Source organism: Cavia porcellus, unplaced genomic scaffold, assembly GCF_034190915.1.
Source record: "Cavia porcellus strain 051 isolate PalLab524CR breed Dunkin Hartley unplaced genomic scaffold, mCavPor4.1 scaffold_19, whole genome shotgun sequence".
NCBI lineage: Eukaryota > Metazoa > Chordata > Mammalia > Rodentia > Caviidae > Cavia > Cavia porcellus.
Window position 1 is genome coordinate 37,709,802 of NW_026947502.1, and position 288,358 is coordinate 37,998,159.

At 36.1% G+C, this 288,358-nt stretch overlaps 2 protein-coding genes and 1 pseudogene across 6 annotated transcripts; 2 read left to right on the forward strand and 1 right to left on the reverse strand.

Annotated features, from left to right (window-relative positions):
- Positions 1 to 608: 608 nt before the first annotated feature.
- LOC100713575 (eukaryotic translation initiation factor 4E-like) lies at positions 609 to 1,109 on the reverse strand (annotated as a pseudogene).
- Positions 1,110 to 5,981: 4,872 nt separating this feature from the next.
- On the forward strand, positions 5,982 to 34,184 carry Arl14epl (ADP ribosylation factor like GTPase 14 effector protein like). Its single transcript, XM_023566507.2, has 4 exons — positions 5,982 to 7,303; positions 26,252 to 26,356; positions 28,029 to 28,168; positions 31,959 to 34,184. Exons 2-4 carry the CDS (start codon positions 26,261 to 26,263, stop codon positions 32,179 to 32,181), a joined length of 459 nt encoding a protein of 152 aa, XP_023422275.1. The 5' UTR covers positions 5,982 to 7,303; positions 26,252 to 26,260; the 3' UTR covers positions 32,182 to 34,184.
- Positions 34,185 to 55,746: 21,562 nt separating this feature from the next.
- On the forward strand, positions 55,747 to 228,613 carry Commd10 (COMM domain containing 10). 5 transcript variants are annotated; one of them, XR_010041153.1, is made up of 8 exons: positions 55,748 to 55,868; positions 57,350 to 57,440; positions 60,832 to 60,942; positions 62,316 to 62,471; positions 76,302 to 76,412; positions 109,404 to 109,500; positions 226,984 to 227,043; positions 227,788 to 227,974. XR_010041153.1 is itself a non-coding variant. In XM_013156237.3 (7 exons), the coding sequence occupies exons 1-7, from the start codon at positions 55,828 to 55,830 to the stop codon at positions 227,879 to 227,881; spliced, it is 660 nt and encodes a 219-aa protein (XP_013011691.1). In that variant the 5' UTR covers positions 55,748 to 55,827; the 3' UTR covers positions 227,882 to 228,613. The 5 variants fall into 5 exon arrangements, 4 of the variants coding, with proteins under 4 accessions (XP_063087030.1, XP_063087029.1, XP_013011691.1 ...); XM_013156237.3 differs by lacking the exon at positions 109,404 to 109,500 and having other exon boundaries at positions 227,792 to 228,613; XM_003473187.5 differs by lacking the exon at positions 109,404 to 109,500 and having other exon boundaries at positions 55,749 to 55,868; positions 227,788 to 228,613.
- The last annotated feature ends 59,745 nt before the right edge of the window (positions 228,614 to 288,358 follow it).

A 288,358-nucleotide genomic window follows, 5' to 3' on the forward strand; every position in this document is an offset into this window, starting at 1 on the left:
TTATAAAAACATTACCAAAGGATGCACAAAATTAATATTTATTCCACACTTGTGTCATATTCTTGGGTCCTTTACCAATTGTATGTGTGGAAAAAACAAATGAAAACTCTTCACCATCACTAATGTTTTTGAGTAGGGAAACAAAATCCAGTAGCCATTAGCAAGAGTACAACACAGATAATGCTGTAAAAAAGATATAGAGATAATTTCTAGAAAATTGTATGCGTTACCCTCTTTTAAATCAGCAACATAGGCTCATGCATACAATGGAACATAACAAGTTTTTCCTGTTGGGGTACAGAAATTGAACTGTCTTTGAATATTGTGAATGGGTAAAACATGTTTGTAGTAGTAATTCTGCTAATCTATTAGAGTGGACCAGGAACACATTTATGGATTCTGGGGGTGCTGTGCATTGTACTGTAACTCTCTGACTGGGACAGTGGACACTTTAGCAAAAATTAAAAAAAAAAACTGAAGTAAAAAACTCTCATAAATTTACAACATTCAGATGGGATCAAATTTAAATGCAGTCTACTCTGCTTTTGAAGAGACTTTGGTTCAGCTCCCAAATCTCGATTGCTTGACGCAGTCTCCTGTGAGAAGACTCAAAAAGTGCCTTCTTGCACAACAAACCTGTTTTTAGGGATGGAGTCCCTCTCAGTATCTGTGTCAGATGGAACTGGTAACTAATCACCGTCTGTGGAGGAAGCTCTAACCTTTCCTTGTACACTCTAAGTGTTGAAGAGCCTCTCTGTCCTCACATTCCGCCCTTCATACCGCTATCTTGTTACCTTTAGCTCTAACATTAGCAGCGGCTCCTCACACATCATTCTGGAATCCCCAGGATATTCTCCCACGAGGCACCGCAGTGTCTGCAGGCAGAAGCAACTCAGGTCACTTTGTCTCTGCTCTTGTTCAGTGTGATTAGCCATTGTCCTCCCGTTTGTCTTTCTTGTCTTCCCACATGGGCTCAATACTATGCCTAAAGAGTGAGGGGTCACAGCTGCGAATTACATTACAGACAACTGGATAGGGCTGTGCGGAGCTCAGAAATCTTCAGCAGTGTCAAGCTTACAGATTAGTCGAAGGTTTGCTTCCCAAGTTTTATTTTAATTTTTATTCTTTTTTAAGTTCAGAGCACTTATATCTGTTCTGTGGACAGTTTTTAACAGTGTTCTGAGATAGCAACCTCCTGCTTTCATTCTGTTTTGTCCTCTTCTGCAGGGAATTAGGAGGAGGGGTGATTCTCCTATCCCACAGTTACCATTTTAGATCCTAATAGAAATTATTTTTAATTGATTAAGGATATTAGTATATCTCAGATATAGAGAATGATCACATTCATTATAGAGAATGTGCACCTGTACATGATAATAATTGATTCTTTTTTCCCATTCCCGTCCTCCCTTCAACTCCTCTTTCCATCCTTAGTTGAAAAAGCTTGTTTCCATTATTTCCTTCTTTCTCATCATATTTTTTCCTTTCCCTTCCTTCCTTTCCCTCAACCCACCCACCCAGGTGTCATCATTGAATTTTTTTCCTATTTCACAATATCTATTATACATTTTCATACTTATTTACATCTTCTTGACATTAGCCATTCTCTCTGCGATGAGATGGAATCTAAGTTTTTTTTTTTTAATTTGTTTTTCTCAAATGACCAGCGATGCTGAATATTTTCTATATATTTGTTTGCTGGTTCTACTTCTTCATCTGAGAAGTGTGTGTTCATTTTAGATGTCCACTTTTGGATTGGGTCTTTAAATTTGAGAGATACGATTTTTTTGAATTCTCTATAAATTCTAGATATTAGTCCTTTATCTGAGGAATAGCTGGCAAATTTTTTACCACTTTGTGGGTTGTATCTTCACTCTGTTAGTGTCTTCTATTGTGTTCAAAAGCTTTTTAATAACATGAGATCCCAGTTATTGATTCTTTGTAGTAGTTCCTTTGCAATTTGGGGTTTTGTTCACAAGTTTTTGCCTATACCAAAGTCTTCAAAGGTTTCATTTATTCTATTTTCCAGAAGATTTAGTGTTTCTGTTTTAATATTTAGTTTTTTGATCCATTTCGATTTTAGTTTAGTGCATGGTGAGAGATAGGTCTCTAGTTTTGATCTTCAGTGTATGGGAAGCCAGTTTTTCCAGTACCATTTATTAAAGAGGCTATCTTTCTTCCAGTGAACATGTTTGGCACCTTATCAAAGATAAGGTAACAGTATATGCTTGCAGTTATTTTAGCATCTTCTAATTTGTTCCATTGATCATTGGGTCTGGGTTTTTGGTTGTTTGTTTGATTGTTTTTGCCAGTACCATGCTGGGGTTTTTTTGTTTTTTTGTTTTTTTTGTCCCGGGGATTGAACTTATGACCTTGCACTTAGCAAACAAACACTTGAATTACTGAGCTAAATCCCTGACCCTACCATGCTGCTTTTATCACATTAGCTTTGCAGTATAATTTCAAGCCAGGGTTGTGATCTCCCCTGCCTTTTCTTTATAGCTTAAATTTGTCTGTTGAATTCTGGTTCTCTTCTGGTTCCAAATTAAGTTTTGTTTTCTCTGATTCTGTGAGATATGCTATTGAAATTTTGTTTGACATTGCATTAAATCCATATAGCAATTTTAGAAGTATGGCCATTTTCACTATATTGTTCTTCCTATCCAAGATCAAGTAATATCTTTCCATTCTCTGATATCCTCTTCAATCTCCTTTTTTAGGATATTGTAATTTTCAATGTAAAGATCTTTTAATTCCTTCATTAGATTCATTACTAAGTATTTCATTTGGATGCTATTTTGAAAGGTGTGGTTTCCCTAATTTCTCTCTCAGTGAACCTGTTGCTAGTATATAGGAATGCCATTGATTTTTGAGTATTGACTTTGTATCCAGCTATGCTACTGAATTTGCTTATTAAACCTAAAAGCCTTTTAGTGGAATTCTGGAATCTTCAATGTAGAATACCGTGTCATCTGCAAATAGTGACAATTTAACTTTTTCCATTTTTATCATTAATCCTTTTATTTCTTTCTCTTGTCTAATTGCTCTAGATAATGTTCTAGAACTGTATTGAATAATTTTCATCTTTGTCTTGTTCTTGATATTAATGTGAAAGCATTCAATTTTTGTCCATTTAATATGATAATGGCTGTTGGTTTGTCAAAGATGACTCTCATCAAGCTGAGACAAAGAGCATCTATTTCAATTTTCTGTAAAGTTTTATCATGAATTGGTGTCAAACTTTGTCAAACACTGTCTCTACATCTATTGCGATGATCATATGGTTTTTCTCCTTGGTTCTGTTACTATGGTGCATTACATTTACTGATTTGCAAATGTTGAACCATTTCTGAATCCCTGAGATAAATCCTACTTGGCCATAATGTATAATCTTCTTAATGATTTGATGCATTTTTGTTTGCAGTATCTTACTGAGAATTTCTGTCTCTATGTTCATTAGGGAGATTGGCCAATAGTTCTCTTCTTGGTTAGATCTTTCTCTGATTTTGGAATCAGGGTAATGCTTACTTCCAGGAATAAATTTGAGAGTACTGCTTCCCTTTAAATTTTATTAAACTGTTTGAGAAATAGCAGTGTTAGGTCTTGTCTTGGTTACTTTTTTCTCATTGTTTAAACAAAATACCTGACACCCAAAATTAGGGAAGTGGTTTATTTCTTAGAATTTGGAGGTTTCAGTCCATACTCAGCTGGCTCTAAGGCAAGGTGGCATAGTGAGGCTGGCATTCATGGTCCCTGCAAAACAGCAAGAGTGAACCATGCAAAAGAGAAAAAGACACACCTTCTTTCTGCCCTTACAATGTATTTTGGCTCTGCACCTGGGTAGATGTAACACTCACACCACCAAACCCAGTACTAGGCAATGAACCAATCATGAGTGCTGGATTCAGCCATGTCCATGATTGCATGAGGCTTGGGGTGGGGTATCTGAACACATAACAGGTCTTCTCTAAATTTCTTGTAGAATTCATCAATGAATCTGTCAGGGCCTAGTCTTTTGGTGGGGGGTAGGTTTTAATTTATATTTTCAGTTTCATTAACTGATACTGATTTATTTATGCAATTTCAACCATTTTATTCCTAATTACATGGATTTGAATTTTTTCTTCCCTTTTTTCATAAGGATTGATAAGGGATTTTCAATTTTATTTAGTCTATCAAAGAATCAACTATTCAATTCATTGATTTTTTGTATTGTTTTCTTAGCCTCCATTGTATTAATTTCTGCTTTGAGCTTTATAATCCCCACCCCCAAATAAACTTTGGGCTTCACTTGCTCTTCTTTTTTTAAATAAGCTTGAGGTTTCAGCATTAAATTACTTATTTGAACTCATTCACTCTGTTTTCCTAATATGAGTATTCATAGCTATAAATTTCCCTTGTAGGACTGCTTTCATTATGTCCCATGAGTTCCATTATATAGCATTATATTAGCATTATGATTTAATTGTAGAAAGTGTCTAATTTCTTCTTTAATTCTATTTGTAACCCATTGATGTTCAGGAGAGTGTTATTTAATTTCCATGTGTTTATGAAGTTCTTGTGGTTTATTTGTCATTAATTTCCAACTTCATTGCACTATGATCTGATAATACTTATGGGATAATTTCAATTCCTTTGTGTTACTTAAGCATGTTCTATGAGCCAGTATATGGTCTATATTAAAAATGTTCTGTGTGCAGCTGAGAAAAATGTGTATTCTGATGTTGTAGGGTGCAACACTCTGTAGAAATCTACGAAGTCCACTTGTTCAAAAGATTGGTTCAGTTCTAATATTTCATAGTTAATTTTTTGTCTAGTTGATCTATTTGTGATGGGGTATTGAGGTGCCCCATCATAATTGTATTAGTGCTTATTAGATTTTTCATGTCCATTAATATTTGTTTTATATACTTGGATGCACTGGTGTTTGTTGCATATATATTTATGATTATTATCTCTTCTTCTTAGATTGTTGTCTTTAACAAGGATGTAGTGATCATTTTTGTCTCCCTTAATCAGTCTTGGCTGGAAATCTACTTTGTGTGTAAATAGCATATCCTCTAGTTGGCTCCTTTTCCCCCCATCTGTTTAATTGCCCTGCCTGTTAGATTCATTCTATTGGGGTTTTAATTCTTATTATCTCTTTCTATAATATACTTCAGAATGTTTTGTAGTACTGGTTTAGTGTTCATGAATTTTCTCAAGTTTTTCATTTTGTTTTGTTTTGTTTGTACCGGGAATCAAACTCATGAATGCGCACTTGCAAGGCAGGTGCTTATGCTGCTGAGCTAATCCCCAGACTCCTCAGGTGTTATTTATCATGGAATTCTCTCTCTCTTTTTTAAGAGTTCTTATTTCTCCATAAATTTTGAAAGATACTTTTGCAGGGTACATCAATCTGGGTTGAAAGTTGTTTTGTTCTATGTCTTGCAATACTTCACACTAAGATATTCTTGACTTCAGGGTTTGTGTTGCTAAGTCTGCCTTGATTTTGAGATGGGCTTTCCTTTATAGGTGACTTATTCCTTTTGTTTAACAGCATTTAATATTCTATTCTTATGTTGAATTTCTGGAATCTTATTATGATATGCCTGGCTGTAGATTTGTTTTGATCATGGCTAACTGGAATTCTTTATGTCTCAATTATCTGTGTGCCAAATTCTTTTTCCACCAGGGAAATTTTATGTCATGACATATGTGAAAACTGTTTTTTTTTTTTACATCTTTATGCCATCTCTTGCATTTTCATTGACTTCAGTTCACCTTATGTTAGTTTCTTTTTATCATCTAGCAGCTGCTGCATTAATTTCTCATGGTCCCTTGCTTTTCAAAAGAAATCTTTCTTTTCATGATTGTTAACCACAACCCTGTCTTGTGCATCTGAGATTCTGTCCTCACACTGGCTCATTCTGCAACATCTTCTTTCAATGGAATTTTTAATATTCTGGTATCTATTTGAATCCATTCTATGGATTCCATTTCTTTCCTACATTGAGCATTCGTGAATTCCATTGTTTTCCTAATCTCTTCTCTTTTTTATAATCTATATCTCCTTTAGTGTCACTAAGCATGTCTTTCATTATGTTACCATCTCTGTAGTTATCTGAGAAATTATTTATGACTTCTTTGTTCTCTTGTTTGTTCACTTGTTGCTTCTACTGTTACCACTTCAGAGAGTCCAGGTGGATGGCTTCCGTATTTCTCTACCTCATTGTTCCCTGGGTTTGCATTTGGTAAACTGGACGTCTGGGGCTGTGTCTTGCTTAGGTGTATTCTCATTTTCTATTTTTATTTTTAGTTTAATTTCTGGGTTGATATTTGTAAACTGCCTATAGCGAATAGCTTTATTGTTAGTAATTAGAACCCTCAGGAAATGACTACTTCTCAGTGGTGTCTTCCAGGTGCAGTTGATTTTTGGGTTTTGGGTCTGTTTCACATCCTACTTTTTCAATTTATTGGGAATGAGAAGTTGCCACATACTTGACCCAGCCCCTGTTTCTTTGGCACTGACCTATATGATTTTTTATGACCCTCTGTGAATCTCATTGTCGATATACCAGGAAGACAGCTCATTTGAACTATAATATCACTTTGTCTAAAGAGATACAATCAGAAGTAAGAGTAGCATCCAGCACAGTCTAGAAAATGACAAACTGAGGTAACTACTTAGTTGACACCTTTAACTGTATGAACTGGATTTGTGGTTATATAATCTCAAATAAACCAGACTATCATAAACAGTAAATAAGCTCTCAATATGCCAATTTTGTCTTAAGGGAAAAAAATTTTAAATGGGCTAGGGGCAAAAATAGAAAGAAGAAAAGAAGGAGATTGGGAGCTAGCCTGGGCAACAAAAGCAGATCACACAAGCTTTGGGAAACTGGTGCAGAAGGCAGGAAGGGCACAGAGAAGGAAGATATAAAGACAAGAAAAGAACAGAACAACAACAACAAAACTAGAAACCATGTTCACATTTATATTTAAAAAACTAAAAAAATAAAGAAAGAAAATAAAAAATGAAAAAAGTCCATTTCATATTGTATCTCTGCTACCACTGCTAGGCAATGTGAGCAGAGTGCTTGAAGGTGATTAGGAGCCACTAGGTGGAGCCAGCGGCTACCCAGAGTCCCCAGCTTACCTGGCCTCTCTCCAAGAGGGCTCTCGCCAATTGCCCTCTGCTGCAGGACATCTCACCAGCTGCTGCAGTCACTGCTCTGCTCCGCTGGTGCTGTTCCCTGTGGAGGCCTCTCGGGTCACCAGCAGTTGCCGTGTGTCTGCAGGTTCAAGCTGCCCCTCCCACGCCGTGAGTCCCTGAAGAAAGCACCGCGGGCACCTCGTTCTTCTTTATTGAAATCTCTTTTTTCTCTCCCTATGGGCTTCAATTCTCACTTCAGATCCTTCCTGGGCCCCCAGACCCACTTCCTTCCTTCTTCACTTTCTCACATTGCTAGATTTCAGTGTCTAGACACCAAATCTCAGAGAAGCAGTTTCTCTGCTGCTCACTACTCTGCCGTGTTCCTGGAAGTCTTTTCCCTAACAGATTTTAATGTTAAGGATTTGTTATACAAATATTAGAGCAATGCACCAGTAAAAGAAGAACTACAAATTATAGCCTAGGAAATAGGTTTCCTGCCTAGGAGTAGAGAAATATGGGCAAAGATTGGAGTAAATAGAATGTAGACAGCAGAATTGAGGGAGTACAAGATTTTCTCTTTTGTTTGATTTCATGTTAGGATCCTTCTCTTTCCTGACAAAAGGCCTCATTCTCACAGAAGGTACTTGGCAAGGCTGTGATATCAACTAGTATTGTAATGATGTATCCTGGAGAGCGGCTTCAAGAATTCAGGGGTTTGTTTAGATTAATTGCCTTCGAAGTTTTCTGGCTCTCTAGTCTTGTCTTAATCTGTTTTTGTTGCTATTTCTAAACACCCAAGGCTGAATAGTTTTATAAAGAAATGAAACAAACGTCAGTTGAGTTGCATCTGGTGACAGGCTTTATAAGTGGCAAGTGAGTTGATGTACTTCAACTTTACAATTCCATCTGGAGGCAGCCTTTAAGTCAGAACACAACACTTAACTTCGGTCAGCCCTTGGATGCAGAACACACATGTTTTCTCTTATACACAGAAACGAGATGGCTTTCTAAATGTGGATCACTGGCCAGAGTTTTTGAGCTATGAAAGTTGCTGAAGAGATTTATTTTAAAAAAACAGTCACTGCTGACAGCACAAGTCAATGACACAGTGGGTCAAAAACTTGCTTACTCATGTGACACATTCAGTCTGCTCAACAAACTCAATCTGTTCAGTCTGCAAGGAGAGAATGATAACTCTGTTCAGGTTGGCAGGGAAAGCAGCTGTATTCCAGGCGAGCGGGGAGAATGAGGAAATGAAAGAACACTGGAACTTGTTTCAAGCATTAGCAGATGGTTAGAAGAGACAGAGCTAGGGCCTTCTTTCTCGTAACTGATACATAATCACTTCTCTCAGGTTTCAAAAGAATTTGGGCATTATTTCTCAACCACAGGTCTCCTAAAATGGGAAGTAATGGGACTATGACAAATTTGGAATACGCCAGGTAAATCAATTTTGCCTGTGTTACAAGAAGATTACAGATTATGGAAGCCTTAACAGTATGTTTGAGACAACTTCAAATCTCAGTGTGTTCTGATCAAAGTGAGGCAGGATATCTTGAGATTGCCACAAAAGCACTGAAGAGCCTGGTTCCATTTCCAATATTCTATCCTTGTGACGCAGCATTTTCTATAGTGACAACAACCAAAAGGAGACTATAAATATGGGGAAAAGAAAGAAGGGAAAAGATTGTGTCTCTCTATATATATCCATATACTATTGTTAGTTATCAAAAAGATCAGTTTGTGCTTTCATTGTTCAGTTGATCATTTTTATGCCTAAATCTTGTCATCTGAACAACTACTTTGAAGATAATAATATGCAATATATTAACCAATGTTAATCTCTTATTGTTTTGAAATTCTGTATCATTGTTTTTATTCTTTTTTATTTTTAAAATTTAAAAAAGCAGCACACTTTGGGTGTCATTCTCTCCCATCACTCCCAGATATAGTTGTAAGAAAACATGCTTTCTTTGGATTCTGTATTATGCTGAGTTATATAATTACTTTGTTATATTACAATGTAATAATAGAAAAAAAGTGCACAATAAATAAAACACACTTGAATCATACCAAAACTATTACCCTACATTTGGTCCATGGGAAAACTGTTTCCCATAAAAATTGCTTCCTCTGTCAAAATGTTGGAGACTGCTGCCCTATAGAATAGTGTATATAATAATTACTGTGTTTACACATTGTTCACATCAGATTAATGTAATAGGTAATCTAGAAGTTACTTAAAGTATATGGGAGGTATGCATAGATATGTAAACACTATCCTATTCTACATAAGGGACTTGAACATTAAGATTTTGGTATCCATGAGTATTCTAAAATGGATTCCCCACAGAAAACAGAGTATGACTTTCTCTAACCAACCACAGCTGATCACTGATTAATGATGCCCTAGGAAGCAGCACTCTGTTTAAGACTAAAAGAATGATACAGCCTAAACTCAGAATCTTCCCCTGAGAACATATTTCCTGAGATTCTCTAGTATCAGTCAGAGTACAAACAGGAAATCAGAAAGGATTGACTTTTTTGACTAATAGAATTTAACATTAGGAACGAGCAATGGAGAACTAACAAAGAATAACCCTGAGATAACACCGAGATAGGAACAGAAAAAAAACAGCTAGCACTTGTTGGACAGACTCAGGGAAGATATAGGGGTAATTAGAACCTACAGGTTTGGTGCCTCAGTAGTTTAAGGGCTTACCAAGGATGGGGTCCAGATTTTGAGCAGCAAGTTGGCTTCACTGGGCCTCAGAAACCAAAAGATAGCCTGGGAGATGGACTCAGAGCTGAGGAGGGAGCTCTGACCACTGGTGCCATGTATCCTCAGGAGCCACGCTACCTTGGTCTGGTAGACCAAAAGGACAGTCTTGGGAACTGGCCACTGCCTCCCCCTTCCTGTCCTTGCTCCACAGCACCCCCTGTTGGCAGAGCTGGCAAAGCCAAAATGGGATTTTAGAATCCCTATCCTAACTTCACAAAGTAGAGGGTAAAAAGTGGATTTGAAGCTGACAGAAAATGGCTTCATAGCCAACTCAGGTCAGTATAATTGTCCTTCTTATAACAAGAGGGGAACAATCGTTTAAGATCATAGTGTTAGCAGAAGCAGAAGCAAGAAAATTCCTTCTGTCTATAAGTACTAATTACCTTTGGGTTTTTATTTAGTCTTTTACCATGCAGTCCAGGTGGAGCCTCATCTAAAAGCTTTAATCCACTTGCATCTGTAGACAAGAAATATAGGGGACCAAGCAGGAAGCTGCTAGAAATAATAAGCAATATTTTGCATAGATGTGAGTATTCAAACAAAGGGCAAAAAGAATACTTAAATTTAGACTTGTACTGGAAAAACTTCAGGTAAATACATTTAAATAAGTTATTACATCTATTTTGAAAGCATTATTTTAGTAAGTAATGTTTTATTTTGATAAGTAGATTTTGGCAGATTTTTATGGAATTTCAGAAGTTCTAAAATTACTAGTTTTATGCTATCAAATCACTATTCAGTATGCTTCATAATTGCATTTAAAATCACACACTACGAGCCATGTGTGGAGGTACAAATGTAATTCCAGCACTTTGAGAGTCTGTGGCACAAGGAGGCCAAACATAAGCCCAGCCTAGCCTAGGCAACTGGAGGTTGGGATTTAGCTTTGTGTGAAGAGTCTGGGCTCCATGCTGAGAACCACAAGAGACAACTATACAGTATAAAAGAAATATCCTGTATATAAAGCATAAGGATATTTTACTGTGGTTTATTATATATATATATATATATATATATCCTAGGAATATATTTATATTACTCATAAAAGCTACCTGTAGCTGAAATGCTGTTTCCTTTGTTTCTATAAATTGTGTACAGCCACAGGATGAATTTTAGTGAATCTGAATTTACACATATCAGAAACTTTAATACACTAGCAATTCAAATTTCTGATTTCAGGTGTGTGTAAAGGATTAATTTTGGGTTTTTCAGTACCTTTCAAATATTCTTATTGATGGGTTTCTTTAAAAGGAGCTAATGAATCTTTTTGGCTTTGTATGTTTTCCAATTTTTAACATGCACCTCTCCTCAGAACATTGATTTCTCAGTAGTAAAATGAAATCAATGCACTGTATTAGTGGTTTTCTCTGGAGACCTGTTGGAAGTATTTTAGGGACCCCATGAATGTTAAGCGTAGCCAGTCCTTGATTATGTCAGCCTGAAGAGGGTTAGATCAAAAAGGGCTCACGTGGACCGCATTCCCAACTCCCACTTTAGTTAGGATAGCTTCAATTTTCGTGGATTTCATGTACAAAGACTACTTACGGAAAAGTACTTTAAACAGTATTTGAAGGCTCTTGAACTATATGTGGTATCCAAAGCCTTTTCAGGTGTGACATAACATCATCCCTTCCTTGGAAATCTTCTCCACAGATGCCTTTACTCTGCAGCCTCTTTAGCTACAAAAGAGGTAAACAAATCCTACTTACAGGAGATTGTCCTTCTAAAACCCATGTTCTTTGACTGGCTCCTGGTCACAAACATGCCCTGTGTAATGTGTAACATGCCCTTGAATTAGTAATTACTGAGTTATTTTTGTTTTCCTCAAAGCTGTTCTAGTTCTGGATTAGAGTTTTGCGCCATCTGCTGGACAGATTTATTTTGCACATATAAAAGCTGTAATATGCATTATTCTCATAAGTATTTTTAAAAGTTTTACCAATTCCTTAAAATATTAAAAATTGTGAATTCCATAGTTTTTATAAGAATGTGTGAATGCAGATAGAAAGTAAGTGTAAACACAAATTTAGAGACATCTGCTAATATGTAGCACTTTTCTAACATGGACTTGAAGGGATATATTTTCATTTTTTGTTTTTAAATGAACATTTGATATCACTACATTTATTCAGGTTATGGAAATGTAAGAAGGAAATATGAGGTTCATGTAGAGGGACTGTTCTGCATCACTATCGTTTTTGTTTCTTAAGGCTTGCTTTTGTTTCATGGAAAACAGGAATCTTACGCTCTGATTTAACAGGATAGGGTTAGGGGAGAGACAAAGGGTTGAGTCCTGGAAAAAAGCACCTTGATTTCTCAGAATCACTGCACTGACCAGCAAGCTACTATTCCTGTGGAAAATGTGTTGTTTATCCTTTCTCTTAGTGAACATACATGAGGACACATGTGCTCGCAGCTGTGGCACATGCCACAGAGTCACGCGGGTCCTGCTTTGAACTGTCAGAAGTCTGATACGGAAGCAAAGGATGTAAAGAGAAATAGTAATCCCTTCTTATCAGAGGCGGACACATTCCATGATTCCCTGAAACCTCTGATAGTACCAATCCCTGTGTTATGGGAACGTAAGCACATGATGCCTCCACAGTTGATCTGACACTAGAGATATCTACTAAGTGACGAACAGGTGGGTCACATTACTGCATTAATATGCTGGACAGAGGAGCAATTCATGTCCTGGACATGACCAGGACAGAGAAGGATGGCATGAGATTTCATCATACTACTCAGACTGGCGTGCAATTTAGAACTTATGAATTATTTCTGTACATTTTCTATTATATTATCAATGAGAGTAACAGCAATCAGCTCTTCAGGTATTGGTCTTGATGAATAATAGGACTAGAGACATTCAAACTTAGTTGTAGTCAGGATTTGCAAGGGAATAGATTTAGTATAGGACACACAAATTATAAAATTATTTTATAATATTCAAATGCAGAAGAATTCAAGAGCTCTGTCCTAAAAAGTCAAATGCAGAAGAATTCAAGAGCTCTGTCCATGTACTAGAGACCCAAAGAATCCAGTTGCAGGCCTGGAACCCATGGCAATATCCTGCATGAGCCCAGCTGAAGACATAGAGCCCATGGCAATGTCCTCCAAGAAAAAGAAGACCTAGACCCAAGCGCCTCCAGTGATAAGAATAGCTAAGTTCATATCAGGAAAACCAATGTGACAAGCTTCTCCAGGAGAATCAACAGCACACTGCCTTCTCCCGTTCTCCTTCTATGCTGTTGGCAATGGTCCTCAGGTGGGCTTTCTGCACCCAGAACCAAGCCAGTTCAGTTCAGCTAAGTGTTACAAGTTTACCATTAGTTCATCTACGTCATCAGTTGTGCACCAGGAGAGTGAAGCAGAGGAGAAGGCTTATGCCCTGAACAGGGGTTGGTGGGAAGTCACCCAAACTCAGTCCAGACTGATTACTCTCACGGGTTCACCCACTCCTGACCCGAAGCCCTTTTCTCATCATCTTCCAATAAGCATCTGCGTGTTCTAGGAAAAAAGGCTCCACGGCCAAGATCACAGAGTCAGAAAGGATTAAAATGGGCCCAGTGCCAAGGTCCTGAGAAAAACAGTTAACTGATAAGGGACACGTGGGAGAAAAAAATACACCACCAAGGAGAAGAAAATAGAGAACAGGTTGGTTAATGGAACAAAAATTAAGAAAACACTTCTCTTTTGAAGCACAAGGTCAAATCAGTGATAGAGATAGATATTGTAGGATAGAAATAAGCTGGGTTGGCAGAGACAGAATCTAATGATGTTTATATTACTTATTTATTTATTTATTGAGACAAGGTCTTGCTATGCAGTTCAAACTGGGCTTGAACTCACTTTGAAGCCCAGGCTGGTCTCAAATTTCCAATGATCCTTTTGCCTCAGCCTCCCAAGTGCTGGGATTACAGGTGTGCACCACCATGCCTGGCAAGCTCATATTTTTAAATGCTTATTTTAGGGTAAAGAAAGAATGAAAGTTAATGAGCTCCATATATGTTTTAAGACAATCCAATGTCAACATGTTGCCAAGAATATAAAATATGCTAAAAATTTTTAGAAAGAGAGTAAAGAGAAAATACAAGTACAAAAGAAGAAGAATGCTATAAGTTTTTTGATAAGATGAGAAGGTCCTGGGAGCATTTATGAACTTAATGTTGGGGAAAGTCAACATGTTCTGAAATAAAATGTAACTATGGATTCTATAGATATAAATGACAGCATAATGATAGAATGAACATATTCATGTCAGTAAGTGTGAAAATTTGAAAGAAATGGCTAAATTCCTAGAAAAGCATGATTAACCAAAAGGCCTCACTAAGCAAGTTTAGCACATTCACAATGGAGCCATAATTCATGTATCTTACTGCCAGATGGCTCTGAACCACCAGTGACAGATGCATGACTGTCCTATCCGCAGCCTGGGACGGTTCCATGGGGTGGTACAGCGCGTGTACCCCTGGTGGTTTAAGCCACTGGGAACATGTTAAAACCCTCTACATCCTCATATTTGCTTTCTTATCAATAAAGTGTATGAAACTTTCTTTCTGTAAATAAATACATTTCTACAGTATCACTGTTACTTATCTGATAATGTTCTAGCTAAATTTTACACCTTCAATTTAGCAATTCTACAACCTAAAAATTAGTCCAGATTTAGTTTTGTAGCTAACTTTTTGTGGACATCTTTATCTTTCTCTACAAAAATTCCCCAAAGGAAAGTTACAAAGTCAGAGATGCGAATTCTAAAACTCATTGCATAGTTTTCCTTAAAGAAACTACAGAAGGCATTCCTGGACGACAGAATAATAGGAGCAAATTTGTGCAAAGCAAGTACAAAATGTTTTCTGAGAATGGGAAATATTCTAGGAAATGGGAAGTATACAGTTACATTAGTGAGTCAAATTAGTAACACGATATTAACATAATAGATATATTAATAATAGTAAATATATAATAATAGAAAGTAATAATAGAAATAATATAAAATAATAGAATAGTAAAATAATCTGATTTTGCCATAAAACTATTAGCTTTGTATCATACTCACACTACTCTGTGTTCAGGTTAGAAATTATGTGAAATCACTTGAATGATTGTCTAGAATGGAGCTGCTGAAGATCTTCAAGGTAGCTCCGCCTGTTCTCTTCCCTGATGTCTTATCTGCCCTCCAGCCACTTTCCTCAGTCCCTGGCAGTGACACTCTAGAGCTCCAGTTATCACACAGTGACTACTGTAGTGCGCACTTGGGTTCGGCCCCCTTGCAGCCAGAACCATTTCCCGCACCCTCAGTAGACCCTTGTGAAACACGTGGACATGTTCTTCCGTGGAGTTCTGGATCAGAGTAGTGCCCCGACCTACAAGGCTTTTTCCAGTCCCCCTTTCTCTGGATTTTCCCCTGTGTACTTTGCAAGATTCTTTTTTGGACGTCATTCTTCTCGGGGAAAGATTGTCTGTCTCTTTACACCTTCTACTGGCCCAGCAGTACTGCGAACACTTGTGATAACCAGTGTAACTAATTTAATTCCACATCTCCTAGTGCTAGACTTGCGAGCTCTGGAAGAGAAGAGCGGTGTTTTAGTTGTCTTTATATGTTTGCCAGGTGACGTCCATTTGAAGGGTAACAGTGATGATACCCTTGGAGGACTCCGGTGACACAGCTGCCAGTGCTGGCATCTGGATCTTCACAGTGATTCCCACTACAGAACGTGGTTTTTCAAATGTGTGACATTACAGTGTCACAGCAGAACAGCACCTTAGTCAAACCAACACCACTGTGACCTTAACTAAGGTCTTACTGGGGTCTTCCTGTTAGAGGGTTGGATAAGTCCAGGGAGAGCCTGTTCAATGGCTGCTGAATAAGATGTTGAAATGTTTAGCATGGTAAAACTAGAAAAGATCATACTGTAGTGCTGCTTTAGATGCTTACAGCACTCAAAGCCATGGGTTTTTATTACTTTGCAACAAAAAGACCTATTGAATCACACTGAATTTATTAAATTCATACACACTACTTCAAGGCAAAAATCACATTGAATTTACTAAAATTGTTTGATCAGGAATTTTCTTCTTGCCTCTTCTTATATGAGGGCTCTATACAGACAACCCTGGCTTACGATGGTTCAGTTGATGACTTGTTTTGACCTCAAGTTTTACTTGTGTTTTCCCACGCTGGCCACATGCAGTGATACTCTTGTGATGCTGGACCGTGGCATCCAGGCCCAGCTGTCAGTCAGCCCTGCCCTTGCCACAGGGAAAAAACTGATGCTCTGTAGTGGACTGTTTCCTAAGAGAGAATAGTCACCAGGTTAAACGTTCTTTTTATTCCTCCTGGGGCCTGAACCCAGGGCCTTATGCATGCTAAGCAAATGCTCCGACCCTGAGGTGAATCCCGGCATACACACTTCTTTTGGGTAGTAATGGTGATTGGACCCAGAGCCTTTGCACTGAACTCCATTCTCATCTTTTCTGCTTTTTATTTTGAGATAGAGTCTTACTGAGTCACCAGCTTGCCAAGGGAGGACTCAAATATGTTTTCCTCTTGCCTAAACCCGGGATTACAGATGTTCAGCACCACATACATGCATTTTGGCCTCATACATGCATTTTAAGTTATGATATTTTAAACTTACAGTGGGTTTATGGGATATGACTTCATCATAAGTTGAGGAAATATACTTTTATACTGTTTTATAATTAAATTTTTTTGAAATCACATTCTATCACTTCATAGGAATCTTTCTTATTCTTTTTTACAGTTGCATTGTATCCCAATTTACCATACATTATGTGCTATGACTTATTTAACCACTCTCCTGTGTATGGGTATTTCAATATTTTGCAATTATAATTAATACTACTATACAATTAATAAACTCCTGAATTATACTGTAAGTACAGATTATACTGAAAATTAATATGCAGATAGCTACAAACTGATAAATTAATAAACTGTAAAGAGTTTTATTCTGAGAATTAATAGGTAAGTTTAGAGAAGGTAGACTAATGGAGAAGAGGAAGGGGCTGGGACCAAAGAGAGATGATAAGGGTAACAGAGGATAATGGGATGGAAGATATGGTCAAAGTATACTGTATCCATGCATGGAAATGTCACACGAAACCCATTGCGTGCAATCAATATACACTAAAGAAAAGACACATAATTCATTGGACACCCAAAATGTATAAGTTACTAAACATAATATGTAAGGTTAAAATTTCTCATTTATGCCACAGATTATTATTTAAGCACACATTATTAAACAGCATTCAATGTTCTTATTCTGTCCTGCATTGATTATATGTTTGAGATCTATGACCTCCATACATTACAAATCTGTTATAATTTTTTGCTTGAAATAGGATTAGAAACAAAGAAGAAAATAGAAAATAGACAAACTGAAGAGTGCTTTAGCCTGTGACTCCTTCATTGAAAAAAAAACAACCAATTTTACATTACATGCACCTTATTCTCTAACAAATCTGACAGTATCTGAAGAGACAGAAAAGTCTTTTCTTAGCAAGAGTCATGTCAAAAGTACAATCAGTTCTAGTCTAGCAAATTTAGTAAGATATTATCCTTGAAAAAAAACTCCTCCATCTTTTAAAATTAAATTGTAATCTTTAAGGGAGGTGCTGAATACTTCTTGGAAGACCTACTAGTTGATCATTCAAACAGTATGTTAGGTTACGCTCTTAAGCATAAGATTTGTAAATAATGCAGGATAATCATTTTGTATATTTAAATTGAAGAAATATGAGGAAGTAACATCTTTCAATACTGTGGTACATTGTTATTTCTTAACAGCTTAAATTTTTAAGAGTTTTTCATTGGTACTTTACTTGGTTGGTTATCATTTAGAAGATTTCTTACACCTACTTTTAAGAGCTTTACTGTCTTTCCACTTAGCCTTTGCTGTTCTTTGTCAATGTTATTGTACCATCTTGTACGTAAAGCACCAGAAGGTGCCTTCTCCTGCTGACTGTCAGCATGAAGCCAAACCTTGGCCAAAGAATGTGTTTATAGGTTCTGACTGATTGTGGAAATGTCTGGCGAGATTTTTTTAACCTACTTTGAGTTTTATCAGTCTATAACTAGAAACATTGAACATTTGTGATTATGTAAAATTTACTTGAAATATAGCAGTGACTTAACAAATGTAAGGTTGAGATCAAATATACTTCATTCCAGAATCATCTGAACCTTTTTCATCATTGCCAGATGGATTGCTAGCTCCTTTTATGATTTCGTTTCCTTTCCTTCTTCTTTGTAATAAGAGTAATTAGAAATGAAATGGTGGTTTTTACCCTGTAATTCATGAATAAACAGAGCTGGTATTAACCTGCCAGTGAAGTGGTTTTAATGACTCACAGTATAATATCTGAATCTTGGTGGCAGAGGACAGTGTTAGAGAGCTATAATTTAGAGATTAATACATTTCTTAGACACATGGTTTCTTATAAACATGGTTTAGTTTAAACATTTCTTATAAACATGGTTTAGTTTCTTCTTGGGACAACACAGTCTTTTTTTAAGTTTTAGCCAAAAACAATATGTATACAATATGCTATTTACAGAGACATGTAAAAATAGCCAATGGGCAATTTGTCGTTAATATTAGTTGAACATTTAAAGTTGAGATAAGATATGGAGCAGCAGCCTAAACTCTGGATCAGTTGCTTTTTTTGAATGAGATATGGGAGAGAAGATCAATTGTCACTGAGTTCATAGGATTTTAGAAATTAGCCCATAGTGGAAGAGGGGGTTAATGCTTACATCCACTCCTCCCCCATTCCCACTTCTCCTCCTCCTCCCAGCCATTATTATAAAAGCACTGAATTAAAGAAACACCTTTGAGACCTCAGGATTTTTCCCTTGAGGGTTCTATGGTTTCTCAGCAAAACAAAGAAAACAAAGGAGTACAGTTTCTCTTTCTTTCCATCCAACTTAAAGGTATGTGTACTTTCTCTTTAGCACCCTACAATGTAGGCTTCAGTGGGCGACTGCCTTGAGGGAGGCAGAAATAGCAATGTGGCATTTGGTTTGAAAGGCGTCGCTTCACAAAGGATGCATGTCTCAGACTTAGGGCCCTCGCTGGTGGAGAGAGCACAGGCGGAAACAAGCCACAGGGGCTGACTCTATGTTGCTATGCTGACGTGTTGTCCTTGAGAGTGGAAGACGATTAGAGTTGCTTCTTTGCAGTGCAGACTTAAATAAAAGTGAAAATGAAGAAACAGCATGAAAGGATTGAAGGGAAATGGGAGAAAGAAACTTCACCTTAAACTATGGGAGATGAGTGTTTTAAAATTACACTTATCAGATAATGCTGAATATGGTCCAGGCTTCTGTTTCACAAAAGTTTCCTTCTTTTGTAGTCTATCTGCGCCAATGGTGCAGGACAAAGGGACAGGTTCCTGTTTTTCATTATCCTGTAAATTGCAAAGAATAATTTGAATATATAATCCAAGAGCTTTGCATTGTAAGTAACATGTATTTAGAGTGGCACTGGTTGACACTGACCCATAGCTGACCCGGATGTGCACTTTAGAGGGATTGGTTTCAAAGTGATAGCAGACAGACGGATGCAATTACGGCATTAGTAATAGCAATTGTATGGTCGCATTGCGTTCTTCAGATAATCAAATTCTCTCTTCCATGCACATTCACATTACTTTAAATATACCATATGTGTTTTCCAAAATATTTTGTACTGAAAGATATAGTGTGTGTGGTATGGGAACATAAGCTTTAGAAATATCTCTGGAATACCCATAGATACTATAATGTTATTTCTAAAGCACTAACATTGTTGATCAAATGACAGTCTCAGAAACATTGGTCAAAATTAATTCTGATGGACAAATGACAATAGAGTTTCTTTTAGAGGTTATCAGGCAGTTTTGTGGTTTGAAAAGAAGTGACTCAATCCACAGGGAGTAGCAAAGGAATAATTTAATTGATCCCTGCACAGTGTAATTTCTGTCTTCCAAATCTGTCCCTTATGGGATTTGATACACCTGTCAGTTATCTCAGTGACCTATTATTTTTTCAGCAAGTATGGGAACTAATACCAGAGACAGAATGAAAGTAAAATAGCTTAACTCTTTTGCCTTGCATAAATAATTTTGTCCATATGTGAGTACCAGGGACTGAATTGTACCTGCTCTTGAGATAACTAATGGTTGGAAGCTCTAATTCCACTATGACTATATTGGGGAAGACGGGCTTTATGGAGAAAGGTGAAATGAAGTCATAGGGATAGGGCCCTTGTTTGGGAGGACAGTGGCCTTTAAGAAGAGCAAGACGAACAGACTTATCCTTGTCCCCACAGTATCATATACCAAGAAAAGGCCGTGAGAGGACTTGGTAGGAAGGGGCATGCTTCGAACCAGGAAGAGAGCCTTGAAAAAAATCAAGTCAGTTAGTACCTTGATCTTGAGAAGTAAATGTCTGCAGTTTAAGCACCCACTTCATGGTATTTTGTTATGGCAACTCAGGGAGGCGGATGCAGTGGCTTTCTTCTATGCCAACTTTGGAACTCAGTCCTGAAGTCAAATGTGGCCTGAGATGAGAGCCTTTAACCAGCATAGGCAGCAGGCTATGTGCTGCTGTAGAACTGAATAAGCCAAACTTGAGGTGACTTAAGGGCCTCACATCCTCCTCATCCCTTCCCAAGTTTCTTTGTGCAAAGGCTCTTGTGGCTGACGTCAAATGCACCCCCTTCCTCAGCAATATCCTATGCAGATATCTTATAATCGGAAAAACTTAAAACACTGTGTCTGAGTTACATTTCTTGTTGCTGAGACAAAATACCTGATATCAAACGTTAAAGGAGGAAAGGTTTATTATAGCTCACAGTTTGTAGAGTCCATCGTTGGCTGGCTCCAACCAACCAAGAGGGTGGCGTGGCAGAGGGTCATCTCAGGAGAAATAGTTCTTGGCAGGCTAAAGGCTTCAAAGGAGCAAGGTAGCAAAGAAGCAAAAATCAAAAAGCAACAATGCTCTTTCTGTCATATATTCTGCCCAGAGTGGAGTACCTTTAATTCTACTCAGAACTGTGCCAAACCAATCAGTGTACTGATTTAGTAATCATACATCTTTGATTCCAGCATCATTCACTCTAGATCAGCCACCTCGGAAAAGCTGACCTATGGCCTCAAGAGGCTTTGGGTAGACATCTAGACACAAGCCAGAACACAGTATAACATCCTGAAAATGGCATGGGAGTTGAAGTCAGACAGATGAGGATTCAAAAATGCAATGTACTGATTACTATGTTTCTGATAACCATGTACTGATAGCTGTTATGTTGCAATGTACTATAACTATGTCTATAAGTTCCTTCATTTGTAAAGTAGAAAACTAATATGTAGTCCACACTGTTGACAATTCAATAAAAGAATATAAGTGTAATATTTAGCATATAACAGATGCCATAAGTGCAAGATTTATAAGACATTTATTGAACATTGTCTACTAAATAGTTCTGGGCTTCCTGGGAGTAAGAAAAAAAAGTGTAAGAAGGGTAAACTAGTGCATAGGAAGATGAGGGGTGACACACCACAGTGAAATCCATTACTCTGAATAATTAGTATGCATTAATAAAAAAGTGAAAGACTGTTCCAAGCAAGAAAGAAGCCCCAAAGGAATTTGCATGCAAAAATTGGAATTTCACCAAAAATTGAAAAACAGGAAGATGTTGAATGTTAACACCAACATGCTCGTAGAGTGAATGGTGAATAAAGGAGCTTGTGTTGGAAGGTGCATCAGTGAGCCATTCCTCCAGGAAAGCAGTCTTTTTATGAAGAAAAGGCAGCTAGACTACACAGTGCGCGTTATGGACCAGGTGATTTCTATTCTGGCCAAACGTGTTCCTTTTCCCCAGGCTCATACCAAACATTTACTCCATCTTTGATCATTCTTAGAATAACTGTTCTGTAAGTCAAGGTTGAGAGTCTGGAGTCTCTTTTCTTTGTTTTGGATCATAATTTGGACCTTTCATAGGCAGTTGGCACAACATTAAGACAAGATACTTTGGTAAATGATTTCATATTCTTTCTCTCTCATAACACACAGTTGTGAGGGTATGCTGTGGTCACAGCCCTATGCCTGATGATGAGTAAGTACGTCCTACCATCCGGATGATCCTGAGGAGCTGCCACGTCATTATCAGGAACAATGGAGATGGTGGCAATTGGTTCCCCACACCTGTTTCCAGGGGCTCTTAATCTCATTGCTTTTGTGTGTCATGGACCTTTTTGGCAGACAGTGGCATGCATGGACTATTTTTCAGAAGGAGTTTTTTAATCTTAGAAATGAAATCCATAACATTTCAAAGGGAACTAGACTAAGACACACTTATCAAAATGTTTTGAGAGTTACATATCTGCTTATTTATTAACACATCAAACAATAGGATCTATTGGCAGGTTCAAGAACTAGCGTCATTTGGAAGAGGCACGTGCAAATAAATGTTGACAATAACCCTAATGGGTTATTAAAATTTATGTTTTCATGTCAGTGAAGTCAGATACTACTGACACTCCTGAGGCCTGGTGATTATACTATAATTGAGGGAAATACCAGAATTGCAGTTAGAAGTTAGTGAAAATAAACATGTATTTTCTATTCGTCCAAGTTCAAGGACCCCCTGCACTGTCTGGTTAAGAGCCTCTGCCTTAAGAATACCAAACAAAGGGCAAGAAAATTCTGAGCCTTTTGATGCTTTTCCTGGAACAGATATTTTGAGTTTACAACAAAATCTTGTAATTTCAGTGCCTCATGAAATGCCTTTATAATTTCTTTTTTGCTTTATTTGAAATAACAGAGAGCAAATTTTTCTCTACTCTATTGGTGCAGACTTATCGCTCATGAAGGACAGAAAATTTCCTGAAGGAGAGGATTTGCATAAGTTATTTATTCCTCTCAGTGACTCAAATCCCATCCCATTTCAAGAAAAGCTCTTGCTTGCAGAGATATTCATAGCTGTCCTACGAGGAAGAAATTTTGTTATATAAAGAACTCCTCGGAGGTTGGGGCCAAAGCTCAAAGTTGAAAGATTCTTTTAAGTACAGAGTAGGAGGGGCCTGAATGGGAACAGTGAGACCAGGTCCCTTCTGCTCAAATGTAGATACACCAGGAGAGAAGCTTGAGTCAGTCGGTGTGGTGGACAGCTGTGATGGACTTTCCATAATGTGCCAGGGCTGTGGGGTATTGTTGGCAGAGAGGAACCATTGATACTTTTTAATAGAAATGGAATACATTTGTGAGTTAGGATATTAACATGGTCAGAATATTATTTCATAAAATGAGAGAAGAAGAAAGTGTGAGCACTTGTTTCAGGGTCAGCCAACAAGACTGGATGGAGAGACTGATAACTACCTTTTCTATCCTACTGTTTCCTATAATTGTGTGGATTATAAATATACAGCTTACCCAGATTCCATCTTGCAGATTATAACTTTAGTACATCTGGGATTAAACCAATATTCTGATTTTATAGCAGCCCACATAGTTTTATCTTCATACAAGTTGAAAAACAGTCCACAGGAACTTTTGTTTGATCTCATCTAAATTTACACATGAAAGGGTTAAAGTTAAAATTGTTCTGGACAAAGTACAATTTTTAAGGAAACATGGAAGCCCATTCAGAGCTATTCCAATGAAGGACAGAGGCCAGATCGTAGCCTGAACTTAATGCCACTGAACTGCAGCAGAGCAAGTTCTGGAGGGCTGGGGTGAATTAGGAGAACTGCACTGGACGATGTGAGGGGCGGTCCATGGGAAGTGTGGAGCACATTGATTCTCTTTTACAAATATCTTTCTCTGGGATAAGACCCTTTGTGTTTCCTAATTGGTACTTAATCAAAGTCAGCCTCCTATCCTCTGATAGGAATTCTGTCTTCCTTGCTGATTTCAAAAGGATGGCTCCTGGTCCTTGAGAAGAATAGTTTGGAGTTGCAACATGACAGGAGCATGGGAGAGAATTTACATCTATTTAAAGGGACTAAAAAAAAGGTTTATAATTGCAAGTTGTCTACAGAAATACTCTAAGGAAAGGGACGTCAAGGTCTTATTGTCAGGAAGAAACTTGTCTGTACTTTAGTCAACCTGAGGTCATGTTGGTCAAAGGTACTACTAATATTCCCATGGCTACTACTATAACCAAGACTACTATATATAATTGTGGCAGACCACTCAATAGAGAGCACAAGAGAAAATAAATGTTAGGACTATCAGAAACTAAAAATCAGTTTCCTAATTCAAGGCTGGGAATTAGAAAGGAGATGCAGAAGTAGGGAGCAAAGGACTGAGATTCCATCTCACTCCAGAAAGAATGGCCAAGATCAAGAAAACTACCAACAACAAATGCTGGAGAGGCTGTGGGGAAAAAGGAACTCTCCTGCACTGTTGGTGGGAGTATAGACTGGTGCAACCATTGTGGAGGTCAGTCTGGAAATTTCTCAAAAAGCTGGGATTGGAAGTCCCATTTGACCCAGCTATTCCACTTCTAGGCATATTCCCTAAGAACTGAAAACATCATACCACAGTGATATATGTGCACCCATGTTTATAGCAGCACAATTTGTAATAGCCAGATCTTGGAAACTACCTAAGTGTCCAACAACTCAGGAATGGATAAAAAAAATTGTGGTATTTTTATGCAATGGAGTATTACTCAGCTATAAAGAATGATCACATTGAGATATTTATAAATAAATGGAAGCAACTTGAGACCATACTCATAAGCGAAATAAATCAAACTTACATGTATAAATACTGTATAATCTTCCTAGTGTAAGAAATAGTAAGAATACATAAGAGTTTATGGTAATCATGATTCCCCATTACATTGCTTTGAAGCCTTATAATGTTTCCATTCATTAGTTGAAATGGTTTTATCCTGGGTTGTTTGATTTTATTATCTATGATGGTATGAACAGCTATTTTGAAGAAAACAAAACATTATAATAGCCAGTGCTGATTTAATATCATCTTGTTTTGAAGTCCTACCATACTTTTGTTCTTCTGTTTCCCTTGGTTCTATTATGTTGTATCTTACTGGAGTTTATTATATTTGGTAGTATAAACAATTTTTTATGGACAATGAGATAATATAGTAGCCATTGTTCATTCTCTGTTAGTTGGTTCTGAATGCTCTGTAACACTATAATTCTCTTGAATGGTTTTATACTCTTTTGCTATATTTGATACTATTGTGCATGAAGGTATGCTCAACTATTTCAAAGAAAGAGACATTATGGTAGCTACTGTTATATCAGGTTGCCTTGTGGTGAAATATTTTGTTCCTTATATTGTTCTGTTCTGATATGCTTTGTTATGTCCTCTTTTATCTTAATCTCTTTAAAATAAATTTTTTTTTTAAAAAAAGGACTTGAACTCAGATGTTGGGAAAATGGAGATCCACTGACAGACATGGCATTTCCAAGGGGCTGGATGGAAGCTGGTGCGGAATAACCAAGTCGACTTGAACCTAACTCTTAGGCCCCTTTGGAGGAACGGTTCCCTGTAGGCAGCACTGGTGGTGGATGGGCGTTAGGGAAGGCAGCAGCCCCTGGGGATAGTTCCCCTGTGTGGTCTTTAATAGAGCTCTGCAGACCAGCTCTGCCTTGCCCACTTATGATCAGTGACTATGCCTTCACCTCAGCGCACACACACACACACACACACACATACACACACACACTCCAATCACCCCTAGGTGTGCTGCAGTATATGGGAATAAGTTATAGTTATTTTTTAAACTCAGTGTTAATGGAAAAGATAATGATATCTTTCTTTTAGCCCAAGTTGCATTAGAAATGTGTCAGAAAACTTGAGTGGGGATGGGGGGCAAAGCTTTCAGAGGTAGCTGAGGAATAATAACTGAAGAAGTAGCAGCTGGAGCCATGGGGGTAGATGAGACTTTTCATTCAGTTCCTGGAGATACGTGACATCGACATATCTTACTTTGTTTTCTGAAGAGAATAAGCATAAAAGGGGGTGAAAGATGGAAGGAAAAATATAAATTCATAGTCTTATTAAGCAAGAGAGAATGTTCCAGTGTTGGCTGTTCCAGAGAGGTCTATGGTGCTAAGAGTCGTAAGATACAGTCAGTTTGCTCATGGAACACTCACTAGGGGAGAAGGTCAGTCAGTAGTGTTCTGGGGGAGTTACACACAGCGAGACAGAGCAGCCAGGAGTGCAGGAGGCTGTTTCAGGAAGTCTGATCTTAAAGGAAAATAAAGGAGAGCAGACAAGAATTATAAAATTACTGGAGGCCTGTGATATTAATGTGCTTTCTTTCCCATTGCTTTTTTAGTGATCAGAAATGAGTGACTGGGCAGATAAAAACAATTCCATTCAAGAGGGACACTCAGATCAAAGTTCTTCAGAGAAAACCTGTCAAATTGGGCAGAAGCAACTGGTACGGCACATGGATTTTATGACTCCATAGTATTTACCGAGCTCCCAACTTGGAAATTTCTGGTACTCGTGGGTTTGGTGAAAGACAGGCTGTGTCAGGACTCCACAGGAAGGACCTTTACTCTAGGGCTGATAGATTTCCTCTTTGCCACTCCTCATGTTTCTTGATTTGCTCACTATTGTGTGTGTGTGTGTATGTGTGCTTTTTTGAAGCAAGGTCTCACTATGTAATCTAGGCTGGTCTTGAACCCACTGTATAGTAGCCCTGGTTGGCCTCAAACCCAAAGTGGTCCTCTTGCCTTGGCCTTCTGAGTTCTGGAATTACAGGCATATGCCACTATCCCCAGCATTTATAGATTTTTTGCAATAAAATTTTATCACCAGGTGAAATATTTGAAAACAATCTATTCAAATGTTTTTATGTACCTTACTGCTACTTTGTGCTTATTATGCCATAGTTTCAAACTTTGTATGTATTAATTCATATAAAAATTACAAGATATTATTGTTAGCCCCATTTAGAATGAGAAATTGGAGGTTTAGAAAAATAAGAACTTGGTCAAGGGACACCATTAACAAGTGGTAGATACAAAACTCAATACCTTTCTTTACCTTAATGTTTCTGTCTTTAATTTCTTACTATGAAGCTGAGAGTAATAATATACCAGGTGGCAGGCTTTGCTTATTTCATACCTAAATGCAGAGCTGTTTCACAAGATTAAGTTAGTAAAACAAATTCATGTACACACATCACAATGAAATTTCAAAGACACATATGATTTTATACTGCGTAGATCTATTAAACTAAATAAACTGAGACAAGCCTAGGAGATTCTGTTATAATTTGTTACATTGAAAGCGTCCCTTCTCCAGGTATATCATCTTCACATCTGTCAACCTGTGCTTTCAGGCTACACAGATAATTTTCTTCTAAAATCCTTCAAAAAAATTCTCTTGCCTTGTGACTTATGTGCTACATTTTTTAAAAAAATCATCCGTATTTGACAAAGCGATTTTTGCTCATCTATCCGTGAGGCCCCGTTTAATGTCTAAATACTGTATAAAACTCCCCAAAGATGTTTGAAAACTTATCCCAATACTCTAGAAAGTCATTCTAGCAGGATTATTCCTGTTCAAATCTGGTTTTGATTTGTAAGTAGACCCTTCAGGGATTGTGTTCTGAACTGACGCTCCAGTGACATCTGCACTGCCAGGATAGAGAATGACTGGAAGCTGTCCTAGAGCTCTTGAGAGCAGGGCCCTGTGGACTTTGGATTCTCCCCGTGATCACAGACACTACAGCTAACAGCTGAGGGAGGGCGTTTATTCCCTTGTCCTAACCACCAGAAAAGTACTGTTTCTAATGTTAATTTTGGTCAGATTTGAAAAGCCTACTGGTGTTTTGAAGCTAGAAAGAAGTCTTCTATTCCCCCTTCTTTTTTATATTTTTATTATTAAGTTTAAGACTATGAATTTCTTTATTTACTAAGAATTGCTTAATTTGAAAATATTTACATTGCCTTTTGAAAGTTAATTGGATTAAGCCATTTATTTCTCTGTGTGAAACAAATCTCAGGCTACCATGATGGCAACGACAGAGTTCATTTTACGACAGTGTAAAATGAACAAAATTATTTTTCTCTCACTGGTAAAACATTTTGTTTGTTTCACAGCAACAAATAGAGCGGCAGCTAAAATGCTTGGCATTTCAAAACCCTGGACCACAGGTAGCAGACTTCAATCCTGAAACCAGACAGCAGAAAAAGAAAGCACGGATGTCAAAAATGAATGAATATTTCTCTGTGAAGTACAAGTAAGGACATGATTCAATGCATTTAATGTGTGGGGTTATAAATTCTACCTGTAGAGCAAAATAAGTTCCTCTTTTATCATTTAAAATATCTTTTCCAATTTACAGCAGCACTTCTTAAATGAGGGATAATCCAACAACTGGGAAGTGTAGCTCAAGGGGAGAGCACTTGGCTAGCAGAGGAGAGATCCTCGGTCCTCCTTAGCGTTGCAAAAAACCAAATAAAACAGCTAAACTAAGCAGCCCCGAGAGAACATGTCAGTAAATCGAACCACGATAATACTAATATAAGCTTATTAAAATATGTTTTTAAGTAGTGAAAGACATTACAAAGTCAGAGAAGTAACTTATAAGAAATCAGGATCCAAAAGTTCTAAAGAATCTTACAAGTAAATAAGATAAATGTAATTCAAGAATGAAGAAAATAATGAATAAACATTTTATAGAATAAAAAGCTAATAAACATTCAGAATCTTGAGCCTCCTTAGTGTATTACAAGCAAGTGCCACACTTCTCAGAGGTGTCAAAGCTGATGAAGGCAGGGATGTGTATTGAATTTAAAATGCTAAAACCGCCGTTTAAGAGCAGCCTGCATCCTATGTGTCCTGTTTCTTCCCATCTTCTTTGTCCGTTTAAGAGCAGCCTGCATCCTATGTGTCCTGTTTCTTCCCATCTTCTTTGTATATACTGAAAAGGTTCATATGTACAGTAGTGAAATGAAGAGACATTCAAGAAGTTTCATAATAGTACAGCAATGGCTAAGAAAATCAAGTGCTAATGGAAAAATAACTTGAATATAGAGAGTGGAAGATACATCAAAGTGAACATAATCAAAAGCAACTAAATATATTAACATGGAAGACTCTCAAATCAAGACTCTCAAAAATTACAGAAGAAAATAGTATAATCCCAAATAATGAATATTATTTTTTGTTTTTGCTTTTGTTTTGGTACCAGGGATTGAATTTACGACCTTGCACTTGCCAGGTGGGCATTTATGCCACTGAGCTAAACCCCTGGTCCCAGTAATAAGCATTGTAATCCCCTTTTCAATCTTCCTCACGATTCAGAAAATTATATTTGTAACCCCATTGAGACATTATTGGAATCCTGGCAAATTAATTCCAACCTACCACCTCCAGTGCAACTCAGGGCAAGAGTAAAGACACCAAGACATATTGCAAGTTAAGGGCAGTCACGGGGTCCTAAGCCCCATTCAAGTGAGGATGTGTGGACAAAGGCCCAGTTTGAACCAAGGCCCTCCCAGAATTTATTGTCTTGTGAAGAAGGGGTGACTCAAGCATAAATGACAGTGAGAACGGTGAGTAACTTGAGCTAGCTAGCTAGGTGGAGAGAAAAGCATCTTTGCAATACTCAAGGAGATAAGCAGAAAGACCAGTCTTCATAGCTTGCCTGAGCTAGCATATGAAAGAATTTAGGAGGCTGTTGCTTCCGGGTCTGAAATGCAAACTTTTGTACCTCGGAAACGTATAGCCTTTTATTTTGAGGCTTGTACCCACTTGACATTCCCAGAGCTGATGGCTCTACTGTCCTGCTGCTCTTGGATCTTTACAGAGAACACTATGAGAGGAAACAGGAGACTGTCAGACTGACTTTAAAGATTATTATTAGTACATCAGCTGGCCTTATTTGCATTGCTTAGAGCCAACTGAAGAGAGAAGGAAATACCAGAGCCAGCTCTGTATATATCCTAGATGGAAATAGGACTCCATTTAGCTAATGTTGTTGCAATTGTCCTGCATTCAGGGAGGGGCGCCCACCTCGGCTTTTACATCTCTCCCTTGCTTCTCTTCTTGTAGCTCCAGCAGGCCTAGTCATGGCTGCGTGGCCTCCAGTCGCCTCCAGGTTATAAAGCCTCTATGACAGACTTTAATGAGAAAAACTACAAGGAATAGAATGAGCACTAATTCTATTATAAAAACCAAAAGTGAGCCTTGAGAAGTTGCAGTATCAAAAGAAAAAAAAAAAAAAAAGACTAAGATACCCAGTGCTAATTCTGTAGTGTTATGAAATAAAATCTAGCAATACCATTATTCTCTGTTCAGAGTGATATTAGTCTGTTTTCTTTTGTTTAATTTCAACATGAAGATATGGACAGCTATTTTGAAGAGGAGAGACACTATGGCAACCATTGTTGTTTCCCTATTGTCTGGTCTTGAAGACCTAAAATGCCTTCATCATCCTGTTCTGATTAGTTTAGTACTATATTGTTCAGTATGTATTCACTGTGTGTGAAGATGTGGATAATTATTTGGAAAAAACAAGAGACAATACGATAGACAGTGAAGATCTCCAGTGGTCTTGCTTTGAAATCTGTGTTTCTTAAATTGTTTTCTTATAAACTGTTTTGTTCTGTTTAATTTTATCCTCTTTAAAATAAAAAAAAAATTTAAAAAAGAAAATCACAATATTCACATACATGATATAACTGGAAGTAACACAACAGTGTGGTTTTTATAATATCAAGGTACACAGTTCCTTCTGGAGGGGGGAGATGGATGTGAGTGAGAAGTGGACTTCAAAGGTGTGAGTCTTCTTTATACTTGTGATATGTAGATTTTACTCAGAATTTCACAATGATAGCATCACATATGAAGGAAATCGTACACTCTGCATCTGGATGTCTGCGTTGAGGCAGGACAGCATCTAGGTTCAGGCAAAGAGCGAAAGTACAAAATCTGGTCTGTGTTCCCCCTCTTTTCAAGAACAACCATGCCCATCATTCTAAGAATTTAATTTGAATTTTTTCCACAGAATTTCCAGGGGGTGGGGGTTTGAGAAAGACATAGTCTTCAGATGAAGTAGTCTAAAAGTAAATCTTTGTTAGAAGGCATTTCTGCTGAGGTCTGATGCTCAGGTACACATGGTGACTGCTTCTCACCTTTCCCTGCTTTGGTGGAAATCTCACTACTTAGCTGAATAGAAAAGGAAAAAAACAAGATAGAGCGGGTGTAGAGCCTGACCACACTAGGAGAGGGCTAGTCCTTTGGACTTCAACTTGCAGTACTGGACACAAACTGTACACAGATGCTTGTGTTATCTAAATCTTACAAGAGCTCAGTTTTGAAAGATGTGTTTTGCTTTAAGGAGTGGTGCAATGCTTAGGAACGTCTCTTCCCTTTGCACAAGTTATCCAGGCTAACAGAGCCAGTGGGGGAAGCCAGGGTATGGTCTAGACTCTGGGGCTTTCTTCTGCTTTTCCATCTTGCCTTCACTGACAACTGATGATAAGATCCAGGTATTTTATCCCCCGTATCTCCAGTTACCCTGTAAACAACAGAATCAGAAGGAAACAGAAGAAATGGTGCCTGTAGTCTGTTACCAAAACAGTGGGGCTTTGCTTTTTATTTTTCTTAATTTGGTCTTTAAATGGTTGTGGTATAGTAATATGGTTCTCATCTTGAGCCATTGAAAATGTAGTTGAGCTCAGTATGGTACTTTGAGGGAAAAAGAATGGCCATGTTTTAAGGAAATAACTGTAGCCTTTCCAGGAGAAAGCTCTCAGTCATCTCAGGTGCATTATTACACTGTCCAGCGACGCTGGAAACATGAAGTTGCTGTCCATGGCAAGCCTGGTTACGCTGGAAATGGTTTGATTACAGGCTGGCTGACTCTCCCATGACATCACCGCCACACAGTATTCTAGGCGTTGCGGGTCATCTTGAGGTGCTCTCTCAAAGCAGAAGAGCGTGTGAATGAGGTTGCTTCGCAGTATCCTGCTCTCAGCACTGAATTCTCCTGTGCTAGCTTCATGCTGTTCTTCCCTTTGCAGAGTCGTGAAGAAATACGACAAAAGTGGCAGGCTAGTTTGCAACGACGTGGACCTGTGTGACTGCCTGGAGAAGAACTGCCTGGGCTGCTTCTACCCCTGCCCCAAGTGCAACTCCAACAAGTGTGGGCCCGAGTGCCGCTGCAACCGGAGGTGGGTTTACGATGCCATTGTCACCGAGTCTGGAGATGTGATCAGCTCGCTGCCATTTAACGTTCCGGACTAGAAGCTGATAGGAATGGATCCATTTGTTTCTTCTCTCTATCCATTAAGTTAACCATTTTCTGCTGGGAAAGTTTAGGGTTTGGACAAAATATTGGAAAAATCTACTCTGAATTTCACTTCTTTGAAGCTTCAGAATGTTGTAGAATTGGCAGTAATTCTACAAACTTCTGTATCTTCTCAAATTCCTTAACTATTACTAAAGGATGTGATGGTGAATGGATCATCTTCGCCCCTCAGCACCACCATCTCAACTCTGCCATCGTATTAAAAATCTGTCCCCTTTTGGCTGGTGTCTGAAAATACATAGTTTTAAGATTTTCGGAAGTCTGTAGCTGAGAGCTTTTCTTAACTGGAACTGGTGGCATGCCCCTGTAATCCCAGCACTCAGGAGGCTGAGGAAGGAGGATCTCTATGAGTTTGAGGCCAACCTGGTTATGCAGTGAACCCAAATTCAACCTGAATTACCTAGTAAGACTCTGTCTTAAAAAAAAAAAGATTACTATAGATCTCTAGTTCCAAATCATGATTATCATTTGAATGAAAAGTAATCCTTGTATCTTTGTGCTGTATAACATTAGCCTCATTTTTTGTTTGTGTTTTAATGGCATTAAAATTAAATTTGTTAATATATTATTTCATCATTAAAAATTTGTATTTTTCATATAAAATTGAGAAACTATTCCAAAAGCCATTGGTTTACATTTTTAATTCCAGGATAGGTATTTCAGGATTTGATTTCAATAGGCAAAAACTTTAGTAAATAATCAAAAATGATTTACTGACAAATATATTGATAAGTGGTTGAAACTAGGTGTAGCTTTCCCAGCTCTGATACACTGTTAGAAGTGCAGAGAAAGTTGAATTCAGCCTTCTTGAGTTTCTTTTTTTATGACAATCTTGTAGGTGATTCTTATAGTTGAATGTGTATCAGAATCACCTAGAAAACCTTAATGCATAGTTTCTAGCTCACATAGATTTCTAGCTCACAAAACTCAAGAATGTGCATTTCTGGAACCACGTTAGGGAAAATGGGAAAGGAAGGAAGGGAAAAAGGAAAAAAATACAAGTTAGTTGTGTTACTAATGTCTCTTAGTTCTTTAAAAAGGAAGGTTCCTGTTAATATCAATTGGGGAATTTTTATGCCCATATCTTGTACTCTGAGTAACTTTTTTTTTTGTACCGGGGATTGAACTCATAACCACATGCTTGCAAGGCAGGAGCTTATGCCACTGAGCTAAATCCCCAGCCCCCTGAGTAACTTCTTTAAACATAACAACATACAGTGTATTCACTATTATTTCCTTAGTATTACATTATGAAATTTTGTTTTACTTTTTTTCCATAAATAAAAAATAATAATTTGCTTTTGTAACAGTTCCCAGGTGATGCTGATGTCAGTGTGGAAACCACACTTTAAGAATTACTTCCCTAACTTACAGTAGATAGATAATATAAGGAAATATTTACATAATATAATTTAATAAATTTAAAAAGTAAATAAGAGCATTTAGTTTCACAACAAATTTGGAATGTTGTAGCCTTTTCAGGGTTTATTGTTCCAACATAAGAACACTTGTTTCTACACAAGCTACTAGTGCCAGGGAAGCTTTTGACAATGCTGACTTGTGTTTCTTGACCATATGTTTTAAGAGGAAAGTAACAAAAATCCTAAGAAACCCATGCTGTGAGCATAAAACTCCTATCCCATGTAGCAAGAGACCTTAGAGTATTTTGCGTTGTATTTCCACAGATTTCAGTGGATTTTCTAGATTCAGCTCACTGTCACGAGCATCCACTGTGAACCAGTGTGTGCTCCATGCTAGTTTTAATCACCGCAGCCCTGTGAGGACAATGTGACATGAAATTACTCAAGTCACAGCCTTTTCAATGCTTAGGAGTATTCAGATCGGAGACCAGAAAAAAGGAAGGAGAGACTTTTTCTGTTGTTATTTGGAGAATATTATTATTTTGTGAATGCATTGCTTTTTAACTTATTTACTTTGAAATCTAATAAAAACCAAGAGCAACCTCACAGTGCATCTTTCCATTTAGTCAACCCTTGCTAATGTGACGCGGCCCTGTGCCAGGTCCCAGGCTAGGCGCAGTGAAGAGTTCCCCCGAGGAAATCCACCTGCTTCTGGTCCATAGGGGTTTATGGACTAAAACCAAATTATTTTATTATTGTTGCTTTGATTTTGCTGTAACAATTGAGGGAATTTAGATCCTGTGAGTAAAATGTCTTCTGAGGACCTGGAAAATCTGGTAACTCTAGTGCTTTGAACAGTAAGACTAGGTGAGTATTCTTTTCATGATACTACAAATTTCCTCCACTGACCTGACCCTAAAATACATCTGGGCTCTTTTGACATTACACATTCCGGAGCCTCCTCCTACACTTTAGGAATCCAGGCCTCCAGGACTGAGATCTCAGCATTCATGTTCTTAAACAAGTGTTCTAGGTAAGTTTCATGATCAGATAAGTTTGAGAAACACTACTTTATATGATCTTTCATCGTTTTTATACTAAAAGACTATTCCTGGGCTATTTTGCATTAAAGTCTCCTTCTTTTCTTTCTCCTCGGTTCTAAGCATTAAAGTAAATCTGGTTTAAGGTGACCTGGTTTAAAAAATATATTAGTAAATTATGTTAGTAAGTTTTTCAAGAAAAATGAAAGAGAGAACAAAAGGAAATTGCATGATTACTAAGCAGACACCACTTATTGCTATGTGGAAGCCTCATAAAACTTATGAAGTGAACTTTTAGAAATCAAGTTGTTTTCATTTTGATCTAATACCAATCCAATGCATTTTTACAAGTCCTCTCACATTAAATGATTATTATAAAATTAAGTTTGTATCAACTGTCAGAAATTTATCAAGGCTAGTGATGCAGCTCAATGGCACAGCACCTGCCTGACAATTGCAAGGTCCTGAATTGAATTCCTGGTAAAAAAAAAAAAAAAAAGAAATTTATTTTGCAGGTGTCTAGATTTTAATGCTGAATGAATAAAGTTCTTTAGCTATTTGAACTAAATTCTAACAAGAAATGCAGCTGTACCATCTGATTACATTAACTGAGGAAATTGTCAGTGTAATAAGATTTTTTTTTCTACCTGGCTATCTTTCAATGCCAATGATGTGTCTTCATGAATGTGTGCAGAAATTGTAAGGAAAGTAACTTTACAGGACAGTTAGATATAAACTAGTGCATACTAGGGTTTGTACTGAAGGACCCTGGGCCACACTATGCAAGGATGTTGAGCTGGAACACTGTATCACATCAGTTTTCATGACAACTTTGTCTAGACTATAAGAGTTGAAGAATATCTGTAATGGATCCAGTACAATCCATTTGTGCTCCCTTTCTCACTCCACCCACAATATAACTATGTGGATGCACTGCTTGTACAAATCTTGAGGTGCTAATTCATAAAAAAAATCACTTAATATTTTCCTTTTAGGAATTTATTTACTTGTCTTGAAAGTAAGCAGTGTTTACTTGGTTATTTTGTGGATGTCACAGATTGCAGTTCTATAATGCTTTGGAAACTTTCAAACATTCACATGTGCAAGGCTTTAGTGCTTGGCCAGACAGGTTATTTGTTACTTAATGCAAACAGTGCAATTTCATGTGTGGATTCCTCGATTGTCCAACAGTAGCTGATACCTGCTATGTGCTACCCTTAGTTCATATTCTTATGTTTTTATACCTTTCTTGTCTACTTTCTCTTCTATTAGGCTCCATGTTATCTATAATAGCAGAAGATAGTTCTGAAGTTACTTGGAACAGAAATATATATTCATGATCCAGCCCATACAACTTTCCAACTTGTTTCTTCCAGCTTAATATTCTAATCCAGCATAGAAAATTCCTTTTCATATTCTCATATTTCCTAAAATTCTTCTTCCACAGTATTTTTCTACCATCTGTGCAGAGAAAATGACTATTTCATCATCACTGTCTATGCCTGATACACGACATAGATTTTACTACTCAAGCTGCCTCCTGCTTAATTAAAAAAACTTTATTTAGTGTTTAGAGTTTGTTGCTGCAGCAAATTAGTCTCCCTTCACTATTATACGATTGTTCCTATCCTTTTTAAATTGTCTGGAGCTTGGTCGATGTAGTAAATTCAGAGAGATCACAGGAAGAGTTTTTTGGCAAAGAACATGTTCAAAGATCTGAGTAAGGAAAGATAACACACTCTGGACAGCAGAAGAAGCCCACTGGGTGGAAAGCAGAGCGTAAAGAACTTCCCTAGAGCAGATGGTCAGACCATGTCAGGATTTTAGTCACATTACAGAATTTATTCTGTGTCCTAAAAATCATAGGAAACCAGTGAACTGCCGTAAGCCATGCTTGTAGTTTTGAAAAACCACACAGGCTGCAGTGAGGAAAATAGATAGGAGAACTTTGTAATGGAAGAGATGTGTAGAGAAAGGGAGACAGAAGAGCCAAGACAGCTCCAAGTTTTCTGTTGGTCTTGATTGAAAAATGGGATGGAGCGTCACTGAGCTATGGAGAGCTGGGAAAGAACCAGGCTTGCAGATACGGTTGCTGGGTCATATAGTTGTTTAATGTTTAGGGTTTTAAAAAAATTTTTCTTTTATTATTTTGAAGGCGGTAAAATACAACAGAACAAGGCAGAACAAAGCCAGTTGAGACAGTACAGTGAAATTGGTACAGAATGTCACAGCAGGTTACCGGGTTAACAGTAATAGGTACCATAGTATATCTTGTTATCTTCATAGTGTTGTTCTTTCAATCAGGTATAGCAAAATCCAATGAAATACAGAACATTGTAGAACTTATCAAACAGAATATGAAATAGAGTAATACAATTAATCAGAACAAAGCAAAACAGTGATAACAATATTTGCCTTCAAAGAGATGGTAGAAGGAAATCCCTCCTATTTGCTATATTGCATATGGTCAACCTCCCAAGAGATGCTCAGACCTCTGGTTCCATTTGCTAACGGGGGAGGGGAGAAGGTGGGATGTTTGAGTCTCAGCTGCTTACCAGGGAGGCGAGCGGGTTGCTTTCTTTCCCGGAGACCCAAGTTCAAACATGGCACAGATCTCGGGAGATGCTGGCTGGTTCTCTCCCTGCGGCACCTGCTGCTCACTCGAGCCATGGCTGCTTACCAGGGAGGGTATGTTCAGTTTCGTAAGAAACAGTTAGAGTGTTTTCCAGAGTGGCTGTATTATTTCGCATTCAGCAAGTTATGAGGGATCTGGTTCTTTATAACCTCACTAGCATTTTGAATATCTTTGAAATTGTTTTCAATTATTCTGATAGGTATATAGTGATGTCTCATTTTGGCACTAATTTGCATTTCCCTAAGGGTTGATGACGTTAAGCATCTTTTCATGTGTTTATCAGTCATCTGTATGTCAGCCTCTGTGAACTGTCTCTTCATATCTTTGCTCCGTTTTCTAAGTGGGTCATTTGATGTTTGGTACTGTTTTGTTCTGAGAGTTCTCTATTCTCCTATGAGTTCTTGATCAGATGCGTGCTCCATAAATATTATCCTCTCAGTCTTTAGGAGTTTTTTCATCTTTCTAATAAGATCTTTCACCTAGACAAAAATTTTATTTCTGAAGAATCTCAGCTTATAAATTTTTATCTTTTATGGATCATGCTTTTAATTTCACCCCTAAAACCCTTATCTAATCCCTTTGTCCCAGAATTTACTCCTAGGTTGCCTTCTAAAAGGTGTATGTGGTCCATCTTAAGTTAATTTTAATAAAAGATGAGTTGTAAAATTAGAGGTTTATATTTTATTTATTTATTGCCTATTTGTTGTTTCAGCACCACTTGTTGAAAGGACTTTTCTGCTGCTTTATAGCTGTATTTTTGTTAAAACTCAGCTGGCCATGCTTGTACATGGCCACACCTGTTTCTGGATCCTCTACTGTGTGACACTGATCTATGTGTGTGTCCCTCTCCAGTACCACACAGTTCTAATTGTAGGTGTGTAATGTCTTTCAATTAGGTGGAATTATTCCTCCCATTTTATTTTTCTTTTTAAAAATTATTTTTAACTGGTCTAGTTTTTTTGACTTTCCATATTCATTTTAAAATGATCTTGTTTGTATCTACAAAACAAACATCTTGCTCAAATTTAATTGGAATTGTGTTAAATCAGTATAACAAATTTAAAGAGACATTCTGGGAGCAAACAACCTTCCTTTTTTCTTGATTATAGGCAGGAAGCAGTCAGTGTCCCTTAAGTAAGATTTGACTGTTTTCTTTAGGCTTGATAGAGAGAAATTCTTTTTAGTTTGTTTTCCTCTGAGAATGTCTTGATTCCCCTGCATTTCTTTGCTGATATAGAATTCTGAATTGCCTTTTCTTTTCTCTTATCATTTAAAATGTCTTGCCATATCCTTCTAATCTGTATTTTATGAAGAGAAACAAGCTGTTATTTGAATTGTTCCATCACCTCACCCTCCTGTCTCACAGGGATTATGCTCTTCCTCTCTAGTTGTTTTAAGCTTCATTTCCTTTCCCTTAAGCTTTCAGAAGCTGAGTTATGATGTCCTGGTGTAGTTTTATCCTATTTAGGAGGGGACCTTGTTACAACCCAGCCAGCACAGAGCTCAGGGTATCAGCTGGGCTTTGGTGGCTGAGGCTGAGGACAGCCTTTTCTGAGGCCCTTGGCTAGAATATAAAAGCTATGGCTAGACATTTTCTGTCTTTAGTCTGCCCTTTTTAGTCCTTTGATTAGACCAGGATTTTGAAGATGCTGCATCTTTGCCCACAGGCATTTCTGAGTTGCCATCTGCATTATTCAATTTGCAAATACCCAGAAAATCCCAGGTACTTAGTCCTGCGCCACCCTGCATGTTTACGGTCCCTGGCCAGTTTACCTTCTTCTCTCCACCTTTCAGGGCATCTTGTATCTACTTTATTTATTACATCTGTGATGTTTAGCTGTACTTAGTGAAAAGAATAAAAAAAAAAGTGTGTCTACCCCATCTTTCCTGAAACGGAAGTCTCCTGTTAGGCTTTGATGTCAAGGTAAGCCTAGCTTCGTAAAAGGAGTTCGGTCACTTTTTTTTTCTCTTCTGTAGAAGACTCCATTTCAGATGGAATTTTTCAGTCTTAAATCTTTGTGGGAGCTTGTCAGTGAAACATTAAAACTTAGAGTCTTTGTTGTTTGTTGGGTTTTCTTGCCTTTTTTTTAATACAAAGGTTTTTAATAATAAATCCATTTAAAATAGTTACATTCAATTTTCTTTTATTCTTATGAAATTTTGGACAGATTGTTCTAGGAAGTAAATATTTGTCCTAAATTTTTACGAAGCATGTTTAAATTTATGAACATACAGTTGTACAATTTTTTTTATCTTTATCAACTATTTTCCAAAATGTTTAATTACAAGTTATTGAAAGGATAATATAAACCATTGATTTCAATATATTCCCCCTTAAGCTGGTTGGAGTTGGATTCTCTTGCCTATAAGCGAGATCCTCTAACTAGTGCAAGTGTCCCCCAAAAATGCAGAGACATGTAGGTGTAGTTGCAGCAAATCAATTTGCAACGAATTTCCATGAGAAGCATGCTCCTTCTCCTTCTTGACATAAACCTGCAGTGTGATTTAACAGTAGGTGTTAAAGTACTCCTGCATCTTTTGAAGGCATCTGTAATAAGCTTTCATAGGATTCATAGAATGGTTCAACTGAAATAGATAAGTTATCTGGCTTTTGAGGAGTTACTAAAAGAGTCCCAGAGAGAAGAAAGAGATGGAAGTGCAGAGAGAGTGAGGGACGAGGGAATGTTTTTCTTGCATTGGTTCAGAGTCAGACCCTCATTCTCGTGCCTTGTGGCATTTGCTTAATATGGGGGTCACATTTACAGAATCCCATGCTGGCTTTACAGTTTTATTACAGTTTTACTTGGCAGTCCAGTGACGTTAAATAATATCACTTATGTGCTTTTTATTTTTATTCATTTTTTTTTTGTTACCAGGGATCAAACTCATGACCTCGTGCTTGGCCAGCTAGATGCTTATGCTGCTGAGCCAAATCCCCAGACCCATTTATGTGCTTTTATATAAATTCTTGAAAAATGAGAGTCTTTTGCATTTTGAAAATTCTAGTAATCCAAGTTCCAAAAAAACTATGTTGAAAAGAAAAATAAAACACATGCATGGTTTTGGCTCCCTCTGCTGGTCATTTGTATGTAGTTTACGTTTTACTCAGGACAAAACCAAAACAGCTGCTTTTTTAGATAGATTTTTTAAAAAAGATTGCTTGGAGTTGATTACGAGATTGTTTTCTCTTATTGGAATAAAATATTTTCTTAAAATTTTATTTGCATGTTAATGTTTTCAAATTTATGACAAACTAATTTTGAAATTAAAACGTAAAGAAACATTTCGCATAATAGAAAATATCTCAAGTTAAAAGCTTTAAGTTAGCTAGGTGGGTGGCACATGCACGATAACCCCATCTCTCTGGGAGACTGAGTCAGGAGGGTACAAATCTGAGCTCAGCCTGGTAAGAAACCTGGTGAGATTCTCCCTCTGTCATGAGTTTAGCTGAACTGGGAGAGAGCTGAGCTGGCAGGTGTCAGTCTGGCCAGCGCACAAACGGAGGGAGCCAGCCTTCAGTCATCTCAGAGGTGCAGTCCGGAGGTGAAAACCGAGGCACTGTTCTTCCTAGTCTACCTTTTTCACTGAACTGCATGCCAGTCAAGAGTCACGTGAATCAGCATATACGGGGACCATCTTACCGTTAAGAAACAGGCTCCAGAGGTTTTCTGCCCCTGTGGTGGGGCAGGGGGAAAAGACGGTCGGGGAGGGTCGGCGAGGGGAGCTAGGAATCCTGGGTACTCAGTCAGTGTATGGAAAAGTTTCTTTGGGGGTTCCTTAAGAAGGACTCAGCAGGGCTGCTGGAAAAGACCTCTGCCCAGGGCCACAGACACTGGGAGGCAGAATGCATCCACTGGGAAGATGAATGCCAAGAATCTGAGCAGGAGGCCCTGAGTCCTTCCTTGAGCTGCCTTCAGAGGCCGCAAGACCCTGGCTGTATACAGAGGCTGGTGCGGGGAAGTAGAGGCCCCACCAAGTTCTGCCAGGTAAAGGTTTTGTAAAGTCTAAGGTCAAGCCTGAAAAATCACACAGGCATTTAGCCAGAAGCCAGATTCCACCATCATTGGAGTGATTCAGCTGTGCCCTGTTTGTTTGGTTTTTGCTTTTTGTTTTGTTTTGGTACTAGTTTTAGTCGCTCAGATTTTAAAGTCCCTGGAGAGAGGGTTGGATGGTCTTGGATAGGTCAGAAACCCACATAGACTCTTGGTCAGACAGCAGAGACTGAGTGAGGGAAAATTCTCCAGATAACATCTGCGGCTGTTCCAAACAACAATGGAGAAGAGAAGCTGGGCAGGTGAACAGAGCATTTATATATTGCCCGTAGTCTCCTTTCTTAAGAAAGCCTAGCACAAGCAGGTTGTAGGAAAAATGCTTTCTTTGATGTGTTTCTATTGCTGCCCCTGCCTTCTTCATAGCCAGGCTTCTAGAAGAAATAACTCATTGTTTCCCTTTCTTAGGCAACTACTATGCATTCATTTCTCAACTGCCTTGAGCTGGTCTGGGCTCTTTTACCTCCAGCTTAACTAAATTGCTTCCCAACTGTTGTGGTTACTTTTCTCTGGTTGCTGAGACAAAATACCTGACTCCCAAAATTAGGGAAGGAAGGGTTTGTTTAGCTTACAGTTTGGGGGGGTTTCAGTCCGTAATCAGCTGACTCCAAGGCAGTGTGATGTGGCTAAGGGGCAGCTATTTGTGGCAGCCACAAGACAGTTTTGATCTGCTTCTGTTGAACAAGGTAAAGAAAGTGGGGGGAGCACACCTCCTTCCCTCTCTTATATCCTGTGCCTGCTCCCCACCCCTGGGCAGGTGCAGCACTCACACCATCAATCTCAGCACTAGACAGTGAACCGATCACAAACACTAGACTCAACTGCCCTAGAAGGGGCCACCTCTCATGACTGCATGAGACTTTAGGGGAGGGGACATTTAGATAAAACACACCACCAGTCAAGCTTCATTGTAAAATGACTTGAATTAGTTTTTATAGTACTTGTCAATTACTAGCATGATATTGGGTATTATAAGATTTCGCAAGAAGTATTAGGATGGTCCTATGCCTGTATGACAGTTGGTTAGTTCAATCGTGGGATACACTGTGTCAATTTGAAAAGTTTAGAAGTTCAACTCCAGGATTCAGTAGGGGCCAAGGTCCTTAGTTAAATACCCTGAGCCTGTGCAAAAGGAAGGCAAGGAGATTTTGTGATTGCTACACTGGCTGGGGGGGGGGGCGGTGTGTGTGCTGGTAGCCTGCTTACAATACAGGGAGAAGAAGAAATTTGCTCTTTCCTCCTTTTGCACTTGTTGCTTTTGCTGTCTTTTGCCACCTTGTGACGCTGTCCCTGCACCATGCCACCTTGCCTTGGAGCCAGCTTGCTTATGGACTGAAACCTCTGCAAGCTTCCAGATAAACAAACCTTTCCTTCCTTAATTTAGGGTGTTGGATATTTTGTTCTGGCAACAAGAGAAAAGAAACTAAGACAGCTATCAATGAAACATAATCATATGTGATTCTTTGTAAAAAATATGCTTCATATGATAAACTCTTTAACTAGAGAAGAGAGTGACCATGTGGTTGAGATAGAGAAGTGTGAACTGAGTTGTCCTGTGAAATCTTGAAGGTTTAATTATCTACATAGTTGCTTTTGAAAGCATTGTGTGAGGCTGTGATTCCTGAATATTTGTAAATCGGTAGTGTTCCTAAGACATTCTCATAACCCGAGTACCCTTACATAATCCTTCTGGATTGTTGAGACCCATTTGGAGAGTACATCACAAAGGATAAATTATAAGACCAGATACAGACTAGAGAATGGGCACACCACACTGGAACAGCAGGAGGTTGGGTAGAGATAGGGGAATCCTGTGTAGTTACCTGTAGCTGTCATAGGCAGATAAAGACCTCTCTGGCTGTTTGGCTTGTTGGAAGTACCACTTAGTTTTAATAGTGCTCTACTGATCATGAAGGGCAGTCAGTTCTCTGTCTCATAATTTACTAACCTAAGCAAACAGCAAAGAAAAAGCCTTTTAAAATCTTGTATAAATAAAAGATGAGTAGTTATATTGAAAAGATATGTTTGCACTCATTTAAAATGCAGTAGTATTAGTAATTTACTTTGGACCTTTCTTTACTTTATTACAAGGAGATCTTAAGTGAATTTTTAAAATGTTTAATGAATTACTGTTAATTAAAAATTACTAAAGAAGATTGCCAATATTTAAGTCTTCCAAAGTATTTGTATGGTTAACTCTATTGTATGTAGGAATGCATGCATGCATATGTACACGTGCACACATACACACAAGCACACATACACATTCCTTTGTGTCATGGTTTATGTATGTGTCCCCCAGACCTCATGAGTTTAAATTGTGCATTTGTTATTCGTTCATTGTCTGTGCTTGGATTGATGGTGTCAGTGCTCCACCCACATAGGGGTGGAGCCAAGATGTGATGTATTGTCAGGAAGAAGGTGTGTCTTGCTCTTTGCTGGTTCCTGTTTGCTGTTTGCAGCCACCATGAACTGTGGCCCAGCCATGCCCGCCTGCCTTGGAGCCAACTGAGTATGGACTCAAACCTCCAAAAACTGTAAAAAATAAACCTTTCCTTTCCCAACTTGGGCTTCAGGTATTTTGTCTCAGCAACAAATAAAAAGTAACTAAGAAACTTTGTTTCTATTATTTTTGAATAATGACCTTCTGTTTTCATAAAAATAATTCATTCCTAAGATTGGAAATTCAAGTTGTACAGAAAAGCACAAAACAGAAACAGAAAGTTACAGAAAAATTCACTGAACAGAAATAATATTATGAACATTAACCAAACCTAATTCTAGCAATCACTTCATGAATCTAGTATTCCCTTCATGAATATATATCTAAATCTCAACCTATGTGCCATATGTGTGACCTAAGTGGGGTAAAGAAATGATTTTATTGAAATGGATGAAAGAAGGAGATAAACTGAAGAAAATGCTATAATACAGAGTATTATTTCTTTAATAAAAAGATATTAGGCCCAATAATATTCTTCTAATGCAGGGACACATACTCAAATATCTCTGAAAGGAATGATGATTCATGAAGGATGAAATATATGTTAAATCATTCATATTATTTGCAAAATAAAAATTTTCCTGGCTACATTGTCTGTGTCAACACTAAGGAGGTTAAACAAAGTGAGCAAATAAAATATTTCCATAGTCAATGAGCCATATAAAGACTGTTGTTCTCCGAGAACTACCTTTGCAAACTTTAAAAGAAGATTATAAAAAATTTAAGAAGTTGCAGTCATCTTATTAGGAGATATACTTTGCTTTTGATATTTATTTTTCTATTATGAAAGAAAACTATTTGTACTCTTAAATTTTATAACATTTATTTTGTCCATTTTAAAATTAGTTTCTGATTGGCCTGGGGCCACAGCAACTGTCAGGAAGAGAATGCTAGATGGGCTCCTGCTTCCTCCATTATGGGACTCGGGGACAGGAGACCAGTAGAAAAGCCACCGATGCCTGGAGCACACACGATAGAGGGACTAGTGGTGCAGAAAAGTCCAAAGCTGCAGGAGCAGTAGGAGCCTGCAGTGGTAAGTGAAGTGAACCAACTTTGTGCTTGCAGACAAAGACACGGAGAATAGAAGTGGGTGCGTGGGTGGGTAGAACCACCTTCCTTTATTTTCCTTTTCCTTTCATTTTCTTTTCCTTATTTTTTCTCTTTTTCTTTTCTCTCCTTTCCTTTTGCTTTTTAAGTGGCTGGGAGAGCTCCAGCTACAGAAAACTAATCCCATCCCCCAACCCAGAGACAAAGATCAGACCCAAACCCAGCACAAAGCCACCTGCAATCTATCACAGAACTGTAGACACTAGGGAAATCACACTTTTATTGTTCTCTGTCTGATGAGTTTATGTCTTAGTATTCTGCTGGTTTTGCATGTTTTGTTTTTTATTGTTCTGCTGCTGTTATTTTTTGTTTGTGTTTTTTTCCTTTTCCCTGTTTTGTTTTGCCCTAGTTTGTTGTTCTCTCTGTGTATTTGCTTTTTTTTCATGTGTTGGGTTATTTTTGTTTCCTGTTTTTTGCTTTTCCTTCTCTTTTTTATTTTAACCTTCTTTTCCCTTTCACTGATAGTATAGATTTCTAAACTTTCCCTTTGTCCTCCATTTGTCCTCTTCCCTCTCTTTCATTGACTATATCACTTGATTTTATGAGACTTTCATGGGGGTAAACATTGTCTCTTCCCTCTCTGGTTCACTTCAATATTCCAGTCGGCTCCAACCCCTCACTCTTGTATCCTACGATTACCCAAAACTTGGTCATCCTATAGCCATCGAATTTGCCCCTATTATATTTATAAAAAATAATCTCTAAGGTACAAAAAGAAATGACACTCAAAATGAAAGAAATTAAAGCAGACACATTAAAAAATTAGATCATCTTAGGAAAAAGATGAAAACTATGAATGTCCAACATAGACAAGACAAGAAATCAGTGAAACAAATCCAAACAGAAATCCAGGAGGTTAAACACTCCATTGAAAGGATAAGCAACAAACTGAATGAAGACCAGGGTAGACTATCAGACCTAGAAGACAGGAATGTGACTAGCAACCAGGAAAAGAAAAATACCTTAAAAATAGCAAGGGCAATGAAAACTAAATACAACAGTTACAAGATGAATCAAGGAAGAGCAACATAAGATTTATTGGAGTCAGTAAAAAAAAAAAGCTGGATCCAGCAAAAAGTCATTAAAAACCTTTTCACAGAAATAATGGCTAAAAATGTCCCAGGCACGTGTAAAGGATTTGACATATAAATAAATGAAGCAAATAGAATTCTACCTAGCCAAGATCAAAATAAATCTATAACAAGACATATAATAATCAAGATTCCAGAAATTCAACAGAAAAACTAGATATTAAAAGCAGCTAGAGAAAAGAAACAAAACACTTATAAAAGAAAGCCCTTCAGAATCACAACAGATTTCTCAACACAAATCTTCAAATTAAGGAGAGCCTAAAAACCCTCAAGCCCTAAAACCAAACAGTCTTCAGCCCAAATTGATGTACTGTGGAAAATTATTTTTCAAAATGGATGGAGAAATAAAATTCTTCCATGACAAATAACAACTGAAGATATTTATGACCACCAAACCAGCTGTACAGAATGCTCTGAAGGATATATTAGAAAGAGATAACAAGGACCACAAGTACATGAACACCAATAGAAAGAAACCATCAAGTAGGACAAGCAGTTAAACAGAGGACAAAGACAGGGAATTAACAACTGGATAATAACATGAAAAAGACAAGCTAATACATATCAGTTATAACCATCAATGTAAATGGTCTTAACTCACCAATCAATAAAACCAGACTGGCAGAATGGATCAAGAAACAAGATGCAACAATATATTGCATTCAAGAAATACATTTAACCCAAGAGGAATTTCATAGACTAAAAGTCAAAGGATGGAAAACAATTCTCCATCAGGAACTTGGAAAAAGGCAAAAGTTTCGCCTATTTGCAGATGGTGTAAACTTTAAGCCAAAACTGATCAAAAGAAACAGAGGCCATTACATACTTGTTATGGGAAATCTCCAAAAAGAAGTGATAACAGTCATAAATATTTACACACCAAACACCAGTGCATATAACTACATAAAACAAATATTAGTAGACATGAAAAACCAAATAAGCACTAGCACAACTGTAGTGGAGGACCTTAACACTACACTCTCACAAATAGATAGATCAATTGGACAAAAAATCAATAAGGAAATATCATAATTAAACCAAGCCTGTGAACACATGGACTTGGTAGATGTCTACAGAGAGTTCCACCCCAGAACATCAGAATACATATTTTCCCAGCTACGCATGGATGTTCTCCAAAATAGACCACATACTAGCCCACAAAAAATATTTAAGTAAATGCAGAAAAATTGAAAGCATCCCTTGTACTCTCTGACCATAGCAGAATGAAACTGGGAATCAATGACAAAAGAAATCACAAAACTATACAAACACATGGAAATTAAACAAGATACTCCTGAACAACTAATAGCTTGCAGAAGAAACAAACACAAAATTACAAAGTGTATGAGATTAAACAACAATGCCATTATAAATATCAAAACTTATGGTACCAAATGAAATCAGTCCTAAGAGGGACATTTATAGCAATAAAGTCTCACATCAGGAAAACAGAGTGAGCTCAAATGAATAACCTTATGTCAAGCCTCAAACTTCTAGAAAAAGAAGAACAAATCAAACTCAGAGCTCATACAAGACAGGAAAGTATAAAGATAAGAAGAGAATTTAATGCAACTGAGACTAAGAAAACAATATAAAGAATCAATGAACAGAAAAGTTGGTTCTTTGAAAGAATTAATAAAATTGACAATCCATTAGCCTTTTGGGGCACAGTTATAATGTAGAAACACATTCATGAGATGGTACACTTATAGATATTTCATGATCAATTAGAGGTCTCTGCCAAGTTGCTGTTCTGCCGTTTCTGCTGAATTCAATTGACCCTGACAGTGTCTACAGTCCAGCTGCAGATGGGCACTAAGTCAGAGTAATTGTCTATACCTTAATGCTCCCTAGGCTGATTTGTGTCCATTTAATAAAGGCCCTCTCTCCTGAACACTTCTATGTTATGGTAACTTAACATATGTTAACTTAACTATGTTATGGTAAGTTATAGAACTGTGCTCATTTTGTAAGAGTCCCCTCCCCTGGTTCCTGGAGTGTTTCTATAGTTTCAAGACTAGCCTGTCTGTCAACATATAATTCAATGTATGTGACCAATCATGTAATGTTTGGTCACTTGCTTTGTATCTCCCACTTCTAATTCTTTATAGACTAAGCCCTTTCTTGATTCATGGCAGTTGCTTTGTAGGTATTATCCTTGCAACAGTCCACTGGCATGAAATCTAACAGTCCACTGTTGTAAAGATTAAATGCTTCCTTCTTATCTCCTCTGTGCAAAAGTCTTCCTTTTGGTTTGGTTCAATTTGGCTTGGCTTGGGAAATGTCCCACAATAAGCCAACCTCATCAAAAAAAGGAAAGAAAAAAACAGAAATTCAAGCAATTAGGAATGAAAGGGGGAAATCAAAACAGATCCTTCAGAAACCCAGAATATCATCAGAACCTACTAGGAGAACCTATATTCTAATAAAATGGAAGGCATAGACAAAATGGACAGATTCTTAGACACAATCCAATTGCCAAAACTAAATTAAGAAGATATAAAAATTCTAAATAACCTGATATCAGGTGTCAGACTAGAAGTGTCATGGGGGTGGAATCACAACAAGATTGCTTCAGATGCTGAGCATGGAACTCCAGGACTTAATGTTTGCCCTGTTGGATTTTGGACTTGCTTTTGTCCCAATCACTTATACCCTCCTGTTTGTAACTTTTGGAGTGGTAATGTTTATCTTGTGCCTTTGCATGTTGGAAGTGTTTAGCTCTGTTTTCACTCATACAGAGGTATACAGCTGCGTTTGCCTTCCATCTTGGAGGAGACTTGGGACTTGGACTTTTCAGCAATGCTGAAACTGTTAGGACTGTGACAACTCTTGGAGATGGGGGTGCAGGGGTGGAACTTCATAGTTTATGTCAGTGGCCCCCCATCAAAGATGTGGCTGAATCTAGCATTTGTGATTGGTTTGTTGTTTAATGCTCAGATTGGTGGTGTTAGTGTTACATTCACCTAGGGATGGAGCCAGTTTACAGTGTAACAGCGAGAAGAAGGTGTGTCTCTCTCTTTTGCTATTTACCCTTGCTATTTTTGGCCAGCCTTGAACCCCTGCCCCTCAGCTATGCCACCCTGCCTTGAAGCAAACTGATCAGGGATTGAAACCTCCAACCTGTAAGAAATAAACCTTTCCTTCCTACATTTTCACGACGAATAGCCCTTCCCCTTTGTCAACAATTCCATTTAAAATTGTGTCTACTTTATTTCTTGGAGTGTCTAATTTACATAATAGGAAATGGTGAATTTCCAAGTCCTTACCCCTTTTTCTGTGTTAATTGTGTTGTCTTATGAGGTCGCCTTTAGCTCCTGATCCTATGGTTTAATTATCTTATTACGTTCTATCTGGAGTACTTAGAAGGAAGTTCATCTGGTTTCTGCACTGCTGCATACGTTAATACTGTATTTTTCTCTAGGATAACTGTGCAGTTGCCGTGCCGTTTCTTCCCATTTCACTTGGGCTCAGTGTGAACAGCTCTGCCTGGAGTGCTGCCAAACTCATCTCAGTTCTTTTGCTTACTAATGTGAAAGCTGCTTGTGGTTCCATTTAGAATGCCAGCTTACTGCCTCAATGTTGTGTTCTATCTACTTTTCAGCAAATGTTTATGAGGAGTCTGGGGCTTATGGTAGCATTTGTTACTGGATTTAGCTTTCACTTTTTTGGTTTGGGGATTTTCGTAACAGTCCTGTCTGGGATTCACTCCACTTCGCAGGGGTATGTCCAATCTATGAGGGGCACCCCAGACTTCAGATCGGTCCTGTAATTGGGAAGCCTCATTGTCTCTGTTTCCTCCCAAATCAGCCCTGGTTGCTCACTTCCTTATTTCATTCTTTCATTTCTGCTTAGCACAGTGAAAGGATTAGGGTTCCTGTGGGTTTTAGGCAGTTTTAACGATGAGGTGGAGAGGTTGAGGAAAGGCTATTTTCACTGTGCTTTCAATGTAATTGCTTTTACTGGTTCTCTGCCTCAGAGAATCTTTTCTTCTTATTTTCTCTATCTTCAAAGTTTGTAGATTGCTACTTATGGGGGGATAATTCAGTGTAATTTGGCTTTTTGCCTTACTCCTCTGTTTTTTCCCCTTTCAGAGCTATTAAAAGTAAGATCCTTGGTACCCCCTCTCCCTCTCCCAGGTCTTGTGTTAGCTTCGCTGTTTGCCTCCAATTCTGCTCCTCTTGAAGTCACGGTATATATAAAGAGAAATTTTCATGGTTTGAGAACACCTTCTTTTCCTAGCACTGTTTCAGCAGGTTGGGGAGCACCTTTAGGATCCAGACTAGCCAAGCAGAAACTGTTTCTCTTTCAAATGTATATTGTTATGCTTTTTTCCTTGTTCATTTACTGCTAATTTATTTTTTCTGGAGTTTGTGTGCTATTTTTATTTCTTTTGTTATCTGTTGGGGAAGAGGCAGCAGCCTGTAGTCTTGCTTCACTCTCACATGTCTGTATGGGAAGCACCATCTAATTCTTTTCAAATGGTGTTCACAGGGTGAAAATTACTGAAGAAACGATTTGGTCCTTCACACATACTATGTGTGATTCTAAGTCCTATATATGGCACAGACCTCTGGGAGATAGAATGCAGGATGCCAGGTGCAAATGAAAATGGAGGGGTGATAATTTGAAATTATTTTCCACTTTAAGCTTGAGAAAAGAATAGGAAGAGATTTGTCATGTATCACGAAGTGTATATTTTCTTCATTTTAATAAAACTTTCCCTCCCACCCCTCATCCTCCCTTCCCTGTGGCAAAGAGTGAACAAATAAACAAAAACACTACTGTTGTTTTTTAATGGGCAAATGTGGCCTGCAATCTTGATCCTATTCTTTTTTATCCTAAGCTTTGTGCTTCTTTTCCACGTCACAGCCTCCTATGCAAATACACAGAAAACAGGGTATATTCAAGCATTTTTTATTCCTCATGTATCTCACATTAAGTGGGAACATTTATATTACCAGCTTGCAAACAAAAATGTGTAATTTTAAAACTTCTTTCCCCTGGGAATCTGTGGAAGGAATTATTACGCATTTACCACTTAGAAGGGTGTTCTCACACTTCATTGATGCCTTCACACCTATGAGGCAGATGCGGACTACAGAACTAAAAACAGGGCCCAAAACTGTGCCTGAAGCATCTGTGTGTGTGGGAGAGGGTTGGAGTTTGGGTGGGGAAGGGGAAAACTGGGTCAATACCTCCTGCAAGCGAAAATGACAAAGCAGAAAAATATGAAGTTTGTATTTCATAGTCATCAAGGGGTATGGCCCAGGGCACAGGCAGTTATGGACTTCTGCTCCATGTTACTCTTTGGCCAATGCATCTGATGGCCAGGATGGGTTGTAGGACTAGAGATTCCCCTCACCCCAGCCCTGGGGACTGGACACAAGGCCTCTGCCCTTGTTTTAATTATTTCCCAGGCTGGGCTTGAACTTGGGATCTTTCTGCCTCACACTCCCAGAGTGCTAGCATTACAGGCATGCTCCACGATGTCACCTTCCATAATGTTCCTTAACCGGAAAATGAGCCAACCTACTGTCAGGATGGTCTGGGGTACAAAATGAAATAAAATGCCTGCACCCCAATTTGACAATATGTAATGATACCTCAGTTGTCAAACAGCTCCAAGCTTGAACCATGCTATTTGAACAGCAAAGTTTGAAACAAATTTGCCTGGTGTTTGTAAGTTTGCACAATATTGGAACCAAACACCTGACTTGAAAAAACCTGTACTGCCTGACAGTGAGCCACGTGCTCCATCATGCCACAGACACAAAGGGGTTGTTACAGTTCAATGAGCCCAAAATAGTCCACATTCTTGCCTACCCTGAGCCAAGTGTACCCACTGTAGAAAGTAGCTATATTTATTGAAAACCATTGGATGGTTGGAACAGGCAAAAGGCCAAAAACAAGGAAAAGGAGGAAGAAGAGGTACACAAATGCTTGGTGATTCAGGTTTCCAGTATTTAAAGTTTTGGACACCTCTGACTCCAGCGCCTCCCACTGTCTCTCATTGGTGTCTGTGACCTACTGACTTGGGCACCGAGACTCCTAAGGTTAAACATGGATAATCATTAGGGTAGTGTTGTGTTCATAGCTCAGTAAGGGGAAGGGAGTGGCTTCCTCAAGTCCCCTGACTTTCTGACTGTACTAAGGTGATGCTTCAGTCTGAGAGCTGCTCACACCAGACAACATATTGTGCTTGTATTAATGCATTAAAATAATCATCATAGTGCTTTATTTTTGGTGTGATTTATTTGGGTTAAATATTGAAACCATAGCTCCAAATAAAGTTATTGACACCAGCAGTAAAGCTAAAAAGAAAATTGAGAACTATGAAAAAGAAAGAAATCACTATAAATTTTGTTAGAGTCCTGGAAAATGGAACTTCTAAGTATAATTTTTGGGCCTCAGAACCAATTGTTTGGATTCCATTTCTTACGGGAAAAATCTGTCCAGTTCTTGAACTTTTTGGTGTTTCCATGAATTTGGAAGGAGTTCAATAACTGAGTTGTCATTGAATGAGGAAAGGTTGCTTGAAAGGTCACTTCACTGGTTTCCTAGGGCTCAGATACTGTGCTGGTGGGGAAGTGTCTTACAAAGACAAATGCTTGCTTTCGGGGCTTGGATCTGGGTGTGGCATGTTAGCATGTCTGCAGTTCATCTAGGGTTTGAAGGGACATATGGGATGGAAAAGGCACAGAAATTTCTCTGCTACAGTGGATGTCAAAAATACACTTCTTGCCTAGTGGGGAAAGGGTGAGTTCACAGTAAGGCTGTAGGCAGATACTTCAGATGGGTATCAGATACTCAAAAGGGCATTGAGAAAGATCCCATTAAAAGGCAGGAGCTCCACAATAGCTGCTACCCATGGGAGGCAAATTAGAGGTTTCTCTAAGTAGGGATTGAGCCATGAGTTCCTACTGTTCTCCTGTACTCAGGTCCTATTCTACAAGACCCACAGAGTCTGGATTATTTAGTGGAACTGCTTAGAGGCATTAGGGTATATGGCAGACCCCAAAGTACAGGCATGGGATGAGCTTAGAACAGATTTACACCAAAAAAGAGAACGTTTTTGAAGTGCTTACAGGCAAATTTCTTTCCTTTGCATCCACATTCCTAATCTGTTCTAAGAAATGGCTCTACATAGAGTCTATTTCTACATGGAGGAAATAATGACTCTACATAGTCTTTCTGGAAATATCCTACTGAGAAATAAGGTAGGTTTTGAAGCTGTAGCCAGTTAGCTAACATGCCACCTTGTACTTGCTTTTCTTCTAGCCATCCTTACTTTCCTTTTCCTTTCATCTTTATTTGCCTGCACTTACACCTAAATGAGTCACTAGCATATAATTCAGGTTGTTTTTTTAGAGAGCCCATGTTGGCATAAATGTAAAAAAATGGTCAACTTCATAAAAGTTTGCAATTAAGGTAGGAATATGGGAAAAACTTCGAGGTGTTCTGCATGGCTTAGTATCCACAATAGATTAGGGGCAGCAGATCTGGGCTCTGGATCCAGCACAAAGAGAGGGCTGATGATGTTTGGAGGGTAAAGAGTGGTTATAGATTTCTTCCACTAGAAGTCATAGTTCCTGTTCTATGGCAGTTGGCAACAAGTAGATAACTAAAAGATCTCTTCATGAACATGTATAGTTATATTCTAGAGAATGCAGAAATATGTTGGATAAGTAATATGTTACTCAATTGGGTAACATTTATTCACAATATCAAGCTTGTATAGCAGTAGATGACGATAGGAAGTAATCAACCCATCGCTGCAAATGGAATTAGAGAATTAACAATTCTTGTGAAAACTTGTCTAGTCTGTGCTTGGTTTTCTAAGAAAGGTATGGGTTTCTTGTGGGTATCATTACTTAATTCTTCCTATAGTCTAGGGGAGCAGACATTAAACTCATCCTTATATTCAGATCAGGAATGGGAAGATGAATGAATTCAAGTACTTTGTCTGCGGTTACATAGATTAGAATTTAAACCACCTTGAGGCTGTTTTGTTCAAAATCCCAGGTGTTTGTCAAGGCAAACAAGGACAAGATGAGGTTCATTACAGATCTTAAACAGTGTCGTTGGCTAGTGACTTTACTTCAGGCAATGAATCAAGACAAAAGGGAAATGATTAAAAGACTGAGGGAAGGGGAACCACTTTAAAGTTGTGCCAGGTAGGGCAATTTGTGTTTGGATCAGAGACCTATAATTTATGTGGAATCACATACATCTTTTTCAGATATGCATAAATTGGAGGAGTGTGTGGAGTGTTGTGTAACTCAATGTATTTATGTGTTCAACACACTGTATAATTGATTCAATTATCCATGTGGGCATTAGTCACTTTTAATTTGCAATCTGGCTTCTTTCAGTTAAAATGTTTTTTGGGTTGCTCCAGGAATGCCAACTAATTTAAATAATAATTTAAGTAAAACATAATTAGGAAGGAAAATTAAATTCAATCTTTGGCCAACTCTTGAAGATTGTGCTTCTGAAATGTAACTCTGGTCTATCTATTGTCTTTTCATTTTCCAGGGCCTGTTTAGTATCACAGAATTTTATTGCTTTCCATAAATTACTGCGATAGTAATGTATGTAGCTTTTCTGCTTACTGCTTTCCAATCCAATTGTTATTACTGTCTGGAGAATGACGACAAAAAAGAGCACCTATCACAAAATTTCTTTATTTGAAAACATTTAATGCGTAAGAAACAATAAAAATAAAACCCCAAACCTCCAAACACAAGACCCCAGCATTTATTTAATGACTACCCATTTCTTTCTAGATTAGGTGCACATGCCAAAACCTGCTGTCATTTAAGCGTCTTGTAGCCTTAGTTCCCAATTGTTCAAACTCTATGCAAGCTAACCTTCTACTCCCCAGCCTTTGTTTCCTTGCCTAGAATACCTCCTCCTCTCCCTGGCCTTCTGTCCAAGGTTTCCTAGTCCTACTGCTTGCAACCCCCTCTTGCATCCTTTCAATGCCTCCAGGTTTTCTTCAAGGCCCACTCAGGTATTTGTGGTCATGTGTCCTCACTCCTGTGACGCTCCTGTGAGATAATAGGGGTCTCTGTGGTGATTCATCCTCTCTATCTTGCTCAACAACTAAGCAAGCCCCTGAGGGCCAGAGTTACCAGCCAAGTGCAGTGCTTCGCTCATAGTGGGCGCTCAGGGACGCCCTCACTGGAGCTACCTTCCTGGTAAAGAACTTACTGGCATTCCTCACTGCGAGACTCCTCGCTGGAGGAGCTCACTGGAGGGGCCCTCAATGGAAGAGATCTCACTGGAGCAGACAGCACGGAGCCGCACACCCCGACCCGCGCCGCCGTTGGAGCTCTGTAGGTGCTTCGGGAGAGGTGCAGCCGCCGAGGAGCTGAGGGAACTGCGTCCAGCTTCCCGAGGGCAGCTGCCCCGGCGCTGGTTGCAGCCCGTCCCACCGAAAGAGCAAACTGAACTGCTGTGCATTCTCTACACTTGGGGGTACATACATGTGACAGCCGTGTTATGTCTACACATACATACACTAAAGACTGACAGACGCAGACACCTAGTCAGGTATGCAGGTATGTAAATAAATATAAACGCCCAGTCTTGACTCTGACTCGGCCCCGGGGCTCCAAGGATCCACCTTCCGGGCCGTTGGGCTAAGTTGCGCTGGCTTCCCGGGGCCTCCCGCCGCAGCGCAAGCGCAGGACCGCGGCGCGGTATGGCCCTCCCGGCTTTCCGTCCGCAGGACGTCATTGGTTGCGCCCCGCGCAGCTGACAGGCTGTGGCTGGCGAGGGCGTTTTGAGGATGGCGGCGTCCGCGGTGCTGATCTTGCCCAACAGCCCCAGGTAACCTGGCCGATCACTTGCTGTGGCTGAGCCACTGTGGCACGCACAGGGCCTATGCAACGATGGTCTTGCTGCCTGTAGCCTTTGCGCTGCCCAGATCTGGGCTGGGTCGGGGTGGGCTTGGGCGGGGTCGCTGGCGGCCCGGGGTCGGAGCGGAGCGCGGGACCCTGTGGCGCCTGTGTCTCCTCCCAGCGCGCTGACCCTCTGTGAGTCGCTGGGGGCCCGGCAGTCTTTGGCCCGGGGAGGCGTGGCTTCTGTCACTTCGTAGCGCGGTGTCTGAAGTTCTCGGTTCTGAGTTCTGCGCACTTCCATTGAGCGGTGTCCTGTCTCTGCTTCGGTCTTTCCAGACCCTGTGCTACTGAGAAAGGCTTCCTCGGAGGGTGCAGGAGGGTGTTTAGTACGCGTTAGACAGTATCGGACAGGCCTCTGGCCAGTTCTCTGTTGGCAAGTGTCTAGCCATACTTTGGCTATATTACTTTGGTTTCCATTTTATTTATGTTTTAGTTAATTTCTCTGGAGCAAGGTAGGGTCACCTGTCCTTGGTGGTGAAATGAGGCCTCCTTTTTGTTTTGAAATGAGACCTCTCTACCTGGAGTATTTTTCCAGGTCGATCTCGAACTTGTGGGCTCGAGATCCTTACTCATCAACCTCCCCAGTAACTGGGAAATGAGACACCTGCCACGACATCCACCGTAAAGTCGCCTTTTAAAATAAAATTACTTAAATAAAAATGACTCAATTTAACGAGTATAATGAAGCAATTAGTGCAGGTGGTGGGTGGATGCAAGGATACCGAAGTATATAGACAGATAACTGAAGTTGGAGAAAAACATTGTGCCTGAATTGGGTAGAAATTGATATTTTAAAGTTTTTCTTTTATCCTTGATTCCTTTATCCTCATAGCCAGGCCTTTTCTCCCAAACAGGTGTAGTGGGGGAACGTGGTTTCCATCAGTAAATCTTATCCAGTAGGGTGCAGAATTGTTCCTATCACAATTTTTGAAGTTGATTATTACAGGTGAAACAGATTTAAAACCATTGTGTGTGTAGCAACTTAACATGATTTTGTTTGCAGTGTTTTCCTGCTATTATTTGCATGCAAGAGACATGCAGTGTCTCTTGTTTTTAGTGTAGTTGCCCAGGTTGCCACTTCCCTTTTCTCACTCTTTTCAGTTTCCTCTTGGATTAAGTGGTTACATGAGGACTTACTGTTAAATTATTGCCATACCTCGACAAACTATATGTTTCTCCTAAAAAGTTTCCTTGTCCCAAAACAAGAGGAAATTTACTGAGTGGATCTCTTCAACCGAATGATTTTGGAAAGACATGTTTTTGGAAATGTTCAGATAGCCTGATTCTTTGATGGTCGCTGTCATATTTTACTCAGACTAACCATGTAGCAATCAAAATTATTGAATTTGTAGACAACTAGGGCAAGTCCATTTTAAAACGTTTTAAAATTTGTTTTACAAATTTATTTAGCATGAAAAAAGCAGTGTTGCTGATAAACGCGCTAGATACAGGAAGATTTCCAAGGTTGCTTACCCGAATTCTTCAAAAACTTCACCTGAAGGTTTGTATTTTTGTATTTTTATAGCTTATTAAACTTCTTTCTGATTCTACTGAGATTCTGTTGTTATTTGAAGAGTGTTTTTGTATGTATGTGAAATACAATGTTCTCAGGAACACTGGTTCTGAGGAAGATTTGATAATATTCCGTGGTCATCCATTTGGGAAATTCAGTATTCAATAAAATTATGGAAATTTGCGGAGTATTTTATATATTAGTGTTGTGATAAATATTTAATAGTGTATACAGTGTATAACATTTTAAAAATGTATTTGACCTGGAACTGTTACTATGGTATATATTTTGGGGCTAATATATTCTGGAATATGCTTTGGAAAAATTCTGATTTCATTTTTCCTCTTAAAAATATTTCTGTAGTACCTGCTGTCTTATTTACTTTTGTCTCTCTTCTACTTTTATTTAGAGGGTGTGATTATTTTAGACACACATTTATTTGTTCATTCTACTTGGTCATCAGTCTTAATTTCTTTTTCAGCTCGTAAGGATTTAATTCAATCAAATACATGTTTAAGGAGCAGCCATTAACGTATCTGCCTGCTGTCAGGCATCAGCATTCAGTGAAAAGGAGACTTAGTCTTCTGTTTCTTGGCTGGAAAGCAGCCACCGGGCCTTGCTCTACTTCCTCTCAAATCTCAGTTTTCATAGTCTAGTTCAGGTCCTTTCCCTTGTCTAAGAGCACTTGCTTTCAAGCCTATATCTGTGCCTGTAGCCTCCTTTCTATTGCTTTTTCATAGTACAATTCCACTACTCTTTCTAAATGTTATTCTCTTAAAAAAAGATGGATCATGATTTTATATGTTCAGAGTGATTATCCACTGTTGCGGGGTTGAAAGTTCCAACTCCTTGACACCTTCTACTGTATTTAGTCCATGTGAACATGGTCGCAGCCTTCCTTTTCCCACTTTGCAAGTGTTCCAGTCACACTGAGCAGTACTTTTCTCTTTACTGTACCGTGAACTTTTTCAGCTATGTGTCTGTGGTATCATTCTTTGGTATCATTCTAACTGTTCTTCCTCCCTTCTTCTGAGAAAACTTTCAATGATTTTGTGGGCTCACTCAGCATTTTTTTTTCCTATTCTTCTAAGTCTCTGGCTCATTCTTACCTTTCAGACTTTGTCATAAGTATTTGTTTCATGACTAGAAAATAACTAAATGCATAAATCTTTTTGGTCTACCTGCTTATGCCCTTAAATATCTTTACTTTTATTTTTTTGTGCTGGGAATTGAACTCACCACCTCATGCTTGCCAGGAAGGCACTTATGTCGTTGAGCTAAGTCCCCGTGTGCCCTTAAAACCCTGAGGGGCAGGTCTTACTAATCTTTATACTCATATCCAGTGCATTCTTTCTTACACCGTTGGCATTCAATATAAATTCCTGAAATTCTTTTCTTTGCCATAGGAAACAAAATGGATACAGGTCCTCTCAGCACTTGCCTATAATGTATTTGTATTTAGATGGAGAAACAGGAAGAACAGGATAAGAGCCATGTTCTACTGCATTTACTATTCATAAACAGTTATACCATTTTCTATGTGATTGGCACTGTTTTAATGGCTTTGTATTATTAACTCATCTAATCTTTAGAGCAATGTGGAGAAGTGGGTATTGTTGTCATCCTTATCTTAATCTCTAAGCAAACAGAGAGAATCCAGTTAAGAAATATGCCCAAAGTCACCCAGGTAGCTGACAGTTTTGTCTGGCTCCAGAGTCTATCCCTTTAACTTATTTCACTAAACACAGGAAAGAGAAGGAAATCAACCCAAAAGTGAATGGTGCAGGCAGTAAATATAGTTCTTTTTATTTTGTGAGATGGAGGCTTTCTTCTTACACATATAAAATAATATGGGACAAGAAACTTATGTGTATCTTTGTTCTTAGTATTGGGAAGGATGGAGCATTTGCAGGAAAAATGGTGATGTTTGGTTTGCCTTTGATCCTTTGGTCACCTTTGAAGTTGACAATAAGTGAATAGCTGTCTTTGAGTGAACTGAGTAACAGGGACACTCCACAGAGGCACTGAACGCTGTGTCATCAGAGCTAGAGGGAAGTAGATGAGAACGTGAGATCTGAAGTAGCTGAGGATAGAAACATGAATGTAAATATTTGTCTGCCAAGAAAACATCAGGAAAGGTGTAAAAATTTTTTCTTGTATGGTTTCAATTGATGGTCTTCCAGAAGGGCTCCACTTGTGATAAGGATTCTTAAAGTTTGTGGCAAATGTTAGGGTCTTCCACCTTATTTTTATGTATTTTAGATATGGAAACTTGGCTTTTACCTTGAGGTAAGTAGAGCCCTTAGAACAGTGGAACCAGAGGCAGGTAGATGGTGAAGAGGTTTAGGGATTTTGTTGCCACTCTAAATGTGGTCAGCTTGGTAATTTTCTTTTACTAAATTTTACCTGGTTATAGGTAGAAAATGTCTGTTTTGTCCAGACTGGTTCCTTGGAATCCCTACTAGATAGCAACCTAAAAAACAAAAGAAACCTGAGGCAGCTTAGGTATAGAATATGGGCATGTCTGACACAGCTCTGGAAGCCCTGGCTATCTCCCTGGCTCATCCTTGCACATACAAATGGGTTTTTATTTTGTGAATTTTTTTTTTTTTGGTGGGGGCAGTGTCATAATGTGTAAAGGCTGGCATTTGTGTACTAGAATTTTAAGTATCTTTAATGTCTTATCAGAGTGCTGGCTGTCCATATTCAGGAACACTGAAAGATGTTGGATGTCCTTCTATTGTTGATAACTTAGAAATAAATATTTGTGGCCTCTGAGCTTTCAAGTTGGTGCTGTAACTCATGTGATTAAGAAGCAAAACAAAAGAAAACAAAAATACTTCAGTATTTCACTTTGAAGAAGAGATTTTAAGCCATTATGGAAATGGCTTAAAATGATGTAACTATGATCCGTATCTAGTTCTAACAAGTCAGCCGTGAAACAGTAAGCTGAGAAACAAAGATGGTACTACACTGGGATGAATGAGCACCTTTAAGATATGATGCTGAGCATGAGATGAAATGAAATAGAAGAACTATGAAAAATCAAACACAAAAATGTCAAAGCACGGAAGTCTGAGGCTTTTTAAACTGAAATGAAAATCATCTTGTTCTCAGCATTTCTTTGAGAGACTTTAGCACAGAATGCCAGTGCTTATAATTATGAACTGAGTCATCACAAGAAGTTAGTATACCCAACTTATTATTTTTAGAAGTGTCTAGAAGTACGAATCATACTTTTAAAAATTTATAAGCCCATCAGTTTCCTTTCACCACAAATTCACTTTGAGTTCTCATCACATGTATGAATAAATGAATCTTCTTTTTATTTTAAGGCCAGCAGTGTATCATATGCTAATAGATTGTTATTTGTTCATAGGCTGAGAGCAGTTTCAATGAAGATGAAGAGGAAAAACTTCAAGCTGCATTTTCACTAGAGAAGCAAGAGCTTCACCTAGTTCTTGAAACAATATCATTTATTTTAGAACAGGTACTTTTATTGTGTCAAATTTCCTATGGTTTGTTTACTGCGTATTTGTATTGCTGTGTTATCTATGAAATTCCAATTTTTTAAAAAATGTATGCAAGATGAAAGCTGTGAATAAATTTTAATCAAGAATTTTTTGAGTTTTATTCTATAAAAAATGTTGAGTTGTATTAATAAAGATTTGACAGTAAATTGAAACTATTGATTTGAGACAGCTATGAAAGATTTGAATTCATTGTTACTTGGCATAATAATTTGGAAAAATGAAGGCATTAAAAAAGTTTAACAGATGATTTGGGGTATATTTGACTAGAATGATAAATACTTTTAGAAAAGTATGTGGTAATATTGTTTCCTATTAGCTTCTCTTCTACTTCATTCTTCTGGATCCTCCCTTGAGTTCATGGTTTTAATACATGTTCAGTCATCTTTCTTTTTGCTTCAGCCCTGACCCTTGCATGTGTATTCTTCCCTTATTTGGATTTCTTTTATCCTTGGCTCATCACAGTAGAGCATATTGTCAGTCTTTCATTATTGCATGTGTGAGTTATGTTACCTTCACAGGATTTTGAATATATTTGGGGCCAGCGTCACATTTTATGTACATTGTATTTAAGCCTAGCACATTGTTAGGCTTAAAATAGTGATGAATAAATTTCTGTTGGTTGACTAGAATAGTTGTCAGATAAAAGATTAGGTAGTACTGTGGCTTTGTGCGTATTCCAGTAAATGGATACTCCTGGAAGATAAGCTGCCAAGCCTTTACAACCGTCTATAGACTGTAGATCCTAAAGATGATTGTACATCTTACTCTTAGTGAGCCTTCAGTAAAAGTGAGGGATAATTTAATAAGACAGCATAGCATACTGCTTATGAGACAATTGTTGCAGAATATTATAAGAAACAGAATAGATACTGCTGTGAAACATTTGTGACAATTTTTAAAAAATTATTCATTACCTAGGAAGCTGGTAGATGAGGATAGTTTTGAGAACTGCTTCTTTGAAAAAAAAATTGTTGAGAAAGAAAACCATGTAAGTGTCAAATAATTAGTGAAATAAATGAAATGAAATTTTTAATTAGGGTACCGCTTGGATAGTCAGAGCAAAGAAGAAGGTGTTTTGGTGATTTAGTGAATTTAGGATTTTTTTAAATCACAGGCAAAAATGAAATGATTTAGGCCTTTTAATCCTGAATTATTTAGCCTTGCTTGTGTATTTTATTATTTGTAATATACACAACCAAAAATGTCTGATTATGATACGAATGGGAAGTATTCTTTTGGTTTAAAAAACTTAAAAGTAATTTTACAATGATTGAAGTCAAGGTCTCTGTATAAACATAAAGAGTAAATGTAACTTTTTTCTGTTTAATAGGCAGTGTATCACAATGTGAAGCCAGCAGCTTTGCAGCAGCAATTAGAGAATATTCATCTTGAGCAAGACAAAGCAGAAGCGTTTGTCAATGTTTGGTCTTCAATGGGTCAAGAGACAGTTGAAAAATTCAGGCAGAGGGTTCTGGCTCCCCACAAGGTATAGGATATTCTAATCCAAATATATTTTTCAGTAATCTGCAGCAAAATTGTTGTATCTGGAGAGTTTGTTTTTGTTTCTTGTCTTTTTTATTTTGGAGACAGGGTCTTGCTGTGGGCTGTCATTATACTCATTATGTCATCCAGGCTGGCCTGGAACTTGTGGCAGTCCTCCTGCCTTAGCCTCTCGAGTGCTGGGACTATAGGCGTGTGCCACTAACCTGGCATATGTGAGAGGTTTAAAAGTGATATTATTTTGTTGAGAGGTGGAGTCAAATAAAATGTATACATAATATTCGTGTAAAATTTTCTCTGCATATAGCATTATTGCTGCCATGGTATGATTTAATTTTATCTGACAGTTTAAAATATGCCTTCATAATTTAAGAATGGGAATGTCTTTAAACAGTTACTATTCCTTTATCTGGGTCTCTGTGTGTAAGACTTACTTTAACTTTTACTATATCATATATTTATTTGTTTTTGTGTATTTACATTAGTGCTTAGCAGACACTCAGCAAATAGTAAATATTTGTTAACTTCAGTAGTAAATAAAATGAATAGTGGAAAAAATAGAAAATAATCATGGTATCACAAAGCTCCTTTACCATAGCAACCTTCAGTTCACTTCTTAATAGAGCTTGAGATGTTCATACAATTTTTGTCATTTTTCTATTAATATGTGGTATTACATTAACTGTCAGATGTTTAGTCAACTTTATATTCCTGAGAGAAATCTGATGTCATTGTTTATAATCCTTTTTATATCTTGCTGGATATGATTTGCTGATATTTGATTGAGAGTTTTTCCATCTGTGTTTTTGAAGGATATTGATCTGTAGTCCTCTTACGATATCTTTGGCTTTCATATTAGGGCAATACTGGCCTCAGAAAATGAATTGAGAAGTCTTTCCCTCTCTATTTTCTGAAGAATTTGTGAAGGATCAGTATTTTGCATTTCATCAACAATATACAAGAGTTTCAGTAATTCCAAATTATTGTCAGTACAGAAGTTAATATTGTCAGTGGTTTTTATTAAAGTCATTTCATTAGGTTTGAGATGATGTCATGTTAATTTGCATTTCCCTAACATAGCAACACTCTTTATGTGCCTACTTGTCATATGTGTATCTTCTGTGGTGGCCTGCCTGTTAGACTTTTTGCCTAAATATATTCCCACATTGTGACAAAGAAGTCTCTTTATATTAATATAAAGAACACTTACAGATATAATTCATAGCCTATAGAAATACATGGGTATTTGTTCTTGTTACAATCTATAGAAGGTATTTATTTTTTCTTGAATTGGTGAGTTCTTTGGGAATTCTACATATGAAGCTTTTGTCAGAAGTGTGACTTGACAATATTTTTGTCTACTTACACTCCAATTCTTTTAATAGTGTTTTTCACAGGGCAAACCGTTTTAATTCTGATAAGGTTTAATGTATTGATTTTTTTCTTGACCCTAATTTTGGTTTTGTATATAGCCTCATCCAGTATTATAAAGATTTTTCTTTTTTGTTTCCCTTTAAGTGTTCCATATATTTATATTTTACTTTTAGATTTAGGTCTAAGCTCCATCTTGAGTGGTGTTGTTTAAAGGTAAGGTCACAAGTCATCTCAGACATGGTTGCCCTTTGTTTCATGATTAATCATGGATAACATTTTCCTTTTGTAAGTGAATTTCCTTGTCCCCTTGTCACAGATTTTTAACATGTTTGTGTGAGTCTTTCTGGATTCTCTTTGATTCCACTGATCATTTTTGCACCTTATGACAGCATTCTAACTGTTGAGGGCTTCAGGTGCCCGTGGACTACAGGTTGGATATGCCTGATGTAGACTGCAGCAGTGAAATTTACTGTGTCGGGCATTATGCAGAGTGATTGATATGGATTTGTGTCTATGTATGTGTGTTTTATATCTTTTAAGAGTAAGGAAATAAAACTTTACAGAGTAACTTCACCATGGTATTGCAGTAGATCCACATGAAGTGTAACACAGTTTTTGTCATAAAGTCCTGTAACATGGGTGTGTCCAAGCCACATTTATTCTTTAGACAATTTCTATTGATGAACTATTAATTTTATGAGTTTTATTATATTAAACAATGAGTGCTTAACAGGAAAAAAATCACAAATGTATTGCATTTTTAATATTTATTGTGTATAAAAAAGTATCAGAATTTCAACATTGACTGATTTTTGGTATTCAAAGTCTAAAAAAGACTAACGAAAATAAATTCCTATTGAATTACAATGAAAATACCAGTAGCACTTTACAAAAAAAAGTCTTTACTTAAGTTATCACATCTAAGACAACCTTTACACATGGCAATAGCACATTGCCTACACACATATCACTTACTCGGACAGCACATGTGTTTTGCTTTCCTTTTTGAAGAACATACTTAACGTCTTGCTAGTCTTGCTGTTTAGCCAGGAGGTTCTTATTGTATTATGTAATATGTAGTGAACAGGAGCATAAAAATCAGTACAGAAAGATTTCGTTCTTAATATGTATGTGCGTTTAGCATAAACATCATCATTTCCACATCAGCTGTGTACTTGCTTGCAAAACCTAAGAGAGAACATCAGACACAAGTTCTTCTGTGAACTACAGTGTAATCACAAACAAAAGTCTACTACAGAAATAATCTCTGTTTCAGCTGTCATACCCATAGCAGTCTTCACATATGATACCTCCATGTTCCATATACACAAATCGCTTACACTGACAGCATACATGCTTAGCTTTCCTTTCTGTGGGCAGGCCATTCTTGTCAGCTTTCTTCCTTCTTTGTCAGGTATTTCCTACTATGTTGTATAGCATACATTTAGTAAGAAACTAAGATATCAGTAAAATAAAATACCAATTGTGTAATGAGTACGTAGAACGGACATTAACATTCTCTTATCAGCTGTGTACTTGCTTACAAAACCCAAGAGTTAATATCAGAAATAAAAACTCCTATGAACTACAAAATAAACACAAACAAAAGTCTACCACAAATATAGTCTTCACTTTAACTGTCGGGGCTGGGGTTTTAGCTCAGCAGCATAAACGCCTGCCTTGCAAGCAGGCAGTCCTGAGTTTGATCCCCGGTACCGATAAAAAGGAAAAAGACAAAAAACAAAACAAAGCAAAACAAAACACAGCACACCACTTTAACTGTCACACTCAAGGCAGTCTTCATACATGACAACTTCATGTTCCACACACACATATCACTTACACTGAGGCCACATGTGCCTAGCTTTCCTTTCCTATATGGCAGGCCATTCTTTTCACTACTGTTCTTGTTTTGTCCAGAGCGTCCTACTGTATTGTACAATGTGTATTCAGTAGGGAAATAAGATAGTAAAATAAATAGCAAATGTGTAATGAGTACTTAGAATAAATGCCAGCCTTTTCACATCAACTATTCACTTGCTTACAAAGCATAAGAGGTAGCTTAAAAAAAAATCTGTGTCAACTACAATGAAAATAACTATAGAACTCTACAACAAAATAATCATTGCTTCAACTGTCACATCCAAGGCAGTCTTCACACTTGACAACTTTATGTTCCATACTTAAGCATTGCTTACACTATAGCACATGTGTTTTCTTTTCCTGTTGTTGTAGTACATCTTTGGGTTGCTGTTCCTGTTTGCTATTCACTTGTGAGCTTGCCAGTGTGATCCGTAATTTTTTTGTGTAGTTCCCAGGGCAGAAACATTTGATTTTTCCTCTGCTGTAAGTGATCTCTTATGACTTCCAGTCTCAGTGCTCTAAGAAAATTTTGCATTTGTTATTTTCTTTGTAAAGTGTCAAACTATTTATGCCACACATGTTTAGGATTAAGTAAAACACCGTCCTTAGCCTTGCTTTGTGTTTTGAGTGACATCATAGTTGCTACAGAAATCAACAACAACTACTCTGCCTTTGGTCTTGTAGAAAGTTTCTATCTTAGTTTTCCATTTTGTCAAGGTTTCCCTATTAATATTTCTGTTGTGGTGCAATGTTGATATCAGCAGTACCAGTTTGGTTTTCCTTGCCAAGTATGAGGCCATTGTAAATCTTTCTGAAATCCAAAGATTGTACTATACAATTCTGCTTTGAAATTGCAACATTTCATTTGGAATTTCTGCTTTCTTCCTGTGTACAGTTTTTTTTTTTTTTTTTTTGTGGTACCAAGGATCAAACTCATGACCTTACACTTGCCAGGCAGGTGCTTTTGCCACTGAGCTAAATCCATGGCCCTGTGTACAGTTCTTGTGCTGGTCAACTTGTGTTCTGTTAGCAAGTGTAATATCAATTGGAAACTATTAATCCAGTTGTTAAATAGAGCTGGGAGCAAAAAGTCTGTTCAAAACATCACAACAATTTATTACTATATGAGTAAGGACTTGATTGGCTGAATTTCAGGATAAATTCTAAACTGAAAGCATAATATGTCTTTGGATTTACAAGGGCATACATTTTTATGCCATATTTTGACCCATCGCTTTTCCATAGTCTTTGTCTATGGAAGTAGTCCTGTGATTACTGTGAAAAATTCCTGCCTAAGTACAGCAGCTGTGAATGCTTTCAGTTCAGCCAGTGGGGTGTATGGTTTTGAATATGGCTCTTGGTGTATACAGAGCATTTTACTTGTGTCTAAGCATTTGTGTATTTTACATCATCTTGTAGCATTTCGTCTGTTATAATTTCTAGTATTGAATGGCAGTAATACTTGATAAAGTAATAAGTTAAGTGTTAGGTCTTTCCTGTAATTCCAGCATTCTGAGAGTCCTAGGTAGGAGGATTACAAGTTTGAGTCCAATCTGAGCACCTTGTCAACAAAATGCTGTTTCAAAAAAAAAAAGAAAAAAAAGGCTGGAGATGTAGGTTAGTGGTACAGCATTCCTGAGTTTGATACTCCCAGGTCTGCCAAAAAATTTTAAAGATGTTTTATTAATGCAGTTTTTAAAAACAAACTTTTAAAAAAGATATTTAAAAGCTATCCAATTGGCAAATATCAAGTAAATTATGCTGTACTATTAACTTTTATTCTTATGCTGTATACTGGATTCCTAGGACTAACCAAGTAACTAAAAGTTTGTGCCTCTAGACAGATTTCCCCGTTTCTTCCACACCTCAGCCTTTGGCAACAGGTATTCTGTTTTCTGCATTCATGATTTGATTTTCTTTTCTGAAATCCACATGAGACCATAAAGTACTTGTCTTTCTATATATGGTTTATTTCACATAACATAATGTCCTCCAACTTCGTGTTATGGTAGATAGCAGTATATTTTTTATTATGGCCAAGTATTATTCTATTGTGTGTGCATACTATATTTTCTTTATCTGTCCATCTTTTGACAACACTTAAGTGTTTGATCGCTTGATCATTGTGAGTAATGCTGTAGTCAACATGGTTGTACGGAATCTGTTCAACATACTGATTCATTTCCTTTGGATGTGTATATTCAGCAAGGGATTTCCAGGTCAAATAGTAGTTCTGGTTTTTATTTCTGAGGAACCTCTGTACTGTTTGCAATCACCAACAATGTACGGGTTCCTTTTTGTACACTCTGTTGCCAGCACTTGTTGCTCATGTTTTTGATATAGTAATAGCCATCCTGATATATATGGTTAGTATTTCACTATGGCTTTGATTTGCATGTTCCTGAAGATGAGTATTATTGGACACCTTATTATCTACCCATTGGCCTTTTGTTTGTTTGTTTGGTTTTTTGTGTTTTGAAACAGGATCTCACTATGTAGTTTAGACTGGTCGCGAACTCACTGTATAGTCCAGGCTGGCCTCAAATTTATGGTGATCCTCCTGTCTTAGACTCCTGAATGCTGGGGTTACAGTTGTACACCATCATGCCCAGCCCACTGGCCATTTTTATGTCTTTTTTGGAAAATGCCTTTTCAGGTACTTCATATATCTCCATCTATCTATCTGACTATCTATCTATCTATCTATCTATCTATCTATCTATCTATTTATCTTTCCCAGAATTGTGTGGATTCTTTATATATTTTGGCTATTAACACCTTGTCAGAGATATATCCTACAAATATCTTCTCACATTATATCTTTTGCTTTTTCATTTTTTGATTGTTTTTTCTGCTGTATAGAAGCTTTTAGTCCAATATAGTCCCACTTATTTTTGCTTTTGTTGCCCATGCTTTTAATTCTAATGCAAAAATCATTGTTAAGATCAGTGTTAGGGAGCTTTTATCTTATGCTTTCTTCTGGGAATTTTACAGTTTCATGTCTTACATTTAAGTCTAATCCATTTTGAGTTAATTTTTGTATGTAGTGTTAAGGGCCCTGTTTTATCCTTTGCAAGTGGTCTGTTTTCCCAATATCATTTGTTGTGTAGACTTTTTCCCTTGTATATTTTTTACATTCTTCTCAAAGGCTAGTTTAAAGATGTCTCTTTGTCTTTTATTATTTAGATCTAAAAATGGCATGTAAAAATGATAAAATTTTTCCAGAATATGATTGAAAAGATCTTAAAATTTTGTCTTCTCTTGCTTTTTTGTTTTTTTTTAAATGCCTTATCTAAATTTCTTGGGAGACTTGAGACTAAAATATTACCACCACTTACTAGGATCTTTATTTTTCCTTCCTTTGTCAGTGTTGACTGCCAAGCAGTATTCTTTAAAGGGATTTCTACTTGATTTTTCTTATAATGCTTGTATACTATTGATTAGATTATGAATCCCTTTTCAGATAGAAATTGAATATTTGGCCTTATTTCTGAGATTCTTTTTAGAGTTCTGCATATATTTCCATTGTAGACATGTGTTTTCATTTGTATGCTAAATTTAAAACCTGACTTGTCAAATACTTTTTACAGCAATGTTTTTTTTTTACTGAAACCTTTTCTTTTGCAACAGTCTTGAGCTTTTCTTTACATAGTTCTTCCTAAAGTATCTTTACAAATAAGATTATGAGAAATATACAGAAGGCATTTGAACCATTTCTAGAGTAGCTTGCTTTTTAAAGGATATATACGGTGAGTCCTTTTCTTGAAAGGCATTTATAAGATTTCTGAAGGAATTTTTAAAATATAAATTTTACTGTCACATCTGTTTTGAATTTTTAAAATGAATTCAATATTAATATTTTCTCTTAGTAAAAGTGTTCTTAACTTTATCAAATGCATGGCAGATTTATTCATAATATAAACTCATTTCTTTACATAAAGTAAATTTCATTATCTTTTTGTAGATTCTTGAGAAATCTACATTTAAAAATAGATGACCAGATTTCCTAAGATAATAATGTTTTCTATATCATTAAAAAATTCCCTATAAGCCACTCTAAGATTTACCTTATTGTTAATTATAATTCCTAGTCTTTATTTTGTTAATCATTAAATGAATTATAAGAAATTAGAAAGTAACATTTAAAAATTTATGTTCTTTCTATTATGTTTAATAGTTTCATTTCTTTTGGACTAAGGATAAATAATGGCTTTATTATAAAGAGCAGAAAGCGTATTTCATGAATCTAAATTTTGAAATATATTGTATAACTGTAATACAAATTGGAGTTTCTTTGAATTTTAATTGCATGTCATCATTATATTCCTTTGTAGGAAGGATATTTTGTTGCATTATATCCACATATCACTCAAATCTATTTTCTTTAGTTGTTGGCATATTTTCAAGTGAAAGGCATGAGCTTTCTATGTGCTTGTATTAAGTGAATATAGAGGCTTCTGAAGTTTAGATGCTATGATTTTTTTTTTTAACTAGGGATTCAACTTACAGCCTGTACATTCTAGACAAGCACTCTACCACTGAGCTACATCCCCAACCCAATGCTGTGAATTTTTTAAGTTCTGAGAATATATTTATCTGTAGAAAAATGCAGAAATTCTGAAGTCTTCAGTTCGATGGGTTTCAGAAACGATATGCAGCCATTGAGTCATTATCTGTAACAAAACATAGAATATTTTCATTATCCAGAAAGCGCTCAGTTTCAGTTATTTCCCTTCACTCTCATCCTCACTTTTTCATATTTTACAGAAATGTGAGCTTTTGTTACTGGAATTATTATAAATCAGCTTATAAAGTACGTATCTGACTAATGTCAGTTAAATTAGTTTTTGAGTTATTTGTATTATGTGTTAGAATTTATTTCTTGCTGAGTAGTATTTCATTACAGTTTGTTTATCCATAGTCCTATTTATAGATATTTGAATTGTTTGTGGTTCCTTGCAATTATGAATAATACTGGTCTGAACATTAGTGTACATGTCTTTTTATGGACATATTTTAATTCCCTTGAATAAATATCTGGGAATGGAATTACTGACTCCTTATGTCCAAAAGTCTGAGGCTCTTTTTAGAGTTTTAGCTGCACCATGGAAAAGTCATAATCATATAACCCCCTCACCTGGTATGGCCTCTCCTTTTAAGAGTCAGATTTCTTTTATTTTTTTTACATCAAGTCCCTGTAACTTTTGCTTGCTTTTAGTCATTCTCCAGTACTTTCAAAATTAAAATACTTTGTGTGACAGTTATATTTTTTATTTTAAGAAAGTTGGTGTGATATAAGCTTCTTTTAACCACTACTGTTGCTAGATTAAGAACACCAAAGTTGATTCTATGAAACTATAAATCTTGTTCTGTTCTCTTTTCTCCTGCAAATCCACTAATGGCTTTCCATGTTGTTTATGATGGAAACAAAATCTTAAAATTGACTGTATGAGTTGTGACCCCTTTTAGTCCACACTCTTTCTCGTTGGCCTCCTGCTGGCTCACTGTGAACCACTTCAATCTCTTCACCTCAGAATTTCTTCTGGATGTCCATATAGTGGCTTCCTTACCTTCATCAGTTCTTCACTTAAGGTAACCTTTGTCAGTGAATCTTTCCTTGGTCACTCTAGTTAGAAGTACCCTTGTCCGTTTTACTTTCTTATCTCATTCTGCTCTGTAATAATTATCATTGTCAGTCTGCTCTGTATTTTACCTTATACTTTCTATTGACTGTCACTGTATAAGCTCTGCAAGGCATTTTTGTCTGTTTCGTTCACTACTGTGTTTTCACTTCTTTACTGGCTGGTAGAAGACAGTGGATTCTCAATAAATAGTTGTTACATGAACTATATCCCTGCTTTATAGATTTTGAAGTTTAGTCTTTTTGATTTTCTGATGAAAAATAATATTTTTCATTAATTGATGGAGAAAAAAAGTAAAGGGAGGAGAGTATGAATTATATTTTGTATTTCTTATTTTTGTTTTTGGCTGTATTTTAAGGTTTTTTGTGCTTCATTTATTTTATTCTCTAGAATTTTGCTGGAAAACTAAAGTCTAGTCATTTACAAATTTTCTTCTTTAAAAGGGAGACTAGAAAATATTAATTTAGCTTTAAACAAATGGAAATTCTCTAGGAATAAAGTATGATGAATTTAGCTGTTGATGCAGCAATCAATTGAAAGAGCTTCAGATCTAAGAGACCCTTAATCAGTCTTATTTGAAAGAGAAATGTGTTCCCTACTTCATAAGTAATTGACTGAAACCAGAACCATTAACAAATTGAATAAAGATTTTGCTAATGCCAAGTAACTGTGCTGTTAGCAAAATTACTCTTATTATGTCATAGTATTCAAAGATGCACACTTGCTAAATAGAGTTGATGCACTTTTTCAGAGTGTTGCCAATTGTGGGCGCATTAGATGAATGACATTTCACTGCCCTCAAACTTGTCCTACTATCTTCATATATTCTTGGCTTATAGAGATGGCAAGCAATTTAGAAGATTTATTAATGCTTCCTCTGAACTCCTTACAACTTGGTTAGGAAGACCAATCTCAGGATTAGGTTCATTGGCCAAGTCTGCAGGTCAAGAAGTATTCTTTGTCATCTAGCAGTGAGGTGAGGCTGACTTTTGTGGAGTCTAAACCTGAAGGTAAGGCTTGAGTGTACCTAAATTGTGTAACAAAGCTGTTCTGCTTCTTTATATGATCTGATGTGGCAGCATCATTAAAAGCACAGTGTACTGAAAGGAAAACACTGGCCTAGTCGTTTCTGGACTTTGGTAGAGGGTAGTGAATACTGGTGACTCCTGCAGACTGTTTCCTGGGTGCAGAATACTTTGTGAACGTGTTCAGTCACTGGATGCTGGGTAACTTGACCATAAATTCAGGGGGTTGCTCGCGTTGTGTAATGCATTGCATTTATGCAACACAGATACCATGTTGTTTACCAGTTACCTCTGAGGTCTGGTTCTGTTTGTTGTCACAGTAAATGCGTCTTCTTTTGTGAGGAAAGCAGTGATGTGCTTCTTGCCTCCCATTGTTGCCATGGACTAGAAGATGGCAAAGAGGGTGACTGGTTTCAGATAGCTAAAAGTTCTCTCTCTTTTCATCTATGCACTGCTTGTTACAACTTTTAGTACATTGTATCTTTTAAAAAGTGTTTTAAAATTATATTTTCCATAAAGTGTAGTCTTTTAAATTGGCTCATGAGTTTTATAATGTATACTCCTAATTTCTCATAATACTCATCAGTATTAACCAAGATCCAAAAGTTTTTTTTGACCTTCTAAAGTTTTCTCATGACCTTTTTCAGTTCTTTTTTCCTCTAACCTGCTCTGAAGCTACCAGTGATCTGCTTTCAGGCACCATCAGTGGCATTTTGTATAAATGAAATCCTGTGAATATACTTTGTGTCTGTTTCTTCTTCTATATAATTTTAAGGTTTATCCATTGTTTTGCATGTTCTTGTAGTTCTTTTTATTGTAGAATAGTATTCTATTTTATAGAAACAACACAATCTGTTTACCCACTCACCAGTTAATGGACATCTAGGCTATTGCTAGGTATGGGCTGGATTATTGGGTAGGTGTAGGTTTATGTTTATAAAAATTTACTTCTTTTCCTAAGTGGTTATACCCTTTTATGCCAATCTGTAGTTGCTCTATATTCTGGCAAGACTTGATACTGTCAGTCTTTTTCTTTTTAACCATTCTAATAGGTAGATTGTGGTATATTATAATTTTCATTTTTTACTAAGGATGCTGAATGTTTATGTTTACTAGCTGCTTGTGTAGCTTTTGTGGGTTATCTGTTCAAATTTTTAAATATTTTTCTATAGATTTCTTGGTCTTACTATTGAGTAATAAGAATTCTTTATATATTTTGGTTGTAAATCTTTGTCAAACCCAGTGGTGGTACAGTGGATTAACACTGGTGCTTATACAGTGCCCCAGAGTACTAGATTATTGGTCTTGGAGAATTTTAAGAAACCAAATGAGATGACAGGGTGGATTAGATAGATTACAAATAGCTCAGTTACAAGATTATTTTATGCTAATCTGAGAAGAGATGGATAATGAGGATCTGAATTAGGGTCATTAATTTTGGAAATTATTTGAAAAATATTTAGCTGTACTCTGGGAGGCTAAGGCAGGGAGGTTACAGATTGGATCTCAAATACATAATTGTGTAATATAAATATGCTTTTAGGAGGAGTGTTTACCTGAAAATGAATGGTACGAAGAGATATAGTTACTAGATTTGACACCCAAATCACAATTTTAAAGAAAAAATTGGTAAAGTAGTTCTTAACAAGCTGAAAAATTTTGCTCTTGCAAATGATCCTGCGAAGAAGACAAGTCAGGCTATTGACCAGAAGAAATATTCACAAACTACATATCTGGCAAAAGAAAGGTTAAGTCACAGATATATTTGTGTATATGTATACATATACTTATATACATTACATTCAAATTGTAGAAAAATTATATATTGTAGAAAAAAATTAGATGATCAAAATATCCTCTATTTATAATGCTTTGAAGTTTCAAAAATACTTTGATTATGCATTTTTTGTTTTGATGCTACCAGTAACTCAGAAAGTGAGTTAGTTATTTTGTACACGAGGAAACTGACATTTTGAAAGGTCACAGTGTAGCTAGGAACACATACAGTGAGTGACAGCTGAAGTACAAATAATAATCTTTTAATTCTTGCTTATTTATTTATTGTAGTTCTGGAGTTTAAACCAGGGTATCTGCACAGAGCTAAATTTCTAGCTCAATTTTATTTTTTATTTTGAGACAAGAGTTTTGTTTAGCTGCCCAGTCTGTGGTGGAATCTTTAATTTTCCTGCTGCAGCCTCTCAGAGTGCTAAGGTTATAGGCATGTGTCAGCACAGTGCTAGCTCTAGTTCCTCTACACCAGCTTTACTGTGTTTAAGCATACATTAATACATGGCAAGACCTGACTGCAATGAGCCATGTTTTAATTTATTTACTTAATATTTATCTTCATAAATTAAATTCAGTGCCTGAGTTCAGGGATAGGATCAATTAAATAAGCTCAGTACAAGTCCATGTGAATACCTATAAGGTGTTTCCAGTTAAGACAATGTGTCAAAATATTTCTCATTAATGACAGTGGGAATTACATGTTGGTGCATCTGGTGCCTGTGACTGTTGAAAATAGTGGCTTCTGATATCAGAGATTGTGTTTACTGTAATCAGTGTTAAAGATCAGTGCATTTAGGACCCTTAACATGCACCATTAAATTGATTTTTCCCTTACTAGAAATTATGGATTGTGTCCCCCTTTTACTCGTAACCTCTGAAAGTGCCATGAATAGCTAAACTGTATCTTTATTTTCTCATCACATCCTCTCTCACATAGATGATACTTTCATTGCTCTTTTCTGCTTGGCTTTGAGTCACTGCTGTTAGTGTAGCTGTTGAACAGTCTTTCAAGTTAAGTGATTAGTATTCTGGTCAAGTAACAATCATTGTGAGGTTGGCACTCTTACCAGTTTAGCTAAGGTAGTTTTGCTAAATCCATGATTAGGGTCTTGTTTTCAGAGGTGTATAACAATTGCATTTCTTAAAACTTCCCTTAATATTGATAATGTGCAATTTATTGGAATTCAGCCTCTGAGACTGGAGGAACCAATAATGAAGATCCATAAAGGCACAGTTGTGCTGCTTAATATTTTAAAAAGATAAGAAACTGCCATAGTCTTTCTTTTGTATTTTTGTCTTACCTTATTAGATTGTGCTATTGTGTTAATAAGTTCAAAGGAAGTGTAATTAGTTTTCATCACAACTGGGAATTGATTAAGGTGCTTCAGAAAGTATGATAATGATGTATTGGGTATCACTTGCTATCTAGTAGTTACCAATTTGTCCGACTTTATTTCTCTCTTACTGTTTATAAAGGCGCGAGCCTCTTACTGTCTGGCACTTGAGTTTCTCTCTGAGGGAAAGAGTGGAAGGTGAGGAGAGAAAGATTTCTATCTAATATAAAGGTGCAAAGTTTTTTTTAAGATTATGGGATGTCAATAAAGTACTTTTGCTAATATAGTATATGCTATATGCTATTTATTAGCTGAAATTTTTAACCACTTAAAAATATTAGTTTTTAAAAATCCTATTTTTAGCTGGGTGTGATAGATCACATTTGTAATTCCAGCACTCAGGAAGCTGAGGTAGGGGAACTGATGTGCATTTAAGGCAAGCCTGTACTACATAGTGAGACCCTGTCTCAAATCCCCCTCCCCCTCACCAAAATTCTGTTTTTAAAATCACTGGCTCTTTCTGTGTACTTCATTGCTGAGGGTTTTTATTTTTAGATAGAGTACTTAATGATCACTTTTACTGTTGAATTTGACAAGCATGGCAAAAGGCCAATCTACTGAACTCAAGAGGAAAATTTACAGCGTGCAAGTTAAAGGAGCCCTGACATTGACTTTGCATGAAGTCTAGGCTACCTGTGTTCAGTCTTGCTAAGTAGAAATTTGCTTAAAGTTGACGCTTGTTCCTCTGTACAGTGTGATTCCAATCTTCGCTTGTCTTTTATATACAAAGCTGGAGACAGTTGGATGGCAGCTTAACCTTCAAATGGCTCACTCTGCTCAAGCAAAACTAAAATCTCCTCAAGTCGTGTTACAACTAGGAGTGAACAGTGAAGATTCAAAGGTAAGAAATGATGTTAAAATGAAATGATATACTTCAGTAGCTCTTATACTTTGTTTTGAGACAGGGTCTTGCTGTGTAGTTCAAGGTGGTCTTCAACTCACAGTGATTCTTGTGCCTCAGCCTCTGGTCTTACACTTTTATTGAGACCAGAGTATTTGCTCTGTGGATTTAACATTTAAATATATATTAGAATTAAGTAAAGATTAATTAATTGACAGATCTTTATGACCAGTTTTGATGTCACTGTTATTTATCTGAAGAAAAAGCTGATCTTGTACCTTTTTAATAAGGACATTTCATGTCTTGATTTCTGCAAAGGAAAACTTTGGTGATGACCATATAAAATTATGATTTTAATGTTGTAGATATTTGTGAATATCCACTGCTGTTTTGTGTGTTAAGCTGCATACAGGTGGTAGGACTGTTGTTTGTTGTCTGTGATGCTGTCTAGAATTGTGTTTGTTTGTGTGTAGTGTTGTGTGTGCATATGTTTAAATTCCAGCTTTTGCAGGACAGAATTTGAGATTAGTTTTCACATGGTGATTTCCTTTTTGGTACTAATTTTGCAGCAACATGATTCTCAAAGATTCAAGACATATTATGGAATAGTTTTTCTTACTATGGCACATATACTAATATATATTTCAGACGTAATGAGAACTACTTATCATATTTTATACTTCAATTGATTTTTTTAAGAGATGAAGGGGAGAATGAGTTTTCTCCTATACTGAAGAATATTTATCTCATTTTAGGACAAATAAAATATAGTTGAGAATGAGGTACTATAGAAGATCTAAGAAAGGAAATATTGGTTGAATGTGATCAGGGAATAATGGCATTTATAATGGATATTCATGGATGGAAATTACTAAATCATGTATGTTTGTCTTTTTAAAGAACTAGGGTCTGTGGCTATCCTAAATCATGTGATTATAAAATCTTATGGAATTTAGGTCTTTACTGGTTTATTAGTGTTTCAAAATCATTTCATTTCACACATTTTCACTGGAAGATAATAGTAACTCAGTGGTTAAGAGTTGCACTGATTGGTATATTATGTAACCATACAAATTAGTAGTGATGTAATCTTGGGCGTGGCACTTAGTCTTTCTGGGTCTCAGTTTCTTGTTTGTAAAGTGGAAGTAATAGTATCAATCTCATAGATTTTTGTGAAGACTAAATACTTAGTACATATAAAGTGCTTAGTCCAGTGCTTGCTATTATGGTAAGTGTTTGCTGAGTGCTGGCTGCTGCTATCATCATCAGTAAAACTTTTGGGAACTTAACTAAATAAATAGACCCTTTGTTTTAGACCAATGTTTTCACTAAATTTATATCCTAATAGATAATTTTTCCTTTTCGTTTTCTTTATCTCTTTTTTTGATTGTGTTTTTATATTTATGCTTGTTAGAAGTTGAGGGAAAAATAGTTTGGATAGTCCTGTTTTTCCCATAAAGCAGAGAAAATATTCCTTTGGCCTTAGGATGAATGGTGTGGACAAATCACTGATCATGTGGGACTTTTTCCTGAGTGAAAATACATACATAAATACTCCTGTAACTGTATGTCTTGTCTGTTGTATTTCATATGAATATTGTATTTTTTACTTAATTAAGTTTATTGGTACAGTTTAGGTGTATCATCATAGGGAATTTGTACCTGTACATGATACACCTTCATTTGTGTTTTTCTCCTCCCATTTGCCATGTCCTCTTCCCCGCCTTATTTACAAAGCTTTGTTTCCATTTTATCTTTCTCTTTCCATTTTTCTTTTCCCTTTCTGTCTTTTCTTCTCCTCCTCCCTTGTTCCTCTTTCCTGTTGAACAGTTTCTTCCCATTTCACCATATCTCTTATGCAGCTTGGTTCTTATTTATCTTATTTACATTTTCAATTTCTCTCCAGTGAGGCAATGCGGTATTTACACATGTATGCCCAATTTATTTCACTAAGAATATGGTCTCAGGTTCTATCCATTTAGCAATAAATGTCTGAAGTTTATCTTTATGGCAGAGTAGTACTCCGTTATATTTAAAAATCTTTTTTTATCCATGAATACTATATTCTGAGGAATCAGGAGCAGTTTGGTTGTAAGTTGAAAAGATACTATTTTGATCATATTTTGAACACACTTTAAGCATCACAACTTGAACAGTACTTGACTTTTGTAATGTCAAGTCTATTCAGCTCTTTTATTGCAGTTTCAAAATTTGCCTGTGTATTTCTTGTAGTTTTAGGTAGTGGAAATGAATAATTCTAGTAAAACAGTCATGTTTTACATTCCTGTTATTCAGGAAGCTAATACATATATGAAATTTGATTCATTTGACATAAGTGCTAGAGTACATTTATGTTTTTATCCATTAGTGTTTTAAATTAGGGATTGATATTGTTATATATACATAGACCGTTAACCTTATAACTTGCAGAGCTAGACCACTGTTTTCATTAACAGACAAAGGAAGAGGAGCCGCAATCCCAAATGTAAAGGATGTGCCTTTCTCTTGTACGCAGGCTTAAGTGACTTCTTCTGTGATGGCGCTGTGTGGATTTGGTCCCCATTTCCTGTATCTCTAAACAATTATCAAAGTAAAATGTAGAAAACCACTGTTAAGGTGGACAGAAACATGCCCTCTCCCAGTGGTACTTTGGGCCCTGTCTGTGAAGGGAATAGGTAATTACTGTGCCCTTTTTCCTCAGCATACTGCTGCCTGGAATTGTTACTTTTTTGTTTATATTCTCCTGTTTTTATGATCTAGTGCTCTATCCTTTTCACTTTACTTTATTAATAAGGCCCATAAGCTAGTTTTCCCCCCAAATGATAGCTGTGTTCTGAAATACAGATTCAAAATCTATTGATGAGTTGGAATGTTAAGTAAAAGGAGTGTGTTTTTAAAACTAAGTTTGTTAAAGGGAGAGCTTTTATGAAAAGAAAGATTGGTTTATAAGCTAAGTCCCATAAAGTACCAACTTGTTATACTTAGGAAAAAGAAAATTGTTTTTACCATGAGGTAAAATTCTTTTAAATTTGTATTTTGTAGAGTAGTTATCCCACATGTTTACAAACATTAAAAAACTTCTAAGAGGATTAGACATAAATTTTGAGACTGGTTTGGTGGTTTTAATTTGGAGCCGTTGAACTAAAAACTCAGGGTACTTTACTATAGTTTCTAGGAGTTCGTTTGCTTTTTCATTGCCAGAATACACATGAAAAATGTGTTCTGTGTAAAGTTGAAATTTTATCACACTAGATAACATTGTTTGACTGTGGTCTCCTTTCTCTTAGAACTTTTTTTCCTCAAGGCTTTCCTGTTTTGCTACTAATTTTATCACAAGAACCTGGGGGATTATAGTTTCCTACAGTATTTTGGTATATATTCTGGTTGTTTCAATTCATTATCTTGGTGTTGTGTACTGCCTTTTGCAAAGGAAAATTATTTTTCTGTTCCACAGATACTTCAAAATGAGTTTTCTGAGGATTTTTGTTCTGTTTTTGATTTATTTCATTAGGGGGCAGTAGAGCACTTTGCTTAGTCCAATCTTTTCTGGCGTTCACAATGTTATTTAAAATAACAGTCAAAATAATTGTGAAGTCAGTAGTTGTGGGAAATGCTAAGTGTTTACATTTCTATTTTGTATGTAACAATAGAGTTCCTTTGTTTCCATTAACAAAATTAATGCCTATTAATCAGATACATATAGAACAAATAAATGAAATCATTATGATTCAGTTTTTGTGAACTTATGATTATTTGCCAAAATAAAATTTATTAAAAGGCCTTATACTATACACTGTTGGCTTTTAAAATACATTCTATCATTTATATTTATTTTTTATTAGAGAAGGAATAAAATAATCCCCAAGATAATTGAGTGACTCTACCAGGTTATAGTTTAACTATTTCCAGGTCATTTATAGTCATTTATTTATTTATTTATTTATTTTCATATTTGGAGAGTGGCAATGTCATATGTACCAATGTTAGTAATTTTGAATGACATCAATGATTTAACTTTGAATATTCCCAAAACACTAAAATAATTACATTTTGCTTAGTCTAACTACACTTTTCCTGTCAATTTTTTATTCAAGCCAGTCATATTTTAAAATAGGAATAAGAAACATTTTGTGTATTTTTAAAAGAAAGAATCTGGGATATCACTCTTCTTTTGCAACAACTAGAATGAAAGTACCTTGATTTAAAAAAAAATTCTTCATAATTTCACTGGATCTTACTTAGATGCTGCTTTATAGATAGATAATCATGATTTTAAGTGAACTAGAATTGTTTAATATTAGTTTCTCAAGTAGAGATCTTCATTCTTACTCATAGTGATAAAAAGGAAAGAGACCATTTAAATCTGTTTACTGTGTACTATGGTATGATATTACCTTCCTTGATACTTAAAATATCTCTTCCATGCATGAAATACTAATTTTATCTTATTGATAGAAAGATAGAAGTATTGATCTTAATTTTCTTAAGTAATAAAACTAGTAAACTAGGATTTGAAATCAGATGATTTCATTTCAACAATAGTGCTGTTGCAACAAATACTGGAAGAAACAGCACTGAGGAGGTTAGGGAGGCAGTTTACTACACCACTGGCTTCTGATCAGGGTCTCTCCCAAAGAGCCAGCGCCCGCTGGCAGGGCTTGAGGACTTTTAAAGGGAAGAGGAGCACGGAGGTACACAGACAGACTTGCTGCAGAAGATTGGAGAGCTGGGTGACATCATGGGTTACTTACGGAGTTTCAGCATTTCATGATTACATAGTAAGGCTATCTGTTATGCAGAGCCTGGGTTGTACAAAGGAAGGAATGAGCCGTTACATCCCGTGTTACATTGTAGGGCCATCAGTTACACAAGGGCAACAGAGAGGGGTTTACAACAAAGGAAGAAGCTTCTGTTATGGGCCTGTGGGACATGTTTGCTTGTCTTAATGAGCATCCTGGGCAGGCTTTTATTTAATTTTTTTTTTATTTTAAAAAAAGATTAAAATAAAAGAGGACATAACAAAACATGTCAGAACAGAACAATTTAAGCAACATAGTGTTTCACCACAATACAACCTGACATAACAGTAGCTACCATAGTGTCTCTTTCCTTGAAATATTTGAGTATAACTTCATACACTATAGTATCAAACATAACAAGACAGTGTAAAACCATTCAAGAGAATGAAAGTATTATAGGGTATTCAGAACCAACTAACAGAAAACGCACAGTGGTTACTATATTATCTCCTTGTCCAGAAAAAAATTTTGTTTATACTATCAAATCTAATAAAATCCAATAAGATACAACATGATAAAACCGATGGAGACAAGAACAAAAGCTTGGTGGAACTTCAAAACAAGATAATATTAAATCAGCACTAGCTATTATAATGTCTTGTTTTCTTCAAATTAGCTGTTCATACAATCACAGACAATAAAATCAAACAACCCAGAATAAAACCATTCCAACTAATCAATTAAAACATTATAAGGCTTCAAAGCAATATAAGGGGAATCATGATTACCACATACTTGTATGTATTCTTACTATTTCTTACTCTAGGGAAACTATTTGGTATTTATGCATGTGACTTTGATTTATTTCGCTTATGAGTATGTTATCAAGCTGCGTCCATTTATTTATAAATATCTCAATGAGATCATTCTTTATAGCTGAGTAGTATTCCATTTTATAAAAATACCACATCTTTTATCCATTCCTCAGTTGATGGGCACTTCGGTTGTTTCCAAGATCTGGCTATTACATATTGTGCTGCTATAAACATTGGTGCATGTATATCACTGTGGTATGATGTTTTCAGTTCTCCTGGGAATATGCATAGAAGTGGAGTAGCTGGAACAAATGGGACTTCCAATCCCAGCTTTTTGAGAAATCTCCAGACTGACCTCTACAGTGGTTGCACCTACCAACTCCTACCAACAGTGCAGTTCCTTTTTCCCCACAGCCTCTCCAGCATTTATTGTTGGTAGTTTTCTTGATCCTGGCCATTCATTCAGGAGTGAGATGGAATCTCAGTGTGGTTTTAATTTGCTTTTCTTTAATGAGTAGTGATAATGAACATTTTTTCATGTATTTATCTGCCATTTGTATTTCTTCATCTGAGAACTGTGTCTTCATTTCAGATGCCTATTTTTGGATTGGATCTTTGAATTTTGGAGGTCTGATTTTTTTTAATTCTTTATGTGTTTTAGACAGAAGTCCTTTGTCTGAGAGACAGTTCACTAAGATTTTTTTTTCCCAGTTTGTGAGTTTTCTTTTCACTATGCTGGAGATTTCTTTTGACGTGCAGAAACTTTTTAATAAGATATGATCCCAGTTACTGATTCTGGGAAGTATATCTGGTGAGGTTTGATTCCTGTTCATGTATTGTCTACCTACCCCTATGTCTTCAAGGTTTTTACCCAATTTGTCTTCCAATAGATTTAGTGTTTCTGTTTTAATATTCAGATCTTTGATCCATTTAGATTTTAATTTAGTACATCATCATGTACTAAACTAGGCATGGGTCTAGTTTTAGTTTTTGGCAAATGGAGAGCCAGTTTTTCCAACACCATTTATTAAAGAGACTGTCCTTCCAGTGAACATGATTGGCCCCTTTATCAAAGGATAAGGTGGTTGAGTGTGTTTGTAGTTGTGGTTGTATCTTCTAATCTATTCCATTGATCTTCAGCTCTGTTTTCATTCCTTTCCCATGTTGATTTTATTACTTCAAGTCAAGGATTGTGATACCTCCTGCCTTGCCTTTGCTGCTTAGAACTGTCTTTGCTATTGTAGGTCTCTTCTGTTTCCAGATGAATTTTAGGAATGATTTCTCTAGATCTATGAGGTATGTTGATGGTATTTTTATTGGGATTGCATTGAATCTGTATAAGAGTTTTGAGAGAACGGCCATTTTACAATATTTATTCTTCCTATCCATGAGCAAGGAATATCTTTCCATTTTCTGAGATCCTCTTCAATTTCTTTTTTCAGTGCCTTATATTTTTCCCTATATAGATCTTTCACTTCTTTCATGAGAGTAATTCCTAAATATTTCATTTTTTTGGTTGCTAGTGTAAAGGGTGTGGCTTCTCTTATTTCTCTTCTGTGATTTTGTTGTTAGTTTATAGGAATGCTATTGATTTTTGAGTATTGATTTTGTATCCAGCTACATTGCTGAATTTATTATATCTACGAGTCTTTCAGTGGAGTTTTGAGGGTCTTTTATGAAGAGTATCATGTCATCTGCAAATAATGATAGCTTCCTCTTTTCCTATCTTTACCCCTTTTATTTCTAGCTCTTGTCTAATTGCTCTGGCTAGTATTTCCAGTAGTTGTATTAAATAAATAGCACCGATAAGGGACATCCTTGTTTTGTGCCTGATTTTAAGGTAAAAGCCTTCAGTTTTTGGCCATTTAATATGATACAGGCTGTTGGTTTGTCATAGATGGCCTTTATTATATTGAGGTAAAGACCATCTATTCCAATTTTCTGTGAAGTTCTTATCATGAATGAATATTGGACCTTATCAAAAGCTTTTTCTGCATCTATAGAAATGATCATGTGATTCTTTCTTTTGGCTTTATTGATGTGGTGGATTACATTTATTGATTTATATTTGTTGAACCATCCCATCCCTGCATGCCTGGGATGAATACCACTTGGTCATGGTGTATAATCTTCTTGATGATTTGCTGCATCCTATTTGCCTATATTTTATTGAGGATTTTTGCATCTGTGTTCATTAGGGAGATTGGCCTGTAATTCTTTTTTTAGTTGGGTCTTTCTCAGGTTTTGGTACTAGAGTAATATTTGCTTCCAAGGATTGCTTCTTTTTTGATTTCATTTGAGGTGTATCAGCATTAAGTCTTCTTTGTATTTCTTGTAGAATTCCGCAGTGAATTCATCTGGGCCTAGGCTCTTCTTTGTAGGTAAGGACTTAATTACATTTTCAATTTCATTCATAGAAAATGGGTTATTCAGCAGTTTTACATCCTCTTGATCTAGCTTTGGTACTTCACATGTTTCTAGGAATCTGTCTATTTCTTCTGTGTTATCAAACCTTTGAGAGTAGAGGTTTTTAAAATAGGTGTTGATGATCTTCTATATTTGTACGGAGTCTGTAGTGATTTCACCTTTTTCATTTCTTGCATGAATTTGAGCTTTTTCTTCCCTTTTTTAAACAAGATTGGCTAGGGGCTTATCAACTTTATTTATTCTTTCAAAGAACCAACTCCTTGATTCATTGATTCTTTGGATTGTTTTCTTAGTGTCTATTGCATTAATTTCTGCTCTTATTTTTGTAATTTCCTCCCTTCTTTTGGCTTTGGGCTTGAGTTGCTCTTCTTTTTCTAGCTGTTTGAGGTGTAGCATCAGGTTATTTATTTATATTCGTTCTGTTTTCCTGATGTCAGAATACAGTGTAATAAATTTTTCTCTGAGGACAGCTTTCATAGTATCCCACAGATTCCGGTAAGTTGTATTTGTATTTCGTTTGCTTGTAGATATTGTTTAATTTCTTCTTTAATTTCCCTTGTGACCCACTGATTGCTCAAGAGTGTGTTATTTAGTTTCCATGTGTTTGTGGTATTTTTGCAGTATTTTTTGTCATTAATTTCTAGTTTCATGGGGCTATGACCCAATAACGTGCATGGGATAATTTCAACTCTTTTGCATTTATTTAAATACGTTCTGTGAGCTAATATATGGTCTATTTTAGAGAATCACCCATGTACTGCTGAGAAGAATGTGTATTCTGATGTTGTTGGATGGACCATTCTGTATATGTCTATCAAGTCCATTTGTTCAGAGGTGTGATTGAGTTCTGTTATTTCTTCGCTGATTTTCTGTTCGGTTGATCTGTCCCTTGGTGTCAATAGTATGTTAAGGTCTCCTGTTATAATTGTGCTATTGCTAATTTGGTTTTTCATTTCTTTTAATACTTGCCTTATATAACTGGTGCTCTGGAATTTGGTGCATATAAATTTAAGATTGTTATCTCTTCTTCTTGAAGTTTTCCCCTTACCCACTAATGAGAGGCGTTCTAGTTCTTCAGTACTAACAGACTGACTGACTGGAGCATCCCTAGGGCTTCACTTTATCCAAAGGTCCTACCCAACTACATCCTTTCCCTATCTTTGGGTCTGATTGGAGCTGTTAGTATCAAGCAGGGGCCTCCATTCCTGGCCTTGCAAGGGGGACACCAAGAGGTCTGGAGGGCTCACTTTCCTTTTAGGAGCCTGGACAGGATCCCTGCTTTCATGCTATGCCTCAGCCGGTGACCTAAATGTTTGACACAGTCTTTCCAGTCAGGGAGCCAAGAAATGTTGCAGAAAACAGGCCAAACATGGGAGGAAGTTTGTTTTACCAGTTAGGCTTCTGACCAGGATCCCTCCCAAAGAGCCAGTGTGCCACCTGGCTTTTCAGGACCATACTTTTGATAAACTGTGTTCTCATTTTTGCTCATTCCCAGTGTTTCCATTTTCCTGATATTATTGATTTCAAGTTTCAGGTTGTTGAAAGAGATACTTTATGTGATGCTGATCTTTGTTAATCTGTTGAGATTTGTCCTAGGGAATATTCTTTGTATTCTTTAGATTGTTTTCTACTATTGGGTAAAAGTTCTTTATAGTCTGTTAATATTTGGTCATTAGTTTTGTTCAAGGCTGCTGTTAACACAGTATGTTTTTCCAAAGGCATATTATTGGAGTGTGTAACACCCACATTTATTTGGGGATTATTTCTATTGATGAATTATTAATTCTAATTTTATGAATTTTATTATATTAAACAATGTATACTTAAGAAAATAAGATGTCAATGCAACAAAGTAGTAAATTTTTAATAGATAAATGTGTAGAATAAAGATGAACATTTTCAACATCAACGATTTACCTGCTTAAAAGATTTAAAACAACACCAGAAGTAAATTCCTATGTAAACCACAATGAAAATCCAAACAAAACTCTATTATAGAAATAATTTTTACTTCAATTATTGCACCAGCAGCAGTCTTCACACATGATAATAGCATGTTGCATACACAAGTTTCTGACAGCACTTGTGCTTAGCTTTTCTTTTTGGTTTGGCCGCACTTGTCGCCTCTCTTGTCTTCCTGTTTTGTCAGGAGCTGCCTATTGTTTTATACAGTGTGCACTTACCAGGAAAATGAACTACCAAAAAATAAAATATCAAATATAAATGAATATTTAGAATAAACATCAACATTTTCTACGCCAACCATTTGTTTGCTGGGTAAATCTGAAAAGTAACAACAGAAATAAATTCATATGTGAAATACAAGAAGAATACAAATAAAAGTTTGTCACAGAAATAGTCTTTATTTCAGTAATCATGCCCACTGCACTTTTCACACAGAAGGGCAGCATGTTCCACACACAAGTATCACTAACTTACCCTGGTAGCACATGTGTTTATTTTCCTGTCTTCTTTGGTAGGACATACTTGACATCTTGCTGGTCTTCCTGTTTTCTTAGGAGGTTTTTGTGGTGTTTCTCATGTCTGTTTACCAGGTTGCTCCAGGATTGATTTGAGGAGTTCTTTGTGAAAATACGTACTGTTTTTCCTGTGTTGTAATGGATCATTTATCAATTCCAGACCCACTCCTCTAAGAAAATTTCTCTGTGTTGTTTTGTGCATGTTGTTTTCTTTGTAAACTATGAACAATACAGAATCATTGCCCAGTGCTTTGTGTTTTGAATAATATAGTTTGCTGCATAATTTGTCAACATCTACTCTGCCTTTCATTTTGTTGTAAAATGTGACAATTTCTCGCTTCATTTTGTGTTTAGAATTCATTTTCAATCTTCTTTTTGTATGTGTATTTTTGTCTTTTGAGATAAGGTATTGCTGCATAGCCCAGGCTAGCCTTATATGTGCTATTCAGCGCTGGCTGACATGAACTCACAGTATCCTCTGGCCTCAGCCCTTCAAATGTTGGGATTACAGGCATGCACTACCATGCCTAGCTTTACTATCAGTATTATCATCATGGTATAATATTGATAGCATCAGTACTACTTTGCTTTCCTTCACCATGTATGACCAGTGTCATATCTTTCTAAAATGCAAAGGTTGTAGTATACGACATTTGTCAAATGTGAAATTTGGGTTACTTTTTGAAATAGATAAAAGTCTCTTCACATCATCATGTGGTTTATTACTGCATAAATAAAGATCTGGTGGCTGAGTTCCTGGATAAATTTCTTAATTCATTATATAAAATGTCTTCCCATATATCAGGGCATTTGTTTTTATATCATATCTGGAAGGCTTATTTGGCATTTATTGCTGAAACCTTCAACAACTACAAAATGATGCAAGCTGTTTGTTAGTTGTCAAATAATCAAACAAAGCTTTCAAAAAATGAATGAAGTTGGTAGTTCCTCAAAAATGTATGCATAGACCATTCAATTATAATTTTAGGTGTATATCCTAAAGAATGAAAAACAGAGACTGATAAGAAGTACATGTACATGAATATTTATAATAGCACTACTTGTAATAGTGAAAAAGTTGGAAATAGTTCTATCTGAGTCCTTTTGTGCTACTATAACAAAATACATGAGAGCACATAATTTGTAATATCCTTTACGGCTCTGGAGACTTGAAAGTCTGAGTTAAAGTTGGTGGCCTTTGGTTTTTGGTGGCCCTCCTGCATCGTCAGAAAAGAACTACCGAAAACAAAATTACTCTTCCAGACCTTGTATAAGGACCTCAGTGAGGATTGTGCTGCCATCATAAGTGGTCACTTTTTAAAAGTAAAATAATTTTTAGTATATGGATTCTGAGGGCATATTCGGAATATATCAAATGCAAGTGTTCACTGAGCCATAAAAATGAAGTATTGATACATACTGACCTTTAAAACATAATAACATACTAACCTTTAAAACATTGTCATAGCTAAAAGAAGCTGGGCACAAAGGTTATATGTTGTTTGATTCCATTTAAATAAAAGATCTAGGCAGGGCAAATCTGCAGAAGGAGAAAGCATATTAATAGTTGCCAGGGCCTAAAGAGAGAGAAGAATGGAGAGTGGCTATGGATCTTTTGGGGTTAATGAAAATATTGATGAATTAGATAGTAATGATAGTGTCATGGTTTATGTGGGCGGCCCCCAGGCCTCATGCATTTGCATTGTGCATTTGTGATTGGTTCATTGTCTAGCACTTGAATTGAGGGTGTGTGCTACACTGGCCTAGGGGTGGAGCGAGGATGTAATGTGATGGCAGGAAGAAGGTGTGTCTTCTCTTTTGCCAGTTTCTGCCTTGCTGTTTGCAGCCGCCATGAACTGCGGCCCAGCCATGCCACACCGCCTTGGAGCCAACTAAGTATAGAATAAAACCTCCAAATACTGTAAGAAACAAACCTTTGCTTTCCTAACTTTTGGCATCAGGTATTTTGTCTCAGCGACCAGTAAAAAATAACTAAGACAGATATTTATACAACATCATAATTATATTGGTAGCCACTGAATCACACACTTTAAATTGATTAAAGTGAAAAATTTTATGAAAAGAGATACAGACACACACCTTAGAAAAACGTCTGATTTTACCAATAAGAAAAGTTAGTACCAAAGAAGTTATGTCAGTTGATTTTTAATATAGCTAGATGGAAACTTATTCTGGCATATTGGAGAGAATATTGGTAAACAAGAAGACTGGGCAACAATTTGAATCTGGCAATTTTCTCAATTTGAGAATGTGGCTAGGGATATCTGTCTTAATATAGTTACTGATAGAATTAAATGTGACAGTATACTTACCTATTACAACGATATTACTGTTAACTGAATTTGAAATAATTTAGTTTAACATGTTAAAAATACAAGTTACTCAGGAAAATAGTTTTTAGGAGTCTGCTGTTTTGATGGATTGTACAATAGTTTTCTATTAGGAAAAAATTAGTATAGTATTTATTGTAACTTGATTATTGGAATTGAATCTAAGTTATTCAGATGCATTTTAAATAATTTAGTTTCTTTTTTCTCTTAATTAGTAAAATAATCCTGAATGAATAAAAAAGAAGAATACCACACATTTAATTACTAATATTATATTATAGGTCACTTGAATTCTTTGTGGAATTTTTTTTTCACATCAGTAAGTTTCATAGAACAGAAGCTCAAATCTATAGAGGTAATATGGCAGTCTACTAACTTCTATTAATTATTCTATTAATAATCTACTAATTGTGTTTTTTCATCAACACTTTCAATAATAATAATATTTTGAATTTATTGGTAGGCTTTTGAATCTGTAGATGTGAGCTTCAAAAACCATTTTGAAACAGGCACACCGCAATGATTTTCTTTTGGTATGAGAGGAGGAGAACAATATGAATCCATAAATGATACAATAACTGAAGAAATGTCCTAATAAAGATATAACTTATAGTCTTATTTTGAAATAGGAAACCAAATGTTCTTTTGCCTCAGGTGAATGATAATCAAAAATTTTCCTCACTTTAATTTCAGTATTTCTTTATGTTTGACTGTTATTTATATTGACCTCTTTTGATTCTCAAGTATAAGAAAATATGAAAATTTTCAGTATACACCTAAAGTTGTTTTATTGAATTGTCTTTGTTAATTTTCTTTCATTGCTGTGACAAGATACCTGACATCCTAAGTTAAGGAAGGAAAGGCTAAGTTAGCTCACAGTTTGTGAAAGTTTCAGTCCAGAATCAGCTACCTCCAAGGTAGGACGGCATGGTGAGGTGCAACAGTTCAAGGTGGCAGAAGACAGCAAAAGCAAGAGCCAAAAGGAGGAGGAGAGAGTGGCTTTTCCTCTTATACTGTATGCAACCTACCTACCATTGGATGGGTGTAACTCTTATACTATCTTTGTGCTCTCCTCTTGCACAGGCTCATGTTTCCAAAGTGAAGGCCCTGCCTCCCTGCTGAGTTTCTTAGTTAAACTTCCAAACTTCTCAGGTTGGCACAATGAACAACGTCCTAGAGTGGTAAGGGCATATATTCTACATCCTAGGATGTAGAACTGCTGAGTTAAGCTTCTAGACTTCTAAGGTTGACACAGTGTATCAGTTATTACAGGAACCAGTTAAACTTCTCAAGTGAGTGCAGTAATTCATGGATATCTTAGCTTTGGCGGTACATACTGTGTTTCAAGTTACATAAAATTTGCATTAAAGCCACCCACTCAGGTCATTTAGGTTATGACTATTTAGGTAATGACTATTTAAAAAGACTGCTGCTACATAAATGGCATATTTATGCTTCTTTATGATGGTACACTTCTCCTTTATAGAATAACACCTATTCCTGTATATTTTGGCTGTGTGTTTCTTAAGAGTAGTAATCTTCGGAGATGGAGATACATAGGTAAAGATGAATAACAAGTTAAAAATAAAAATTAAAATGAAAGTTGAAAAAAATGGTAGCTGATTAATGGTAAGTTCTAGAAACATTTTCTTAAGAGGAAATTTTATGTGAAGAAATAAACCTTTGGCTAGTGTAACTCAGTGGTTGACTGTTCACCTAGTATGTTTAAGATCCTGAGACTGATTTCCAATACTTCAGAAGAGTAAATAGTAATAATACTAATGGTGGTGGTGGTGGTAGTAGTAGTAGTAGTCATAGTAAACTTAAAATAAGTTGCCTTGGGCCAGTTAATATGCATCAGGGATAATCAGGAGCTTCAGGGAATATCAAATTAATAATGCTATATAAAATTTGCAGCCAACTGAACTGTTTCTTTATTTCTCTGGCAAGTGCTACGACCCTCTCACTTTCTGAATTCCAGTTAATCTGAGTGCAGTGATGGTGAACGTATGGCTTGTGTCCTATTTGTTTTTCTTATTAGGCAAAGATGTTCATATATGAGTTTTTTTTTTTTTTTTTAAATAAAACCTTAGTATTCAGGCTTAATTGCAGTGTTGGCATTTTGAGTCTTGTATTGCAGTTTGGGCATTTGTCTCTGAAAGGTTCACCATCACTTTTATTTTTCTCTGAAACAGAGTCTCACTATGTAGTTCAAAAAATCCTTGAATGTAGTGATCCTTCTGGCTCAGCCTCCCAAGTGCTGGCATTATAGACATATACTATCATGTCTGATAAACGTCACTGTTTTATTTATTTTTAATTAAAGAAAAGAAAACAGAACAAAGCAATCAGAACAGAACAATGTGAGCAACACAGGACTTCAAAACAAGACAACAGGATATCAACAGTGGCTACCATAATATAATGTCTGTTGTTTTCTTTGAAATAGTTGACCATAACTTCATACACAATAAGATCAAACACAACAAAATAGTATAAAACCAATCAAAAGAATGAAAGCATAATAGGACTTCAAAACCAGATAACAGGAAATGAACAATGTACTGTAATTTCTCATTTTCTTTCAAAAAGTCATCCATACTATCACACATAATAAAATCAAATAAAACACATCAGAAAAGAACCAATCAAAACAAGAATAAAAACGTGATAGGACTTCAAAACAAGATGATAGGAAATCAGCAATGGCTACCATAATGTCTCATTTTCTTTAAAATAGCTGTTTATACCATTACACATAGTAAAATCAAACAAAACAATAAAACCCATCAAACCAATGAATGAAAGCATTATAAGACTTCAAAGCAATGTAAATAGGAAACCATGACTACCATAAAATATCCCATTATATTCAAAATAGCTGCCCTTACTATCTTACCACATAACATCTAACAAAATAAGACAAAACAAAGCCAACCTAACAGAATTGTAAAAACAATACAAGAGTTCAAGGCAAGATGATAAGAAATTAACAGTAGTTACCACCTTTCCCTCCCAGGTGTTTCCTCCCCTACCACTCTTATGATAACTCTTTTGCTTTTTGGAATCCCATTAACTCCTTCTGTTTTTTATGCTAGGGTTCACCCATATGAGTTGAAACTATTTCACCCGCGACATGATCTCCTGTTGCACCCATTTACTTACAAGAGCCTTTAGATAATTCTACCTTATAGCTGGGCAGCTTTTTATTGTATGAAAATACCATATCTTTATTAACCATTCTGCAGTTGATGGGCAATTTACCCTTTCTTTTTTCTGGTCTCCTGTTGCAAGGAACAATTGTTTGCTGTCTTTTGATTTTCAGTCTATGAATTTCCTTTCCAGTTAAATGTGTTTCTTGTATACAGTATAGCGATAGATCTTGTTTCTTGATCCACTTTCCCTGTGTTTCTTTTTATTGCTGACCTGAGGCCATCTACATTAATGGTTACAACCAACATACATTGGTTTGTCTCTGCCCTGCTATCCTCCTGTTGTTAGCCCGCCACTTTTCCCCTTCATTCAATTGCCTGTCCTGTTTGGTGATCATCCTCTGCTGCTGTTCCTGGAACCATGGTCATCTTTATCTGTCTCTAGAAAATCCTTTAGCATTCTCTGTAGCAATGGTTTTGTGGTCAGGAATTCTTTCAGTTGTTCTTTGTCATGGAAGTATCTTATTTCTCCATCAGTTTTGAAAGATAGTTTTTCAGGGCACATCAATCTGTGTTGGAAATTTCTTTTCAGAATTTGAAACACTTCACTCTAAACTCTTCTTGACTTGATGGTTTGTGTTGACAAGTCTGCTGTGATTCTGATTGGTTTTCCTTTGTAGATGATCTGTCTCTTTTCTGTAACAGCTCTTAATGTTCTGTTCTTGTGCTGAATTTATTGGGATCTTGATTATCATATGTCTAGGTATAGATTTATTTTGGTTATGGCTAGTTGGTCCTATATGCCTTACTTATCTGCATGTCAGATCCTTTTCCCTTGTTTGGAAAGTTTTCTGCTATTACTTCTGTAAATAGCCTTTTCATGTCATTTGTATTGACCCCTGCTTCTTCACTAATACCTATCACTCTTAAATTATGCTTGTTTGCGTCATTTTGCAGCCATTATTTCCTGATTCCTTGTTATTTTTTTTTAAGAGATCTTTCCTTTCACAATCGCTAGCTGCAATCCTATCTTCAAGGTTTGAAAGTCTATCTTCAGTCTCTTTTAAGTGATTTTGCCAGCTTTCGATTGGCTTTTTATTTTCCTGCATCTCTCTTTGAATATGTTTCATGCATTGTAATTCTTTTCTACATTCATTCAAGGTTCCCATCATTTTCCTATGCTCCTCTTTATTGTCTATGTCGTCTTTAGACTTGCTGAGCATTTCTTTCATTATGTTTGTGATTTCTTTTACTTGAGACATTATTTCTGATTTGATTGCTTTTACAATCTCATAAAGCTGTTTCTTTACTTCAGTTGCTATCGTATCAGAGATTTCAGATGTGTGACTTCTTTTTCTGTATCTCTGACTGTATCTCTCGGACTTGTTCTGTGTGGGCTGTAGGTCTGAGATTACCTTTGGTCCTTTGTTTTGAGATTCTTCTGGGTTCCTCCCAACAAACTGGTTGTGGGGCCTCAGGCACTTCCTCTGTTGGGTACCCCTCAATAGGTGGGGTGCATGGGCTTACCTGATTGCACATCCCTGCTCCTGCTGGCTGCCCACAGGAAGCAACCTTGGTGGTGGCAGCTGGCAGGCGGACACAGGTCTGCTGGCTCTCTGTCTGCACTGGCTGCCCACAGGAAGGAGCCTTCTAGTGGCGGCATTCGGCAGGTGGAGATGGGTCTGCAGGCTCTCTCTGCCTGTGCTGGCTGCCTGCAGGAAGCATCACTATTTTAGATCCTTAAAATATGTCACATTTGTTAGTACAAAGTTTGTTAAACCTTGAAGTCAGTTTTCCTAATAACTAAGGTCCTAAGATTTTTAGAAGAATTTAACAGTTTAACATATTTAAAAAGGTCTGGCTACAGGTTACTGTTTATAGTTCCTTTTTTCTTCATGTTAATAATACTTTTACAGAAGGCTTACACTTTTATTATTAGAAAATGGCTATCTGTTCTAGAACAAAGCATTCTATCTCTCTGAATTTAGTGTGTTCATGTACAAAGTAAAGGATGTTATTAAGTGGTCTTTATCATCCAGCTCAAAAACAACTGTCTTAACATTTTTGAGAGATAACAGACAGCAAGTTGAAGGACCAGTGGTTGCATTAGCATGTAGTTAAAAACAACAGATGCTTTGGAATTACAGTGTAGCTGGAGAATCTCAGGAGAGTTATTTGTTGAGGTTTAAATTTCTAGTCCTTATTATTGGGACAGCATTTCCTATCTCTCAGGCTTTTCTCAGAGTAAAATTTGATAGCAAATTTAAAATTGTATATTATAGTACAATTTCATTAATTGATATTTTCAAATGTTTAAGAGTTTGTTTAGCATGCAGTTCTCTCAGTTGAAAATAAATTAAGGACATAAGAGGCAGAGTTTTGAAAACACTATTTTCCATAATGGGTGCAGTTATTTATATTCCCACCAACAGTAAATGAAAGTGTGGAAAGCAGCTGAGCTGGAGATCCATGACACATTCGTGGCTAGAGCAAGGCCAGCCCTAAAAACACAGAGCATCAGAGGCAAGCCATGTGAGCAAGTTACTGGAACTAAAGCAAAGCCAGTCCAGCAGAGGTCTGGCCTTGGTGTTCCTCCCTGTTAACTACAGGATGGATAACTCTGAGAATGTTTCAGTTTCAGTATTCTCAGCAAAACACTGAGATTTTGCACTTTAGGCCCCATCATATGCTTCACTGGGTATAGATAAAGACACAGACCATGCTGGGTTGTCATTGCCTCTTCATCACAGAAGTCAGGTCCCACTTGATCCCAGCTTTTCCTATGTGTCTGTTTTTCTTAATCTCCTATTGCTCCCTCCTCAGGACCTCACTTTATGCATGGGTCATGGCATAAAAGTTCCCATTTCTCCCCATATCCTTATTAGTATTTACTTTTTTGTATTTTTAAAATAGCCATTCTAACTAGGATAAGATGATATTTCACTGCAGTTTTGTTTGCAAACGTTCCTGCTGGTTATTGATATTAAGCATTTTTTCATATACTTGTTGGTCTTATCTATTTCTTCTTTTGCAAAATGTCCACCCAGATCATTTGTCCACTTGTTTGCTATAGATTGTTTGCTATTCAGTTGTATATGTTCTTCATGTATTCTGTATATTAGCCCCTTCTCAGTTGAATAGTTTGCAAACATTTTCTCTCATTGTGTTAATTGCCTTGTAATTCTGGTGTTTTTTTTCTTTGTGTGCTTAATCTTCTTAGTTTTATATAATCCTGTTTGTCTAGTTTCACCTTCATTGCTTGTGCTTTTGCTGTCTTATTAAAAAACTTATGGCCATCCTAATAGAACAACCATAGGCTCTAATACTTCCAATCCAGTAGGTATGTATTCAGAGGAGATAAAAATCATGTCAAAGAGATACCTGTGCAGTGCACCCAGGTTTATTGAAGCACTATTCAAAGTAGCCGTGATACAGAATCAAACGAGACATCCATCAATGGATGAAGGGATAAAAAAGTACCACACATACTTAATGGAATGTTATTCTTCCATTAAAAAGAATGAAATCCTGTTATTCACAGAAACATGGATAGAACTAGAGGATATAGCCAGGGCACAGAAAGACAAATATTGCATGTTTTTGTGCATTTGTAGAAGTTAAAAAAGGTTGATTTTGTATAGAAGTCAAAAGTAAAGTAGAGGTCAGTAGAGCCTGTGAAGGGGATAGAGGATGGAAGATAAAGGGAAGGTAAATAAGAAGTACCAAAACACAGAGGTAAGAATGTAGTCCTAATATAATATAGCAAATAGGTTAGTTATGTTTTATAACAAATAATTATACATTTCAAAGTAACTAGGAAAGTTTGAAGATCCATCACATAGAAATGATAAAATTTAAAGAGAAATTTAAATTACCCTATTTGATCATTACACATTGTACTTGTGTATTGACTATGTGGTAAATAAGTACAAATATTACTTGTCAAGTTTTTAAAAACTAGATTTATAATTTGCTATTGATAAGTTCCCCTATGTAAAATGGATTAGAATTTTTTTCCTATTTAAGCCCAAACAGACACACCCAAGTGTGTTATACATGCACACTTTGCTCACTTATTCATAGATAGGCAGTTGAGTTTCTTCCATGTTTTAAGTATTTTGAATAATGCTGCTATGAACCTGAGTATATATTTTTAATTCCCTGCTTAATTATTTTGGGTCTAGATCTAAAAGTAGAATTTCTAGATTATCTGGTATTTCTATTTTTAATATTTTTGTGGAACTGACGTACTGATTTTTCACAGTTGCTGTACCATGTTATATCCTAGGAATAGTACACAGATTTCCAGTTTTTAAACATTATCATTACTGTGTTTTTATTTGAATTTTTGACAATAGCCATCATGGGGGCTGGGGATTTAGCTCAGCAGCATAAGCGCCTGCCTTGCAAGCAGGCAGTCATGAGTTTGATCCCCGGTACCGATAAAAAAAGGAAAAAGACAAAAAAAAAAAAAAAAAAAAAAAAAAGAGAGACAATAGCCATCATAATGAATGTGAGGTAGCAACTCACTGTAGTTCTAATTTTCATTTTTCTAATAATTAGTGATGTTGAATATTTCTTCCTATGTTTATTAACACTTTGAAATATCTACCTTGGAGTAATGTTTATTAAAGTTCATTACTCATTTTAAAATCAGATGATTCTTTTCTTTGTTAATGGGTTTTAGGGATATTCTGTATATTCGGTATTAGCCCATTTTGAGGATAGTGATTTGCAAATATATTATCCCATTCTTTGGGCTGCATTTGTAGTCTGCACAGGTCTTAAAATTTTTTGTGTAGCCCAGCTTATCTATTTATACTTTTGTTGTCTGAACCTTTTATTCTGTTTTTTTTTTTTTTTTTTGTCTTTTTTGTTTTTATCGGTACCAGGGATAGAACTCACGACTGCCTGCTTACAAGGTAGGCGCTTATGCCGCTGAGCTAAATCCCCAGCCCCTGATTCTGGTTTTGCCAGGGTCCCAGAGTGGATTCTAAACCATGCTTGAAGCAGGGTTGTCAAGATTTTCACAAGAACTGTTTTGGGTTTTCATAAATCAAGTGTATTGGTACATTTAAGTATACATAATGGTCACTTTCATTATAGGGACTTTTTTTTTTTACCTGTATGACTTAATTCCTCTTTTATTCCCCATTCTCTTACCCTCCCTTCAATTTCTTTTCCTGTTCTCCTTTGCCAAACCTTTGTTGCTAGTTCTTGCTCTCTTTTCTCTCTTTAGGAAGGGAACTTCCTTCCTTAGCCCCTCCTCCTTCATTAGTTCTACTTCCAAATTGAGTGTTTTCATCCTATTTTGTAATATCTGGCATACATTCTGATCTTTATTTAAACTTTAAGTTTCTCACACCAGATTGATGTTTACAATGTGATATTTACACATGTGTATTCAATTTATTTCACCTAAAAGTGTGGTTTCTAGGTCCATCCATTTATCTATAAATGTCTCTAGTTTATCTTCATTTTTAGATGAGTAATGCTCCATCATATATCAGTTGATGGGCATTTGGGCTATTTCCAAGATTTAGTTATTACAAACTGTACTGCTATAAACATGGGTGTGCATGTATTTCTGTGGTATGATATTTTTATGTCTTTTTGGAAGATACCAAGAAGGAGAATAGCTTGGCCAAATGGAACCTTTAGTTTTAGTTTTTTGAGAAATCTCCACAGTGATTGCACCAATTTACATTCCCACCAATAGTGGAAAAAGGTTCCTCTTTCTTGACATACTGCCAACATTTGTTGTTTGTTAATTTCTTGGTGATAGCCATTCATTTTGTAATGAGATGAAATCTCAGGATTGTTTTTGTCTTTCTCGAATGACCAGTGATGATGACCATTTCTTAAATATATTTCTTTGCCATTTCTACTTCTTCATCTGAGCAATATTTGTTTATTTCAGATGTCCATTTTTTGACTGGATCTTTAATTTTGGGAAGTTTTGATTATTTTAAGTTCTTTATATGTTTTAGGTATTAGTCCCTACTCTGAGGAACAGGTAGCAAGAATTTTTTTCCCACTCCATTGGTAGTTTGTTTTGCTTGCCCAAAGCTTTTTAATTAGGCCTGTGGAGAAGCAGCATTCCATGGCAAAAACAGATTGCAAAACTATTCCCCTCATGACTGGGACCTGGGAAGTAAGAAGTGGGAAATGTAGAATTCTGTGATCCCTTTCAAAGACACATGCCTAATGACATCAAACTTCCCACTAAACCCCAGTTTTTAGAACTCCACCCCTCCCCCATTGTGTGAAACAGGAACTAAGATTTTAACAGCTGAGCCCTTGAAGAACATTCCAGATACAAACTACAGCACGAATTTATTTAGATACTTTTGAAATATGAAAATTTAGAAAGAAATTCTTTAATTTTAGCAAGTAAATCATGTAAATCATGATTTTTTTATAACTGGAATTTTATTTTTGATTATTCAGTAGAGTGGCAAAATCTTGGAATTCTTAGGTTAGCTATCTTTTAGTTTTAATTTTAAAGAGAATAAAACAAAAAAATTTACAACAGAATATAGCCAGTCAAAACAAAACAGTGAACAGAACACAGGGCCTCAAAGCCAGGTAATAGGAAAGCAACAATGGCTACCAGAATGCCTCTTATTATTTTCAGCATAGCTGCCTATACCATAAGACATAATAAAATCAACTGTAACAAATGATAGAAAATCAAAACAAAGTAATGAAAATGATATAGGGCTTCAAAAAGAAGATAATAGGAAATCAACATTGGCTACATTTAATATATCTTACCATCAGATATAATAAAATGAAACTAAAAAACAAAATAAAACTAAACAACAACCATGAAAATGATCCTGTGCTTCAAAACAAGATAATAGGAAAATAACAATGGCTACCACCTTCCCTTTGTAGATATTTCCTCTCCTTTCACTTTCACAGTATCTGTATTTTGGATCCCCCCAACTCCTTCAGTTTCCTATACTAGGGAAACAACGTGGTGCTTATCCATGTGAGTCCCAACGCTTTCACCCATGAGCATGAGCACAGGTTGCACCTACCTATCCACAAGAGCCCTGTGATTATCCTTCTCTGTAGCTTTCCATTATATAAAAATGCCATATCTTTCTGTGGTTGATGGGCAAGCTACTTAAGTTTTTTCTGGTTCCCTGTCATGTGAAACATTGTTTTCTCTCTTTGACTTTCTGTCTATGAATCTCCTTTCAAGGTAAATGCTTCTTGTGTACTGCATATTAATGGATTTTGTTTCTTGATCCACTCTGGCCATGTTTCTTTTTATGATGAATTGAGGCCTTCTACATTAATGTTACGGCCATCATGCACTGGCTTGTCTCTACCATGCTATTTTTCTGCCACTGGCTTCTTCCTTTTTCTCTCCATTCAGTTGCCTGCCCCACTAGGCAGTTTCCGTCTGCCAGTATTCCTGGAACCATGGTCATTTTTATCTCTCTCTAAAATAACCTTCAGTATTCTTTGTAGGATTGGTTTGGTGATCATGAATTCTCTTAGTTGTTCTTTGTCATGGAAGTATCTCGTTTCTTCATTAAGTTTGAAAGACAGTTTTTGCAGGGTATATGAATCTGTGTTAAAAGTTGTTTTCTCTTAGGACCTGAAACATTTGACTCCCAGCTCTTCTTGATCTTTTGGTTTGTGCTGAGAAGTCTGTCATGATTCTGGTGGGTTTTCCTTTATAGATGATCTGTTTTTTCTAAGTTTTTAATATTTTGCTCTTGCACGGAATTTCTGGGATCTTGGTTTTTATATGTCTGAATGTAGATTTGCTTATGGCTAGTTGGAGCTCTGTGCCTCACTTATCTGTGTGTCAGATTTTTTTCCCCATGCTTAGAAAGTTTTCTACTATCACTTTGGTAAATATTCTTTTTATGTATTTGTTTTCACTCCTGCTTTTTCACTGACACCTGTCAATTTTAGGTTGTTTTCTGTTACTGAATTTTGCATTGTTATTTCCTAATTCCTTGTTATTTTTAAGATATCTTTTCTTTTATGAATGCTAGTTGCAATCCTATTGTCAGCATCTGAAAGTCTATTATCAGTTTCTTTCAAATGGTTTTGCCAGCTTTCAGTGGAGTTTTTAAATTCCTGGATTTCTCTTTGAATCTGTTTCATGCATTCCAATTCTTTCCTGTATTGCTCTTTCAAGGTTTATATCATTTTCCTATCCTCCTCTTTACTGTTTTAATCCAAGTCTTCTGTAGATATACTCAGCAATTCTTTCATTATGTTTGCTATTTGTTCCTTTACCTGAGATACTATTTCTCATTTGCTTTGTTTACAGTCTCATGAAGTTGTTTCTTGACTTCTGTTGTGATCATTCCAGAAATTTCAGGTGTGCAACTTCCAATTTCTTCTAGGTCTATATTTCCTGAACTTGTTCTGTGTGGGTTGGATGTCTAAGATTGCATTTTGCTCCTTTGTCTTGACATTTTCCTTGGTTCTTCCAGACAAACTATTTGTGGGGGCTCAGACACTTCCCGCACTGGGTGCCCATCTGCAGTGTAAGGTAATAGGCCAGGCATCTGGGTTTCTGAATCTCGCTTCCGGAGATGTGGTGGGTTGTTGATTGGGTTTCTCCAGACCTGCGTGGCTACACAGAGACTTCACTGATCAGGGTTGGCATGCGTGGCCTGGCTGGCTGCATATCTCAATCTGAGTTGGCTGCTGACAGGAAAATTCCCCTTGACTCTCCTTTAGATCATTGTTTCATTTGCAGTTTCATTGTTCAACACTTCTAAAGAAGGTACCAGAAATACATCCTTTCGACAACAATTTAATCTAACTTTAGGTCTGTAGAAAGTTGGACATCCTTAAGCCATTTTCCTTTTTTTAGTCAAAGTGGTAGCACTTTACTAACATAACTCCCTTAAAAACTTCCTGGGCTTTCTGTTAATCTATTTCCACCAAACTTTGCCAAAAGGCACAATTAGAATTGTTTTGGGGACATTTCTGAGTGTGTTAAACTGTCATGAGACAGTACTCTCATGAGTGAAGATGGCCTTTACTTTAATAGGGTCTGGCAGCCCTCTTCATAAGTCTTTAGAAGTATGAACAAAGGAATTCACAGTTATTTCTTGATTTGATCCACAGTTCCAGATTTACATTTTCCAGTATTTGGAGAATATTTTGCCCTCTGAGTGCGAGAATGGAGATGAAAGGCACCTGTGTTTTCTAATCCACAAAATCCTGTTCCCTCTTTATTCCCTGCTTATTAGTAATCAAGTGTTTGTTTTTACCTCATCTCTTTCTTGCTATATTGCCGTATATGCATATAAGAACAACTAGCTGACTTTCAACATTCTGCCTAGCGAGCCAGGCAAATGTTTGTTACATAACAGTATCTCCGAGTTATATAGGCAGGATGGTTTTGCCAATTGTGTTTTACTATATTCTCCAGGTTTCTATTTCTTCACTCAATTAACAATCTTCTTACTATCTTCTTGCTTTTACTCATAGTTTGCTTACTAGTTTTGAAAGCCCATGCCAGTTTTAATCCAAAGTCACATATTTTATTTTTAAAATTATGATAGGACCTCATTTTTGAGACCATCAATTAGATATTGCTATATAGTGTGTCACTCAGATTTAGTGGTTTAAAGGTATAACCATTTATTATTGCATATAAGTCTGAATGTAGGCACAATAATTTGCTTGTTTGGAGTTGGTTGATCTTAGCTGGTCTTGCTCTTGTTTCAGGCACTGAGAGGGTGATTTAGAATGACTTTATTCAGTGAGTGATTGGCTGTCTGGGTCTCATACTTCTATTCATTTAATAGGTTAGCTTGGGCTTGTTCACTTGATTCAGAGGGACCACCGAAAGGCAGAAAGCTTGAGACCCAGGCACAGAAATAATGTATGATTATTGTCAGCGTAGCCTATTGGGCAAAGCAAGTTTGAAAGGCAAGACAAAGAGGTAGGAAACACAACAATTACATTCGAATTGCTGGTATTGGAAGATGTTTCAAAGACCACGTTATAGCAAGGGAAGGCCAACTGTGGATATTTATGCAATTACATATGTAAATGTGTATGTAATTTAAAAATAGAAACACTATAGTATAAGTAGTGTGATATAATTTATAGGACTATGAATTGTATGAGTATCTGTATAATTTTAAACTGTTATGCAATTCACTCTCCTCACAACAGTATGTAGAAGTTGTGATATTTCCATATCATTTCTAGAATTAGGAACTCACAGTCTTTGCAGTTTTAGACCTTTGGGTGGCTGGTGGTATTTCATTGTGTTTTTTTTTTTTTTTTCCTGTTTATTTATCCAACTGTTAGTTAGATGGCTTATCTTCATCTTTTTAAACTTTTTTAAAGAGATGTGGTCTTGCTTTATTTCTCAGGTTGGCTCAGGTGATCATCCTCTTGTGTGCTCAACCTACAGAGAAGCACCACCCAATCTAGCTTACTGCGTGTGCGTGTGTGTGCGTGTGCGTGTGCGTGTGCGTGTGCGTGTGTGTGTGTGTGTGTGTGTTTTGTTTTAATTGACTAAATAGCTACTTGTGTCAAGGAGCAGAGGAGTGTTTCTAAAATCTAAGCTGATCTTCCTGGGCTGTCATTTTACCTAGATCCTTGCTTGTAAATGATTACTTTATTAATAACTCTGCAGTGTCTTCAAGTACATTTCTTGAGGTGCCAGAGATCAAATCCAGGACCTCACACATTCTAGCCAAACACTGTACCACTGAACTATATCCCTAGCCCCTCTTCAAGTAAATGTTAAAATTTTTAGTTTTATTTATATTTTTCCACTTCTATTTAGTCATCCTTAGTGGGAGAGTAGGAGGAGGTCTTAGTCTCCTATTCTTGGAAGAGTAATTTATTCCTGTGTTGTAGTTTGACTTTCACAAATTTGACAGATTTGGAATCCATATCTGAAGATTTAATGATTAATGTACATTATATAAAGGTCTTTGTAATGAAGTGTTGGCTGCCTTGCAAACAGTTTTTCCCTGAGGTTCTATTTAGTTGACAAACAATTTTGTCATATTTGACAAGTAACAGGTGCTAACATCTTTTGCAGTCTTGTTGTAAGGAATGAAGGGTCTAGGTCACCATGTTCATTAATTAAGTCCAAGAAATTTCATTTCTCCTGTGGCTAATCATTTCATTTAATATGAATCTGTAATCTGTGTCTCTAGTTTCTTTGCTTCCACCTTAGTCCTCTGCAGTGTATTTTCACAAAACACTAATTTTGAAATATAATTTACACTGTATGTTTTTTCTCTATATTTAAAGATCTGTGTAATTTAGAACTTAGAGGTGTTGACTTGTCCTATAGAGCTTGTGTGATCCAAACTCATACTGCCTGATTGATTAGCCTCCTAGTTTTTCTGCTGTTTACTCTTCTGTGGCCATTGCTTTGCTTTTTTCCTGGAACATTCCGAAAACTGCTTCTGCCTCATAGGTTTTGCTTTTTTTTTTTAATGTTTTGTTTCCTGTGTCTCAGTGCTTCTTTCCCAAATATCAACATGGATTACTTTTTACTGTTTGTTAAGTCTCTACTCAAATATTTAATTAAAGAGTATCTTTAATGTTTTATAAAAATATAGCATTCTTCTTGTAATTCTTAATTAAGCTCTGAGTAAAGTGCAAAGTATTTAAAGATGGATTAAGGTTGTTATTCTGGATAGACTCACAGTGAGATAAGTCAAAAGTACTTGGTTGCAATCCAGCTGAATGGAAAATGTTTTAAAAGTTTAAAATAGGTACCCCAACCATTATATGCTTATGAATGGTGGAAGTTCATTCAAAGTGCAGTGTACGTACACTGATACTTACGGTCAGTATTGCCTAGATCCAAAGAGAAAGCTCCAGAGAGCAAAACACGTTGGAATGATATCTTTAAAAAAATAAAAGAAAAAGGGACTGAATAGTGTAGATAAAAGGAAGATCATAATGATGAATAAATTCTGTAAAATTTAAACTTCAATAAATTGCCCCCAAAATGTTTATCTCCTTTGTTGCTTTTAAAATATAAAGCACCTTATTTACAGTAAGTGTCTAGTGAGTACATTCCATTCTTAAAGGCATTGGAAAATAATGCAAGATGTAATAGTAATGAACTAAGATAAAAATACTTAATGTAGTGCCTGATAGATTAGATGCTTCTGTATAATAATGGTTTATGGAGATTGGTTGTAACTGCTGTGGGATAGCAAGTTACAGGTTGTTTTTTTCCTATTGTTTCTTTTCTTTAATCCCTGTATTCCATTTTGTACCCAGAAAGTAAATGAAACTAGAAATACAGATAAGAAGGAGACTGTAGTGAGTACTTAGATACGTACATTTCAGAATTGTTACAATTTTTGGTGCTGATAATTTTTTTTTTAAAAATCATTCTGAAATTTTTGCAGAGATTCAGTTATAAATGCTTAATATTTGTTCAGGTGTTATAAATGAGATAAATGCATTATATAATGATCCACTGATATTAACTTCGTTTTCTAGCATCAGATGCTTGCATCTTCCAAACATGAAGAGGATAAGATCATTGCTCTTTTTAATTAAATGTGTTAGATTACATTGGGAAGACAGGAAAATAGCTGAAGATGGATGAGTCTTAAAGTACAATATAATGGATATCTACTCTTTAGCAAGTGTTTTGATTATATCAAATAGATTTTTTGAAGGCAAAAAAATCACAGAACTGCTGTCAAAAAACAGTAATATTGAAAATAAATCCATATGTTGATCGCAGAAGCCTTTTTAGCTTATTAAGTCTCTGTAACTGTCTTTGTCCTCAGAACCTTAGCATGTAAAATTTTCAGAAAACAAAGAGCTTAGTCAAGGCAGTGTCATTCTTATCACCATTGTACTGAAATTGGGAACAGTATGTGTCTTGTGTTCTGTTTCTCCCTTGAGGGAGACAGTCAGATTCAGTGTAGTCATTCTCATTGTCAGCTAGTGAACTGGTACTATTTTGTGATGAAAATAGTGTAAAACTATCAAATATTCTTTTCAGAAGGTTTATTTCTTTTAGATTTTATCCCTCTCTTTTTCATTTTAATATAATCTTATTTTAAAAAATGGTACAGATGATAGATAGTAGGGCTTTGAAAAAAAGTGTCATTTTGTTGATAATAAAATTTTGACATCCCCATGAAGTCCACCATTTGTCTCTGTGTGTCTGTGTTTATGAGTGTGTTATACCACTCTGTGATCCAAAAGTCTGAAAACTGTTGATTTGGTGTTATATTACAGGCTTTGGATTCAGCAGACCTCTATTAAATTCTTCCTATACTATAGTTCTTATCTTTCTCATCTTTAAAAATGGGATTATGAATATTTACTTCCTAGTATTATTAATTGAGATAGTATATGTATATATAAAATGATGTAATATCAGGTATATAAAAGCCACATAAATTTAGTTTCCATTCGTTTTTCTTATAAATGTTTGATAGTAGAAAGTATCTCAGATAAAGTTAGATATAAGTTGAATATAAATCCAAGAGAAAAAATGAAGAGAGAAGGGCCTTGTAACGTGCAACATGATGAATCCATTTGTTAAAGGACATGGAATATTTGGAATAACAATAATGTGCCTTGTACATACAGTAAAACCTTGGTTTCCAAGCATAATTTGTTCCAGAAACATGCTTGTAATCTAAAGCACTTATGTACACAGCATGTTTCCCCATAAGAAATAATGGAAAGTGTAATATAATAAAGAAAATACAAAATATACAGAAAAACAAATTAAGCTGCACTTACCTTTGAAAACCTTCATCATTGATATGAGAGAGATAGGAAAGAGGAGGATTATTGTGTAGGATGATTTTACTATCACTAATGGAATCTCTGCCATTGGTACAATGGAATTTTTCTTTTCTTGTGACCCTAACAAGGAACCTATCCAATAATACTTGTTTTTCCTCCTCTTGAGAGTTTCATGGAAAGGTGATATTACATTGTCGTTAAGCAGATTCATTGCTTGCACTGCTACAGGCTTGTTTGGGTATTGATTTTCTATAAAATTTTGGAGTTTCCCACATTTTACACATCTCTGCTAACCTTATTTAAAGCAAGGAATTCATCTGCCTTCCTCTGTAGACTCTCTCTCTCCTCTATAACCTCTTGATGTTGGGAGATGATCACCCACAATGTCATGGAGGGGGAGGTCAATCATTGGCTCAATTGTGATCATGTATCTTTTGGTGTCACAAACTACTCATAATGCAAGACATTACTCATTTATCAAATTAAAATATTAAAAATGTTTGCTCATTTTGGAGAAACAGTTATAACACCTACAATTCAAGGGTTTAATTTATTTAGAATTTGATCAGTATATATTGATTTTAGAACCTTTGAAAATTTTAGATAAGTGAATTGATGTTTGACTTGTATAACAAAGTATAACGGTATAAAGTTTTAAAAGTTTAGTTTTTTTGTAAAATATATTAAATAATGAATAAAATATGGTAATGAACCTACCATTTTTATACTGAATCATTTTTGCAAAGTATGAAAAGTATTTTCTAAGTGTCACTTTTTAAAATAATATGTATGGAGCCAGATATATATTCTTTATTATTTTAAAGTGTTTTCACTATTTTGCCATTAGTGCTCTTCACTAGTGTGGTTTATACTTCGTGTGTATTCATTTTGTAAATGAAAGAAGAATGAAGCCAAGATGGTTAATTGACTAGGCAGTTAGTCATAGTTAACAAGTGATAAGCAGTTCTAGATTTTAAGATAACTAATATAATTATTTCTATTTATTTTTGCCATTATTTTTTGATCTAGACAATATTATTAGGACCCAGTGTATTTTCCTCTTCTCTGTTTTCTCTTTTGAAACATTTTAACCCTTGTTGGTTTCATAAATTGGGAATTTTATAAAGGGAAAAATGATTTTGCTAAGGTTGTGTTGGTAACTTTAGTATTCAGAGTATATCTAATTGTTAAACTCCCTTGCTTACAATGAAAATGCAGTGAAAAGAATTGTTACTGTGGCCACTGAATAAAATCATCCAAAGGAGGTCTTTCTTGTGTGAATAGTCTGAATAGATGTAGATACTTTCTTCTAAGTTTTTGAGCAACAATTGCTTTTTTGATTTATATACGTAACATAAGTTTATTCAACCTAGTTTTTTTTTTTTTTTTGTCTTTTTCATTTTTATCGGTACCAGGGATCGAACTCACGACTGCCTGCTTGCAAGTCAACCTAGTTTTAACAACTAGACATTTACATGTGAAGTTATTCAACTGGACAAAACATATGCGAATGAATTTTTATAAATGTGCATCTTTATTACAATGAAACTTACACATTTTGGGTTTTATTACTCCCATAGTTCTTAATATTTTTTTTTTATCTGTAAGATGATAATGTGTAATCTATTAACTGGTGATTTCTTACTGTTTTTTTTTTTTTTTGTAGTTCTGTATTACTTGTACCCTTACACTGTTTTGTTTTGTTCTGTTTTTTCTCTTTTTCCTTTTAAATAAAATTTTTAAAAATGTGCATCTTTATAACACTATGTATATAGAGTATGTTTGGCTGTAAAATTTTAATTGCTTATATATAACTTTTAGTAACTGTTGTTTCTGTACTTAACTATCAAGATACCAGGATGGTTTGTGGTGTATTATAGTAGTTTCTGATAAATGTATTTTCTATAAGAAAGTATGTGTTTTGGGAGTATAGGGTGACCAAGACCTAGCTTAGGTGGGTAGATTTTATACATGCATCATTCGCTTAAATGGGACTTACTAATTCAGCACTAATTTTGGCTGAAGAATTTATGGATGACTTAATTCTATAGCAAGCAGTAAAAATGTACACTGTCATGTCATTCTTGTGAGAGTAAGTGATTGAATTGCAGAACACAGCTAGCCCCAGGAACTCACAGAGCTATATTCTGTTGTGTGACCTGAGGAGGGAGGAGATGACCCTAGGGGTCCTGTGGTGACAGTGAACCCTAGACATGGACTGTTAGGTGGATGTATCTGGACCTTTCCCCAGGTCACCTGGTAGATTGTATCTGTGAGCAGCTACAGGAGGGCCTGTGTCTCCTTCCAATAGTCTTGTTTACTCTTACTTGCCAGTAGGAGGTCATCTACATATCAGAGCAATATGTAGTTCAGTTTATGCCCTCTTGAGGCAGACAGATCAGCAGCTAGGGCCTCTCTGACCATGGTAGGAGAGTTTTTGAAATCTTGAGGAAGTCTGGTCAGAATCCATTGTGTCTTTTGCTTAGTGTCAGGATCCTCTCATTTTAAGGTAAACAGCCATTGCCTCTAAGGTGCCAACCTCAGGCAGAGGAAGGCATCTGACCAGGGATAAACTTTAGGGTGATAGGCGGAGAAGAAGCTGGCACAGGTGGGTAGAGAACAGCATTGCCAGGAAATTGGACTGCTGAAGGATGGAGAAATGGACTGGCAGGAGATGGTGGTGGCAGAGGAGGTGGTGTGGCTGCCTGGACAGGTGATGATGACTGGTTTGAGTGATGATGGTTAGTTTGAGGATGGTTGGGCCTCAGAAAGGACATGAGCAGGGAGTGGTAGTACAGACAGTGGTTCTGGGACATAAGGTGGTGGCAAAAGGTCCTCCCTCCACTGGTGGGCTGTGGTAGATGTTCTTTACCTGATTCTGTTCCTATTAATGCGGAATCAAACCCAAGGCAGGAGGGTCTAGGCAATCTCCAACCAGAAATCAAAGTAAGGAAACAGATCAGGGTGATGGGGTTACCTGTAATGACATTCCAGACTACTCTGTGAGGATATTTAGAGTCCCTGCGGATAGCCATCCAGTAGTGAACATAGGCTACTTAATTTTGCAGAGGTTTTTGAGTTTTGAAGGTTTGTTCTTGATACCATAATTTTTGCTAAAGCCTTTCTTAAAATTTAACAACATATGGTATAAGACAGAGGGCTTACTCTGTGTGTTTCCCATGATGTATGTAGTGCCTTCAAATGGTGCTGTGACAAAGGCTTTGTGCCTCTCAATGGAGACCACAAAGATTCCTACCTGACTGTATCCCTTTCAGGAACTTAGGCATGACTTGACTATGGACTTGGTCTACCTCTTATGATGGGGATGGAGGAGTCACTATTATGCCATATGATTTCACCGTGGTACCTCAGGTAAGATCCCACTCATTCTCAATAGCTTGAGGTTTCTCTGCCATGGAGCTACACGGACTGATCTTTGCAAGCCATAAACTGGTTGCATTCACTGAAACAGGCATTCAGAGTTTGAAACATTGTTTCCCCTTACAGGGAAACCATTGACTGAATTCTTAGTTCTGAGATGCTGTTCTTACACCCAGTGGGACAGACTTAGCTATATTTGGACTGGACCCTGGAGCCTTACATTGTATTAAAGTCCCAGTGGCACTTGAGCTCTGTCTTCTCTGAGTTTGGTCAAGAGAAGCAGGCACAGCCATCGGTTAGGCATTGATCACTCTCACCAATGAAGGAGGAATCTGAACTGGAGTGGTAGTGTGCCAACTTGTTCCTGAGAGAGGGGTTTTGGCAGCTAGCTGCTCCCCAGCTCCAAGATGGTGACTCCAAGGGCCATCACAATTCGTTTCCCAATCAAGGAACCGATTGTTGTAGGAACTGTAGATCTCTGGTGGTGCAAGACACCAAGCAAGCACTTAAAGAGATGGAGAACAATCAAACTCTGTAATTAAGCCAACTGACCTACAGGAACCAAATGCTGTGCCCCAAGGAGTGGGGCAGGAGTGACATTTTACTCTGGTTTTGGTTGGGTTGGGTTGAGGTTGAACAAAATGAGCAAAGAATTGTTTTACAGAAGCAGAAGTTTAGTAGATTTTGTTGTGTTTTGAGGTTGGGGGATTTGTGTGCAAGGCAGAAGTTAACAGGAACATTTTGTGGTTATTTACATTGTGTTTACAAGGTAAACACAGAATTTTTCCTGTTGTATCCCAAGAGAAGAAGCAGAGGTTGATAAAAATGAGTCTGGTGCTGAAGGCTTTTTATTTCCTCATTAGTAGTTACAAATGATCATATGTCTTCAAGGAAATTATGTAATACTTCATAATGTGTGAAGCAGTTAAGTAAGGGTGATTTTGGACTTTAAAACTTATTGAGACTTACTTTCATGACTATAGGGGAGGAAAGTTTATACTTTTACCAGGGCAATTGTGTTATACAGATCAAATACTATATTTTGCATGTAACCACTTAATGTGTTATAAGACATTCTGGCAAAGAAGTACGAATAGGGGCTTTCATCTGTGTCATGGGATCTGTTTGAAATCCTTGGTTGCTACCAGGATGGCCACCCTTTAAAGTGTAAAGCAACCCTGTAAAGACTTTGGAAGTGACGAAAATGCTTTGTCTTTGCAGAGTTGTCTTGTTTATTCTATATAAAGTGTATCATGGCCAAGATATGAAAAGTATTGCTCTCATTTTATAGTTTAAAGCTTTTCCAGTTTTTTAAAATGAAGTATCTGAAGAAGGTGTATGCTCATTTGAAGTTGCTGAGGTGATCTTGTGCTATTGAAAGCCAAGGAAAGCCTCTGAGACAGCAATTAGAATTGGCAGTGTGTGAAGAAGGGGAATTTAAATCAGAAAAACTTTAAAATGCTGGTTCTCTTGTTTCTCAGTGTTTTGGAGCCTGAGAAGTTAGCTATTATTTTTAGACAGGATGTTAGAAGGTCAATAAGTTTTTCACGCCAGGCTCAAATTTAAGATCTTCATGCTTCAGTCTTTGAGAATGCAGAGATTACAGGTGTGTAGCGCCATGTCTTGCTACTCATATATCTTATATACTTATTGTATTAGTCTATTACGATAACCATAACAAAATACCATCGAGTGGCTTCAGCAACAGATACTTATTTCTCAGTGTTTTGGAGCCTGAGAAGTTAGCTATTAAGCTACTGGCAAAATTCATTTCGGTGAGTGCTGTCTTTCTAGCTTGTGGATGAGCACTTTTTTACTCTGTTCTGATGGTACTTCATTTTTGCCTTTCCTTATGTTATATAGAGGTGGGGATGAACTCTTGGTTCTGTTCTTTTAATGACATTAATGCTGTTGAATCATTGCCCTTACTCTTGTGACCTCATTTAAACCATTTCCAAGTACAGCTACAATTGGGGTTTAGGGCTTCAGTGAATGAATGTGGAGGCACACAGGCATTCAGCTCATCATATTTCATTTTGTATTTCATTGTACTTAGATAGTCTGCCTTACCCTTTGTGATCAGATCACATTTTGAGAACATGTATTGATTGTTGTGGGCCAGCTATGGTGACAAACTCACTATGAGTGCTATCTCGAGCTCTGAGAGCTTTTCTGCAACCGTGTGATATATCTGAACTTTGTACAGCTTGGAGTGCTAGCACATAAATAATCTACCTCCAGCTTTAGGAGCTTGAGATTTTTCTTCTATAAAATGTCAGTAATAATAGTTTTCTATTGTTGGTAGTAATTATAATTGTTTAAGGGAAATGTAAACTATGAAGTAAGATGCAAAGATTAGTTATTCTTTGTTTTATTATTACAGTATTTGCAAAGCTTATGGACTTGAACTCTGGTATTTTAATTTCAAGTTTAAAACTTTGTAAGTAACCAGTTTTCTCCAAAATAGTTGTATTTCTGTATAGAAAGCACTCTTAAGAAAATTCCAGCACTATTTTTATAATCTCATGCAATGCTTTAGTGTCCCTCCAAAAAAATTTACCTTGCTATATGCGTAGTGCTTACAGAATAGCATGAGAAGAAAAATACATCTTTCAGCCGAACCATTTTATATATATATATATATATATATATATTACATATTGATAAGTATGTGTAATGTTGAGGAAACATCCCTTATTATCTGGGATTGCATTTGCAATCTAGTGCTTCATGCTTCTGGAGTACTGGGATGATATACACTGAGAAGATTTGGCTTAAGTTAGTATCTAAGGCTAGATGGAAGTGAGGAGAGAAAAAATGGATTTTTAAAGCAGAAGACAGTAAATTTAAAGAATATAAACAAAATCTAGAATATAAAACAAAATGAAGAATATAAACAAATTCTAGAATACATGAAACAGATCCAAAGAGATTACCAGGAAATTAAAAACTCCATTGAAAGCTGGCAAAATGCCTTGACAGAAACTGAAGTTAGACTTTCAAAACTTGAAGGTAGATTTGCAATGTGTGATTGTAAAAGAAAAGATCTCTTAAAAATAACAAGGAACCAGGAAGTAACAATACAAAGCCTAGAAGACAACAAAAGGATCTGTAACTTAAGAATAAAAAACGTGAGTAAAGAAGCAGGAGTAAGCACAAATGAATTACAAAGGCGATTAACAGAAATAATTAAGGAAAACTTCTCAAGCATAGGAAAAGGAAATGATATCCAGATAAATGAGGCATACAGAACTCCAGCCAGCTACAACCAAAACAGATCTATACCTAGACATATAATAATCAAGATCCCAGAAATTCATCACAAGAACAGAATATTAAAAGCCATCAGAAAAAAGAAACAGATCACTTGTAAAGGAAAATTCATCAAAATAACGACAGACTTCTCAACACAAACTATCAAATCAAGAAGAGCTTGGAGCAAAGTATTCCAAGCCCCGAAAGAAAATAATCTGCACCCCAGATTGATGTACCCTGAAAAATTGTCTCTCAAATTTAATGGAGAAACGAGGTGCTTCCATGATAAAGAGGAACTGTGGGAGTTCATGACCACCAATCCAACCCTATAAAATATACTTAAGGACATTCTAGAGAGAGAAAAAAATACTAGGATTCCATCCACAGTGGCAGAGAGGCCTCAATGAATGGGGCAGACAGTGGAATGAAAGAGAAAAGTAGACAATCAACAGCAGAAAAATAGTATAGCAGAGTTGAGGTAGAGAAGGTTGGCTATGATCTCTAACATGGATGGTTTTGATACAGTAACAAAAAAAAAAAATACAGGCAGAGTAGATCAGGAGATCCATGAGATGTTCTCAATAGGAAATGTACTCAACCTGAAAGAGGGTTAATAAACCAAAAGTCAAAGATGAGAAAATGATGCTCTACTTGACAGGAACCAGAGAGAAATAGGGAGAGCTCGTTCAGCAGCTACAGATAGGTTGGAAACTCATGACACTTTTGTGCAGCAGAGAACTACTCAGCTATAAGGAAGGAAAACCTTGAGGCTTTAGTAAGTAGAGGAATACAGCTCAGGATCAAGCTCAGGGGTAAAAAGATTCAGCACCACTTTGGTAGATAACGGGTTTCCCCCCTAATCTAAAAACTAAAGGAGTTAGTGGGACCCAAAATGTACAAAGCACCCTGAGAAAGGGAAAGGGGAGGAACTGTCTAAAAAAGAAGGGCAGAGGACATTGTTATTAGTGTATCAGGATTTAAAATCCACATTAGTCTTATTGCTCTGTTTAGTCTGATTTTATTCTGTTCCAGTCTGTCTACTTGTACTAGGTTCGAGGGCGCAGACAGCTATCCCCAAAATAGCAGGCTATACTACGGTAACTATCCTTAATTTCTTATTAACTTAAACTGAAGCCCTATATTATTTACATTGTCTTACTATGACTGATCTTACTTGAATCTGGTTTGTTAGATCACTGTTTTGTCTTGACTGATTTTATTTGAATTTGATATGCTTGATAGTATCAAGTCTAAGAGTAAAAGCAACTACTCTGAAGATGACAAGATACAATAGGATACCTATTCCAGTTTGATTATTAATTGCTTTTGAAGTCCTACAATGTCTCCAATGTTGTGTTTTTATTAATATTGCTATGTAGTGCTATGTTCAATTCTATTATGCCTGATGATACAGACAGTTCTTGAAAATAAAAGAGACATCATAGCAACTACTATAGATTACCTAGTATTGTGGTTTTATATGTCTTTTTCATTTCATGTTTTTCTAGGAATTGTTTTGTGGTCTTGTTTTGATCTGTTTTTCCCTATAATACTGAAAGGATTAGTATACATGTAGAGATTCAAGCATGTGTAGAACTTGTAAACAGTTTGCGATAATAGATTATATAATGCATGATGTAATGAACAGATACTCTGAAGAAGAGACACTAAGATACCCAGTGCTAATTCTGTAGTGTTATGATATAAAATCTAGCAATACTATTATTCTCTGTTCAGAGTAATATTAGTCTATTTTCTTTTCTTTAATTTCAACATACGTAAAGATATGGACAGCTATTTTGAAGAGAATGAGCGACATTATGGCAGTCATTGTTGATTTCCATATTGTCTAGTCTTGAAGACCTAAAATGCCTTCATCATCCTGTTCTGATTAGTTTAGTACTATATTGTTCAGTATGTATTCACTGTGTGTGAAGATACAGACAACTATTTGGAAGAAAACAAGAGACAATATGATAGACAGTGAAGATCTCCAGTGGCCTTGATTTGAAATCTGTGCTTCTTAAATTGTTTTCTTATGATCTTTTTTGTTCTGTTTTGCTATGTTTAGTTTTATCCTCTTTAAAATAAAAAAAACTTAAAAAAAGAATCTGGCATTCAATCTAACACTCAATGAAATGATAGTTTGCCAGTATTCTGGAGACTTAATTTTGTATTTCATCATTTCTTGAAACTTACTAATATTTTCTTGTAGTATTTTACTCTATTATGTATATCAATTTCTTATTCTACAGTTACAAATTTTGGATATTTAGGATTTTTAGGACTGTACTCTTTAATAGATGAGTTAATTTCATTTAATATTTAAAAAACAATTTATTCTTATTATTTCTTATGTTAACATTTCTAACATAATGAGTCACTTATTTTGACTATTGGCCATATTTCCTTGAGTTCAGTCAAAAGACAGGAACCATAAGTAACTTAAACAGACATTTAATATAATAAATTATGGAGGTATAATAGGTGAACAACTATAATATAAAGAGAATTCTGATGGATATACTAGGCTGATGGAGAGTGTTAAGGAAGGAAGAACTTGGAAGAGGGTGTCAAGTAGGAGTTCATACTCTTGTTAGAGAAAGTGTAATTGCAGCCTCCTGGAAAGCAAAGCAGTTTGCCCCATTGCTAGGGCCGAAGTTGGTCACCAGTCATTGGCTAAGCAGAAAGCAACCTTTTGGACACAGTTGGGCTGAGCTCTTGGAGATGCCTCGGACTGGCTGGCAATGTGAGGCCTGGAACATGTAATGTCTGTTTTGGAAGAGCCTTAGGAAGGTGTTTAGGACAAGGATCGGAGTGAGGGTGAGTTGTTTATTGAGATGGGAAAATTAAAGGATGATAGTACAGTATGGCACCTTGATTCTTTCCATGGTTCTGGTTGCAAACTGAGTTGGACGAGAATCAAATCAAATTTATTGGTCAGGTTCAATGTTGACATGACAGGGAAATTTGGTTTAGTTCCGACTGGATCATAATAAAGTGAGATGTTGTAAGAATAAGAAAAGAAAGACAACTTATTTTTCTCTCTTCTTTCCCCAGATATGCATACAACACACTGTAAATGCTATTTTCATGAATGTAGTATCTTCTATTTTATTGCTTTAGCTGACACTACCTTTATCTTCATAGTAGTAGACTATCTTGTTCTCCTAATTTATCTTCCTGCTCTCAAAAATTTCCTTCTCTCAACCTAGTATTTTTGTAAAACGAAGTTCTGCCATGACATTTTGGTGTTTAAGCCTCCCTCCCTGTCACATACACATGCTGCTGAGTTGTGATGTTCTAGAGTTGAATCTCTAGTTTCTTCTATACCACTTTCCCCAGCTATGCTAGGGACCTTCTGTATGGAATATCTGATAAATTTCCAAGTATCATTTTCTTTGCAAATTTTGTCTCTTGGAGTGTTGTTTACTTTTGTATTTGGAAAAGTTTAACGACGCTTTAAAACATATCTGCCACCTAGTCTTTCTCTGTTTGCTCAAACTTTCTTTGGAGTTGGGTGACAGTTCACTTTGAATATACCTCTGTTGATGGATTTCTTATCTCAAGGTGGAACTCATTTTTGTTGCTTATAAATGTTTCCTCTTGGTATTTAATGTACTTTACTATACACTCTTAATTTCTACTATTTTTAGATGAATTAATAAGTAGGTATCTTTAACATTTTTTTCCTGTAATAATGCCATAATTTAAAAAGATTTCAGAATTGTGTACATTGCAATGGAGAGTGATTGGGATCCTATATGTTGCTTTAAAATTTTATTTATTTATTTTTGCTTGTAAAGGCAACAATACCTTACTTTCTGTAATTCCTCTATTTTCCAAATGCTTAAATATGTATTGTTGTGTGATGGAGAAGTTATAATTAGGAAAATGAGGTAAAAATCAGCCACTTACTTAAGTGAATGATGGAGTTGAAATTAGAAAGCACTTTCTTTTGGACTGTCTTCCTTTGTTCATTCTACTGCAGTTTTATTAGATCAGAAAGACAGATATTTACTGAGCACCTATTGTATACTAGACATTGTATTAGATCTGTAATTCAAGTCTTTCTTCTACCTTTATATCTCTGTGATTAATAAATATGATGTAAGCCTTACATAAGTAATTTAAAAACTAAACTAGGTTATTATGTTAAATATTATAAATTATCAAAAAATTGTGAAATTTTCACATTAAACAAGTACAGTAAAATTAGTTATCCAATGAACAATATATCATACCTCAATGAAACAAAAAAGTATCTTTATTTGCATATACATATGTACATATTTAAAAACTGGCACATAAGTATAAAATGGATGAAGATGCCTTTTTGAGATTGTTTCTAAAAGAATTCACCATTCCAATTCCTAAGCAGAGTTATAGTTATAATACTAGTAAATGTAGCATCTTTGATGCATTTTTCCCCACAGTCAATTTTGTTACCTTATAAATCTTTATTCTTGGCTGTCAGTGGACTGTACTGCATCCAGTGGATGCCTAATATTTTAGGTGAATTAATAAACATATGTCTTTAACACTTTTTCCATACCTTTTTGAAAACACAAATAAATATTTGAGGTTTATTACTTGTAGTAATAGTCTCAAGAAAAAAAATAATTTGATAAGATTTTAACACAAATTTCGATGCCATGTCATATTCTTACAAGTGATTAACATTGATGAAAACAGTTAAAAGAATATATTCATACAACCTTTTTCTATTTCAGAGAGTTAGAATAAGCAACATTGTATGTCTTAATTATTTAGGTGCTCTAGATAGATGCTATCCTATGGTGTTCTACTAGGACGGACACTTAATGGATTGCAGGTACTCTATATTACGGGGACACAAAATAAGTGTGATTTTAACTATAGTACATCGGGCTTCTGGACCCATATTTATCCATTCAAATTCATAATTCTGTGACCAAAATAGAATAGCCTAGAGAATCACTGTATTACCAAACAGCTGTGCTGGATCTTGCTGAGTTTGCAAAAGCATGAAAATTTTATGTTCAGTAGCTTACATAAAACTTTTAATGTATGACTGATAAAATATTAAGAGAATAGTGTTACAGAGTTTAAAGGATTTTAAAATAAAGAAATGTTTGACATAATCTAATTCAGTATTTCATTTTACTGGGGAAATAAAAGTATAGATTTATTATCTCAGATATCTGTCTAGAGTCATGCTACTGGATCATTTTAGAGCCCAGCTTAAAACCCTTGTTTCCTGTCTTAGTTTTGTGCTCTTTCCATTTTTAAGTTCCCATGACCCAGGGTAGAGTTGGCTTGGTTAAAGGCGTACAGAGGAAGTGGGACATTGGAAGGTAGAGGTAGATAGTGGGAAGAAATGGTAGTGTTCCACAATGGGAAGGGAGCAGAACGGAGCCTTACAAGACATAGTAAAGAACAAAGGGGAGGTATAATGAGAGTAGAAAGCAGAGTAGTAATTAATTTTAGTTAGTTACCTGGTCCTGGGTTAAGGAGTGTTTTGAAAAACAGGACTTTTAATCTGGTAGATACTAGTGCTTTTATGAATTTCTTGAACAGAATAACTTGATAAAAATTATATCCTTTTTATTGGTTGGAACATCAGTCTGTGATGGGAGGCATGAAAGACTGAAGTAAAATAACATCAGGGCAAGAAAGAGGTTGCAGTAATACGAATGAAATAGTAAATTCAAATCCACAAGACATTTCTTGGGGGAAGCTGATTGGACTAAACAACAGTTTTATATAGACAATAAAAGGAAGAAGACTAGAATAATATTTTGCTGGACAGAAAATATAATTTGGAGCGAGGACAGGATAAATTGGGTATTGTGTGATACTAAGGTTGAAGGTGAGAAGGATTTTGAAAATCATCTATTCGATGCTGTTTAGGAATAATAATAATAATAGAACATTTGACTGACTCTGTCTTTAGGGAATTTGAAAACAAGTAACTGTAATGAAGGGCCAAATTAATGGATTTTGGAGTTTTGTCTACATGATCATGTTAAAATTGTCAAGGTATATGAGCTTACTAAGGAGGTCGGGGAAAAAAAGAGAGTAGTAGGTGCGTTCTAGGCAGTGATACCTGCAGTAGAAAGAGGAAAAGGAGAAGTAGAGGAGTGAAAGAGGAGACAGAAAAGAATGAATTGAAAATGATTGTGGCAGCAGAATAGTTAAGAGCACCATGAACAGGCTTAGAATTGAGTCCATCCTTTATTTGTAGTTAGTTGTGTTACAACTTACCTGTTTTGGAGATAATTATTTTTTATGTGTAAAATGGGGTGGTAATTACACGTGTTATGGCAGATTCACTGAGATTGTTAAATAAAGCCAGGGAAGAGCTCAGTTCTTGATGAATAGATACATTCAATAAACATTAAAAGCTAAAAAGCACTACAAAAATAACAGAGTAAATAAATGTCGTTTGCTCTGGGAAAAAAAAAAAGACATCAACAGGAAACCTTTGATGAGGTGAGATGTGGATGAAGTAGCAAAATACAGATATAAAATAGTTAAATTAGATCCACATTAAGTCTAGTTTTGTAGTGGTGAGACATCTTTGAAATAAAATTAAATATTGGAATAAAAATTGAGGAACCTTTTGTTACAGTTAATACTGAAAGGATTGTTACTGGTGTTAATAAAGGCTTACTATAAAAGCATTTCAGGTTTTCATTTGTGAATTTTCTCTCCCTTTGAGCAGACAGTGTGAAATTTTTGAATTTAGAGTTAATTATACCTGTTGTGTACACTGAGAAGGTTATTTCAGTATATTTGTAGTTGTATGCATGCAAACATTTTATTGAACTACTTATATTTAGTTTTATAAAAATTTGTGAGGAATATAGTTTTAACTGTTTAGAAACAGTATACCTAGATTCATGATAGTCATCACTTAGAATCTAAGCCACTGAAAATAAAGTAGGATAGGAGAAATAGGTTTTATTTTCAATTTCTTTTATTTCCTGTATTAATTTTGGAATAGTGGATTTTTCACAGTTCTAGTATTGCCTTATATCTTTACTAATACTGTTGGCTTCTTTAGTCATAGATTCTGCATCTGATTCAGCTAACCTGAGATTAACAATATTTGAAAAAATTGCATCCATCATGTGGATTTTTCTTATTATTCCTGAAAGCCATATAGTATAATAACTATTTATATAGCACATTGTGTTAAGTATTATCAATATTTCCCCATGAATTAAAGTGCTTGGGAAGATATGTGTAGGTTACATGCAAAAATGGTACCAATTTATATAATCGACTTGAGCATTAACAAGTTTTGGCATTGCATAGTGTGGGGAGAAGGTCCTGGAGTTATGATAACACTCCCTTCCATGTAACAAGTGAGGACTGTATTTGTCTAAAGAGCCAGAATTCATTGCAAAACTTTCTATTAGCAATTCATTCTAGATGTTTAATAAATTGTCAGTTTTTCGTACGTTTTAATCTTAATACTTGTTTTAAAAGTAAATGTAGGAAGACCAAATAGAAATAATTTTTTTCTTACCTAAAAATTAGTTTTTAAAATTTTTATAAAATGAACTCTTTTGACTTGCAGCTATGTAGAGGATTACATATGGCATGGTAATCCATTTTTATTGTCTTATTAAAATTTTTGTTACAATTTTTAGGAGAAAATGTTTTAAGAAGTCGTTAGTATTCTTTCTAAGCCTTTATTTGAATTACAAATCTATTTTATTTCTTAGATGTACTATTCTATTAAATTTAGGTCTGTAGTAGTAGTTATGTAGTTGTGTGGTCTAAGAGTATTCAATATGTGAGTTCTGAACACTAATATTTATATATACAAGATATTCATCAAATGTCCTTATTGTTATTACATTTTATGCCTCTCAGCTTCCGAAGTTGTATGACATAGCACCAAGTAAATTAAAACTCAGCTAGTGGTTTACAATTAATGTAGTAGAAGTGTAGATTAAGCTCATGTCCATCCAGTGTTGTTCTTAAATTTTTTGAGTCACAGATTTTAAAAAATATACACCATAGTTAATTTTACAAATCCACACAAGAAGGAAATAATCATGTCGCATATGTTGTTCAGGTGAAGTCAATATTTTAGAGAACCATCATTTTGAAAAAGCAGTCATCCTGATACTCCTCTCCATGGGTAACACTTTGAGAACCGCTATTACAGATCATGTTAGACTTGTTTGATATGAGAGTAAGAAAGGCAGTTTTCTTTAAGAGGGTCATCTTCCACTTTTACCTTTTTGCTCTTGCTTACCTTACCCCAGTGGTAATGTGTTATATAAATAACATCTCAGTATTTCTTCATTTAAACTTTCTAGTATATTCATTCATTCAGTAAGTGCTTAGTAAGTATCTAATTTGTGCCTGGCATATTTAATTAAAAATGAAGATAAACAGTAAGACAGGCATATCTCTTTCCCTCAGCGGGGTTTGTTTTCTGTTGGGGACATACACAGGCAAAAACAGTCCAACAAACCAATTGAAATATGTCCTGTGATAACTATAAGCAAATAGATTGGCAAAATCAGAGAGCAAACTATGATAGGCATAGTGATCTCTGATAAAGTAACACTGATGTTAAGACCTCCAAAAGAGAAGCAACGAGGTCTGATTTGAGGAAGGAGCAACATTTTTCAGCAGTGACAGCTGAATGTACATAGGCCCTGAGGCAAAAAAAAAAAAAAAAATATGACTTTTTTAACAACTGAAAGTATACCAGCCTATTAGTATTAGTAAAGCTAAGGGTGGAATTTAGGAAGGAAAGTGAGGGAGAAATAGGAAAGAAATGACAAAGAATCCATAAGTCTGGTTTGTAAATGAATGGTAGTATTGTGTAATGAAATGAGGAGGAGTTGTATGTTCAGGGTTGGGATAATATTTTGCTGTTTTGAGAGAATTTAGGTACAAAAAGATCACTCAAAGTAATTAAATTATTATAAGCTAAGGATCCACAGAGAAACTTTACTGGTGAGAAATCTAGATTATTCTTCAATATTTTTCAAATTTAGGGAAACAAAGTATTATAAGTAGTCACTAGTATTTATCAAGGATTAAGAGGAAAGCAATCTCTTTTAGGGGTTTAAAGGGATATTTTCATCTATAAAGATTAATGTTAGAAAGTAAAATTAAAAAGGATTAAAATTGTAGCCAAGTAAAAAGGCAATACATAATCATAAAAAATTGATGAGAGAGGTCACTAGAGAATATAGAAATACAGAATATGGACTTAAATTGATTATAATGAGCATATAATATCTTAACATTATATGAAAATATATGTTGATATCTTAGGAGAGACTAAAAGGACAATGACAGAATTAAAAGAAAGCAGTTTCTGAATTTAGGGGGATATGAAACCTAAAGAGCTTAGCAAACTCCTGCAAAATAAAATTTAAATGCCTGAAGTAGTTTTGAAAATCTGGGTTTAGCTGGCTCATGCCTTAAAATTTCAATATTAACTCACTGAAATGAAAGTCAATCTTGATTCTATTTTTAATGTGATATTTTCCAGTACTACAAAGGACTATGTGGAGGACATAAGTAATCTCTATCCTTAAGAAAGGGAATTAAAGGGATCCTTCAAAATAATAAAGGTGTAGACTTTCTGAATTGTTTTAAACTTTTGACATTCATAATTTTAGAAGAAATAGACCATTTCTGTTTCGTTCACCAGTTTGTCCTCTGAACTTAATACAGTTCAACTAAACACTTAATACTTACTGACTGAATAAATAAACAAACGGTAGAAGCTTTGAATTTAGGTTACCTGAAAAATGGGTAAAACAGTTCATTTGTTGTGCCCTAGAAGAGTTCTCTTCCTATTCCTTAGTATATCTAAGTGTGTATGGTAATAGGATACCTGAAGGATTCATGCTTATCAGAATTAGGTAGCATATTTTTGAGTTACATTTTTCTAGGGACTATAGAATACATTGATGTTATTTTAAAGTAAATGCAAATTATTTTTAGACTTTGAATGGATTTTAATTCTTTTGATCAGTTTCTTTAAGATTAGTCATCATAGTTGACCAAACGGTTCTTAAATTTCAAATACTAAAATGATTGCGTTCATAATGACTTTTAAGAACAAATAAGTATTGATCGTTGAATGACACTTTATGGATCTCACGGTAGGTTTTTTAATTGGATGTATTGCTGTAAGTCCAGCAAATGTATTTATTTCTCTAGTGACATGTGAAAATAAGACTGGTTCTATCTGGTCTAAAAGTCTTTTTTAAAAAATTAATCTCATGTATTAGTCATTTTGTATTTATTCCCTGGTTACATATATACATTATATATATTTTAATTATGTAGGTGGTCTTTTTCTGAAGCTTCTGATTACAATAACTTTTCTGCTACAATATGAATTGTTTTGAGCTCCCTATTTTTTCATAATTCAATAATCTTTCAAAAATTTATTTCTATGACCTTTGTTTTATGTAGACACATTTTAATGGTCTCAATTTTACCTCCAGCTATATTTTCAAGGTTAATGATACTATTTAGCACCAATTCATAGGGTAGACACTCATTGGTCATGTAGCATCAGGAAGAAATGAACACTAAGCCTAAAGAAGCAACATCAAATTTATTCTAGAAACATTATGGAGAAAAATTATTTATCAAAACCAAAACAGATTGAGCAGAGGTGCATTAAAATAACTCTGATGTACATTATTACTATAAAGCAAAGTGTAATTCTCGAGGTTGAGCTATTTTTAATACTATATGTGAGGAAACACTTTATGATCTTTTAGCCAGTGGATTTTGTATAAAAATATTAATAGAGAAATAGTATAACATTTATGAACTTAGAGGGAGTATGACACAATGGGCTTGGGACTTTGGGATCAAATGCTTTGAATCCTGGCCTATTAACTTTGTTACTTGACTCTCTGGTCCCTAACTTGCTGTTTTACAAAAATGGGAATAAAACAGCTTTCTGACAAGAATTCTGACTGCAGTGAATACAAGGAAATACACAGAATGCTTAGTGAAAGTTTGGGCACATGTGTATTTTTCCCCAAAGATTAGCATTTTCTACTGCTGATCTAGAAAGGGGTACCTGAATAAAGTTTCTTCATTTACTAGGTCTGTGTACCCACTGATTCCTATTTTTGTCTCAACCTAAATGATCCACAATATCCTGGCTACAGAGTCGTGGACCCGTTAATTTACTGTCTTTTCAGATCCACAAGTTCTCTTTCCTCTAGTCTTGTCTGCACATATGACAGAGTGTTTTTAAGAATGGATTTTAACTTTTTTCTTAACATAAACAGAAAGGTCAATTTGTTTTGAATGACCTACATGGCTGCCAGATAAAATTATGTAGGAAGAACAAGGGCAAGCATGGAGGTTAATGGGACCTAGATATGCTTCTGGCAGAGAAGCTACAATTTTCTGTTTTACTCCTTCAATGTAAGATATTGATTGAATAAAAAAAAATCTATATTATAAAGAAGTTAGAAAAATGGAAAGATATTTGAGCAGTCGTTCCTTAGTTTTCCTTTGCCTTAGTAATCACTTTAGTTTCGTTTGGTCTTTAGTTTGTGAGAATTGATGTAATTTGAGAGAGGATGGAATGAGGAAGAATTCAATCAGTTTTATGACACAGATCTTTCAGAGAATAAATGATAACAAAAGCACAAGGGTCCTATGCTAAGAGCATTGTTGGTGGAAAAATTCCTCTCTTTCTAGCTCTAATATTGAACTCTACCCATACAGGGCTACATTTTGAAGCATTGTTAGAATTTTTCTAATTATGAAATAACAGATACAGATATCTTGCTTCTGACGACATTGCTCCCATGTGTCTTTATTGAGATCTTTTGATTAAACTCTTTTTTCATCATTTCCTCTCTACTTTGTAGACTCTAGACTCGGGTCCGTTCATTTACTTTCTTTTCATATCCACAAGTTTTTTCCTCCATAGTCTTGCCTGTACATATGAACAAGATACCTGTCCTTGGATGAGTTATACCAACTTCACTTTGCAATCAAACATTTTTGAAGAAAATTAACACACTGGGTTGATTATGTGTTTACCATGATTTCCTGAAATCAAAGCACCGTTTCCTTCATTTTCAGTATTGGCCTCTGTGGCCCCTTATCATTAACATTTAAACATGTTCAAGTAAATCTAACATCCAGTGAGAGTAACAAGTCACCTCAGCCATGCGTCAGTCATACTTTTGAGTAAACTGTGTTAATTCGTATGGTCTTTAGCTCACTCGGTTCAGTTCTGCTTCTGTAACCAAAATTGCTTTTGTAAATTTGTCTCATTGCTCTACTTTAACAGCTTTTTTATTTCCTTATGATAGAGTCTTAAATCATTAGTTGTATAATTCATATCATTTTACTCCTAACAATCAGTACTTCTTTCACGTCTTTAGATCTGTTTAGCTTCTTTTGTTTCTCTGGGTTTCTTTAGGTGCTGTTTCCTATACCTAAAAATACTCTCCTCCTCCTTCAATTTCCTCCACTTATTAATGTATTCAGTTTTCAAATGTCACATCCTGGAGGAAGTTTTCCCTGGACCTGACTCTCCTAGACCTCCTACTTTAATCTTCTTTTGATAGTACTCGTTACTTTGTAGTAACTAAATTAATGCATTTTTTACTTTATCATTTAATGTTAACTTCTATAAAATAGGATATCTTGCTGACAATAGGACCTAATACTAGGAGTTCAAGAAATATTTGTTGAAGAAATGACTGAATAAACTAATAGCTTTATCCTTTCCTAGTTCAGTAGAGCAATTTTGTCTTTACCCTTATCAAGGCTTCTTTTCCTTGGCCTTATAATGAATTGTAAATAGAGATAAAATTATTAACCCCTCCACTAGAGTTATTATGCAACATAGCCAGTAGCATAATAGCTGTACAACAGACATATTTTCCTTTATTTTCTCTGCTTTTTGTTTTAAAAACAACTAGACATATGTAATAACTTCAAATATCCTATTAAGAACATTACGTTTATGGCATTTTGAATTGATCAAATCATGTATCTATTGAGTGTACAACGAATACTGTTTCAGTGTGTATAAACAGTTAAAGTATAAATAAATGATTGAAGCTTCCAAAAATAATACGAAGACTTTCAGGAGTAACGTGTGTCCAAAAGAGACCTCAGAAATTCCATTTTTTACCTAAATATATGTTAAACCCTTCTCAACTTGTAATACTCTAATGATTACAATATTACAAATCCTTTATAATTAGAAATTATTGAACAGCTAGAAGTCCAGCTAAAAATATAAAATAAATTAATGAATACACAAAGGAACAGGAAGCACTGATAGTGTATTTATGTATTGGAGTTACCATTTTTACAGAAAATAGTAGTACTGATTTATATGTTTAAGTATTTAGAATGTTAATATATGTATGAAGATTGCTAACATTTTTTATGGATCAGCAAATAGTGTTAGAATTTGAATTCCAAAAATTTGAGTATTTAAAACTAACCTATACATTAATGGCATAGCTACTTTATTAATGTGAAAACAATTTTCCAGCAATTTACCTGTTGTGTTTCCCCCAAAATAGGATATAACCAGAAAACAAGCCCTAGCATGATTTTTCAGGCTGCATGTATGTAAACTTTATCCCTAGTTAAGGTCATCAGTTAGTCAGATGGCCACATTTAGTGCATCTGTTGTGATGTATGACAGACGTGTGAATTATAATATAATTAAATATTATTGACATTGACACTTAAACTAAATGGTAGTATAAACCATAATTGTGTATGTGTAAAGCCTCAAGAAAAACCTTTAGATGAGAGGTAAGCACCTATGTGAACAGATGAACTGGAGACTTATTGCCAGATTACCAGAGTAGAGACAATGCACAAATAATGCATATACTTGATAACAAAAGGATATGATTGTGTCTAATGTGAGTCTTTATAATTCAATAAGTCATATGTTGTAATTTACTTAATGTACTCATATTAAATATAGAAGCATTTTCTGAATTTTGGTACCCACAATTTTTTTCTTGCTTTTCTGTAGCCGTTCTAACTGTCCCAACAAAAAGTTACCACTGCTGTTTCCTGTCTTCTAACACTTGATTTAATGGAAACTTTGTGAAGCCCAGCATGCAAGAGGTCATGACTTGGGTGAAGGATTCGTAGGATAAAGTCACTGACGGCTGTGTTGCCAGTGCACTGCGAGCAGCCTGCCTGAACAAATGTGCTCACCTGAGGGGAGCTTTCTTGCTGTACATGAAAAACTGGGGCCAGTGGTTTTCCAGGAAATGGAATCAGAAGAAATTAAAGCCAGAATGTGGGGATGGAAGCTTTATGATAATATTCCACAAGATGACATGACTGTACTTTAGTGCGAGTAGATTTTTGTACATGAACAAATGCAGATTGTTGAAAAAATAAAGCATCCCTGATAATAAGCCCTATTGCATCTTTTGGAGCAAAAATTAATACAAGAACTGAATTAAGTCTTTAAAAAATACAATATTTCTAGATGAGACAAGAGTGACAGAATATGGACTACTACACAACAGATTAAATGATCTCTTAATTCTTCTATTAACATTTTTATGTAAATATATTTCTGCTATATTCTAATTCAAAACTCAACAAAAATGTGGAAATATGGTTTGTGTTTAAGAAAATAAGATTTAACTATTGAGAGTTGTGCTGTAATAAATGTGGGTATGCATGTAGCACTGTAATATGATGTCTTTTTGGGAAGGCATCCAGAACGGGAGTAGCTGGAGTATTTTATCTTTCAGAAAATTAAAGGAGGAAAAATAAAATGAGATCGAAGTAATAGAAAACAGCAAACTAGAAAAAAAGAAAAAAAAAAAAAAAAAAACTAAGACCAAAAGAAAAGAAGGGGAAAGAAAAGACACTTAAGATAAATGATTCCCAAAGCATTCCTCTATGTTTTTGAGTGAGTGGTTTCTTTGCAGTCTGTATACAGACACTGTATTAGAATCCACCAGATATTGGACAGGAATAATGTATTACTACTAAACCTGACTTTATTTCCACATTCACATTTTTGTGCATGAGTGCTGAACTATGTCTCTCATTCCTGCTGCATTTGGTTGGTTAATGGCTTTTACCCTAGGGCTGTAATCACTTCAGGTCCTCCCAAGTTCCATGGCCTTCTGTGTGACACAGGTCATGGCTTTTTTTCTGCCTAGGCCTAGGTTTAAAAACCTGCCTGTAGGTTTTTAGAGGTGCCTCTTCTGCTCCAGAGATCTCTCCATTTGTATACTATAGACTGATAACCGTCCAACCCAAAGCATGTGCCTGCCCACACTGGTAGATGGTGAAAGCTAACAGGCCATTGAGCTCTGTGTTGGATCTAGGCAGCAGAGTGGTGGGTCATGCAGTCTCCTGGACTTAATGCCAGAGATTTTAAACACAAGTCGCCCCACTCTCCGAAAGCCACACCCGTCTGGCATGACTTCTTGCCATGAATGCTATAACCCATGTTGGGCCTAGCCTGAGCGTATACCTCTAGAAGTCTGTGTCTATCTAGTCAGTGCCTTCTTCATGACTGTCTCCTGCAGCTTTTTTTTCACCTGGTCACTTTAGTGGAGTGACACCAAAAGCCCTAAAATATAGTTGTTCTGTAACTTAGTCTTTAACCTCTCATCAAAATAGCTCCTAATTAAAAACTTTCAAATATAGCCAGCACTGGGATACTTCTCTGATTCCAGTATGCCATGAAGAGCAAACTCAAATGCTGTTTTTGCAGTTTACAGTAACCATGGGCTTTACTTGTGACTAGTGCTGCTGGTCCAATCCCTTGTTTTTCCCTGGAGCTGCAACCTGTTGGTGCCAACCACGGTTAGCTTCCTAGAGTGCTTCATTCTATTTTCTGCATTGTGCCCCGATTTTACACCGTCTCTGGAATTTCTACTTCTCTTGTCAGTCCCTTTCCAAATTCCAGGGGTATATATCTTCCCCGCCTTCCCAAATGGCTCTTTTGCCTAGTAACTTGATTGCAGGTCCTGGAGAGGCTGTATTTTGCTTCCAGTCTTTACTCTGCCATTTTAAAATATGAATTTCGAGTCTATGTTCTTCTTTTTTTAAAAGCATTTTAATAAACAAATTACTAGATTCCAAGTACTTGTAACTAAGACAATGGTGTGTTGTGAACAGAATTTTCCTCCTAAAGATTTCCTTTATATCTTTAATCATGTGTGGGTAGAATTCTAGAATAATAGTGGACTTAACCCAGAAGTTATAGAAGCAATTTGGTAAGATGGGAACCAAGTGAGAGTTTTTTCTTTCAAGTATGTAGATGCATAGTTTGCACAGGAATGTTTAAATGAGTGTAATGCATTACTCTGTGAGAGACCATTGAAGCTTGCCTCTGGTAATTTCCAATAGCTCTAGTGGAAACTCACAAAAATGAACATCTGTTCCTCCATTCTAGAAGAAACTGACATGTAGTGGTGTGTGTGTGTGGGGGGGGTAGCTTCTCCATGACCTCCAATGCTCTACCTTGCAAAGTTTTTGCTTTAATTTGGATTGCATCTTGTGTTTATTTTTGTCTTACTAAGCCCATTTGAGTTAAAGTATGTTCAGGATCAATTTGGGTCTATGGAGTTTATTTTTTAAATTATTACTGCTTAATTAGATTTGAAAAGGTTTGATTCCAAGTAATTAGTCTTTGCCTGTGTTTTACAATTAATTTTTGTGATATCAGTAATATTTCTTTTAATGAAGGCCATGCCACCAGTGATATGTCTTTGTGACCATATTAGCCATATCTTTACTTAAATCATGTGTTATGAGTATAATAAGTTATATTTATTAAGGCATATACTAAGAGGTTATACTGTGTGTTTTAGGGTCCAACTTACAGTGTGAAATCCAAAGGAAGACAGATAATTCTTCTTGTAACTCTTGTGATTTAGAATTTTGGGCACGCGACCTGCCCTAAACCAGTTGGTTATGTCCGCATAAGACTGTGGATGTGGAAAAAGTGGTGCAAGGAACTGTGAGTCAGTTGTCTCATACTAACATATACTAGCAGTGGCGGTTGCAGCTGTTATGGCATGCATCTAGATATCCACTCCAAAGCCTCACAAGCTGTAGGTGGGGCTTTTTGAAGGTCACTGGATGATACTGGGATCAAGGATGTGATGCTAGGATTAAGGGTGCCCACTATGGGTGTGAGTGCTACCCACCCTAAGGGCAACTTAGCTAAAATAGAAGGGACAGAAAGAGACTTGCTGTCACTGCTGCTTGTTGCTTTCTGCTCTTAACTGCCTTGCTGGTTTGCTGCCTTCTGCCTGTCAAAAATTGTTTCTCCTCTGCATTACCCTGTGCCATGCCGCCCTGCTTTGGAGCCCAATCGGCTGTGAACTGAAACCTCTGCGAACTGTGAGCCATAGTGAACTTCCTCCTTTCACTTTGGGTGTAGGATATAAGGGACAGGAAGAGGATCTTTCCTTGTTAAGTGCTGCCTGCTGCGTTGCTGCCGTCTGCCTGCTCGTTGCCATGAACTGTTTCTCCTTGTGCCATGCCACACTGCCATGGAGCCAGTGGACTGTGAACTGAAACCTCTATAAACTGTGAGCCAAGTACTCCTTTAACTTTGAGTGTCATAGATTTTATCTCAGCAACAAAAAAGTAACAAAGCCAGGAACCTATTTTCAGCAGAGGTTTCCTGAGGTAATTTTTTAAAAAATATGATTTTGGCTGGACTTATTGGCACACAACTATATATTCAGAACTCTGGTGTGAGGTAGGGCCCTGAGGCAGAACCGTCACAAGTTTGAGCACATGGGCCACTTAGTGATTTAGTACAGATCCTAGCTCAAAATAAAAAATAAAGGAAGGACTGGGAGTGTAGCTTGGTATGAAGGCTCTGTGTTCAGTCCTTAGTACTGAAAGAAAGCACAATGATTATGTTTCTAATTTTGATTTTCTAGCCTTTTTTAGTTGTAACTTGTCCAGATGTTATAGGCTTCATTATTTTTGCTTGCTGAGTCTTTTTCTTCTTAAGTTAACCAGAAGTTACTTACACTTTTTGTGACCAAGAACTCTTGAGTAGTAAATACAATTATTCTTGTGAAAATTGGTCTTAATCCCTAGCTATTTGGAAATAGCCACAGTTGAAAGCCAAACTTTGAATTTCAGTTAACACTATAAACAAACTTACTGATTATGTCATGATATCAGAAGAGAATAATGAAAATACTGAGTAGATATTATTGATATCTTCAGCAAAAATAAAAAATGCATTTTAAGATATGATTTGTTATATTATATTTATTATGAAAGGATATAGTTTGTATTAATTAGTCATGTATTTCTGATCTTCTGAAGAATTATGCCTCTGTACTCTTAGAATAAGGCCAAACCTACCAACTCAAATTTGTGAATGTATATGAGGATACTTTGGCTGAAAGTTAGATGTGGCAACTTCAAGCACTGAAGCTCTACATATCACATGGAACCTAAGGAGAAAGACCACATATCAAAAAGTAGAACCAAGACAATAAAAAGATAGAAACTAAGTCATAATGTGTTTTGAGGCTTACACCCTGCTATGCCTGAAGCCATTTTTACTACTACATTTTCAGTTCTATAACCCTTTTTGCTTATGTCAGTTTAGGTTATATATTTTTGTGATTGACAACTAAGAGTCCTATATCTTTAGTGTAAATGATAAATCATATTGAATTGGGATCATAATACGATCTATCACATTTTTAGGAATACCACATTTGTAGGATTACTTTGTATTCATATTTTATATATAACTTATAACTGAAATCAACTAGTATTTGCAAGTGACTTACTAATTTAAAAAGATAAAAGTGAAAACTCAAACATTGTTTTATCAAATTTGAAATAGATGCATTTTCACTTTTAAGTTCATAAGTGGATAAATAAAAATTTGAAAGTAATACTTAAGTCATGTAAAGTATGTACTTTTGGCAATTAAATATTAAATATTTTAAGCATTGTGGTGGGTTCATATTTGATATTTCTGTATACTTTATGCTCTGTTGTTGCCTTATAACTTTCAGTAGTTTTGATATTGAAACATTGTGTTTTCTATCACACATCCTAGATGAAGAATTTATGGATGAAAATTAATGCCAATTTCAGATTTTTGTATGTGGATACTGCCCAAAATTTATTCCATATATCTGTGTTTATCTTTTGCTAGTTATCAATTTGAAATTGAAATCTCATCTCTTCATTACCCTTTTTTACTTGTAGCACAATATGGTATTGCAGCAAAACACTTCCTAGTGACCTCAGGAGATTTCTAAGAGTAATTTCTTAGATTCTTTTGAATCTAAATACCATTCTTTTTTTTTTATTTAAAAAAAAAACCCAAAACAGTATAAGGGTACAAGTAATACAGAATTACAAAAAAATGGTAAAAAATCACTAGTTAATAGATTACATATTGTCATCTTAGAAAAATTGTTCAAGTTACAGTATTAAAGCATACAAAGTGGACATTCAAACAGTGAGACTGCAAACAGTTGTGTTCAATGATCCAACAAAAAATCAGTAATATGGTCATCTATCTTAACACGCTTAAACACACTTGCAGTTGTATCCTTTAGAGCACTTTTTTTTCCTCTCTTTTTTACAACAAAATTTACACATTTTAGGTTTTATTACTCCCATAGTTCTTATTACTTTTTTTTTGAAGAAAATAAAACCAAATATGACAAAACAAAGCAGTCAGTCAAAACAAAGGATAGACAGCACTGATGTAAAAACAGAATACAAGGTTATCAACAATGGTTACCATAATGCCTCTTGCTTCCTTAAAAAGAATTGCCTATATCATTAGGTATAATAAAATTGAACAAAACAGTACAGAACAAGAGCAATAAAGCCTAAACATTGGAAACATTACAGGACTTCAAAAGAAGATAATAGTCAAACCAGAATGGGCATCATAATGAATCTTATTGCCTTCAAAGTAGTTGCCTATACCCTCAAAATTGATACTATCAAACAGAACGGAACAGAGTCTAATCAGTCAAAACAAGATAGTGGGAGTAATACAGGGCTTCAAATCAAGTTAATATGAAATCAAAAAAGTTACTATAATATATCCTGCTAATTTTTTTTATTTTTTTCCCTTAATTAAAATAATAATAATAAAATAAATTTTTTATGAATAAGGGGGAGATTGAGATAAAAGAGGACATAACAACATAACAATACAGGTCAAAGCATGACAATTTCAGCAACCTAGTGCTTCACCACAAGATAACCCAACTTAATAGTAGTTACCGTAGTGTCTCTTTCCTTAAAATATTTGAATATAACTTTGTGTACTATAGCATCAAGACAGTGTGAAACCATTCAAGTGGATGGAAGTATTACAGGGTATTTAGAACCAGCTATAGAAAATGAACAGTGGTTTCTATATTATCTGTTTGCCTATAAAAATTTTTGTTTATACTATCACATATAATAAAATCCAGTAAGGTACAACATGATAAAAGCAATGGAGACAGAAGAGCAACAGTTTGGTGGGACTTCAAATCAAGATGATATTAAATCAGCACTAGCTATTATGATGTCTTGTTTTCTTCAAAAGAGCTGTTCATATCATCACAGGCATTAATATCAAACAGCCTAGAATAAAGCCATTATAATTAATGAGTGAAAACTTTGTAAGGCTTCAAAGCCACATAATGGGAAATCATGATTACCACATACTTTTATATATTTGTATCATTTCTTACAATAGGGAGACTATTCGGTATTCATACACGTGAGTTTGATTTATTTTACTTATGAGTATGGTTTCAAGCTGTGTCCATTTATTTATAAATATCTCAATGTGATCCTTCTTTATAGCTGAGTAGTACTCCATTGTATAAAAATACCAAAACTTTTTTATCCATTCCTCAGTTGATGGACAATTGGGTTGTTTCCAAGATCTGGCGATTACAAATTGTGCTGTTATAAACATAGGTGTGCATATATCACTGTGGTATGATGCTTTCAGTTCTTCTGGGAATATGCCTAGAAGTGGAGTAGCTGGAACAAATGGGACTTCCAATCCCAGCTTTTTGAGAAATCTCCAGACTGACCTCCACAATGGTTGCACCTACCAACTCCTACCAACAGTGCAGGAGAGTTCCTTTTTCCCCACAGCCTCTCCAGCATTTGTTGTTGTTGGTTTTCTTAATCCTGACCATTCTTTCAGGAGTGAGATGGAATCTCAGTTTTTGTATAATTTGCATTTCTCTAATGACTAATGATAATGAACATTTTTTCTTGTATTTATTTGCCATTTGTATTTCTTCATCTGAGAAGTGTGTATTCAGCTCAGATGCCCATTTATGGACTGGATCTTTGAATTTTGGTGATCTGATTTTTTTTTTAATTCTTTATATGTTTTAGACAGAAGTCCTTTGTCTGAGGGAGAGTTCACTAAGATTTTTTCCCAGTTTATGGGATTTCTTTTCACTATGCTGGAGATTTCTTTTGACATGCAGAAACTTTTTAATAAGAGGTGATTCCAGTTATTAATTCTGGGAAGTATTTCTGGTGAAGTTTGAGTCCTGTTCATGAATTCTCTACCTACCCTATGTCTTTAAGGTTTCTACCCAATTTTTCCTCCAATAGATTTAATGTTTCTGTTTTAATATTCAGATTTTTGATCCATTTAGATTTTAATTTAGTACATGGTGATAGGCATGACTCTAGTTTTAGGGTTTCGGCAAATGGAGAGCCAGTTTTTCCAACACCATTTATTAAAGAGACTGTCATTCTTTCAGTGAACCTGTTTGGCTCCTTTATCAACGTAAGATGGTTGAGTGTGTTTGTGGTTGTGGTTGTATCTTCTAATCTATTCCATTGATCTTCGGCTCTGTTTTGATTCCAGTACCATGTTGATTTTACTACAGTTGCTTTGTAGTATAACGTCAAGTCACGGATTGTGAGGCCTCCTGCTTTGCCTTTGTTGCTTAGAACTGTCTTTGCTATTCCAGGTCTCTTCTCGCTCCAGATGAATTTTAGGAGTGATTTCTTTAGATCTATGAGGTATGTTGATGGTATTTTTATTGAGATTGCATTGAATCTGTATAAGAGTTATGGGAGAATGGCCATTTTCACAATGTTTATTCTTCCTATCCATGAGCAAGGGATGTCTTTCCATTTTCTGAGATCATCTTCAATTTCTTTTTTCTGTGTATTATAATTTTCCCTGTGTAGGTCTTTCACTTCTTTCGTGACAGTAATTCCTAAATATTTCAATTTTTTGGTTGCTAGTGTGAAGGGTATGGCTTCTCTTATTTCTCTTCTGTGATTTTGCTGTTAGTGTATAGGAATGCTATTGATTTCTGAGTATTGATTTTGTATCCAGCTATGTTACTGAATTTATTTATTATATTTAAGAGTCTTTCAATGAAGTTCAGGGGGTCTTCAATGTAGAGTGTCATGTCATCTGCAAACAATGATAATTTAACTTCTTCTTTTCCTATCTTTACCCCTTTTATTTCTTTCTCTTGTCTAATTGCTCTGGCTAGTATTTCCAGTACTATATTAAATAGGAATGGTGATAAAGGACATCCTTGTCTTGTGCCTGATTTTAAAGTAAAGGCCTTCAATTTTTGGCCATTTAGTATGATACTGGCTGTTGGTTTGTCATAGATGGCCTTTATTATATTGAGGTAAAGACCATCTATTCCAATATTCTGTAAAATTCTTATCATGAATGAATGTTGGACCTTATCGAAGGCTTTTTCTGCATCTATAGAAATGATCATGTGATTCTTACTTTTGGCTTTATTGATAAGGTGGATTACATTTATTGATTTACGCATGTTAAACCATCCCTGCATGCCTGGGATGAATCCCACTTGGTCATGGTGTATAATCTTCTTGATGATTTGCTGCATCCTATTTGCCAATATTTTATTGAGGATTTTTGCATCTGTGTTCATTAGGGAGGTTGGTCTATCGCTCTCTTTTTTATTTGGGTCTTTCTCAGGTTTTGGTACTAGAGTAATATTTGCTTCCAGGAATGATTTAGGAAGGATTGCTTCCCTTTCAATTTCATTGAATAGTTTGAGGAGTGTGGGCATTAGGTCTTCTTTGTATTTCTTGTAGAATTCTGCAGTGAATCTGTCTGGGCCTGGGCCCTTCTTTGTAGATAAGGACTTAATTGCATTTTCAATTTCATTAATAGAAACTGAGTTATTCAGCAGTTTTACCTCCTCTTGACCTAGCTTTGGTACTTCATATGTTTCTAGGAATCTGTCTGTTTCTTTTGTGTTATCAAACCTTTGAGAGTAGAGGTTTTCGAAATAGGTGTTGATGATCTTCTGTGTTTTTATAGAGTCTGTAGTGATTTCACCTTTTTCATTTCTTATTGCATGAATTTGAGCTTTTTTTCTTCCCTTTTTAAAATAAGGTTGGCTAGCGGCTTATCAATTATATTTATTCTTTCAAAGAACCAACTCTTTGATTCATTGTTCTTTGGATGTTAGTCTCTATTGCATTGATTTCTGCTCTGATTTTTATAATTTCCTCTCTTCTTTGGCTTTGGGCTTGATTTGCTCTTCTTTTTCTAGCTGTTTGAGGTGTAGCATCAAGTTATTTATTTGTGTTCGTTCTGTTTTCCTGATGTGGGAACTCAGTGCAATAAATTTTCCTCTGAGAATGGCTTTCATTGCTTACCACAGATTCTGGTAAGTTGTATTGTATTTTCATTTTTTTGTAGGTATTGTTTAATTTCTTCTTTAATTTTCCCTGTGACTAACTGATTACTCAAGAGTGTGTTAGTCAGTTTCCATGTGTTTGTAGGGTTTTTGCAGTATCTTTTATCATTAATTTCTAATTTCAGAGCGCTATGATCCGATAATATGCAAGGGATAATTTCAGCTCTTTTGCATTTATTTAAATATGTTCTGTGAGCAAATATATGGTCTATTTTAGAGAATGACCCATGCACTTCTGAGAAGAATGTGTATTCTGATGTTGTTGGATGGAACACTCTGTATATGTCTGTCAAGTCCATTTGTTCACATGTGTGATTCAGTTGGGTTATTTCTTTACTGAGTTTCTGTCTGGTTGATCTGGCCCTTGGTGTGAATGGTGTGTTAAGGTCTCCTGTCACAATTGTGTTACTGGTAATTTGATTTTTCATTTCTTTTAATACTTGTTTTATATAACTGGGTGCTCTAGAATTTGGTGCATATATATTTAAGAATCTAAGTACGATGCTTTTGAATGTTATCATCCGATACCCCAAACAAATTAATTTAATCAAATTATGAAATGTATTGTCTTACGTAGCTATGATGGCAGAAGAGGTGGATCTTTAGCTTGTTTTTGTAACATCCAAGGATTCAAATCACTGTTTCTACATTCTTTGGTTTTACTTTCCTGTGTTGACTTCATTCTCTAGTATAGTCTGTCTTCATAAACTGCATATGTGCAGATATATATCATGTCATCCCAGATTTCAAATAATAAGAGTGAATATAGTTTCTCTCACTGGCAATTAAAATCTTCAGGAAGAGAAAAACTGTAATAACCCAACAGTGATTGGCTCTGTTTGGTTCCCTTGACTCCTGTGGTGTGGAGAAGGAGGGCCATGTGATCATGACTCTTTCACAGTCATTTGAATCGAGTAGAGATATTTTCAAAAAGGAAAGATGCTAGTTCAGATGTTTTGTTAAGGGAGACTGATTCCCATTATAAGCTAGTTTGCTAACTTTTATTTCATGTTATGTTTTGATTGAATTCAGTTATCTCCTTTTAAAAAATGAAAATACTGTTTCTGTCAGAATTGAGTCATTTATGTGCAATGTAAATTAGGTCAATTGGTTTCTCTTAATATGTACCTGTGAACATTTTTACTGAAGAATGGTTAATTTTGGCTGTCATGGGGACAGTAAGTATTTTGAAGTTTAGGAATGTAGCAAAGTGGTAAAAAGCATGAATTTTTACCACTTACTATCTTTATGACTTTAAATTAAGCAAGTCACTTAAATTTTTAAATACTGTTTTTTAATTTATTAAATGAAAATAATACTTATGCTTAAATTAAGTGAAATATATGAAACATTTATCACAGAAACCGCATAATGGGTGTTTAGTACGTGATAACTGATATTATTACTCATAATAATTATCATAAACTCTGTCCTTTTTCTCCTCGTTCCTAAATGGCCCCTAATTACATAGAATTAAAAGTTCAAAATGTTTCTGTGGCTTAGCTACATTAAAGCTTACATCAAATTTTATAAACCAGGTCAGAACTATTGCTTCTGTTCATAACATTGATTCTAAAAGGGAAATGCGTTGCTAAATTCTTCAACTGAAGAAATTACATTCTGTGACACCATTCTTCAATAAGATATGCTTGTGCATTATTTTTTATTGTAATAGATTTGTTCGTTTTAAGAGGGCCAGACAATCAAGCAGTGAAGGATCAGAATCTGTTCAATAAAATGGTAGAATTAAAGTATATTCTAACAGAATATACAACTGTTCAGAAAGGCTGCTGAGTGCCACAAAAAGTATCATGATCCTGTGGCTTCCACTGGGGACAGTTTGACTTGGACTGATTAAGTTACAAATGATATTTCAGGCCTTCAAATTTTTTTTTTTTTTACTTAATTGTTTAAGACTTTACTTTACAAGTGCTGTCACGAATTTTGACATTTTTAAGTGGCAGGCTGACTCAATATTAGGAAATGTTGTTTTGGTGAGCAGGTAAAGAATTCTCATGAACTTGAGTCTATTCATTGTCATGAAAACTGAAGTCAGTAAAAGGCACACAGATATGTCAGACTAAATATACATAGTCACAGTAAGTAGGGGTGGTCAAGTGAATGCTCTGTCCATAGTTGTATTAATATACAGTATATTTTAATACTATAGACACTATTCATGTTCAGTGATTTTTGAGTAATTTTATTAATACATATTCAAAAATTATTTACTGCTTTCAACTGTTTTATTATAAATGAGAATAAATATATGGATAAAATAATCTTAGATACCCAATGAAAATGATGACTTTGTGTTGTAAAAAAATTCAGTAACCAGATCTGTTAACATTGCTATGCCTGCTTTGGTTAGTATAAGTGATTCTTATTTTAATGATCATGGTTATAATGTTGTATTGGCTTATTTTTAAGAAAAAAATTTACTATTTATGGTCATACATAGTACAAGTTTATATTTAAACGTTCCTCATGTTCTTCACAGAAATGCTAAATATGTTTTCATGATTGGTTTGTTACAATTGAATGTTTGGAGAAATAATAATATGCTATATTCTAAATGATAGATCTTTATTTTTACTTATAAACATAGCATAATGCTAATTCTCAAATTTATTGAGAGGACACTGGACAATATCTAACAAATAATGAATATTTTAATGTGACAAGTAATTTACTAAGTAAAGCTTAGAATCTTTGGTATATTTGTATTCCTACTTTAGTATGTTTACATAAAATGACTTGATAATTGTGTATCAGTATGATCAAGAAAACAATGGTTTTTCTGTCAAAGAAATATCTTTTAAATATTTTCTACACTAAATATTTGGAATTTTTTTAAATGTGGGGTTATCTTTCGCATTCTGCATAGTCCAGGCATTTTTCATTGTCACAGCCATCTAGTTTTCAGTTTTGGAAGAGTCCATTTCATTCATACCATCCACTTGATGGTATAGTACTTAGAAGTTGTAAATACTGAAGGCAGCATTTTTTACTTTCCAAAATACCTATTTCATATAAGCAGTACATCAGACGATACATTAAAATATTTTGTGAAAATAACAATTATAAGTAGAAGTGAAGGAATTTTATTTTTATGTCAATGGAAAATTTGTGGAAGAACTCTGCTACTTTCTCTATCTTTTCCAAAGTTCAGTAAAGTGAAAATGACTGTAAGCTTCCCCATTTAAAAAGCCTATTGCCCCTGAGTAGAATGCGGTTCATTACAGAGCACAAGGAAAATGACTGACTTGGGTTATGTGAATAGTTGCAGATTCAATTGAAACTCTAAGCCCTAAGCTTAAGTTAATTCAGCCCAGAGCTATGTATTTTTGCCTTAAGGTTGTGTACACGGAAGACTTGACAACCAAAGATATGAAGAGGACCACTTCTTTCCGCACCCTCGTGCTTTCTTACACATACGTACACAGTCATTCTGATACACACACACTCCACAGTTCACAAGCTTAACTTATTCTACAATTTTTGGAAAAGATAGCCATTTTTGTTTGTGTGGGAAAGGTAGCTGCTGTCACATTTGTCACCCAATGTAGAGTTTGCAAACAGAAACAAAATTTTGCCAAATGCTTCTATTTGTGAACCAGATTATCTGCAAATAAAAGCATTTATGAAGTGAGGTACCATTTGAACAGAGTCCACCAAAAATGTATACACATTTCAGGAAAGGAAAAATAGTATGAGTTGTCAATGGATTGTATTACCCTCATATGGTGGACCTTAGAGGTTGTCATATATTGCAGAAAATCCACTACACTGCCGGGCCTAAGACACAAAATTGAAAATGCATATGCAGCAATGTCATTGACCAAGGTTTCCCAAGTATCAACTCTCTGTACTAATAAATGTCTGGTAGCAAATGACCACCACTTTAAGTACCTCTTGTAATTGTAGAGGCCACAGAGTTAACTCGTATTAATCTCATGATGTCTCAGTAAACTTAGTGTCTGTGGACTTGGTATCAAATGCCCATCGTCCCAGCACTTAGGAGGCTGAGCAGAGGATCGAGACCAGCTTGGGTGACATAGTGAGTTCCAGGTCATCCTGAACCACATGACGAGACTCTGCCTCAGTGGAGAAACAAAAACACAGAATTAAAAAACCAATAAATTTACTATTAAAATATTAATACAAATTTTTCTAGTCTAAAGTAATACTTTTTTTTGGCAAACTCTGTATCTGTTGTTAAACCTTGATGTGAAAGCATAATTTATTCCAGAAACATTCTTATAATCTAAAGCACTTACATATCAAAACAGTTTCCCACAGAGAATAATGAAAATTCAGATGATACATTCCACAACCCTAAAATATTCATATAAAATAATTACAATACCATAACATAATAAAGACAGTAAAAACATACAGAAAAATAAATTAATCTGCACTTACCTTTGAAAACCCTTAGCTGATATGAGGGAGATGAAAGAAGAGGGTAATTGTTGTAGGATGACTTTCACTACCCAGAGTGGAATCACTGCTTTTTGCTCAATGGAATCTTTTTCTTTTTGTGCAGTTTTAGCAATCAGCCTATCCAAAGACACTTGCTTTTGTGTCCTTTCAAGGATTTCATGAAAATGTGCCATTGCATTGTTGCTGAACCACTTTACTGCTTGCACTGCTAAAGGCCTATTTGGATGATACTTTCCACAGAATTTTGCAGTTTCCCACATTTTACACGTCTCCCTAATCTCATTTGAACTGAGCAGTTCCTCTGTCTTTTCTCCTCCTCCTCTGTTGGAGAGATCTCCTCCATAACCTGTTTATGTTGGGAGATGATTATCCACAATCTCTCAGCAAGAAAGAGGAAAACTATTTGCTCAATAATGATCGTATGACATTTGGCATCATGTATTGTTGGTATTGCAAGATGTCACTCATTTATCAAGTTACATTTGCTGGTCTTACGGAACATTCATGGAACAAAATTGTAATCCAAGGTTTTATTCTTTGTATGTATGTACTTATATATCATATACATATCATATATATATTATATATATGATGTCTCTACATATGTATGATGTCTACACATATCTCACAATTTATTTTTTAAAACAAAGTTACATTTTAAGAGCTAGTTATCCATAGCAGTGTCGATTGCTGCCTTTTAAAGAGAAATATTTTAATATTAGTCACTTCAGTGAAAAGAGGAAACATAGAGCACCAGTTTATTTTTTAAAGTGAAAAATAATAAAACAGTTACAAAACAGGTTAGGAGAGTTACAATAATTAATATATTGTGTATCATTGTCTTCATAGTATTTATTCAGAGTATAAAATATAAGCATGGTATCTGGTCCAAGTAATACTAGCACAAACTTTCTTTTCATTGAACTAATGGAAACTAGCTGTCTTAACTGCCTTGTGTATAAATACATGTCTTTTCTTTTTTCCCTTTCTCCCCATCACAGTTTGTCCTTCCATTTGTGCAGTTTCTTCCAATTTGCAATCTGGTATGCAGATAAGTGAGGCATATAGAATGCCAAACAGTCACAACCAACATAAATGTACACTCAGACATATAATAGTTAAGATCCAGACATACAACATAAAAACAGAATACTAAAAGCTGTTAGAAAAAAGACACAATTCACCTATCAAGGAAAATCCATTAGAATCACGGCACTTTTCAGCACAAACCCTCAAGTCAAGATGAGTTTGGAGTGAGGTGTTTCAAGCCCTGAAACGAAACAACTTTCAACCCAGATTGATGTTCTCAGCGAAATTTTCTATCCGATTTAATGGAGAAACAAGATACTTCCATGACAAAGAACAACTGAAGAAATTTATGTCCACCAAACCAACCCTAGAAATAGTATTGAAAGACATACTAGATAGAGATAAAAATAATCACAATCTCCAGAACAGCAACAGAAAGAAACCACCAGGCAGGGCAAGCAATTAAACAGGGGAAAGCAGAAAACAAACTACTGGAACATAACATGGCACAGTTGGGCCAGTAGATATCAGTTATGTCCATAAATGTAAATGGCCTCAATTCACTATCAAAAGAAAAAGGTTGACAGAATGGATCAAGAAACATGATGCACAATATGGCTGTATACAAGAAACATATCTGATTCAAAAGGAAGCTCATAGATTAAAAGTCAAAGGATGGAAAACAGTATATTCCATGCAACAAGAACCCAGATAAAAGCAGGGATAACTTTTCTATTTGCAGACAATGTGAACTTCAAACCTAAAATGATTAAAAGAAATAAAGAAGATCATTACATACTTGTTAACAGAAAAATTCAAGAGGAAGAACAGATATAAATATATGTGCACCAAATACAGGAGCACCCAACTGTATAAGACAAATACTAATGGACATGAAAAATCAGATACACAAAAACACAATTATAACAGGGGACCTTAATACACCATTGTCACAAAGAGATATATCAACTAGACAAAAAGTCAGCAAAGAAATAATAGAATTGAATCATACCTGTGAGCAAAAGGACGTGGTAGATGTTTACAGAGTATTCCACCCAACCACATCAGAATATACATTCTTCTCAGCTGCTCATGGGACATTGTCCAATATAAACCATATAATAACCCATAAAACATTCTTAAGTAAATATAAAGGGATTGAAATTATCCTATGCATATTATCTGACCATAGTGCACTAAAATTGGAAATGAATGGCAAAAGAAATTGTAAAACATGCATAAATGCCTGGAAATTAAATAATAACCTTCTGAACAAGCAGTGGACTACAGGTGAAATTAAAGAAGAAATAAAACAATACTTACAACTCAATGAAAATGCAGAAACAACATACCATAACCTGTGGCATGCAATGAAAGTGGTCTTAAGAGGGAAATATATAGCAATAACTGTCATATCAAGAAAACAGAACGAGCACAAATATACAACCTAATGCTACATCTCAAGCTTATAGGAAAAGAAGAGTAACTTAAACCCAAAGCTCATAGAAGAAAAGAAATTGTAAAGATCAAAGCAGAAATTAATGCAATTGAAACTAAAAAAAAATTACAAAGAGTTAATCAAAAAGTGGTTTTTGATAAAATAAAATTGATAAACCTCTGGCTAACCTTATCAAGAAAAAGAAAAAAATTCAAATTCACACAATAAGGACTGAAAAGAAGGATATTACCACAGATCCCATGGAAATTCAAAAGATCATGAATACCTACTTTGAAAACCTCTGCTCACATAGGATGGAAAACACAAAGGAAATGGACAGATTTCTAGAAACATGAACTACCAAAGCTCAATCAGGAAGATATAGCAATTTTGAAAAGCTCAATATTAGTTATTGAAATTGAAAATGCGATTTAAAAAAAAAAAAACTTACCAACAAAGAAAAACCCAGGTCCTGATGGATTCATGGCTGAATTCTACAAGAATCTGACACTCCTAAACTCTTCAGCGAAATTGAAAGGGAAGCAAACCTCTCTAAATCATTCCTGGAGGCAAATACTACTTTTGATAGCAAAGCCAGAAAAAGACCCAACCAAAAAAGGAGAACTATAGGCCAATCTCACTAGTGAACATTGATGCAAAGATTCTCAGTAAAATACTGGTAAATAGAATGCAACAAATCATCAAGAAGATTATATGTCACAACCAAGTGGGATTCATTCCAAGAATGCAGGGATGGGTTAACATATGCAAATCAATAAATGTAATACAACGTATCAACAGAACCAAAACCAAAACCAAAAAACTTGTAGTCATCTCAATAGATGCAGATAAAGCTTTTGATAAAGTCCAGCACTTGTTCATGATAAACAACCTTTGAGAAACTCAAAATAAATAGTATCTACCTAAATCTCATAAAGGCCATCTAGGACAAACCAGCAGCCAACATTATACTACATGGACAAAAACTGAAAGCTTTCACACACACTAAAATCAGGAATAAGACAAGGATGTCTTATTCCTATTCAATATAGTTCTGGAAATATTAGAGCAATCAGACAAGAGAGAGAGAGATAACAGGAATAAAGATAGGAAAGGAAGAAGTGAAATTATGATTATTTGCAGATGACACGATACTCTATACAGAAGGCTCAAAAACTCGATTTAAAAACTACTAGAGATAATAAATTCAGTAGTGTGTAGCTGGATGCAAAGTCAATGCTCAAAAATCAATAGCATTCCTGTACATAAACCAAAAACTTACCAAGAGAGAAATTATGGAAATACTGTCTTTCACAATAGTATCTAAAAGAGTGGCATACTTAGGAATTAACCTAACCAAGAATGTAAAAGACCTATTTGCTGAAAATTATAATATACTAAAAAAAGAGATTGAACAGGATATTAGAAAATGAAAGGATTTTCCTTGCTCTCGGCTAGGAATGACCAACATTGTGAAAATGGCCATACTCCCAAAAAGTTTACACAGATTTCATGCAATCCCAATCAAAATACCATTAACATGCTTCACAGATCTAGAGAAAACACAAAACACAATTCCTTTTGGAAACAGAAGAAACCTCAAATAGCAAAGGTGATTCTGGGCAACAAAGGCAATGCAGTAGGCATCTCAATTCCTAACTTCAAACTATACTACAAAGCTACTGTGCTAAAATCAGCATGATACTGGCAAAGAAATAGACCTGAGGATTGGTGGGACAGATTAAAAGATATAAACACAACTACAAAGACTCAGCCACCTGATATTTGACAAAGGGGCTAAACACATTCACTGGAAGGATAGCCTCTTTAATAAATGGTGCTAGAAAAATTTGCTATCACTATGCACTAAACTAAAATCAAAGTGGATCAAAGATCTAAATATTAAAACAAAAACACTAAATCTACTGGAAGACAAGGTAGGTAGAAATCTTGGAGACATAAGGGTAGAGAGAGAATTCATGAACAAAACCCAAATTGCATGGGAAACACTTCAAAGAACCAACAACTGGGACCTCATATTATGAAAAAGTTACTGCACTTCAAAAGAAATCACCAACAGAGTGAAAAGAAAACCCACAGAATGGAAAAAAATTTTAACCAGCGATTCCTCAGACAAAGGGCTTATATTCAAAACAATATAATAATTAAATACAAAGAATTAAAAACATCTGGCCACCCAAATTCAAAGACCCTCTCCAAAAATGGGCATCTGAGATGAACATACATTTCTCAGATGAAGATATACAAATGGCAAATGAAGACATGTTCACCATCACTGGTCATTGGAGAAATGCAAATTAAAACAGCACTGAGATTTCATCTCACTCTAGAAAGAATGATTGCCATCAAGAAATCAACTGATAACAAATGTTGGCGAGGCTGTGAAGGAAAAGGAACTCTTCTCCATTGTTGGTGGGAGTGTAGACAGTGCAACCACTATGGAAATCAGTATGGAGATTTCTCCAAAGACTAGGATTGGATGTTCCGTTCAATCCAGCTATTCCTCTCCTGGGTATTTTCCCAGAAAAACTGAAAAGGTCATGTCATAGTGATATATGTGCACCCATGTTTATAGCAGCACAATCTGTAATAAATAACTAAATCTTGGAAACAACCAAAATGCCCATCAACTGCAGAGTAGATGAAAAAGATGTGATATTTTTATACAATGGAATACCATTCAGCTATAAAAAAGAATGATCTTGAGGCCTTTAGAAATAAATGGAACAAACTGGAGACTCTCTTCATAAGTGAAATAAATAAAAATCATATTTAGAAATATCACATCATTTCTCTGGTGTCAAATGTAATAAAAACTTTAGAAGTAATATGTTCCAAAATTGTAATAGCTACTGTAAAAAAAGAAAGGGAAGGAAAGTGCTCTAAACGCTATAACTGCATGTATGTTTAAGTGTGTAAGATAGATAACTACATTACTAAGTTTTTGTTGGATCATTGAACAGAATGGTTTGCACTCTCATTGTTTGATTGTCCACTTTCTGTGCTTTAATTTTGGGACTTGAACAACTGTTTCTAAGATGACAATATGTAATTTATCAGCGTGCCAGTACCATGCTGATTTTATTACTGTAGCTTTGTAGTATAATGTCAGGTCCTGGATTGTGATATCCTTTGAGTTGCCTTAGTTACCAGAATTACTTTTGCTATTCTAGGTCTCTTCTGGTTTCAAATGAATTTTAGGAATATTTTCTCTAGATCTGTGAGGTACACAAATGATATTTTGATTGGATTGCATTAAATCTATATAGCAATTTTGTTATTATGGCCATTTTCATTCTGTTGGTTCTTCCTATCCAAGAACAAAGCATATCTTTCCATATTTTGATATCTTCTTCAATCTTTTTGTTTTGTTTTTTGGTACTCAGAGTCAAACTTGGGTTTTTGCACTTGCCAGGCAGGCAGGGCGCCACTGAGCTGTATCCCTGGCCTGATCTCCTTTTACAAGGTACTTTAATTTTCACTGTACAGATCTTTTACATCCTTTGTGCGGTTGATTCCTAAGCATTTTATTTTTTTAGGTGCTGTTATGAAGGATGTGCTCTCCCTAATTTCCCTCTCCATGGATTTGTTTTTTGTGTACATAAGTGCTATTGATTTTTGAGTGTTGACTTTGTATTCCACTACACTACTGACTTTGCATATTAAGTCTACAAGTCTTTTGGTGAAGTTTTTAGGTCTTCTGTATAGAGTATCATGCCATCTGCAAATGGTAATAATGTAACTTCTTCCTTTCCTATCTTTATTTCTTTTTTTTTTTCACTTCTCTATTTGTTCTGGCTAATGTTTCCAGAACTGTACTGAATAGAAGTGGTAACAATGGGCACCCTTGTCTTGTTCTTGATTTTAGAGTGAAAGTTTTCAGTTTTTGACTGTTAAATATAATGTGAGCTAATTGATTTATCATAGATGGCTTTTATAACATTGAGGTAAAGACCACCTATTCTAGTTTTCTGTGTAGTTTTGTTTTTATTTAATGAATAAGTGTTGGACTTTGTTAAATTAATTTTCTGCTTCCATTGAGATAATCATTTGATGTTTGTCTTTGGTTCTGCTTATATTATGTATTTCATTTATTGATTTGTATGTGCATCACTGGGATGAATCTTACTTGGTCATGATATATAATCTTTATGATTTGCTACATTCAGTTTGCTAGTATCTTATTAAGGATCTTTGCATCTGTGTTCATTAGGAAGATTGGCCTGTCATATTCTTTTTTGGTTGCATTCTCTGGTTTCGTAATCAGGGTAATGCTTGCTTCAAGGAATGATTTTGGAAGTACTCCTTCCTTTTCATTTTTTAAAAACCAGTTTCAGCTTTAGTGGCATTAGTTCTTTTCTAAATAATCTTGTGGAATTCAACAGTGGAGTTCTTCAGGGTCTGCGCTTTTCTTTGTCAGTAAATTTTTAATTTCATTGGCTGATAACAGGTTATTTAGACGTTTTATATCTTTTCGGTTTAGTTTTGGCAATTTGATTATGCCTAGGAATCTGTCCATATCTTTTGTGTTTTCCATCTTACTAGGTTCTTATAGTAGGTATTGATAATCTCAATTTCTATGGGATCACTTATGATTTCCCTCTTTTTATTCCTAATGGCTTGAATTTATGTTTTTTCTTTCCTCATTTTGATGACGTTAGCTAGTGGCTTATCAATTTTATTTATTCTTTCAATAAATCAACTTTTCGATTCATTGATTATATTGTTTCATGGGTCTCTCTTGTGTTAATTTCTGCTCTTTATAATTTTCTCCTTTTCTTCTTTGATTTGTTGTTCTTTTTCTCGAAGTTTGAAGTTCAACGTTCAATGTTAGTTTATTTGAGCTTGTTGAGTTTTCCTAATGTGTGAGTTCATCACTATAAATTTCCCTTGTAGGAATATTTTCATTGCATCCCATAGGTTTTAGTATGTTGTAACACTATTATTGTTTAATTGTATACATTGTTTAATTTTGTCTTTAATTTCCCTCGTGACCCATTGGTTGCTCCAAAGGGTGTTGTTTAATTTCCATGTATTAATGTAACTTTTGTGATTTCTTTTGTTGTTGATTTCCAGTTTCATTATGCTGTGGTCAGATAGTATACATGGGATGATTTCAGTTTATCTACATTTTAGTTAAGCATGTTTTGCCACCTAAAATATGATCTGTGCATCTGAGAAGAATATGTATTTTGAAGTTTTAGAGTGGAACATTCTGTAGACATCTACCAAGTCCATATGTTCACATGTTTGGTTTAATTCTAATATTTCTTTGTTGATTTTTTTTGTCTAGTTGATCAATCCACTTGTGACAGTGAGATATTAAGGTCCCCCAATACAATTGTGTTAGTGCTTTTATTTTTTGTGTGTTTGTTAATATTTGTTTTATGTAGTTGGGTAAACCTATGTTTGGTGCATATTTATGATTGTTTTCACTTCTTAGCATTTTCCTTTAACAAGTATATTTTGACCTTCTTTGTCTCTTTTGATCAATTTTGGCTTAACATTTGTGTTGTCTGCAAATAGAATAACTACTCCTGCACAGAGTTCCCATGGCATAGAGAACTGTTTTCCATCCTTTGACTTTTAGTTTGAGTATTTCTTTTTGGGTTAAATGTGTTTCTTGAAAGCAGCATATAGTTGGATCTGCTTCTTGATCTATTCTGCAAATCTGTTTCTTTTTATTGGTGAGTTGAATCCATTTGTGTTGATCATTATAACTCATATATGTATTGGCTTTTCTTTTTCATGTTGTTTTGATGTTCTGTCCTTTGTTTAAGTGTTTGCCTTGGCTGGTGGCTTCTTTCTCTTGGTATTCATGTATTTGTGGTCTTCATTATCTCTTTCTGATATATCCTAGAACTATTCTGTAGAGTTGATTTGGTGGTCCTAAATTTCATCAGTTGTTATTTATTATGGAAGTTTCTTGTTTCTCCATCAGTTTTGAAAGATAGTTTCATAATGTACATCAATCCAGGTTGAAGATTGTTTTCCTCTTGGGCTTGCGATATCTCACTACAAGCTTTTCTGCATCTAATGATTAATATTGGTAAGTCTGCTGTGGTTCTGATGGGCTTTCTTTTATAGTTATTTTAAAATTTTTTCTCCAGCTACTTTTAATATTTTGTTCTTGTGCTGAATTTCTGGAATCTTGATTATTATATGTCTTGGTAGATTTGTTTTGGTCATGGCTATTTGGAATTCTGTATGTTTCATTTATTTGTATGTTAAATTCTTTATCCATTTTTGAGAAGTATTCTGCTATGATTTCTGTAAAGAGATTTTTAATGACTTTTTTGCTGTCTCCTGCTTTCTTCCAGTCAATCTTATGTTGTTCTCCTTTGCTTCATTCTGTAGCTATTGGGTTGATTTTTTTTTTTTTTTGGTGGTTTCTTGCTATTTTTAAGATATCTTTCTTTTCCTGGTTGCTAGTCATGTCCCTGTCTTCTAGATTTGATATTCTACTTCCACCTTCATCCAGTTTGCTGTGTATACTTTCAGTGGCCTTTCTAATCTCTTGCCTTTCTGTTTGGATGTTTCATTGATTCTGTTTCTTGTCTCTGTTTGGTATTCATGGCTCCATTGTTTTTCTGAGCTCCTCTATTTGTTAGTCTATCTGCTTTAATGTCTTTCATTTTGATCGTCACTTCTTTTTCCTCCTTGCAATTATTTTTTTCTATGACATTTTCTGTTTGTTTTTTCATCCTTTAAGAGAGTTCCATTTATTGGCTTCTGATTTCTTCTTATCTCTTTGTGCTCTGGACTTGTCCTGGGTGGGCTAGCCATTTAAGATTGCATGTTGCTTCTTTGTTTTATCATTTTCTAATTTTTGTTTTATTTTGCTTTCTGTTTTAATTCTTGGAGATTTCTTTTGTAGGATAGCCTTATACTGGTGTTGAGCCTTTCCTAGGAAGTGTCTGTTCCACTAGATGTCTTCTTGATGTAGTTGTCTCTTTGTGTCTAACCCCCAAAACCTACCTTCCCAATATATTAAGACTGAGATGTTGCTATCTGTTTGACTTAGGACTCATTCCTTTGGTACTGGATTATGGTGATGGTTATGATTCCTTATAATCACAGTTTTTGTCTTACACAGGGAGAAACTGGTTGTAGCATGCATGACATCTTGGTTAAAGTAGTTTAGCTGGCAGTAAGAATAGACTCAAGTACAACTTAACTACTGACAAACTGTGGTAACTATTAACCTTGTATCTATAACCATAGAAAGAAGATCTACAGAAACATAATATAATCAGACTTATAGCAGGCACTTATATGCAGTGATTTTCCACTTAGTATAGTGATTGCACCGTGCTTTGGGGTGAGGGATGTTTCAAGAGGATAGGGGTAGGATGGAGAGATCAATGAAGTTAAGTGTAGCAAGAACAAGGTTGGATGGCACAAGATGATCATCCAGATTTTGGGTAAATGTAGGACATAGGAGGGCAGGATTGGAAGGAAGCCCTACAAGTTTTGAATTGAACCAGAAAGACATTGAAAGTACTATAAAGTCAAATGATATAGCTGATGTAAGAGAGGAAGAGGTCTTCTTCCTAGTAAAATAAAACAAAAAGAAAAGTTAGCGATCACCTGCTGGCTCATATTGCTACTGTTCCTGAGATATAGCCACACCTCTAGTTCCGCCTGTCCACCGTGTGCACCTTAGCCAGGATCCTGCCGTGTCATGGGTGTTTCTGAAGGTCTCTGGGCCTTGAGTCCCACCAGCGGAGGGAATAGGGACAGATCTCCGAATTCTCTCAATTGTGCTGTCCTAGGTTAGTGGAGGAAGGGAGGACCCAAACTCACTCATACTCCTCTCACCAGCTGCAGTGTCCTGGGTCAGTGAAGAAAGGGAAAACCAGTGTAGTTTTTAAATATATTTTGGTTTTTCCTTTGTAGCTAGAAATGCATATTTCTAGTTGATATTCACCCTTGGAAGCCAATCTCTTAACTTTGATACCATAAAAAATTTCTAATACTTTACTGACATAATTGGGTGCTATGGAAATCATTTCTTTACAATACTTAAAATTTTTTATTTAAAAATAAGGAGTATATATTGATATTTCATGGAGTAGTGTCAGGCTCACACCAAACTAAAAGGAGAATATAGAGAATTTCTTTATGTGCCCTTCTACTGCATATTCATAACGTCCTCTGATAGGTTGTATTCTTAATCTAAAAATCCAAAATACAAAACATTCAAGAATCAAACTGATGCCGTAATGGAAAATCCTTCCCCTGACCTCATGTGATGGTTACAGTCAAATCAGGCATAAGAAATATTATAGAAAATTACCTTCAGGCTACGCATAAATAGTGCATATACATAAAACTGTTTTATTTTTAGACTTGAGTATCTTCCCAAGATCAGTCCCCCATATATAGATATTGATATAGATATATAGATAGATAGATATCCCCAAATCAGATCCACACATGATGAATATCACGTCTTAACTTGTGTCAATATCTCCTACCACAGTATATTTAGCACAACAGACAAAGCTACTTTTGAACATCATCACCATAGGTTATTTTAGGATTCATTCTTGGTATTGTACATTTGTAAATTTTATACAAATGTGTAATAAAACATATCCAGTATTATAGTATCATACAGTATATTTTATGTCCCTAAAAATCCTGTGTTCCTTTTTTATCTTTCTCAGAATGTCATGCAGTAAGTAACAATTTTTTATTGTTTTGTGTCAGTGAATGGTGTGCATTTAATGATTTATTTGTAACTTGATAGCTCAGTTTTACTGTCAAATAATATTCTATCTGAATGTACAACAGTTTATTCTTTTATTTGCTGAAAGACTCCTGAGTGCCTCAGAGTTTTGACAATTAAGAATAAAACTTTTATCATCTTTCATGTGCAGGTTTTTATATGGATATAGTTTTGAACTTCTTCAGGTAAATATGAAGCAGCAACATTTGCTGAATCTTACAATAATGGTATGCTTAATTTTTTTTTGAAATTTCCAAAAATGAATCCTGAAGTAGTTGTTCCATCTTGCACTGCTACTAAAAATGAATGATGATGTGTATTGTTCCATATCTCACCAGCTTCCGTCCTGTCAGTCTTGGATTTTGGCAATTCTAGTAAGTGGGTAGTAGTTTCTTATTTTCATTCTCATTTTCCTGGTAACACATCAAGTGGGACATCTGTCATACATTTATTTTCCATCTGTGTATCTTTTTTGGTGAAGTAGCTGTAAAATGTTTAGTCTGTTTTTCAAATGGATTATTTATCTTATTGAGTTTTAAGTGTTCTTTGTGTATTTTATTTTATTTTCGTACTGGGGATCGAACTCAGGACCTCACGACTGCCAGGCAGGTGCTTATGCCACTGACCTAAATCCCTGGCTTCTTTATGCATTTAAATACTTATCTTTCTCAGAAATGTCTTTTACAAATCAATTTCTTAGTCATTTTTGTCTTCTCATTTTATTTTCCTGACAATGTCTTGCACAGAGGAGAATATTTAAATTTAATAAAGTCTAACTCATCATTTGTTTCTTTCATGAATCGTGGCTTTGATTTTGTATTTAAAAAGTTTTTGCCATCCCCAAGGTTATCTCGTTTCTTCTGTTTTGTAGAGGCTTTGTAGTTGTGCATTTTACATTTAGATAGATCACAATTTACATTGTGATCTCTTTTAAGACCACTTGTGAGAGATATAAGGTCTATAAAGATTCATTTTTCTCTGTGAATATCCACTTCTATCTGACTTATTTAAGCGAGCATCTTACCTCTGAGCGTTACCTTTGTTCCTGTATCTAAGATGGGTTGATTTTATTTATATGGTATTGTATTTGAAGCTTTCTATTTATCTGTGGTCATTTATTTCTTTTATCTGTGGTCATGCTTTCATTAATAATGATTTATGTTTTCATAAATATTGTGTTAGGTGATTTTGTCATTGTACAAACATCATAGTGTATCCTCATCCAAACGTAGGTTGTATGGATCAGTCACTTGATATGGCCTCTTGATGCACTCATTAAGTGCAGTAACCATGATATATATGGGGCTGCTGCCCAATTAATGTAATATATTCTTAATAGTATACTCTTTTTAGAGTATTGTGTAACAATGAAAAGTGAGACATAGTGAATAGAAAAACTAGTAACAGTTACATTGTCAAGTGTTATATATCATACCTAAGTATATGTGCTGTGTTTTTTAAAGACTAAAAGTTCAGGAAGTTTTTTTTATTGCTCTATTACCATAAAGTGATATATTACTTTAAAACATTACAGCTACAGTGGAACTTTGGTTATAAATTTAATTCATTCCATGGTTCTGGAAAAGATGGCTATGGTTGTTTTTGTCACCTGATGCAGAGTTCACAAACAATAACAAAATTTTGCCAAATGTTTTTCTTTGCAAATGAAATTTTTCATCATCAGCAAGAGCAATTAGACAAGAAAAAGAAAAGGAATAGGGATTGTAAAGGAAGAATTTAAATTATCAGTAGTTGTGAATGATATGATACTCTACATAGAAGATTCCATAAACTCCACCAAAAGACTTGTAGATTTCATAACGCATCAGTAGTGCAGCTGGATTCAAAGTCAGCATTCAGATAAGGACAACATTGCTGTACACAGATAACAAACTCACTGAGAGAGAAATTAAGGAAAGGACACCTTTTACAATAACATCCAAAAATGTTAAATATTTAAGAATCAATGTAAAAGAAGGTAGTAAAACTCTTTACATTGGTAACTGCAGTACTCCGAAGAAGGAAAATTGAAAAGGATGTGAGAAAATGGAAAGATATCCCTTTTTCTTGAGTAGCCAGAACCAATATATGGGAAATGGCCATACTCCAAAACTGTTATACAGATTTAATTCAATTTCAGTCAAAATATCAATAGCATACCTCACAGAATAAGAGAAAACAATCCTAAGATTCATTGGGAACCATGAGAGACTTAATATAGCAGTAGCAGTTCTGGACAACAAAGGCAAAATAGGGAACTTTAAAATCCCTGATTTGAAATTATACTATAAAGTTACCATGATGCAAACAGCATGCTAATGGCAAAAAAAAAAAAAAACAAAAAAAACAAAACTGACCTGAGTCTCAGGAGAACAGATTAGGAGATGCAGAAACATCTCTAAACACACTCAGCTACCTTAGCTTTGACAAAGGGGCCAAACAGCTTCTGTGGAAGAAAGATAGCCTCTTTGGTAAATGATTCTAGAAAAACTGTCTTTCCACATGCCTAAAATTAAAGCTAGGGCCTTTTTTCTTTCCAGGCACTAATCTAAAATGAAAATGGATCAAAGATCCATTTAATATGAAAGCAGAAACACAGGGTCAGAGATTTAGCTCAGTGGCATAAGGGCCTGCCTGGCAAGCACAAGGGTATGAGTTCAATCCTGGGTACTTCAGTACCAACAAAAACAAAAGAAAGAAAAAAAACCAACATTATGTATGCTGGAAGATAGAATAGGTAGTACGCTTGAAGACATGCGTGTTAGCAAAGACTATGAATAAACCCAGGTTGCACAGGAAATAGCATAAAGAATAAATAACTGGGACCTCAGCTTACTAGAGAAAACAACTTGGCACAGCAAAAGAAACCACCAAAAGAATAAAAAGACAACCCACAGTGTGGGAAAAAATTTTTTGCCAGCTGTTGTTCAAAGAACTCATATCTAGAACTTATAAAGAACTCAAAAAATAATATACTCAAAATTTAAAGACCCAATCCAAAAATGGATATCAGAAATGAATACACATTTTCCAGATGAAGAAGTAGAAATGGCACATAAATATATGAAAAAATGTTCAACATCACTGGTGATTTAAGAGATACAAATTAAAACTGCACTGATATAACATCTCATTCCAGAAAGGATGACCATTATCAAGAAACCTACCCGCAACAAATACTGATGGAGCTGTGGGGAAACTAAATCCTTTCCACTGTTGGTGGGAGTGTAGACTGGTGGAACCCCTGTGGAAATCAGTATGGAGACTCCTCAAAAAGTAAAACTAGAGGTTCCATTTGACCCTGCTATTTCCCTTCTTGGTATCTCTTTGAAAGAATAAAAAGCATCATACTACAGTGGTATAAGCACTTAACTATTAGAAACTGTAATAACTGTATCTTGGAAACAGCCCAGATGCCCATCAGTGAATGAATAGATTAAAAAAATGTTTTTTTTTTAATATAGAGAAGTAGTATTCTGCCATAAGGAAGAATAAACTTGTGACATTTCTAGGTAAATGGATGTGTCTCAAGACCATAAAGTGAAATAAATTATATATAATGCACATTGTTTCTCTGGTGTGAGAAATCAAAAGGATAATTGAAGACCAACGTATGTAATAGATATTGTGAAGTAGGAAGAAAATACTCAAATGAAAAGGGAAACTAGGGAGATGGGAGGGGGGAAAAGAAGGAAGGGAAAGCAAAAGAATAGAAGGGAAAAATGGAAACAAAGCTTTTATAAAGGAGGGGTAAAGGAATTGAAGGGAGGGGAATGGGACAAAAAAATCAAGATATATCATGTAGAGATACAGATTCCCAATGATGAATATCATTATGTGCATGTAAAATGTACCAGTAAGATTAATGTTAAAAGTTTATGTACTGAGATACCACCATATTACTCTATAAATTAAAATAGCTGTGTCACTACATATTTTTCAACTATACATTTTTGGATTTTTTACAATCTTTATAGGACCAAATATATGTGGTACATATTTTTTTAAGATGTTAACCTTAGTGTTTCATTATTTTGGTGCTTATATAAGTGGCATTGTGTTTTTTATTTCGGATTCCACTTCTTTGCTTATGTATAGGAAAATGTGAGTTTTGATAGATGTGTCTTTTAAGATCTTACTCCGTTTTATCTAAGTCAACACGTTTGTCTGCATAGCTTTTCATAGTATTCACATATTGTCCTTTTGATATTGATAGTGATTTTCATTTCTGATACAGGTAACTTGTTTCTTTTTTCTTTTCTTAATTTGTCTGGTTGTAGTTTTGATTTTTTTTTTTTTGCTTTCCAATTTTCTTTTAAAATACTTAATTGATAAAAATTGTATATATTCAGGGTGTACAATGTAATAATTTCATATACATATACTTTGTGCACTGATTAACACAATCAAGTTGTCATATCCATCTATTACTTGTAGCTATCATTTATGCATGTTGCTGAGTTTCAATTTTATTTGATTTCTATGTTATTTTTTCTTTTGCTTCCTTTGGATTTAATTTGTGTTTATTGTAATGTTAAATTACAAGCTTAGATTATTAAATTTATCTTTTTCCTGATACATGAATTCTGATTCATGTTTCCTTCTTGTCACTGCTCTTGCTTCATACCACAAATTTTGCTGTTTTCTTTTTGTTTTCATTTAGTTCATAATATTTTTAAATTTCTTGATGTTTCTTCATGACTTATTCATGTTTTGTTTTTATTGGATTAACATCCAAGTGTGTGTGTGTGTGTGTCCACAGTGTGGTCTATGTTCCTGAATGTTCCACTTGAGCTTGAAAAGAATATAATCTGCTTGTTTTTGCATGTAGGAGTTTACAGATGCCGATTGTATTTTGTGGGATATCGGCATTGATGAACTAAATCAATTGTATCAATCAACTTTCCTGTTCCTGAGTCACAAAACTCAATAACCACAATTTAAAAGAGGAGAGGTTCAATTTGGCTCATGGTTTCAGGGAATTTAGTCCATGGTGAGCTGGCTGCACAGTAGAATTATTATTATGGCAGAAGGATATAGGGGAGGAAATACTCTTTGTGTTGGGTGAGAAGCAGAGAATGGAAACAGAGGAAAATGCAAAGGACCAGATACAGTATACAAGGTCATTCCTCTGGATTCACCCAGACAAAACCAGAAGTTTGCTTTACTAATTTATTAAGCCAGTTAAAGCAAAGCTAACCACCATTCTATCTCTTGTTAACCTGACATGCAAACAAGCGTATCTCCTTAAAACATAATCTCCAAATAAACATAAAGTCATCATTTCACCTAACATGATACACCTATCTTGTATACATCTGAGGCCATAATATTCCCCAAAGCCTCATTAGTTCTAGCATTTTCCACATGTCCAACTGTAAGTCTCTTCTGGCACTCAGCGCAAACTTTTACTTGTAAAACTGTGTAGAGAAAAAAAGTATCACAATCCTAATGTTCAGTTGTATGAATTAAGCATTTCCATTCTAAAAGGGAGGAGTATAGGGATAAAAGAGAATTTTTGTTTTCATTTTTCGTTTTTATTGGTACCAGGGATCGAACTCACGACTGCCTGCTTGCAAGGCAGGCGCTTATGCCGCTGAGTTAAATCTCCAGCCCCAAAAGAGAATTTTTTTTTTAAAAAAGCCTGAAACCCAGCAGGGCAGCCATTAAGTCTTGTAGCTTCAATTCCAGCATCAGGGCACAGTGATGAGATATGAGTTCCAAAGGGTTTTGTGGCCCCACTCTGATGCCTTATTGGTTGCAACCCATGTGGCCTCTGTTTTGGGTGCTTATATTCACAGCCCAACTTTCTCAGGAGGCTCTCCATGTTTCTGGCATCTCTCACTGCTGTGTTCCCCACTGCACCTTTGACTTCATTCTGCTAGCAGCATGCACTGTCTTCTCAGGACTTTCTTTGAAATCTGAATGGAAGCCTGACCTAACAACTCTTACAGTTTGCATACCAGTAAAACTAGCACCACATAGACAACACCAAGGTCTGCAGTCTGTAGTGACAGTAGCAGGCCTCTTTGGACATGGGTGCAGCTGCTTGAGTGCCTGGGTGGCTGAGCATGGTGTAATGAATCCTGAGGAACCAATTCCTTAGCAGGCCTTTGTGAAATAGGTGGTCATAAAGATTATCTTCTTAAATGAGAGATTGACAGTTTGTGCGCTTGAGCCTGTGATGGCTAGAGTTTTACTAATTTCTGAGATGCCCTTAGGCATCTTTCTTCATATCCCTGTACAAAGTATTTTACTTTTTAAGTGTTGTTAATCTCTTGAACAATAACACCTTCTTTAGCCTTGACCAGTGATGGGAGCCTATGGCATGCATGCCACAGTGGGCATGTAGAGCCTTCTCAGTTGGCACATGAGCCACAAGGTGCCCTACCATTGCCCCAGCAGCTGAACATTGAATAAAGGTGCACACAACAGTGTTGGACACTGAGATAAATAACAAGATTTGGGTTGCAGTTTGAGCACTCAGTCTCTTACGATTTTTTTCCATGACTGGCCTTAACTCAACACCTGGTTCCCTTTTTGTCAAAATTTTAAAGTTTTTCAAAAATTTACGAATTTTTTGTACCCATACTCAATTGAAATCTGGCTAAAAGTAGTTAGCAGTCTATTAATAGCTGGATCAGCCCATGCCACATTCAGAACATTACTCTGTCTTAAAATGTCTTCTACCAGATCGGCTAGTCCATTGACCTTAATCTGTTTTCTCCAGTCTCAGGTCATGGGCAAAATGTCAGATTTATTGATTTATTTTTTTCCCAGTGTATCATAATGGCTCCTAGTCTAGTTGTCAATGGAGCCCTCGTTCTCAACTGAAATCTCCTGAACCTGGCCTTTATGGTCTGCATTCTTACCAGCATTCTGGTCTCAGCTCTGATTAGAATTACCCAGCATGCTCTGCTTACAGCATTGTAAGGCTTCTCCAGTGCATATCTCCATGTCTTTCCAAACTCCTATTGCAAACCACTTCCAAAGGCTTCTAAACAACAGACTAAGGTTTCATCACAGCAGACTCCCACTTTCTGGAACTAGTTTTCTATATTACCTTTCCCTTTGCTGAGGTATAACACTTAACATCCCCAACCTAAAGGAAGAGAGGTTTAATTTAACTCACGGTTTTAGGAAATTTATTCTACGTTCAGCTGGCTCCAGGGCAAAAACATTGTGGTAGAAGAGCATGGTGGAGTGAAGATGCTTCCTTCTTGGCTGGGAAACAGGATAGGGGAACAGCACTGATACACAGGACCAGGGACAGTATATGGTCTCCCAAGTCACACCCCCTTGGCCCACCCAGATATACCCAGAAAGGTGCTTTACTAACCCCCATGGTGACTCCTAAACCAACCAGATTGATAAACTAAGCTTATCCCCACACTGTGTTATTATTTTTTTCTTATTCATTATTGATCTGGTGGATGTATCCCTTGTTTCTAAAAAGAAGTAGCATATAATTCTTATGTTTGTTACTTTATAGGTAAAATGTTTTCCATCTCTGGCTTGTTACAGGATTCTTTATCTTCAATTTTTTATAATTTAGAAATGATACTCTAAGCTTATTTAGAGGGGCATTAATTATACTGTTTGGTAGTTTTTGAGCTTCCTAGACCTGTAGTTTTGTATCTGATATTAATTTGAGGAAACTCTTAGTCATTATTGCTTCAAATATTGTCTTTTCCTTTCTTTCCTTTATATCTCTTTGGAATTCCCAATGCATGTATTAAAATTTTGTAATTGTCTAACAGTTCTTCAACACTGTCTTCTGTATTTTCAGTTTTCTTTGTCTTTGATTTTCATTTTGGCATTTCCTATTGAAATAGTCCCAAGCTCAGAGGTTCTCTCTTAAGGCTTGTCCGGAGTCTATCAATAACCTCAAAGTTAGAATTATTTTCTGTTATGGTATTATTTTTGTCTCTAGCATTACTTTTTGATTCTGTCTTAGAATTTCTGTCTCTTCTTGTATTTCCTGTTTGTTCTTATATGCTTACTTTACCCATTAGAATTCTTACTGTATTATTCATGGTTAGTTAAATTCAGTCTCATAGTTTTGCCATACCTGAGCCTGATTATGAAAACCATCCTGTGTTCTGCAAACTATTTTTTTTTCCTTTCTAGTGGATCTGTAATTTCTTCTTGAAAGCTAGATACTTGATTGGATATCAGAGACTTTAGAGAAATTTTGTAGTAAAGTCCAAGGAAGGGAAGAGTTCTGTTGTCCTATGCTAGGTATCAGTCTTTTAGCAATTGTTTGTCTCTTGACTGTGAATCACAAGTATTTTTTCAGTTTCTGTGCAGTTGTTTTTGTTTTCATTTTTGTTTTCCTGATATTCCCTTTCTATTCAGTTGGAGAGATGATTGAAAGGGGCTATGTCCTTTCTCCCACCTGGAATAGTAATTCAGGCTAACGTTTATTTCCTTTCTTGCAAGTCCTATAGCTCTGAGAAAACTTCTGTAGGTTAACATGTATTTAGTTTCTTCTAGGTAGACTTTGTTAAAAAGAACAGAATGATGTGGCATATTTCCATAGAGTTTCTATTCCCCTGCCCTTTTCAGAAACATGAGTGGAGCTTTTTTCTGTTGTTTATTGTGAGAACTAAGTCAAACTCTTGAGGATCAAACTTAATAAACGTCAGAGGCTTCCATATGACTGGATTTACTTGGAGTTTTCAAATCTTACTGTTGTCTACACTCAGACTCTACCAGTTAGTCAGTTCTTTGCTTTTTTAATTTTATTTTAAAGATAATAAAGCCAAACAAAATAAAACATAACAAAACCAAACAAATAAAACAATGAAAGCTATGCAGTACTTCAAAACAAGATGACAGGAAATCAACAATTGCTACCATATTACATCTTTTTTTAAAAATTATTTTTGTAATACCAGGAATCAAACTCAGGATCTTGTGCTTACCAAGCAGGCGCTTATGCTGCTGAGCTATATTCCCAGCCTCATAATATATCTTGTTATCTTTAAAATAGCTGCCTGTACCATCAGACATAATAAAATCAAACAAAACAATGAAATAAAACAAAGCAATGAAAATGACACAGGACTTCAAAACAAGATAATAGGAAATTAACAGTAGCTACCATGATGCCTCTTGTTATCTTCATAATATCTGTCCAGATCATCAGACATAGGCTTATAAGATTAACCAAACAGTACAAGAACTAAGTTGCTTCTTTACTTCAGTTGTTATCAGGAATTTCAGGTGTGTGACTTCTGATTTCTACTGTATCTGTGTCTCCTGAACTTGTTCTGATGGGTGTGGAGGTCTGAGATTTTATTTTGCTCCTTATCTTGATGTTTTCCTGTGTTCCTCCAAATCAGTCTATTGTTGAATTCTGAGTGCTTTCTGCACTGGTTCCCAGTTCCTTTGTGTAGTGAATTGGACTAGTCACTTGAATTCCTCTGATCTGGGCTTCTTGGAGTGGTGGTGAGGTGTGCCTCACAGGGTGATGGTTCACCAAGTGACTGCAGGGTCTTGAGATATGATTTTCTCTCCAGAACAGCCAGCTAGTCAATTCTTGTTTAAGTTTTTGTGCTTCTCATGGAGGTTCCTGCTCATATTTTTATTTTCTGATAGTTTATGATTCGTATACTCAAAGTTTATGTGTCTGATTTGGGGAACAGTGTTATTTTTTCCCCTGTGACCTTTCCTCTTTATATATCCAAGAAGCATTTTGAGTATTTACTTTGTTGAGCTGTTGTTAGGAGAGAATGGTAACTTTTAAGTTGTGTGCATCAGAGCAGAACCCAGAAGCCTTTGAGAATAATTTTAATATGAAAAATTAACACTGACTTCAATGCAGCATTGAATGACAAGAAGAAAAAAATGTGATTAGTTTTTAAGTTGTGCAGCAAGGCTGAGATTTTGATTTGCCTGAAAGTTTGCTGTTTATGAATGGTAGAGGTGGGATTAGAATTTAAGTAATTGAATAGGTAATCAAATTCTTTTGCTATTACACTTAATTTTACTGTTCTGAAAAACAACATGTTTCATTTATGGAAAGGTTACAAGGCTTAAGTTACTGTTGTTACTGTTGTTTTGTAGTACCTAGGCCCTTCCCATTCTGCCCATTTTTAAAATTTAATTTTGAAACACTGTCTCCTGAAGCCAGTGCATTTCCGTGGCTGGTGCTGAATTTGCAATCTTTCTGTGTCACCATCCCATCATGCAAGCCATTACTGCCATGCACCACCAAAGCTGGATAAATTACTGTGTTTGATCTTCTGTTTATTTACCTATTTTCTCTGCCTCCCCTTTTTTTATCTGTACCTTCTTTAATAATTTTTCTTGTAGATGTAGTTTCTGATAGTTCTGATTATTTATAAAAATATCTGCCATTTTGAGGAAGAAATATCTCTAAGCATATTTTTTATTATATATTACAGGCAGAAGAGAAACTGGAGGACAAATCTGTATTCCTTTGTATTTATTTAAATATATGTAACATGTTAAAGTCAATAGTGATATGCAAACAGAAATCATGCAGTGAAACTACTTAAATGCTTAATAAGAATTCAGCACAATAATTAAGTTGCAAAGTTTAGCATCATTATGTTCTATTTTAATGTAATATTTGTTCATATAATGGATGTCTTCATGTACACCTTTGGTTTATTGTGGGGATTATGGCATAGTATATTAAAAAAGACATTCAACTAGAATTCATTTTTCTGATGGGCTCCCAGGTTCCCATAACAATTTTAGACAACACATGCTGTTTTACTGGAAGAGTAACTACAGGATATAGTCTGATCATTCTCTACCTCCCATGGCAAACCTTCTGTTTGTTTTGTGAAGTTGGTAGTTAAAGGTGCATAACAAAACTTGCCTTCTCCATTTGATGTTGCTAAATTAGACAGTAATAAAATAGCTGCCAAGCTCCAGCAGCTCTGCTTTTTATTCCATTAAACATAAATTTCCTAGATGGTCATGACATCTGGTTTGTTCAAAACCTTGCTAATAATGAAGTACTAAAATCTGAGCATCAAATTTAAATTCCAAATGAAAGACAGGAAAGGGCCTCTTTATAAGTTAAAATATTCCTCAAATGAAAACAAGCATAATTTTTCATGAATATTTATTTTCAGTTTTCTAACTATTGTATGATTTTTCTAGCAATATAAAATAATTCCCTCTAGTCCCTCCTCATTTAATTGTTGAAGTAGAAAAGTCCATTAAATCTTAATTAGCTATACTGTCTGTAGTAGCATCTGGTGTTACTAAATTTTTACCTGCATCTAAAAGAAATGCGGTAATTTTTCTTTACCTGGAAGAATATATTATAGCCTTTTGTTTCGTTAGATAACTTTTCTAGTCTTTCATTATAGAATTTGTTGGAATTGTGACTGCTTTTACATACACATGTATAGGCATGCATGTGTGTTTGTGTATCTGAATATTGCTTTCTAGTTTTCTATTGTACACCTTGGAAAAATACAAAATTTAAAAAATGAGGTCAAGATAGTTTCTTTTTACGAAACTACTCAATTAAAATAGTTTAACCTTGGGGCTGGGGATTTAGCTCAGCAGCATAAGCGCCTGTCTTGCAAGCAGGCAGTTGTGAGTTCGATCCCTGGTACCAATGAAAAGAAAAAAGAAAAAAAAATAGTTTAACCTTTATATAATAGAAACCATGAAAGCTTCCATACTTTTAATTATTTAGACATCTTTTAACATGTGTTTGACTTTAATTTTGGTTTCTTGATATTTTCAAAATTTTTTATTAGCTGCATATTATTTTTAGTGTTTTTCATTTCACCTTCCCTGTTTATTTCTCCTTTTTTGCTAATTTGCAAACATTATTTATGCAGGTTAGAGACAAAGTTGAAAAAAATCCATCATACTGAATTCTGAAAATTGTTTTCTGAAATTATTAACTCACTGATGTATTATCTTTTTGTCAACAACCACTTCTAAGAGCTTCTTATTTAATTAATGATGGGAAGGAATTTTCTACAAGTTTATTATGAATCTTTGGTCAACTAAACTGTTTGAAGTTCCTAATCCACGGTTTCTCTAGCCTCAGAATTATATTCTCTGCTTTCTTCCCAAGTAGATTAGCCCATATGCACCATTATTGTTTTTTTCAGCACCAGGAAAATGTAGTAGATATATTCACATATTCAAAGGAAGAAGAATGCTGGTAGGGAGTCCTAAAAATAGAATTCGTGAAATAAAAATAAAATTCACATTTACTCTATGAAAGAAATACATTGTAATAAGCAAACCTCATTAGCTTTTGATTTTTGTGTATGTGCTCTTTTTTTAAATATTAGAACATTTTATGATATGTTTGCCTTCTTTGTGGAGAATTGGTATATGTATATAATGCACCTTAATTCCTTTTTTGCATCCATTACTCTGCCCTCCCTCACGCCTCCATCCATGTCTTGGTACCATTTCTTCTTCTTTCTCTTTTTTGTGCATGTTTGCAGTACATAATGCTTACGTTTCTTATATGGAGTTGATACATAAACATAACGCATCTTAATTTCTTTTTGTCCCCTTCTGTCTCTTTTCTTCTCCTCACTCCATCTTTTGACCCCCTTCCCCTTAGAAAAATTTATCTAATTTCCTGTTATCTTTTAGTTTGCTCTTTCTTTATACCCTGGGTTTCTCCTTTAAGAGAAACCATGTGATACTCAATCTTGTGTTCTGATTTATTTCACTTAACAAAGTTTTGAAGCAGATGTATTCTAGCCAGTGTAGTTTATGTTGTCTGCTTTTCTTTTGAAAGCAGCAACAATAGGCATGAAGAAACAGTACTAGTCTTCTCTTTCCCTTTCTGCACTAGTGTAGATAGAAATGTTGTGTCCAAATAACTGCAGAAATACAAGCAAATTTTTCTTCTTTTTTATATTTGAATAGGCCTTTTTATTTTTGTAAAAAATGAGTAGTGAACTAGAGACAGACCTTGAAGTACTCTGCATATGTTTTTTCTCTTTTCAGCTGATATACTTGAATTAGAAAATTTTTATTAGCAGTTATAATTATCACATTATTATGTGTGTTATATGCAAGCAAGAGTATTTGGGCTTTTTAAAAAAAATTATAGTCTTGAAGTAGCATGTAAGCATTTAATTTTTAGGACATTATAAATGTCCTATAACTGTTTTGAAGTAATATGAACTACATTGTGTTTTGTTACTAATAGTTTATAGGTCTGTATATCCAAGTTGTAAAACACTAAAGAGTAATTTCCTGTACTAGAGAAGTAGGGTTAGGGGTCTCAACTTTACATATTCTTTTTGTTGGTGCTTCAAGAAATTACATGAAGATAATACAGCATTAGAGAATTGGTATTCAGTAATTCATCAGCTTTTCCCAACATTGTAGTATCAGAGACAGAAAAAATTCATTTTTTTTTCTGTAATACGGTGCCCACTATTAGCATCGCTTTTCATCCTTCTTTTCGGGCATTATTTAATAAGTACTTCCCATGAACTGGATGTTGAGTTAATCTCTAAGGCTAAGAGAACTTAATACTTCCTCCTATTATGGAATTACAATGTTCTGCTTTTGGTTATATTATTTACATGTGAATTTGGACAAGTCATATCATCACTTGTTTCAAATTCCTCTTTTCTAAATTGCATATGTTACATCTACATAAGAGACAATGCGTGGATTCAGTGAAACAATACATATGAAACATTTGGCACTGGTGATTGGAAAAAGAACATACAGGCCACTCTCTCTAGCCATGGTGCAAAGGGATTTGAGTGGCTTTGTTCAGTTATAATCTTTTTACTTTACTTTTAGATCTTTTCCTTACTTCTTATTGGTATCTTATCACCTGTTTACAATGTATTATTGTAAGTCTTTAAAAGAATAAAGATCATAATAGTTACCTTGATCTATGTAATACTTCATGCAATAGACATTTAATAATTGACGTATGTAAAAACATTGTGTGGAGGTGAGCATATTTATACCTCTGGATAAAGAAAAGTGGCAGTGTCCACACATTTGTTTTGGTTTTATTTTTCCCACTAGGTTCTCTGTGATTGAGATGGAGCAGAGCTGTTACTGCTGTTTCTTATTATCTTACCCATTAGACTTAGAGGTATAGCAGCTTCTGTTGAACTCTGTTAGGATTAGCTCATTTATTCTTATACTTTTACAGTTTCAGCTCTGTATTTGTAAGATATAGGTGCTGTATCTCCCTTGTGATTGTAGCTTATTTGTTAGCTCAAATTTTAGGAAAGTCTTTTATTATGTATGGAAATTTTAAAATTTTTATTTTTGTTTTCTCTTTTTATTTATTTACCAGTTGCCTTTTTTTTCTTGATCTTGGTGAACTTACCTTTGATTTCTTCCCCATAACTATTGACCCTTTTCCAAGTCTTAGCCTAAGGCCTTTCAAAACTGTACAGATTATAATTATCAGCTTTTTCCTTTTTATTTATAGTTTGCATATTATGTATTATACTTTGACTCATTTAATAATTACTTTTTTCTTATATTCTTGTATGGAAATTTTAATTTTCATCCAATTTTCTTCTGACCTTTATGAAAATAAAAAATTAAGTGTGACACTCTGTATAATAGTATCCTTAGCCTTTGTGAACTTGGCATTTAGTATTTTAATTGTTTTACAGGAGAAAATATCATATTATCTGACTGCTAGCTGCCGGTTTGTTGCACTAAATCTGTGAATTAAGACTAATTTCACAATAGTGGTTTTTTTGCCAATCAAACCAAAAGCTACTGGATAGTGTACATAATTTTGAGTTCTAAAAATATATCTTGCAAATTTTACTATTCTTATTTGTAAAGAAAAAATAGAAGTTATAGAGACATATTTGTCCACTCACTGACTGGTGTGTTGGTATTACTGAACTGAAACTCATGCTTTCTGCCTCCTGATTAAAATTAAAACAATAAGAAAAAAAAGCTTACATTAAAAAATTCAGTATTAGTTTACAGTAATACCACAGGGTGTCATATTACTTTTAGTCTTAGTATGATTGTTGAACTATTTTAAATTAATTTCTTCAAGTCATCTGGCAAAGAATATGTTTCAGTATACTTACCAATATTTTTGGTGCACAGCTTTTTCACAGCCTTTTTTAGTGTTAGCTACTCACTCACAGAAATGGTGATATATTTAAAATAACCTCACTTATTTTGTCAAACTTAAGCATTTGAATCTATTAAAATTATATGTTTATATGCATATTTTTCCCTAGGAAAATTAATGATTATTTTATTTAAAAAGTTAATGGCTTAAGGAAGGACAATAAAAAATTTGAAACACAAGCTTAACTATTATGACAGTGGATATAATCAGTATTTTGAAAATTGCCTGTAAATTATGGTACACTTGTTATGAGAGATCATACTACAGACTTTTACTAGATATTTTTATTTATCTAATGAACATTTGTGAAGTCTGTCATGATCAAAGTGCCCATACCCTTTATCAGTCTCCCAACAACTCCTGTTATCTCTACCTTCATAATCTGTGCTAAATGCAGCTACTTGTTACTACTTTTATCACCATCTCATTACTTCAAAACCAAATTTTACTTATTATTGTTGATTTCTTTGCATATTTTATCTAAGTGGGATCCTGTTTTCAACCTACATATTCTTCCCTTATTTTATTTTTTAATACTAATTTCGACATTTCATTATTGTATCTATTTTTTTAACACATTCACAACAGGGCCATAATTCATAAATCTTGGTCTTGGGTGACCCTGAACCACCAATGGTACATGTATGACTTTCTCATCAGGTACATGGGACAGTCCCATCCGGTGCTACAAGAAAGACAGTCAGGCATGTACCACCAGTGGTTCAAACTGGTAGAACATGTTCATCTAGGTTTTGTTTATCTCCACCTTGGAATATAAGCTTTATGAGGGTGAGAGTTTTGCCTTCCGTGTTTGTCTGTTAGTCTCCAAATGTGGAACAATACCTGCTATACCCTACATATACAATACAGTGAATTTAGACAGAAACCAATTCCATAGAGATAGACGGGGACTTGGTGCTGGTTAGTTGTTCACCAGTTTTGAGTCAAGCATGGTATCTTAACATAGTTTTTTAAATAGGTTTTTTAAATTGGGAAATGAGTGAATAAATGAATGACAGTGGAAAAGTTAGGCTTTAGTAATCTGCTTTGGAAACTTGTCAATGTATACTAAAATGGACCATACATAAATGTTTTTACTTCTAGATGTATGTATGCCCAACTGAAATGGAAATGCATGTTCATCAAACGACGTAGCCAGTAGTGTTCATAGCAGTGTTATTCATCAGAGTCCAAACACAGAAAACACTCAATTTCTCAACAGCAATAAAATAAGATATGGTAGTGTTTTTACACAATGAAGTCCTACACACTGAAAGAATATAAAATATAACAGTAGTTGCATTTAGCAATATGTTAGAAGAAAAACTCATATATCAATATATATTTAACAATATGGTTTTATGCATATATTATATACAATTTTAAATGAAAGAAACTAGAATTAAAAGAAGACATAATTTTATTTATATAGAGTTCAAATGTACGTAGGTGATCTCACCTATGTAAATAACTGTTATCCAGTACGGTGATGCCTTGATTTTTGAATTCAGTTCATTCCAGAACGCCATGAAGTTAAAGAACTGAATATATTGTCCCATAAAAAATAATGAAAAAACCAAGTAATTGGTTTTGAGGCCCAGAATTACACTTATAAATTCATTTTTCGAGGACTTTCACAAATAACACAATGGTTTTTTTTTTTTAAACTCTTATCACAGTTCTCACAGTTTTTCTCTTGGCTTTGTTGCTGATATTACTAACTTCCTTTCCTTTTTTTTTGTACTGGGGGTCAATCTCATGACCTCAGGCTTGCCAAGCAAGCGCTTATGCCACTGAGTTATCCCCAGCCGCATCACTAACTTTCTTTGGAGCCATGGTTGTGATTTTTTACACAAATAAAGCGTGCACCGTAAAAGCACAGAGGCAACTGTTTCCACGCACTACCACAGTACTGTGTTGTCTGAACGAGACTGGTGCTTAGAGTGAAGCATCGCCCCATTGTTTCTGAGGGGAGACATAACATGATTCACTCTCGGCCAGTACAGACTCTTTCAAGTTGAATTCACGGTTCAACTGTCTAGCAAAGTTACAAATGCCAAGCAGATTTTTTTTTTTTGAACTTTGATGTTTAAGTAAAAAAGTTCAATCTTGGAATCCTTTGACAACCAAGGTATTGTATGTGGAGAATTGCTATTGCTATCTAGTATGAGGAGAGTTTTAATAGATGGATTCCAAAGAGCAAAATAATTTATCTAATGCATGTCTGTTTGTAACTGGGTTGCATACACACACAGAAATGATCAACTATTCATGAAATAAGGTTATATTATAAAGAATGTTTAAAATTTGAAATACAGCACACAAAAAAGACAAGGTAATGTGGTAGCTAAAAGTACACACTTAAATCATATAGAAAAGCATTAGAATTCTAGTCCTGTACTTTCTGAACCTTGGTTTTCTTATTATATGTAGTATAATGATGATAGGTGCTTCTTTGTATTGATTGAGAGTGTTAAGTACACTACTTATCATAGTGTCACATACACACAGATCTCAATAAAATATCATAATTAATATTTTAATTCTGACCTTTCCCTCTGAAGCATAACCTAGTGAATATATTTTGAGTTTCTGTTTCAGCTCTCAAAAGTTGACTTGATCTGTAATGTAACTTAGAGTAATATTAATAGTGCTACAGAGTGAATCATGTAGCCATTGTTTGATTACAAAAGACAGGAGTTTCTATTTGAAAACCCAGAAGACAGGCGTGGTGGCACTCACCTGTAATTGCAGCCCTTGGGAGCCTGACTCAAGAGGATAACCAAGAGTTTGATGCCAGTCTGGGCTGCATACAGTAGTGAGTTCAAGGTCAGACCTTGTCTCAATGAAAGAAAAAAAAAAAGAAGAAGAAAGGAAGAGAAAGAAAGAAAGAAAGAAAACCAGAAACTAATTTTGCCTCCTACAATTTGAGAAATATAAATAGAAATTCTCTCTCCAGGTACCTTTTTATCTTTGAAGTCTTAGAATGATACACCCATTTATCTAAGCCAGTGACAATAGCTCCAGTTGCTGGAGGTTGGAGCTTTTTACAGAGTGGGTCTTGAAAAGGGCCTGGAGATTAGAAATGAAGTTCCAAGGTGGGGAGGGGGGGCTGCACTGTTTTGTGTGCGTCTGGCAGAGTGGGCCTTGCAAGGCAGCTAAAGGTTAGAAATGATGGTCCAGTGACAGAAAGCGCTGCAGCACTATGGCGGGGGTGGGCGGCATGTTGATGGTGGCAGTGGTGGTGGCTGCAGAGGTGGTGAGAAGTTGCACAGAGAGATCCAAGAAGGTGGCCAGTGGTCAGCCAGAGTGATGGATGTGTAGAACTTCTGACTGAAAAAAAAAGCAAATGAATAAGCTGTACATAGTTTTAATAAATTATCCCTGGCATTTTGGTAAATATAGTGAATTCATCATATTTTATTGTTTCAGCCTTTTTTATCCTAAGAAATCTGCCTGGATTCTTATGGTTTGTTTCAACATGATAGCAATTTATAAGACTACGGACATTGAAAGCTACCAGTAAAATCGTGTTAGAATTTTAATGATTATAGGATTTAAAGAATATTGTAAATATATGACACTTATAATTGTTTTTAAATATGCTTAATAAAATTTCTGTCATACTGGTTTTTTTTTGTCATTTTCAGAAGACTAGATTTGTATCTTTATTTTTGTAAATCATACACATTATAAGAAGTACTTTTTATAAAATAGGGATCTAACAAATGTTAATGATTATCTATAAAGATATTATACTTCATTTTTTGTTGATTTTTCATGTTTAACTGGCCTATTTTTATTTGAGAAAATAATTTTGATATTGCTTGTCAAGAAACCTTTGGATATGAACACGTATTTTACTCTCTTTTTTTGTGAAACATTCAAAGGACCTTCTAAGTACATTTACAGTTACCAATAGCACACTCCTTAATAATTATTCTACTAATATGAGTGCACACTTGCCAGAGTAAGTGTGTACATACCAAGAGTCCCTTGCTAGTTGAGTGTCTAGTTACTTAACATCTCCCTTTCTGTTAATGTGATTTAGACATGCTCTTCCGAAAAATGGCCAATTAGCGTAGACCTTTTAGGTCGTAGTAAAGTCACTGAATATTAAAAATCCTTAAGTTGTGTGGATTGTCTTCAGAAGATCTATGAATTTCCTCAAATTGTGTGCTATATTTTGTGTGTATTAATGTATGAACCACCAGTTTTTTCTGAGAGACAGTTAAGAGTTCTTTTTAATCTGTAAATGTAAAGATCAGTGAATTTATAACCTCTTTGGAGGCCATTTATATTGTGTAAACACTTGCTACATTTCCGTAGTATATTGCATCCACTTATGTAGATACTATGGATATTAATGTTCCAGTATTATTTTAATTTTACAGCCCAGAAAATTTGTGGCTTTTTCATAATACACTGTTCTTTGTGAACTCATATTTCATTGTAAATGCATTATTAGTAATTGGTGAAATGCAAATGGTGCTTTGTATAATTTATATACCTGAATTCATCATTTAAGTGGAAAAATGATTTTTTGTTATTTTATACTTACTATTTTTCATGAACCAGAGTATTTTAAAAGTATTCTAGCTTGAATTCTTAATTTTCATATTTTGAAAACACCTTTTTTTTTAAGGATAGTAAAATCCAACAAAACAAGACAGAACAAATCCAGTCAAAACAAGGCAGCAGAATTGGTACAGAACTTCAAAGCAGGGTACCAGGAAAACAATAATAGCTACCATAGTATATCTTGTTACCTTTACAATCATTGTCCATCCCATCAGGTATAGCCAAATTAAACCAAAAACAAAACACTATAAAACCAATCAAAACAGAATATTGAATATTAAACAAAGCTAAACTGTGAAAATAACGTTTGACTTCAAAGACAAGATAGAAATCCCCATATTTGCTATATTGCGTACTATCATCCTCCCAAGAGATGCTCAGACTGCAGGTCCCAGGACTGCACAATCAGCCAAACAATACAAGCATTTAGTTGCTTCATGTACCTTAGTTACTATCAACTCAAGCTGTCCTCAGAACTATCTGGTTGCTTATGGGGTGCAGGAATATGGGCAGTGTTTATTCTTGGTCTGCGTGCCTGTAGGATCTTGGGAGAAGCTGTCTTTTTTTTTTTTTAATTTTATTTAAAAGGAAAAAGAGAAAAAACAAAACCAAACAAAGCGGTGTAAGGGTACAAGTAATACAGAACTACAAAAAAAAAAAAAAAAAAAAAGTGAGAAATCACCAGTTAATAGATTACACATTATCATTTTAGAGACAATTGCTCAAGTCACAGTATCAAAGCATATAAAGTGGACATTCAAACAATGAGACTGCAAACAGTTGTGTTCAATGATCTAACCAAAAACATTAATATGGTCATCTATTTAAGACTCCTAAACACACTTGCAGTTGTATCCGTTAGAGCACTTTTTTTCCCCTCTCTTTTTTACAACAAAATTTACACATTTTGGGTTTTATTACTCCTTAGTTCTTATACTTTTTTTTTTTTTGGAAGAGAATAAAGTCAAATATGGCAAAACAAAGCTGTCAGTCAAAACCAAGGATAGACATAGCACATGATGTAAAAACAGAGTACAAGGTTATCAACAATGGTTACCATAATGCCTCTTGCTTCCTTAAAAGGAATTGTCTATCTCATTAGGTATTATAAAGTTGAACAAAACAGTAGAGAACAAGGCCAATAAAACCTAAACCTTGTAAACATTACAGGACTTCCAAAGAAGATAACAGTCAAACCAGAAGCTGTCTTGACTATTCTCTCCCTGGAGCACATGGGTTGCACAGCTTACAGGAAGGCTGGCTAGTTGATTCCTTGGTTGGTCCCCCAAGTCTCAGCATGCCGATTCTCAGGAGATGTTGACTTTCCTCTCTGAAAACCTACTTTTATGGAGTTATATGACCATCTCATCCTATAAAATTAAATGCTCATGGGGGCCAGGAATTTAGCTCGGTGGTATAAGTTCCTGCCTAGCAAGCACAAGGTTGTGAGTTGATCCCGGGTACATAACAAACAAAACAAAACAAAAAAAACCTAAGAGCTTATCATACAGAAAGTAACAATTCAGTATATAGGGCAGCTTAAAAGATGGTTGAATGATTTGGGTGTTGTGAATATTTCATTGTGTTTGATCTAGATTTTGATAAAATCAGATTTTATCTTTATAGATTTAGTTGTTGCTTTCTGGACCTTTGTGTTGCTTGAGGGAAGCAAACATGAAAAGTAGAAACAGAGGGTGAGTTGAAAATGAGTAAGAGAAGAATTTAAAAATATAATTGTAACCTCTCTTAAATGTTTTTGAACAAGGCAATTGGTAATTGATAGAACTATATGAAATAAATAATATTGCCATTTTAATGGGGAAACTAAAACGTAGCTTGTTTAATGTGTTTTAAGTGACCTTCAAAACTAGGCAATTAGGTGTTCAATATTTGTTAAGTTGAATTGTATTTAAATCTGTAAACCCTTGATCATTTTGGTTAGTTTATGGCCTGGTACCCAGCTTTAAAATACATAACATGGAAGTGCACCCAGTGAAATATTTGCAGCCTTTTTTTTTTTTTGGCAGAGATTGTTCTTCTTAAAGTTACATGTAGCAAACTTTTATCGTAACATTTTAGACATCTGTGATTTTATATATTTCTATATAAAAACTAAGTCAAAATTTCCTGTACTCCATTCTTACTTATTAACCACCAGTTACTGGGATAGAGATTGTTGAAATATTGGAGAATTTTTCTGTGTAACTTTCTGTGTCAAGAGATGGAGCCTCTTCCTTCTTGGTAGTTTATGTTGTTTTTCCTAAAACATAACCCTTAATGTAGTTTTTACGGGGCTGGGGATTTATTCAGTGGCATAAGCACCTGCCTTGCAAGCGCATAGTCGTGAGTTCAATCCTTGGTACCAATAATATACATATATATATATATAGTACATATATATAGTTTTTACTTTGGTTGAGTTTCTTGGAAGAATATACTTTATAAATATATCATAAAACATTTTGACCTTATAGTATCTCCATTTTAAAATTCTGGTTAATTCTGCACTTACATGTCATACTTGTTTGTTGTGTCGTATGAGAAAATAAAATGAAAGTTACATTATATAGTCAGCATTTTATAAAGATCTAAGTATACAGAGAAATTTTATGTTAAAGAAACTACCTCAGAATATTTTAAGTGTTGTACATACAGAATATTGATGTATTAAGGTTGAATTTATTTAATTAAGATGGTATGATAGAAAATGATACTATACATTCTGTTACATCTAACTTTTATAAAATGGAGGAATTTATAAAATTTTAAGATGCTTATATTAAATATTTTGTTTATGCAAGGATAGACTTAATTTAAAAATAGATTTTCCCTTATTCTGTTTTGCTTTATAATCACTATGTTAATATATCCTATGTATTTGTAAATCGATGTAGTGGATGTTTTAAAATAAAAATTTCCTTCATGAAGAAAATTTGAGAATGAATATTAGAAGATATACTGAGTACCAGGGAGGAAAACATTGTTTTTCTTACTTATAGAGATTAAAATAGAAAAACTGCTCCTAAAGTTGCATCTCGTAAGAAAGGAAAACATCATTTGAACAATTTGATACCAAGTGGGGACAGTTATTCTGAAGTAAAGAAATACAGACTGTTACCATACTGATCATTTTCTTCAACTAGATAGATTAGAGGGTTAATCCCAGAAGGATTCAGTATCTAGTATTTTGGGGTACAATGTTTTGACACTCAAAGAAACATTTTTTACATTAAGGAAATCACTTTTCTTTTGATTTTTGTATTTAACCACTATGCAGGAATGTTATTACTGGAAAAAGAATACCCCCAAAAAGAACTTTCATAACTGCTTCAGAAAGTAGCAAGAATGATGGGATAAGTGTGTCCAAAGTGGGGGGAGGAGGAATATTTTGAGGGGATTAATGGCAATTGAGGATTAATGACCTTCCGCTGTAATAACTTTATAAAATGTAAACATTCGTATTTTTATCACCTTTGTAGATAGCAAACTGACGAAGATTTCATATCATGGAGAAAAACTGAATTTTTACAGAGTTTAAATTAGAAATATTTTATGCTATATTTCTGTTAATTCAGATTATTTTTCTTATTTCATAGTTACCTGTGTTGAGAAAAGAGACAAAATGATAACATAAAACATGTAGTACTATATTTGTATTGGCTGGAAGGTATTAGCCTTGCACTTTCAGTAGATATGTAAAACAAGTCTTGTGTTCTTATAGTGTCATAATATTAGGTGAAATGTATGTGTAAGTCTCATATTTTCATCAGTGCTATTACAAACATAATAGTCACCAGTAAATGGCACATCCTTAGCATAGCATAGACTTTAGCATAAATAATCATAACTATAAATTGCAGTTTTGTTTTTAAAGTTTTTGATCTTGTAATTCTGTTTGTTTTGTTTTGTTTTTTGTTTTTTGTTTTTGTTTTTGTTTTTTGGTACCAGGGATCAAACTCATGACTGTGTACCTGCAAGGCAGGGGCTTATACCTGCTGAGCTAGATCCCTGGCCCCAGATCTTTTAATTCTTGAACTCTATTTTTATTTGAAAAGAAGTAAAAACATTAGATTTCAAGGAATAGAGGAATTACATTTTTCTGTTGTAAACTTTAAGTTTTTATGCATTTTATTCTTACATATTAATTTTCATAGCATGCTGAGTTTCAATGTAGTATTTTGATGCATGCATATAATACATTTTGATCATATCCAGCCCTTTACTACCTTTCTCTTATCCTCTGCATTTCTTTTCCCTTATTCCATTTTGCCTACTATCTCCTTTCTATTTTCATGTTTTGTTTAGCTTATCTTTTTTAGATTTCACATATTAGGGAAAACATGAGATATGATACTTGTCTTTCTGAGTTGGTTTATTTTGCCTAATGCAATAATCTCCAGTTCCTCCCATTACATAGTTGTTCTCTTTTATGGATGAATAATATGTGTCTGTTCCTTTGTCCATCTATCCATTGATGTGCACCTAGGCTGGATCCATATCTTGTCTATTGTGAACCGTGGCCACAATAAACGTGGGAATGCAGACATTGATAAAGTATGCTTTCTTGAATTCCTTCGGATGTGCACCAAGGAGTGATGGTTAGCAGGATCATACAGTAGTTGAATGTCTCTTGGGAAACCTTTGTACCTGTTTCAATAGTAGCTTTTCTAACTTTTGATCCTTCCAACAGTGTGAAGCATTCCTTTTTCTCTATATCCTCACTAGCACTTACTGATTTTTCATATTTTTTGAGACAGCCATTCTGACTGGGGTAAGATGGCATCTTATTGTAGTTTTGCTTTGTATTTCCCTGGTAGTTAAAGATGTTGAACGTGTTTTCATGTATTTATTGGCCATTTGTACTTCTTTTGAGAAGTGTCTGTTTAATTCATCTACTCATTTATTAAGTAGATTATTTGTTTTTTTGTGTGATGTTTTTCTTTTTTATGTTTTTTAAGTCTTCATGTTTTAGGTATTGACTGCCTTTAGAAGAGTACATGGTAAAGTTTTTTCTTCCCACTCTGTAGGTTGTCTCTTCACTCTTTTGTTGCCTTTGCTTTTTAATTTGATGTCTCATTTGTTAATTTTTGCTGCTAGAGGCTACCTTTTCTCCAGCATATTTTTTGGCCCCTTTCTCAAGAGTCATGTGACTGTAGTTGTGTGGATTTGTTAACATTGTCTATGTTGCACAGGATTGCCTTGGCTATTCTGGGACAATATAAATTCTACCAATCCACAAACATTGAAAGTTTTTTTTTTTTTTTCTAGTTTCTTTCTCAATTCCTTTTTTCAGCATTCTATAATTTTTATTGTAGAGATCTTATACTTCCTTTGTTAGGTTGGTTCCTATATGTTTTATTTTATTTTTTGAAGTTAAACATATCATTGTTTTCCTGACTTCCTTCTTAGCTAATTCATTATTCGTGTATAGAAAAGCCATTGATTTTTTAACATTGATTTGTATGCTACTACTTAGTTGAAATTATAAGATCTAATAGTCTTCTGGTGGCATCTTTAGTATCTTCTAAAGATATGGGGTCATAGCATCTGCAAATAATGATAATTTGACTTCTTTTTTTTCTACTTGTATCCTGATTTTTTTCTCTCAACAATTGCTCTAGCTAAAATTTCAAGTGGTACTGTATTGAATAGGAGTAGTCAAAGTAGACTCCTTATCTCATTCCTGATTTAAAGAAAATATATTCAGTTTTTCATAGGGGTGGAGATTTTAAATTTTTACTAAACGGTTTTGACTTACACAGTTTCCAAGGACACTTGCTAGGATGGCAGACCACAGTTTTTAAAAGGAGTTGATAAAAATGGACACACAAATTCAGCAGTCCTTTGCTTGGAACCTTAAGAAATGTAAATGGACTAACTATAGATGCTTTTGTGATCCAAGTTTGTCACATATTGTTAGGTGACAAGGAAAGTGTATCCATATTTCTAAGAAATAGCCTCCTGGTGAAGCAAAGTAGAAGAAAGAATATGCACAATGAGAAAAGGAGAGTCCTGGGTAGTAGAATAGTACCAAGGGCTTACAAAGGACTTAATTTAATTTTCTGTCATAAGATAATTCTAACTAGTCTCAAATAGGGTTTTGATTCTCTCCTTCTGTGAACATTGTTAGAGCATGAGAGGCTAAATTGTGTTTATCTAAAGTTCTTGTAACTCTCAATATGATTGCTTTTAGAGATACAGCCCTTAGCAAGGTAATTGAAGATACATTAGATTGTAGGAGTGGGGCCCTAGTTTAATATGATTGGCATATTACTTTCTCATGGAATCAGGGATGTACTTAGACCATGTGTAGACACAATTGAAAGGCATCCAGTTGTAAGCCTAGGAGGTAGCCACTGGGAGAAACCAAGTCTGCTGGAGCCTTGATTTTGGACTCCAGTCCTGAGAACTGTGAGAAGTAAATTTCTTTAGTTTAAACCACCCAGTCTGTGTTGGGATTTGTTTTGTTTTGTTTTGTTTTGGCAGCCTTATCAAAGCAATATAGAAGGTGACTTTTCCTCCCCTAGTTCTCCCTTCTCTCCCCTCTCCTTTCTTTCCTTTTTCTTTTTCCTTCTCTTCCCTTCTCATATTTTTTTTTCCTTTTTTCTTCTTTGGAACAATATAGTAGGCAGAATTGTAGCTCCCAAAGACAGAAGGCATTAATCTTTGGGACCTATAAAATGATAATTTAAAAGAAAATGAATATTTTCGATTTGCTTAAAATAAGGATCTTGAGATAGAAAGATTATTCTGAATTTGGATTATATAGGGAGGTCATAAATAAAATTACAAACATTACACGAGAGTTACAGAGAAACACACAGATGTTAGTGATGTTATCACTAAGGTAGAGTCTGTAATGATAGAGTCACAGGTCAAAGAAGGTCAACAGATTCAGAAAGAGGCAAGAAGCCGATTGTCAGAGGGAGTACAGCCCTGTTGACATCCTGTTTTTGGACTTTGTGACATAATAAATTTTTCTTTTGCTTTAAAATACCAAGTTTGTGGCACTTGGTTACAGCAGCCACAGGAAACTAATCCAAATGGTTGCTGGACATATTACTTTTTAATCCCTGTTGATGCAATCTTCTATCTTTAAATCATGATTTTTATTTTTAAATGAGTTATAAAATGAGTTATAATTGTTACCTTTCTTTTGAACTTTCATCTTATTCTTGAATGAATTTTACTTGCTCTTGCATTTCTTTTCTTTTTTTTTTTTTTCTTTTTCCTTTTTATCGGTACCCGGGATTGAACTCACGACTGCCTGCTTGCAAGGCAGGCACTTATGCCGCTGAGCTAAATCCCCAGCCCCACTCTTGCATTTCTTAATACACTGATAGATTTGGTAATATTTTCATGATAGAATTTTTTTAAGGAGTAATAGTCTCAAATTTTGCCTTTTCATATCTTTGTCAAATTTGGATCTTAAGATTGTTGAATTTCTTTGAATACGTGGCAGGGGCTCAGATTATGTTAACCTTGAAAGATAGACGTCAAAGCTGAGGCTTCCTATGATACACAATTGGGAACTATTTCTATTTCTTTAGCAAGGTTGATCATAGGAAAGTCATGTTTTGTGTAATTAGCAAATAATAGTACTTTAAAAAGTCAGTCATAGTTAACCATGGAACTGGTGACAGTCTCAGATGACAGTGTCGGTACTCAGTTTGTCAAACCCAGCCTGTTCTACAGGAGTGAGGACTGTCTTACTTGTGGAGAACACTATCAGGAGTCAGAAGAACTCTCATTCCCTGGAGAATGACCTAACAGATGACAGAGGTGATTAGATTGCTCTTCACCTTATGATTCTTGCATTCTGTTTTGTTCTTGTTATGAAGAACTGAACTTCACAGAATCATAAACTTTGAGACTTTGATGATTGTAAGAAAGTATCTATTTAGCTCAAACTTTCTGAGTTTGTGGCCTTGGACTGTTGTTGGTGAAAGAAGAGTAATAAAAGGTCCGTGGATCTGTATATGACACAATCATTATGTACATTATGCAAAACAGTTCAGGGAAGTATAACCTAATCCTGATGTCACTTTCCTCAGAGACCAGAAGTTGGACTTTCTCATCTCCTTTGATTTTAAGTAGCACATATAAAAACAAGGTTTCTAAATATTCAATAAAATTTAAGTGTCTTAATTTAACTTACAAAATTTTAATTTAGATTTTCATATGTACCTCACCTTTTCTCAAGTTCATGATTACAGTTTTTCTGTCTCTCTCCCCATCCCTGTCTCCCTCCTCTCTGCCTCTGTCCACCCCCTCAGTATAATGCATATATATTTTAGGTGATGTTTCTTCCATTCCATTCAATTCTATTCATTCCTCCAATATTTTATTAATAGTACCCTTAATGTCATTATCAATTCTTCCTGCTCTGGATATCTAGACCTTTGGTTGGAAAATAGTTTGGCATTAGAGTTGGTAGCACTAATGGAGAAAAATTAAAAGACATTGGCAATATTTCTGTTTTCTCAAGGAAACATTATGTGCTATGCTGTGTTTTTAGACACTTTTGTTTTATAACTAACCAATTATTTTCTAAAAGGTTTAAACATTGTACCTGTTATGAACTTAGGATTTATTGAGATATTCTGAGTTCGACCCAGTAAGTAATATATTATTGTCTGAGTAAGGCCCCTATTTACTTAGGGAAATAAACAAAACTATTGAAATTTTAGAACTAGAAGAGAAACAAGTGATTGGTGTTATGGACTACATACTATATTGATGAAAAACTATGTAAAGTAGTATTTTACTTGGCTAAGTATTAACCTGTAGTATCAGAACCAGTTCTTGAACTCCTCAAATCTCCTAATTTTTGTTTCATTACTTATTCCACTGCATTTAATTCTCCCACCTCAAAAAACTTACCAGTGATACAGATTATGTCACTTGCAAGGAAATATCAACATCCAACACTGACAATGCAAAATTTCCATACTCTGATTATCTAGATTTGATTTGCATATGCAGCCTCTCTATTTCCTCAAGTCTCAGTGTACTTATGAGCTGCAATATATGTATTTAAAATTTTTGTCTAAAACGAAAGCATCAATATGCACGTATATATATATATGCAATTGTAGAACATATTCAAACAGGAGTTATAGTTTTTAGGCAATGATTATTTTATGTGATTGGTCTATTATATGGAAAATAAATACAGAGATGAACAGATAAATAGATAAGCTATATGATAACTTATCTAGTATTGTAATACAAGATTGAAATGTTGGCATGCCCCAGATAATGGCAGAGATTTCCTTCTTTTTTTCTCCTTTATTTCCATAATTAGGAGGGTATTTTAATTTCTTATTCTAAATCTTAGTTCTTTTTCTAAATGACCCTATAAGTGCTCTGGGAGTTGAACATTTAAATAACTTGTGGTGAGATACTATTTTAAATTTACTCAGCAGAAACCTAGAGTTCATTCTCTTTTTCTGTCTTCACCATCCATTTCTTAGTATATTTGTTCTCTCCCCATATTCTGTCTTCAGTCAGTCTTTCTATCTGCACCCTCATATCTACAGCTACCATTTATTTAAAGGTGTCATCATCCTGTCTCCTTCCTGACTGCCACTGGCATTCTTATAATTCATTTCTACACAGCTTAGAGTTGACTGTAACTGTAATTTGGTTCACATCACTCCTTGCTTAAAATACTTTTCAGTAGCTCTTCATTGTACAGAGGATAGTTTTCAGAGTTTTCTCTCTAACTCATTACCTTGTCCTTTCAGACCCAGCTTTAACTCTCTAGCCTCATTTTATTTGTTGAGTAGTGTTCTCATGGTCACATGCTAGTAATTTTCTGTTGTAGTTTGTTTCACATACTTTTCTATCTGCTGGGTACTCTTTTCCCAGCTCTGCTCAAGATCAATTTTGTCTTTTGCATTCCTATTTAAATAATTATCTTGTTAGGCATCTCATGAGCACAATGTATGGCCCATTCTTATGCTTCTTTTTTCCTTTTTTTTTTTTTTTTTTTTTTTTTTTTCTTCCCACTAATGACAGCTTGTAGTTATTTTGGCTATTTTTTACATCATTTTAAAATTTAAATTTTATTTGGATGGGAGATGATTTGAATCAGTCACTTCAACGAATGCTAGAATGTCTATACAGGAAAAATAACCCTAGAATTTATTTTTATCTCATCTTAGACTTTAAATATATCCATAAATTAATTTTGTTACTATTAAACATGGCATCAGTATATAACATCATACTGAAAATATGCCTTAAAGTTTTGATACCAAGACTGGTCACTAATTGAGAATTTGTCTTGCTTAAAGTTGAAAGATAAATCATTTCTAAGTGATTGTACAAAAACTAGTTTGACTGTTTTGTATCTGGTTATCTCATTAGTAGCAATTTGTATTATATATCTTTACCTATTATTTCTTTCAGGAAGTTCTTGTGGTATATTTCTTTTGGAAGGCATACAAAGAGCTTTATTTAAATTCAAGTAGTAAACGATTTTGTAGTAATTGCTTCTGATGAGTATAGACAATTAGATATATTAAAGTTTTAAATTGTAGGTAGGATCTTGAAGTTGTAGGTTTGTACTATTATTGGTGAACTGTGGAATGCTGAGTTCATAAGATTTTATGGAGAATAAAGATCACATTGGTAAAATTTAAGCTTTATTTATTGCTTTTACTGAAAGTCACTTGAACTTGATGAGCTTGATGAACTTGATGAAATTCATCTTCTGTTCTTCGCTCTCCAAGGAGTAACTTTCTGTGGAATGGCTAGAGTAAGTGGAGAATTCCAGCGTATTGAAGGGACTCTTCAAGTACTGCACAGCTTTGCTCAGATGACCTGAGTTCCGCTTCTTTCCTGGTCAGCCTCAAGGTGCACACTGAGAAGAAGGTGGCCTTAGTGCTCCTTCTTGCCCAGGCTAATGTGTGGTGAGGTGTTTCCTCATTGTGTTCTCCCAGAGGAACTGCCAGACAGAAAACAGAAGTCTTACCATAACTTCGCTATGTTGCCGCCACTATTTATCTTTCATGTAAGCTTGCCTAAATGCTTTGCTTTTCTAAGCTCAGTTTCATAGTTAATCAAATAAGGTGAGTAATAGCAGCACTACCTCATAACATTATTGTGATACACATTTTTTTCACAGTGACTGGCTCTAGACAAATATCATCTGTTATGGTTGTTATCATCATTGTTAAGAAAAGCATAACCTCCACTACCCAAGAGCACTGCTAGATATACTATATTGAGGGTTATAAGAGAGATGGCTGCTTTTCTAAGTACTCAGGAATAAGTCTATTTTAGGATACATATTCTTCTCCTACCCTTTGCTAGTCTTGGTATCATTACCTTTCACTTACATGGGTCAGATAGAACATTCTTACAGACTAGGTACATGATTACTTCCCCTGAAGAGCGATGGGATTCTAACACATAGGTTATGCCTAACTTGAGGGTTCACATGTATTTACATGCCAGTCCATGCTAACAGCTGTTACAGTGACTCACGTCCTACCTGTGTAATAGCAGGCTTCACCTTCCTGAACAGCACACCTGTTATTTCTGGTCATCCTGGGACTGTTTTACCAGTGACCACAGACTCCACAGGCTCTTTGCTCTGGTCTTCTCCTGTAGTGACACAAGTCACCTGTGTAATACATGCCCTCTGTATTTCACTCCACATAAGAGATGCTGCTTCTTGATACTCTCACAGATACAAACTCTGGAGCTTCTAAAGTGGTGCTGCATTCATTTTAGTTACCCCTGTGTTATTAAGATTCCAGATCTCACAGAGTCATTTCCAGGAGTAGCTTTTGTCTAAAAACCCCCTCATTCTGCATCCAGCCGTAGTTTTTTTGGTTTTTTTTTTTTTTTTTTTTTTGTATATCCTTCTTTAAAGCCCCACTAACAAATGAGCTGTGGTCAGATTTCCACTTTGTGTTCTAGTCAGGTCACACAGGTACCTGTGTGGTCCCCTGCTCTGCTGTACTGTCCTGCTGTGGACATCCAGGCACCTTTGAGTTCCAGGTTTACTCTAGCAGTGGCTGTGTTTCATATTCATTCATACAAGTAGTAGTAATAGCATGGTATAGCCCCTAATATACCATAGCGGTCGATGTGCTATACTCCTAATAAACTACTATCAAGCTGCAATGTTTGTAAAACATGTCATATACTGTAATAATACTCCATGGAATACGAGTTTTATGTATACTCAGATTGTGGAGTTTGACTCCTAAGAACATGAAGCACTTTTTCAGTCTCCCTCTGATTTCATTTCTATATTTTACAGGTTTGTAGCATTTCGGTGTCCCCAGGCCTACAGGATAGCTGAGTGTACTATTTCAGTGTGTACTGTTCTTGTGACCCACGCTCTCTTCTGCTCTCCAGTTTCACAAGGATAGTAAGCAGGATCTGTTTGGTGTGCACTGCGTGTGCTGTAGATTTACTGTCCTGGCAGGTTAGGGGTAGCCACTTAAAAAGTGCTAGTGCTTGAGCACTGCTTTCAGCCCGTGGTGATCTTTTCTCCTAGCCTAAGGACTCAGAGACTGTCACTTAATTTTCTCCCATGGTGGAACGTAACAGTCTCAGCCAAGCTGCTTTGGACTCCTATGAGCGAATACTATTTTCACCAGTGATTTTAATAATTTTCTGGTAAATTGATTGTAATTATTCATTTTTAAATTTTCTATCAAATCATTTTAGCAACTCTTCTATTTTCCCTTCTTTCACAGGATCTTTGAGTTTCCATCTCTTTATATCTTTAATTTGGTACAACCTACAAAAAAATCGTTATTGAATTTTACTGCCTGCCCCTTTAACATAAAGAATATTATCCTTGAAATCCTTCAATTATGCTTTGTGTTACATGCCTCCAGGTGCCAGTTCACAATTACCTGTGGGACTGGGGAACATGGTGAGAAGTACTAAGACCACTATATGTGGGTATATCATTCCTGTTACCTGTTATTCCCAAGGAATTGGCTTCAGCTTTTTTTTTTTTTTTTCATTTTATTACAGGACTTATTTTCCTGCCTTGATTGGCAATGCTGAAAATTCACAGCTTTTCAGTTTCTTAGCTTAGAAGCAAGTAATTTTTAAAAGTCACTAGTGATGCCTTTCATTATTTAAAAAAAAAAAAAAAAAAAAAGACAACTAGAAGGAATTAGTCTCTTTCACCCGGGATATCTGTGTGTGTGTGTGTGTGTGTGTGTGTGTGTGTATAGCAAGAGGAACCAGACATCATGTCTAAGTAAAGTCACTTATCACACTGCAGAGTAATGCATATGTACTTATCTTTCAATAGAATTTGGGACTTTTTCTTTTAGTTTTTAAGAAACAAGTTATAAAAACAGGAGTTAGAGGGGTTTTTCTTTCCCCATCAGAGATAAATGTGAATACAGTTACCATCCCTGTGATCTTCGATGTTCACATTGGCCTCATCCCTACTTTTATTACTTAGAAAAGATCTCAGTGTTGCTTTTGGATTAAAGTAAGAAAATGTTACATTTATCACTTTCGTATGCAATAACCATGTTTCTCATTTTAAGAAAAAAATTATAAATTTTTTTAGACAGGTTTCCCTATGTAGTTTAAGCTTGCTTTAAACTAAGTAGTCCATGCTGACTTTGAACTATGATGATCCTCTTGCCTCAACCTCTCTAGTGCTGAGATTACAGATAAGCACTGCTCTGCCCAGCTAGAAAAAGAATTACAAGTTTTTTATATGCCTGAAAACTAGCCAGTGATATATTTAGCAGCACAGTGCCTGCTTGGCAAGCATGTGAAGTCGTGAGTTTGATTCCCAGCATAAAAAAGAAAATCTTGAAAATTCATTGTTAATAATAAAGCAGATTTTTCAGAGCATCTTTAATAAGCTACTGTTTTCTTTTTGCTTTTCAAAGTTTCAGTTAAACCTCGAGATAATATAATCTTGCTGTGATCTTTTTAAATGACTGCTTTTGTAGTTGCTTAAGTTGTGTGTTTGTATTAAGTGACAAGTCTGAATTCTAATAATTTTCTTCTCAATTATATTAAAATAGAACTTTTAGGATCACTGTGACTGTCTCCTTATAAGTTTTGTGTCATAATTTAGCCCTGGTTATATACAATCTTTAGCTGTTTCTTAATTCTGCTATACTAACATAGAAAAATTACTTCATGGCAGTAAAAAAGATATATTCTTGTATCTAGAAATCTTCCTGTGGAAGTTTTATTTTTTGAGCCGAAGGTTGAACTAAGATTAGGGTAGATTACTTAATCTTTTTATAAAATAATGCATAAAATGTGTGTGTATAGACATTGTAATTTGAAGTACAGCAGCTTTGCATTAGAAAATAATTGATTTGCCTTTACATTTAGTGTATAAAAGAGGAAAAATGTAAGAAGTATTTCAAATTTGTATTTAAAGTTGATCTACTCTGTTATTCTTACTTCCCCTTTTCTTGGTCTGCTTTCCATTCCCACAGTAAGATCCTTGAGAGTGAGTAGTCCACGAAGAGACAGTCTCTCTGGGTCACAGCTGTGTAGGCGGGAAGGACATGTTACCAGCCTCTGGCTCTGGAGAGGGCTTCTTGCTGTGCCCTAACATGACAGGGAGCATCAGGTGGTGAGACGAACCGCATATCCAAGTTCAGGTCTTCCTCCCTGTCCTTATAAACCATCTAATGTTGTAATGGGAACACTACCCTCATCTAAACCTAATTCTCTTCCAAAGGCCCCAGCTGCAAGTACTACTAACACATGAACTTAGTAGTTAACTTTCCAACATAAAAACTTTCAGAGGGACATGTTTAAACTACAGCATTGTCTTAGTCACTTTATGCTCGTCGCTGAGACAAAATACCTAATGCCCAAGTTGGGAAAGGAAAGGTTTATTTTTTACAGTTTTTGGAGGTTTCAGTCCACTCAGTTGGCTCCAAGGCAGGAGGGCATGGATGGACCACAGTTCATGGCAGCCGTCGACAGCAAGCTCAAACCAGCAAAGAGAAAGACATACCTTCTTCCTGCCATTACATCACATCCTGGCTCCACCCCTATGTGGGTGGAGCACTGACACAATCAACCCAAGCACTAGACAATGAACAAATAACAAATGCACAATTCAAATGAGGGCTGGGGGACACAGACATAAACCATGACATTCCACCCCTGGCCCCCAGGACTCATGTACATTCTTTATACAAAAGACATTTAGTCCACCTCTAAGAGTTGCCAAAGTCCTAACAGCTTCAACATTGCTGAAAAGTCCAAGTGCCAAGTCTCCTCCAAGATCTATGGCAAACTCTTAACTGTAAGCCCCTGTACAAAAGAAGCAAGGTTAAACATTTCTGAAATGCAAAGGCACAAGATAAACATTACCATTCCAAAAGTTACAAACAGGAGAATAGAAAGCATTCGAAACAAAGCAATTCCAACATCCAGCAGGGCAAACATTAAGTCCTAGAGTTCTACACTCAGCATCTGAAGCAATCTGGTTGCAAGTTCCAAAAGCCTCGGATGATTCCACCCCCAGGGCACTTCCAACGATTTCAACTCCCGCAGCTTTTCTCTTAAATCTTCTCTGCTTGCTTTTTGCTGCTTCCCTTGGATCATCCACATTCCTGGCTTTTCCAAACTTCTGGGGTCTCCACTGCACCTTCGGCTTTACACTTACATCTTCACAAATTGCCCTCTCAGGGGCACACTGCTTGGCCAGCCAGGCCCTTTGCAATCGAGGTGGAAGCCGTCTTACCCTCAGAATTCATGCATTTTCCTTGCACCTAAAATCAGCACCTTGTGGATGCCGCCAAGGTCTGCTGCTAGCTGAAGCAGTAGCCAGGCTTTTCTCTCTCTTGGCCGTAGGGGTCAGCTGCCTGGATCGCAGGGCTCTGTTTGCCTGATTGTGATGAAAAGTTTCTCTGTGTTGCCGCCATTTTGGAACCTCACATGGCCTCTGTCGCCATTCTGGGACCTCATGTGGTCTCTGTCGCCATTCTGGAACCTCACTTGGCCTCTGTCGCTATTCTGGAGCTTGGCACTCTGTAGCTTTTTCCTCTGAGCTAAATTTTTTATCTTTGCTGTGAGGCTGCACAGGGTGGGGACCTACTTCCTGGGATGCCCCAGGGCCATCTTTATCTCTCTGTTTCTCCTCAGGAATCAAAATCTCAACTCTGTCTTTACAATCCACACCCTTCCTGGAATTTTCCTTCTAGCCAAACTCACCGCATTGTAAATTATCCTGCTGGGCTCTTTGCTCTTGATTTGAAACATATAGCTGGCTAAAAGCCACCAACAATAGCCATGCCACAGCCTCAACATTTGGTTGCTTTTTAATTTCTTTTTCAAGATTAATCAGTCCATTGCCCTTTGTCTCAGTCTCAGGCAAAGTCTCTGGGCAGGAGCAAAATGCAGACAAACTTTCTGCTAAGCCATAACACACATCATGTGGAGTCCAACAACCAATGCAGTCCTTCCCAGCAGAAACCTCCCAAGCCTGGTCTTTACCATCAGGCTTTCTATCAGCTTTCTCGTCTCCTGCGCTCTGACCAGAATCTCCTCTACAGAACAGCCTAAGCTGTTCCAGCTCTATGCATCCAGGGGACATGTCCAAACCTTTCCAAACTCCGCCACAAGCCATTTCCAAAGCCTCTTGAAAAACATGGCCAGGTATATTCACAGCAAACGACCCCACTCCTCGGTACCAAGTTTCTGTCTTAGTCACTTTATGCTCGTCGCTGAGACAAAATACTTGATGCCCAAGTTGGGAAAGGAAAGGTTTATTTCTTACAGTTTTTGGAGGTTTCGGTCCACACTCAGTTGGCTCCAAGGCAGGCGGGCATGGATGGACCACAGTTCATGGCAGCCACTGACAGCAAGCTCAAACCAGCAAAGAGAAAGACATACCTTCTTCCTGCCATTACATCACATCCTGGCTCCACCCCTATGTGGGTGGAGCACTGACACAATCAACCCAAGCACTAGACAATGAACAAATAACAAATGCACAATTCAAACTCTTGAGGGCTGGGGGACACAGACATAAACCATGACAAGCATCCTCAATACTACTTTTTATTCCCACTTACAGCGTGACATGGGCAGTGAACTTGTATTAGAGATTTGATCATTCGCTTTCCTGTAAGGGCAGACCAATAATAATTAAGTCTGACAGCAATATGGCAATGGTTAAAAGTACTGTTCAGTTCAATAGACATTTATTGAGCAGTTCCATAGTCCAACACTGTGTTAACTACTAAAGGATAGGTACAAAAAGAGAAGACAGTATGATTTGCCCTAAACAAATTTATCGTCTAAGTTGGAGATAAATGGTTCATATGTGAAACAGTTGCAGAACAAAACACGGCAGTGTGTAATCAGGTAGAATTTTATATGACAATACAAACACAATGTCTAGCAAGTGAAAAGACATATCTGTAGAATGTAGATACGTAGAATGTAGATCTGTGGAAACTTCTATGGCAGTGTAAAATAACATGGTGTGAATTATTGAGTTCTTTGGTTATTTTTGAAAGGGGGAGGCCTGTAATATAGGTTTTTTGTTTTTGTACTAGCGATCGAACTCTCAACCTTGAACTTGCCAGGCAAGGGACCTATAATTTAAAAAGTGCTTATTTAAAATATTCTTTGGCCCAACCTAAACATCACTTAGATTTTTGATGATTTTAAATGAGACAGCAAAGAAATTTAAGAGTAATTTATCCTTTTGTGGTGACTCAGTCTGTTGAATATATTCAACAGACTTTATTAGCTATTTTTCTTGAAAAATCACCAAGCTCCATTCAGTATATTTTCAGTAAATCTTCTGTATATCCTCAATATTTTTCTAATATCAAGTATTCTGAACAGTAGGTTTCATAGAGCACAGTCATCTTAGCTTCATGCAATGAGACATGTGGCAAAGCAGCCTTATTACATTTTCTTCTTCACTTCTTCATTAACTTGTTAAGCAGTAATAGTCTAGTAAGTTTTTAAATTACCTTCAAGATTCAGCTTTTCTCATACTGTTTGCTTCTCCTTATTTCTCCACGTAGCATGACATATATTGTCTTACTCACTTTCCCCAGCTCTGAGACATAAGCTGACACCTAATTTAGAGTAGAAAAGTTTTTGGTTTTTGCTTTTTGTTTGTTTTCCTTCTTTTTTCAGAGTTCAGTTTTAGTCCACAGTTGACTGGCTGCAAGGCAGAATGACATGGTAGGGGCCTGACCTGAGGGAAGCGGGTCATCTGCTGATAACCAAGTAGCAGAGAGTCCAGGGAGGAGCCGGGAAGGGAGACGCCCCCTTCCAGGTTACCCCAGCACCCTTGGGCAAGGCCCTATGGAAAACAGAGGCGAGTGAGGCAGGCTGCCCTCGTAACCCAGTCAGCTTCCAAGGGCATGAGGCTTGAGGCCATTTTAGATCTAAACCATAACCACATATCAATGTATTTTATTTTAATGAATTTTCATAAGTCTCTAGACTGGCTTTTTTGGTGCTATTATGAGAACTTCACACAGTTCCTGATAGATGATAGATTTTATACATAGATAATTTTAAAGTGAAAAAAGATCAAAAGCAATACAGAATTTCTAATGAACATTTTCTGAATGAATGAAACACGAATTTATTGTTACCACAGTGCTAGTGAAGGCTAGCTGTGGTGGCTCATACCTGAAATCTCAGTGCTTTGGAGGCTGAAGCAGGAGGACTGCTGTGAGTTTGAGGACAGCCTGGGCTAGTGAGTTCATGGCAAGCCAGGACTACATGGTGATACCCTCTCTCAAAAAGACAGAAAACAAACAGGCAAACAAACAAAAACAATGCTTGTAAAAATTTGTCACTATACTTAACTCTCAATAAACACAGGATGTGGTGGCACCATCCTGTGGTTGTGTCCATTCCAAAAAGATCTTTAAGACCTAGGAATGGAAGCAAATTATTTTAAAAAGACAAATGAAAATAGAAGTAAATTAACCCCTCTTTTAATCAATTCCTACCTCTACCATATAACTTGTTTGTAAGAAAACTGCTATGAAAGTTTGGGGTATCCATTTCCTTGTCCTTGGACAGTTCCTGAAGTTGCCTAGATAAACACATGAATCCTGTAAATCAGTCCAGTTACAGGTGTGATGGATGTAATATATGTTTATGTGTCTGTGCTTCCTTAGCAGTAACAGCTTTTCAGATAGTGATTGCCATTGCCTTCCTCCCACCATTCTGCTTACTTCGTGATTTTGCACAGTGTTTGCCCACTTACTTTGCAGGAAGAGGCTGGTATTGGCTTGTGGAACCCCATTTCCTGAGGTATTTCTGAGGCTGGTTAGAGAGATTCAGTGTGGAATGACTGCCGCTTATTCCGCCTTACTGCATACTCTTAGGATGGCTCTTAGAGCCTGTCAGATGTTCTAAAATAAACCTTTAGCTTGTGGACGTGAAGTATTTCGTCCGAGCAGTATGACTAACACATGAATCTTTCAAATGTGTTGGAAAGGAACACTGTCAGCAAAAATCACTTAAAACTCAAAAACCTGTAATATTGACTACAACAGTCAGCTTATATTTTCTTCTTGATTTTTAAAATGTGTTCCTTAAAGTAAAAGCCTGTATCAGAGCTCTGCTACCCCTGGGGGTTGTTTTTAGTTCTAGAATCATGGTATGATTTAATTTTTTTCTAAAACTTTTAATCACATTTTTGCAATGTTCATTGCTTATGATAAAACTGATAACTGTATGTTTTTAAAGAGCTATGACAAGCAACTTTTTGAGAGGAAAATCAAAATTTGGATGAAATAGAAGTTTATTTTTAAAAATACTTGTTTTAACTAATACATATTATAAAGATTGTTGCTTAGTGTATATCAAATGTGTATGACCCTCATGTGAAAAGGTTATTTTAATCAGTCCCAGTTGAAAATGTTGATTTACATTGAGGATAAATTTAGGTTTGATGTTAAAAAGCAAGCTTTGTTGTTCCTAGAATGCAAAAAGAGACAACACTTAAGAATACGAATAAGAATATGGTTCTTGAAAATGGAAAACTTACACTTCTTAAAAATTAATTTGTTGATATAACGTGTTGCTACTAGCGTGCTAGAATTGCGTTAAGTTTGAAGGAAAAGGGGCTAGGGATTTAGCTCAGCAGCATAAGTGCCTGCCTTGCAAGCCTGCAGTCCTGAGTTTGATCCCCGGTACCAGTAAAAAAAAAAAAAAAAAAAAAAGTTTGAAGGAAAAAAAAAGCTTGGAATGTCAATGCAAAGGTTTCAAAGCTGTTTAGGATCATCCAAATGGTCTCAACAACAAAAGACAGAGAGCAGATTCATATTCGTACATGCCAGGAGTGCTTTCAGGTTTAAATATTACCCACTGCTACTGTGTCAGAGGCCAGTCTGATTCACAAGCCTGATTTTGAGCTTGGCTGGACTCCTTCCCAGGAAGATTGCCCCATGTAAAGGATGCGAGTTTGGGTTTTTCATACTGCTGCTGGCAGAAATGCATTGCTGTGGCATAAGCAGAACTGATGTTCCTCTGTTGAATGTGAACTCCAGGGAACCTACACATTTCTTTATTTTCAGAACCAATAATAAAATTAATGTTGAAATGCACTACTAATCCTGTTATAACTTAATGGGTACTTATGACGTTCTCAGAGCATATGCCTGAGGTTTGTGGAATAAAACTTAATGGGACTTTATACTACTTTCTAACTATTAACAGATGTAAATTTTAAACCAATTAAAAGTGGTCAGGGTGATATATGATAGAATCATCAAAGATTTGAAAGTTGCCCAGTTTAGGTTCATTAAAAATTCCTTTCGTTTAACCTGTTAATCCCCCAAAAGTTCTACTTAGTCATATGATCCAGTAAGTTTGGGCAGTTTTTCTGTCACCAGTGCTGCAAACAATCTGGTGAATTCTTGATATTTTTTTTTTACAGTGATTATAATTCTGGAAATAGTATTTTAAGAAATATTTTTCTCAGAAGCATCATTTCTACCAGGAAATCACTTTCATATTAGTCTAAGAAGTTCGAGGGATGGCATCCTGTTGGAACTCTGGGGTGTTACTATTTTCAGACCTTGTTTGTGTGCAACATGAGCCGTATTGATTTCCAGATAATATGAATTTATTCAAAATAGGAGGTTGCAATATTCTGGAAGCAGACTGTTTTCAGATTTATTAAATTTACCTTGATTACAGCTAAACATTTTGTTCTGAAATAGCACTGATATTATATTCTGACCCTTTGCTCTTGCTGTCATTTGATATCCTTCCCAGAGTCTCTATTGACCTTGTGCCTCTTCTCAGTAAGAGTTGCTGTTTACGAAGTAAGGGATGTCAGATTTAACAATGCTATTAACTTGAAATACCAAATGAGTTGCACTTTTTCTTTAATAAATATAATCAAATGAGCTTTGTTCATTAGGACTGCTTCTCCCCAGTCTGAGGACAGCTATGGGTAGAGATATAGCCATTTTCTCTGCAGCGCTCAGAGACCTCAAGTCAACTGTTCCATGTGCTCTACTAAGCATTCATACTTTATGCTTCTTTAAAGCATACTTTAAAGAATTTTCTCACAAAAGGGACTGAGACCCTTTCAGATATCAGCAGTCTTTAACTTTAGAGATAAAATTTCTATTGGGTATCTTTTTAGAATTTATACTATCTTTTAGGTACTTCATTACTCTGTATAAATTATTTACAGATGAATCTAGTTCCATCTAAGTTACCTTATTAAAACACATCATTACCGGACACTTCAATAGCTTCTCTTCTTGAACCTTAAACTTTATTTCAGATGTATTTTCAAAAGCAGTCTGTATCGTTCCTGATTGACCTGTTTACTATACTAAAGTAACAGTTTAACCCATCTTCAAAGGCACATGCATCAGATTATTGTCACTGTAAGAAGTTATATGTGAAATGTGGTGTGCTTTCTTGTCTTTGTGACCTTGTTTTAGTAACTGTACAGGACTGAATTTTTTTTTCTTCCATTGCTGTTGGTTTTGTTTGTTTTTAAAACAGGCACTCATTCAAATGTCAGACCTTAGCCTGTGCATCAGTGCAGCTGTCTTGGTTTTCTAGTGGACCTTCCAATGGCATTCTCTATCTTTCCTAGTATTTCTGTAAAGGTTCTCTGTTAGTCTGAGGCCACTGTGGATTTCCCTATGTTCTTTTTCTACTTCTACCTCCATTATCATCTGGCTTCCATAGCTAATATCTACATGGATCACAGCCTTCCCAATTACAATGTCAGTAAAAATTGTACCCTCTTTTCATTTCTCCCTACCAATAGGGACCCGTGACCCTTCAGGCATATTAGCATCACTGATTATAGTTCTTGGATTTTTGGATATTACTCTTTGCCTCTTTTGTTAATTTAAAAACCTCAACATTTCCAATTATCATGAATTCTTCTAGAAGTATTTTGAAGTCTAGCAATTTTTGCACAAATCCTTTAAATGGCTTCTTACTTGAAAACTATACCCTGAAATCTAACAAATGGCTTTATATTATATGTCTTGTTGCTGTTTCTCTCATCTCATGGACCAATGTCCCTCTTGCTTACTGTGTTTCAGTTACACTGTCTCCTTAATGTTCTTGAAGACACCAAGCACACTTTCTCCTCAGGGACATTGCACTTGATGGTTCTTACATCTGGAATGTTCTACTCGCAGATATCATCATGGTTTATCCTCTCTGTTTCATTTGAGTCTTTGCTTAAGTCTTACCAGTGAGACCTTCTCTGAGCCCCTTATAAAATAACAGTTCCTCACACTTCACACCCTGTACTCTATAGCTTCAGACAAACTTTATAACGTATTAGACAAATTGTATGTTTTACTCACTTAGTGTCTGTGAGCCTCCACTACTTAACAGATTCTTCTAGGGCAGAGGTCTTTAGCTTTATGAGCTGTTACATTCTGAACACTTAGAAGAGTGCCTGGAGAATAGTTTCTAGCCAGTTATAAATATGAAATAAGTATTTGTGAATGAATATTAAAAATGCCACCATGCTCTATGTTATACAGGTATATTATTTAGAAATGATCAATCCCTCAGGTAAGAGCAGGGAGCTCCACCCAGACTTCTTAGATTCAAATGCCATTTGTGTGACCTTGTATAAGAACTTAACTTCTGTGTCTTAGCAATTAAAACAGTAACTGGCACAACTGAGTATGCTGTAATTTTATGGCTATGGAAATATCCAAAATCATCAAATTTCATTTGTTATACTTGCAGCTTATTGAGTTTTTTTAATTTTTGAACATTTATGCCAAGTTTTCTTTGAGGTTCAGAGTGCTTGTTCCAACACCATTCGTTGAATTTGTCCAAACATAACTTGTGTATCTTTTCTAAATCATAATTTTGATATCTCAATATAAAAGATTTCTTTCAAGACAATGATACTAACTTGTATAGCTTCAGTGTTGTGCCCCTATCTGGGCTTATCTCAAAGCTCTCTATTTCTAATTAGATCTGCTTGTGGTCAACCTATATTACATGAATAAATCACTAACGGCACCTTACATGCTGCTGGTAACCAAAGAAATAGGTAAATATAACCTGAGCTTCTTAAACAGCAACAGTATACAGTCCTAACATGCTGTTACAGTATTGCAGTTTGTAGCTGTTGCCCGCCTTTCATATCAAATTCAGCTTGGCATGAAGTGGTACTTTTATCTATGGCCACACCAAACTGCACGCCTCATCTCATCCCAAGTGGCTCTTCAGCATGGCACAATTAACCAAAGTGTATTCAGATGAACTCTTTCTAGGGAAGAGGTGTGAATACTTTCATTTAGTACAGAAGTAGTTATTTCATGTGTATCTTAGACAGTTATTTAAATATAACAACTTTCATTTCTTATTAAAAACATTTCATATTTTATCTGTTATTTTCTGTATTATCTTCAAATAACTACCCATGTGTTCATCATGTTCTACTATGACTTTCCAGTTGGTTTCTTTGAAGCATTTTAAGTTGTCCATGACAGTTAAATGAAAGTTAAAGTAACTAAGAGTAGCTAGTGGTAATTTTAAAAGACTGAGCACATTTTAGCTGTCATACTAAAATAGTTTTATTGTTTTCTTTTAGTTAATAGGAACCTGAAAAGTCAGAAGATAACTTTGCCCATTCTTTATGAAAATAATTAATTTGTCTTCAGAATAAAACTGAAGTCAGCCTGTGATATCCATATGTTTTAGTTTAGTATAACACACACAGATTCCAGTGAGTTATCACAAAATGAACACATCCATGTAACCATTGAAGAAACAAAACATTACCTACATCCCAGAAGTTAACCATTGCAAAGTTAACCATCCTCCCAGCTGTTCTAATTTGATATGTTAGTTTGCTTGTTTTATATATACACTTCGTATAAATAAAATTAACCGAGGTGCGTTCCTTTGTCTCTGGCTTCTTTTACTTGTCATGATAATATGAAGTTTTTCTGTATTTTGTGTTGGAATACTTTATATTCCTGGTTGTAAGAATTCCATTATGATCATATCACAGTGTGCTTAACTAGTTCTTCACAATGGGAATGAGCAAGTACTTTGATTGGCATGCATGTGTTTGCATTATATCATATATATATATATATATATATATATATATATATATACTTACATATGAATTCCTGTAACACAGAATTAACTTTAGTAGATAATGCAAAATTGTTTCCTAAAGTGCTCATACCAATTTGCTTCCTACCAATTGCTTTTGAGTTGCTTTTGAGAGTTAGTTATGGCTTTTCTGTATGTTCTCCAATATTTAGTATTGTCTGTTTTTTTTTGTCTTTTTCGTTTTTATCGGTACCAGGGATCGAACTGACGACTGCCTGCTTGCAAGGCAGGCGCTTATGCTGCTGAGCTAAATTCCCAGCCCCCAATATTAATGGATGTAGAGTGGTATCACATTGAACTTTTAGTTTGCATTTCCTGTGTTACTAATGAATTGGGGACCTTTTAACATGGTTTTTACTGTCTATATATCTGTTTGTACAAATGCCTTTTTAAATCTCTTGCCTATCAAGTTCTTGGTTTTCACACTGATTTGCAGAAATTTGAGATACCAGATCTTTGTTGATAATGTGTGTGGCAGTTATCTTTCCCACTATGCCTTGCCTTTTAAACACAATTTAAGTTGTCTTTTGATGAGGAGAAAGTCTAACTTTAATGTGTCGCTATTTATCAACCTTTTCCTCCTTTATCCTTGCTTTCTCTACCCTCTGTAAGAAATAACTCATTCTTGTCATGAAACATTCTCTAGTGTAATTATCTGAAAATTTTATTGTTTTACTCTAGTCTGCCTTATGTACCCTATGAATATGTATAATTTATATGGATCACATCAGTGTATAGTGTACTCATGTTTACATAAAGCAAAAAGCCCCAGAAAGTAGAAAATCATTAGGTAAATATATATATATCTTCTATTTTTTTCATCCACAGTATAAAATTTGCATTTCCTGAATCATACATACTAGACTTTCTGTTAATCTTTTTAGAATCAAATAATATTATCAAGTGAATTATTTAAACTGTCAGTAAAAAATTTAACCCATTGGTAGTCTAGCCAGAAAGCTTTTATTTCAAAATTTTCTCTTGATACTCATTTGAGAAAATATTCTATTTACAAGGCAGAAATTATTCCTTCCCATTTTAATATGTACTAATTTAGGAGCTATCATAGTATGTGGCAGACATTCGGTAAGTACTGAGTGTTCTAAAATGCAGACTTCATCATTTTATTTCCCCACTTTAAGTCCTCAAATCATTCATCAAATAGCTAGTCACAGTATAAGTTTATCTATTTTCTTATTTTTACAAATTTTTCTCAGAAAATCAGTAGGCTTAAACTAGCCATGAGAAGTTAAGAATAGTGTGCTCAATTTGCTATTTTTTTTTAATAACTGCATGGATTTTTTGTTTGTTTTAAAGAATAGCTCTATTTACCAGTACATAGGTTTATGGTAACGTTTTTGGGAGAGAGTCATGGCTTTATACCAAATAAATGTCCTCCAACTCTTTCTCCATCTTTGAGAACTTACATGTTGAATCAGCAGCTCTCAAATTAAACCACTTACAAATGGTGTTTTGGAATAAGCCTTTTTATATCATTTGTTGTCTGAAGGAACTAACATATTTTAAAAGAAATCTCTCACCTCAACTCAGATTTGGTTATTTATTTAACTCTCTTACCTTTTCATGCCTTGGACAGCTTAATTTGGAATCTGTGTCTCCCCTAGGAAAAAAAGATAAAATAAAAGTCATTTTTTTGTTCTTAAATAATTACGTTTTTAATGTTAGAATCATTCCTCATCTCAGCCATAATATCCTATAAGCTTTTACTTTTTAATCTGAATGTGAGTGTTGGGTCATAAGAAAGTGGTTAAAAGAATCTTAGTATTAATTAGTTTTTGAAACAGTCAAGAAGATAGACTTCCTGGAATTAAGCATTTGGTTTCCAGTAACCTGCACTATGTAATCATTAGTTTTGAAAGTGATTACATTGTTATTAGAAAATTGGATGCCATTTAAATGCAATTTTAATGTATTTGGAACCCAGGTAAAAAGCTTTAGCCTTGAATGTGGAGTTGAAAATAAAAGCAAATGGCCCAGGTTCTTAAAATTCATTGCATTTGAGGCAACTTCTGAAGTTAGTAATGCTCCCATTAATATGCTTATGTAGTGTGAAGGTTGCTAATTTGTGTATGGTGGTATATGACCAGTAGTTATCTTTAAGTTAATCATATAAACTTACAAATCACGGAACAAGTTTGCTATGAAAAAAATCATTTTCAAAAATGTTGTTCAAACACATAGAAGACAAGGAAATTGAAGACATGGGTGAGAAACTGAACCACAATACAGTTAACCATTTCTAGGCCACAGAAGCTGTTTAAATCTATGGTGCCATGTACAAACTGCTATAATACAGCACCTATGGCAGTTGATGAAAACTTCCCTGTCACTTGTGACTACATCTGGTATCAAGTTTTTTTCCCTCAGCTTTCTGAGTTCCATCCGGATCAACATCAGGATACTGAAATCTACCAGGCAGAGACTGATACATCACTGAATCACCTGCAGTGCCCTTCATCAGAGCAACTCATGCTCTTTGTTATGTATTGCTTTTCTTAAATGCATAAAATGTTAAAACCTGAGCAATTTTGAGTTCTATTGTGATGTATTTCCACATAAGAATATTCATTTAACAGTCATCCTGTGATCCTGAATCCTTTGTAAATGAAATTTTAGAGCACACGGTAACTTTTGGGCAACATTAAAAGGTTCAATTTTAATATGTAGTCCCACATTGCTTAATGGTGGGGATTTGTTCTGAGCAATTCATCATTAGGGAATTTTATCATTGTGCAAAAACTGCAGAATTAATTTACACAAGCCTGACGGTTAGCCTGCTACTCGTTAGCTCGCTGGTATATTGTCATACATCGTCTGTTGTTGGCTGTAAGTGAAGTACAGTCCTGTGAGGGATAATTAGAAAAAAGTATACTGTGAGAGTTAGACATATGGAAAGTAGGTAGCCTATATGACGGTGAAAGAATTAACACTTTAACAACAAAGACAAAAAAAAGGAATACATGAGAAAGTGAAGCTTTTAGAGCCAAGTTGTGCCAATTGTGTCAGTCTCTAGGTAGGCATCAAAATAGTTGAGGTAGGTTTGTTTTTGCTGTTTTGTTACATTTTGTTTTGATATATCTGCCTGCTCTGAAGACTCACAGCATCTCTAGGGGAACCCTCTAAACAGAAATGTTTTAATAAAATCTGTGTTAGTTCTGTTAAAAATAAATTTGAGCAGTACTATGGCCTGCAATGTAGATCAATGTTTTTCATATTTATCTATTGACCAAAAAAAACCCCCCAAAAAACCCTAAAAACACAAACAGCTATAGTTGAGGCAAACTGTATGTCAGTATCTCATAAATCTGAAATTTACTAACAAAAGTGAAATGGAAGACCAGACCAGAAAACGATAGTTGTTTTTTCATTTAGGTTTGGTTTGTTTGTTTGTTTTGTTTTTTGTTTTTGTCTTTTTTTTTTTTTTTTTTTTTTTGTAGTATACTGGTTGTTTGAAACAAAACTAATTTACTGACATCTTATTTGAACATCCTGGATATTTCTAAAGTCAAGGAGTGATAAATAACAATAAATAGTATATACAATGCCTACTACTATAATTTTAAGTTAAATGTGAAATGTCAATGACATTATTTTTAACAACATTTATTGTTTTGCGTAAAAAATACTTTTAAAAAATATTAAGTCAAGTATGGTGACACATGCATATAACCCTAGCACGTGAGAAGCAAGTGACTTGCTACGAATTTGATACCATGCTGGCTACAGAGTGAGTTCAAGACCAGCCTGAACTATATATATAACAATACCCTATCTCAAAAAACAAAAAAAATAAATAGAAATGAAATGTTCTATTAGCACATTTGCCCAATTATATTCTTTCTTTAAAGTATAAAAATTCACTGTTAGTTACTTCCTTATTCCTGGGAAAAATACCAAATACCCTCAAATTAAAGAGGAAAGGTTTATTTCAGATCACAATTTATAGAAGTTTTAGTCTGTAGTCAACTGAGTTCAAGGCAGGGTAGCGTGGCGGATGGGTGTGCCACAAGAGAGACAGTCCGTGGCACAGCAAAATGGGAAACAGCACACAGCCTTCCTTCCTTCCCTTTGTATTATATCCAGGCTATGAGCTTGTTGATTGGTGCTACTGACACCTAGTAAATCCATTCAGCCACACTCAGAACTGTACTAATTCAATCCGAGGACTTAACTGCTCATGATCCAGCTAGCTCAGAGCTTTGGGGCTCATCTAGATAGTTATAACAACCATACCCTCAGGACCTCTGTGACTGACACTGTTTAAAGTAACTGAGTAATTTTATATGTTTACTTTTCATTGAAATACTGTATTTTTTAAATACAGCAAGTCAGGAGGTTACCAAACATTATTCCAGTTATTACTGTAGATTAGTATTTGTATAGTTCACCTCGTAGACATCTGGATAAATTAAGTGAACTTTTCATGGTAAACCACAAAATCTAATTTTAATTGTGTTCATTATTTCTCAGTGTAGTATTTTAATTCTAAGTACCTTTGTTGCATCATAATGATTTTGAAAGAGTGATATTAAACAAAAATAATTTTATTTAGGCTGCCAATAAAATAGTCTTAAAAGTATTAAAAATAATAAAGTGCTGAGAATATGAAATTGACTAAAAAATTTAGAAATCAGAAAAGACTCATGCTGAAGATATAGCTCAGTGGTACAGCACCTGCCTGGCGAACTCCAAGGTCATGAGTTGGATTCCCAGTGCCAAAAGAAAAAAAAAAGACAGGGAGGGACCCTGGAGGCCACAGCATCCTCCCGTGCATCCTGTAGTGGCCCCAGGGCAAGTGAGTGTGGAGGTAATATTTCTGTTGTCTGTATTAGTACTTCACAACCAAGCCTACATTGTTAGGGGCTTGGTGGCCTTAAAGGCTGACAGCTGGCTGCCTACCTGCTCACCAAAGTCCCTTCCTGAAGTAAAGCTTGCCAGTGTCCAAGGACACTCGTGTATACAGAGCTTCTAGTTAATGCTACCAAATAGGCAAGAAGACAAATGAAACCTATTTTCATTAATATTATTATAGTTTCTCATTGTTTCTTAAGCCCTCATTCCAAATGCATGATTGTCTGTTATGTATGGATCAGTTTTATTGTTCATTATCTGTTCCTTATTGCACACATTTTTTTTTTTTTAAACAGAATGAAGCAGAAACCATTTTTAGTAGTTACTCACTTTTAGTAGCCAAGTCTTAGGAATTTACCACAAACTACATTTTCCTCTGAGGACATTTTCATTTGCTAAATGTTACTGGCATATGATTTGGAGTAATTATGCAGTCTTTGCATTTCATAATCGTAGTTTGAATTTAATAATAGCCTGAGCTAACACTGATATTTAATAGTATACATATATGGTTATGACAAGTTCAAATTAATTGACTCTCTTTAAGTTGTATCCTTTTTGCTTGTAAGAGATACAGAATGCTTTATTAAATTAAAACATTGAGAAATATTGATCTCGTTGAGAGAGAATATATCTCTTGTTTTTAAAACACTTAGTAATGCACATTGAATAGTGTTCAGAAATAGTGAAGTTAAACCCACTCTTGATTTTTTTCATTTCCTTACATTTTCATGCTTATTGAACTATTTTTGTACTCATTCTCAGCTAAACAAATTAGCCCAAATATGCATGACTGAAATTGCTTTCTATAAAAATTTCCAAGAGCATTTGAGAATCATCTTGAGTGGCAAGTCCATAATATTTCACTTTATTAAAATGCTGGCTTCCAGATGGATGTGTGTTTAGAAGAAAAGAATCTAAAATGTATTAAAAAATTAACTGTTTTGTTCTAAAATCTATCATCATCTTGTATCTTGTAATGAGACTGACCTCATAGGAAATGTCAAAAGGTAAAGTTTTCAACTTTTCTGATTTTCAGGTTATTGAAGATATGAAAAGTATTGTTTTGTTCCTAAAGATCAGTGGCACTGACTTGATTATGCTAAAATATAGTTTGGGTATTGATTTTAATCTGTAATATACTTTAGTGTTTTGTACAGAAATTATCATTCCCTAGACCATTCCTTAGGCTGTCAGTATACAAAGTCATAATTGTCCTTGGATTTATGCTTAAAGAAATCAAAGAATATATATTTTCTCCTCTGTCACATTTTAACATTTGAAATAATATATGAACAGATCTTCTAAGTCTTACAAAAGGCCTTTGCAGATATGTTAAATATATATCTTGTCAACTCACTAGAAGTATGGATTTCTTTTATTTTTCTGCTAACAATATTTTAAACATACTATCAAATTACAGATACTGAATGCCATAGAAATGTATATTTGTTTTCATCTGAAATTTGTTAAAGGAAAATGCATAGGAGACTTTTAACAAAGCTTTAACAAAGTTTTAAACTGGCTCAGTGGATATGCCTGAACTTCAGCAGTCTGGGAGGCTGAACCTGAAGGATCACAAATTTGAATCCCACCTGAACACTTAGAAAGACCCCATAACAAAACAAAAAACAAAATGGACTGTGTGTATAGCTCAGTAAAAAGGTACTGGGTTCAGTCCCTAGTACTCCCCAGAAAAAAAAAAAGAGAAAAAACAGCTTTCTTTTGGTTTGTTCTTAATGAATAGATAAGCGACTTCTTGTTAATTAATACATAGTAACTGGAAGCTCATCAGTAAAATCATGATATTAGTTTGGTACTGCAGGTTTCTTTTTTGTGAATACCAGTTCTTTTCAAAATTAGATTAGTTTCTGGGAAAGTGATATATCAAATTTACATAAAGGAAAAATATTATGATGTCTTCAGGTCAGTTTTAATTGGAGCATTAGCAATAGAAAACTTAAAGCATTCTTAGAAATGGAATGCTTCTGTGTAATTGAGCTCTGAGATAAAGAATCTGTGTATGTTTAATCCCCCTTGCATGCTAATTAATTTTACATCAATTCTTATGTTTAAATAACTTTTAGAACATTGAAAATATTCTTCTGTTGACTTACATTATTGCTGAAAAGAGTTTTGATATCAATATGATTCTTATGCCTGTATAAAGGTATTCTCGAGTAGTTGCCTGAGAGACGCCACTATTCATTCTTTTAAAAATAACCATACAGGGAAGCAAAAACATAGAAAAGAAGAATAAGTATGGTGGGGCGGTCAGGAAGGGAAGGAGCCAGTGAAGCCAGAATGAGAATAAAGCAGATCATTATAAGAGCCTTCAGAGTTTGGAAGGAAGCCTGTTCATGAAGGCGTTTTACCCTAACTGCAGTGAAACCGAATTTGTTGGTTTAGAGCAGCGTTGTTCTTGGAGTGGTGCACATATGCCGCTCTGTGAAGCTGTCAGAAACCAATGCCTCTGGATTTAGAGGACGACTGATGCCAGGTTGTGTACTTGATTTTGCAGGTGTCCTAGTTGGTTGAAGACTTATTTGAGTCTCTCTGTGAGTTCTTTTGACTGTATGGTGAACTCTGAAACAGAGACTCCTAGGTCGCGATCCCCATTCCAGTTTCTGTGATTACTCCCAGGGCGACCACTAAGGGAACTAGCTGTTTGGTGATTTGTGCCATGACATGGGTTATGGGGGAGACAGACATAAGTAGGTTGGATGTCGCTAAGCAAAGAGTGGGAGCAAGGAGACCTAACATGCAAGTTCATGTACAAGCCAATGTTTGCCTTCTCTCTGCACACCCAGAAGATGCCCATCACTAGGGAATGGCATCCCATGGAATCAGCTTGGGACAGGAGGAAGAGGTCTGAGGGTGGATTAGGAAGTGAATGTCAGACTGCCTCTAATTTGTGCCATGTACAGAAGAGGAAGCTAAAAGTTAAAGCTGTTAGTGGGGAGAAGGTGATACTTTTTGTAATACTGCAGGACTCTCTTGGCTAAGAGCCACAAATTTTTAGTTTGGGAAGACTCTACCTTCAAGCATATTGAGATGTTTGTATTTTGACGTACCTCTTGGCAATATGCAGATGCAGTTGGACTTAGACTGCCCTGGAAGGAAGTGGACCTAGGTACCTGTAAAACAGTACCCAGATGAGTAAAGCTGTGGTGATCAGAAAGTAGGAGGAGATGGATAGTAGTAGCTTTACAAATGGCAAGGTCCAAAGAGCTAACTGGGGTAAGTGACCTTACTCAGTTTGAGAAATGCACAGTGAAGCGGGTTGTATTAGCTGGTTTCCACTTTGGGTGGGACCGATTATGGCCCACTGTGGCAGCTGATCAGCCTTTAAGGCCTGTCTGATGCCCTTAGTGTCCCCAAGAGTCTGATGTCAGATCCTTGAGCCAGGGACTGGCAATCTTAGTGAAGTGTAGCCCTGCAGAGTGTTTATCCATGCTCCAAGAGGAGCATCAATTACTGAGTGCTATCTGGGATGATTCTGTTAAAGGTTTGGATGCTTTTAGGCATGTGAGAAAGTACCCAATTGAGGTATCTGTTAAGGGTCTGTGTTGTGTTAAGTGTTAAGAGATTGAGTAGTATTGAAAAAGGATTGAGCAGAAGAACACAGAAAGTAAGGGTCATGATTTATTCTAGAGAGAAGTCAAAGAAGGTGCCCTATAGCCATCGGTCTTAGATTATAGTGTCTAGGAAGGGGGAGGGTAAAGGATGAAGAAAATCTTCTGTTAGGGTGGTCAACAACAGGAGAGAGACGTGTGGAGCTGTGTTGCTGAGTCTTCAGTCTCTTAAGTCACAGGAGCTAGCTTGGTGATCTTCAGGGATGTGAGTCCAGTTGGTATGCACAGGAAAAGGGGACCCTTTTATAGAGAAGAGAAGTGGACCCAGGACAAATGACTTTTTAAAATTTTGCCACTGTTGGGGTGTCAGGATTACTCGAAAGTGCCTGTCTGTTTTGGTTTAATCCCGGAAAGAGGTTAGGGAGCTTTATATACCCAGTCTTTTAGTTGTAGGGACGAAAGTGTGAGGGGTCCAGGCTGTTAGAGAGTTTGAGAGGGCGAGTTAGCATAGTTCCAAAAGAGTGTCAAGGAAGGGATTTGAAAGAGGGCAGAGTAGGTTTAAATTGGAGTAGGGAATGTGAAGGTGGTGGGGGATGGAGTGCCTCCATATAGACTCTCAGAGGAGCTCAGCATACAAAGTTTGTAGAGAAGCAACCAAGTTTGTAAAAGGGCTAAGCGTGAAGGAATTTAGTTCAGTCCAGGTGGACCTGGAGGGAAAACTTGGTTAGGTTTGTTTTAAAAAATGATTAGCCTTTTCCACTTACCTGAGGACTGGAGTTGATGTGGAATGTAGACTTTCAGGTTATATTTAGGGAGGAGGCTATCTGTTCGGTTAAGGTAAATTCTCATCCTTCATCAGTTTGAATGAGGTTGGGAGTCAGAAGCAAGGGAAGTTTTCAGTATGATAATGTGCTACTCTGGAGATCTTTTGTTTGATGTAGGAAAGGACTCTATCCTGAGAATGTGTCAACTACAGCAAGGAAGTTTTTTGTTTTGTTTTGTTTTTGTCACAAGCAAGTGACTAAAATCCACTTGCCAGTGATTGCTAGAGAGGGATCCCTGAAATCTTTGAGTCAAGAAGGAAGGAGCTCTGAGGTTGCTCTAGAGGGAGCATTTAGCATATGCTCAGGAGGTTTGGCATATGGAGCATTGGGTGATGATCTTTTGCAAGAAAGTTCTAACACAAGGGGTGAGACAGATGTGAGTCTGTAGGAAATAAAGCAGAGGGAATGATCCAGTATGGATGATCATGGAAAGATGAAAAGGTCTTTGATGGCCATTGCATTGAATAACAGTAGCTAAGTGGGGTTGAAGAGCTGCTTCTAGAAGGTCTTGAATTAGGGACCCATTTTGTTTAGCAGGTATATTTTGGAGTTAGGAGTCTCCTTTCATGCCAGATTTGGGCATTTGAGTGTAGGATATTGTGTGCATATTTAGAATTTATGTAAATATTAATGGTTTTATCTTTTGCAAGAGTGAGAGCTCTAGTGAATACAATGAGTTCTGCCTGCTACAAATTTGTCCCAGTGGAGACACTTTTTATAGAGAGTGCTGATGCCTTGATTACTTTTCAGGGAAGGTAGGAGAATTGGCTATTATGAGTCCTTCAATAATGTTGTATCCTGCCTGAGAAGGGGCAGTCTTTGAAGTGCTTCCATCAGTCAACCAGCCAGAGGATCCTGGAATATGTTCCAACGTTATGTCATAAAACGAGTAAGAGTAAAATCAAGGAACTCAATGCCCTCATACTGGAGGGTGGAGTCTGAGAAGTCATGGATTGGAAGGAGGGTGAAGGGTTCAGGGCATTCAGGTGGCAGAAGGTAACTGAGCAGAGTAAGAGATGAGAGTATGGGACTTGAACTAGAGCCAGAAAGAGAGCAGTTAAAGCACAGTGGCTGAGAAGGTTGGAGAGGTTGTATGAAAAGTGTACCTGCAGGAGCTGGTGAAGAGTAATCTTTTGGTTCTTGGTATCAGGTATGCAGCTAATGCTAAGACTTGTAAACAGAGAGGCCAACCTTTTACTACAAGGTCAAGGTATTTGGATATGTAGGCAACAGGCTGGAGGGAGCCTCTAGTTTGCTGTGCAAGTAGACCTAATGCTTTTCTCTTTTTGCTAGTTAGAAATAGGAAGAAAGGTTTATTAGAAATTGGATAGGGTCAAACAGCCTTAAGGAATGCTTGCTTGTGGAGTGAGAGGGAAGTGGGAATTAAGTCTGTTTCTGATCCTCTTTCTTGGGGATCTCCATGAGAAGCCTAACACAGGGGTGAGAAATTTTGGGGCTAAAGTCTAAAATAGCTAAGGAGCCCTAGGAAGCTTTGTGGTGTTAAGAGGAAAACTGTTAATAGCCTATTTTTGGAGAACTGTATGCATTGAGTGGTAGGGGTTAAGATAAAGGCTAACCTAAGTGATCTCTTCTTATACCAGCTGGGCTTCGTGTTCTAAAACATGGTATATCTTTTACCCTAAAAATTTGAGAAGAGAGATAGTGTGAGATAGTTATTTTTCGAAGCGCTGCAAAGCAAGAGGTCGTTGACATACTGTAGGAAATGACTGGGGAGCAGGTTCAGCAAGTTGGAGGTCCTTTTGTAATGCTTGGCCCAAAGTGGGGACTATCTTGAAATTCCCAGGGAAGACCTATCCATGTGAGTTTTGGGGTGAACAGAGGTATGGGATCTGTCCAGGTAAAAATGAAAAGTTGTTGGGAATTAAGGCTGAGGGGCATAATAAAGAAGGCATCTTGGAGGTCTGAAACAGTAAAATATTGAGCATGAGGGAGTACAGGAAAAGGAGGACTCGAGGACCACAGGTGAATGGGAACAACAGCCTTGTTAATCTTTTGAAGATCTCGAACTAACTGGAAGCAGCCATCATGTTTTTTATAGGTTTCTTTACTGGGGGAATGGGTAGGGATGAGAATTTAGGCTTTAAGAAGCTGGTTGATAATGGGCTGGGTGCCAAGATGACCATCAAAGCTACATAGCTATTAGTTGACTATGACAGCTGTAGTAGGGTCCTTCAGGACTAAGATTGCCTTAGAGGGGAGGAACTCATTATGGGGTACAAATGGTAGGATAAAGAAGGGCTCAGAAGGAACAGAGGGAATATAGATTCTCCATGCTGTGGAGGATATCTGCCCAAAAGGGGCATGGGCCAGAGGGGAATTAACAAGAAAGAGTAAGTGAAAGTTACATGATCAAAAAAATAGTATATAAGTGTAGAGTCTTGGCTAGAATTTCTATTAGTCCCTTGATTCCAACAACTGAGATATAGGAGGGCAGCAAAAATCTGAATATTCAATAAGAAAACCTGTTTTTCTAGCTGCTACCATTGTTACCTGTGGATTTGTTGATCCTGTGGAAGAAGGGTCCTTGGGAGTTGGACCACATCCATCAGCAGCTAAAGACCATGAGGGCCATCAGGTCTTCTCCAAATGTCAGTTCACCTGGAAGAGAGAGAACTCAGAGGAAGGGCTGACTTCCTCAAAGGACAATCCATTTTCCAGTCACCCTCTATTCATAGTTGGACATGGCCTGGAATTAGTAAAATGAAGTAAAATGAAGCTTTTGCCCAGTGGCACAGATTGTTGCAGCAAAAAACAGTTGCTAAGCAGGTGTGAGGTGGTGCCTCTGGTGGGTTTTTGGCTGAAAGCTGAACTAGGGAGGCAAGGATTTGAACTTAGCGTTAGTCTGTTTTTTTCTTTTAGGGTTTTCTGTTGCTTATCTTGATTGTTGAAAAGTTAAAGGCAAGATTTATAAGCTCCTTCTGTAGTGTTCAGGGTCCATTTTATAATTTTTAGAGCTTGTTTCAGATGTCTGTATAAGATTGAGAAATGTGGAGGTATAAAAGAATTAAACCTTCAGAGAGTTAGAATGAGTATTTGTATATTTAGTCAGGCCTCTGAAAGGCAGTTCATAAAGGGGTGGGCTTTCACCTGCCTCCTGGGTGATTTTGCAGAGGTGCTCATAGTTGATCTGTTTGTTTTTATGGTTTTCCATTACTGCTAGGAGTCAAGTGATCATATGATCATGATCTCTCCTACTAGAGTTGCCAAATTGACATGTCCATGAAGGGCCTTGTGGTTCAGCCTGGAGCCACTCGACCTGCTCTGCCTAGGGGTGCCTGTCAGGGTGTTGGAGGTAGAGCTCTTCAGCATGTTTTCCAGTTTCCTGCCAGATATACTGCCTTTGCTCATCAGTAAGGGTAGACAAGAGGTAACGTAGATACTGTTACAGCCAAGTGAAGCTGTACATTTGAGTGAGTAGGAGCAATTGTTTTCTGAATTCATTGGGATTTTCCTAGAAGGACCCATTCTTTGTTAGAAACATTCTAGGTCAGTAATTGAAAAGAAATAGGAACATGAATGGACTCTGCAATCCTGCTACATCATGGAGGAGAGGACAGGATATAAAGTGATCTGGAGATTGTAGTCCTGTGTGAGCGAGAGAAAAGGGAAGGATGGGAGGGGGGCTGGGCCTAAGGAGACTGGGCTGAAGGATGTGGAGGTGGAAGAGGAGGAATGCTCAGAGGAGGGAGGGCTGGCTGTTGGGAGGGCCTGTTTTAGCTTGTGGAAGGAGTAGGAGGCAGCAGGTGAGGGATTGTCAGTAGGATTGGGTTCATCAATTGAAGGGAGAACAGGGGTACCAGTGTGATGTTGTTAGGTTGGGAGTGAGAACAGGAGTTTTTGCTGAGTTAGACATGAGGATAGAAGGGTTTTGTTTGGCACCAATAATTTGGAGGGAGCAGAGTAGGACAGAGGAAAAATTGCTCATGGATGGTAAAAAAAGCTCAGTCTGACCATTTACCATTTCTGGAGGAAGTTACCAAGATTCCAAAGAACTTGGATTTTGAAAGTACCTCAGCTCACCAGTAATAGAACTGTGGGGGACGGGCGGCGGCTGAAAAGATGAGAAGTATGAAATATAAATGACCTTTGAGAATGCGGGGAGAGACACCCCTGGCCCCCTGGGTGCGACATCTCTACCCCGGGGTCGGTGATCTCTCCGTGGAACACGTGGAGTGAGGCACATAAGTAGCCTCGGTTTGGGGTGGAACCTAAGGAGGCATTAGGGATGCACAGGTAGCCCATTGGTCTTTGTTTGGCGCCATAAGTAGATTCCTATGGGTGGAGGAGATAGGAGCTCCTTGGCTTTACCGGCTACAGTGTCCTGTCTGGGCCAAAATCCTTTCAACCAGCATACATTATGGAGTCTGTAGTAGGACCACACAGCAGTGGAGTAAATGTTTGATTGTTTTGTTTACTGTCTCCTTTTAACTCCAGTTTGGAAAGATTATACCGGAGACAACTGAAAGGGCTGCCTCCTGATGTTCTGAAGGAAGAATTGCCTATCACACCCAGTGGGTTAGTTGGGAGGGCTGTGGGCCTGGTTTAGGTTGTGGAAGGAGAGGGAGGCAACAGGTGGGTGCGGGGGCAGACAGGTTGTCTTCCTGCAGTCAGCCTCCCAACCAGGGTCTTATGTTGCTAGAGCTGATGAGATTGTCCTGCACACTGAAAGGAAGTGTCCTCCCTAGTCAGTGCAAGAGGTCCTCCTTTTCTAGTGTTCTCAAATAGGGAACAGGGAGGAAGGTGGATTAGCAGCCAGTGGTGTATATCTGGTTTGAAGACTGGCAGGATTATCCCTAGACTGGGGCTCTAGAAAAGAAGGGCTTGGGGAGGGAAGGGAGAGATCCTTACCCAGTCAGAGTTCCAACATTGCCCCCAGGGGTTTTGAGGCCTTACCAATGAGTACCCTTGGCCAGTCTCCCAGTCCTGCCATGGAAGGTAGTCACACACAACCAACTCCTTAGAAAGGAGGGTAACAGGTGAGAAAGGGAGGTTCTCAGGACCAAGGAGTGAGCTGAGACTGGCTGCCACTGCCCACTGTTTCCTAGGTTGCCAAGGAGCCCTGCTCTCAGCTCCTATTCTGAGCTTTGGGGTAAGGAGCTTTCTTATAGTGTTTTGTGTTTTGTTTTGTTTGTTTGTTGTTTGTCTTGAGAGCTTTGAGGGGGTTAGATAAGAGAAAGGTTGGGCTTTTGGCTTGCTGATGTGACCTGCTGATATATCCTCTGGGGGCTGCTTGTGATCTTAGTAAAATGAAGCGTACATTTCTTTAAGATGGGGATGCGGACTCATTTAAACTGGAGGTGTCCATGCCCAGGCTTTAGCATACATTCTGTATGAAATTTGAGGATGAAGTAAAGACATGAATGTGCCATTATCATCCATCTTCTTTTAAAGTAAAATGTAAAACTGCATATTTTGAAATTAAGAGAAACTAAAAAGATGGTGAATCAGTAATGAAGTCTTACCAACATACTTGAGAAGGAAGAAGAACGTGTGCTGTTTCTAATGTTTAATGAATTTGTAGAAACCACTTATTTAGCATTAACTTTTATCATGACTTGATTATTTTTCCTAAGCAAAAAGGTTTCATCTACTGGTTTTAAGGAAATTTTTTGAGCAACGTTTATTATTGGTCAACCTACTTAAGAACTCTTAATGTTTTATTTCATGGTAACAAATAGTCTATTTTTATATATTCAGTGCTCAGCATTGTTAGGTTGATTTAAAACCTGGAGGTGAATTGAAGCAAAAAGATTTATTAGCACAATAAGCACAGCAGCTTGTAGGAGTCTGGAGTAGAAACTGAAGTCTGCCCCGGAGAGGCAGGGCAACAGCTTTTAAGTCCAGGGCAGAAGGCAGATCCTGGGCTGGAAAATGAAATGAGGGATGGAATAAGGAAGTTAGTGGCTTTAAACCTAGAAAATAAGTTAGGTTGCCAGAGAAAGTGAGTATTTGAAGCTTGAAACTAGTAACTCATTTTACTAAGTAAATATATTATTTTAAAACACAACACAGCATGTCAGCATTTTGACTGGTAAATTTTAAGTTACCAATATAAAAGAAATACACTCATATATTTTAATGGGGGTTATAAAAGAAATTCACTGCTTTTCTCCAGGCAAGATTCAGTCAACAAGAAAATCTAGTGTTTCATTAGCGATCTTGCAAAACAGTAGATAATCTGCACAAGTAAATTACCGTATTGGTGTGCTCATGGACAAAAAAATTTTAAGCCGCATTTTAATTAAATATGTTTTTGGGAAATGAATGGAATTTAAAATGAGACCTGGCTTGAATTTGTCATATTTTTCATTACATTTTGAAACAGAATTTTCTAATAGTTGTTTAAAAAAGAATAAAAAATTTTCATTTATATAGTACCAGCTTATTTATGGAACAAGTATGTCTGTCAAAAATATTCCAAAATAGGAAGAAGTGGTGAAAAACATGCTTTTTTTGAAAATTGGAATTTATTAAATCAGTGTGATTGCTTTTGTATTGCCTTGCCAAGATGTGCAAAATTTATTTTCATTCTTTTAGTATCTTCTAGAAAAACCAATTCTTGTGTTATAAACATTGGTAGTGTGTGGAAATTTGTTATTTTTATTTTGAAAATGCAACTACATTAAAAACAGATTAAATATAGCCTACAAAGGATCTGCTGTAATGAAGTAGCATATATTTTTTATATTTTTCAAGGGAGATACTACTTCATTTGCTAATATGACCCATTTTGATTAAAAGAAAGTTGACTATAATGTCCAAACTCTTTAGTGAACAGAAAGAATGGATCCAAGTCAGAGATGTACCTATGGAAATACTAAATCTGAAAATCTTAGTGGAACAGTTTCTATTTTTTCTTTTAAACTTTTACTAATCTTGCTAGGGTAACACTAAGTAGTTCTTCTACTGTTATATAGTTTTCAACAGAATAAAAGTTCATTAGATTGTGTTATGGACACATTTTTTCTGTGCCCTTCAAATTAAATGTAGAGCTGTATGCCCTCGAGATTAAATGTACACAGTTCAAAGCTAGACTAGGTGATCCATAGGTAAAATACATGTTTTTATTTTATTCACAGTTTTTCAATTTCATAATTCCTAGTACCTTAAGACAATGCTATAATGCATGGGTTTTTTTAATTGTTGATTACAATTTTTTAGAGTTAAAGACTGAATTTAAGGCCTTTTTGGTTTTTTTACTGAAGTACATTTTACATCTTTATAGGGTACATCGTCAGATGAATAGTTGGCCAATGTATTCTCGCATTCTGTATGGTGTCTTCCAAATTTCTTGATTATTGCCTTTGCAATGCAGAAGCTCTTACTTGGGTATAATTTTATTTGTTTTTACATTTTTTGCCTATGCCTTTGGAATTCTTTCTTAAAAAAAGAACATTGCCTACATCAATGTCTTGAATTATTTCCCCATGTTTTCTTGTGGTACTGTCATAGTTTCAGATTTTATGCTTATATCCTTGATCCACTGCTTAAAAGGATGTCATCTGAATGCAAAATATAATTAGTTCCTTTACTCTGAGATATTAACAGTTTCTAAAGCAAGGCTGTACTATGTAGGTGACCTATAGTTATATAGGTTAAGTGAACAAGTTCATGTGCTAAAAATCTCAAAATACTTTCTATATTCAGAGTAGGTGACATTTCATTTTGTTTTCATTGAAAAAGTAGTGAAAATGTATTTGATATTAATGCTATGGATTAATCTCTGTACTTGGCTACCACTAAAATGAATTTCATAGACTCATTCTATTACACGTATTTTTTATTCTTTCCAAAACAATAACATAATTTTGCATTATTGCTGGTCTATATGTTCAAGAAAAATTACATCTAAAAATATCTAGTAATTACAGTTTTAATGTAAACCAATTGGTGGAAAGTGGGACTGATTCTAACTCTTCCCTGCCTGTAGAGTAATATTCTGCATACCTCTTCAACTCTACCCAAGTCAGGGTTTTTCATGCAGTTTTGATTTGTACTGCTGAAAACTGGCCTTGACTTATGTAAATGACCCTTTAGACACCTGTACAAGCTTGGTCTTATTTTTATAAAATCTGACTTTTTCTCAACCATGTGGTACAGATAATTTTTCATAACTATTTGTATAAATCCCATATGTGTTAACCCATGTCTGACTTAAAAGTAAAACATCACTTGTAAACACTTCAGAGTTAAATAGAAGATTTAACCTGTTCCTGCATTGTATTCTAGTCATCTGTAGAAAAAAACTTTATTCTCTGTTGCATTAAACTATGTTACTTTTATTTTAAAAATGATGTTATATAAATGTTTTCATCTCAGCAGGTTGACTCACCCAGAGGGGAGGGCCCAGCATAGGCTGCCCAGGTCTGTATCTCCATAGTATTTTGCAGTGGGTGGGAGCACCTAGTCAGCGTGATTCAGACAAACTGTAACCAACAATGAAAGAAGCTGGACCTCCTATATACACCGGTATGGAAGGAACAAAAAATATGAGAATAGGAAGCAACAAGAAAGGGTCCCCAGTCTCCAATCCTGAGAACATTGATCCAGGAAGGGTAAATGCAAAGGAGAATGAGGACAGCAAACATGCAATATCAGACATGGCACCAGTAGACATAAAGCAATATCTTCGGGACCTTATAGATGAGTTCAAAAGTGAAGTATTTAACCAAGTAAAGCAAGATATAAATAGAATAATTAAAGAAATGCTAAGCACATCTCAAGAAAAAACAGGTGGAAGAAGGGAAGAACACAAAAAAAGGGAGAATTATTTGATGAAGAAAATAAATAAAACATAGAATAAATGAAGCAGATTCAAAGAGATTACCAGGAAATTAAAAACGCAATTGAAAGCTGGCAAAACTGCTTGAAAGAAACTAAGGATAGATTATACGAACTAGAGGACAGGTTTGCAATGTGGGAGCATGAAAGGAAAAGTTTCTTAAAAATAACAAGGAAATAAGCAATAACAATACAAAGGCTAGAAGACAACAAAAGGATCTATAACTTAAGAATAAAGAATGTGAATGAAGAAGCAGGGGCACAAACAAAGGAACTACAAAGGCTATTCACAGAAATAATTAAGGAAAACTTCCCAAACATAGGAAAAGGAAGTGATATTCAGATATATGAGGCATATAGAGCTCCAGCCACCTACAACCAAAAGAGAACTACACCCAGGCATATAATAATCAAGATCCCAGAAATTCAATATAAGAACAGAATATTAAAAGCTGTCAGAGACAAACAAATTATTTACGAGGGAAAATCCATCAGCATTACCGCATACTTCTTGGCACAAACCATCAAGTCACGAAGAGAGTGGAGCAAAGTATTCCAAGTCCTGAAAGAAAATAACCTCCAGCCCAGATTGATATACCCTGAAAAAGTGTCCCTGGAAATTAATGTAGAAACAAGATGCTTCCAAGATAAAGAGGAACTGGGCGAATTCGCCACCACCAATCCAACTCTACAGAGAATACTGTAGGACATTCTAAAGAGAGAGAAAAGCACCAGGATTTCAGGCAGTGGCAGAGAGGCCTCAATGAATGTTGCAAAAAGTGAAATGAAGAAGACAAACAGACAACTAATGATGGAAAAAGAGCACAACAGAAATGAGGCAGAGAAGTTGGATATAATTTCTAATATAGATGGCCTAGATACACTAAATTAAGGAAAAAGAGAATCACAGTTAGAGTGGATCAAGTGGTAGGATCCACCAAGATGCTCTTCATAGGAAATATAATTAACCTGAAGAAGGGTATATGGACCAAAATCAAATATGAGAAAACAGAACTCTATGTGATAGGGAACCAGAGAGTAATAGGGGCAACTGGACCAGTATTTATGGATAGGTTGGAAAGACAGGTTTTAATAAGTAAAGAAATACAACTAGTAATCAAGTCCAGGAGTGAGAAAGTTTGGAAACACTTAGGTAAATAGCAGGTTGCCCCCCCAATATAAAATCGAGGGTTTTTGGGAATCCCAAAAATACTCAGTACACCCTGGGGGAGTGAAAGGAGAGGAATAGTCTTAAAGAAGACAACAGAAGATATTGCTAATAGTGTGTCAGGAATTAAAACCCATATTACTTGCACCAGTCTGCTTAGATAGAACTTAACCCATCCTAGTTTGTATGCAAGCACTAGATCTGAGGGCACAGACAACTATCTCAAAAATATCAGGATATAGCACAGTAATCATCTTTAATTTCCTATTAACTTAATCTAGATCCCTGTATAACTTATACTGTTATATCATGACTGATCTTAGTTAAATCTGATTTGATTGCTGCTTGTTATTGACAGATTTTATTCAAAATAGGTTTGTAGTATCAAGTCAGAGAGTATAGACAATTATACTGAAAATGACAATGATTCACTATGATACCCATTCTGATTTGATTACTACCTGTTTTTGTAATTCTACACTATCTACAAAGTTGTGTTTCTGTTAATACTGTTATGTACTGATATATTCAATTATACTTTATCTGATGATATAGCCATTTCTATTGATGATAACAAGAGACAACACAGTAACCATGGTAGAACTCCTTGTACAGCAGTTTTATGTCCTTTTAATTTTAGTTGTCTATAGAAATATATTTTGTTCTGTCCTGCTTTGTTCTGTTTCTCCCTCTAATATAGAAAGGATAGAAATACATGTTAAGACTCATGCTTGTGTGAAACATATAAACAGTTTATGAGAACTAATCTTATGACACATGATGAAATGAACAAATACTTTGAAGGAAAAAAAGGCAATATAGTACCCAGTGCTGATTCTGGGGTGTCATGATGTGAAATCCAACAATACTATTAATCTTTGTTCAGAGCGATTTTAGTCTGCTTTAGTTTATTTAATCTCAACATAAATGAAGATATGGATAAATGCATACATGTTTAAGTGTATAGGATTGATAGCCATATTACTAAGTTTTTATTACATAGTTGAACAGAACTATTTGCAGTCTCCCTGTTTGAATTCCCATTTGTATGTTCCACTTTTGTATCTTGAACACTTATTCGTAAGAGGACAATATGTAAACATCAACAAGTGATTTATTACTGTTTATTTTTTTCTTTGAAAGTATGTACTATTTCTGTTTTTCCTTTTGTCTTTCTTTAAATAAAATTTAAAAGCAATAAATACACTTAATACAAAGAAGTAAAGAAAAAATACTAAAAGTGATTAAGACCTGCTAAAACTAAGAAAAAAAGTTCAATTTTTTGAGTTTCACAGTCCTTAAAATGTAGATTTGGTTTCTTTGTTGTTAGTTGCATAATAAATATATACTATCTATATTACATGTGTTAATGCTAAAGGCTGTGGTCTGGTGGCATAATTATTATTAGGGTTTGACAGGAAAGAAACTAAAGCTCAGGGAAGTACAGTGACTTGGATTCATATCTGGTCTAGAATGTTCATTGTTCACCACAGTGTTACCCACAATCCAAACACATCAGAAATCCATTTTAGGGTATAACTTCCTGGAGCCTCACTACCTGATTAGAATTGTGGCTCTGCCACAAAATTACTAGCCGTGGAATTTGGTCATTACCTAGTCTCTTTGTGCTTCAGATTCCTCATTTTTTATTTTCTGTATGGTATTTTTCCCTTCATCATTTAATCTTATTGAACATGAAATTTTAGAGATGATCACCAAAAAAAACTTGAAATGTCTTATAGATAAAAATTAACAAATGCTTTTGTTCATTCAACAAATGTGTATTAAAGGGGCTGGAAGTGCAGCTCTACCGAGTGTGTATTTGCCATGAATGAGTCCCTGGGTCCAGTCTCCAACATCACCACCCCTTGAGAAAGAAACACTGTGTTCATATTCTACACTAGGTGTTGCCTGTTTAAAATATATATTCGTATGTTGTGCTACTTTGGACCGCAAGGAGCATGCAGTTTGTGTGGCAGCCTCCGTTGTTGAGGGTGCATACTAACAAAAGGCTGCTGGCTGTGCTGTAGAACATCAAAGCAACTGACTGGCCCTGAGGGAGGGAGTCGGAAATAGACATGGTTTCACAGAGGAAGTAACATTAATTGCAGTAGTTGCACAACTTTTGAATATATTAAAAATGATTGAATTGTAAGTTTAAATGACTCATTTGTATAGTATATGAATGTTTCCAAAAAACTGTTACAAACCAAGTAAATTAATTTTCCCAATATTATTTTAGCTAAGTTAAAAATAGATCTTATACTCTCCTCAGGAGTTACATGAGTTACAGGACAGACTGAAGTATCTATTGCTTCTCTCTCCATTGAATTCACAGTATTGTGCCATATATATTTGTATTTCAAACATAAAACAAAAGCCGTATTTATGAGCTCCAGATGCGCTAAGGATTATACCTAGTTAAGTATACCAACTAGTTAAAACCACATAAGGGTTATACCAACTTGATAAAACCATATATTAGTCACTATCCTGTCACTGAGATCCCCAACATCTGAAATGTAAAGGAGAAGTTAATTGGACTAGTGTTCTAGTGGAGCTGGCTCGTGATTGGCCAGCCCCAAGGCGGAACAGCATAGCAGAGGGTGGTGCAGCACAAGTGCTCAGCCCATGGCAACCTGGAAGCGGAGAAAAAAGGAGGAGCTAGGGAACAGAATGCACCTTTCTGAGTCTCTTGCCCAGTGACCCAGCTCCAAGTAGGTCCCACCTCCTAACTGTGCAGTTAGCCATACACTGAGCAGTGAATTAGCACACTGATTTAGTATAGTGCCCTCACCACCCCGTCACCTTCTAAAAGCCCACCCTCTGAATACAGGAGACATTTGAGGGACGTTTTAAATCAAAACTGTACCAAACTGCTTAGTTTATAGAATATACATCGTTATTTCACTTAATTACAAGAGAATTTTACAAGTCATAATTGGCTGATTAGATTAGCAGGATTGTAATGCGTATAGGAAAACGAACTTGTTTGTCATATATCTGGAATAACAGCATTGTAGGTTAAATTTTCCTTTGCCGATTTAAATTAACCTTACCTTCTAACAAATTAGGGATTGTTCCTGCCTTCTTTACCAATTTGGGTTCATAGGTGTTGCAGATAAAATGGGTATTTCGTATTATGCTACAGGTAACAATGGATTTTGAGGTACACATTATATGATTTCATTGTACCTTGTAACATAAAGTAAATGCTAAACTTTGGCTTTTTATTTTGCTGAAACAGAGCTTCCAGTTACCTGATAAGAAGTACAAATTGTAACTAAATTGTGAAATGAACATTTAGGTCCATATTATCAGTCCTCTTTTCTTGGAGACTTACATGACAGCACACACTAGAAAAACAATAAACTAGTATGTATTTTTAATTACCTTTTTATTACACTGTGCATTACATTAGGTTATTTAATTTTGAATGTCAAGTATAAAGTAGCTCTTGAACAGATGTAGCATATGGACTTCTATCTGTGAATCCAGTAAAGTGGTTATACGAAGAAATGACAAGCCCAAATTTGGATATCAAGCTCATCCTCTGGAACTATAGGATTCAATCTGGAATTTATAATACACCCAGAATTCCTTGGTTAGGATACCAACACATCTCAAGATGTTAAGTAATGCAGCTATTTCAAATGTAATGATTCAATAATCAGTTATTTATAATACATTGTAATTCTAAGAAACATAGTATCACATATTATTTAATACAGAAAAAGACCCACATTAAACTGCCACTTCTCTTAATGTAATTTTTCACTGTTTAAAGACCATATTCAAAACCTCTTATCCAGTTGATTATATTCAGCAACCATAGCCAAACATTTCAGTACTAAAACTGAAAATCATAATGACATAGCAGCACACACATAATAAATCACAGTTAGTGAATTCTATAGGAGGTACATTTTGATTGACTTCCAATTTGTGATCTGATAATGCACAGCACATTATATTTTTAAAAGAAAATACAGTGATGATATGACGGCCAAACATACTGTTTTGTTTACATAGGAGCAAAGCAATATTTTGCCCACCAGGAAAAGGACACATAAATATACCAGGTCATATGTCCTAACAACCAAAATAAATATATCTAATTGAACATATAATGAATATAGTGCTTCACATACACACTCTACAATTTTGTATTGATTAAAGATTTCTGGTCAAAAATGATTTATTGAGATGCTGGCTGCCAAAATTATTTTTTTCAGTTAAGTGTATAATATATAGCCAAATCTGATTTAAGCAGCTTGAGGTGATAGTCTTTATGTAAAAAAAAAAAAAAAAAAAAAAAAAACATTTTTCAAGCTTACTGGAGTATCAGTATTTAGAGTTTAATTACTGTTTAACCCATATATTTTCTAAGTAAGCAAGAGTAATGAGACCATTGCTGCAATTTGTGTTAAATACTGCAGTGTACGTAATTGTGAAACACTGTCATCATTTAGCCTCACTCTGATATTCTCCACATAAGATACTTTTTCTTTCAGAGAAAAATGATATAATGTCAGCTGAACTGAGAATTAAAGGATATAGCTAAATGAAATAGCTAGTGTATATGTAAATGTATGTGCATTTTAGCATGCATACATAAAGTGGGGAAGGACCCAGAGGCAGCATGCTGACCTGAGAGAACTAGTACCCAGCACTGCTAGCACATCAGTGCATGGAGAGGCTCTGGAGGATGCGTCTTAAGAAGAGTTGTGGACCACATTTTGAAAGTTTTTTGGCTGGCATGCTATAAGCTTTGCTTTTACTGTTTGTATTCTACTTGTGTTCTGAAGTAGATAAGCATTTTACCAAACTGTAATGTTCAAAGATTGAAAAAAATAAGTTACAGTGTGGAGGATATGAGAGACTATATAGCCCTATCTTTTCTATCAAAGGGTATAAAAAGGAGTACCTCCATCTTAAACACTAGTTCACCCTAGGCTGTGCTCCCCTATCTCTTAAAACCAGTTTGCAATTCTATTTCAAGATTCAATTGTCTGCCTTGAATTCTGGGAGCATGGCCAAGGACTTTCAATTCTTCATGCCCCAACTTTTCCCAGCAACTTCAGGTGTCCCACTCAGAGCTAGTCAGTAAAGGTGGGTTGTGGACTGGCAAGCCAGCCAGTGGGGAGGAGATCAGTGGCCGCTCATGTCCTTAGGACATAAGAGGAGCCTGCTCTGCCTCTCTGCATCTGCTGCCTTATTGCTGGGCTGTGCTCACCTCCTTGTGCAGAAGGAAACTTGCCTTGTCAAGATGTCTTGGTGTCTTAGTGCTTAATTTCATACCAACAAATTGAGTCTGGGGCTTATTGCCAACAATGGACTTAACCTTGGAAGAAATGCCTCTTATAGCTTACATCCCGTGTATGTGTCACAGGTACACCTTTTATAACTTGTATTACATTTTATGGACTCTCCGAGTTTTCAGGTTGCTCATTGCTCCCTCACTGGCGCACAGCCTTGCCTGTGAGTTTTTGCACTCTGATTGAGAGAACAGTATTTAAATGAAGAACTTTTGGAAAATCAGACCTTAAAGAACAATAGAAATCAGCTCTGTATTCATATGAAGTGATCATTTTTCTTGCTGTGTTTCTGTATTGCATAGTACACTCATTGAGCTGAGAGTTTTCATTTGTTTATTTGGAATTAGAATTTTAAGCTTAGTAATGATACTGTATTAACTGTTGTGAAATCTTTACACTGGCTCTTCTTTGTTTTTGTTTTGTTTTTATTAATGTAAGCAAGCCAAAGAGATGTGATTTTTTTAGAAAATTTTTGAAAAGTTGAAGTCTTTAGCCTTATCTTATACTTCTTATAATTTAAGACAGTTTGACCCTCATCAACTGTATTTATCAAAGTTTTTATCCTCAATATAGCCTTTGTATTTTTCTGTATTAAGTGACTTATTGAATGAAAGTAACTGTGCAAATTCACAAGAGGGAGGGAATATTTTTCTTCTAAATTATTTTGATATGCAAATGAAGTACAGTACTCTTAAATTGCCACAGCGATGCAGTGGAAAGAACAACAGCTAGTCCCACCTCTTTATGTGTTATTTTGCCTTTGTGAGCACCATTTTCCTCATTATAAAAAAGGGAATTGAATGAGGTTATTGCTGAAACTCTTCCTTACTGATATTTTATGGTTTCAACTATCTCACTTCACTAGTTTAATTTGCCTAGAAAGGTGTACTTTTTTAACATCTTCAAGTTACAGAACCTGAGACAATCTTAGGATGATGTAGTCAAGCTCCTTTACAGAATGTGGAAATTTGTTCCTGTCATTCTACCTAGGGTGCTTTTGCCTGTACCTCCTTAACTGACACGCTTTGAGTGAGAGCTGTCCATAATAAATATTACCCTTTTCATTGCTAGGATCTTGGACTGATGATAAAAGAACCCATTCCTTGTAGTCCCATGAAATTGGTTCCATATTTAGGAGCTTAGCTGCAGAGGACAACCAACCAACATAGAGAAGGACCTTTTTTTTTTTTTTTTTTTTTGGTTCAAAGCATATTCCTTCCCCTGGCCTACTCATTTTTGTATCATGAGCATCATACACAGAACCTAGTTTTATTTAAATGTTTATTGAATGAGTAAATATTGTGGGTAATAGAAATGGCTAACAGTTCTGTATGTGAGTAGAGTTTCATAGTTATATTGAGTCTATGTGAAAGTTGAAATTATATCTTACACTTTTTTGACAACAAAAATAGATACTGATCAACAAATAATAAACATTGGTGTATATTTACTATTATCTACAATTGTATGTACTTATGGAGAATATAAACAATAGACGGTTATTTAATAAGTAATATCAAATATTTTCATTTGATAAGCCCATTCAGTAGGACTTGTCTCTACCTGTCACTTCTGCAACTAAAAACTTCCTGGACAAGAGATTAATAGTATTTCTTTTACTGGAATAGTCTACCTCTTGATTTTCTAAGTGAAAGGATAATTATATCATTTATAATTATGAGCTCCAATGTCAATGTAAAAGCAAAGTAATGCAAATTTGGTTTCTTATCTGGTTTATATCTGTATTACTTAGAGAATATTTCTGCACAGATAATTTGTGACAAGGTTAGTGTATTTTTCGTCTTGAAAAATATATTTGTTTTTCTAGTTCCTAACTAATGGAAAAGCAAAAGATATTTTTAGTGTCAGCTTTCATCAAGTCAGACCTTTCTGTAGACCTTACTAAATTCTATTTCCATAGGAATTTTGCTAATGGGTATGTGCAACATTATCCAGGTGCTTGTAGGTAAGATTACAAATTAAAAATAAAAGAAGTGGATGAAAAAGTGCATCTTTTTAAAGACACTGGTGGAATATTAGTCTTTGTACTTTGATTTTCACTTTGTAGTATTTTCAGACCAACTGCAGAAAGTCTGAATTTGGTATTTATGCATAGATTAGCTTAGACAATATAAGTAATGAATTTCCTAAGTGGATTCTTTGTTGTATTCTTAATACATTATATGTATTCTCATGTACATAAGGCATAAGAAAGAGCCTGTCCTCTAGTCTACATGTTGAGTTAACAATATTAGTGATTTTAATGGATCTTACAAGAAAGTGGAATATTGAAGGCATATTTAGAAATAAACCACCCATGTTTTTTGTTTGTATACTAACTTACTGTAAAATTTTATAATGTAATAAATATCCATGATACAAAATGTAGAAAACTGTTAAAATTCATTGAATACCTATTACAGTTGTTTAGGACTTAACATTAGCCTCTTTCTCATATACTATATTTTTATGGTTTAAATATCATCAATATATTCCTCAAAAAACTAGCATTAGAAGTCCCATTTTACCCAGTTATTCCCCTTCTGAATAATTTCCCAGAAGAATTAAAAATATCACCACACAGTGTTATATGTACCTCTATGTTTATAGTAGTACAATTTGTAATAACTAAATATTGGAAACAACCCAAATGCCTGTCATCTGAGGAATGAATAAAAAATGTGCTAGTTTTATGTAATGGAGTACTATTCAGCTGTAAATAAGGATAAACTTGAAGCTTTTATAGGTAAATGGATGCAACTCAACACCATACTCTTAAGTGAAATAAATCAAACTTGCATGTGTAAACATTATATTTTCTTCCTAATGTAAACAGCTGAAAAAGTAAGATCCAAAATCTACAATAGATATTGTGCAAGGGAAAGAAACTGCTCAAAAGGAAAGAACAAATAGGATGAGTAGAAAGAGAAAAAAAGGAAGGGAAAAGAAAAGAAAAAATACACATACACAAGATAGCTACTGGTTTCTTTTAGTTGATTGAAAAAAAGTTTGTGCCTGTATTGTTTGATCAGTTATGTATGCCTATATCTTGTAATTTGAACAACTAGTTTGAAGATAACTATATGCAATAGATTAACCATTTGTTAGTTTCCTATTATCTTGTTTTGAAATTCTATATCTTTGTTGTTATTGGGGTTTTTTCATTTTAAAGTTAAAAAAGTATCATTAGTATATCAGGGTTCCCAAATGTGTATCTCTTACTTATATCTGTTTTTAGTTTTCCAGGCTTATTTCTTATGTTTCAGGGAACTCTCATGCCTGAAACTGTACTTTTGATTCTCTCCTTTAGACCTGCTAGGAATCTAGTGAATGCTTCTTTGTATGTAATTATATCCCTTTTGCTATTTTTAAAGCTGTGTGTAATCCACATTAGACAGTTTGATTACATCTCAGTATGGTTCTCTTTAGGTTTTCCTCATTGAAATTCTTGCTCTCTTTAAATTTGTATGTTCGTTTGTGACCACAGATTTGGGAATCTTCAGCCCTTACTGTTTCAGGTAACCTGTGTGCCCCTTTATCTTACTCGCAGTTCCTTTCTGTCTTTTCCTACTGAAATACTGACAATGCACAATTGATCTGCTCAAAGTTGTCCTTTAAATCTCTTACACTTTCTTTGCTTTTCGTCTTTCTTTTTTTGTTCCTGACTTGATAGTTTCAAATGACGTTATTGAGAGTTCATCAGTTCTCTATTCTGCCTAGCTAAATCTGTTGTTGAATCCCTTGAATGAATCTTTCAGTTCAGTTACCCTGTTTTTCAGAATGGCTTTTTTTGTAGTTTCTTCTTCTTTGTCATTATTTCCATTTTGTTCATGTATGATCTTCCCGAGTGTGTTGATATATATGCATATTTTTTTTCTTTTAACTCATTGTGTACTTTTATGATGTTTTGTTAGTATCTGTTTCAGGAGTGTTATTTTGGTCCTTTGATTGGGCCATGTGTTCTTGCTTTATCCTTTGTCATTTTTCCTGGGATTTAGGTGTTTTTATAAACAGTCACCTTTTTGCATCTTTACATACTGGCTTTGTATAGGGGAAGACTTTTCATGATACATTGCTTTCCCTGAAACAGCCCCAAAACTGCAGCTCTGGCACTCTGTTACCATTTTCAGTTGCCTTCAAAATCTGGTGCTGGTCCTGTGAGTGCTCCTCGTCAAGCAAGAGAGTAGCCAGCTTCCTAGGCAGCCCCAAGCCAACCAAAACATTGAACACAAGTTTATTCTTCTGTTCTGTCCTCGGGAAGAGCCCTGATACAGAGCCTGTCCTCCTGGTGGCTTCACTGGCCGTTCAGAGGGAGGGGCAGGCACATGCTGTGAGTGCCGCACAGTGCCCACTCCCTCTTCACTGGAACCTCTTCTCAGTTTCACAGTGGCCTGAGCGCCAGGACCTCTCACCGATGGTATCTGGCATTCTCAAAGATCTGTTCTGTTCTATATACTGCTAACTTGGTGTCTTTGTGGAAAGGAGAGCTTCTAACTTCCCAGTCTACCATCTTACTGATGCCACTATATCTATTACAAGAAATGTGTCTTCACAATTAGATTCCCTTTCTTTTCTCAGTGAAACATTTTAGAAAATACCACTTTTGAGATAAAAACAAAGCAAATGTAAGAAACAAGAACCTGGCTTGTCTGTAACTTCTAGCAAATAAATTGTTCACATAACAATTCCACTTTCATTCTCTCCTAATTTTTGGCATGGATGATTATAATGAACTTGCCTTCCTTTCCCCAGAATTCAGAGGTAAACTTCGGTCTGTTATCTCCCTTTAACTGTTGGGAGGACTTACGTACTCATGCTGACTGAAACTTTAATATGCCAGCTAATTTTTCTAGTACGGCTTGTGTCCTTAATTTTATATCATTCTTAAAGGATGAGATTTTATAGTTGAGCTCTTCTTCATTCTTTAAAGCTTCCATACTTAGATGGATGCATGAGAGAAAACAGCTCTGAACTTTGATGCTGTGTGCTTAGGCTCACATTGACTTCCATGGTGTTCGCAGGAGATAACTTGGTTTAAGAATGTTGGCTTTGTCAACAGAAATGGAAATCATTAAAGATAAAACAGAAAAAGTAAGACTATAGAAACTGAGAGTTGGGATTGACAGTGTTAGAAATGAGCACAAACAATCAAGTGTGTGAGGTAGCCCCGTTAGAGCTCTGCGGCTTCTTCACACAACAGTAGGATCAGCGAAGGTGAGACATTCCTGGCATTCTGTCTTCATCAATTTTCCCTTCGCCAGAGAGACCTGGAATAAAATAATACATTTTGGCTGTCTTTAGCAACTAGCTTGAATGTTTCCTTGGAGTACAAACCAACGGAAGCAGGGTAGATTCTGTTAGGTTGGTTTCGGGTAATGTCACTCCTGAATCACACACATATATACTCAGTACTGTTACTTAGCACCTGTTGCACTCATGAAGTTTTCTCTGATACGTGTGACTTGAAACAAAAAGAATGTTTTAAGTCCTGGCTTTCAAAATGTGTTAATTGTTAGCTTTTGCTGAGGCTGTATAATCCTGCATTTAAAGATCATGACTAGTAGATTAGTGCTGCGAGGCAGTGGCTGTGGTCAACTGAAGCATGAATGGCTGGATGAGTTCAGTCCGACATGCTGCCTCGAGTGTCTTTATGTAACGGCATTTGCAAGATTTCAGATGGACTACTGAGAAAGTGCTCACAGACTGTCTGTCTTGAACAAATAATGAAATTATTTTCTTGCTGCTGTATGTTTTATTAACCTTTATGAATCAACTTGAAGAACAGCTGTCCCTGTAGAGCTGAAACCTTTTGCTAAAGTAGAGTGTTATTAAGTGCATTTGTGAATTATAGGAATTGTAAGGCTGAGTAGACTGGGTAAAAAAAAATGTAAACCACTCAGAGAAGAATATTATGGTATATACTGAGGCTAGTGGAAAGAAAAGAAGCAATGCAAATTGTATTTAACTAAATTCTCTTTTCCTTAATTTTCTTCTTTGTAGAACGTTGAGAAAGTTCTTGTGGAATTCAGTCACAAAGAGTTGTTTGACTTCTATGACAAGGTCTGTATTTTCAAAATAATTTTCTGAAATGTAGAGATTTTTCTAATGTTTGATTCATTTTTTTAATTTTTATTCCTAAATCTGAACCCTATTTTGGAGCTAAGTTCTTTAAACATCTTTTATAAGCACCATAGTATGTCACTGTAGGAAGTATAGCCAAGATGAAAAGAATCTGCACAATTAAATCAGGCAGAAAATGAAAATTGTTTTAATTAAGGCAATACGATTGTTGCTTTATGTAAAGCATTAAGTGGTACATTGTATAATATCTAGTTACAGTGACACTTTAAATGTAGATTATGTGAAATACTTTAATTTCTGGGCCCAAGGGTAAAAGGAAACATGGAAATGAAGATGCCAGGTCTTTAAAATTTATCTTTGAGTATTTTTCATGTTTCTTTCCAAATCCTGATGTTGTAAATTCAGGAAAATATACTCTCCCTCCCCCATACAACTATAAAATCTTATTGTGTAATAACAATTTCAAATGAAACAGCTGAATATACTTAAAATAGTATTTAGAAGTTCTGCTTTACAAATTTCAAAAATACAATGGCGAGCATAAGTTCTAACATCTTCACATAAACAATATTCTAAGTGCCATTTTATTGCTATGCATGTAGATTTAATATGCATGGTTACCAGTGCCATTCTTTCCCTTTTATTTGCATTTTTAAAATAGCAGTTCTTGGGAATTTTTTCCTTCACCAACCTTCTGTTTTGTTTTGTTTTCCTTGTACATAGCTAGAGACCATACAAGCACAGCTGGATTCCCTCACATGATGTTTTTGAAGACCACTTTGTCCATCACATCCTGCCACCCATTATTTACTATTGAAGAGACATTGCCTGGCTGTGTTTTCTAGAAGATTCAGTGGCTTGCTTTCTGTGAATTATATGAGGTATCATTTCTTAGATTAATAATATCCAAGGGAAATCAATATTAAGAGTACTGAGATTCCAATAAACAGTGCTTTTTCTATTTCTGTGAGCCAGTAGCAATTGTTAGGAACACGGTTGTTTTACAGAAATCAAAAGTGAATAGTATATTGTTTTTACTGTCATCTTTATTGCCTCACCTGTTTGTTTGTTTATATGCTTGATAATCCCTGTATCAAGGAGGGTCCATGTACAAAAGTTACAATATGTACCCTAGCAGAACACAGAACTTCAGTATTTACGTTAATAAAATTAAGAAAACAGCTACGCGCAGTTAATTATATTATGGCATTTTTTCCTATGATGAGTATACTTTGATTGAGAAATAATATAGGAAAGAAATTTAAAGTAGAACTAGTAGTATTATATCTGTTCTAATGTCAGCTTTCTCTTTGCATTAATTTTTATGAGTTTAATGATTTAAAAATAATTCAGATTTTTATGCTTTTCTTTGTAATGAAAATTAATGATGTCTTCATAGTGTGAGACACAGATGCAGATCATGAATAAAAATAATTGTAATAGTAGTAAATGGGCATCTTTAAAATTCCAGATCAGATACCTTTTATAGTCTCTTCCCTGAATATATTAATCGATTTCAGTCAATAAAATTTTTAGAATTTTAGAATTATTTGAACTGAGTATTTTTATTTTATATATTTTATAATATGTATATATATATAAATGTAGTATAATTCCTATTAACTGAAATCTTTATCTTATATTGTTTATGGGGAGGAAAGAGTTGAAACATAAGATTTTTCACATGAAGGAATTTGATTTCAGGAATGTTTTATAACAAAGCAAACAAAGCTATTATGATTGAAGCACATTTCTCATGTGAGGTAGCTGGGTCATTATGTGTTCCAGGCATTATACAAATAAATGTCCAACATATGGAATGTACAGCCACACTCCTTTACAAATGGATTTGTATATTTACATATACATGTACATGTATACATATTTGTATATACATGTTTGTTGCTTCAAGTACTGCAAGTATGGAACATTTCAGAAAGCAAATATTATAGTTGTCTCTACTGACTGACTTCAAACATTTTTTTTAGACTCCAGTTCCATTTTTAGAATGTACATAAGATGGACCAGGAATGTACCGCAGTGGTGCAGTGCCTGCCTGTCAAAGCACAAAGACCTGAGTTTAATTTCTGGTACCAAAATAGAAAAAAGAATATATACAAAGCATGTTTATAATGTAATAAGATTATATGTGGCTTGTAAGATTGCTTTTTGCTGCTGTTGTACTTTGTTTTAAGACAGGATCACACTGTATCGCCCTGGAGGGCCTCAAAATTAAATATGATAGAGAACTAAAAGTAGCTTATTTTATGTTCCCTTAAAAAGGATGGTTTATACTCTCTAAGAGTATATCTAAACAGTATTTTTGTTAATCTAGCTCAACAATTCTACATCAAAGACTCAAAAAAAGGACCAAAAGGTTTAATTCAACTAAGAATATAATATTCCTGAACGATATTTAATTGAAGGTAAATTTCTTTCTTAAGGCATTATTATTATTAGGATACACCAAGGAAGTGTGAGGGCTCCAAAGAGCATTAAAAACATGCTAGTTTTTTTTATTTTAAAAAAAAGTCCAAGAGGTTAGTGGAACTGAATTCTGTTATCTCAGCAAATCAATATTTATTTAATCTTGTGCCACATAGCAGTGTTTTGGTCAATGGTGAATCACATATGCTTACTATATATTGTATAGTCTAGTTGGGTATTAAGCAACACCATGGACTTGTGTGTAAATATGCAGTGTAATGTTAGCACAGTGATAGAAATGCCTGCTGATAATTTCTCAGAACATGTCCTTGTCATTAAGCCATACATGTTACATGTTTCTTATGAGTGCTTGACATAAAGACTGAATAGAACTAGAATTACTTGCTAATCACAAATGGGCATCTGAGTTAAATACACACTTCTCAGATGAAACACAAACAGCAAATACATACATGAAAAACATTCAACATCCTGGGCCATTCAAGAGATGCAAATAAAAACAACCCTAAGATTCCATCTTACCCCAGGAAGAATGGCTATTATCAAAAAATCAACCAATAACAAATTCCGGCAATGCTGTGGGGAAGAAGGATCTCTTCTCCACTGTTGATGAGAGTGAGACTGATGCAACCACTGTGGAAATCAATGTGAAGATTACTCAAAAAACAAGACAAAACCAAAAAAACAAACAAACAAACAAACAAAAAAACTAGGACTAGAGGTTCCATTTGACCCAGCCATTCTCCTCCTGAGTATTTTCCCAAAAGAATTAAAAGCATCATCGTGCAACAACAGTATATTCATACCTATGTTTTATAGCAGCAGTCTGTGATAGCCAAATCTTGGAAAAAACCCAGGTTTCCATTAACTGATGAATGGATAAAGAAAATGTGATATTTTTATACAGTGGAGTACTACTCTGCCATAAAGAAGTATATACTGAAGACATTTCTAGGAAAAAGAATGCACCATGAGTCCATACTCATAAGTGAAATAAATCAGACACATGTGTAAATACTGAATTGTTTTTTGGATGAGAAACCAAAAGTGTAAATGAGGACCAAAATGTATAATAGGTACTATGGAATACGAAGAAAATGTTCAAATGGGGAGGCAAAAAGGAAATAAGGGAAAAGTGGGGGAAAAAAAACCACCGTGAAAAGAAAGAAAACATTGGAAACAAAGTTTTGTAAATGGGGAGGGGAGGAGGGATTGAAGGGAGGGTAGGGGAATGGGAAAAAAGTTATATCATGTACAGGTACAAATTCTCCATGATAAATGTGATTGTTATGTATATCTAAAATGTACCAATAAAATCTGATAAAGAATTATTAAAGAGAGAAAATGTTCTATTTTTATAACTACAGTAAAGATTTGCAGTTTTCCCATTTTAAAATCTTATGATTATGTTTAATTAGGAAATATCAAAAACTAAACTTGCGGAGTCACATCATCCAGAAATGGTTACTGGTGGCATTTGATAGGTTTTTGCATTTTTTGCTATCCATATATCTTATTTCATTTTTCTTTTCTAACAAACTGAGGTTATGATATGAATACAACTTTATACTTTCTTTGTATAACATTCTAATATGAGGATTTTCATATCCTTAAATATTGCATAAAACAGTTTTAATGTATATTAAAGTTTATCATTTGAATGAATTATAATTATTCCCTTACTAGTGAACACTTGGATTATTTCCAAGTTTTAGCATAATACACACCTCACCTAGTAAATGCCATTGGAGATAGGATCATTGCCTTTTAGTTGAGATATGTCGTTTTATTTGTTTTTTGGGGTTTTTTTTTTTTTTTTTTTGTATCAGTACCAAGGATCAAACTCACGACTGCCTGTTTGCAAGGCAGGTGCTTATGCCGCTGAGCTAAATCCCCAGCCCCGAGATATGTCATTTTAATAAGAAATCTTTCCAAAAACCAGCAGACATGAAAGGCAGTAGAACAGGGATCAGCTATACATACCTAGACTCAGGTATTTATTTCCTCAATAATATTTACTGGGCGCCACAGTGCTGGCACAGGGTATAGTGTGATGAACACCATAAACACAATTTGTGGCCTCTTGAGATGGAACGTGTTGGTCAGTAAAAAGCAGTAAATAAATATGCAGTAAATTGACAAGTTAGAGACAAAGTAAAGTGGATTTTGTTGAGAATAAAATGGAACCAAAATTGGAGGTTATCAAGGCAGGATTCTCGGAGGGGTGAGATGTGAGCTGAGCTCTTCAGGGTGAATTATAATGACACTATAAGAACAGAGTAAAAAGCATAGACAATGACTCTTGCAACATCACAGAAGTTAGCAAAAGCACATTTCAGGAACTAGAAGATCAGTATAGCTGGAGTGTAATAAACAGTGGAGTCATTGAGTGAGCCTTAGTTAGAGATAGACAAGGATCTATTCTCTTATCAGATCTTTTCATTTCTGCTACCAAATATATTGCAAATATATCTTCAGGTCACTGCCCTGTCCAAACCACCATATTTGCCCCAGACTGTCCTGCATCCACTCTAGCCCTTCCCCAGGACAGTCTTCATGTAGAGCTAATGCTTTTTAAACACTGAACCTATTTATACACAATCTGCTTACTTAAAACACTTCCAAGGTTCCCATTATATATCAAATAAGATTTAATTACCTGGCCTCTGGGGCAGTGCAACAGTCATATCCTAGTTCTACAACTTGGTATGTATGTGTTGAGCAAGTTACTCAGCTTACTGAAGTTCCCTCCCTTGGCTTTGTAATGGGAATAGGAGTAATCTAAATTATGACTGGTTTGAGGATTAAATGAGATGGTTCATGTTAAACATTTATCTTAACCCCTGATTCCCAATAATTATATAATAAGTGTTAATGGTGTTTTATAATCACTAGGAAAATAACCAAACTTTCTTTTGAAATAGTTCCAGGTGGAATTTGAATTAAAATCAAAATTACAGGGGCTGGGAGTTTAGCTCAGCAGCACAAGCGCCTGCCTGGCAAGTGTAAGGTCGTGAGTTCAATCCCTGGGACCAAAAAAAAAAAAAAAAAAAAATCAAAATTACAGAAGCTCCTTCACTTTGAATTTATTTGGAGTCCTAATAACTCCACCTTACAATTATCAGTTCTACTACAATGCTAAACTACCTGCTCTTACTTTTTTATTAACAAAATAAGATAATAGATATATGACCAGAATAAAAATATTTTTCCATATGAGTTCCTTTCCACATGGCTCATATGGATTTTAAAAATGTGTTTCTCTAACTCTACACAATGAATTTTGATTTTTTTCTTACCTTCAATGTCTCCTATCTTTATCAGTGTGGTTCAGAAACGGATAGCTAAGACCTATCACATGTCTTTGTAACTAAAACATTATTAGAACAAAGCAGCTTTATTACCAAACTCACTCTAGAGTCCTTTTTTTAGGCTTTGGAAAAACAAGTTAATGTTATGAGAGGCTTTGGACAGGTATAGACGTCAAGGAACTGAGGATGACCTTGGACCTGAAGGAAAACAACAGTCAGCAAAAAGTGGTGATCTCAGTCCCACAGCTACAAGAAGATCTTCAAACAACCTGGAAATGGCTTGCCTGTGAAAACTGATACAGAGAGTGCACCCTAGTAAGATTCTGAACAAAGGAACCGATTTGATTACCGGCACTCATGACCAGTGGTGATCATTCGAGAACAATGTATTCTCAAGCTTCTAAATTTACAGTAATTTGTTATTGTGCACTAGATGAGGGGGAAAGTCATACCCATTGGTTTGTACATAGTTTATATCTGTGTTTACAGTGTAATAGCAAATTTGGGTAGTTAAAACTGAGTGAGTGAGCCACAACACCTGAAATATTTACTGTCTGCTTCTTCATAGAAAAAAATACTGCGCAGACTCCTGTTTTATGTTGTACTTCCTACACTGGAGCATTCTTAAAATGTAGTAGTTATTAGAAGACACAAAAAATTGTAAGATGGATGTGGGGTTTTTTGTTTTGTTTTGTTTTGGGTGGTTTGTTTTTCTTTTGTGAGCACTCTTTCACTCTCCTAAGGGTTTGGATTTTTAAAGGAGGAAATGAACTCCCTCTACCAGTCTTCCAAGAATTTCAGGGGGAGACCTGGCGTGTGTGCATGAGCCTGTGTTTCTTGGCCAGAGGAGGGCCAGGCAGGCAAGCGGTGTCCTTACAGCTAAACTTCGTTTCCTGACAAACTTTCCTCTCTCCTTTACCCAAACTCTTCAAAAGCTCCAGATGGGTCAAGTCATAGGAAATGGTTGTTGTCCCGGCCAAAAACACAGAGCAAAGGCCACATTTGAGAGGAGGCATTTTTAAATAGGAGACCTCATTAAGAAAAAAGCTAAATGCTGGCACCTACCTGGAAATGTGTCCTGTTTTCATACCACCCAAGGATTTCACCTGCGTTGGTCTTCTGTGGTTGGTTTGAAAGGAAATAAACTCCATGAGCTATTTCCAAATCTTTTCCCCTCATAAATTAGTTATTTTTGCATCAAATGTGTTTTGCAAGTGTAAGAAGTTAATTATTTCATTTCAAATGAAATATAATGATCCAGTGAGCAAACAATCCACCCTCTCGCCTCTCTCTGCGAACAAGCCACCCAGTTTTACTTTCATGGCATGTATTTCTGCAGCTTCACTTAGTTACTCCAAGTTCTGTCAGAAGCCTAGCCATCAGTCTGAGAATTCTGTTTTCCATCCTCCTTTGCAGTGACCTCATCCAAGTGACTAAGTCTCACGAATGAATGATGACTGAAACAGATTGAAGGTCAAGGCAGTTTTTTTGACTTGGCAAACATTGTAATTTCTTAAGAGTTAGAAAACAACAAGATGAAAAGAACCTGGGTCCCTGGATATCCTCACGGAGTGCTACTGTCCTCATGCCTTGCTGTCTTCACTGTCACATGAGAAATAAAACATCTTGTTTGAGCAATCATATTTGGAATCAGAGTAACTTATAAACAATAATGTAGCCTGTAACCTAATATAGTGCTAACACAATTTTAATTCAGCAGTAATTTAATATTATTTCTGAAGAGATAAACATTTCATAGCAAATCATTCAAGCTACATATAGATGGAAAAGAAAATGGAAAACTTAAAAAAATAAAAGTGTAGCCTGAGACTTCAGGATAAACTCAAAGCTACTAGGAATATACCTTTGAAGTTACAGCAGTCTAATCCTGCAGCAGCATCTCCTCTTCCCCCAGTGTGGCTACTTGGAAAGAATTTGAAAAGCCACTGATACATTGTGAATTTCCCCTGAAGTCTTCACATAATTCTTTTTCTACTGTTGAAGAAGAAAGCTGAGACAATCCTGACTTGTTCAGGCTCATTAGTCAGAAGCTGCTCGGGAATTAAAATTTTAAGTTTCATATCAGTCAATTTCCCTTCTCTAAAACTTTGATTTTTGCCATCATTATGCAAATAGTCTGCTCAATAGACCAGCCTCATTTAATGCTAAAATTAGAAGCACATTAATTTGAAGGATTTTATAGTAAAGCTTAATGGCATTTAAAATTTTGGAGAATTTAAGGATTTTTATCATTGCCCTTCCCCCAACACACACACTTGAAATCATTTTGAAGTTCTTTGGTGCCTCTCAGAAATGTAAGATTGTACCAGCTTATGTGGAAGTTTGCAATCCAAGCGATGGCAGTTTTATAACTTGCTTTGTCTTACATGAAATATCATTCATTTTTACTTCAAAAGAAACAGTCTTAGGTATAACAGTTCCTGTCTATAAATTGGTAAGGAAGAAGGCGCCACAGGATTAGCAAGACCATTTTAATTTCCAAAGTAGGAAAAATAATGAGTATAGAATAATGTTCCCTCAGTAAAACCGGAGGTGTTATTTTTAGTGTCTCAGTGAAAATGTCAATTTTTAAATGATTTGATTTTTTAAAATATTTTCTCTTCAAAGAAATCTAGGCAGGGAATATCTGAGTAAAATAATAGTTAATGAATTTAATAGTTTCATTGATTTACTTTCTCACTGATACTTATGTTTTTATTTGACAAATAAAACTTATGTATGCATTTATTTTTTAAATTGAGTTTGGAAGAACACGATACATCCTACCTGAATTTTTAAAGGAAAAATCAATAAGAAAGATTTTCCTCTTCCATAATAAATGTATATTTTCAGTACGGCATGGAGCTTGGTGATCTCTCAAGGTCTTTCGTGGCGTTTCCTTGTTTCAGAAATTTCTAGCTTTTGTATATACTCTATGTCTAATCCACATCACAGCTTCTTCCTGTACATTCTTCCAGGATACCTAAGGATAAAACTAAAAGCTGTCCTCAGAAAAAGGCTGCTTTAGTACTTCCCAAATTGTATGCTTCCCTTATACTCCATGCAGGAACAGTTATACTTTGGCAATGGAGTACAGTCATCTTCTAGATAATCAGAGAAAGAGTGACTCATGCATGCCTCCCAGACAATGTGCTCTACAGTCCAGTCCATCCTGTTACATGCTGATGTAAGTAGTTCTGTGAACACTGGAAAGTTAAAGATATATTGGCTAAATGAATTAATTGAATACATAATTTTGATTTTTTTTCCCTTCTCTTCCTTCGTTTTGCACAGTACCATATGAATACTTAAAATGACCGAAATCATTGTAAACTTCAAGTTGTACAAGAGTAGTTTTCACACTACTTAAGCTAAATACATTGCTTATTCCTTTAGGAAATAGCTGCCTTCTTGCAGAGAATCTCCCAAAGTCACTGAAGCCTTTATTCATTGACCAGGAAATGAACATAAAGAGAACAAAAGCCAATAACCATCTAGAGATCCACTCAGAAGGGTCGAGCAAATTCTATTGCTGTGGAGACATTTATCATAGTCATGAAGCTGACCGAGGCGTGGCTCTGAGTACTGATGAAATGCTGAAAATAATTCACATTCCAACCAGATTCTGTGGCTATTTATGTGGCAGAGTGAAATGAAGTACTCCAGTGAGACATCAACCTGCTTATATTGAAATGTACATTTGGTGTGTATAGATTTTGTGAGCTCATTACCCAGAATACTTTGATTTCCTGCTGAAAAGAAGTGCGTCTTGATTAAAGACACATACAGGCACATTCATATACAAAGTGCCTACAAAGAGATTTTCTCCACTGATGCAAGACAATTCGTTGGCCAAGTTTTGTTTTTTTTTTTAAGTCTACCTTTACATGTCACATATTTATTCTAAGTTATCATAAATGTACCAGCTGGACAAAAACCTGGAACTGCCCATTTAGTTAGCATAGAACCCAAGCAAAATGCAAAGTGATATGTTACAGAAAGCTGATCAGTAATGTTTTAGTTAAACATTCCCTGTCCAACCAAGACCATGCCCAAGATCACCTGGATGACTCTCCTTAAAAAGAAGCAATTATCTCCATTTTGGTGAAACCTAGCCCTATTCCCATGTACTAATATATACAGAGCTGCTAGGACTTTTCCTTTTCCCTCAACTGGCTTTAAGCAATGTAAACTGGTCTGGCCTTGCCATTGTGTGGCCTTTGAAACCAGGTGATAGTGTTTCCCTGCCCTGTGACTCCCCAAAAAATGTGAGCCCACTTGGAGAGAGAACTATACTCCATGCTGTCAGCTGAAATCAAGACTCAAGAGAGGCTGCCACTTCCCAATGCTCTGATTACACGAGAGCTGGAGCACCACCCTCGAAACATTAGATACTGCTATGTTATGTATATTCCTTCTGCATATCCTCTCTCTGCATACTGCAGAGGTAATTCCAGGCCAGCTACCTAGCCCAGCTCACAGTGTTCACATTCTTCTCACCACTCTCGTGGTCAGTCATTCCTGAGCCACTCACCTCATGGAGATTAGTAAAACCCATGTTTGGCCCTGGGTCAAGGTCTTTGTTCCAGTGAACCACCATCTTGGCTGGACTTAGGACCCCTTTGGCTCCCCATAACTATAAATATGTCTTAGTGTCTTTATTCTTACCGTGTGTTGCACTAGAAATGGAATGAAGTTGGAATGAATTTATTGGAATTTCAGTAACTTTTCCTTGGGATTATAAATAAAAACCTGCAAAACCAAGACGACTGGGAAGGGCTCTCTATATTTAGAAGTAAAATCCAGTGTGAGGGGTAAGTTTTTGTTGATACAATGACAATTGTATCCAGATCCCTTTTTGTCAGTTTTGGTGCCCTTTTCTTGCTAAATATGTTCTATTCTTTCCTTGTTTAGTCTGAAGTAACCAGAGTAGTAAAAAGAAAATCAGCAGATGCTTCAGCTTGGTGGACTTGGAAATCTCCCAGTGCAGGCTTTCTTCACACGAAGGACTCTGGGGCAGCCACCTTTGCTAGACATGTCATTAACCTCCCTCATGTTCGGGTCAGCATTCCTGTGAAGTTCTGCTTGGCAGGTTTACATGTGTTGATAGGTGCCCTAAGCCAGTGAACCAATAGAGTGTGACTGCCATCTGTTGAGTTATTCCTTTAGGCACTCAGTGAGAATCTGCCCAAATATGCTGATTTTATGATGCTACCATTCTGCTCTATCTCCCCAAAACCACTCCTGTTTGTCTTAAATCCTTTTCTTTGAGTTAATGACATCTCCACAAATGCACCTCTGTTTTGGATCCATTTTCCTTAGTCTATCCTTTTAGTTAAATTTCTAATCTATATAAATTACTTGTATTATAGCTCTAAGGTAAGTAGAGGATCAAGGATTACAAACAAGTCTGCTTTAAAAAGTGGGGCCACAAGAACTCCTATTTTCTTTTAGTGTAATCAGATTCTTTCAGATGTGACATACTTTAGGTAATTATTCATTTTGTACGTCACTCAGGTTCTTCTAAAGAAAGCCACCTCTGCTTCATGAACTTCTCTGTATAGTGCCCAGTGGAACAATTTGATGAAAAGAGGGAAAGAAATGCTTCTGCCTCTCCACATACTTCCCTGTTGTCTTGGTTACTATCTTGGTTACTATCTCCTCATATCCCTTAAAAGAGAATGCATGGTCATTCTGCTTGGTCAGTTATAAAATATGGTTGACCATGTTTACTAGTGGGCAAAACAACTACAAAAAGACTATGTCCATTTATAGCACCTCTCCCTTGCACTTGTTTCTTCTTTTGTATGGGTTGATATTGCCAACAAACCAGGGATCTTTGGGTCTGTCAGTATTTCTATTCCGTGTAAAGTATCATTGCTTTATTTTATGATATGAAGCTGTCAGAAACTGGAAATAGTTCAACATTTGAGATGAAACTGAGGTTTGTGGAGAAGGTAGATTGAATAAGGAAGATTATTCTTCTTAGATATTAAGAATGAACCATGTGCTCTAACCCAACTTTATTGTGTTATGAAATATAATAAAGTAGCATTTGCCTCCCAATCGCTATTGGTTTTTCTATGTGCAGTTTCCTTGGAAATGTCAATAGTTGAGCATGATTGATTGACAGGACAAGATTTGTACATTTGGAGGTCCATGAATCAAGTGTCATTAATGTGATCACAATTTCACTTCTTTTCTTTACAGCTCATCTGAGAAGATTTGTCTTGTTTTTCAACTGTAAACAGTTGTAGAGAACCATGGACAAAATATTGAATGTATCATTCACACTTTCAATTCTCAAGTAGGCATTGATTAAGAGAGGGTTTTGAAATCAATGAGTCTTTCTCTGAAGAGCAGCTAGATACTTTTAAAATTCCACTCTAAATGGGCAAAATTTCCACTTCTCTGAAGGCAAAGGAGAGACATTGCTGGGTCAACTTCAAAGGCTCATGGGCTACTCACCTGTCACATCACACCAATGAGAGCATCTGTTCCCAATTCCTGGCATGATGGGAACTGACCTCATACTCACCTTTCTCTATGCTTGCAAGAATTTAACTTCAACCTCTCCCTCCACCCTCCTAGGACATTAGGTATGAAATGTGTCCTTGATAGCCAAGATTCTTTTTCAGTCTTTGCTTCATTTGTGAGAGGAAAAGAGAAGAAATATTACTCCTCTGTTTTCAGACCAGGCATTTATACTGCAATCCAGCCAAGTAGGAAACCATGGAAGAGAGGCTGAGATGTTAACTGACAAATGAAGTCACCCTCATTCTCCAGGAACAGCTGCCCAAGCCACTCAGGGCTACCTTTGTGTCTCCTTTCCTCAATGTGTCTTGGCATCTGCAAGTGGGCTGATTCACATTATATAAAAACCATGAGACTTGCAACAGGCAGGGAAATAAATGAATTAAAGAATTCTTCCTTATGTCATTCACCCTAAAGTATTTAGCCCATTGCAGTGTATAACAAAAGCAGAACCTAGTCCTGCAATGCCAAGTTATCTGTACTTCAAACAATTAACTAACACCATGCCTGAGTCTGTATAAATCAGTGGTGGTGAGCCTGTGGCACGCATGCCACATTGGGCTGTTTTTATCACTGAAAGGTTCACCGTCACTGAGGTAAGCATCTCTTGGCTGAAATTCATCCACAAAATGTGTTATAGGCGGAACAAAAAACAATTTTATTAGTGACATTTAGCTTTAAAGAACACGAAACATTTCAGTTTCCTGCAGGAGGCTCTGAAATTTCCTGCAGGAGGCCTCGGATATGTTTTAGAGTGATTAAGCGTGTTTACCTCTTTCTGTTTCTCCTTGAGCACTGCCATTGTGGGGGAGGAAAGCCAGATGGCAGGAGATTCCTCCCCCAGACCAGCCAGCACGTCCTCAGTGTTTTGCCCCCTTCAGCCACAGCTTGTTCCTAGCTTCCTCCCTACATGAATCATCAGCAGTCCCTGCTCAGGCAGAGTGGGAGCCCCAGACCACCAAGAACTTACCCTCCGTGCAGAGAAACTCTTCAGATCTCAGACAGCAGGGTCCAAGTTGCTGAGAAAGAACTGTGTAAAACAAAACAAAGAAATGTGTACATCCATTGTTGATTTGCATGAAGTTTTCCATTTATTCTACAGGGGGAACAAGGGAAGACTGAACAACAAAATGGGCAGAGAGAGAGAGAGAGAGAGAAATACAGAAGTGTTATATTTAAGGAAATCATGGTTAAATGTTTTCGGGGAAATTTATGATTATCTCATTCAGGTAATATGCTGAATGAAGCCTCAGCTGAGAAACTACTTGATTAGTTATTTAGTCACTTATGCATTTATTTATCCACTGGCTAATAGGCTAGCAAGTGAAGCAGTACTGAAAGTCTTCTGTTTAAATATCAAGATCTACAGGTACAGGCATTGCTCTGGACTTTGTGGTTGATCAGGAAGCAAAGAGGCTAGAAGGAGAAAAGATGAAGAACTTCAGTGCAGACCACCTTAGAGTTGCCATGATTGGTCCTTGACCGGTCAGACACATCAGCACCGTTGACTCCTCAGTTAAGGAGACTAGCTATCAGCCATTTGATAAGTAAAACAGTGTAGTGTTGCAGCTGTGACTAACATTTTGTTTTGTTCCACTTAGTATGCTATGTTCAAAGGATTCAAAACAAAAAAAGGATCTCATCTCCATGGTCTTAATACCAGGTTAAGTATCACTCAGTTGGGAGAGACATTACATGTAATCTTTTTTTTTTTTTTTTTTTTTTTTTTTTTTAATTTAAGAGGAAAAAGAGAAAAACACAAAACAAACCAAAGCGGCGTAAGGGTACACGCAATACAGAACTACAAAACAAAACAAAACAAAAAACCATAACAGTAAGAAATTACCTGCTAGTAGATTACACACTATTTTCTTGAAAATAGTTCCTCAAATCACAGTATCAAAGAACACAAGGTGGACATTCAAACAGGGAGACTGCAAACAGCTGTGTTCAATGTTCCAAAAACATTGATAAAGTCAGCTATTTAACACCCCCAAACACACTTGCTGTTATATCCGTTAGAGCTCTTTTTCTTTTTTTTTTTTTCCCTCTCTTTTTTACAACAAAATTTACACATCTTGGATTTTATTACTCCTTAGTGCTTATTACTTTCTTTGGGGGGGGAATAATACAGTCAAATATGGCAAAACAAAGCTGTCAGTCAACACCAAGGATAGACATAGCACATGGTGTAGAACAGAGTACAAGTTTATCAACAATGGTTATCAACGTTGTCCCTTGTTTCCTTAAAAAGAATTGTCTATCTTATTAGATATTATAAAGTTGGACAAAACAGTAGAGAACAAGACCAATAAAACTTAGGCATTGTAAACATTACAGGACTTCCAAAGAAGACAATAGTCAAACCAGAATGGGTATCTTAGTGAATCTTATTGTCTTCAAAGTAGTTGCCTATGTCTTCAAACTTGATACTATCATATAGAATGGAACAGAGTCTAATCAGTTAAAACAAGATCGTGGGAGTACTACAGGACTTCAAAACAAGTTAATAGGAAATCGAAAAGTTACTATTTATATATCCTAATTTTTTTGAATTTTTTCTTTAATTAAGACAAACATAAGAAATGACTAAATAATTTTTTTTGAAACAATAAGGGGGAGATTGAGATAAAACAGGACATAACAATATAACAATAGAGGTCACAGCATGACTGTTTCAATAACCTAGTACTTCACCACCTTATAACCTGACTTAATAGTAGTTACCATAGTGTCTTTTTCCTTGAAATATTTGGGTAAAACTTCATATACTCTAGCTTCAAATATTTTCATATCAAGAAGCCCAGAATAAAGCCTTTCTAATTAATGAGTGAAAACTTTATAAGGCTTCAAGGCCACCTAATGGGGAATCATGATTACCACATATTTTTATATATTTGAATCATTACTTACATTAGGGAAACTATTCGGTATTCACATATGCGAGATTGATTTATTTCACTTATGAGTATGGTCTCAAGCTGCGCCCATTTATTGATAAATATCTCAATGTGATCCTTCTTTATAGCTGAATAATACTCCATTGTATAGAAATACCACAACTTTTTTATCCATTCCTCAGTTGATGGGCACTTGGGTTGTTTCCAAGATCTGGCGATTACAAATTGTGCTGCTATAAACATAGGTGCACATATATCACTGTGGTATGATGCTTTCAGTTCTTCTGGGAATATGCCTAGAAGTGGAATAGCTGGAATAAATGGGATTTCCAGTCCCAACTTTTTGAGAAATCTCCAGACAGATCTCCACAAAGGCTGTACCAGTCTACACTCCCACCAGCAGTGCAGGAGAGTTCCTTTTTCCCCACAGCCTCTCCAGCATTTGTTGTCGGTTTTCTTGATCCTGGCCATTCTTTCAGGAGTGAGATGGTATCTCAGTGTGGTTTTAATTTGCATTTCTCTAATGACCAATGATGATGAGCATTTTTTCATGTATTTATTTGCCATTTGCATTTCTTCATCTGAGAATTGCATATTCATCTCAGATGCCCATTTTTGGATTGGATCTTTGAATTTCGGAGGTCTGAGTTTCTTTAATTCTTTGTATGTTTTAGACAAGAGGCCCTTGTCTGAGAGAGAGTTCACTAAAATCTTTTCCCAGTTTGTGGGTTTTCTTTTCACTATGCTGGAGATTTCTTTTGACATGCAGAAACTTTTTAATAAGAAGTGGTCCCAGTTATTGATTCTGGGAAGTATTTCCCGTGCGGTTTGAGTCCTGTTCATGAATTCTTTACCTACTCCTATGTCTCCAAGGTTTCTACCTATTTTGTCTTCCAATAGATTTAGTGTTTCTGTTTTAATATTCAGATCTTTGACCCATTTAGATTTTAATTTAGTACATGGTTATAGACATGGGTCTAGCTTTAGTTTTCGGCAAATGGAGAGCCAGTTTTTCCAGCACCATTTATTAAAGAGACTGTCGTTCTTCCAGTGAACCTGCTTGGCTCCTTTATCAAAAATAAGGTGGTTGAGTGTGTTCATAGTTGTGGTTGTATCTTCTAATCTATTCCACTGATCTTCAGCTCTGTTTTGATTCCAATACCATGTTGATTTTACTACTGTTGCTTTGTAGTATAACTTCAAGTCAGGGATTGTGATGCCTCCTGCTTTGTCTTTGCTGCTTAGAATTGCCTTTGCGATTCTAGGTCTCTTCTGGTTCCAGATGAAATTTAGGAGTGATTTCTCTAGATCTATAAGGTATTTTGATGGTATTTCTATTGGGATTGCATTGAATCTGTATAACAGTTTTGGGAGAATGGCCATTTTCACAATGTTTGTTCTTCCTATCCATGAGCAAGGGATGTCTTTCCATTTGCTGAGATCATCTTCAATTTCCTTTTTCAGTGTATTATAATTTTCACTGTATAAGTCTTTCACTTCTTTCGTAAGAGTAATTCCTAAATATTTCATTTTTTTGCTTGCTAATGTAAATAGTCCAGTTTCTCTTATTTCCCTCTCTGTAATTTTGTTGTTCGTGTATAGGAATGCTATTGATTTCTGAGTATTGATTTTGTATCCAGCCACATTACTGAATTTATTTATTGTATCTAAGAGTATTTCAATGGAGTTTAGGGGGTCTTCTATGTAGAGTATCATGTCATCTGCAAACAATGATAATTTAACTTCTTCTTTTCCTATCTTTACCCCTTTTATTTCTCTTTCTTGCCTAATTGCTCTGGCTAGTACTTCCAGTACTATATTAAATAGGAGTGGTGATAAAGGACATCCTTGTCTTGTACCCGATTTTAAAGTAAAGGCTTTCAATTTTTGGCCATTTAGTATGATGCTGGCTGTTGGTTTGTCATAAATGGCCTTTATTATATTGAGGTAAAGACCATTTATTCCAATTTTCTGTAAAGTTCTTATCATGAATAAGTGTTGGACCTTATCGAAGGCTTTTTCTGCATCTATAGAGATGATCATGTGATTCTTATTTTTGGCTTTATTGATATGGTGGATTACATTTATTGATTTGCGTATGTTGAACCATCCTTGCATTCCTGGGATGAATCCCACCTGGTCATGGTGTATAATCTTCTTGATGATTTGCTGGATCCTATTTGCCAATATTTTATTGAGGATTTTTGCATCTATGTTCATTAGGGAGATCGGTCTATAGTTCTCTTTTATAGTTGGGTCTTTCTCAGGTTTTGGTACTAGAGTAATATTTGCTTCCAGGAATGACTTAGGAAGGATTGCTTCCCTTTCAATTTCATTGAATAGTTTGAGGAGTGTTGGCATTAGGTCTTCTTTATATTTCTTGTAGAATTCTGCAGTGAATCCATCTGGGCCTGGGCTCTTCTTGGTGGGCAAGGACCCAATTACATTCTCAATTTCATTAGCAGAGATTGGGTTATTCAACAGTTTTATATCCTCTTGATCTAGCTTTGGTACTTCATATGCTTCTAAGAATCTGTCTATTTCTTCTGTGTTATCAAACTTTTGAGAGTAGAGGTTTTCGAAATAGGTGTTGATGATCCTCTGTATTTCTATTGGGTCTGTAGTGATTTCTCCTTTTTCATTTCTTATTGCATGAATTTGAGCTTTTTCTTTCCTTTTTTTAATAAGGTTGGCTAGGGGCTTATCGATTTTATTTATTCTTTCAAAGAACCAACTCTTTGATTCGTTGATTCTTTGGATTGTTTTCTTAGTCTCTATTGCATTGATTTCTGCTCTGATTTTTATAATTTCCTCTCTTCTTTTGGCTTTGGGCTTGACTTGCTCTTCTTTTTCTAGCTGTTTGAGGTGTAGCATCAAGTTATTTATTTGTATTCGTTCTGTTTTCCTGATGTGGGAACTCAGTGCAATAAATTTTCCTCTCAGAACGGCTTTCATTGCATCCCACAGATTCCGGTAAGTTGTATCTGCATTTTCATTTTCTTTTAGGTATTGTTTAATTTCTTCTTTAATTTCTTCTGTGACCCACTGATTACTCAAGAGTGTGTTATTTAGTTTCCATGTGTTTGCGGAATTTTTGCAGTATCCTTTGTCATTAATTTCTAATTTCAGAGTGCTATGATCCGATAATATGCAAGGGATGATTTCAACTCTTTTGCATTTGCTTAAATATGTTCTGTGAGCTAATATATGGTCTATTTTAGAAAATGTTCCATGTACTGCTGAGAAGAATGTGTATTCTGATGTTGTTGGGTGGAACATTCTGTATATGTCTATCAAACCCATTTGTTCACAGGTGTGATTCAGTTCTGTTATTTCTTTGCTCATTTTCTGTCTGGTTGATCTGTCCCTTGGTGTCAGTGGTGTATTAAGGTCTCCTGTTACAATTGTGTTACTGATAATTTGAGTTTTCATTTCTGTTAATAATTGTTTTATATAACTGGGTGCTCTGGAGTTTGGTGCGTATATATTTAAGATAGTTATCTCTTCCTCTTGGAGTTTTCCCCTTACGAGTATGTAGTGACCTTCTTTGTCCTTTATGGTCATTGTTGGTTTAAAGTTCACGTTGTCTGCAAACAGGATGGCTACTCCTGCCTTTTTTTGGATTCCTGCTGCATGAAGAATTGTTTTCCATCCTTTGACTTTCAGTCTGTGAGTATCTTTCTGGGTTAGATGGGTTTCCTGTAAACAGCATATGGTTGGATTTTTGTTTCTTGATCCATTCTGCTAGTCTGTTTCTTTTGATTGGTGCATTGAGACCATTTACATTAATGGTTATTACTGTTAAGTGCTGGTTAATTGTAGGAATGTTATCTCTCTGCTGTTGCATCTTTATCTTTCGGTTCTGTTTAATTATTTGCTTTGCTTAGTGGTTTTTTCCTTTGTATATCTAAACTGTCTTTCAATATTTTTTGCAGGGTTGGTTTGGTGTTCATGAAGTTCTTCAGCTGTTCTTTGTCATGGAAGTATCGTATTGCACCATCTATTTTGAATGATAGTTTTGCAGGATATATCAGTCTTGGTTGGAAATCATTTTGCTTTAGGATCTGGAATACTTCACTCCATGCTCTTCTTGACTTTATCGTTTGTGCTGAGAAGTCTGCTGTGATTCTGATAGGTTTTCCTTTATAAGTGATCTGTCTTTTCTCTCTGACAGCTTTTAATAATCTATTCTTGTGTTGGATTTCTGGGATGGTGACTATTATATGTCTGGGTGTAGTTTTATTTTGGTTATGACTGTTTGGAGTTCTATATGCTTCACTGATCCTGATGTCAGTTTCTGATCTCATGCTTGGGAAATTTTCAGCTATTACTTCTCTAAATATCCTCCTGACATCCTTCATGTTGTCTCCCTCTCTTTCATTAATCCCTATCATTCTTATGTTATTCTTCTTTGCATCGTCTTGCAGTTGTTGAATTGTTGTTTCCTGGTTCCTTGTTATTTTCAAAAGATCTTTCCTTTCCTGTTCACTAGCTGCAATCCTGTCTTCAAGGTCTGAAATTCTATCTTCACTTTCATTAAGGCGGTTTTTACAACTTTCAGTGGAGTTTTTTATTTCCTGTATATCTCTGTGCATCTGCATTATGTATTCTGTTTGTTTCTTATATTGCTCGTCTAGGGATTCTATCTTTTTGTTTAGTTCCTCCAATTTTTTATCTGTGTTTTCTTTAGATATATTTAGAATCTCTTTCATTTCTTTTATCATTTCTTCTTTTATCTGGGAGATTATTTCGAGTTTGAATTTCTTTAAAGCTTCCTGGAGTTGCTTGTCAATTTCAGTGGCTATTGTGTCCGATATATGAGGTGGATGGGATATATTTTCTTCTATATACATCGCTCCTAGGGTTTCTTGAGATGGGCTGGAGGTTTGAGGTTGTAATTTGGTCTTTCGTTTTGTCATTTTCCTATATTTCTGTGTTTCAAGTGTTATTTGAAAGCTTCCTCAGGATCTGTTGAAAATCCCCTTCTATGTTTGGAGCTACTGGGACTCTGGCGCCGCGCTGCTCCAAGCCATTAGGCCTACAGATCCAGTGGCCCTCCTCTGCCTGCTCAGAACTCCGCAGTTCCAGACAAGCTGGGCCTCAGGGACACTGTGCGCCCACCTGCCCCTTGGAAGCTCCACAGTTCTTCAATCGCAGCCAGGTTAGGGTACTCACCACAGGCCGCAGTGCTTTAGGAACCTGTGGACCCTCCCTGGTTGCAGAGATATCCACAGTCCTCCAGACACGCAGAGAGGCCAGTGAGGGCACCCCAGATCTGCCCAGCTCCTCCTCTGCAGACCTATGGCCAGGCGCGGCAGCTAAACAGGCTGGGCTAGGCTGGTAGTGTGGGCCAGCCCACCTATCGGGAGCTCAGCAGGTCTCCAAATGAAGCCGGGAATGGGGAGCCTGATGTGGAAGCCTCAAACCCACCTCTCCCCTTCACTGCACCTGGAAGCCTGAGGGAACTCCAGCAGACTGGGCGCAGAAATCCAGAGTCCTCCAGACACGCAGAGAGGCCAGTGAGGGCACCCCAGATCTGCCCAGCTCCTCCTCTGCAGACCTATGGCCAGGCGCGGCAGCTAAACAGGCTGGGCTAGGCTGGTAGTGTGGGCCAGCCCACCTATCGGGAGCTCAGCAGGTCTCCAAATGAAGCCGGGAATGGGGAGGCTGATGTGGAAGCCTCAAACCCACCTCTCTCCTTCACTGCACCTGGAAGCCTGAGGGAACTCCAGCAGTCTGGGCGCAGAAATCCAGAGTCCTCCAGACACGCAGAGAGGCCAGTGAGGGCACCCCAGATCTGCCCAGCTCCTCCTCTGCAGACCTATGGCCAGGCCTTACATGTAATCTTGACTACCTTAGCAATGATGCATGGGAAATGTATGGTACTTTACAGCTTTATTCAATCCCATACAATTTTCTTACCTCTTACATTTCCTGATTTATCACAGTTTAATAATAAAACTTATTGTTAAGCTTTCCCTGCTTAAATCCTTATGTAGTTTCTGCCTCCGGAGTAGACAGACCTAGGTTGTTGACTCCACACAATAGGCTGCGGTCACAAACAGAACAAGGGAAAGAGTTTAAGGTCTTATAGGTGGAAATTTTGTCATATATCTTTGATCACAAGTGCCTACCTACTTTGATGCCTGATTAATGTCCTGAATAGGGACTGAGGACAGCTTATTGTGATGAGCTGTAGCAGCAACTCGTGGAGACTGCCAGCACAGAGAAGTCAAATTCGTCCATGTATGTTACCATTCATTTGTTCAGATAGAACTGATCAATTTCTGATTGGGTGCTACCGCATCATCCACAACAGCAGGCAAAAGGGCAACACTTGGCCAAAAGGGAGGCCAAGTAAATGGGTACCCCTAGAGGACAAGTGCTGGGGAGAGTTCAGAGGAGAGAATGAAAACAACTCAGCAAGACTTGAAAGGAAGCAGGGAAGTACCACATGGTGTAGTTACTGCTGCAGCTCTGAGAAGGTGAGTGACTTGTCCATGTGACGTGAACCCTTTTTGGGAGAACCACGGGTAGAAATCAAGACTCCTTCCTATACTGTAGGAGCTTTCCATTTCATTGCATTGTTATTCCAAATGAGGTGGAAAAGGACCTGACACACCATCTAAGGAAACAGAAAAAAAATACTCCAGTGCACAGTTATCCTTTGCCGAATAGTTCTGAGATAATTTGTTTCAAGAATCCAAAAAATACCCCATCAATGCTATTGCTTTTTGTAAGGTTACTAGCAGTCTGTCAAATATGTTGAATTTGGGGTTTCATTCCTCTCAACGTGATCAGCTACTTGGTAAGCCATACCATCCCAACCTTTTAAGGTTGACTTGTTCCTCATGGGTTGGAGGCCAGAGTCTGCCTTTTGCTCTTTTACCTTGATATTTTTCTGGGCTTGGGTTTTCCCAGACAAGCAGGTTGTAGAGTTCTAGGCAGTTCCTGCATTGGCTATGACTTCTCCAAGGCATGACTGGCTGGTTCTCCTGGATGATGCTGGCTATGAGTACCCGATGGTGGCCAGTGGGGTACACTGGTGTGGGGCTGGCTGCTGCTCCTCCACGGAATCCTTTATGAAGTGGAGAGTGTCAACAAAGATTGTCCCATGTACTCTTCTGCAGAGTCCCCCAGAGTGTGCTTGAATCCTATGAGGAATATATGGGCATATGGGGCACGCTGTGTTTCATTAATTTCTTGCCAACAGATGAGTTACATATGAGTACATGAGGGACATAGAATGTAGCAAGATCTGTAGGAGCTGTCGAGCCATGTATAGAATGCCTGTGTTGGCTGGCATTGAGAAGAAGCCCATGTTGATTAATTGATTTGGTATGTGTCTATAGCTCTGTGTTGGAAAGCAAGAGGCACGTGGGTCCAGAGGAAATGTCCTTGCCTGTGAGTGTCCTGGGACAGATCAAATTCTCTGCAAGGAATTTCAGTGAGAAAATAAACTGTGCTTTGCAGGCCAGCCCTGGCTGGAGATGCGTGTGCCTCTTTAGAGCTGCAGGTGCATGGGAAATAAAATTTCCCTCCTTGGGAATCCGCTCCAGTGTAGATAGCTCCATGTACCTGGCTTAGTGAAATAAATGAGGAAGGGCACTGCCAGAATCTGGAAATGTTTACTGAGGCTGTGCATTTCTTAGCCCAGGCTTTCTCTGAGAGCCAGGAATGAGACAGTCTCTGACAGTTCTCCATAAAGCCACTGGTTCTCTTACTCTCTCTTCTGACTCTCCAAATCCTTGCCTATGTACTACTGTCCTAGAGAGCTAAAGTTTCCTCTAAGAACACCCTCTTTTTTTCTGTTTTTCAGAGTGTATTTATTTTCTTAAATGATTCCTATAATATCTAGAATAAAAACATAATCTCTTAAAACACTTTCACATTATTGAATCCAAATTGGTATATATATTTCAGAGCTCCACCTAATGTCATGGTAATATTCATCTTCCTTGATGTAATACAAATTTATTCCTATAAATCAGTGGGAAATTTCAGTATTTAATGCTAACCAATTTTTTCATAAGGTTCTTTTTCCATAAATGCAAATGTGTGGTACATAATGTTTACATTCCTTGTGGTACATGTACACAACACCTCTTCATTCCTTCTTTTCACACTTATTCATTTGTTCAACAGTCTCTATCAGACACTAGGAAAATAGCAACTTCTCATGAAATTTCATTGTCAGTCAAAAATCCTGCCATGTTCTCTTACCAGCTCATACAGGATTCTATGATACAGACATTCAGAAAGTGGACTTCCAGATCTGGGCTGTCACTGAGTTTGAGAGGAAGGCGGTCCTAGACCTCTAGTCCAGGAAATAGCTGCAGTTTGAACCTTGAAACAGCATAGGTTACCCCAGTGCAATTCTAGATGGTGAAATCTAACTGTCTGAAAAACATAGGATTTTTTTATTTCCAGGAAACTTTGGTGATATATGTAATATATATAGTTTAATTGTATGGTTTAATAAATTTTGGCAAATATGTTCACATGATTCAAGTAACCACCACTACAGCTGAACTATTTCTGACATCCCAAGGGATGTTTTGTACTTGGTCTTTTGCATCTCTGGCTATAGGCAACCACTCATGGGCTTTCAGCTGTTTCAGAAAATGAGAGTATACACTTTCGTTTAACGTATTTTTGAGATTTATGCTTAGTGTTATGCGTATCCAAACATTGCTTCTTTCTCTTCCTGAACAGTGTTCCACTGTATGCTATAAAATACTTATGTGGCCATCTATTAATGAGTTTTAGATTCTTTCCAGTTTAGGACTATTCTAGCTGTAGCTGTATGAAACTTGATGTCTTAGGGGGGCACATGTTTTCATTTCCTTTGTGGAAGTGCCTAGAGGTAGAATTAATGAACTGTGTGGAAAGTGTTCAGTTATATAAGAAACTTTCAAACTATTTTCTGAAACTATACCATGTTACATTCCTACCACCTTTCTATGAAGAGTCTTAGTGATATATCCTCAGTAGCACTTGGTATTTTGAGATTTTCTAATTTTACTCTTCTAATAGATATATAAATGTTTCAGTATCCAGATATATAATGGTTATTGATAATGAGTTATTTTGCATGTGTCTATTGGCCAATCATGTATCTTCTTTTGAGAATTATCTTTTCAAATATTTAATTCATTTTAAAAATGTAGTCTTCTATAGATCACTACTATAGTAGTGATCTATAAGAATTTTTTATAATTTCTGTTAACAACTATGTAAGTCACTTTCTCATTGCTGGGACAAAATATTCAATACTCCAAACTGTTAAGAAGGAAGAGGTTTATTTTGATCCACAATTTCAGTGGATTCAATCCCTGGTCACCTGGCTTCATGGCAGAGGTGACATGGCCAAGAGCATGACAGAAGAAAGCTGTTCACCATATGGGGGCCAGGAAGCTGAAAGAAAGGGAGAGGCCAAGGACAAGAAGATACCCTTTAGAGTCACTCCGTTAGTGACCTACCCCTTCAACCAGCCCGGCTTCTAAATATGAGACTTTTGGCCGATATGTTACATCTACATCATAGCAACAGTTCTGGTGCTTGCTTCGGCAGCACATCCACTAAAATAACAATTGTGTCCGATACATTTATTACAAATACTTTCTCATTGTCAGTACTTTGTCTCAAATAGCAAAAATGCTTTATTTTTGTGGTCTATTTATAAATATTTTTCTTTTAGAGTTCATGAATTGCTATCTAAAATATATTCATATGACTTCTCAGAAATCACAAACGTTTCTTCTATAGTTTTAGCTTTTATACTTCAATATTCAACTCTTGAAGAAAAGTACTTACCAATTGAATTATCTTGACATCTTTGTTGAAATCATTTGACTGTTGATAATATGGATCTGTCCTTGGACTCCATTTGTTCCCATACATATATTTATTTGCTCCAAATTCATACTACTTGGTACCTGCAATTATAATAAGTTATGAAATAAACTTCATTATGATTTTTAAGAATATTTAGCATATTTTGAGTAATTTGGATTTCCTGAAAATTTTGGAATGAGGTTATCAGTTGTTACAAAATTTGGGATTTCTATTGAGAATGCATTTAAATATGTGTATTTGTCAGCTTTTCTCTGGCTGAGACAAAATAACCAACACTAATTGCTCTGGCTGTTTCAAATACTCTGTTGAATAGAAGAGATGACAGTGGACATTCTTGTATTATTCCATTCCTGATTTTAGAGGAATGCTTTTAGTTTTCCCATTTAGTGTAATACTGGCTACTGGTTTGTCCTGTATCATATTCGAGTATGACTCCTATTTTCTTCAGGGTTTTATCATGAAAGTGTGTTGGATTTTTGAAAAGTGTTTTCTGCATCTATTGTTATGATCACATGGTTTTTGAGCTTACTCTTGATTATGTGATATATTACATTTATTGCTTAAGTATGTTGAACTATTTTGTATGTTTAGGATAATCCCTACTTGATGATGAGGTATGATTTTTTAGACAATATGCTGCATTCTCTTTGCTAGAATCTTGTTATGTATTTCTGCACCTGTGTTTATTGAGATTGGCCTATAGTTCTGTTTTATAGGTGGGTCTTTATCAAGTTTTAGAATTAGGACAAAACTGACTTCCAAAAATGGATTCCAATTCCTTTCAATTTCTGTGAGGAGCTTGAGGAATATTGGGGGTATAACATCCTTAAAAGTTTTGCAAAATTCATCTGAGAATCCACCAGATCCTGGGCTTTTTTTAGTTGAAAATTGTTTATTACTGAATCTATTCCCTTGTTTGTTCTTGTATCGTTAAACATATTTACATCTTCTTGGGTTTGTTTTGGTAGTTTGTATGAGTCTAAGAATCTTTCCATTTCTTCAAAATTTGCTAATTTGTTGGAATATAATTTTTAGAAGTAATTGCTATCTTCTGGATTTCAACAGTGTCTGTTATGATTTGACCACTTTCATTTCTAACTGCATAGATGTGAGTCTTTTTCCTGTTTCTCTTGGTGAGTCTGCCTAAGGGTTTATCAATATTATTTATTCTAAGAACTAGCTGTTTGATTTGTAGACTTTTTCCAGGTTATTTTAGTCTGTTTCATTATTTTCTACTCTCATCTTTATAATTTCCCTCCTTAATTTCAATTTAGGACTGGTTTGTTGTTGCTTCTCAAGTACCTTAAGATTTCTCCTAAGGATATTTATCTGAGCTTTCTCTGTTTTCCTAATAGGAGCATTGATTACAGTGAATTTTCCTGTTAGAACTGCTTTCATAATGTCACAGAGGTTTCACTGAATTGTACATACATCATTAGCTTCCAGATTTTTTAATACAAGGAATCGAACTCACAACCTCCTGTTTGCCAAGAAATTTTTAAGTTCTTCTTTGATTTCTCCCTGGAAATTTGGCAGTGCAGAGCCGCCAGCGCGCTGCTCTGAGACTGAGGTTCCAACATGCAGCTGTTTCTGCTGCGGTGCCCCTTCCTAGGCCGGCTCCCTCAGCTGTGTCCTGGGCCCTCTCTCAGTCCTTGTTAACCACCCGTCACCATCTGAGCTCATTGAGGGATCAAAGACTCGTGTTCTTCCTGTTGTCTGCGTAGGAGTCTCCCGGTCCAGGTGCAGTCCTCTGAGAGCAAGGAAGTCGTTAGATGCGCTGTGCCTCCGAGCTGGCAGCCAGCTCGCTGAGGGCCACCGTGGTCCCTCCTCTGTGGCCACCCCTCTGTATCGCTGATGCCTGTTTTCTTCTCTGTTTCCTCTTGTTCCTGTGTGCTCGCCCCTCACTTCAGTCCTCTCCAAGCCCTGTCCTCCAGACACTTTGTCCTGGAGAAGCCGAGTTGTTTAGCTCACTCCTCTGTCATCTTGTGCCTACCAATGGTAGCTTTTTGGTATCTGTAGTTTTTGTAATGATGCTCTTCCTTTATCGCTAATAGTAATTTGTGATTTCTCTTTTTTTCTTGAACTCAAAAATGAAGTCTTTTCAAAGACTCTTGGAATAATAAATTTTCCCTATCACTATTGTTTTCAGTTTTATTCATTTCTACACTAATGTTTTTCTTGTTTTTTCCTTTCCCTCTTTATCTTTTTATTGAATTTTAATATAGAACTCGATTACTAATTTTGGCTCTTTCTTCTTTAATGCACTCATTTCATGCTATAGATACATGCATATCTGTAAACACTGCTTTAGCTACATCTAACCAGTTACGTTGAATTTTAATTTACATTCGATTTCAAATATTTTTAATTTTTTCTTTGGAAACTCCTCTCTGACTGTGGCTTATTTAGGAAAATATTGTTTCATTTTCAAATATCTATGGATTTTCCAAAAAATTTTTTCTTATTTTCTTGCTGAGTTCTGGCAAAACCTGAGCATATACTTTGGACAACTGTGATTCTTCTGTAATTATTAAAGTTTGCTTATGGACTACAAAATTGTCTGTCTTGGAAACTGTTCCGTGCACTTGAGAAAAGTATACATTCCGCTATTGTTGTATGAAGTGTTGTATAAATGTGAAGTTGGGTAGTTTGGTCAATAGTGTTCTTTAGACTATATGCATCCTTACTGATTTCTGACTATTCATTTATCATTTACTCAGAGAAAAACACTGAAACCTTTAGCTATAAATGTAGAAGTATTTCAGGTGCCAACCTAAATTGAATTACAGAGGTTGACTCAAAAATAAAGAGTTTATTCAGGAGTAGCAAGGATCACTCTCTGGGACACACATGCTAAGGTAGATGATAGGTCCATCAAAGAGAGTGAGGCAAGGAGCAGCATTTAAAGACAAAGGGAGAATCTGCATACATCAAAAAACAAGCCTCATTGGCTACAGGAGTTTATTCAGGAGTTGGTGATCATTCACTGGTAATACTGACTTGCTGAAGAGTTGTCCTTTTAAACTGACTTGTATGAACTTTTTGTAGCTTAGGAATTTCTGTAATCATCCTTCTCATACTTGTATATGCATGAGGACCCTTCCTTCATGTTCTGCTGACTTCTTTTTGTTTGTATTGACATAAGTATCTTCATTGTGATAGTGATAATTTCCACACAGGTTTGTGAGTTTTGTGTCATTTATTTTGAAACTCTGTGGTTAGAGGTATATACTCAGATTGTTTAAAAATTTACCTTCTATAAAATTTGACCTATTTATCATTGTCTAATGTCATTCTTTATCCCTGATACAATTTTTTTATTCTGAAGTATACTTTGTCTGGGATTAAATTAGTTTTTATTGATTTGTTTAGTATTTGTATGATATATATTTCACTGCTCTTGATTTTTAATCTGTCTTTGTATTTCAACTGAGCTTCTTGTTGATGACATGCAGTTATTTTCTTCTCAGTCTATTTTCTGTCGCTATATGACAATGTCTGAGACTGGGTAGTTTTTAAAGAACAGAGGTTTCTTTGGCTTATATGTCGAGAGGCTGAGACATCTAAGAGCATAGCTTTGATGAGGGCCTTGTACTGTTTCAACTTATGAATACAGAGGGGACCTCAGCTGTGTATAAAAGCAAGATACGAGGGTCATACACTCCCATGATAGTTACTTCATGGATCATTTAGGACTGGCCCCAAATGCCTCACACTACTTTTTCACACCAGCCCAACACTGCCACATTGAGGAATTCAGTTTCTAACACATGAACTTTTAGATTAATCTCTCTCAGCCTCTCAAATCCATGTCCTTCTCACAATGCAAAGTACAATCATTCCATTCCAATAGTTTCAAAGTCCTAAACTGTTCCAAGATCAGCTCAAAATTCTGAAGTCTAAACCATCTCATCTGTTATGGATAAAAACTGGTGGTCAACACCTCTGAATTAGATCATTATGGTGTTGAGTGTAGATGGCCCACCTGAGGAAAGTTGCTAGCATAAAAGGAGATGTGAAGAGGAAGAGCAAGGCATTGTGGGTTCTCCTAAGTGGTATTGTTTGGAGCCATTGATTCTCCTGAAGGAGATTGTCATGGCTAGCTTCCCCAATATGAACTTAGCCATTATCATCAGAGGAGCTTGGGGCCTTATCACAGAGAGTGGCTGTGGTTCACTTTGGGGGAGCACTGGTCCTTACATTGAGCATCACTTTCTGGCTCTAGAGGGGAAGATGTGTGCTATTTAATCTCCAAGAGAAGCTTGTCACACTCGCTGCCTGGCATGTACTCAATTGTTCTCATTGTTGGAGGAACTCAGGATCTCATTGTTGCTGAGGATGGCTGCGATACTTTTCAGGGCAGCCCTGATTCTTATTTTGACTGTCACTTCTTGGCTCCAGTATAGAAACTTCAACCTACTGGCATAGGCCTTTACCCTGGTGTTATAAACTTTCTAGCTTCCACTGCTGACCATTTGGCCTTCCCAGTGCAAATCTGTAGAACAGACTTGCATGAATCATTGTTGTATGTTCTAGGACTCCAGCTGGACTCATGAGAGGCATTGTCATGGGCTCTAGGTCTTCAGCTCGACTCATGCAGGACATTACTGTGGGATCCAGGCCCCTGGCTTGATTTTCTAGGTCTTTAGTGTTGTGGACATATTTCCTGCACTTTCTTGTATTTAACTCTGGGTGATCACCATAAAATAATATTATAAATCTGTGTCCAAAATCAAAGCAAGTTATTACTTCCAAAATACAGTGGAGGGACAAGGATAGGATAGAAATTCCAAGTCCCAAAGAGAGAAATAGGTCAGAAGCAAAGGGTGGCTGGTTCTGAGTAAGTCAGAAAATGAATAGGACAAGTATTAAATCTTAAAACTCCAGAATAATCATTTCTATGTGTCCTCAAAGCATTGGGCAGCCCCACTCCCATAGCTTTGCTGAGGGTGGTCAACGCTTTAGTGGTCTTAAATTAGAATTTCACACTGAAACCTGGGGCTTTCTCTGCTGTGTGCTGCAAGCTCCCAGTGGCTCTATTTTTCCGAGGTCCCAAGGACAGTAATCCTACTCCCAAAAGTCCACTGGATATTGATCACTGGATCCTTCAGTGGCTTCTCCTGGTGCCAAATTTCTAGCTGGCCCGTCAAGCTGTGTGTGGCATTCTTTGATTGAAATCTAGGCAGAAAAACCACAATCCCATTCCTGTTTCATTCTGTCTGGCTCTAGAATCACAACCATGTGGACACTGCCACAGTTCATGCTTGTGGCCTCTGGAGTATGTTGGGTCACAGCTGGGTCTGCATGAGCCTTGGCTGCAATAGCCAAAGAATGTTGCTCTGGAGTGTAGGAGCAGAGTCCAAGGTGGCCTGGGCAGTGACTCCATGGAGGGCCTCCCAGGCCAGTCCCCTAAGCCATTCTACCTTGCTAGAGCTCTGTGACTATGATGAAGTAAGTAATCTCAGAAATGTCTTTGGGATCCTTCTCCCATTGTCCTGATAAAAAGTACCTCGCTTCCTTCTGGTTGCACTGAACTCTTTTACCAAACAGTAGCTTAGCCTGGCATGGTGGTGCATATCTCTAATCCTAGCACTTAAGGCAGCAGCAGCTCAAGTTCATCCTCATCCTGGGTAACTTTGTGACTTAGCAAGACCCTATCTTAAAATAAAAAATAAAAAGAGGAAAGAGATGTCATTCAGTATGAAGACATAAGTTCAGTCCCCAGTACCACAGTCAATCAATCAATAAAATGAAACAAAACAACAACAAAAACAGTCTTAATGCTGTTAGAATTCTCTACCAAGTATGCTTTTTTGTTCTTTTTATGGCCAGACTGCAAATTTTCCAAAATTTTGCACTCTGTTTCCTCTTTAATTATAAATTATGCCTGTGGGTCATCCTTTTGCTGCCTCGTGTTAATGTAAGCAGTTGGAAATGCCCATGCAGCTGTATGAATGCTTTGTTCAAAGTTTGGAAATTTCTCCTATTAGAAGTCCTAGTTCATCACTTCTGTGTTCTAACCTTCACAAGGCCCTCGGACAAGGGTGTAAGGAAGCAGCATGTTTTGCAGCTAAACAATGCTGCTGGCTTTCATTCAGTTCTCACTAGGAGAGGTTCCATTTCCATCTGAGATGCCTCAGAATGGCCTTTATTACTGTATTTCCATGAGAATTCTGGTCATGACCACTTGAGTCATTTCTAAGAAATTCCAGACTTTTTCTAGTTTGTCTGTCTGGTAGTCCCTTCAGAGCCCCTTTCAGAATCATTGTAAATGATCTATTTATAGACATCGAAGCTTTTTAATACAAACTCGTCTAACCTCTGATCATCACCCATTTCCAAAGCCTCTTCCAACGTTTCTTTGCAGCAATAAGCCAACTCTTGGTACTGATTTTCTGTCTCATTCCATACTCTATTGCTGTAACAGAATATTTGAGACTGAGGAATCAATAAGGAGCAAAGGTTTATTTCAGTTCCCCAGTGTAAGGCATAGGAGCCTGGAACATGACACTCCTGAAGGCTTTGTGCTATTTAGACTCATAGCAGAAAGCAGAAGGTCAGGGGCTCAGTTCCTGTGATCACTAACCCATTCCCAGGAGATAAGCACTAACCCCTTTATGAGCACTCTGCCCCCAAGGCCCAAATAGTTCCCACTACCCCACCTCCCAATGCCCTGCCACAATGGGGAAGTAAGTTTCCAGCACTTGGACTTTGGGGGACACACCCAAATGATAGCCCTACCTGCCACCTGACATTCCCTTTCCTTTAGCTGCTTAGACCCTTCACATTTATTATTTGATCTATTCCGTTCACTTACAATTTATCATTTAAAATTTGTAGTTTGCTTCCTTGAATTTACAGTGCACATTTTAAAGTTGTCTTCCTGAATGTACTTTCAGATAATATTTTACCACTTAACATTTTTTTTTAAACTTTTTATCGGTACCGGGGATCGAACTCATGACTGCCTGCTTGCAGGGCAGGTGCTTATGCCGCTGAGCTAAATCCCCAGCCCCACCACTTAACATTTAGTTGATGGATTTTATAACATTATATTTTCAATTCTTCCCACTCTTCACTTATGCTACTTTGTTATGGATTTTATTTATAGATATGCTATAAATACATTTGTTAATATTTTGTTTTGAACAATTATGTTTCAGAGCAATGTTAAAAAGCAGAAGAGGTAGGCTAAATTTCTGATCTCTGTCATCTTCCCTTTGCCTAAAGAACACTTTTTCATGTTTTTATATTGTAGAAGCTGTAGTGAATTGAGACTGCGGGAATCTTTATTCTTCTTTCATCTAAAAATATATTTTCACTTGAAATAGCATTCTGAGGTTTTTTGTGGTTGTTGTTGTTCAGTTTCTGTTCTGTGAATTCTTCTCTTTTAGTGCTTGAAGAGGTGTTTAATTTTTTCTTTGCCTGGTTTCTAACAACACGCTGACTGGTTTCTTTTCCTTCCACACAGTCACTGTGCTCCTCTCCTTTCACCTTCAGGACGGTGTCTTTGGTCAGAAGTTTGCATCTGCTAAGCTTGAGGTTTCCATATTGTTTTTATTTAATCCCCTTTGGTGTTCTCTAAGCTTATTAGATCTGGTACGGCAATTTCTATCTGTTATTGTGTTTTTAAAAGTTTTCCTACATTTCGTTTATTCTTTTTCATAACTTCCTTTTCTCTTCTGAATTTACCTTCTTGATCTGTACATTGTCTACATTTCTCTATTAAACCTTTGGCACTGTGAATCATAGCTATTTTAAATTGTTTGATAGTTCCAACATCTGAATCATACTGTATTTGATATTGATAATTACTTTATCTCTTTACACAGTGTAATCATGTGTCCATAATGAACAAAATATTACTAAATTTTTTATTTGTTTCAAGTTCCAGTATGTCTTAAATGGCACTATTACTTGTCTTTAATTAACCTTGTCTTTAATTAAAATTCTGATATTTTATTAATCATACATTTTTTGATAATTCAATTTTTTAAAACTGTTGTATTAGAATATTATTGATCTGGAGTCCATCAAATTTTGTGCCTGAGGTAAGTGTCTTACTCAGCTACTTTCTACATCTTGAAACTAAAAAAGAAATTTTAATAAATTGTATCTGAATAGCTCTAAGATCAAGCTGGGAAAGAATTTTGGCATGAAATGTTCTAAACTTTTATATTTTAGACTTTTTTAAACTCAGTAAAATTCAGACTCCAGTCTTCAATTAGGGAAATGTGTGCCATACAGATTCCTTACAGAGAGGGTTTATATGACTGTATTTATGGCCTCATAAAGATTTCTTCCACTTGTAGTAGTAAGGAAGTGCTTAGAATCTGTGTGAAGACTCAGCAATGGGAAACTTTAATACTTTTGAATATTACATATTAGCTGGCATCTGGATGCAGCAAAATGTGTAATGCGGCTACTTCCCATGGAAAGAGAACCAGGGGATGGCAAGGTTCTCCCATGGAAAACTCATTTGAAACAAGCTTTCCTTTATTCCTCTAGGTCCACTTAGCAGCGTCTGATCTTGAAGTGTTACTGTTAGGGTAGCACTGTCCCACTCCCTGCTCCAATGAAAGAACTCAAGAAAGAGTTAAGACCAAGGATAGCACATACTGTCACCTTTATCTGATCTTCATGAAGAAGGCCAGCCTTTCCTGCCTGGTAGCAATCACACAAAGGAGTACAAAGAGACTGGTGCATCCTTCGCTGCACCCCAGGAGATCAGATTTTGAACAGGAACATATGTAGCTGTTTGTTCTTTGTCTATTTTGTTTTAGTACTATGAATCTACTGTGATCTTTTCCCCCCTACAATTCTTTGCATTAAAAAAGGCTCAAGGAGAAACAAAACAAAGCAAACACTTTTTATGTGTCAGTGCTGGTGAGATAACTGAAAAGATGAAACTGGAAACTGAACCACCTCCTTAGAGATGCAGGCAGTGGATCTCAAGACAAAAAGGCCAAAGTCTTTGTGATTTGATCATAGACTCCATGGACCAGTGCAACACCAGGCACTGTTCTAAAGGTTCAAAGATAAAAGAGCTCTCCCAAACCTCTGACTTAACCATCAAGAGACAGGGCCACAAACCAGGAGATTTGAAGACCTAAAAATCTCCTACTGAAGAGTAACCTAATTCTTCCTTCACTCTGTGATAGAATTTTGATGACTGAATCCATCTGAATGGTAATGTCTGTGGTGGATAAATAGGCATAGAATTTAGGTTTCCCTTAGAAATGAGACAGCTAGTGACAATTTCTACCAAAGTTTAGCTATTAAATCAGGATGTAGTTTTTAAAAAAGATTTAATCATCACTGAACATTCTACATAGACAAAGAAAAAATTCAGTAGTGCCCCCGAGGATATAATAAGAATTCTTTATCAAACATTATTGTTATCATACATTCTTTACCTCTCCAACTTCTTCATATCATCAATGTTATACAGGCTGAAGAATTAGAAAGATAAGTGTGTCCACAGGAAAGAGCTACATGAAGATGTATGGAGCTTTCACCTCAATGAAATATGTGGAGATTCAGCCAGTGGCAGATACATGTCATAAAAGTTGCTACTCTTGTGTCCATTCCTCTAGTGATGAGGCTTGAAACTTGGTGACTTAACTGAATTCTGATGTTAAAATATTTCTCATCAGGGTAGCTGTTTTAGTCTTTTCACTAAAACCTAATTGAGACATTTAGTCAGGCAGGCAACCATCCGGACTCTCCCACAGGTAGCCAGTGTGGGCCAGGGGAAGAAGCAGCCAGCCCCAACCAATGAGCCCAGTGGCCACCATTAGGGACTTGTAGATATCCAGCCACAACTTGGAGAAGCCACATATGTCTGGAGAAGCCGACTTTGCTCCCCACTGCCTCCCCAGAAACATAGATTAGGAGAAGCCCAGGTGCCTCACACATTCCCCTACACTGTGGATGAGTAGGCAGTCCAGGAAGCACCTGAGACAGCACAATTGGCTTGTACAGAGGAAATCAAGAAAATCTTCAGATGAAAGAACAAAAGACAATTTCTGGCCTACAACCCACACAGAACAAACCCTGGAGAAATAGACATGGAAGAACTTGGAAGTCACACACCTGAAATTTCCGAAGTGATGGCAGCTAAAGTAAAGAAGCTACATCATGAATCTGTAAAAGAAATCAGATCAGAAATACTATCTCAAATAAAAGAAGAAATTACAATCATAATAAAAAAATTGCTGAGCATATCTAAGGAGACAGACTTTTTAAAAAAAGAATAACATAGGAAAATGAAAGAAACCTTGAATGAGCAGTACAGGGAAGAATTGGAATGCAAGAAACAGATTCAAAGAAATATTCAGGAAATTAAGAACTTCATTGAAAGCTGGGAAAACCACTTGGAAGACACTGAAGATAAACTTTCAGACCTTGAAGACAAGTTTGCAGCTAGAGATCATGAAAGGAAAGATCTCTTAAAAAAAAAAAAAAAAAAAAAACAAGGAACCAAGAAAGAAGAACTACATGGCTGCATGATGATGGAAAGAAAAATAATTTAAGACAGACAGGAGTATGTGGAACAGCAGGGTCAACACAAATGTCACAAAAAAAGATTATTTGCAGAAGTAATAGCAGAAAACTTCCTAAGCATGAGAAAAGGACCTGACATTCAGATAAGCAAGCATAGAGAACTCCAACTAGACATAAGCAAAATAAATCTACACCTAGACATATAATAATCCAGGTCCCAGGAACTCAGCCCAGAACAGAATATTAAAATTTGTTAGAAGAAACAGATCACCTATAAAGGAAAACCCATCAGAGTCATGAAAGACTTATTAACACAAATCATCAAGTCAAGAAGAGCTTGGAATGAAGTGTTTCAAGTCCTAAAAGAAAACAACTTCCAACCCAGATTGATGTATCCTGAAAAACAGTCTTTCAAAGTTGATGGAGAAACAAGATACTTCCATGACAAAGAATAGCTGAAGGAATTCCTGACCACCAAACCAATCCTACAAAGAATATTGGAGGTTATTTTAGAGAGATAAAAATGACTGTGGTTCCAGGAACAGTGGCAGAGATGGATTGCCAAGCAGCATAAGCAATTGAATGGAAGAGAAAGTATGGAGTCAAAGTATGAAGCAGGAATATAGCAAGGCAGGGATGAGACAGTATGTGATGGCTATAGCCTTTAATGTAGGATTAGCCTCAATTCACCAATAAAAAGAAATACAGGCAGAGTGGATCAGGTGACAGGATACATCAGTATGCTTTATACAAAAGTACATATTTATATGAAAAGAGATTTATAGACTGAAAGTCAAAAGAGAGAAAACAATGCTCTATGTGACAAGGAACCAGAAAAAAATCAGGGGTAACTTGCCATCAACCACAGAATGGATAAGAAAGATATGTCATTTTTATACAACGGAAAGCTAGTCTGTTATAAAGAAGGATAAGAAGGATAATCATGGAGCTCTTGTGGGTAGATGGATGCAACTTGAGATCATGCTCATGGGTGAAATGATTTGGACTCCCATGGGTAAACACTATGTTGTCTCCCTAGTGTAGGAAACTAAGAGAGATGATGGGGTCCAAAATGTAGATACTGTGAAAGTGAAAGGGGAGGAAATGTCTACAAAGAGAAGGAGGAAATGTCTACAAAGAGAAGGTGGCAGCCATTGTGATTTTCCTATTATCTTGTTTTGAAGCCCTGGATCATTTTCATTGCTCTGTGTTGTTTGGCTTTATTCTGTTTTGTTTTGTCTGATTGTATTATGTCTGATGGTATGGGCAGCTATTTCAAAGATAACAAGATATATTATGTAGCCACTGTTGATTTCCTATTATCTTGTTTTGAAGCCCTGTATCATTTTCATTGGTTTGTTTTGATTGATTTTATATCCTTTTGTTTCTTTTGATTTTATTATGTCTCATGGTATAGGCAGCTACTCTGAAGAGGCATTGTGGTTGCTAATGTCGATTTCCTATTATTTTGTTTTGAAAACCTGTGTTTTGTTCACTATTTTGTATTGATTGGCTCTATTCTATTTTGTTTGGTTTTATTCTCTTTAAAATTAAAAACAAAAAGACATTTAGCTAACCTCAGAATTAAAAGATTTTGCCACTCTACTAAATAATCCAAAATAAAATTCTAGGTTATAAAAAATCATGATTTACATGCTCATTAAAATTAAAGAATTTCTAAATTTTCATATTTCAAAAGTATCTACATAAATTAGTGCTGTAGTCTGTATCTGGAATGTTCTCCAAGGGCTCAGGTATTAAAATCTTAGTTCCTGTTTAACACAATAGGGAGGTGGTGGAACTTTAAATGGAAAGTTTGATGTCATTAGGCATGGGTCTTTGAAAGGGATCGTGGAACCTCACCGTCCCCGCTTCGCTTCCTACTTTCCAGGTCCCCGCCATGAGGGGAGTAGTTTTGCTATCTGTTGTTGCCATGGAATGCTGCCTCACCACAGGCCTAAGAATAATGGGACCAATCAATCAAGGACTGAAACCTGCAAGACTATCAACCAAAGTAATCTTTGTATAAGCTGACCATCTCAGGTATTTGTCACAATAATAGAAAGCTGATGAATACAGGTCACTGAAGTGGAATCAGTACTCTTCTCTCATTCTGTTTCTCTGTCTCTCATTCTTCCTCAACCATGCCTTAGGGATAATTAATCCTTCAATTAAAAAAAGCTGTGAGGTTCGAGTAGCTGCTAAGGTAGGATGAGGCTTTCCCAAATGATTCCAAAAGGGCTTGTTATACACGGCAGCTTTCAGTGTCAGTGAGCCTGTGGTGAGCTCAGGGCCCTTGACAGACGCCTGTTCTCCTTTCAGACATTGCCGCTCTCCTTCTATTGGACTCTTGGGTTTTGAACACAGGTAACCCTATGATGCAGACTGCCCAACACAGGTGAACTCTGCTTTCCATCTCTATAATGGTAACCAAGCTAAGAAGCTTTGCATTATTGGACAAAATTGCTACTTATATGACCAAGGCCTGCCATATCCAAGGGACTTAGAAACTGTTTCCCACTACCAGTTATAAGAAAGGGAAACATTAAAATTCCATTTTCACTTAAAGATGATTTTTCATCATACATTGTCCATTGCAAACGCAGGAAATGGTCAACTAAAGTAATGGTCTCATTCAAGGGAGCTTGAAAAAAATAGTAGTGAAAGAAAATACTCCCTATGCTCAGAACATTGTTCCATAATAACCCATTTATGGAAAAGGCCGATCCCATGGGGTCTACATTGACTCCAGCAAGAATGTGAATCTCACACAAAGACTAAGAAAAATTAAACTCATACAGTTTTATATAGGACAGATATGAAGTCCCTGAAAGTCACGCCACTGTCTGTCTACCTCCATGAGCCAGGAATTGTTGGTTTCCCCTGATGCAGACATAGCAGGAAATTATCTTCTTGGAGAGTTGGAGTAAAGTTAATGACTGTGTCTCCAAAGTTCGATTCAACAGACATTTATTAAGTGAATGCCCTGGGCCAGACATTGTGCTCTGTACTGGGAAGAAGGCAGCACATAAATCATAGTGTCTAACCAAAGACATGGTGGGCTGTAATCCTCTCATAGGAACAGAAAAGGAAAATTTCTTTAGGAGCCCATACCAGCTCTGTGTTGCACATTTATATGGATCTAAGCTAAAACAGTGGTATGTTGATGAATCCAGGAGCTAGAATGTCATGAAACATTGTAGGAATTGGTAAATAATAAATAAGTTAATGACTAAACTATATTCCTGAATGCTCTTTCTATATTTGGTAGCAGATATAGCCAAGAATTTGTCCTTAAAGGCTCCTGTTAACAATTGGCTTCTTTTTTCAGTGAAGGTGTTTAACTTATCAAAGACAAGGTGCCTGAGTGTATTTGGAGTTGTTTCACATCTAACCTGTTCTATTGATTCTCAGGTTTGTGTTTTTGCCAGTACCATGCTGTTTTTATAACAACAGCATTGTAATATGATTTAGTCAGGAATTGTGATGCCTTCTGCTTTGCCTTTGTTGCCTAGAATTACTTTTCCTATTCTAGGTCACTTTTGGTTATTTTAGGATTGTTTTCTCTAATTCTGTGAGGTATGCTATTGACATACCTCACAGGACTGAATTAAAGCTATATAACAATTTTGGGAGTATGGCAATTTTCACTGTGCTTGTTCTTTCTACCCAAGAACAAGGGACGTCTTTTCATTTTCTGATGTCTTCTTTGATCTCCTTTTGCAGAGTATCATAATTTTCCCTGTAATGATCTTTTACTTCTTTTGTTAGGTTGACTCCAAAATATTTTTTTCTCAATAGTATTATGAAAGGTGTAGTTTCCCTAACTCTTCTCTCATTAAGTTTGTTGCTTGTGTATAGTAATGCTACTGATTTTTGAATGTTAACCTTGTATCTAGATATGTGACTGTATTGGTTATTAAATTTGAAAGTCCTTTTGTGCAGACTTTGGTGTCTTCTATGTAGAGTTTCATGTCATCTGCAAACAATAATTTAACTTCTTCCTTTCTTGTACATTTTCCTTTTATTTGTTTATTCATTTAATTGCTCTAGCTATTATTTCCAGAACTACATTGAATAGAAGTGGACATCCTTGTCTAGTCCTGATTTTACAGTGACAGCTTTCAGCTTTTGACCATTTACTATGATGTAAGCTGTTGTTTTTTCATAGTTGGCTTTTATCAGATTGAGATAAAGACTGACTATTCCAATTTTCTGTAGGCTTTTATCATGAATGGGTGTTGGACTTTGTCAGTGCTTTTTTGGCAGATATTGAGATGATCCTGTGATTTTTGTTTTTGACCATGTTGACATAGTGTATTACACTTATTGATTTGCATATGTTGAACCATCTCTGAATCCCTGGGATGGACCTTACTTGGTCATGGTATATGATCTTCATGATGATTTCCTTTGTTTTGTTTTCCAGTATCTTATTGAGGATTTTTGCATCTATGTTCATTAGGGAGACTGGCCTGTACTTCTCTTTTTTGGTTGGTTCCTTCTCTAGTTTTGGAATCAGGGTAATACTTGCTCCCAGGAATGACTTTGAGAGTATTTCTGCCCTTCATATTTCATTAAAGAATTTGAGGGTTAATGGCATTGGATCTTCTCTAAATTTCTTGTACAATTCAACATAAATCCATCAGGTTTCTAATAAATGGTGCTGGGAAAACTGGTTTTCCACATGCGAAAGGTAAAAATTAAGCTAATCTCTCTCACCATGCTCAAAACTAAAACCAAAATTGATTAAATATTGAAATATCAAAGCATAAACACTAAATCAGTTAAAATATAGACTAGATAGAACTCTTTAAGACATAAGTGTAGACAAAGACTTTATGAACAAAACCCAAACAGCAAGGAAAATATGACAAGGAATCAACAAATGAGATATCCTTATTAAAAAGCTTTTGGCCGGGGCTAGGGGTTTAGCTCAGCGGCATAAGCACCTGCCTTGCAAGCAGGCAGTCATGAGTTCGATCCCTGGTACCGATAAAAATGAAAAAGACAAAAAAAAAAAAAAAAAAAAAAGCTTTGGCCAGCAAAACAAACCAGTAATGGAGTGGGGAAAAATTCTTGCCACCTGTTCCTTGGGCAAGGGACTAATATCTAAACATATATAGAACTTAAAATAATTAAATTTCCCAAAATTAAAGATCCAATCAAAAATGGTCATACAAAATAAATATGTTCATATGAAGAACTAGAAATAGAAAATAGGTATATTTGAAAAATGTTCAGCATCACTGTCATTTGAGAGAGACAAATTAAAAACAATCCTGAGATTCCATCTCACTCCAGAAAGAATTCCTATCATCAAGAAATTAACCAATGGCAAATGCTGGCAGGTGTGAGGGGAAGGAGGAACTCTTCTCCCCTACTGGTGGGAATGTAAATTGATGCAACCACTGTGGAAAACAGGTGGAGACTGCTCAAAAAAGCCCTAACTAAAGGTTCCATTTGATCAAGCCTCTCCCTTCTTTGTATCTTCTCAAAAGAATTAAAAATATCATACCACAAAATACATGCACACCCATGTTTATAGCAGCATAGTTTGTAACAGCTAAATCTTGGAAACAGCCCAAATGTCCATCAACTGATAAATGGATAAAGAAAGTGTGACTTTTTATATGGTGCGTATTACTCATCCAAAAAGGAAGGTAAACTTGAGATATTTATAGATAAATGGGTGGACTTTGAGACCACGCTTTTAGATGAAATAAATTAAATACACATGTGTAAATATCAATCTGGTGCTAGAAAATGAAAGTGTAAATAAAGATCAGAATATATACTAGATATTATGAAATAAAATGAAAATACTCAATTTGGAGGCAGAACTAGTGAGAGAGAGGGGAAAGGAAGTGAGGGAAAAGAAAAAAGACAGAAAAGTGGGAGAACTGCAACAAGGTTTTCATAAATGAGAAGAGGAAGAGGGATCGAAGGGAGGATAAGGGAATGGGAAAGAAAGAGAAATTAAATCACATACAGGTACAAAGTCCTTATGACGAAAGTGATCATTATGTATATTTAAAATGTAGCGGTAAACTTAATTAATGGAAAAAAAGAGTTCCTGTGAAAATCTTCAGAGCCCTGCTTGAAGCATGATTTAGAATCCATTCTGATCTAAAGAGCTAGAAGGTGGAGGGTCATACTCATTCAAAGTCAGGTCAGATTGCACACGTAATGTCTGTGTAGGTGGTAGTTTGATTCTCAGTTTAATTCTTAGCTTTAACTTCAAGCTGCTGCACTTGATAGAATATGAAGGGAAAGTGACATAGTATAAGAATTTACTAAAGACAGAGTTAGTGTATTAGGAAAAGTATTTCCTTCCTTATATTCTAAGGAGGCCTTAACAGTTTGCCCTACGAAGGTTACATATTTTCTCAGATAGTGGGTTTCTGGGTTCAATAAAAGACTGGACCCAGAAACAATAAAGAACTGCCATAAAGAACTTCAAAAGAGCTGAATTGCTCTTGGAGTACTGAAAAATCTTAAGAAGGCTCTTGGTAAGAAAGTAAGCTAAGATTGTATTTAATTTTAAAGTCTCATTAACCTCTCAAGTTATATTTGAAATGACTGTGGTCTGACTATAGGGACTAGGGAAGTTCAAAACAGAGAACTGTATGTTCCTTTTTTATTTAAAGAGAAAAAAGGCAAACAGAAAAAAGGGTAGAAATAATTCATAATTTCAAAAAAACTTAATGCTAAGAAATCACTAGTTGATAAATTACATATTGTCATCTTAGAAATAGTTGTTCCAGTCAAAAACTTAAAGCATAGAAAGTGAGCAATCAAACAATGAGAGTGCAAACCGTTCTGTTCAATGATCCAACAAAAACTTAGTAGGGTGGTTATCTATTTTACCCACTTAAACATACATACAGTTATATTCTTTAGAGCACTTTCCTCCTCTTTCTTTTTTGCAATAGCTATTACACATTTTAGATCTTATTACTCCTACAGTTTTTATTATGTTTTATACCAGAGAGACAATGTGATATTTATAAATATGACTCTTATTTATTTCATTTATGAGGATAGTCTCCAGTTGCCTCCATTTACTTATAAAGGCCTCAAGATCATAACTTTTTATAGCTGAGTAATATTCCATTGTATAAAAATACCACGTCTTTTTCATCCACTGTGTGGTTGATGGGCAGTTTGGTTGTTTTCAAGATTTAGCTATTACAAATTATACTGCTATAGACATGGGTGCACATATATCACTGTGACATGATCTTTTCAGTTTTTCTGGGAAGATACCCTGGAGAATAGCTGGATTTAATGGAGCTTCCAGTCCTAGTCTTCTGAGGAATCTCCATACTGATTTCCATAGTGGCTGCACCAGTCTACACTCCCAATGTTGTGGTTTATGTCAGTGGCCCCCAGGCCTCATGCATTTGCGTTGTGCATTTGTGATTGGTTCATTGTCTAGCTTGGATTGATGGTGTCAGTGCTATATCCACCTAGCGGTGGAGCCAGCGTACAATGTAATGGCAGGAAAAAGGCGTGTCTTGCGCTCTTGCCATTTCTGCCTTGCTGTTTGCAGCTGCCATGAACAGTGGCCCTACCATGCCACCCTGTCTTGGAGCCAACTAAGTATGAAACCTCAAAAACTGTAAGAAATAAACCTTTCCTTTCCCAACTTTGAGTATCAGGTATTTTGTCTCTGTGATGAGTCAAAAGTAACTAAGATAGCCCTCAACAGTGGAGAAGTGTTCTTTTTTCCCTGTGTCCTCGCCAACATTGGTTATCAGTTGATTTGTTGACGGTGGCCACTGTTTCTGGAGTGAAATGAAATCTCAATGCTGTTTTAATTTGCATTCCTTCAATGACCAATGATGGTGAACATTTATTTGTGTACTTATTTGCCATTTTTATATATTCATCTGAGAAATGTGTGTTCATCTTAGATGCCCATTTTTGGAAAGGGTCTTTGAATTTGGGTGGCCTGATTTTTTTTTAATTCTTTATATGTTTTGGATATAAGTCCTTTGTCTGAGGAGTTGCTGGTTAAAATTTTTTCCCATTGTGTGGGTTTTCTTTTCACCCTGTTGGTGATTTCTTTTGAAGTGCAAAACTTTTTCATAATATGAGATCTCAGTTGTTGATTCTTTGAAGTATTTTCCCCGTGTGGTTTGCATTTTGTTCAGAAATTCTCTCCCTATCCCTATGTCCCCAAGATTTCTACCTTCTTTGTCTTCCAGTAGACTTAGTGTTTCTGTTTTAATATTTAGGTTTTGATCCATTCAGACTTTAGTTTTGTGCATGGTGATAGGCATGGATCTAGTTTCAGTCTTTGGCATGTGGAGAGCCAATTTGTCCAACATCATTTATTAAAGAGGCTGTCCTTCTTCCACTGAACATGTTTGTCCCCTTTGTCAAATATCAGGTGGCTGAGTATTTTCATAGTTGTGAGAGAACTATATGTTCCAAGAAAACTGTACTAACTTTAGATATCCTTGTGGGAAGAGTTTTTATCCATCTTGAACGTTTCTAATTTGAGGCCTCTACATGGGGCCATGTAAGTGAAGTCTATCACTCAACAAACTTAGGATATTGGTATGGTCCTTTGTGATGATTATTATCAGCACTTAGGTGTAAAACCCTTTCTTTACAATGTCTTGGTTTATTTATCTTTTGATAAGGCTGACATAGTGACTCCATTATGATTTTGATGACTCTCAGGCTCTTCTTATATCTCCTCTTTATGAGAGTTTTCTGTAAAGGCATCACTTATTACTTTTATTGTCCCTCATTATAGGAGTGTTCTCATCTGGTTCCATGTTAGAGAGGAAATGATTGGTGGTTCAGTGGTTTAGCTCTGCTTTTTGCCATTTTCCATAACAAAGAAAAAATTTTTGAGGCAGCGTCTTACTATGTAATTCATGCTGACTTTCAACTATGTAGCTCATCCTGACCTCAAACTTACAGTGATCCTCTTGCCTCAGCTTCCCAGGTGCTGGAATTACAGGTGTGTGCCACTATGCCTAGCAAAAAATTTAAAAAGAGTACTTCTTAGGCTAAGTTTACATGGAGTTCACTGTTAATTTTAACCATTTTGTAGGTGGTGATTAACATCTCAAAACATTAGATTAGATCTTTTTGTTAAGAGTTGTAGCTTTGTAGAATTCTAAAAGACAACAGTTGCAAAGTTAAAAGGAAAATAGAGCAAAACATGGTAAGTACTGTGACAGTTTTGAATTAAGAAACAAATTTATATATCAGTTTTTACCACAGATAATAAAAGAACCAACTTATCTGTAATACTCATTAAGAATTTTTTTCATGAGTCTAATTGTAAATGTTTCAGAGAATAATCAGAACTATGGATAACAAAAGGCTTCTAACAGTCTTGTTTAGAATTTTAATGAGTTTAAAAATTGACAAGATGATTACTTATTTTATATAGTATTTTAAGATAATAATCATGACATTTATTTATTTTTATTTTAAAGAGTATAAAAATAAGAAAAATGAAACAGAATAAAACCAATCAAAACCAAACAGTGTAAGTGATACAAGATTTCAAAACAATACAAAATCAACAATAGTTACCATGACACCAGACACCACAAGAATCAAGTTGCATTTCAAATGGCTATCATCACAGCCTGTGTTTCTCCAGATGAGTCAGTTACTTAGGGGGGTGGTGAGGGTTGGCTCTTTTTGTTTGCCAGCCTGTGAGCTGGAAGAGGCTGGGGCTGGTGATGGCCCATGCTGGTTTACAAGGGGGGCTTGCTTCTTGTTGGACCCTTGTTCTCTCCCCCTGCACTCTATAAATGGCACTGATGACTCGCGAGGAAAGGCTGAAGTCGGGCTAGCCCCCTGCTGGAAGCAACCCACATGAGGCCCACCACTGACATTTATTAGTAACCAGTGCACTGCCCTTGTTTCACAGTTCTATTTTCTTATGTGACTAACATCCAATTCTTTTCACTGTCACAGTGGCACTGTTTGGAATGCATGATGTTTAGGCACATCTAGGTGTATAATACAGTTAAGAACACACAGACATAAACCTAAAAAGTTTGGTTCAAGTGAACACTAGTGTGGCAAGAGTCCTATTCAATGTTCTGTACTTCAGAAGGCTTGTATACTGCTCAACACAACTGTATTTGATACATAGAGAAGTCAGCACTGACCATCACTATGGTTTGATAAAGTTTTTATATATGACAGAAATTTTTACTTTTTGAAATAAAATTTAAATCTCTTACAGGTCTTATACAAGTTTACACTATTGATGAGAATCAAAAACTAGCTTTAGCTCTCTTGTAAGCTTAAGAAACAGCATCGATGCGCACAAATAGACTTATTGTTTGTACAAGTGTATCTCATTTGTATAATAATAAAATATTTCAGTAAAGCCAACTGATTTAGAGTAGGTTTTAAGTATCAGGACTGAATTAGAGAGAATACAAAGATTGGAGATGTAAAAGAATTCTGTTCATTTTATGTGAATAAGGTCCAGATACAATAATCACTGTATAAAGGAGTATTCATTGGAGACCCTCTATGCATCAAACTCATGTATTAGTTTTACAAGCTCTGTACATCTACATAGTATAGTTTACCACAGACTTGTTATGTGTATTTTTTCCTATACCAGCTGAAAATATTGTATTTTGTATAATTAAAAGAAGATAATTTTAAGTCGTCTAGATAGCAACTGTCTAACCTTAAGAGTAATGGATGTTACTTCAGCTTAAATATGTTTCTGTTGTGCTGAAACTATCATATCCATATATCTGTTTGCATTTCTTTGTTTATTTATTGGTTTCTTCCTTTCTTGTGAGCCCCATGTCCACTTTGAATTTAAGATGCCCTAGACACAGTTTTGTATCTCAGAGTTACCTTAGAGTTACATGTCTACTAGGCCTGAATGAGTAACAAATTTCCAACTAACCTTGAACAGTGGGTTATCTTAGCACCAGAAAGAAGAAAAAATGTGCTACACTTCAGGGCTAAGGAAGCTTTAAGCCTTTACATGGCTTTATGTGACAAAATCATCTTAGTGTAGCAGAAAGAAGCTAAAAAACAAGTTATCTCTATAATTGTAGTTCAAAAAATTACCACAAAGTCATTTGCAAGAAATGTTATTTATTTATTAAATTTATGAGTTACCCAAGATGGTCCCCAGTGGGCTCTCTTTGACTCCTTGCCGGCCTCCAGGAAAACTTGTTTCCTCTCCGTTGACATCTTGGCATAGGAGTTAGCCCCAGTATTGCCTCTTCTAGGACCTCCTGCAGCCTGTCTAAACCGAGAGCCACATTTTTACCTTGTCAGCTTTGCAGCCTGACCTACTCTTCACACCAACTTGGGCTTAGGCTCTAGTTTGAGCATCCAGTGAACTAAAACCTCTTCCTCCTCCATTTCTATTTTCTCAGCAGTATTTATCCCTCCCACTGGACTTTAACAGTTTTATCCTAGTCCTCTTCTTCTGGGCCTGGATCTGAGCTTGGAGTATAGCCTGTGTTGTAGTTGTGGTGGTGATGTGAGAAGGGGCTGCAATGGGCACTGTAGTCTTATATAATCTTTCTTTTTATTAAACAAATCATTTTTGTTCATTAGTAAGTAACAATATTTTCTCTAATCTTGGTGGTTGAGTTGGGGGACAATAGGACCCTGGGTATCAGAGATCTTGCAGTGAGCCCCAACCTCCTGGCAGTGTTATAGCACATAGTGGAAAGAGAGAGGGACAGAGAGAGAGAGAGAGAGAGAGAGAGAGAGAGAGAGAGAGAGAGAGAGAGAGAAGCAAGCTACAGTGGGGTGGGAAAATCTGGGTGATCAGTTATTTATTCACAAGGAACTAAAGGCCAAGAGGCAGCCAGAATCTCAGCATTTATTAACTAAGAAGGGATTATTGGATGACTCAGAGGTGGTGGTGATCTTAAACTAATGAGGATCTTGTTGTGGAGTATTTCTAGTCTCAGAAGTTGTAGTCTTAGTGGTTTCAGTCTTAGTCTTAGTGGGAGAAGTCCCAAACTTCTGTTCATCTTTGGAGAAGTATGTAAAACTGGCCATTGGGAATTTGTGGTTCCCAACACCTGGGGAAGGCTAGAGAACCACTCACTCATCATGGAGAAAACTGAGCTAAATTGGTTCAGGCCGCTGGTCTCTCAGCCATGGAGGAGGTTTTACATAGTTCCAAGGATATAAACACAGATTACAGATCAAAGAGTATAAAGATTATAAACCTAAGGTGAAAGATAAACACAGATTAGCGAACAAGATGGATAAGGCAATAATGTAAGTCAGACATCACTTTTAGATGTGTTGGCTAAACTGGATTATAACAATCATTTTTATCTCAGTTTTCTGTTTTTAGCTATAAGTACATTAGTCATAATTCTCTCCAGGGAATGACAATTAGTACCTTTTAATTTTGTGTGAATTATAACATCTCTTATAATAGTTTTGTTACTTCAATACCATAGAATTACACAATTGAGAATAAAAATGAGGAAAAGGGTGTACAGGAGGAAAGATAGGAAGTTGGAGAAAACTGGAAAGAAGGATCATTAAAGACATCCACTTCACAATTAGGAGATGAGGACTTAGAAAGACACACACAGGAGCCCCTCTTTATTGGGAGATCTTGTGACAAGGTCATAAAGACCTAAATGTAAGTAATTTTAGGATCTTTGCCCTGATTGTGACAGAAGAGATCTAACTGTAGTATGGAGCAATAATTTAGAATTTCATCAAGGGGCCAGAGTTCTTGATCTAAGAAATTATATTGAGGCCAGATAATGTTGCATAAGAAATTTTTTTTTCTTGAGAAATTGAGGATAAAATTTAGACCAGTTCTTAACAACATAGCTCAAAGGTAAACCAGAAGAGACAGAGGATGTGAGACCCGTCCTTCAGTCCTACCATGGTGCACTATCCATACCTCTCCCTAGAGGTATCCATACCTCTCCCATCATCTGTATAGGAATGTGAAGCAAGCCAAAATGAAACCCATTTGAAGGAAACCATGTCACTGGGGTCAACAGCAGAGGGGCTGCGGTCACTGGCTTCATTTTGGAGTGAACGGTAGCACTGGAGCCACTGACTGTGGCCACATTTCCTGTTGGTCAAACCAGATGGACCTGAGGGACTTATAAACCGAATTTGCCTCCTGGCTGGCTAAAACAGAAAGGGGAGACTCACTGCTGTGAGGAGATAAGAAGCCTGGCCTTTGTATCAGGTAGCTTAACCAAGAGAGGGCCAAGCTGGAGGTTAGCTGCTGTGAGATCAGGAGGGAGCAGTGAAACTGTTACGTGGGAGTCATTCAAAAGTGTGCATAGATTTGCCCTGCACAGCTGCTGCTACTAACTGTTCTGTGCTTGAGAACAAGGAAGTCTCAAGGAAGAAAAGTGGCCCCTCACCCCCATGGTCTGCGGTGAGCTACCCTCCTTTCCCACGGCCTTCAGACCCCACCAGCTGGTAGCACCAGTCAGGGTACCTCAGGTGCAAACCCAAAGTAAGGCTTTCTGAAGAGGTCCAAAGGAGCTCCTGAGTCATACCCTGACAGACTATGGCAGTCAGGGTCACAGTTTGAGACCTTTGAGTCTTCTGGGGAGCCACCCCAGCCAGGTATAATTAGTTACCCACAGAATGATATGCCAACCAGGCACAAGCACCAGAGTGAAGAGATGACAGGGATAAATCCCAGTATTGCCTGCCAAATTGTCATGCTTGGTGGCACAGGGTAGGCTGATGGTATTGGGAAGGCCAAGGGAAGGGAATTGGATGATAAAAGGACAGAGGGAGTGCAGAAGGTCACACTGAAAAACATGCTGTGAGAAACAGTGGGCAGGCCAGGAGACCGCACAGTACCAGAGCCTGGAGGGATGATTTCATGGCAGGGGGTGGGAATGGGTCTGGTGGCCACCATGTCATGGGGCAACCAACATAAAGTATGTGCGCATTCCTGGGAATATTTGTGTTTTGATGTCTTAAAATGTTGACCATTAGACATATACTGGAGCCTAACTATGAGAAATGTTCTCATTGTCCATAGCCTGTGATGAAAAATGATTTCACTTTTTGTCTGCACAAGACTGCTTTACAGTTTTTCCAAGCGTGCAGTTTATTGATCAACCATATCCTTGAGCTAAATTTATACACAAATGAGGGTTTCACTGGCCTTTGTTTTCTAAGATTCTACTTTCATCAGTGGTTATGACTGCCCGTGGATCTTTTTCCTGCTTCCTCTGAACAGAACATTGATGAGCTTCTCCATTAGCATTTTGGGAAAACATTACTGTTGCCTCTGTCTGTAGCTGACATAAAAATAGGGAAATATCAGTCTGTGTTGATCACTTTTCAAATTTCATCTCTTTCAAAAGCAGTTTCCTACCTGTTTTTCTGAGCCATTAGCACTTTTCTTCTTATGTTTTGTATTTTTCTAGGGTTTAGGGTTGTTATTTGAAAGAGAGCCAGTTGTACTGGGAACTCAACTCTTCTATCCTAGAAGCAGAGCCTTCCAGATACTGGAGTTTGCAGTTTTAGAATGTCAGTTTGATGTTTTAAAATATGGATTTGAGTTCTCTGTTACAGTACTTCATTTTTCCATGTAATTGTCCCATTTCTTCTATCTTTTAATATTAATTTTTATTTATTTTGAAGTCCTTGTTTGAAAATTTCAGTCTCTGGTAGAGTTTTCAGTCTTTCTCTATTGGTTGTTTATCTCTTGATTATCAATCATTTCCCCACTTCCTATCGATGCTCTTCACTTCATCATGTGCTGCTCTTTGGGAGTTTGAAAACTTTTTGAGGATTCAGTGAATATCTTTACCAGAGTCTTTCCTAAGCAGCTAACAAGGTGATTAATTGCTTAATCCAGTGAAGAGTTAAACTAAGCAAATGCTTGGCTGCAATATTTATAAGTGTAATTCACATCCAGCTCATCCTATCCCAAGCGCTTGGCCTCTGGATCTTCCTCCTGAGCACCTGAAGACATTCACTGAGAGGTCCACCCTGGTAAACCCTAAACTAGTCTGTGCTTCCTCAACACTGCGAGACTGGCTCAGCTTCCAGGCTGCTTTCAAAGAGCTTCTGCTCACACATTTGTAGTCCCAGATCAATCTAGCTTTGTAACTTGGCAAATGTCTTTCCAGAAAGCCTGGGAGAACACTGAGGTTGTGCAGGTCTCCACCCCGTGAGACTGCCAAAAAGCTGCACTGTTTCTTCTGGCTCCATTCAGGTAAACACTGATTTTCAGACTTTTCGCCTTTAGCTAAAATCCACATGGCTCCCCAGGAAAAGCAGGTACAGAGGTCAATTCTTTCTCTTCAGCCTCTGTCCTGAACATAGACCTTTATAATCCCCTCAGATATCTTTATACCCATGATTTCTTTTAAGGAATTTTCATGTAACTTTTGTTATGGGATTGTATGTTATTAGTGGTATCAGTGACAGCCCTAGTTTGTCAAGAGCTAGAGACTTGCTTATGGGAATCTGGGGCTGAGACGATGCTAGGGAGAGAAGGGGGGCAGTGAAGTGAGAAGGATCAAGATGTGATGTGTATATACTATATACCACAAACATACACTATTGAAAAGAAGAAGGGCAAGAAATCAGTTGTCATAGAATGCTATAGAAGTTTAGTTACAAGAAAGAAAGAAACAGCAGAGGGAGTGGGGAAGAAATCCAGGGAGGGAGATGGAGAGAAAGAGGAGGAGAAGGGGAGATATATCAGAAAGATGTTTTACATTGTGAAACTGTTTCCCTACTCATCACACGGAACAGGCTGCCATGTGGGCCCTCGAAGTCCACAGGGAAGATGTGTCTTTGGAGAGAGAAGCAGTGAACATCATTTGGGTTCACTTTCTCCTCCTGATCACCGTCTTAGCAGGAAGGAAACAGGCACCCTCCTTACCAGAGACCAGCCGTAGGCGATACATCGGCCCCCTCCTGAGCCTATCTCTGTTCTGTGCTCATGAATGTTCTAGGCCCTGGCACACGAGAGTAAAATGGGATGAATCCCTGCCTTGGGGAGCTCCAAATGCCTCATCAATTCTTTATATATATATATTTTTTTCATTTTTATCGGTACCAGGGATCGAACTCACGACTGCCTGCTTGCAAGGCAGGCGCTTATGCCGCTGAGCTAAATCCCCAGCCCCTTTTTTTGGTCTTTTTGAGACAGGGTCTTGCTATACAGTTCAGATTGGACTTAATCTTACTTTGTTACCCAGCCTGGTCTCGAACTTGCAACAGTCCTCCTGCCTCAGCCTCCTACATGCTGGAATTACAGGCATACACCATCACACCAAGCTCCTTTCCTGCACTATTGAGGGCCTAACATTTGGAGAGGGAAGAGCTTTAGTTATATGCTCAATTCTTTCCTTTCTCTTCTGCTTGTATCTTCTGTCAACTCATTTTTATTTAATGGCTGATGAGGCAGAAAACCGTAAGTCAGGAAACTGGGAAAGTCGTGTGTTTTTTGTAGTGTGAAACTGACCCCACAGTCACCATCCTCTGCTCGGTATATGACATCATTCTCAGGGATGTCACTGTGCTGAAAATGGGAAAGAAAATTTTTCATGGGGATTATTATAGCAGCTGGATCCAATCAAGTCTGGGTACTTTTTTGATAAGGTAAATGAAGAGATTACCATCTAGTAATTTCCAAATAGGAATAAACTATGTATCTGAATAAAATATTAACATTATTGGCATGAAAGATTATAGAAATGTAACTTTTATCATAAGAAACAGTCCCTATAGTGTATTTTTAAAATACCAAATTCTTCTTGCAATTATTGTTAGAGACTTAAAAATTAAGTTCCCTTCCCTGGAGTGGTTTAACTCTCAGAACGGTTACTTCCATTATCTACCCATCCAAAATTATTCAGTTGATTTAATCCCCTCAAAATTACTGGATTTTCACCATGGGATTTAGCCAGAGGATTTTTCCAGCTCTGCTGATACCAACACTTAAAGTGATTATGTATAATCTGTTTTCATTCCACTACTTCATCTTAGAAAATACTGCTTTCTTAGTTTCTCTATCTACAGTGGAAAGGAGCTCAGGGTTGCATGTAATGTCAGGATTCAGCTCTCTGACTTTTGTTTGAGAAAAAAACTTCAAAATTGGTGCTGGGGTCTCTCTAGCAATAGATTCTCTTTCCAAAATCCAGCTACAACCCTACCAGGCCTGCCAGGTTGTTCACATGCTAAGGAAGTGGAGGTGTTAGGCTGCTGACTTAACAAACTCTGGATCCTCCAGGGATGTTTGGAATTATAGTCAGAGGTCTTTGTGCTAGCACAGGCTCTCTGGACCTCTGCTCAGAGTGAGAGAAGATGAGGGGCGAGAACAGACAGTGTTATTTGTTCTAATTTTTTTAATTGCACAGAGTAGTGGGAATTAACTCAAATAGACTATAGCCGTTAGAGTCTAAATTTTATTCATAAGAAAAAGGTACACACTAGATTTTATCTAACCCTAATAAAGCTGAATTATTTATTGTACTCAGGCACTAACTCCATTTTAGAGTGCATTCCCTGTTTTATGTTGAGCAAGGGTCCAGAGAACAGAAATTTTGTTGGATATAAAATATTTTAGAAATAATTCTGAATGGTTTATTCCTACAGTAAGTTGTATTTCTATCTTAGTTTATTTCATTTTTGGTTGCTGTAATAGAGTATCCTAAAATGGCTAACTTATAATAAGTAGAAATTTATTACCTAACAGTTCTGAAGATTGAGGTGCTACATTTGGCAAGGGTCTTCTTGCTAGATCATCTCATGGAAGAATGCAGGAAGGCAAGTGCAAGACAGAAGACTGACCCCTGTGAGTCTTTCTAAAGTGGCATTAATTGGTTTTTGAGGGTGGAATCCTTACAATTTAAATACCTCCCCTTAAATCCTATCTCCCAATGCTGAAACACTAGGGGTTAAGTTTCAACATGCATTTTAAAACTTTTCCTTTAATTTTATTAGTACATGCTTGCAATTCAAGCTTTACAGTCATCTTGGGGAGTGGTTACATGCATAGATTACAGTTTCTTTTTAAATCTCCTTCCCTGCTCTTTGGGTTCCCCTATCCCCTTTTTTGTACTCGATATTTTTATTTTAGCTTACACCGTGGCATATACTGCTTACAGTAACTGGTGCTTTTAAGTTTCTGTACATGTCATATCTTTCTTTCTCTCATGTCTCATTCTCCTGCCCCCCTTTTTCCATGGACCACCCCCCCTACTGCAAGAAATCTGTCCTCTTCCCTTTTTTGTACATCGCATGTCATTTGTTGTACTTGCCTCACTCAAGTGAGAGATACCACACAATATTTAAGCTTATGTGTCTGATTTATTTCATTCAACATTATATTTTCCAGGTACATCCATTTTCTTACAAATTTGTCATTCTTTATTCCCTAGTAGCATTGCATTATATATAAATACCACATTTTGTTTATCCAATTGTCTGTTGATAGGTATACAGATTGCTTCCAGGATTTAGCTATTATTAATTGTGATGCTATAAACATTGATATGCAAGTATCACTATAGTATGATGACTAATGTTCTTTGGGGGAAGATACCTGGTAGGGCTAAATCTGGGTCATATAGAATTTCATATAGAGTTTTCTTTGAAAACTCTACATTCTGATTTCCATAATGGTTGCACTAGTTTGTATTCTTACCAACGATGAAAGAGGATACCTTTTTCACCACCGCCATGCTAGCATTTTGTATTGTTTGATTTCTAATGGCTGTCATTATTTCCAGACTAAGAAGAATCTTAGCATTTGCTGTACTTTGCATTTCACTAACGGCTACAGATGTAGAACATGTTCTCACTTATTTGTTGACCGTTTGTCTTTCTTCCTCTGTGAAGTGACTGATCATTTCTCCAACCCATTTCTTGACTGGGTGTTATGAATTAAAAACTGGTGGTTAACAACAGCAGCTGGATTATATCTGCATGGTGCTGAGCATACATGTTTTACCTAAGGAAAGTTGTCAGCATAAATAGAGACATAAAAAAAGGAAAAGAAAAGCGTTGAGGTGCATTGAGGCATTGTGGGTTCTCCTACGAGCTGCTGTTTGAGCCATTGGTTCTCCTGGAGAAGCTCTGGCTCTCACATCAAGCATTTTTTCCTGGCTCTGGAGGGGAAGACGTGTGCTGCTTGGTCTCTAGGATGAACTTGTCATGCTGGCTTCCTGGCATGTACCCGACTGACTGTACTTGTCGTTGGAGGAGCTCGGGCCTCCGTGTTGCTGAAGATGCCTGTGGTACTTTTTAGGACAGCCCCGGTTGGTCTTTGTTATGAGTCTGACTTCTCAGCTCCAGCATAAAACCCTCATCCCACCATCACAGCTCCTTCACCCTGTGGCATAGACTTTCTAGCTTCCACCGCTGACCTTTGGGCCTTCCCGGCACGGATCCATAAAAGAGCTGGCGTGAGTCCTTCTTGTGGGCTCCAGTTAAACTCATGGGAGGCATTGTCATGACTCTGGGTCTTCATCTAGACTCGTATGAGACATTGTTGTGAGATTCAGGCCCTTGACTAAATATTCTGTCTTTAGTGTTATAGATAGATTTCCTACATTTTCTTGTGTTAACTCTGGGTGGCCATCATAAAACAATATTATAAACTCCATGTCTTGATTCTAATTTTTCTCCTTCCAAACCTTGACTACAACACTGGGTCTTTAATTTTGGTGGTTTAATATTTTTAGTTTGTTGTCTATTCTAGATATTAGTCCTCTGTCTGACGAATAGCTGGCAAAATTTGTTTCACATTCTGTAAGTTGTCTCTTCACTCTACTAATCTTTTGCTATATAGAAACTTTTTAATGTTATAATTCTAGTTATTGATTGTTGCTCATATTTCTTGTGTTCTGTTTAGAAAAGTCTTTTCCTGCTATGTCTCCAAATGTTTTACCTATTTTACCTTCCAAAAGGTTTACTGTTTCTGTTTTAATGCTTAGATCTTTGATTCATTTTGACTTTAACTTATTATATGGTAAGAGATAAAGATCCAGTTTGGTTTCTCTACAGACAGATAACCAAGTTTCCCAACACCACTTGCTGAATAGGCTGCCTTTCCTCCAACATATACTTTTGAGCCTTTTGTCAGTTGAATACATCTGGTGAGATTTCTATATCTTCACTTCTGATCTGTTTTTGTTCCAGTTTTTATCGCTTATTACTGGTAGCAGAGTTTGAAGTGAGATATGCTATGCCACCTGATTTATTTTTTTTTTTTTTGGCTAATTTGGGTCTCTTCTACTTCCACATGAATTTTAGGACTGTTTTCTGTAGATCATGAGAGTGTACTGTTAGCATATTTTTTGGGACTGCACTGAATGTGTAGGACAGTTTTGTAGGTCATTTTGACAATATTGGTTCTGCCTACCCAAGAGCGGAGGGCGCTTTTCCATTTTCTGATATCCTCTTCAGTCTCCTTCTTCAGAGTACTGTAGCTTTATTTGTGGAGGTCTTTCAGGTCCTTGGTTTGGTTAATGCCTAGGTGTTTCATTTTTCTTGAAGCAACTGTGAATGGTATTGTTGAAATAATCTCTTTCTCATCATGTTTATTGTTGGTATGCATAAATACTAATGATTTTTGTGTGCTGATTTTGTATCCTGCTATTTGCTGAAGTTGCTTATTACTCCTAAGAGTTTTTGGTGGAGTTCCCTGGTACTGGTATCAGATACTATTATCTGGTACATAGATAGCATGTCACCTGAAAATAAGGAGTTATCCTTTCCTTTATATATCTTTTTCATTTCTTTCTCTTATCTAATTGCTCTGATTAATGTTTCAAATACTCTGTTGAATAGAAGAGGTGATAGTGGACATCGTTATCTTATTCCTGATTTTAGGGGGTGTCTTAGTTACTTTTCTCTCATTGTTGAGGCAAAATACTTGATACCCAAAATTAAGGAAGAGAAGGTTTATTTCTTACAATGTTGAAGGTTTCAGTCCATACTCAGCTGGCTCCAAGGCAGGGTGGCTTGGCTGGGCCACCATTCATGACCATAGCAAAACAGCAAGAGCAAACAGAGCATAAGCAAAAAGACATGCCTTCTTCTTGCCCTTACACTGTATTCTGGCTCCATCCCTGGGTGGGTGTAGCACTCATACCCCCAATCCCAGCACCAAACAACAAACCAATCACAAATGCCAGACTCAGCTGCGTCCATGATTGCATGAGCCTTGCGGGATGGGGATGGGGGAATTGGAGCACAAAGCATAACAAGGGGAGTGCTTTTAGTTTTTCCTCATTTAGTACAATGCTGGCTATTTGTCATAAATAGCCTGTATCATATTCAAGTATGGTTCCTTTATACCTGGTTTCTTCAGGGTTTCATCATGAGGTATTTGGGGCTGGGGATTTAGCTCAGCGGCATAAGCGCCTGCCTTGCAAGCAGGCAGTCGTGATTTTGATCCCCAGTACTGATAAAAAGGAAAAAGACAAAAAAAATATCATGAGGTATTGGATTATGTCAAAATCCTTTTCTGTACATATTGACATGATCATGTAGTTTTTGACCTTGCTCCTGTTAGTGTGATATATTGCATTTATTGACTTCTATATGTTGAACTATCTTTTATCTCTGGGATGATCCCTACTTGATCATAATGTATGATCTTTTAGATAATGTGGTGCATTCTATTTGCTGATCTTTTGTTTATTTTTGCATGTGTGTTCATTGAAGAGATTGACCTACAGTTCTTTTTTTGTAGTTGGGTCTTTATCCAGTTTTAAAATTAGGGCAATACTGGCTTCCATAAATGAATTGAGAGACACTCCATTCCTTTCAATTTCTTTGAAGAGCTTGAGAAATATTGGTGATATAGCATCCTTAAAAGTTTTGTAGAGTTGGGGGTTTAGTTCAGTAAGTGCCAACTTGGCAAATGTGAGGTTGTAAGTTTGATCCCCAGCATAAAAAAAAAACAAAAAACAAAACAAACAAACAAAAAATCACCAGTTTTGTAGAATTCAGCTATGAATTTGCCAGGTCCTGGACATTTTTAGTTAGATTCTTTACTACTGAATCTATTCCTTTGTTTTTTATTGTATTGTTAAGCACATTTATGTCTTCTTGGGTTTGTTTTGGTAGATTGTATGAGTCTAAGAATTGGTCCATTTCTTAAAAATTTGCCAAATTGTTGGAATATAATTTTCAGAATTACTGTCTTCTGGATTTTAACATGTCTGTTATGATTTTACCTTTTGCATTTCTGATTGCGTAGATGTGAGTCTTTTTCCTGTTTCTCTTGGTGAGTCTGCCCAAGGGCTTATCAGTTTTACTTATGCTTTTGAAGAACCATACAGGTTTTTTTCTAGTTTCTTTAGTCTCAGTTTCATTCATTTCTACTCTCATCTTTATAATTTCCCACCTTAATTTTGATTTGGGATGAATTTTGTGTCGTTTCTCAAGTATCTTAAGATTTCTCATAAGGTTATTTATTTGGACTTGCTCTATTTTCCTAATGTAAGCATTAACTGTGATGAATTTTCCTCTTAGAATTGCTTTCATAGGGTTCCAGATGTTTTATTGAGTTGTCATTAACTTCAAGAAATTTTTAAGTTTCTTTAATTTCTTCTGTGAGTGATTGGTTGTTTAGGAGTATGTTATTAATTTTCCAGGAGAATTTGCTTTTCCAGAATTTCTTCTGGCATTTGTGGGAGACCAGATAATGAGAATGGAGGCCTAGTTTACTTCCTCTGTGAGCACAAAGGGAAAGGTGGCAAGCTGTGCTTGTTTCATAGTGTGCAGACATGCTGGCGTACAGCAAGTTGCAGGAAGAAATTCAATACAGCTGAGAAACAGTTGTTTACCCAAACATGGACCATAGATAATGGAGCCAGATGAATCTTCTGCTACTCTAATTGTTTGTTCCTGTGTCTGAGTAAATAAAGGCAAGGTGAGTCAGATGCTCAGGGGTCTCGGTCCACTGCTGGTAAGAGTGCCTGCTCCCTCCATTCTCAGCTAACTGTGTGTTTTTGTCTTGCATCCTTATCCACTACTGCCCCCACCCCAGGACAAACTCACAGGTGGGTTTTCTACAAGTGGTACCTTAACAGGAACTTAACCAGGGAAGAGTGGTTTCCTTCAGTCATTGATTTCTGTTTTTACTGTATAGTGGTCAGATAATACACATGGGGGATTACTATTCTATATTTAGTTAAGCAAGCTTTGTGCAACAGTATGTGACTTATTTTGGAAAAAAGTGGTATGTGCTGCTGAAAAGAATGCATACTCAGTTGCAGAGGGTTGTATATTCTGTGAATGTCTAATAAATGCATGTGTTGAACGGTGTGGTTCAGTTGTGAAATTTATTTATCTTTTTGTTGATCTATCTGTTTGTGAAGGTGGGGGTTAAAATTCCCTACTAACTTTATTTGAATGTTTATTTGATCTTTTTTTATTTGATCAGCAGCTTTTGTTTTATGAAGGTAGGTGTACCTGTACTCAGTGCACATATGTTTATCAATGTTTTGTGTTGGATTATTCCTATAACTGGTGTAGTAATCATCATTATCACTTCTAAAGGGTTTTAATGTGAAGTTTACCATATCTGATTATTGCAATTGCTACTTCTTGTTTTGGAAGTTTTGATATATGAAATGTTGTTTTCTGTACTTTAATTATAGGTCTCACTCCCCCTTCCTTCACATCATATTATCACATAGCTAAAAGTCCACTTACTAATTTCTTTTATCCAGCATAGCATGTTTGGTTTTCAGCAAAAAAATGTATGAGGCATACTTACAAGGCCAAAACAAAAACAATTTGAGACAATTGAACAAGGACCTTATAGCATAGATTTGACAAGGGAGTCAGGATTATCAGACTGAGAATTTAAAGTAATTATGATTAATATAGTAAGGGTTCTGGTGGAAAAAGTGGATAATAAGAAATAACAAATAATTAATCTGGGGGCTAGGGATTTAGCTCAGTGGCTTAAGCACCTGCCTGGAAGTGTGAGGTCATGAGTTCTATCCCTGGTACCAAAACAAAACAAAACAACAACAACAACAACAACAAATATTTTAATAATTAATCTGAACAGAAAAGTGGAAATTATAAGAAAGAATAAAAGATAAATGCTAGGAACATAACACTCTGTGACAGCTTTTCATGGCTCATTAACAAATGACATAGCTAAGGAAAGAATCTCTGAATTTGAAGATGTGTCCATAGAAACCTTTAACATTAAAAAAAAGACCAATAGGAATATAATATCCAAGAAGTTTGGGAAAACTATAAATGAGGTAGTATATGTGTAAAAAGAATAGCAAAGGAGAAGAAAGAGAGGAACAGAGAGCATAGTTGAAGCAATCATGTAATGTCAGATATTAAACCAGAGACCTGGAAGCTCAGAGAACACCACGCACAAAAACACAAGATAACAACACATAGACACATCACATTCAATCTGCAGGAAGTAAAAGATAAATCCCTGAAAGAAGAAAAAGCATAAGAACAACTTACCTAAAAAAAGAATTACACCTGACTGTTTGGCTTCTCAGAAACCAAGCAAACAAGAAGAAAGTAGAATGAAATATCATCCATAACATTTCACAGTTGTTAGAATTCTGTGCCTGAAAAAAATTATTATTCAAAAGTGTTCTGGTCAGTTTGAGCCACTGTATCAATTTATTTATAAACAACACAAACTTCTTTTTCGTGGCTCTGGAGGATGAGAGTCTTAGATCAGGGTATGAGGACTGTCCAGTTCTGAAAGCTCCCTTCCAGGTTCAGATGGCCCTATGCGGTGGAGAGAAAGAGCTATCTGACTTTGCCCTTAGCCCCGCCTTTTTTACAGTTCTTGGGATTAAACCCAGGAAATTAATTCCCTTGAGTTATGTTCCCAGCCTTTTATTAGTTGATTCTTTGAAAGAATAGACACAATTGATAAACTAGTAGCCAACCTTATCCAGAAAAGGAAAGAAAAATTCAAATTCCTGCAATGAGATATGAAAAGGGTTAAATCACTACAGATCCTGTGGAAATTCAGAAGATCAGCAAATCTTGTGAAAATCTTTACTTGCATAGGCTGGAAAACAAAAAAGAAAGGAAATTTAAAGACTTCCTCAGATAAATACTTGAGAGACCATGCACGTTAAAGGAGGCCCACCTTGTCTACTGATGTTAAAAGGATTCCTCAGAAAGAGGGAAATGCCTCCTTGTCAGAAACTTAGATCTATATAAAGAAAGAAAGAGCATTAGAAAAGGAATAAATGAAGACAAAAACACCCAGAGTGCAAAGTGCACATTATATCCAGAGAAATTCAGACACACATGGCAGCAGACTTCTCAAGAACATACTTGAATGAGATCCTTAAACTGTTTGTGCGTGGAGGACAAGGTGGGAGTGCTGTCAATACAGAATTCTAAACTGATGAAAACACCGTGGAAAGATGGGAGCAGAGAGAAGACTTCAGGTCAAAAGCTCATAAAATGCAGTACTACGAGACCCACACCAAAAGCAACGCTGATGAAATTCCTCACAGAAGTGAAATGCTTTCTAATGAAAACGTGAAAGAACACACAAAAATGAAAACAGCGGCCGTGTGGTAGTAAACATACGACTTAATATAAAAGAAAATGTTAATGTCTTATAAATATCATCATGTATTTAAAAAAAAAACCAGTGCTCTTTGGGAACACAGTATTATTAGTAGTAAAGTACTTTGGAACAATCGCACAAAGGATGAGGAAAAGGAAGTGGAGGTGTATTGTTATACAATTCTTCAACCATATTGATTTGTG

Coding starts and splice junctions, on each gene's coding strand:
- Arl14epl (XM_023566507.2), top strand. CDS start 26,261: ATGAGTGACTGGGCAGATAAAAACAATTCCATTCAAGAGGGACACTCA. Junction 26,357..28,028: donor AAATTGGGCAGAAGCAACTG/GTACGGCACATG, acceptor TTTGTTTCACAG/CAACAAATAGAGCGGCAGCT. Junction 28,169..31,958: donor TATTTCTCTGTGAAGTACAA/GTAAGGACATGA, acceptor TTCCCTTTGCAG/AGTCGTGAAGAAATACGACA.
- Commd10 (XM_013156237.3), top strand. CDS start 55,828: ATGGCGGCGTCCGCGGTGCTGATCTTGCCCAACAGCCCCAG. Junction 55,869..57,349: donor ATCTTGCCCAACAGCCCCAG/GTAACCTGGCCG, acceptor AAATTTATTTAG/CATGAAAAAAGCAGTGTTGC. Junction 227,044..227,791: donor TGTTTGACTTCTATGACAAG/GTCTGTATTTTC, acceptor GTACATAGCTAG/AGACCATACAAGCACAGCTG.